Source organism: Grampus griseus, assembly GCF_964374135.1.
Source record: "Grampus griseus genome assembly, chromosome: 2".
NCBI lineage: Eukaryota > Metazoa > Chordata > Mammalia > Artiodactyla > Delphinidae > Grampus > Grampus griseus.
This window is the reverse complement of record NC_139018.1, coordinates 101,910,107-102,198,464: the sequence shown is the minus strand read 5'-3', so window position 1 is coordinate 102,198,464 and position 288,358 is coordinate 101,910,107. Positions and strand designations below refer to the sequence as shown.

Sequence of the window (288,358 nt, the reverse complement as noted above, 5' to 3'; positions counted from 1 at the left end):
ACCCTGCATATTGACCTGAAACTGCCTCTGGGTAGTTAAGTTGGGCCAATTGTAGATCTTATCTCATTTGTTTATCCTCCAATGTATTTTGTCAAGTTTTCTGAATGTTTGTGGTGGTAGGTTAAATTTAGTTCCTCTTACTCCATTATAATCAGAAGTGGAAACTGATAGCAGTTGTGTCCTTTTTCTTTTTTGTCCCACTCTGAATCACTTCAGTGAAAATTACGCGTGTCATTTTACTCTTAAGTACTTCAAAGTACATCTCCCCAAATTCAGATTATTCTCCTACTATATTACCACAGTGTTGTTGTATTGAAGAAAATTAACAAGAATTCCTTAATATCATCTAAGACTGATTGATTCCAGTTTGTCCTGGATTGTTTCTAAGTGTTTTTTGTTTTCCTTCTCAGTTGGGTTTTTTTCTCTTTTGCTTTTTTTTTTTTTTTCATTATTTTTGCTCTGGTATGTTTCGACATGTTCATAGTGGTGTGGCTCTTCTTTGTTCTGTCATTTTTTTTCTGTGACAGAGTTAGTGTTTTACCTACTTCTGTGCAGTCAGGACTCATGACCATATACAACCTTTTTGAGAATTCCAGGGCTCTGTTCTCTTGAGATTTTTTTAAAAAGTGAATTGTATGGCTTATGAGGGTTAGGGGCAGCGTCTGGAGTTCAGTGTGCTATGCTTTGACACTTTCTCATTAGAGTATTCTGTTTATTTCCTTGGCTGCTTCTTTGAAAGATATACCATTAGGTTATACCCAGTGTTGTTTTAGTACACTGGTTCTCTTGAAAACAAGAAAAAAAAACCTCTGATTTGTAGCCATTTCTAATTTCAGTAGCATGAATACTCTACCCATGGCTGATTTCAAGCTACCAACATGTCACTGAACACAGTTGGGAAGAGAATTGGCACTCGTGAGTCCGTATCAGCTAGCCCTAACACACACTAGTTATATCCATTTCTTACTTGGTTTTAGTTCTTGAGGATTTTTTTTTAATGTGGGAGGGTGGGCTGCTTTTTATAGTTGTTTTTTCCCATGGTTTTCCCATTGTTTCATTAAGTATTGGAGGGAGAAACTGCATAATACAGTTTCATTTAATACATTTTTTTTTTTGGCCGCACCATGTGGATTGTGGGATCTTAGCTCCCCGACCAGGGATTGAACCCAGGCTTCAGCAGTTAAAGTGCTGAGTCCTAACCACTGGACCACCAGGGAATTCCCTCATTTAATATATTTTCTTCAATAATTTTTAAAGTATTACCGTGACCATGTCATAAATACTGATATTTAGGCACAGTTAACAAAGAAACATAGGTCTTTTGTAGAAGCTGATACTGAAGTGGACTTGTTAACTGTATGTCCCTGGGTAGCGTTTTTAACTTTCCCATTTAAACCCAGTGAATTATGTTTTATCTCAATTGTAAAGATTCTGAAAGTCATCACTCAGATCCTTTGTAAGTGAAGGTAAACATTATGTTGCTTCATAAAATTCCTTTGTGTGTGGCACAGAGAAGAGATGACTTTGTTTAATAACTCTCCCAGAAGTGTTATATCCATTCAAATAATTGAGCCATTATCACATGTGCTTCACCAGAACAGCCATAGTTACTGTTTTAAGTTATCAGAGGTGGCAAAATGCTTTATCTGCATTGTGACTTAAAAAGTTGACTTTTTGGTGCCGAAAAAGGAGTGGACGCAGTAACTTTGCAAAGCTAAGTTTGTACTATGACTATTCAGTCCACTTAAAAGAAATACAATTCAGTAATCCTACTTTGATTTTGAAAATGAAAGACCTACCCCAAAGTTCTCATAGTACAACTTCCCCATTCTTGATTTTTTCTTGATATTTTATCTTGTGTGAGGTATTTTTAAAAAGCCACATATAGACTCAAAGATATTTTTAAGGAATATGGAAGATGCATTGGTACAATATATAATTCCATTATTGAGTCCTGATTTTTAGAAGTTCCATACTGGGAGGTTTTATTTTCTCTTATACCTTGGGTTCACTATATTTTCTATGCTAGTTGTAAGATAGCTTTGGATTCTAGTTTCAGACTCCATTTCTGTCACCTCTGTTGAGAGCAGTGCATTCAAGAGTATGGTGAAATGAGTCAGTATTTTATTTTATTTTATTATTATTATTTTTAGGAGTCAATTTTATTTTATTTTGAATTTTATTTTTTTATACAGCAGGTTCTTATTAGTCATCCATTTTATACACATCAGTGTATACATGTCAGTTCCAATCGCCCAATTCATCACACCACCATCCCCACCCCCTGCCACTTTCCCCGCTTGGTGTCCATACGTTTGCTCTCTACATCTGTGTCTCAATATCTGCCCTGCAAACCAGTTCATCTGTACCATTTTTCTAGGTTCCACATATATGTGTTAATATACGGTATGTGTTTTTCTCTTTCTGACTTCACTCCTGTATGATAGTCTCCAGATCCATCCACGTCTCTACAAATGACTCAATTTCGTTCCTTTTTATGGCTGAGTAATATTCCATTGTGTATATGTACCACATCTTCTTTATCCATTCATCTGTCGATGGGCATTTAGGTTGCTTCCATGACCTGGCTATTGTAAATAGTGCTGCAATGAACATTGGGGTGCATGTGTCTTTTTGAATTAATGGTTTTCTCTGGGTATATGCCCAGTAGTGGGATTGCTGGGTCATATGGTAATTCTATTTTTAGTTTTTTAAGGAACCTCCATACTGTTCTCCATAGTCGCTGTATCAATTTACATTCCCACCAGTGACTCAGTATTTTAAATTGAATGGTCTTTTCATGCTAGGCTTTGTGCTAAGCAGTTTACTTGCATTTAAGTTATTTACTTTTGTCTCTATTTTACAGACAAAAAAAAAAAACCCTGAGATTTTAAAAAAGTTTAATAATTACCCAGATCATGTAGTTATGGTGAGGAAATGTCAGAATTCAAACCTAGTTCTGTCTTTATTCCTGAATGTATGGCCTCAATTTGTGTATATAGGTCTCAAAGACAAGTGTGAGAGAAGGCAAAAAAGGAAGTGGAGGAAAGGGAAGAGATGGTGATGACTATGAAAAATTTACTGAGCTTTCACTGTATGGTAGGCACTTTGCTGATTGCCACACATGGCTTAAATCATTTAATCATTGTAACAGCCTTAAAAAAGAGGTATTCTACTTCTCTGTGTTTTTCTTTCTTTCTTTTTTTTTTTTGCGGTATGCGGGCCTCTCACTGTTGTGGCCTCTCCTGTTGCGGAGCACAGGCTCAGCGGTGTGGCTCACGGGCCCAGACGCTCCGCGGCATGTGGTATCCTCCTGGACTGGGGCACAAACCCGTGTCCCCTGCATCGGCAGGCGGACTCTCAACCACTGCGCCACCAGGGACCCTTACTTCTCTCTGTTTTAAGGGTGGGAAAATGAAGTTGAGTTTTCCACTTGATCAGGGAAACAAGCTAATAAATGAAAGTAATGGGATTCAAACCTAGAGAATTTTTTTTTTCTAATAAGAAAATGCTTGCCATAAAATTTACTATCTTAACCATTTCTGGTGTACAATTCAGTAGTGTTAAGTATATTTACCTTGTTGTGCAGTCTTCAGAACTTAAACCCAGATGACTTAAGAGTTTGTATCCTTAACCATATAATGATAAGCAACTGACTGCATTAACAGAAAATTTAGTGATGGAACATTTAGGCTTTATGCAATACATTAGGCGAGAAGCAATGGTTTTTAATACGCTGGTCACCAAGTGGTGAAGGACAAGATCCCCAAGAGAGGGGAAACAAATGAAGCGAGACCTATGATTGTTCCAGCTTTCTGCCTGGAACGAATTTCCATCTGCAATTCATTCGTGCTACAAGAGGGAACCTAGGTGGAGACGAACAGACTCTTGAGTTGAGATGGAATGGGACCAAAGCAGCTAGAGTTTGCAGACAATATCAGAATGAAGGACGCTACATAGAGAGAGAATCCCTGAGATCTGCAGAGGGTTCCCCTGGAGTGTTTGGCAGAGTATTGATCAGTGTGTATACGTGAGGAAATTACCTGAGGCCAGGGAAAGAAACAGTGCCCTATGTTCACATAGTGCAGGAAATAGTACTTGTTCTTACCGGCCAGGTGGGAAAAACTCATGCCATGATTTGTGGAGCATTGCATAGAGTACTCAGATATGTCTTGCCCCAGTGGTAGGGAATAAAATTAGCCCTACACTGAACCCTGCTCCAGACCCATGTAACAAATCATAAAGGCAAGAGCCAAAAGGGTCAAACTTTCTAACTACCTTTACTTTGTCCTGTAACAAAGCCTAAGAATATTTATAAGAATACAAAAAATGTCCAGCCCCTACAAGGTGAAATTCACAGTGTCTGCCATCTATTCAGTGAAAGATTATGAGACATGCAATGAAGCAGGAAAACACAATCTGTAATGAGAAGAATAAGCAGTCAATTGGAACCAATCCATAACTGTCATGGGCATTAGAATTAGCAGACAAGAACATTAAAAGAGTTATTACAACTGTATTTCATATGTTTAATAAGTTAAATAGAGACCTAAAAGGTATAAATAAAACAGACGGAAATCTAACTTCTGCAGGTGAAAACTACAATGTTTTCAATGGAAAGCACACCAGATGGCATTAACAACAGGTTAGACATTACAGAATATTATTGAACTAGAAGACAGCAGTAGAAACTATTCAAAATGAAACAGGGAAAAAAAGAATTTTTGATAAATATGAAAAAACCCATCAGTGGGCTGTGGGAAGAATTTGAGTGACCTAATATACTTGTAACTGGAGTCCTTGGGTGGGTGGGGGTGGGGAGAGTGAAAAAAATTGAAGAAGTAAGAGTTGAAAAATTGTAAACCCACAGACCCAAGGAGTTTACTGAAACTAAAGCTCAGTAAATATGAAGAAACCAAAGCACGTCAGAATCAAATTGCTCAAAACCAGTATTAAAAAGGAAAGTCTTAAAAGCACTAGGGAGGGAAAAGACACATTATATTCAGAGGAGCAATGGTAAGGATGACAGATTTCTTGTCAGAAGGAATATGGGTGAAAAGAGAGTGGAGCAAGGTTTTAAAAATATTTAAAGAAAAAATATGAACTTGTCGACCTGGAATTCTGTGCCAGTGAAAATATCTTTCAAAAATGAAGACGAAAATAAAGACTTTGAGACATCCAATATCTGGAAGAGCTCTTCACCAGCAGAAGAAATTTTAGAGGAAGTTATCTAGGTAGAAGGAAAATGATACCAGATGGAAATATGGATCAACATGAAGGAATGAAGAACCCTGGAAATGAGAAAGAGAGTTTTTTCCTTGTTATCTAAATCTCTTTAAAAGATAATTGTCTGTTTAAACCAAAACAATTACAATGTATTATGGGCTTTATAAGACACAAGTAAGTAAAGTATGATGACAATAGTCTAAAGACCAGGAGGAAAGAAGTGAAAGTATAGTAATGTCAGGTTCTTATACCTGAAGTGTTATAATATCATTTGAAGGTAGGCTAAGTTAAAGATGTATACTTATAAGCCCTAAAGCAACCACTAAAACAACCAAACAGAGAGTTTTGCTAATAAGCTAGTGAAGAGGTAAAAACAGAATCATAAAAAATTAATTAGTCCCAATAAAGGAGAAGGGAGCAGAGAAAAGATGGGACAAACAGAAATAAATAGCAAGATGATAGACTTAAACCCAACTACATTAGTAACTACTTTAAATGTAAATGATCCAAACACTCCAATTAAAAGGCAGAGATTATCAGATTGGACAAAAAGGCAAGACCCAGCTCTATGCTGCCTACTGTGAACTCACATTAAATACGTAGGCACAAATAGATTAAAAATAAAAGGATGGAAAAGAGATATCATGCCAGTCAAAAAAAGAAAAAAAGGAGTGCTATATTAATATCAGACAAAGTAGATTTTAGAACATAGAATATTACAAAGAATAAAGAAGATCATTTGATAATTGATAAAGGAGTGAATTAATCCAAAAGGCATAATACATAATAATCTTTGACATTTATGCGTGTAATAATAGAACTTCAAAAATCAATTAAGCAGGGCTTCCCTCATGGCGCAGTGGTTGGGAATCCGCCTGCCAATGCAGGGGACACGGGTTCGATCCCTGGTCTGTGAAGATCCCACATGCTGTGGAGCAGCTAAGCCTGAGCACCCCAACTACTGAGCCTGAGCTCTAGAGCCCACGAGCCACAACTACTGAAGCCTGTGTGCCTAGAGCCCATGCTCCGCAACAAGAGAAGCCATGACAATGAGAAGCCCATGCACTGCAGCGAAGAGTAGCCCTTGCTCACCACAACTAGAGAAAGCCCACGTGCAGTAATGAAGACCCAGTGCAGCCAAAAATAAATAAAATAAATAAATTAAAAAAAAGAACAACAACAAAAAATCAGTTAAGCAGAGAACTGCAAGGAGAAATAGAAAAAGTCATAATTACAGACAGAGATTTCAATACCTTTCTCTCAATTATAGAACAGGTAGATAGAAAATCATGAAGGGTATAGAAGACTTGAACAACACTGTCAGCCAGTTGACCTGGTTGACATTTATAAAACACTGTACTCAATAAGTGCAGAGACTGACATTTCTAGAACACTCATCCATTAACAGCAGAATATACATTCTTTTCAAGTGTGCATGAAACATTGCAAGGATAGACCAAATTCTTGGTCATAAAATAAGTCTCAATGTATTTAAAAGGATTGATGTCATACAAAGTATGTTCTCTGGGTATAGTAGAATTAAATTAGAAGTCAGTAACAGAAAGATAACTGAAAAATTCCCCATATTTAAAATCTAAATAACAGACTTCTAAATAGCACATGAATCATAGAAGAAATCAAAAAGGAAATTAGAAAGTATGTTGAACAGAATGTAAATGGTAACACAGCATAACAGAATCTGTGGGATGTTGCTAAAGCAGTATTAAGGGAACATTTATAGCACTAAATACCTGGATTAGAAAAGAAAAGTCTTAAATCAATGGTCTTTACTAAAAAAAGAAGAGTGATTAAACTCAAAGTAAGCAGAAGGAAAGAAAGAAAGATCAAAGTAAAAAATAAAAAAATAGAAAGCAGAAAAATAAGGAAAATCAAAGGAATTACACGTTGGTTCTTCAGAAGATCAGTAAAATCAGTAAATCTCTAGCTATCCTGATCAGGACCAAAGAGTGGAGATACAGATTACCAATATCAGGAATGAGGGAGGTAACATCACTATAGTTTCAAAAGATATAAAAAACATAATGAGGGAATATTATGAACAGCTTTATCTCCATAACTTCAACACCTTAGGTAAAATGGACAAATTCTTACCAAAGGTCACTCAGGAAGTAGATAACCAGATTAGCTGTTTATATATCAAATTGATGTCATTAATAACCTTTCACAAAGAAAATTCCAGGCCAAGATGGCTTCACTGGTGAATTCTATCAAACATTTAAGGAGGAAATAATACCAATTCTACATACATTTGTCTAGAAAATTGAAGAAGAGGTAATACTTTCAAGGTCTTTTTTTTTATACTGATACCAAAACTTGACAAAGACAGTCCAAGAAAACTACAGACCAGTGTCTCTCATGAACATAGATAACAAAAATTCTAAACAAAATTATAGCAAATTGAATCCAACAGTATTATAAAGCATAATATACTATATTCAAGTGGGATTTATATCAGTAATGCAAGGTTGGTTTAACATTAGAAAATGAACAATTTTTTAAAAATTGAAGTATAGTTGATTTGCAATGTTGTGTTAATTTCTGCTATACAGCAAAGTGATTCAGTTATACATACATACACACACACACACACACACACACACACACACACACACACACACATTCTTTTTTTATTCTTTTCCATTATGGTTTATCACAGGATATTGAATATAGTTCCCTGTGCTATACAGGAGGACCTTGTTGTTTATCTGTTCTCTGTGTAATAGTTTGCATCTGCTAACCCCAAACTCCCACTCCACCCCTCCTCCATCCCCACCCTTGGCAACCACAAGTTTGTTCTCTACGTGAGTCTATTCTGTTTTGCAGATAAGTTCATTTGTGTCATATTTTAGATTCCACATATAAGTGATACCATATGGTATTTATCTTTCTCTTGCTGACGTACTTCACTTAGTATGATATTCTCTAGTTCCATCCATGTTGCTCCAAATAGCATTATTTTGTTCTTTTTTTATGGCTGAGTTGTAGTCCATTGTATATATGTACCACATCTTCTTTACCCATTCATTTGTTGATGGACATTTAGGTTGTTTCCATGTCTTGGCTATTGTGAATAGTGCTGCTATGAACATAGGGGGTGCATGTATCTTTTTTTTAAATTTAATTTAATTTATTTAATTTATTTTTGGCTGCATTGGGTCTTCGTTGCTGCACGTGGGCTTTCTCTAGTTGTGGTGAGTGGGGGCTACTCTTCATTGCAGTGTGTGGGCTTCTCATTGTGGTGGCTTCTCTTGTTGTGGAGCACGGGCTCTAGGCGCACGGGCTTCAGTAGTTGTAGCATGAGGGCTTGGTAGCTGTGGCTCACGGGCTGTAGAGTGCAGGCTCAGTAGTTGTGGAACATGGGCTTAGTTGCTCTGCAGCATGTGGGATCTTCCTGGACCAGGGCTTGAACCCGTGACCCCTGCATTGGCAGGCGGATTCTTAACCACTGTGCCACCAGAGAAGCCTGCATGTATCATTTTGAAATATAGTTTTGTACAGATGTATACCCAGGAGTAAGATTGCTGGATCGTATGGTAACTCTATTTTTAGTTTTTTGAGGAACCTCCATACTGTTCTCCATGGTGGCTGCACCAACTTACATTCCTACCAATAGTGTAGGAGGGTTCCTTTTTCTCCACACCCTCTCCAGCATTTATTATTTGTAGACTTTTTAATGATGGCCATTCTGACTGGTGTGAGGTAGTACCTCATTGTAGTTTTGATTTGCACTTCTGTAATAATTAGTGACATTGAGCATCTTTTCATGTGTCTGTTGGCCATCTGTATGTCTTCTTTGGAGAAGTGTCTATTTAGTTCCTCTGCCCATGAAAATCAGTCAATTAATTTTCCATATTAATAAACTAAAAAGAAAGAACCATATAATCATCTCTTTAAAATTTTATTTACTTATTTTTATTGCAGTATAGTTGATTTACAATGTTGTGTTAGTTTCAGGTGTACAACAAAGTGATTCATTTATACATATTTTATATATGTGTATTTTTTCAGATTCTTTTCCCTTATAAGTATAATTCCCTGTGCTATACAGTAGGTCCTTGTTGGTTATCTATTATAATCATCTTAACAGATGCAGAAAGAGTGGGTGACAAAAGTCAACAACTCTTCCTGATAGTTTTTATCAGCAAAGTATTAATAGAAGATAACTTTGTCAACCTGATAAAGGACATCCTAGACAAACCTATGGCTAACATCAAAACTTGTGTGTGTGGTTAAAATTCCCATTATAATAAGGTTTTAGGGACTTCCCTGGCAGTCCAGTGGTTAAGACTCCATGCTTTCACTGCAGGGGGCACAGATTCGATCCCTGGTGGGGGAACTCATATCCTGCATGCCACACGGCATAGCCAAAAAAAAAAGTATATGAAAATAAAGTACTAGGATTAGTGAAACAGTTTCATATTTATAGATATTTGAATAATCATGGAACCATATTAGAACTAGAATGGGCCACAAGATGACATTAATTTAAATTGTTTATTTTTTATAGGTCAGTATGGAAATCCTTTAAATAAATACATTAGACATTATGAAGGATTATCTTATGATGTGGATTCATTACACCAAAAACACCAGCGTGCCAAAAGAGCGGTTTCACATGAGGACCAGTTTTTACGTCTAGATTTCCATGCTCATGGAAGGTGAGTAAATTTATGCTGACTGTGTCTGAAGTTCCCATGTATTCAATCTATATTAAGAGAAGAAATTTATACCCTTAATTTTCCTTCTCTAATGGAAAGGTCCCCATTTGGAAATTCAGCCTACACTGAAATTTGGTGTATACATTAAAAAATGTTTTCTTTTAAACTGGATTGCCCTTTTTATGTTGTTAAGGAAACAGTCACATTTAAATGTTTTTAGGTTTATGAATCAGATCCTCTGTTGTATTATCAGAGGATGTGTCTTTGAAGAAGAGTCTATGTTTGTGGTTCAGCTAATTTTATGTGTTTTATGGCCTATGTGTCTGTTCTCTGGTGCCGAGAGTGAAGATAGCTAGTTGTAGGCTATTAAGTAAGTCATTTAATTTCTCATTAACTCAATTTTATCAGCTCTAAAATGACAACTTGTAGACAGATGACCTACTGTACTGCTTAATTCTTAGACAGAATTGTTAAGGAATAAAGAACAGGGAGCCAAGGGAGAGAGGTAAAAAAAAAAAATCACATTTATTTAGTCCTGTTGTGTTCCAGGTACCGGATGCTTTATATGCATTTTCTTTTTTAATCTCTCTACACCCAAACAAGATAAATCTTTTTATATCCAAGGAAACTAAGACTCACAGAAGTTAAATAACTTCTTTAAAGTTACGTAGCACAGATTTTACCTGGACCTGGCTGATTCAAGACCCCATATTATTTTTTTCTTTGTCTGTTAGGAGTATTCAGATACAAAATCTTCAAGTATTCTTTGTCAGATTCTCTGCCTTGCCTGCTGTAATGAATAAGTCTATTCCTTTTGTACTTTTTCTACAGTTGTAACCCTGATTTATTATTCACCTCCTAATAGGTTTCCCAGCTTCCATTCCATTTATCATTAAAGCTATACTATGTACTGCTACAAGATGACTCTTCCTTAAATGCTTCCTTTTTCATGTCAGCTTATTGCTCTAAAGTCTTCAATTAATGATTGTTAGCCAGATTTCTTAACTGGGCTTTCAAGATTCTTTGTAAATTAACTCAAGTCTATTCTAAACTTACTTTGTTCCACTTCCCCATATTGTGTCTGTTTCATTCAGAATGAGCTTCTCATTGCTGAATATACCATGTACAGTTTGTTTCCTGTATTATTTATCTTAAATTCTGATCATCTTTTAATACACAATTCAAGTTCTACTTCTTTGAAGCTTTATTTACACCTTCCTCTGAACCTTTAAATTACTTACCTGTGCCTTTGGCATTGGTTCAGTATCTCTTCCTTTTCATGGGTGCATTTCTTGTTTATTTTTCTGTAACTGTTTTTTCTTCCTCACAGGCAGACACATGCTACTATTTAGTGTCTGCTATTTGCCCTTATATTATAGACACTCAAGAAAGATTTTAATGGATGAAAAAAATCAGATAATAAGAATTGCTATGAAACAAAGTATTTTGCACATGGAAATAAATGCATTACTTAACTTAATTTCCATATTACAAAACAATGATCATTATAGAAAAAAGTACTGTCAAGTTATAAAATCTACTTTGTTCTGAAGGAAGAAAAAATTCATTTCAGGATCTGTTCTAGATAAAAATTTTACTGATGGCAAATCATGTAAATTTTTATGACCCTTAACCTCAGAAAAAATTTTAATTACCATTCTTTATTGGTACCATGAAATAATAAGCGATCATTAAGCCTTCCTAAGTTTTTAGTAACTATCTCAAAGTAAATTTAATGCTGTATTGCAGATATCGTGTGACTGCCAAAAGGAAAAGTTGAGATTCTAGCTGCCTTTGGTTTGGATACCACATTTCTATTACATCATTAGATTTTTATTAGCTCCATTACATAATTCATATTGAACATATGGCAAAACCAAATCCCTACCTCCTTTTGTTTTTTTTGGTACATGTGTGAGCGTAACTGAGAGAGAGTGTACAAGTACACGCTGTTATTTAGTTATTCTGATAGGAGCTGCAAGATGTGCGTAAGTCATTGTATAAGAAGAAAATGTGATATGGTGCTTTACAGATAAAATGCTGTAGGTATTCAAAGGGAGGAGGACTTACTTCTAGCTGAGGCTCTCAGCAAAGGACCTGGACCCAGGAAATCTCATTCTGTGTGTTAGTGATTATCTTAGGTACTTTTAACAGAAATCTGTTTAATTAACTATATACATATACTACATTTTCTAGAATAGATCTGAATTCAGGAATTTAATTTTGTTGTCTCAATTATTATACTTGTATATTCACACTGTCTCAGAGTTTGTGTCCTAAAACATGATTATTGTAACTATCTTATAACATACCTTAGTTAAAAATGTGATGATCTCATAGTTTTATTTCTCCCTTTCCTTGAAATAGGCCTACAAAAATGACCTTGATAAATATAATTATAGATTTCTTGCTAAGTTTCTTCTCCTTCTCCACCATATACAAAATGTTGGTTTTGGGTACTAGCACAGCCTCTCTAGGGTGTGGGTATGTGTGTGTGTGTATGTGTCTTTCAGTATTAAAATCATTCTTTGTTCTGTTTGTTTTATGCCTAAGCACATGAACACAATTCTTTCAACCTGGCTTCCACGTTTCCTAAATAAGAAAGGGTGGATCACATCCCACGTTTACAAATACCAGTGTTAAATGAAGGAATGTCGAGATTCTTTAAGCCTAATGTCCATTCTTGAGAATTCCATGAAAAACCATTGCTCTTTTTATTCCCTTCCAGTTTTATTGAGATATAATTGACATATAGCACTGTACAAATTTAAGATGTATAGCATAATAATTTGACTCATATACATCATGAAGTTAACTTTTTTTTTTCTTGTGTGTATATGTATTTTTAAACATTTCCTTCATGTTTTGTTTTCCATTATATACTTTGGACAGTCAACTTTATTTTCTGGTCTTCTCACGACTTTGCTAACTTTACTGCCTTTCATAGATTTGCATTTGAGTAGGAAGCTACTTAGTAAAGAACTTGTGATTTTTATAGGAAGTATAATATATGTATTGAAACAGTCGTAAACTGGGTAGAGAAAGGAGTACTGTGGTGATTTGGAGCCTGAATGGTGTTCCCTTCTGAGTTGGCATGTGTTATCTAGAGATTCTTTTGAGCCTTAGCTTCCTCATTAGTAAAACCTTGAAGTTTGGATGAGATAATGTTTAAGGCCTCTTCCTGCTTTAAAGTTCTACAAAATATATTAGTAACACTCAAGTAACTAAATTAAAAAGAACTCTCAAAACACTGTCTAGTCAGTAATAAACTTCTTTATGTTTCTGTATTTAATTGTTTAGGTACATAATCAATAAATCAGAAATTGTTTCCATCTAATATGTGATTTGTATATAGTGTAGAAGATACCAAAATTTTATCTAAGTGCAGCATGATGTTTTGGAGTTTTCTTTTTTCTGATTTTGATAAGATAATTATTCCTATAGCCTTAACTGTACATTTACGAACTGTTCATAATAAATGGTCAGATAATTTGATTTGAAGTTTCTTTGCAGTTGAGACTCAAGTTCTCCCTGCCTCTGAAATGTGAGGGTATCAAGGATGTGGCCCAGGTAACCTGTAAAAGGCATAAGTATTCTCTTTGGGTCCTGACCGGAGCTGTGTTAGTCAGGAAGTGTCTTGGACTTTATCTTTGACGTATCATGAGTAGCGTAGCAGAAACCCAGGATGCTTTTAACTCCATAGACAAACCAGCACACTTTAAGACACAGAAGTGAGAATCTAAGGAGCACAGATAGATGCCAACTCATAAAGAAGAGCAACAGAATAAATTAGAATTGTGTAAAAATGCTACTGTTATGGATATGGAAAAACAAAATAAAAAAAAATACTGACCTGACCCTGAAATCTGTTCCAACAAGATTTGAGCAAGTTTGAGCAAAATTTCCTAAGGGAAAATGGTATTTATTTGTACCTATTTTATGTCAAGTACAGTGCCCTTTAGCATATACTTTTGTTGAAGTATATTTCATACCACTCTTGGTCTCAGCAGTGGATTTTCTAGGATATGCAATTCTTAGTTATTGCCTGATTGCCTGATTCCTCGTTAAACACAGAAATTAAAAGCCTAACAAATATGTTTTTTAAAACTCTGAAGGCTACACTGGCTATTTGAATTACTTACTGAAATAAGAAATAGCAACTGAGTTGTGTTCATGTTAATTCTGTGTTGAAGAAGTTAAATTGAGAGCTGATGATGGCTCTGAGCTTAGCTTCTTTGATAAGATTTTAACATGAAATACCATTTTTATTTTTCATGTTTTTAAGCACTAACTAGGGTTTATGTAGAAGAGAGGGAATGAGTTTTAAAAAACTGAGCTTCCTCCTGTTTTGAAAAAGGAATGGAAATACGAGTGTAAACGTATTTTTCTTTTGTTTTTTAATTTAATTTATTTAATTAATTTATTTTTGGCTGCCTTGTGTCTTTGTTGCTGCACGCGGGCTTTCTCTAGTTGCGGCAAGCGGGGGGCTACTCTTTGTTGTGGTGCACTGGCGTCTCATTGTGGTGGCTTCTCTTTGTTGCGGAGCATGGGCTCTAGGCACGCCGGCTTCAGTAGTTGTGGCACGTCGGCTCAGTAGTTTTGGCTCACGGGCTCAGTAGTTGTGGCGCATGGGCTTAGTTGCTCCACGGTGTATGGGATCTTCCCAGACCAGGGGTTGAACCTGTGTCCCCTGCATTGGCAGGCAGATTCTTAACCACTGCGCCACTAGGGAAGTCCCTGCTTCTCCTTACACAGGATACATTTACTTATTTTTGCTTGAGTTTTAGTTTCACTTTTATCTTCTTTGGGAGCTCTTGAGGAATCTCGTATATGTATTTTTGCTTATTTGCGGTAATCTATCTACCTCAGGGCCATCAGTAAAGCCTGGAACTGTGTTTTTCAAACTGTAGAACCCTAGAATTTCTTTGGAGGTTGCCTCAGGTTCTTCCCAATGGGCCGCAGGTGGGCTGACTCTGCCCTTTCCCCTTCTACCAACCTGTTCTATTTTATCCTTTTTTTTTTTGGAGGAGGCGGATAGTGGCTTCTTTAAGATAATTTGAAAAAGGACTTTGCTGTTTCAAAAAATATACTAGTGGAAGTAAACTAGATATTTGACTCATAGTAATATTTGCTGTTAATACTGGCAACTTGTCTTACAAAAATAGTTTGAATGGAGAGTCTGTCAAGCATCTTTATTAAGAAGAAGGTGAATGTTACAAGGAAAAGAATACCTAGAAATGTCAGGGATGGCTATTAAGTACTGTTTTATTTCTAGGAATCACTACCCAGGTCTACCATAAACCTGTTCCATTTAGACTCAGTAGACCCGTCTGGGACTGCTGGATTACAGACATACTTGGAAGCAAGGTTTTTGCTCTCAGGTTTCTTCCCCCTGTTATCAAGGTACTTGATTAGTCGAGGCTTTTTGTCCTAATATGACTTGAGTTCAAGGGATGCACCTTTAACTATTGCTGTTTTCTTCTGAGAGTCAGGGCCATATTATCTTTAGCCTAAATAGCTATCATATGGGAAAAGGCAACTTCTTTTCAGTTTATATTCTTACTGTTCTAATATATAGAATGGTACCTCTTTAATATAGAAGTATATGATCAACCAAAAACTTAAAGAATCATATCCTAGCATAATTTATTTTGTTGTTCTGTACCACAGGTGGTTCTGGTACCTCTGTTCGTTTGTTTAGTTTAGATTTAGAGTGCTTTTCTCAAGCCTTAGAGGGGAAAACCAACTATTATTACCACATGGTACAACTGCATTTTCAAAGCACTGAGGCCAGAGATTTGGAATCTGTTTCCTGTATTTTTTCAAATTGCTGTCATTTGTTAGTTGATTTTGCCCTCCTATAATTTTACTCTATTCTTTATAACTTTACTATATGCCACTAAGGAAAGAATTATAATAGAACTACTATAATCAAGATGAGAGACAAAATACTATTGATTCATAGAATCAACATAGTGATTAAATCTAACAGTAGGAAAATATTCCCAGTGCGAATGATGTTCCTTATACAGAGCATCTTCCTCCTCAGAGGAAATCTAAAGTTTATCTTTGATGACAGTATACTATATTATAACAATAAAAAAAAAGAGGGCTTCCCTGGTGGTGCAGTGGTTGAGAATCTGCCTGCCAATGCAGGGCCACAGGTTCGAGCCCTGGTCTGGGAAGATCCCACATGCCACGGAGCAACTGGGCCCGTGAGCCACAACTACTGAGCCTACGCGTCTGGAGCCTGTGCTCCGCAACAAGAGAGGCTGTGATAGTGAGAGGCCCACGCACCGCGAGGAAGAGTGGCCCCTGCTTGCCACAACTAGAGAAAGCCCTCGCACAGAAACGAAGACCCAACACAACCAAAAAAAAAAAAAAAAAAAAAATATATATATATATACACACACATATAAAAAAAGAGAACTAAACTTACTGAAAGAAACATAGTAAAACGGGATTAATAATCAAAGGGAACTTCTTATGGTGGTGTTGTAAAGTAGAATTTTCAGTGAAATTCAAATAACGTTATATTTTCACTTCTGTATCTTACTTGCATTTGTTCAAATTTTAAAAGGTGACTTGGTGAAGACTGATAATATTACATACATTAAGACTGCTACAACACTCAGCATATATTAGCTTGACTGCTTCCGGCACATGCTTGAGAGGCATTCGTGGTATGATTGAAAGCAAGATGCAGCAACCAAATACTAGAGTTCTAGTCCTAATTCTAGTCTTGTGACCTGAGTCATGCCCTTTGATAAAAATATTCATCGTGCTTCCTTAGCAATGTTACTGTGAGGACGGGATGCAGTAATATGTGTGAAAGTGCTCTGAAAACTGTAAACCTATATAAATTTAAGAAGAATGTTATAATCTCATCATTATCATCACAATACTACTATCTCAACCAGTTCTCTAGGGGCTTTTACTGCTAGGAAGGGTATCTCTCCTGCACAATTTTATTTTATACCCTAGTTTTTGGGAATACAATGATTTTTTAAAAAAATGTTGATTTATTTATTTATTTGGTTGTGCTGGGTCTTAGTTGCGGCTCGTGGGCTCCTTAGTTGCAGCTCACCAGCTCCTTAATTGGTGCATGTGGGCTCCTTTAGTTGCAGCAGGTGGACTCCTTAGTTGCGGCATGCAGGCTCCTTAGTTGTGGCATGTGAACTCTTAGTTGTGGCATGCATGTGGGATGTAGTTCCCTGACCAGGGATCAAACCTGGCCCCCTGCAATGGGAGTGTGGAGTCTTAACCACTGTGCCACCAGGTAAGTCCCAGTACAATGATTTTTAAACATTTATTTATTTTTATGGTGGAAAAATAACATGTAACTTACTATTTTAATCATTTTTAAGTGTACAATTCAGTGGCATTAGGTACATTCAAAGTGTTGTCTAACTATCACCATGATTCATTTTTAGAGCTTTTTGATTATACCAAACAGAAACAATAACTTCCAATTCTGCCCTCCTACCAGCCCTTGGTAACCTGTGTTCTACCTTCTATCTCTAGGAATTTGCCTATTCTATGTCCTGCATAACTAGAGTCATATAATATGTGGCCTTTTGCGTCTGGCTCCTTTCACTTAGCATAATGTTTCTAATGTTCATCTGTGTTGTAGTGTATCTGAATTTCATTCCTTTTTAAGGCTGAATAATCCATTGTATGTATATACCACTCATATGTACATCTTTTTTTTTTTTGGCCGCACTATTCGGCTTATGGGATCTTAGTTCCCTGACCGGGGATTGAACCTGGGCCCTTGGCCGTGAAAGCACGGAGCCCTAACCACTGGACCACCAGGGAATTCCCCATACATACATCTTGAAATCCATATGTTGATGAATATTAGAATTTTTTCTGTCTTTTGGCTATTGTGAATAATGCTGCCACACACACTGGTGTACAAGTATCTGAGTCCCTGATTTCCATTCCTTTGGGTGTATACATAGAAGTAGAATTGCTGGATCATATGGTAATTCTGTTTAACTTTTTGAGGAACCACCAAACTTTTTTCCCAAAATACAGTGATTTTTATAAGGCAGTGTTCACTGTAGTTATTCTGACCTTTGGGCCAAAAGTTTAAGCAATTAAAGAATGAGGTTGGGACTTCCCTGGTTGTGCAGTGGTTAAGAGTCCTCCTGCCAGTGCAGGCAGGGGACATGGGTTCGAGCCCTGGTCTGGGAAGATCCCACATGCTGCAGAGCAAGTAAGCCCGTGTGCCACACTACTGAGCCTGCGCTCTAGAGCCTGCAAGCCACAACAACTGAGCCCGTGAGCCACAACTATTGAAGCCCGTGCGCCTAGAGCCCGTGCTCTGCAACAAGAGAAGCCACTGCAATGAGAAGCCCGCGCACCACAACAAGGAGTAGCCGCCACTCACTGCAACTAGAGAAAGCCCACGCACAGCAACGAAGATCCAATGCAGCCAAAAAATAAATAAATAAAATAAAAAGAATCAGGTTATGTTTTCACATGATTTTTTGTTCAAGGCTTGTTGAGAAATTGGGAAGGTAGGATGTGTTCATCAGCTAATTATTATTATTACTTTATAATGTGTTGTCTGACAGGACTATTGCAAAGAATTTGCAATTTATATAAATATTAAAATAGTGTAAAGATATGAACTATCAAACAGATGGTAGTGGAATTAAAATTAGAGAACTGGAATCCAATGACTTAGTTAATGGAATAATATACCCAGCTTCTGATTATTCATTTGTAGTTGATCTGTTTCATGGATTGTGACAGAGTTTAATTCAGTCTGGCTTCTTCTACCATTTACCTGCCTTCCAGGCTCACCCTTGTTCCATTCCTTCTTTGTTTATATATGTTTCAGATGCACATTAATTTTGATATTAATAGAGCAGTGCGTCTTGGGGGTATGATGTAAATTTGATTTTTTTGTTTTATTATCTATGTTGCTTCTTGACTGTGCATAATTGAAAACTGATTTTATATGTGGTTTCAATCCAATTTAAATCAATAGTGAGAATAATGTTTTGTATATATGAGATGATTTTCTTATGAAATCAATATCAAGATTAGAAGGGGCCTACTTCAAGTGTTCTTAAATTCTCTCTGTTACAACATCCCTCTAGGATTGCTATCTGCATAGACACGTAAAGTGATATAAAACTATTGTTTTGAGTAGGGATTGCAGCATAGATTGTTCTCATATTGAACTTAAATGTCCTTTCTGAAGCTTTTACCATTTTGGGGGAGGGAGATATAGAGTACTAATGCTGCTGCTTATAATGGATTTAAGGCAAAACAGTTTTGCTGAATAATAAATCCTGAATGACAAACATATTAAGCCCTTGGATTTTTACTGTTTAGTCTGTTTAACAAAGATGCTCTTTTAGAGGTGGTATTTATATAGTAAATTAAAAGTGTATATAATGATAAATTAATGATTTTCCAAAATGTGATCCTTTAAAAAATAATGTGTGTATTTATACTCACCTTTCAAGAATTTCATGTCTGTTAGTTGGTTAAAAGGAATTTTATGAAAAGGATATACAATAAGAATTCAGGAAAGATTCCTGTTTGTTTAGGATTGTCTTTTTTTGACTTTTTGGAGTTCCCATTTAGAAGATGTGTTTGGCTTTGTTGATTACTTGCTGCAGTAGATTGGAACGTTTAGGTTCTAAGGATGTCTTTCCTAGCCTACAGTCCTTGCCACAGTAGTTGGGAAGCCCTAGGAGTTTTTTGATGAGAGGTTTAGGCAAGTGGAAATGAATGCAGCTGCAAAATAAAAGGTTGCCAATACAGGAAATTAAGGGAAAAAGATAAAATAATGTTCAGAAAGGGTGACACTCTATGAAGGTAATGGTTATTATACCCAACTGTTGACCCCTATTCACTTGAAAAATGATTTGATTTTTTTCTTTAAAATCAACATTATTGAAGTATAATTTACATAAAATATATTCATTTCAAGTGTATAGTTTAAGTTTTGACAAATGTATACACTTGTGAACCACCATTCAAATCAAGGTGTAGAACATTTCCATCAGAGCAAAAAATTCCTTCATTCCCTTTTGCTCTTAGTCTCTCCATCCCAGGCAACTACTAATCTGCTTTCTGTCTCTAGAGATAGATTTTGCCTATTCTAGAATTACATATATATGGAATTATATATACTGTGTGCATTCTTTTGTGTTTTATAAAAGTACCTATTTTTGGTAGTTTGATGATTTTATTGCAGAATAGTTTGCTACTACTGTATGAATAAGCCACAACCTTTTTCTCTCTTTACTTGCTGATAGACATTTAGGTTATTTCCAGGTTTGGGCTATTATGAATAAAGCTGCTTTGGACATTTGTGTCCATTTGTTTGTGTGGACATATATTTTATATTTTCATTTCTCTTGGTATAGAATTGTGGGTCATAGGGTTTTTGTATGTTTACCTTTATAAGAAACAGCCAGTTTTCCAAAGTGATTATACCATTTTTTACCTCCGCCAGCAATGTGTCAGAGTTCAAATTATTCCACATCCTACTAACATTTGGGGGTTGGCTAATTAAAGACTTTGGTTCATATTCACTGAGTAGAAGTTGTGTTATATGCAGACGTTTATGGCAGTTATAAAGGAGACTTGATACAGTTTTTAAAGTTAGGTAGTGATAGCTACTTTACTACCCTTTACATCTCCTTTGTGCCAGGTACTGTGTTAATGACTTTACATACGTTATAATCTCTAATCCTTAAAATTGTTCCAGAAAATAGAATGTGTTATCTTCATTTAATGGACAGGAATCCTGGGCTAGCAAGGATTTACTAGGCTTAAGATTTTGATTCTGAGTTTGATTCTAAAACCCTAGATTTCTTTATTTAATTTTATTTCAGTATTTTGGTCTTTCCTTTTCCTTTATAGAGGACAGTTAGAATGAGTATAATTTCAGCTAATATCATGGTCCTTTGGGTTTGGGATCTCCAAATTGAACTGAGAAAGGTCTAAAAAGAATTAGAAGAAGATGCCCCAGGGAAAAATAAAGGAGTTGTAAAGTTTTTTGTGTATGTGTGTCTGTCTTTCTGTATGTGTGTGTCTGTGTGTGAAAGAAAGAGCATGCATACTTGCTTGTCTGAAAAGAGATGTTAAGTATCTAATTAGATGGCACTTATGTATTCTCTTATCTGAGTTGTGAATTATAGGGGAAAATGGAAAAGCTGTGGAATTACTAGAGAGGGGAGACAAGTAGTGGTGAATTAACAGTAATTGGGTCAAGAAGCTTGCTTTTATCTTCAAGTAACTTAGTTGCTGTTGGAATGATCTTGTTTCACCATGTGAGAATCAGTCTGTAGGCATTTATTTTTTTAATATATCCCTAGATGATTACTGTTTAATTGTATGTGAGTTGTATCACAATGTTAGCTTGAATTTCAGAGCAGAATTTTTATAAGAAAATCTTAGCCAGTTATTTCCCAAATAGACAAATTGTGTGAAACAATCCACATTTTGCAGCTTTTTTTTAATTTAAAAAATCATTGTTTAAATTTGGATCCTTTTAATTTCATTTTTTTCCTTTCCTACCCTGTTTGCAGACATTTCAACCTACGAATGAAGAGGGACACTTCCCTTTTCAGTGATGAATTTAGGGTGGAAACATCAAATACGGTACTTGATTATGATACCTCTCATATTTACACTGGACATATTTATGGTGAGTTGAACCTTAAAAGAACCGTGTTTAATTTTTTTCTATACAAGGAAATATATGCATTTTGAAGTATAGGCAAATATTTCAGAAAGATGGGATAAATCCTGGGGAGATTTGAGTGTATTGTGAAGAGCAATGGGCTTTGAAGAATGAAGTAATTCTTCGATCAACCTTTACATATATGTTTAGTATTGAATTATGCAGCGTCTGACTTCTGAAAGGTATGAAGTTTTGACTCTCATTACCTCCAAACTGTTAGGTTTTTAAAAAAATTTTAATGATTTATATAATTTTCTGATCTTCCAAGCAAGGAATTAACAGTAACTTAACTATGTTTTATAACGAACTGTAAAGATTATCTTAATAGCCAAAAATAATGTGACAAAGTCATTCATAGGAAAGTCCTCCCAGGGCCTTCCTTCCTCTGGATCTATTTGCTTTTTGTTCACAATTCTAATGAATTTCTCTTACTACACCAGATTTAAAAAGGTATCAGGGAGATGGGGGGCACACTTATTAGCCCAATAGAAAATTACATCTGTCAGCTTAGTAATGTAGGGAGAACAGAACAATTGATGGAAGTCGTAAAAAAGTTAAAAAAGCAAAGTCTTCTGTAGGTATTAGGGGCAAAATATCATTGAGTTATAACTCTACGTTAATAAATACTCAAGATGATCCTATTTATTAAGAGTTATTAAAGTTAACTGAAAGTTAAATTTTATTTCTACATATTAGAGCGATTTCCATTCAAAATCCTGACTTGAAAAATTAAATGCTTTGAGAAAGGTTTCTTATTTTTTTTTATGATGATCGGTAAATGAGACATTTCCGTAGTTAAAATTTCTTATTTGTAGATCAAGCATAGTTAAACAATTAAAAGTTTTTTTGTATTCTTATAATTCTTTAATGGAGAAGGAAAGTGTTTTTCCATAGGTCGAGATTTCTAATGTTAGATTATAGTTTTCTGTTATTTTCTTGATCATTTATCTTGCTGGTCAAGTAACTTAGTAGTCTCCCAGCACCCGCCCCCCCCCCTTTTTTTTTTGGTAGGTGATAGTCAAAAAGCGTACAAGACTAAATGAGTTTGCAGATAAACATCATATCATTTAAAATACAAATGTATTGGACTCAGCTTCAGTCTATGATTAACTTAAAGTCAACTAATTACTGTTAATCTACAACTTAGAAATTGCAGAAAGCCTGATTTTTGTTTTAATGAGAAAGTTTTGAATGGCAAATTTAACTTTTAAAGCCCTCACCTAACTACCCACCTCTTCTTATCATTTGATGTTTGGTACTCAGCTTTTCTTTATGACTGTATTAAAAAACAAAACTACTTTTTTTCTTATAATTTTCTTTCCCTAAAGAAGTATAATTGATGGGATACTATCATGAACCTTTTTCCAATATCTCAGAAAGAATTGTTGGCATATTTTGTTCAAATTGCTTCTGAAATATTTAATACTGTCTTATTTTTAAAATGTATTTATAAAACCTACTGGTGGTAAGGAAGCTAAAAGGTTCGTGCAGAATATATTAGGTGGGAAAGGAACTTTTTTTCTTATGGCAATTAGAGTAGAATTTCAAAAGATACTTTAATATCTTTATTTTGAAAATGTATATTTTATCAGTGTATCTGCTTGCCTCTAAGTTTATTTAAGTCATTTTTTTGAATGACTATTGCATGCATGCCAGGCACTGTGCTAGGTTCTGGGAATTTGATTGTCAGCAAGACAGATGTTCCATTTTTCATTGTTGTTACTATATATATACTGTATATATTTTAACTAAGTTCCAGTTGTTGTTCACATTCAGGTTGATACGTTTCATGTGAAACTTAATTTCCCCGGTAAATTTGTATTTAGTTTTTTTCTCAATACATAAGAATGGCTTTATAAAGGAGAATGAATTTAACATTCATGTGCAAATCAAATTTTTAAGAGTTTGTGGCTTTCATTAATAGGTGAAGAAGGAAGTTTTAGCCATGGGTCTGTTGTTGATGGAAGATTTGAAGGATTCATTCAGACTCGTGGTGGCACATTTTATGTTGAGCCAGCAGAGAGATATATTAAAGACCGCACTCTGCCATTTCACTCTGTCATTTATCATGAAGATGATATTAGTAAGTACTTAAATTTTGCAAAGAGTATATAAATAGTTAAAACTATGTGGAGACAAATGAAACCTGAGCTGTTTTCTTTCCTAAGCTGTTAATCAGGCTAGAAAATAGTTTCACAACTAAAATCTCAATTAAAGAATGGATCTATATCGTTGAGACAATATCATTGTCAGTCTGTGCTGGTACTACTTTGTTGATATGCTACAACCAATTCTATTTGAACTATGAGTCAACCAACTCCGATTGAACTGGAAATTCTATATTGTGGTATCATCCAGTCATTTAATGCTGTAACACCTTTGTGTGTGTGGCCTACTGAAGCATCATCTTCTTATGTAAATTTCAATGTGGATATTTGCATAGTATTTAAAGAATATTTTAGATATTTTTGTAATTTCTAAGCCTTTTGAGTATTTCTTTTTGGAATCTTGAAATGACTTCCACTTGGTAAGACTTCAGATTTATCTTTATGGATTTTGTTCTCGACCATGGTCTTGTATGATGGTAATTTGTTGGGAGAGTTCTTTTTCTGTGTTTTAAGAATAGAAAATGTATTTAGACTTCCCCTTTTCATTCTACCATTGTCTGTATATCCATAGTCATTTAATCACGAGAATGCTGTAATGAAATGACCCAGAAATGCATTCTTCTAATTCACAGGCCTCTTGAATACTCATATTTTATTTTTGACTGTAGTAAGAGTAGTCTATCAAGTTTTGCCTATTTTCCTTATTTGGCAGCTTCCAGGCTTCATTTTCCTTTCTACATATAGAAATTTGTTGTCAGTAATTTCGTTCTCACCCCTGGTAACGTACTGGAAAGTGTTAACCATGTCGACTTCTTGCTTTATCAGCTCTGACCGTTTCTGTATTTAAGTCTGTCCAACTTGCTTGTCATCTCTAATGCTCGATTACTATAGAAAATAGCATAATTATTCTAGATAGAATACATTTATGATTTTGGCTATTTGTTAAATCATAAATTCGTTAATGCTACTTGTGCACATTTTTGCTCATCCCTATTTGATTCCTTTTCCAATTTCCCCTCCTGGTATTTTAGACTCTCCTCAAGCTCCAAGCTACAGTCTTCCTTCACAAGCTAGAGTATGAATTCCTTTCTTTCTGCCAGTAGAATTATCATCTACTTCATTTGTATGTTACTTTGTAATTTTCTGAGTAATTTAATCATTTTGCAGGTTTACCTCCTCTATCAGGGTGTGTAAGTTCTCCAACTGCAGTTTCTGTTTCTTTTGCTCCTTTAACATTTCAGATATCATTTATCTCTGCAGCAGTTTCTTCACTGATATTTAATGAAGTCCTGCAACATTTTCCCTATAATGTTTTCTCAAAATCAAGCAAGACCTTTGGGAAAGAAAGGAGAGGAAGAAATGATTGACAGATTTTGAACTGATGATTTCCTTCCCATGATATTGTAATCAAACATTTTCCTTCACTTTGTATGTCTTATAAGTATCTTCAACTGTGTTTATTCTGCCTTTTATGATTTCTGTTGTTTTGTCTTCTCTCTCGTTTCCTTTCTTCTCTTATCTACTTGTAGGTAGTTTAAGAATGTTCTGCTCTTTTTTCATACTTCTGTTTCTTCCTCATCATGTAATTGCATTTCTTTCACTTTGCATCTTATAGTAATTTTCAAAAATCTCCTTTTATTTCAGCCTTTTCTTTTCCCCCAAAGGTGATGAGTTAGCTTGCAGAATCAGTGACATTGGATGCAACTTAGTTTTCTGTTCCTTTTGGCATTTAACTTTACCATTGATTTCAGTGCTTAACTCTTACTTGTCTTGGTAAACATATATTCATGGTAAGGAGATCGTTTCACATTCTGCTTGTTATTACATGCCAGTAGTGGTATTAGAGCCTAAAAACAGCAATGTTAGAGTGATTTTGTTTGTAACTTCTTCTGGTAAATGGAAATGTAATGATATGAGGATAAGAGTATGGGAAGCAATTGCCTTAAACAGAATTTTTAGTGCTTGCAGATTTAGACAATTACTTTTGAAAAACTATCTGAAAATCTGTCAAGTTAACTACAAAAGGAAAGCACCCATGTATTAACCATTTAGTTTTTATTTTTTATTTATTTATTTATTTTTTAAATAGTAGTTTTTATTGTGTATGAAATTTGGAGTGAGTTTTATTAATTAATTTATTATTTTTTGCTGTGTTGGGTCTTCGTTTCTGTGGGAGGGCTTTCTCTAGTTGTGGCAAGCGGGGGCCACTCCTCATCGCGGTGCGCAGGCCTCTCACTGTGGTGGCCTCTCTTTTTGCGGAGCACAGGCTCCAGACGCGCAGGCTCAGCAGTTGTGGCTCATGGGCCCAGTTGCTCCACAGCACGCGGGATCCTCCCAGACCAGGGCTCGAACCCACGTCCCCTGCATTAGCAGGCAGACTCTCAACCACTGCGCCACCAGGGAAGCCCTAGTTTTTAAATAGTTGCTCTAGTCTAGATTCTAGACCAAGGGTTGGCAAACTTTTTCTGTAAAGGTCCAGATAGTAAATAATTTGTCTTTGTGGGCCATATTTGCTCTGTTGCAGCTGAATTCTGCCACTGTAGTATGAAAACAGCAATAGGAAATATGTAAATGAACGAGCATGGCTATGTTCCAATAAAACTTACTGACACTTAAATTTGAATTTCATGTAATCTTAACATGACACAAAATATTTTTCTTTTAATTTTTTCCCACCATTTGAAAATGTAAAAACCGTCTTTAGCTTTCATGCCAAACAAAAGGACTCATATCTAGCAGGCTGTTGTTTGCCTACCGCTCTTCTAGAGGATGGCTAGATAAATTTACTTTTCTTAAATTGAAATATAATTGACATACAATATTATGTTAGCTTCAGGTGTGCAACATAGTGACTTGACATTTAAATACATTATGAAATGATCACCACGATAAGTCTGATAACATCTGTCACCATACGAAATTATTACAGTATTATTGACTGTATTCCTTATGCTGTATGTTACCTCCCCACGACTTACTTATTTTATAATTGGAAGTTTGTGCCTTTTAATCTCCTTGACCTATTTCGCCCAGTCTCCTCCTACTCCCCTTCCCTTTGGCAACCACTGGTTTGTTCTCTGTATCTATGCCTCGGTTTCTGTTTTGTTTTGTTTTCTTTTCTTTTCCTTTTTTTTTTAAGATTCCATATGTAAGTGAAACCACATGGTATTTGTCTAGATTAAATTTATTTATTTATTTATTTTGCGGTACGTGGGCCTCTCACTGTTGTGGCCTCTCCCGTTGCGGAGCACAGGCTCCGGATGCGCAGGCTCAGTGGCCATGGCTCACGGGCCCAGCCGCTCCGTGGCATGTGGGATCCTCCTGGACCAGGGCATGAACCCGTGTCCCCTGCATCGGCAGGCAGACTCTCAACCACTGTGCCACCAGGGAAGCCCTAAATTTACTTTTAATTGGCCCTTTAACCTCTCTGTGTAGAATACCTAAGGTTCTAATAGTATTAGTGGTAGTACAAGTAGTTATTTCTCTCTGATGTATAACCAGCACCATACAAAGTTCTTTGCTTACATTATTTTGTTTAATCTTCACAATAACCCTGTGAGGTATATAGGCACACATATTATCCCCACTTTATAGATGAGGAAACTAAGCCTTAGAAAACTTAGGTCACTTGATTGTGGATCTCGTGTTCTTAACCATGTGCCTTCTGCTTCACTCCTGGAAAAAAGCTGTAAATTCTCACTGCCATTATTCCAAGGATTTCTGGGTCTTTTCTGAGATCTGTAAGCCTCCCTGAAATCACACATTTGCATCTATTGCTGTTTAGAGCCAAATTCTTTCCCTAACATATCTAGCAATGGATGCTTTATTTCACAGCTAATTAAAAGAGAGAGGATGTCCCTTTATTATTTAATAATAATATTATTATTATTTTCATATAATTTGCTTAAGTGCCAATAATTTATTTTTACAGCTAAAGTACTGCATGGCTGTTTAGATCATTGTGTATATGCTTGAGTGAATTTGGTGTCCCTGTATTTGTTATTTTCAGCGGAAGCAAATGACAGGGGAGGCACGCCAACTTTGGATAGGAATCCTGATGAGAGTTTGGCTACCCTCATCTTAATACTGTTTTTGCAACTCTAGGCATGAATATATGAAACCACCATGAAAAATGATACTGATATTCTGGAGAACCTTAGGGAATGGCTTCTGGTGCTGTACCAGAACATAGAGACAGTTTTCAGTGAAAATATTTAATAACTTCTAGATGCTTTGATATCCATTTAGATGTGAAGGTGATAACTACATGTAGTTATCAGCTTAAAATTCATACTTGTTCAATCTATACTTAGCTGGTAAAAAACACTCTCTTCTAGGACATAGAAGTGTGAACAATTATGACAGGGTAAGAATACCATTTAGTCCTCTGCCTCTTGGCCCAGTTTATTTTAAGAAACTGGGAAAAACATTGTCCCATAAACTATACTGCTAGTCTTAGTAATATGAACAGCTTTTAGGAATGACTGACTGTATGATTGCTTGGAATCATTAGTTGTAAATAGTGGACCTTTGCACCTTTTGTATACTACCTTTCTGAGAGGCAAAGGTCTAAGCAATTTTCCCATGCTGTACTTAGAAAGAAATATTTTGTTTCTGAACTAAAAGATATTTTAAGTAAATACATGAAGCCGTAGAGTAAGAGTGTTTAGGTTTATTCTTTCACTTCAGATTATTTATTTTCCTTTGGGTGGTATAGGAAAGCCCAAAGAGCTTGAATTTGCCTGTGCCTCATAGTATTGTATCAACAGTAGGTTACTCTTACTTTCAGCCTGTGTGCTAGCTGTAACTGTACTTATCGCTTCTTTCTCTTGTGCTTCAGTGGGAAGACCCCTTATTTCTTGCTCTGAAAAATTGAGACTGTTAAATTTTACTTAACCATTTCAAGGTGAAGGCCTCCTTCCGGTAGAAGCCTCTTCGTTTGTGAAACTTCAGGATATTGCTTTTAATAAACCTTAAAAAAAATCAGTTTCATATTGTGTTTTTGAAGTTGTGGATGTAACTGAGTTTTGTCATAGTCACTAAGATTTTCAACACCTTTTGTGTCACTGTTAGTGGAAGGGAGGGACAAAGGATAGAAGGAAAAGAGGAAAGGAAGAATTGAATTGGAAAGTATTGATAATGGCTAGCATTGTTCAAATCTGACATTGTTAGATTGTCACATTTTTCTTCCAGAGGTACCAGGAATTTCTGAGGATTATCGTGGAAAGTTTCTATATGTGCTTAAGGTCCAGTCTGAGCTTGGAAATGTGCTTATGTGTATGGAGTTGTGACAAACTGTGGTAGACACTCGGAAAGATTAAGGAATGGAGTGTTCTGATTGATAATTCAGTAGCAGAATTGCTTAAGACTATGATAGGAAGTGCCCATGACTTCAGAACTCCCATAGGATATACAAGTTTATTGGTTAATTTCTATACTGTATGTTTTAATTCACGTGTTTTACTTAGCATTGATGTTAAATACTTAATTTTCTTAAGCAAAGTAACAGTATTTAAAAGAAATATAAGAATTTAGTGGCATTGTTGACTCTGTTTTTGCTTTTTTTTCCTGAGTTAATCTCTAGGGAAATATAATTTCTCCAAATAGTTCACAGGCACAAATGAAGAAAAGTTGAGAAGCCTGTGAGAAGTGGTAGCTATTTGAAAAATATTTAATTAGTAATGTGAGATATTTAATTGGGAAAACATTTAAAAAAACATTAAAAAGAGACAGTGAGGGGTTTAATTCTTTTTGCAGAATTTGGAGAAAATATGCCCAGCCCTTTCATATTATTCAATCAAAGTTTATTTTGTTTTATTTATGTAAATAAGACTCAAGTTACGAACACTTTAGATCAAGACGTTTTCTGATTGGTTACCATATGTATCGGGTTGGCCAAAAAATTCATTCAGGTTTTTCCGTAAGATGTTACGGAAAACCCTGAATGAACTTTTTGGCCAACCCAATATACATTTTTGTATATATTTATTTAAAAAACATAAATAGAAAATATTTTGGCTGCATAATGATCATTTCAGAAACATAAGATTATTTAAAAATAACAAAGCTCTTATATTGTAAAACAGCTTTAAAACTCATCCTAGAAAGTAAAATTATATTTGGAAATTTTGTTCTTTTTTTCTGAGAAATATCACCTCATGATTGTGTTTTGCAGTGTTTGAGATGTTTTTACAAACAGATTGAATAAGAAAATTAATTCATTGTTCATCTGAATATTGCATTAAAGATGCAGTTTTTAATAAGTTGTCATTATACTGTCAAGTCATATGTTTTGAGAGTTTGGAAAAAGTTTATAGACGTTTGATGTGGTAGTAAGAAGAATGAATTTGAAAGTTTTAAATTAAGACTTCACAAGCATATGCATTTAAAAAATAGGGATTTTCTTTTGGGGGGCATTGTTTCTTCATCATACCTCATCAGCAAACTGTTCATGGAAAATAGAGTTTTCTGGAATAGACCAGAAGATTGATGTAGTTCTGAATTCAACGGAATTCTGTAACTTTATTACGATTGCAAAAGGGACTAGAATTAGTTCTAAGTTTGAAGATGATGGAAACTGAAGCCTAAAGAGTCTTAAGCAACTTGGGCAAGGTATTTTCATGGCAAGGATCCATGTTTCCTGGCTTTTACTCCAGTTCTTTTTAGTTACATCGTAAGTTAGTAGAGACTTGTTTAAAGGTGGCTAAAGTCAAGGGACTTAATGATGGTAAAGACAATTATTGTGAAGATAAAAAAAAGATTAGGAGAAAGCTAAGGCTTTATTTTTGGTATCATTGTTGATTTTGCAGAAGTGTGGCTATCTTCCCTACTGAAAAATAGAGTAAATTTACATTTTAGGTTCAACTTTTATGAGTGATGAGTTACAGAAAAACTAGTAGAAGTAGCATTGAGTATATATGTGTGTATGTAGTAGGGATAAGAGGCGCTAAAACTAGGTCTTTCACATCTCTTCTAGCACAATTCAATGCTTGACGTTTATGCTAGCGACCTTGTGGGTGTGTCTGAGGACATTGGTCTAGGACTTGGGCCCTGTAAAGAGCTGCTTTACATTGTGATACAAGATTTATTATAACAATGTTAAATTCTGTTCATGGTTTATAAATTTGGAGATTAGATAATCTCCGTAAGCAACCTTGTTATCTTATATTTATATTCATTAGACTAGGAATTCACTGATGTGGATTTTACTGCTTTCAGCAACTGTAGAGGCTTAGAATTGCTGGGGAAGGAAAAAACTGCCCTCTGCCCTTTTTAGGTTCTTCTAGCTGGTCTAAGAATTAAATTGACATGAGACAGATTAAAAGGAGAAAATCAAATTTAATTATGTATGTACGAGGTCTCCGTCAGAAAAATGAGGCCCCAGTTAGGCAATTGAGGTTTATATGGCATTTGAGAGGAGAAGGGGCTAGGGGTTTGGTACTTCAAGGGGGAGGAAAACAATTATAGGAAGATGGAAAAGCAAATGTTGGGTAAACAAATGTTTGCTCTGCCATGCAGGGACAAGGGGACACAGAGAGGACTTGGTCTCCGGGGCCTGCCAAGTTCCTCCTACCACACCTAGCCCATTTTCTTTGTAGATCTCTCTGTTGATAGTGCTGTTCCTGAACCAGGCCCTTTATCTAAATTCTTCTAGGCAGTTAAAGGGCAGGTAAAAAGAAAGACTTCCTGAGTCTTCTGTTTCTTAAAAATAATCAGTCTAAAATAATCCTTATGCCAGAGAGAGACATGGGGTGGCAAATTTTGTTCCCCTGCAGAATCATGGACTTAAAGGCAACCTTGTAGGGGACTTTCCTGGCGGTCTAGTGGTTAAGACTCTGCGCTACCAATGCAGGGGGTGTGGGTCCAGGGAACTAAGATCCCACATGCTGCGTGGCACAGCCAAAAAATGAAAAAAAATTTAAAAAAAGGTGACCTTGTAGATCAACTAGTTAAAACTGTTGCAGAGTTTAATTCATTTGCTTAAGATCACACAAGTTAGTGGGAGACATGGTAAGGAAAAAGCACAAGAGGTAATGTGTCAGAACTGAGGCATGGCATTTGTATGAGAAAGTAGTTTGAAGGGAAATCAGGATGAAGTTTGAGAATAGCTTTGTGACCTTATGCAAGTAAGTAACTTTACCTTTTCTGGGTGTTATTTTCTTCATGTTATAAAGTGAGTATGTAGATCATTAATACTTCTTATTTCTTCTAAAATTTGATGATTCCAAACTACTTTTCCTCTAAAGCTGGAAATATTTTTGGTTTTTCTGATTATCAAATGACTATATAAAATAGATATTTTTGCTTGTGAATTAAGTAGAAGATGAAGTGTATCCACCACCGTTAGCATTTTGGTGAATAGCCCTTTAGGTCTTATCATTTTTTTTTTCTTAATAAATTTATTTTATTTATCATTTGCGTGTCTAATCTGTACAAGACACTTTCAGATACATTGGATACAGTGATGAACAGGGCCAAGTTTCTGTCCTAACGCACTTTACAGTCTCCTGATCAGAATAATAGAGCAACATTTCTCCTATTGACCTGATACCCGTGATCCCCTTGGCCCCCAACACTAACCTTTCTTAAAAAACAAGGGTGGGAAGGGACATGCCTGGACCAGCTCTGAGTTTCTGTTTCCTGTGAGAGCAGGGTTGTGAGTGCATGTTGAAAAGGGGACCATCTTTAGCTTACTGTCCTTCATACTATGCCCTTCTCTCCCTGCTCTCCCCACCCTCCCCAAACAGAGACTGGTTGTGGGGAATGGGGGAAGGGGCACTAGGGAGAAAGGGACCTCTGTCCACTGCAATTGGAAGGGGGAAGGGTATTTGGGGGCTGCTTGACCCATCCGTCCATTCCTCCACACCCATCATCTCTCCTTAAAGAAAACAAAAAGTCTGCTCGTCTTTTTACTGTCTCAATGAATCCTTGTGGATTTTTGGCAACTTTGGGAGTCAGTGGCATTTTCATGGGCAAGGACCCAACCTACCTACCCTTCAGATACCTAGCAAATCAACTTTTGGTACAGTATCTGTCTGTGGAACCACTGTCTTTTAAATTCAATGAATATCATAAAAGTTGGGTCATTTGATTGAATTTAGTGAGTCATAGTGTGTCATTGGAGGAATTACACCAAGTTTTGATGGTTAGAGAGTTATCTCATAGCTAAAGCTTTGGACTCTGCAGTCAAATTCCTAACCTGGCAGTCATGTTGAGGGAGGGATGGCTTGCTGGGAGTAGTGAGGAGATAAAGTCTAGTCTAGTTAGTCTGTAGTGAGAAGTGGGTGTTTTACACATCTGTTGGGCAGATGATCTGTACTGTAAATATTCCCCCTTCCTGGAGTGGATGATTGAGAGTTAACTAGAGCTATTTCCTGCTTGAGGTGGTATCACAGTATATGTATTATTTATATCTGTGCTTCCTACAACAAAACAGAAGCAAGAGGTTGGCATGCAGAGGAACTGGAAGAAAGGCCTTAGATTTAAAGCTGATCTTTGTTTTAAATAAGCTGAATATTCTACGCCAATGACTCATTCTTTGTGAAAGAATATGCTGTTTGGCCTTTTCAGGGGAACTACAGTTGCATCCTATGATTTAGCATCTCAATGAGGGCTTACTCATTAGTTGAACAAAGGCTTTTTCTAGAAATGGGGATTATATTGTCAGTAATTTTAGAGGGAAAATGTCATTGTCCATTTTCATAGTTAATGTGGTGACCAGGGAAAATAGGCTCTTTTAGAAGTTTTGAAAGTATATGGGAAACATTTTATACTCGATTCCTTTTTTTCTATTGGGAGAGTTTTGTGCTGACAGATTTTGAAGCATATATAAAATTTATGATATATAAGATACAATTTACAAAGAAACAAAACACTAGTTCTTTTAAATATTCTAATTCTTGATGTTTCTTTTTTTTAATAATTAATTAATTAAATTTTGGCTGTGTTGGGTCTTCGTTGCTGCACGAGGGCTTTCTCTAGTTGCGGCGAGCAGGGGCTACTCTTTGTTGTGGTGCGCGGGCTTCTCACTGCGGTGGCTTCTCTTGTTGTGGAGCACACGTTCTAGGCATGTGGGCTTCAGTAGTTGTGGCATGCAGGCTGAGTAGTTTTGGTACACGGGCTTAGTTGCCCCGCAGCATGTGGGATCTTCCCAGACCAGGGCTCGAACCCGTGTCCCCTGCATTGCCGGCAGATTCTTAACCACTGCTCCACTAGGGAAGTCCTTTGATGTTTCTAATGTTTTAAATTAGAGTGTACTATATAGATCATAGTTTTATTTTTTAATTCCCCTACACATTTATAAATAACAAGAGAGTTTCAGTAGTTTGACAAAAAATTTTGAAGGTCATGGAGCAGTTGTAATTTTCCCCATTGATTATTAAGATCACTTTGCATACTTGCATGGTCAATTTTACTGCCTGTGATAATGTGGTAAAGTGGGGACTGCCTGTAGTTAAACATAAAATAGGATTGAGAAGGGACTCTGGAAATACATTATCATTGTCAGGTGGCATAAAGGAACTGCTTGAGGTTACAGATGATAATTTTTGAATGAGAATAGTTATAGTTACCAGTTGCCTCTCCAGCCCCATTCAACTGGAGTGGTATAGGTAGAGAGCTGAATTTAAACAGGTTTTGGTGGAGAGTTGGGAATGGGGTGGTGGCAAGGGAGTTTAAGGTAAATGCAGTGGAGTAAGTATAGTAATAATTGACTATGGGATTTAAACTGAATAAGGAGAGAGAGAATATCCACTAGTGAACAGGGTGGTAGCATAGGTGGATTGAAGGGTTTTTGAGATGTCAAAGGATTGTTGGAGTCTAAAGGGAATGTTCTGAAAAGATGAGTGGTGGAAAGAAAGTAGGATGAGGAAGTTGAGATTAAGAAGGGGTTTCAGAAATTGAGGTAGGAGAAGACAGTTGGAGAAAAGGTAGGATGAGTGTATTGGAAGGATCATCCCCATGAATGTTGAAATCACTAAGAATTATGATGGGGTGGTATCAGAGAGAGTGACAGTGAGTTAGGAGCTATAACTAAGGTAATAGAGGGAAGTAGTGAATTGGAGGCAGCAAAAACTTATAGTAAACTGGAGTACTTGGTGGTGTAGTCTCATGACTATAAAAGCTGAGCCCCAATGAAAATAGTCTTGATGTTCCCAAGGCAGGAAGTGGTAGATAGCTGTGAGTGTTTAGGTAAGTGAGGGTCAAGGGAATGTCTTCCTAAGAACAGGGAGAGTTCTGGGGTTCCCCCTTGATTTTTTTTTTTAATAAATTTATGTATTTATTCATTTATTTAATTTTTGGTTGCATTGAGTCTTCACTGCTGCACGCGAGTTTTCTCTAGTTACTGAGAGCGGGGCCTACTCTTCGTTGCGGTGCGTGGGCTTCTCACTGTGGTGGCTTCTCTTGTTGCGGAGCACGGGCTCTAGGCATGTGGGCTTCACTAGTTGTGGCACATGGGCTTCAGTAGTTGTGGCTCGCAGGCTGTAGAGCGCAGGCTCAGTAGTTGTGGTGCACGGGCTTAGTTGCTCCGTGCCATGTGGGATCTTCTTGGACCAGGGCTCGAATCCATGTCCCCTGCATTGGCAGACGGATTCTTAACCACTGTGCCACCAGGGAAGTCCCTAAGGCTATCATTTCTTCCACATTTATTGGTTGGAATTTTACAGCTGTTGCAATCTTGACCTCTGGTAAAAACTAACGTTTAAATCAGAGCTGTTATATCAAGTAGGTTATACTTGATAGGTTATATTAACTTAATTAACTTAATTAGGTTAATTAACTATTAACTTGATAGGTTATAGGTTATATTAAGTAGGTTGTCCATAACCCCTACCTGCTACCTGCCAGTTTAGATTTGTATTGTGATATTTAGTTAGTAGTTCCAGTGAAATAGGTCGCTAGTGTCCACTTCAGGTTCTAGATTTACTTAAGAAACAGTGTTTCTAATTATAATTCTGTGCATTATAACTATATGCTACTTAAGGATGTTTTAGTGCTTCCCCTCTAACCCACGTCTCTATATTTTATTTTATTATACATTTTTTTAATATTTAAAAAAATATTTTTTTTTATATTTTATTTTGATAGTTCTCTTAATTATGGGTAGTAGATTGAATTATAAAATATGTTCATGAACTAAGGAGAACCTTAACAAGGGAAGGATGTGAACTTTGAGAGAGTGGAATAAACTTTTAAATGACTACACTAAATTGAACAGCTGTCTGGAAATAGAAACAATTCAGTCAAGGCTAAATTAATCACTGTTTAATTATAAAGGGAAAACAAATGATAATAAAATAGTTATTGCTTTACAAAGCATTCACTTGAATTATACATTGAAGAAATTTAAACTCAGTCTGCTTTTACTATGCCATGGAGCATGTTTCTAGGTTACTTTCCCTTATGACTAGTTGGTATTCATTGAAGGAATTCAAACCAAATATGATATATTTGCCTAACTGTAGTTCAAATTGAGGTAGCTTTGTACATTTGCAGAATAAGAAATTTAATGTGTTTGAACGGAAAGTTATAAATTACAAAATGAAGTAAATTGCAGTGTTAAAATGCTCTATATATCTGAAGTGGGACAGGTTGGGAAAGTTAAACGCAGAATAAAGAATGATTATTGTTCTTTTTTAGAATTCACAAATCATTCATATGACAAAAACTTAGAGACCATTGATGTTGAAGGAGAACTTCAGAACCTGCCAGGTTTTAAAAGTAGAATGCCTAGCATAATGCCTTTCCCATTGGAACCCAATAAGCATTTATGGCTTTCATTAATTATGACAGTCAAATTTTCATTTATAAGATAATTGGTAATACCTAAACATGTGACAGTAATAATATTTCTTCTTTGTATTTTAGACTATCCCCATAAGTATGGTCCACAGGGGGGCTGTGCAGATCACTCAGTATTTGAAAGGATGAGGAAGTACCAGATGACTGGTGTGGAAGAAGTAACACAGGTAAGGATTTTAATACAAACTTGTGTTTAAGAAATGGAAGTGAACTTGGGTATGTGTTTCTACATTAAAAATGTATGTTCTAGGATTTCTAAAAGATTTATACTGCCATCAGGAAATATTTATATTTTTTAATGCTCAAAGAGGCCAAGTAACTTGCTTATAATAAAGGTGTGATGCTGCAATTTGAGTACAAATCTGCATGACCCAAAAAACATAACGTGTCCAAAATATTCTCTTACATGTTTATCATAAAATTTAAAAATATCCAGTCTGAACATGTATTTTGTATAAATGTGTTTGTATTAATATGAAAATTAGAGTGACCAACTTCCCAGTGGTTTGCCTGAGACTTCTCCAGTTTAACATTGAAAATCATGTGTCTCTAAGCAAACCAAGATGGTTAGTTACCCTAATAAAAATCATCATACTTTTGATATTTTAATCGTAAGTTTTTCTGCCATTGACTGTTGACGTTTTATTCTTTTTTTGACCTCCTTTATTTCATTTATAGGTGGTAGTTTTATGGTTATTTAAAACACAAGTTTAAAATTAAAAAAAAATTATTTTTATAATAAAACATCATATATTTTGAACATCCATTCTAAAAGTAGTAGCATGGATTAACATTTCTTGAGTCACAAATGCAGATTTGTATGTTTCTTGATCTGCAAAACGGCATAAATAATACCATTTCAAATGGGTCTTTTAAGTCTAAGTGAGATTTTATTCTTGTATTCATTGAACAATTTTGTATTGATCTCCCATATGTCAGAAGATCTGTGATAGGTTCTGGGAATATGTGGAAATTAAGATGAAGGCTTGTCCTCACAAAGTTTTTAGTTTAATTGGAGACACAGAAAAATTGAAGATAGTAAGAAATGGAAGAAGATTAAGCAAAGAGTGATATTCTACACACAAGAAGACTAGTTAACCTAGCCTTGCAAGTGTTTGAGGACAATAATCAGAAACTAAAAGAAAAAGCATAAGTTAGGTTGACCATGAAGAGATGGAAAGAGGAGGAACAGTATATACAAGGCCAGAGAGATAGCAAGACCAGTAAAGAATTCTTAACTTCAGAGTGAGGTGCAAAACTAGAGACAAGGAGACTAATTACGAGTTGTTGCAGTTATTCAGTTGAGAAGTGATAGTGGCTTGTACTAAGGTATCGGCAATGTGGATAGAGAGGCTGAGAGTATAGATTGCTAGATATAATACAGTTTAACAGTGGCTAGACACAACATTTAATATACAAATGTAGGTTGTATTTTTTTATATCAGCAGCAGACCACCAGAAATGTCATGTAAGAGAGGACACCATTAAAAATAATATCAAGAATATTATGTATCAAAGAATAAATGTAACAACGAATTATAAGACCTGTATAAGGAAAATTACAAAATTTTATAAGAAATATTACAGATGATTGATTTTATTATGGAGAGATATACTATATAAAATGGAACATAATACCTAATATAAAAACATTAATTTCCCCATATTGATTTGTAGATTCAGTGCAATTCCATACAAATTACAACATGATTTTTCACAGCACTTGATGGGTCTAAAATGTTACAAGGAAAAGTGAAGGCTAGGAAGAAATGAGGCCCATCTGAAGGTGATGAACAGGAAAGAGAGATTTACCCTGGAAGATATTAAGACTGACTCTAGTAATTGAGAGTGTACTTTCAGCATAGGGATGTACAAATTGACCAGAGGAATAAAATTGAGTGCTCAGGAACAGATCCATATGTATATGAAACTTTGTTATGTGGTAGAGGTGAAATCTCAAATCAGGGAGGAAAATAGAGACTATTGAATAAATGGAGCCAGAGAAAATGTTTATCCATTTGGAAAAAATGAAGTTGGATCTTCATCTCACATTATATTTAAAACAAAACAAAACTCTATAAAGTACTAAAACGAAAACTTTGAAACTCTTAGAACAAGTGGAGATTTCCCTTTCCAGCTGTGATAGAGTAACTGGTATCCAACTAGCCATCCTGCAAAAAACAACTGGAAAACAAAACAAGAACAACAACAGAAAAAAGAAACAATTGTTTTCAAATATTGGCCAACAGGCAGTACAGGATTGAGATACCTGAGAGAGGAGAAATAAGTATCTCTGTGATTTCCCTGACTTTTTGACTGGAGGCAAAATTTTAGGAATGGCACAATGAAGGGCATTTCAAGAAGAGTAAGAAGTGCACAGCGCTGTTGCACAATTGAAGAGATACGTTCAGGTTCTGGAAGACTGAGGTATCTGGATTTATGGACATAGTACCTGAGAGGAGAGAGCTATGCTGAAAAAAAGCTCTAGATATCTGCACAGGGGTCGCCTTGAATCTTAGCCGGATTCTAAGCTATGCATGCACAGGGTGAGATTCTATGAGAAAACTACCCGAGAAAGAAAAACTACTGAGGAATCTATGAACTGAAACAACAATCAGAAATTGTACTTGGTAGAGATCCCAAGCCATGCTTGGAGTAGGCTAATCTCACCCTAGACTAAAGGCTACTCCAGACCTGTCCTAACTAAGCTGAAAAACCAAGCTTCAGAAAGATCAAGGTGATTTTCAAGTAAATTAGTTGCCTGTCAGAGCAAAGCTCAATAATACTTGTTAAAGAAGGACACTGAATGCAGATACTCAACGATGTAGCATGCAGAATGTCAGATGTTCAGAAAACATTGCTAGATGACCAGAAGCTCAAGAAGTTGGAAAAGGTGATCCATAATCAGAGCAAAATACCACCCAGATAGAAACAGACTAGAAATTACAGGCATTAGCACATGAGGGCTTTGAAACAACTAATATTAATGTGTTCAAAAAACTATGAAAACAAAGAGAATAGTAATTATAATAAAAGAACCAAATATAATCCCCTAGTGGGGATTTATCTAGTAATTGACAAACAGGTTTTCAAAGTTATATGGAAATGTAAAGGACCTAGAATAGCCAAAACAATTTTCAAAAAAGAACAAAAGCTAGAGGACTTATACTACCTGATTTTGAGATTTACTATAAAGCTACAGTAATCAAGATGGTGTCATCTTGACCTCAGGATAGACTTACAGGTCATGGAACAGAATAGAGAGTCCATATCCATTTGGCCAGTTGATTTTCACAAAAGTCCCAAGGTAATTTAAAGGACGAAAGAGCAGTCTGACAGATAGTACTGGAACAATTGAATAGCCATAAAAAAAAAGAACCTCAACTTATACCATTACACCTTATACAAAAATAAACTCGAAACGGATAATAAATCTGTATGCTTAAAGCTAAAACATAAACTTCTAGATAAAAACATGGAGGAAATTTTTGTGACTTTGGAATAGACAACAATTTCTTAGGACACAAAAATACCCTGCTGAAAAAAATTACGAACTCAACTTTGTCAAAATTAAAAACTTCTCAAAAGATACACTTAAGAAAATGTAAAAAGAAGCCACAGACTGTGAGAAAAATGTCAGCAGTACATATATCTGACAGAAAGCTTTTCCAGAATATAACAAGAACTCTTATAACTCAGTTTTTAAAAAATGGTCAGGGCTTCTCTGGTGGCGCAGTGGTTGAGAGTCCGCCTGCCGATGCAGGGGACACGGGTTCGTGCCCCGGTCCGGGAAGATCCCACATGCCACGGGGCGGCTGGGCCCGTGAGCCATGGCCACTGAACCTGCGTGTACGGAGCCTGTGCTCCGCAACGGGAGAGGCCACAACAGTGAGAGGCCCGCATACCGCAAAAAAAAAAAAAAAAAAAAAAATGGTCAAACCTCAATTAAAAAATGGGCAGGGCTTCCCTGGTGGCACAGTGGTTGAGAGTCCGCCTGCCGATGCAGGGGACACGGGTTCATGCCCCGGTCCGGGAAGATCCCACATGCCGTGGAGCGGCTGGGCCCGTGAGCCATGGCCGCTGAGCCTGTGCGTCCGGAACCTGTGCTCCGCAACAGGAGAGGCCACGACAGTGAGATGCCTGCGTACAGCAAAAAAAAAAAAAAAAAAAAAAAAAAAAAGGGCAAAAGCATTTGAAAAGACACTTGACAAAAGAAGATATTAAAAAATATTTTGTATTTTGAAGTAGAGAAACACTTTGAATAAGGCATGGAATCTTTGACTATTAAAGAATTGATGTATTTCACTCTATGAAAATTAAGAGTAAAGGACACCTTAAAGTGAAGACAGTGATAAACTTTGAGACAATATTCACAATTCATAACATGGACAAAATATTGTTGTCAAGAAATAAAGAAGTAGTCCTTCTCCTGTTTAGAACAACTAATAGAGACCAACCTGACCTCAAAATACGAATATTTAAAAAAATATATGTTATGTTTGTGTCTGCATGTGTGTGTATTTGTTAGAAGGCATTGGAGAGATAACAAAGCTGTGAAGAAGTGTGGGACCAGATCTTAGGGAACAAAGAGGGCACTTAGGAAGGTGAGCCTGACGTTTGGGGCTACCTTTTCTCTAGCTGTATCTTCCAGTTCCTGAGGAGGTAGCTAAGAGACTGAAAAGCTGAATAGAACCCTCCAGATTCTTGAGGCTAAAGATAAAAATACTATTTTGGGACTTCAGGTTGGGATCTTGAATGAAGGGCTGCTCCCTAGAAGTAAGGGTGAATCAGAAAGTGTTCTGCCTCCCCTCACAGGGGTTAAAGTTTCACACCACATCTTCTTAATCTCTGATTGGATTAAGGTAATCGAGGATTACTAGTGCACCAAGGCTCATTGCCTGCCAGAAGTGAAAACAGATCTTCTCTTGAGAAAGATATCATTACTTGAAGCCTCAGATTATATCTATGGTTTTCCATGCACATTGTCTGGCACTCAGTTCAAAATAATCAGCACATTAGCAAATGAGACAACATGATGGAAGAGTGAGAGGGAAAGAATTATTTATCAAACATTAGCCATTCAAGAATAAATGACAGGTATACACCCTCAGAGAGCTTACAGTATAGCTGGGGTGTCAGACATGTAAACAACCTAAAGGTATGTGAATAATGAAATGATCAGACACAGATACAGACTTTATAATATGTTCAAGTACATAAAGAGGAAATTAAAAATTTCAGCGGAAAATTGAAAATGAACAAAAGAACCTAATGGAAATTCTAGAATGGAAAAATATAACAACAGAAACGAAGAATTTGACGGGCTTAGACCTGAATAGTACGTCATAAAAAAATAGGGTAAACCACTTAGAAACAAAAGTGTAGAAAATACAGAAAAGAGCTTTAAGAGACATAGGTGATATATTAAAAAGGCCTAAAGTATGTGTAATTGATATCTCAGAAGGAGAAAAAATGAGTGAAATAGGGACAGATGGTGGCTGAGAATTCCACATATGACAGAGAATATCAAACAACAAATTTAGTAAACCCTGTAATTAGCGCAGGAAAAGTCTTTCACAAAGAAAATAACACTAGCACAATATTAGAGAAGTCTAAAAACCAAAGAATATACTCTTAAAAGCAACCAATAAAAAAAAGTCTAGTCACCTTCAGAGAAGCAACAGTAAAAATGACAGCTCATTTCTCATTGGAAACAGTTGAAACCAGAAGACAATGGAATGTGCTGAAACAGTAACTGCCATCCTAGAATGATGTACTGAGCGAAAATAGATAAAAGTACAATGAAGACAGTAACTAAGAGAACAGTCAAACATGGAGTTGTCAAGGGAGAAGGAAATTATAAAATGTGAGTGTAAATTTGGAATTGTGGCTTAAAATTTAATTAATTTAAGTTGAATTCTCTATTACTCTGTCATCAAAATTCACTTAACATGGTGCTTTTAGATGTCAACAAATGTTTAAGTGCTTGGATTCAATAGCAGTGTTAATTATTTAAACAAATACTTATTGAGTGTCTACTGTTTGCCTGTGAAGTGTGTGTTAGCTGATAGCAGTATAGTGAGACGCAAACACTGAGATAATTTCTTCTTTCCAGAACTCTCATTCTAGTGGTTGAAGTAATGGTGGTGGGCTGGGGACAGAAAATAAACAAATAACCACATGATAAACTGTAAAGGACATGGGTACATGGTTCTGTGAGGTGGTATGATGGGTGAATTGGTCTTTGCTAAGTCTGAAGAAAAGAAGTTAACTAGATCAGGAGAGACAGCATCACCATGTGCAAAAGACTGTGACAGGATGCAGACCGTGTGTTGGAGGGTTGGAAAGAAGGCCTATGTAGCTGTAGCACAGACAGCTAGAGATGGGTAATGTAGTAGGGTCTCTCTGTGAAGTAATATGGAACGGGACGAAACTGGACAGGTAAGTAGAGTCTGCAGTGCTGCCTGGGTGGTGCATATAAAGGGTTTACGACTATTATCCTTAGAGCCATAGGAAATCATTGAAATACAAATGCAGGTGGGTAATATTTTCAAAATTGTTTTTTGAAAGGATTGCAGTATGAAGATTAGATTGAAGGCCAGAAGTGGATAGAGGTAGATTCCCATCGCTCAGATGGCAATACTCTAGGTAATAAGTGATGGTGGCTTGGGCTAATGTGATGGAGCTAGAGGTAATGGGCAGATGCCCTAAGTATTTAGAAGCTAAATCTGACAGGGCTGGTGATAGATTGGGTATTAGAGGTGAGGTAGAGGAAGACATCAAAGTATTGTAAACTACTGTAAGACTTGCTTTATATTTACGTATTAAATAGTATGTTTTGAAAATGTTTCAAAGTTAAAGAATTGCTTGAATAAATAAGTCATCTATATAGTAGAATGTTATGAGACTGAAAGTGGTGTTTATGAAGAATTTTTATCAGTGCAAGGAAATACCTATGGTCTTACATAATAAAGTAGAAAGTGAAATTGTTTATAATGTGTATTCTTAACTATATAAAATTATAACAGTGAAGCATTCTGATGATTAGAAATGACTCTTTTTGACATATAGACACCTCAAGAAGAACATGCTATTAACGGTCCAGAACTCCTGAGGAAAAAACGTACAACTTCAGCTGAAAAAAATACTTGTCAGCTTTATATTCAGACTGATCATCTGTTTTTTAAATATTATGGAACACGAGAGGCTGTGATTGCCCAGGTATTTATAATTTTGCTACTATTTTAGTTTTCATATTCTCATATTGTTTCATTATACCTGTATATTCCTCTAAAAATTAAAGTTAGTGCATATCTCATTTTGGAAAAATAAAGAGTATGTATTTTCAATTGTGATACGAGAAAATATGTAAGGTAAGAACACAAATAACAGAAAGACCAGGTAGCATATTTTAGTGTCATTCTAAAGAGAGATGTAAGAAAATGATTTCATGAAGGAGATGACACTGGGAGCTTAGCTTGGAAGAGAGGGTCAAATTGTCATTTGTGGCTTAAAGGAGGGAAAGGTAGAGGAGTCTTTCCAATAAGAATCTTTAATTTCTATTCCGTGTTCTCCTTATACTTAACACTTTCTAAGTTACATTACTATCTGCATTTGTGTCTTATTGAAGTATAAATTTTTCAGAGACACTCTTCAAAATATCCTTTTTTTTTTTTTTTTTTTTGCGGTACGCGGGGCTCTCACTGCTGTGGCCTCTCCCGTTGCGGAGCACAGGCTCCAGACGCGCAGGCTCAGCGGCCATGGCTCACGGGCCCAGCCGCTCCGTGGCATGTGGGATCTTCCTGGACCAGGGCACGAACCCGCGTCCCCTGCATCGGCAGGCGGACTCTCAACCACTGCGTCACCAGGGAAGCCCAAAATATCCTTCATTTTGAAGGTATCCAGTGAGAGTTTGATGAATGCATTTTGAGTCCAAGGATTTGAGACTGAGAGGGTGGAGGTGTCATTAGTATAAATGGTAAACTCATTTTGTTGGTGGTGATGAACTTACTTTTAGACACGTTTAAAAGCCCATGTACATGGTGATGATAGGGTATTGAAAATGTAGAACTGGAGCTTGGGAGAGGTTAGCCTTGAGCTTTCTGCATGGAATTTAAGGGTGCAAAAGAGATAGTTAAAATAAGGAGAGAGAATGAAATCAAAAGGGAAGGAACTGGGAGATAAAATCTCTTTATAGTGAATAGGATGACAAGGAGAATCTATGGGCTAAAATATAATAGTTAAAGAGGTAGGAGATAAAGTAGGATTAGCCAAGGAATAAGCAAAGTTTCACAACAAAATGCATAACCAATAGTGTCATATGTGGAGATACCAAAGAGAATGACTACAAAGTAATTAACTCGATGTATATGTATGTCAAATATACAATGTATATTTTATATGTATGTCAAATCATGACGTACACTTTAAATATCTTACATTTTATTTGTCATTTATACCTCAGTAATGCTGAAAAAAAGAAAGAATGATTATAAAGGTTAGCTGATTTTTAGTTATTAGAATATTATTGATGGACTTTAAGCAAGCTCTCAATAAAGTTGTGAGGGTAAAAACATTGTGAACAATAAGGAATGGGTTGGCAGGAGCAGTTAGGGTTTCAAGAGGTGTGAAAAACAGGAAAAAAATGGTGTCAGGAATAATATGGAATATTTGAGTGAAAGGGGGATACATGAGAAGTTGGTCAGAAGAGGAAAATGATCCGGTAGAGAAGCAGTGTTAGATATGAGAAATAAAAACTGATGAGAAACAATGTCCTTGAAGATCCAGTAAAGATTGGGGTTAAGAATATAGAAAAGTTACTCTTTAAGGAAGAGTTACCATTTGAGGGAGATAGAAATGCATAAAGATAGAAAAGTTTGGGGACTTCCCTGGTGGCGCAATGGATAAGACTCCATGCTCACAATGCAGGGGACCCTGGTTTGATCCGTGGTCAGGGAACTAGATCCCACATGCATGCTGCAGCTAAGGAGCCCGCCTGCCGCCACTAAGACCCGGCGCAACCAAATAAATAAATAAATATTAAAAAAGAAAGAAAGAAAAGTTTGAAGGTTAAAAGAGCAGGCGATCAAGATGAACCCTCAGTAAAGTAAGATGTCTGATCAGTCGTCTGTGGAAAAATGTTTGAACTACCACTGTTGGGGGTGGAGAAGGAACAGTGAGAATTGGATAAGGGATTGCTAGGCCAAGCTGAGGGTAGATGGCAGATTTATAATGGACTCTATCAGCAGTGTTATGGTATTCTTTATCATTGTTTGGCAACTAGGGCTACTTTTGAAATTATTATTGTTAATGCTTTTACTTGACTATGTTTATATAATTTCTTTGAAAATAGTTTTGAACCTATATGTATATGCATGTTTTCACATAAGTGGTAGCAAGGGTGCTTTTTGTAAATGAAGATGGGAAGGTTGTATATAGAGTGGTTTAGAAGCCAGAGAGTTAAGTTGGGAGTCAGCTAGGAAAAAGAGGATCTTTTTGTGTTCTATCACCCTGTTTACCTCTTCTTAGAATTTAGCAAAATCTGAATGTATGTTATTTATATTTGTATTACTTCCTTCCCTTCCTCCCCCTCTAGAATAAATCTGTAAATTTATAGGGACCTTCTCAATTTTGTTTACCCCTGTACCTCCAGCACCTAAAACAGCGCCTACCATATAGTAAATGGTGGACAAAACTTACAGAATATGTACTATTGCATCAATGGAAAGACTAAAGTCAGAGACCGACTGAGTGTCCTGATATTATCAGGGAGATATTCACAGAAGATGTTTGAGCTGAATCTAAGGGGTAGATACCCTAGGCATAAGGAAGCAGCATGCGAAAAGGCATGGAGGTATGACATTGCAGGAAGGAATTGAGGAAACCAAGTTTTACTGGGTTGGCCAAAAAGTTCGTTCAGTTTTTTCCATAAGATGTCACTAGTAGTGCTTAATTGTCTTTAATTTCATTTGAAACAATTTTGTTAGATTGTATTGTGACAGCTGTCAGATCAGCGTGCATTAAAAAAAAACTTATCAAAATTGGTGAATTTTTGTGTAGCCATTTTAATATTGAAGATGGAAGAAAAACATTTGGCATATTATGCTTTATTATTTCATGAAAGGTAAAAACACAGCTGAAACGCGAAAAAAGATTTGTGTAGTGTATGGAGAAGGTGCTGTGACTGATCAAACGTGTCAAAAGTGGTTTGCAAAGTTTCGTGCTGGAGATTTCTCACTGGACGATGCTCCACGGCTAGGTAGACCAGTTGAAGTTGATAGCAATCAAATCGAGACATTAATTGAGAACAATCAACGTTATACCACGTGGGAGATAGCAGACATATTCAAAATATCCAAATCAAGCACTGAATATCATTTGTACCAGCTCGGTTATGTTAATAGCTTTGATGTTTGGGTTCCACGAAAGTTGAGCGAAAAAAACCTTCTTGCCCGTATTTCCGCATGTGATTCTCTATTTAAACGTAACGAAAACGTTCTGCTTTTTAAAACAAATTGTGACGGGCAATGAAAAGTGGATACTGTTCAACAGCGGTCCCCAACCTTTTTGGCACCAGGGAGTGGTTTTGTGGAAGACAGTTTTTCCACGGATGGGGGTCGGGGGGATGGGTCAGGCGGTAATGTGAGTGATGGGGAGCCGCAGATGAAGCTTCGTTTGCTCGCCCACTGCTCACCTCCTACTGTGCGGCCCAGTTCCTAACAGGCCGAGGACCACTACTGGTCCGTGGCCCAGGGGTTGGGGACCCCTGCTGTACAATAATGTGGAACGGAAGAGATCGTGGGGCAAGCAAAATGAACCACCACCAACCACACCAAAGGCCGGTCTTCGAGGGCTTCCCTGGTGGCGCAGTGGTTGGGAGTCCGCCTGCCAATGCAGGGGACACGGGTTTGTGCCCCGGTCCGGGAGGATCCCACATGCCGCAGAGCGGCTGGGCCCGTGAGCCATGGCCGCTGAGCCTGCGCGTCCGGAGCCTGTGCTCCGCAACGGGAGAGGCCACAACAGTGAGAGGCCCGCGTACCGCCAAAAAAAAAAAAAAAAAAAAAAAAAAAAAAAAAGGCTGGTGTTCGTCCAGAGAAGGTGATGTTGTGTAGATGGTGCGATTGGAAGGGAGTCCTCTATTATGGGCTCCTAACGGAAAACCAAACGATTAATTCCAGCTAGTACTGCTCCCAGCTAGACCAACTGAAAGTGGCACTCGACAAAAAGCGTCCGGAATTAGTCAACAAAAAACACAGAATCTTCCATCAGGATAACACAAGACCGCATGTTTTTCTGATGACCAGGCAAAAACTGTTACAGCTTGGCTGGGAAGTTCTGATTCATCCCCTTCAGATTTCCATTTATGTGCACCTTCGGATTTCCATTTATTTTGGTCTTTACTAAATTCTCTTAATGGAAAAAATTTCAATTCCCTGGAAGACTGTAAAAGGTACCTGGAACAGTTCTTTGCTTGAAAAGATAAAAAGTTTTGGGAATGGAATTATGAAGTTGCCTGAAAAATGGCATAAGGTAGCGGAACAAAATGGTGAATACATTGTCCAATAAAGTTCTTGGTGAAAATGAAAAATGTCTTTTATTTTTACTTAAAAACCAAAGGGACTTTTTGGCCAACCCAATATATGACTGAGGCAAGAGTACATGTTTGGTTTTGGCCAGAGAAAAATATGGAAAAGTCACTGAATTTCCCTTCTCAGTTCCAGCTCACTAATCTTTTTCATCCTTTCATCTAGTATATGATATTGACATTTTAAAGTTTGAATGTGGTGGAATATGAATAATTCTTGATTTGGGAAATGGAAATTCACAGTCTTTTTCACATTTCAACATTGCCTCTAAAATGTCTCTTTTTTTAAATCAATAGATATCCAGTCATGTTAAAGCGATTGATACAATTTACCAGACCACAGACTTCTCTGGAATCCGTAATATCAGTTTCATGGTGAAACGCATAAGAGTAAGTAAGGAATTTCAGTAGTTAAGAACATTAAGAAAGAGAAACAATAAGGATCATGTTTACAAAAAGAAAAATGCTTGACTTTTACTTCATCTTCATGCATTAAATAGTTAAATTGTATGTGCTGATGCAGGATAGCTTTACTCTTGGGTTTTACACACACACAGAGGGGATACTTGGGTTTATGACTTAATGAAATCTACAGGGCTTTAATCTGGACTGCAGAAGAGGTATGGTAGAAAGTACTGTTCTCTATCTATCTGATTAACATACCAGTTAGAAAGCGCTCTAAGTAACTGCAGATACCGTACTTGACATTTTTCTCCCTGATATTATTCCCCAGTTTCTTCAGATTTGCCTTATGCAGTATATTTCAGAGTGTGTCCCATTTGATGCTGCAGTGGAGGGAAGGATAGATACAGTGGTTAAATACAATTGGAAGTTGGAAAAACACTTAATACTGTTTCCTCTTGAAATTTAACAGTGCACATTAATGTATTTCAAGTTTTGAGAAATCCTTTGGGAAAGAAATCCATATTTTTCTAAGCTAATTTAACCTTTTTGTATTAACATCAACTGAAACTCCAAAGACCTGCAGTGCACATTTTGAGAAATGCTGATCCAGAACTACTGATTCTTAGTTTTAATGTTATAAATTGTTAATAAGTAAATATTATTATTAAAAAATTGGACTGTTTCAAAAATTTTCTAAATATGAATTCTTTCAAAGTATAAAGCTTTTAAGAATCTGAGTTTATAAGCTACATAACCTGGGTTTTAAAAATCATCATTTTACAAAAGTACTTGCCACAGGATTTCTTTATTTTAAAAAAATTTATTTTTAATGGCTTTTATTTTTTTTAATGTTATTTATTTATTTATTTTTTTGCTGTGCCACATGGCTGTGCAGCGTTTTTTTGGCTGCGCCGGTAGCTTGTGGCATCTTAGTTCCCCAACCAGAGATCGAACCCAGGCCCTTGGCAGTGAAAGCGCTGAGTCCTAACCACCAGACCACCAGGGAATACCCCACAGGGTTTCTTTATATTTTGTGCTTTTATTCTTCTTAAAATATTGTTGACTAGATTATAGTTTTAGTACATACATGTAATATATTTTTAAAAATAGCTGAAAGTGGTCCTTACTTTTAGAAGTGACATGATTAATTATTACATTGGATTGCCTTAAGGTGAAATATGGTTCGATATACTGTATAAGAACTGTTTGTAATCAATTGCTTTCATGTATTTTGAGAGCAATATAAACCTTTAAATGAGCAAGTAAAAGTGATAAGTGTTATAAATATTGCTATTTAGTAGACAGAGCAATGAAATGCAAAGTAGTGAAAAGTAGAGAACACCTGAACAAATTTTAGTGAAACACATTTGTTTGACTAAAATAATTTGCATTATGAATAGATGCATGTATATAAAAGAGTTATGTGGGGCTTCCCTGGTGGCGCAGTGGTTGAGAGTCCACCTGCTGATCCAGGGGACACGGGTTCGTGACCCGGTCCGGGAAGATCCCACATGCCGCGGAGTGGCTGGGCCCGTGAGCCATGGCCACTGAGCCTGCGCGTCCGGAGCCTGTGCTCCGCAACGGGAGAGGCCACAATGGTGAGAGGCCCGCGTACCGCAAAAAAAAAAAAAAAAAAAGTTATGTGGCGATTAGTTGTTTTTCAGGCCTTTAACTGAGATTAAAACTTTAGTTTAAATAAATAAATTTATTAAGAAAAAATTAATCATCCCATTTTAATATAGGTAACTAAAATTTAGATGCAGTTTTTATTTGTAGCCAATATTACAGAAGTATCAGAGAATTTCATTTCTATGTTTAGTGGGAAAAAGCGATATGCAGCATGTCTCTAAGCATGGGCTACCTTTAATGTATAGTGTTCTTGTTTTTGGATGTGTGTGTGCGTGTGTTAGATGACCATAACTGATTGTTTCTGGTTAATTGTTAATGGATAAACCAGATGATCTCATATCTGTCTTTAGGCAATTGCCTTCAGTGGTGTTTCTACCATCCTGTTTGTAAGCTCCTTGGTTTTTACTGAAGGATGTGGATCCTAAAAAGACCTATAGTTTTCATTTTATTAACTGTAATAGCCTTATCACTGATATTTTCAATAGACTGAGATTTCCCTTCTAAGCAATGTTTACTCTCATACATATTCCTTTTTATTCTCTACCAACAGTCTTGTATGTAATTCTCTGACTTACTTGGGGAAAACCAAATTGTTCTAGGACTTCAGAGGTTAGGCAGAGGTCTCTGAAAGGAAGCAATGCGTAGTAAATGAAAGCTTTTGTTTCAGTTGAAGTTTGGTATCAGAACTGATTATTCTTCATATTGTGAAGGAGGAACCTGCACCCAGGAGTATAGTAGCTAAGTGTGGAAGGAAACATTCTGGAGGAACTCAGCTTGAAATAATAAGAGAAACGAATTGGCAAAGAAAAAAAAAATTCTTGCTCACATTCAGGGGAAAAGATTGAACTTGAAATTAGTTGTGCTTGACTCATGACTCTAGGCAAGGAGAACCAAGAATATGATTTGTCTGCTGAATTGACAGTTTTGGGTTCAATATTTCTTTTATGTTATACTAATTAGCTGAAATATAGGGTTTTATGTCATACTTGTCATCATATGTAGGAGATTAGCACTAAAGGAGACTCATCAAATGATTAAATTGAGAAACTGTACTTCCTTATAGGAAATTTTGAAAGCAGAACTTGTTTTCCCATCCCAAGTGTTCAGTGTTCAGGAATCTGTGAACACTTGCTCAGAAATGTAATATACTCAGTTTTAATTCCCCTACCCGTCCATCCTTCCTTCCTTCCCTCCTCCCTCCCTCCTTCCCTCCTCCCTTTTTGGCTTCTCTGATTAGATCAGGGATGGAGGTAGTGGGAATAACTAGAAGCTTTAATTTAGGCCTGACTTCCAAGCATATTGTCCAGGTAGATACTACTTACACTAAGGCTCTGCTAACGTTGGTTGCTTGTTAAAATCATTGTTTTGGATTTTAGATCAACACAACTGCTGATGAGAAGGACCCTACAAATCCCTTCCGTTTTCCAAATATTGGTGTGGAGAAGTTTCTGGAATTAAATTCTGAGCAGAATCATGATGACTACTGTTTGGCCTATGTCTTCACAGACCGAGATTTTGATGATGGTGTCCTTGGTCTGGCTTGGGTTGGAGCACCTTCAGGTAGTTTATCTATATATGTCTTGACTTACTACTTGAAATGAAAAGCAGTTCTCTTGATGGATTGAATTTTACAAAGTATAGGAGAAAGTGATGCCTGTACAGTATCTAAATGTATACATCTTGAGTTAGGCAGAATTCATAAGCATAATGTAAATGGAAAAATAGTTGAAGCAGCTTTTTATTTTGAAATGAGTAAATGAGTACTAACAGGGAGATATCCTGACATTTGGTACATTCAGTAGCTGAAATAAATAATTTTATGGGAAAAAGTGGTACTTAGTTCTGAAACTGAAAAGCAAAATACTAATTTTTTCACAAAAGTTAATGTAATTAATTATTTTGGGAGGTAGCGGGATGGGGAGAGGTTCTTAGAGTCAAAAGGGGAAAACTGTGTTCTTGCTTCTTCTGCCATGAGATAAAGAGCAGAGAAATCCTGCTCAGGAATAGCAGGTAGAAAGAAAAGAAAGACTGCCTTTATTATTATTATTTCTCACCTTTATTTTAACAAAAGGGAAGTGTTGCCTGAAAAGAGATGTGGGCAGGAGGCCCAGTACCCATAGCTCCACTGGCTTGACTGCATGGCCCCACGTTCCGCTGGGGTCTCTGCCTTAGCCGTGAAAGCTACTGTCACTGAGAAAGCCCGAATGGGATAATCCCCTTGCCATTGCAGTCGGGGTGGGGGTCTGTGAGTCACAGTGTAATAAGTTCAGTAGCCTATTTTAGAGAAATTGATGAATTGAAAGATGAGTAGAAAGAATCCCAGATTCTTTGAATATAAATTTTGCCATATAGAATTTGATCAGTAGTCTGTCACCTTCTGAGCTATACACAGCAGTTTCTCCTTCTGATACATAATTTCTATCTTTTTCAAAGTGTAAACTTCTGCTTTATCCAGGGCAAGACAGGCTTTTCTATTCTTAGTTTATTCTTTGGTTTGTTATGCATATTTAACATCTTTAATACTGTATTTTTGCTTTTATACTTGCTCTTTTTTTTTAAGCCAGCAATGAATATCCTTTTTAGTTTCCAAAGCTTTTTTTTCTTCCACATTTTAAAGTGTACTCAATTTCATGATGTCATTAAAGTACAAGTTTATGTCATAGGCTGCATATATCATAGTGCAGTATTTTTGTATATTTGTCCTTTACAATGATCTGTGTTGGTTTTGTGTTACTTGCGTTGTCAGCAGATTGTACAACTCACTCTTTCCTATGATAATTCACGTTTTATAACTTTTATATTCTGAAATTTCTTTTCCCCTCCTTGGTTAGTTGGATAATTTTATCACATAGTTTATAGTCCGTTCTCCTTAATCATCAGTAAGTACTATAGAAACTCAGGGATTCATTTTTCTTTATATATTACCATTAATATAGTGGCTCTTGAAGTGTGCTCCATGGACTAGCAGCATCTGTATTACCTGGGAACTTGTTAGAAATGTAAATCCATGGGCCTCACTCAGGTCTACTAGATCAGAAACTCCAGGTGTGGAGCCCATCAGCCTTTGTTTGAAGAGGCCCTCCAGGTGTTTCTGATGCATACTAAAGTCTGCAAACCACCATCTTAATATTTTTGCTCACAAAATGTCTCCTGGGCAAATGATTGGATGATCTCAGACTAAAAACTTTCTGCCATTTTGCATTTTCAACTCCAGACTGTTGTTCATTAAGAATGTAATGGTCCTGAGAGAGCTTGGTCAAATTTTCCTGAAACTTCAGATATCCTCATGTCTACTTTAAAAAAAAAAAAATAGACTGTATATTTAGAACAGTTTTAGATTTATAGAAAAAAATGAGCAGATAGAGTCGTCTCCACTACCTTCCTATATTATTAACAGCTTACATTAGTATGGTACATTTGTTACAATTAATCAACCAATACTGGTACATTATTGTTAACTAAAGTCAGCCCATAGTTTATTCAGATTTCTTTAGTTTTTACTACGGTCCTTCTTCTGTTCCAAGATCTTGTCCAGGATACCACAGTCCGTTTAATTGTCATGCCTCTTTAGTTCTTGGCTGTGATGGTTTCTCAGACTTTTCTTGTTTTTTTATAACCTTGACAATTTTGAGGAGTATTGGTCAGGAATGTTGTAGGATGCCCCTCTGTTGCAGTCTTTTTGATGTTTTTCTCATGATTGGACTGGGGTTATGGGTTTGGGGGGAGAGTTAGTTTTTCTTTCTAGTTGTTTATGATATCTGGACCACTTATTTTATGAAACGGTGCTTATTTTATTGAAGCAGCAGTTCTGGATTGAAAATGATGGGCTACGTTACTTGTATTTTTGTCATTGCGTTCTTCATCTGATGCCCTCTTCCTTTACTCTGTGTTAAACCCCTAACTCCAGCTCTCAGAAGCCTTTTTCTAAGAGCTTCTGGGGAGGGGCTCGGCAGGAAGAATGGGGCCAGAGTGGCAAAGAGAAGGGATCTTTGTTCCTTTGACACAACTTTTTCTAGAATAAGATACCTGCCTTGACAGCTTTCTTCTTCACTTCCCTTTGCCCTTAGACTACCTGAACTGAGTTTATTTCACCTACATTTTATTATTTTATAAGGAACTTTATGTATTTGCTCTTACTGATTAATTCAGTTCCGTTATGAGGTGTAGGTAGTATTTCCTCCATTATACAGGTGGATTGGATTCAGAAACTTTGTCAACAACCCAGTATCTCACAGAACCTAGAATCTGGACCTTTGACTCCAGGTTTTGTGCATTTCGTAGTTATTTTACTAGGTATTATTATAATGTAACATCCTACTTTTATCTTTCTAAGACATTTCCAAGAAGAAGTTGAAATGTTTCCTGGATCTAAGCAGAGATGGAATCTATTTCCTTCTTTCTTAAGAGAGATGAGTTATAAAACAGTACTACTCTGTATTATTTAGGCATCATTTTGGGTAATTGTCAAGGCATAATTAGAAGAGCACTGGTTTGGGAACTAGGAGACGGGGTCCTTGTCTGTTCTGTCTCTATAAATGCAGGTAAATCATTTTGCTTCAGCTTGTTTATTTTTCATTGTAAATTCTTCTGTCTTTGCCCTTCCTTTGATACTTCATGTTTCTGCATGTAGATCTTCGTAATGCTTGCTGTTACACTATTTTTTAAAATATCATTTTATAGCTGATCTGTTCAGCTTGTGATATTACTGTTTCTTAATCTTTTTCATTTTTATTTGGCCTAATTAATTTCTGTTGTATCATTTAACTCTGCAGCTGTTTCACTATTCAAATATATGGTAGTGGAAAGGATTTTGTTTTGATACTGTTGTGTTAATTTTCACAGAATAGTTACTCAAATTATTCGTTGTAGTCCTCTTCACTGACTCAGTTAAGCTGGGAAAAGCAATGAGGGTTAAAACATTTGAATAGTAGGTTTCTTGTCTTTAAGTCTTGTTAATACTACTTTTTACTTGTTCTTTTAATATTTCTTATTGTGGTTGGGTACTGCCTTCAGTTACCTCAATGAGAAAAACAGTACCTCCTGCCCCAACTCCATAATAAGTAGAAACAGCTTGTGAGCTGGGATGACTTGGAGGCTTCCATTTGAAATTATACAGGGCCTGGAATGGAGCCCCCAAAAGGGAGGAGTCTGGTCTCCAAAACAAAGATAGTCTTGAATATGAATCTAGAAAGATTACTCTAAAGTTCTCTTTATATAAACACAGTTCTGTGTTAAGCAGGTAGTAGCCTCTTATTTTAGAGGCCAAAACATTGGTTCCCTAACAAAGTTGTGTTTTTTTTGCGGTACGCGGGCCTCTCACTGTTGTGGCCTCTCCCATTGCGGAGCACAGGCTCCGGACGCGCAGGCTCAGCGGCCATGGCTCACGGGCCCAGCTGCTCCATGGCATGTGGGATCTTCCCATACTGGGGCACGAACACGTGTCCTCTGCATCGGCAGGCGGACTCTCAACCACTGCGCCACCAGGGAAGCCCCCTAACCAGCTTTTTGAGGGGCCTTTATTTTTTGGTTTATTAAGGCACATTCTGCTCATCTATTATCCCTCTTAATGTTATCAGTTAACCCAATGAACATAGTCTCACTTTGCCAGGTCACTGAAAAAGGCTAGCTCTGGAGTTCATCTCCAGAGCTAATCCTGAACCATTCAGTATTCCTCTGAGCATTTGTAAAGAACATTCTTTGAGACATTTGATTTGGTAGAAATTGTCTCTTCTGTTTTTTCTTAGTTTAGAAATTTTAGTTTGATTTTACGTATTAGAATTTGACCACATGCAGAGCTCAAAATGAGGTTCTCAATATAACCCACAGCCTATCGAATTCTTTTTTTTATCATTCCTTCTACTTTAATTAGTTGATATTCTTCTTTTTTTGAATTTTATTTTATTTATTTTTTTATAGGCCAGGTTCTTATTAGTTATCTGTTTTATACATATTAGTTTATACATGTCAATCCCAGTCTCCCAATTCATCACACACACACACACACACACACCCCACCACCACTTTCCCCCCCTTGGTGTCCATACATTTGTTCTCTACATCTATGTCTCTCTTTCTGCCCTGCAAACTGGTTCATCTGTACCATTTTTCTAGGTTCCACATATATGCGTTAACATACGATATTTGTTTTTCTTTCTGACTTATTTCACTCTGTATGACAGTCTCTAGATCCATCCACATCTCTACAAATGACCCAACTTCATTCCTTTTTATGGCTGAGTAATATTCCATTGTATATAGGTACCACATCTTCTTTATCCATTCGTCTGTTGATGGGCATTTAGGTTGCTTCCATGACCTGGCTATTGTAAATAGTGCTGCAATGAACATTGGGGTGCATGTGTCTTTTTGAATTATGCTTTTCTCAGGGTACATGCCCAGTAGTGGGATTGCTGGGTCGTATGGTAATTCTATTTTTAGTTTTTTAAGGAGCCCCCATACTGTTCTCCCTAGTGGCTGTATCAATTTACATTCCCACCAACATTGCAAGAGGGTTCCCTTTTCTCCACACCCTCTCCAGCATTTGTTGTTTGTAGATTTTCTGTTGATGCCCATTCTAACTGGTGTGAGGTGATAACTCATTGTAGTTCTGTAATAATTAGTGATGTTGAGAAGCTTTTCATGTGCTTCTTGGCCATCTGTATGTCGTCTTTGGAAAAATGTCTGTTTAGGTCTTCGGCCCATTTTTTGATTGGGTTGCTTTTTTTTTAATATTGAGCTGCATGAGCTGTTTATATATTTTGGAGATTAATCCTCTGTCCATTGATTCGTTTGCAAATATTTTCTCCCATTCTGAGGGTTGTCTTTTTGTCTTATTTGTAGTTTCCTTTGCTTTGCAAAAGCTTTAAAGTCTCATTAGGTCCCATTTGTTTATTTTTATTTCTATTACTCTAGGAGGTGGATCAAAAAAGATCTTGCTGTGATTTCTGTCAAGGAGTGTTCTTCCTATGTTTTCCTCTAAGAGTTTTAGAGTATCCAGTCTTACATTTAGGTCACTAATCCATTTTGAGTTTATTTTTGTGTATGGTGTTAAGGAGTGTTCTAATTTCATTGTTTTACATGTAGCTGTCCAGTTTTCCCAGCACCACTTATTGAAGAGACTGTCTCTTCTCCATTGTATGTCCTTGCCTCCTTTGTCATAGATTAGTTGACCATAGGTGCGTGGGTTTACCTCTGGGCTTTCTATCCTGTTCCATTGATTTATATTTCTGTTTTTGGGCCAATACCATATTGTCTTGATTACTGTAGCTTTGTAGTATAGTCTGAAGTCAGGGAGTCTGATTCCTCCAGCTCCCTTTTTTCCCTTGAGACTGCTTTGGCTTTTCCGGGTCTTTTGTGTCTCCATACAAATTTTAAGATATTTTATCCTAGTTCTGTAAAAAAAGGTAATTTGATAAGGATTGCATTGAATCTGTAGATTGCTTTGGATAGTATAGTCATTTTCACAATGTTGATTCTTCCAATCCAAGAACATGGTATATCTCTCCATCTATTTGTATCATCTTTAATTTCTTTCATCAGTGTCTTATAGTTTTCTGCATGCAGGTCTTTCGTCTCCCTAGGTAGGTTTATTCCTAGGTATTTTATTCTTTTTGTTGCAGTGGTAAATGGGAGTGTTTCCTTAATTTCTCTTTCAGATTTTTCATCATTAGTGTATAGGAATGCAAGAGATTTCTGTGCATTAATTTTGTATCCTGCTACTTTACCAAATTCATTGATTAGCTCTAGTAGTTTTCTGGTGGCAACTTTAGGATTCTCTATGTACAGCGTCATGTCATCTGCAAACAGTGACAGCTTTACTTCTTCTTTTCCAATTTGTATTCCTTTTATTTCTTTTTCTTCTCTGATTGCTGTGGCTAGGACTTCCAAAACTATGTTGAATAATAGTGGCGAGAGTGGACTTCCTTGTCTTGTTCCTGATCTTAAAGGAAATACAGTTTTTCACCATTGAGAATGATTTTTGCTGTGGGTTTGTTGAATATGGCCTTTATTATGTTGAGGTAGATTCCCTCTCTGCCCACTTTCTGGAGAGTTTTTATCATAAACGGTGTTGAATTTTGTCAAAAGCTTTTTCTGCATCTATTGAGATGATTATATGCTTTCTATTCTTCAGTTTGTTAATATGGTGTATCACATTGATTGATTTGCATATATTGAAGAATCCTTGCATTCCTGGGGTAAATCCTACTTGATCATGGTGTATGATCCTTTTAATGTGTTTTGGATTCTGTTTGCTAGTATTTTGTTGAGGATTTTTGCATCTATATTCCTCAGTGATACTGGTCTGTAATTTTCTTTTTTTGTAGTATCTTTGTCTGGTTTTGGTATCAGGGTGATGGCGGCCTCAGAAGGAGTTTGGGAGTGTTTCTTCCTCTGGAAGTGTTTGGAAGAGTTTGATAATGATGGGTGTTCACTCTTCTCTAAATATTTGATAGAATTCACCTGTGAAGCCATATGGTCCTGGACTTTTGTTTGTTGGAAGATTTTTAATCACAGTTTCAATTTCATTACTTGTGATTGGTCTGTTCATATTTTCCTGGTTCAGTCTTGGAAGGTTACACCTTTCTAAGAATTTGTCCATTTCTTCCAAGTTGTCCATTTTATTGGCATAGAGTTGCTTGTGGTAGTCTCTTAGGATGCTTTGTATTTCTGCGGTGTCTGTTGTAACTTCTCCTTTTTCATTTCTAATTTTATTGATTTGAGTCCTCTCCTTCTTTTTCTTGATGAGTCTGGCTAAAGGTTTATCAGTTTTGTTTTTCTTCTCAAAAAACCAGCTTTTAGTTTTATTGATCTTTGCTATTGTTTTCTTTGTTTCTATTTCATTTATTTCTGCTCTGATCTTTATGATTTCTTTCTTTCTACTAACTTTGAGCTTTGTTTGTTCTTTCTCTAGTTCCTTTAGGTTTAAGGTTAGATTGTTTATTTGAGGTTTCTCTTGTTTCTTGAGGTAGGCTTGTATTGCTATAAACTTCCCTCTTAGAACTGTTTTTTTTGCATCCCATAGGTTTTGGATCATTGTGTTTTCATTGTAATTTGTCTCTAGGTATTTTTTGATTTCCTCTTTGATTTCTTCAGTGATCTCTTGGTTATTTAGTAATGTATTGTTTAGCCTCCATGTGTTTGTGTTTCTTAGGTTTTTTTTTCACTGTAATTGATTTCTAATCTCATAGCGTTGTGGTTAAAGATGCTTGATATGATTTCAATTTTCTTAAATTTACTGAGGCTTGATTTGTGACCCACAATGTGATGTATCCTGGAGAATGTTCCGTGTGCACTTGAGAAGAAAGTGTAATCTGCTGTTTTTGGATGGAATGTCCAATTAATATCAGTTAAATCTATCTGGTCTATTGTGTCATTTAAAGCTTGTGTTTCCTTATTAATTTTCTGTTTGGATGATCCGTCCATTGGTGTAAGTGAGGTGTTAAAGTCCCCCACTATTATTGTGTTACTGTCTATTTCCTCTTTTATAGCTGTTAGCAGTTGCCTTATGTATTGAGGTGCTTCTGTGTTGGGTGCATATATATTTATCGTTGTTATATCTTCTTCTTGGATTAATCCTTTGATCATTATGTAGTGTCCCTCCTTGTCTCTTGTAACATTCTTTATTTTAAAGTGTATTTTATCTGATATGAGTATTGCTACTCCAGCTTTCTTTTGATTTTCATTTGCATGGAATATCTTTTTCCATCCCCTCACTCTCAGTCTGTATGTGTCCCTAGGTCTGAAGTGGGTCTCTTGTAGACAGCACATATATGTAGACAGCACATATATATGGGTCTTGTTTTTGTAACCATTCAGCGAGCCTATGTCTTTTGGTTGGAGCATTTAATCCATTTATGTTTAAGGTAATTATCAATATGTATGTTCCTGTTACCATTTCCGTAATTGTTATGGGTTTGTTTTTGTAGGTCCTTTTCTTCTCTTGTGTTTCCCACTTAGAGAAATTCCTTTAGCATTTGTTCTAGAGCTGGTTTGGTGGTGCTGAATTCTCTTAGCTTTTGCTTGTCTGTAAAGCTTTTGATTTCTCCATCAAACCTGGATAAGATCCTTGCCGGGTAGAGTAATCTTGGTTGTAGGTCCTTCCCTTTCATCACTTTAAATATACTGTGCCACTCCCTTCTGCACCGCCAGGTTGTGTCAGACCCCCAGGTTGGGAAGCCTCACGTGGGGCTCAGAATGTTCACTGCATTGGGTGGACTTCTGTGATATAAGTGTTCTCCAGTTTGTGAGTCACCCATCCAGCAGTTATGGGATTTGATTTTACTGTGATTGTGCCCCTCCTCCCATCTCATTGTGGCTTATCCTTTGTCTTTGGATGTGGGGTATCTTTTTTGGTGAGTTCCAGTGTCTTCCTGTCCATGATTGTTCAGCAGTTAGTTGTGATTCTGGTGCTCTCGCCAGAGGGAGTGAGCACATGTCCTCTACTCTGCCATCTTGAGCCAATGTCCTTGATATTCCTTGCATTCTTAACCTGTTTGAAAGTGTAATTAAAAGGCTAGGAGAATTATGTCATTAAAATATTACATCATTAGAATAGAGGACACTTAATATTGACATTTTGTACAGGTCTGGATTGTCCCTTGCAGGATGTTTAACATCCTTGGTCCCTACCCATTGCATGTGAGTACTGCTCCCCAGACTTGACAGATAAAGAAATACCCTCAGACATTTCCTAATAACCTATCTGGGAGTGGTACTAATGTCTGCTTCAAAATTACTGCTCAGATTAATATTGTATGGTCAGCATGATACTATTGTTTTAGATATTTAGGCCTGCTCACATCAAAACTTTATTTATGGATTCTGTCAAGGTATTATACTACCCTGTAGTTTTTATAATTTTTTTCTTTTGGGGGAGTCTTTTTTAAAGTTTAAGACTGATATTCTGTGACTAGCTTTCAGACTATCCTGTAGATAGAAAAATGTCATACTTCTTTGTTGGTCACTGAGTCATCCATCCATCAATAATTGCTTTTGACTCAAATTAAAAACATTTTATTCTTCTCATTACATAATTTCTGTTTTTCAGTAATGACTATATGTAGTAAAATCTTAAATTTACAATGTAAAGCAATTACTGAACTTGAGTTATGGCTTAGCTATAGGTATTTATGATATCATTAATTGAGTTTCTGGCATATCAAAAGTGGTTGCAGTATTTAAAAAGTTAAACCATGACTTATAATATTAGACATAGTATTTTATTTCTTCCTGTATAACTGAATTATTCCAACATATGCTGTTAGTCTGTGTAGCAAGTAATAAACTTTCCAAATAAACAACAGTTATTAAAACCAAAAGCAGTTAAGATGTTGGACAAGATATGAATTATAAAGACTATATTTCAGAAGAGTACACTCAAGTTTATGTATGATCTTCCTTTAAATAAGATAGACCTTAAAAATACAGAAGGTATATTATCAGAGTTTTTAATATATGCTATTTACATTTTTTTTTTAACTGACAAAGATTTGCAGCGTGGAGTCTTCTATGCTTAGTTCAAGTTTGCCAGTACTGCATTGGACCAATTTGCATATGACAGATCTTCGATGAGGCAGGATATTAATTTACTATTTGTTTAAAACTGTAACATATAGACTGTAATTATTACATACAGAGTGCTTATTTCTATCTTTTCTAGTTTTTAGAAATAATGATAACAGTCCTTAGGACTCAAGGTTGAGGACTCAAAAGTAGAGGTAGCTTAAGAGAATATATTAAATATTCATAAATTATTTGCTGTTTTCTTTCTATCCAGTTTTTGGTGTAGAAGATGTAGTAAGTTTTAAATGTAGAGGTTCTCAGTCCTTTGCTGGTTAAAATCTGCATATGACTTAGCCTTTCAGCTTAGTTTTCTGTGAAAGCACATTATCATTTCAGCTTCTTAAATTGTATCCTAATAGTCATTAAATTTATGATTTGTTGCTATGTACTTTCTAATATTAAAAGGAACAAGGCAGCAATTGTAGTGTCATGCCATTTGTGTACATCTTTTTTGAATTGCTTTCTATTGTATGCTTTATCAGAGATTATAAATGTTAGACTTTTAAAAATGGTTTAATAACTTTGTTGTAACTTTGTATGTAGTAGAAAGCTAATTTGAAATAATTTGATCAGTTATCAGAATATCCTAATCCATGTGATATTTTAATTAAAATAATTAAATAGAGTAACCTCTTAAATCTGAATGTAAACCAAAGAACTTCTCACTGAAAGTCTTTAATAATTATTTAAAGTACTGTGGTCTTCTCAGTTTAGTGTACATAAAGACGATGATTGGCCAGCCAGTTTCTGATTTGCTGTTGTTCTTTTTCTAATTTCTTAAATTAACTGCCTTTAGATGTGAAAGCATTTTCATTTCGGTATTAAGCTCTGACGTTCAGGAGCTATAAACGAACAGGTGAACTACAAAATGATTTAATATGTATCATATAAGTAAAAATGAAGATTTTTCTTTTAAAATTTGCAAGCATCCTCAAGACATGTTGGAAAATCATAATTCAGTTTTTTGAACCTATTTTGAAAAAAAATTCAAACTTGCCAAAAGGTTGCAAGAGTAGTATACAGTGAACTCCTGATAGATTAATCAGTTAACATTTTGCCACATTTGCTTTCTCTCCCTTCCCACCTTCTCTCCTTCATTCCCTCCTCCCTTTTTTTTTACCCACTTGACATATTTTTTCCTTTTTTTAAGCTATTGAGAGATATATAATTGACAAATAAAATTGTAAGATATTTAAAGTGCACAGTGTGATGATTTGATATTTGTATACTGTGAAAGGATTCCCCCTACCAAGTTAATTAATACAACCATCACCTCACATATTTACCTTTTTCCTTTTTGTCTATGTGTGAGAATGTTTAAGTTCTATTCTCCTGGCAAATTTCATTTATACAATACTGTGTTATCAACTGTAGCCATCATTTGTTACACATTAGATCCTCAGACCTTATTCTTCTTATAACTGGAAGTTTGTACCTCTATCAGTCTCTCCCTGTTTCCCCTACCCCCAGCCTGTGCGACCACTAATTCTTTTCTTTTTTTAAGAATACATTGTATGTTGCCTCTCAGGATAGTGAATCACATACTCTTGTGCATCACTGCTATTATTGGTAGCAGTGACTTTCTCAGAATCTCCTTGAGAATATTTTGTTCAACTTTCATTTAACTTAAATATAAGTTGTTATTTTGTTTGTTTTTTTTTTTTACAAGATGAAGAGGTGTAGGATTTGACCCAGTGTAAATGCTGAAATATTTAAATTGAACAGACTCTTAAATATTTGTTTTGCTAAATTAATGGGAGAAAAATTGGAGGACATTTTGATTATGAAGAGGAACATTTTATAAGGACTTTGTATTCAACCCTGGGAATATATGTGTGCCATTAAAACTTTTATTTGAAATGACTTCCTAACCTTGGGCAAAAGAATCTTTTGAGTATTTGATATACATGTGTACCAATTTTGGACTCAAAATACATATAAAATGTTTCAAGTTAATACAGCATATATTAGAAAATTATTTGGGGGGAAATAGATGCTAATTTTAGCCATATTTTGTTTTGAATTAGGAAGCTCTGGAGGAATATGTGAAAAAAGTAAGCTTTATTCAGATGGTAAGAAGAAGTCTTTAAACACTGGAATTATTACTGTTCAGAACTATGGGTCTCATGTACCCCCCAAAGTCTCTCACATTACATTTGCTCATGAAGTTGGACATAACTTTGGATCTCCAGTAAGTATTGCTTAATTATTACATTTTTTAAAAGTTACTAATCTTTCACGTTGTTTAATTTTTGTTGTTTACAGTGAAAACAAGTACACATGAATGTTTAGTTTTTATATGTCAGAACACAGTAATGTACTTGACCATAATACTGAAAAGGAGGAAGATAGAATATTTGTAATTAAAATAAGAAAATAAGCACAACAGTGCCAGAATTCTATGAAAGCAAGGAATTTTGTCTGTTTCATTCACTTCTGTGTCCCCTGACCTTAGAATAGTGCCTGGGGGACTTCCCTGCTGGCGCAGTTGTTAAGAATCTGGCTGCCAACGCAGGGGTCACGGGTTCGAGCTCTTGTCCAGGAAGATCCCACATGCCGCGGAGCAACTAAGCCCGTGTGCCACAATTACTGAAGCCCGCGCACCTAGAGCCCGTGCACTGCAACAAGAGAAGCCACCACAATGAGAAGCCCGCGCACCACAACGAAGAGTTGCCCCCGCTCGCTGCAACTAGAGAAAGCCCACGTGCAGCAACGAAGACCCAACACAGCCGAAAATAAATAAATAAATTTTTTTAAAAAATTAAAAAAAAATAGTTCCTGGCACATGATTCATTCAAATATTTATTTAATGAGAATCACTTTTCATTGCTTAAAGTACATTTTGAATGTTAGCAAATTGTTGGGTTCTTGTTTGGTTTCTGTTAAAGCATTATTGGGGTTTACTAGATTTGTCTTTCTCTACTGTGGAATGAGACTGTTCTTTTAAAGTCGTTCGGTATGAAAACTTTGTAACATATATAAAAGTAGAGACAAATAGTACGGCAAAGTCTTCCGTTCATATCCAGGACAGGGGTCAGCAAACTTTTTCTGTAGTCTACTAGTAAACATAATAGGTGTGGGGGACAATATTTAGTCTCTGTTGCATATTTTTCTTTGTTGTTGTTTTTCTTTTTACAATCTTTTATTTTATTTTATTTTATTTATTTATTTATTTATTTATTTATTTTTTGGCGGTACGCAGGCCTCTCACTGTTGTGGCCTCTCCCGTTGCGGAGCACAGGCTCCGGACACGCAGGCTCAGCAGCCATGGCTCACGGGCCCAGCCGCTGTGCGGCATGTGGGATCTTCCTGGACCGGGGCACGAACCTGTGTCCCCTGCATCGGCAGGTGGACTCTCAACCACTGTGCCACCAGGGAGGCCCTACAATCTTTTAAACATGGAAAAACCATTCTTAGCTTAGGCCATATAAAAACAGGCTGTGGGCTGCGATTTGCCAACCTCTGATTCAGATTGAACGATCATCAGGATTTTGCCACATCTCCTTTCTGTGTTTCTTTCTTTTTCTTCGTAAGGTGTTAGAATCAAATTCATTCCCCCTTCCACATTTCAGTATGCATCTCTTAAAAAATTAGACATTTTCTTCCATAACCACCATGTGGTTATGATACCTGACAAAATGAGCAGTTCTTTGGTATCATTTAATACCCAGTTCATTGAATTGATTTTCAAGTGAACTGAAGATTAATACACATGGAAATACAAAATACTGAAAGATATTCTGTCTTTGTGATTTTGGTGGGGCTTATTAAAATAACAAGTTTGGGAAAATTTCATTTGAAAACTGCATATAAATTCATTTACTTGGACCTTATCACTTGTAAAAATGGAAATTTTTATGAGTTTAGAAAAAAACTGTAATATCATAGCTTAAAATTCTCAAATGCTCTTATCTAATGTTCCCCCAGTTTGTAAAATATAAGTACCCTCTCACTAAGTTGCAAGTCTTTCTTCTTCTAATTCCGATCAGAAATCGATAGATTATTATCAGTACTCTTGGATAAAGTACTTAAAATGCGTTGAATCGCTCTACCTCTTGTCTGCTTTTGTGATATTTTCTAAAAAGAGTAACTGAAAATTTAGAGATGAGCAGAGAACTCTTGTTAATTTGCATTTTCAAGGGCAGTTAAATGTCCTCGACTCTCCCAGTCACCTTCATCCAACCCTTACCAGGGGATTTTCGTACCCTTCCAACTACTCTTCTGTTCGTTAGTCTAGGGTCTCTCAAAGTTTAATGTGCATACAAATTACTGAGGATCTTACAGTATAGATTCCATTTTAGTGGGCCTTTGGTTGGGCCTGAGTGTCTGCCTTTCTAAGACACTCCCATGGGATGCTGCTGCTGCTGGTCTGTGGGCCATACTTGGAGTAGGATATCTAGTTTGTTCTCTTTTCACTTCCCTTCTAATCTGTCTTCTGCCTGGTTGCCAGAGAGGTGTTTTTAAGACATTAATGTAATATTACTTTTTGCTTATTGTTGAATGGATAAATTGGTTCACATTTTTTTGCCTACCTTGCTATCTTTTCCTGTCATACCAGACTACTTATAATGATTCTGTCATGCTCAAATACACCTCATCCCTTTGTGTATGTTGTTCATGATACCATACATATAGATAGTCGGTACTTAGTAAATATGTATTAAATAATTTAATAGTGAGATCAGCCAGACCATGAACTCCTGAGCCTGTCTCCCTTGACATCTTTATCTAAAATCTGTCTTTATCTCTCCTGTCATGTATCTGTATTATGACAATGTTACTTTCTCTTTGAGTGGTTCATTCTATCCCTTATATTTATTTATCCTGTCCTAAATGTTTATTGCACACCTGCTGTTAACCACTTTATAAACTTTGTTGTGGGGAGTTGTAATCATAAATGAGACAAGTTCCTGTTTCTCGGTATGAAAGTCTTAATGTATTGACTCTGAGCAGATGAATCTTTGTCTAGGTATAGTTCTTTCTTTTTTTTTTTTAATTAATTTATTTGGTTTTAGTTTTGGCTGTGTTGGGTCTTCGTTGCTGCGCTCGGGCTTTCTCTAGTTGTGGTGAGCGGAGGCTACTCTTCATTGCGGTGCATGGGCTTGTCATTGCAGTGGCTTCTCGTTGAGGAGCACAGGCTCTAGGCACACTGTCTTCAGTAGTTGTGGCACGTGGGCTCAGTAGTTGTGGCCTGTGGGCTCTTGAGCACAGGCTCAGTAGTTGTGGCGCACAGGCTTAGTTCCTCCGCGGCATGTGGGATCTTCCTGGGCCAGGGCTTGAACCCATGTCCCTTGCATTGGCAGGTGGATTCTTAACCACTGTGCCACCAGGGAAGCCCTAGGTATAGTTCTAATCGGTCTGATCATGTCACTTCTGTTCACAACCTTACTTCTAATACCTGATGATATTGCTAATACAATTTCCTTATCTTAGCATTTAGGGTTTTCCATAATTTGGGTCTAAGTGTAATTCCAGTGTTATTTCTTCTTCCCTGTCAAATTAAGTCATTTTAAAAAACTTTACTTCTGCCAGGAAGCCAATTCCTTCCCATTTCTGCCTATTGAAATCTTGATCCATGTGGTTATATAATGTAAATTAATATGGCCCTTTTGTCAGGCAGTTTGGCAGTATGTATCAAGACCTTTAAAATATTTGACCTTTTAACTCAGTAACTCTACCACTGGGAATCCAACTAAAAGAAATAATTGCAGAATGTGTCAAAGATTTATGTAAATTTCAAAAAAGAAATAAAAATAAAAAAGGTATCCATTGCAGTTATACCTTCACTGATATTTTCTTCCCTTCTGAGACAGTGACCCCTAAAAGAGCAAATTATCTTCCTTTTCACAGTCTAAAATAATTGTAAGATCTACTCTAAAGGAGAGTCCATAAGCTTCCATTTTTCTTCTGATGAGAAAATTACATTTAATCAGATGACCTGAAAACCTTATTTTACTTCCTGTTTATGTAACTCTATATTCTTTTTGACAGCATGATTCTGGAACAGAGTGCACTCCAGGAGAATCTAAGAATTTAGGACAAAAAGAAAACGGCAATTACATCATGTATGCAAGAGCAACATCTGGGGACAAACTTAACAACAATAAATTCTCACTCTGTAGTATTAGAAATATAAGTCAAGTTCTTGAGAAGAAGAGAAACAACTGTTTTGTTGGTATGTATATTTTCCCAGCATTTTATTATGAATATTTTGAAACATTCAGAAAACTTGAAAGAATTATATAGTAAACACCTAGTATGTGCCCACCACCTATATTTTACAGTTGTTAGCACTTTAATACATTTGCTTTATCACACTTGTCAATCTCTTCATCTCTCAATCCATATTTTTTTGTTGAAATTTAAAGTGCATTGTGGATATCGGTATACTTCAGTCCTAAACACTTTAGCCTACATAAGTAGAGTTCAATTTAAGTAAAGTTCAATATTGTTTGTGGTGTTTTTGTTTTTCACATAAGTGCAATATACAAATCTTTTTTTTTTTTTTTTTTTTTGCGATACGTGGGCCTCTCAGTGCTGTGGCCTCTCCCATTGCGGAGCACAGGCCCCGGACGCGCAGGCTCAATGGCCATGGCCCACGGGCCCAGCCGCTCTGCGGCATGCGGGGTCCTCCCGGACCGGGGCACGAACCCGCGTCCCCTGCATCGGCAGGAGGACTCTCAACCGCTGCGCCACCAGGGAAGCCCGCCATATACAAATCTTAAGTCCACCATTTGATGAGCTTTGACAAATACATTTACCTGTGTAATCTAAGCACCTGTGAAGATGTACAACATTTCTGTCACCCCACAAAGTTCTTTCATTTCCTTTCCCCATCAATCTTTGCACTCCTCCTGCAACCATTATTCTGATTTATTTCTCCATAGATAAATTTTGCTTATTTTATTTCATATAATTGGAATCATACAGTTTGCACCCATTTGTGGAAGGCTGCTTTCACTCAGCATACTATTTTGAGATTCATTATTAGTATTTTGTACCACTTTTTTCCCCCACTGAATAGAAGTGCATTATATGAATATATCACAGTTTGCTTATCCACTCTCCTATTGAATGGAACACTTGGGCTTTTTAGGTTTGGGTTAATATGAATAAAGTTGCTATGAATTTTTTTCTTACTGTGGTAAAATATATATAACATAAAATTTATATTTAAACTAATTTTAAGTGTACAATTCAGTAGCATTAAGTACATTTACAGTGTTATGCAACCATCACTGCTTTTCCATTTTCAAACTTTTAAAATCACTCCAAATAGAAATTCAGTAACCATTAAGCAATAACTCCTATTTCTTTCTCTCCCCAGCCCCTAGTAACCTCTAATCTATTTTGTGTCTCTGTGACTTTGCCTATTCTAGGTACCTCATATAAATGGGATAATGCTTTTGTATCTGGTTTATTTCACTTAGCATAAAATTTCCAAGATTCATACAAGTTGCAGCATGTATCAGAATGCCATTCTTTTTTATGGCCGAATAATATTCCATTATATGGATATACCACATTTTGTTTATCCATTCATCTGTTATGCCTCTCGTAGGGCATTTAATATGTCCTAAATATTCTACCTTGTATTATGTTTTTGGGGGTCCTTGTCCTATTTTACAAGATTTTAAGTTACTTGAAGGCAAACACTGAGGCCTGCTCATATTGCACATAAACAACACTCTTATAGATGAGTTAAACATATGGCAGCAAAGGAGAAAGAATTGAGGAAGGTTTCCAGATAAGCACGGCCTTTCATTTTTTTAGCTGCATTTTTTAAAATAAATTTATTTATTTTATTTATTTATTTTTGGCTGCATTGGGTCTTTGTTGCTGCACGCAGGCTTTTCTAGTTGCGATGAGCAGGAGACTACTCTTTGTTGTGGTGTGTGGGCTTCTCATTGCGGTGGCTTCTCTTGTTGCGGAGCATGGGCTCTAGGCATGCAGGCTTCAGTAGTTGTGGCACGTGGGCTCAGTAGTTGCGGCTCGCGGGCTGTAGAGTGCAGGCTCAGTAGTGTTGGCTCACGGGCTTAGTTGCTCCGTGACATGTGGAATCTTCCTGGATCAGCGCCCAAACCCATGTCCCCTGCATTGGCAGGCAGATTCTTAACCACTGCGCCACCAGGGAAACCCTGCATTTTTTTTTTTTTTTGAGGTATAATTGACATAACACTATGGCCTTTTGTTTTTAATTGAAATTTATACAGAGATAATTTAGATTCACATGCAGTTGTAAGAAATAATGGAGATTCCATATACCCTTCATCCAGTTCCCCCCAGTGGTAACACCTTGCAAAACTGTATAGTATCAATACACTATTACATATAGCAAGGATATTGACATTGATACAGCCCACAGATCTTATTCAGATTTCCCCAGTTTTTCCTGTCGTCATTTCTCTGTGTGTGTGTTTAGTTCTATACAGTTTTATCATGTGTAGGTTTATGTGCCCATCACCACAGCCATGATAAAGAATAGTTCCATCACCACAAGTAATTCTTTTTTTTTTAATTCTTTTTTTGGCTGTGTGGGGTCTTTGTTGCTGTGCGCGGGCTTTTCTCTAGTTGTGGTGAGTGGGAGCTACTCTTTGTTGCGATGCGCAGGCTTCTCATTTCAGTGGCTTCTCTTGTTGTGGAACATGAGCTCTAGGCGCCTGGGCTCAGTAGTTGTGGCATGCAGGTTCTAGGATGCACGGGCTTCAGTAGTTGTGGTGCACAGGCTCAGTAGTTGTGGCGCACGGGCTTAGTTGCTCTATGGCATGTGGGATCTTCTCAGACCAGGGATCGAACCCGTGTCTCCTGCATTGACAGGCGGATTCTTAACCATTGCACCACCAGGGAAGTCCCACCACAAGTAACTCTTGGCGTTGTCCTTTTATAACCACACTCACCTCCCTCCTGGTGTCCCTTCAGCTGCCCCACTATTCTCCATTTCTAAAATTTTGTCACTTCAAAAATGTTATATAAATGGAATCATACAGTATGTAACCTTTGGGATTTTTCACTCAGCATGATTCCTTGGAAATTAATCCAAATTGTTTGCCTGCATCACTAGTTTGTTCCTTTTTATTGCAGGTGGTATGTGTGTACTACAGTTTAACGATTTTTCTATTAAAGGATATTTGGGTTATCTTCAGTTTTTGGCAGTTATGAATAAAGCAGCTATAAACAGGCTTTTCATGTGAATATAAGTTTTCATTTCTCTGTGATAAATGCCTCCAAATCCAACTGATGGATCAATGTAGCCGTTGTTTGTTTTTATTTATATGAAACTGCCAAACTGTTCTCTAGAAGGCTGCACTATTTTATATTCCCACCAGCAGTGTATGAGTGAACTAATTTCTCTCTATCCTTGTCAGCCTTTGGTATTTTTATTTTATCCATTGTGATAGGTATATAGTGGTATTTCATTGTACCTTACTTTGTATTTTTCTGATGACTAATGACATTGAATATCTTTTCATGTGCTTTTTTGCCATATGTATATCTTCTTTGGTGAAATGTCCATGTTTCTTGGCCATTGAGTTTTTTTGGTTTTGTTTTTTCTGTTGAGTTTTGAGGGTTCTTTATATAGGCTAGATGCTAGTCACTTGTCAGATATTGGTCTGCATATATTTTCTTCCTGTCTGTAGCTTGTCTTTTCACCCTCTTCACAGTCTTTCCCAGAGCAAAAGTTAAATTTTGATGATGTTCAAATGATCAATTTTTACTTTTATTGATTGACTTTTTCTTATAAAGCCTTCTTTTTCTTTTAAAAGGGCAGATTAAAATTAAAATTGATGTTCTCATTTTTGTTATTGTTGTTATCAGTGGTAGTTTTTCTAAATCTTCTTAGTGTAGAAGTGACACATAGATTCTTCATCTGTAAACTGGGTTTTCACAATAAACTTCCTGATTGAAAGTGACTTTAAAAATGAGCATATTTGGGGCTTCCCTGGTGGCGCAGTGGTTGAGAGTCCGCCTGCCAATGCAGGGGACACGGGTTCGTGCCCCGGTCCGGGAAGATCCCACATGCCGCGGAGCGGCTGGGCCCGTGAGCCATGGCCGCTGAGCCTGCGCATCTGGAGCCTGTGCTCCGCAACGGGAAAGGCCACAACAGTGAGAGAGGCCCGCGTACTGCAAAAAAAAAAAAAAGAGCATATTTGTCTTTCTCTGTCTGACGTCACTTAATATGATAATCTCTAGGTCTATCCATGTTGCTGCAAATGGCATTATTTCGTTCTTTTTTATGGCTGAGTAATATTCCATTGTGTGTTAGTGTGTGTGTGTGTGTGTGTGTGTGTGTGTATGTATACACACCACATCTTCTTTATCCATTCATCTGCTAATGGACATTTAGGTTGTTTATATGTCTTGGCTCTTGTAAATAGTGCTGCAGTGAACATTGGGGTTGCATGTATCGTTTTGAATGAGAGTTTTCTCCAGATATATGCCCTGGAATGGGATTGCAGGATCATATGGCTTTAGTTTTTAAGGAATCTCCATAGTGTTCTCCATAGTGGCTGCACCACTTTACATTCCCACCAAGAGTGTAGGAGGATTCTTTTTTCTCTGTACCCTCTCCAGCACTTATTATTTGTAGACTTTTTAATGATGGCCATTCTGACTGCTGTGAGGTGATACCTCATTGTAGTTTTGATTTGTATTTCTCTAATAATTAGCAATATTAAGCATCTTTTCATGTGCCTGTTGGCTATCTGTATGTCTTCTTTGGAGAAATGTCTGTTTAGGTCTTCTGCCCGTTTTTTGATTGGGTTGTTTGTGGGGTTTTTTGACATTAAGCTGTATGAGCTGTTTATATTTTGGAAATTAAACACCTTGTCAGTAGCATTGTTTGCAAATATTTTCTCCCACTCTGCAGGTTATCTTTTCGTTTTGTTTATGGTTTCCTTTGCTGTGCAAAAGCTATTAAGTTTAATTAGGTCCCATTGGTTTATTTTTGTTTTTATTTCCATTACTCTAGGAGACAGATCCAAAAAAATACTGCTGCAATTTATGTCAAAGAGTGTTCTGCCTATGTTTTCCTCTAGGAGTTTTGTAGTATCTATTCTTATATTTACGTTTTAATCCATTTTGAGTTTATTTTTGTATGTGGAATTAGAGAATGTTCTAATTTCATTCCTTTACATGTATCTGTCCAGTTTTCCCAGTACTACTTTTTGAAGAGACAGTCTTTTCTCCATTGTATATTCTTGTTTCCTTTGTCGTAGATTAACTGACCATAAGTGCATGGGTTTATTTCTGGGTTTTCTATCCTGTCCCATTGACCTATATGTCTATTTTTGTGCCAGTACCATACTGTTTTGATTACTGTAGCTTTGTAGTATAGACAAATACCAGAGAAAGACAAATATCATATGATATCACTTGTATGTGGAATCTAAAAAAAGGATACAAATAAACTTATTTACAAAACAGAAATGGACTTACAAACACATAAAACGAACTTACGGTTACCAAAGGGGTTAGCAGGGACGAGGGCATGGGGAGTAGATGAATTAGGAGTTTGAGATTGACATATACACACTGCTATGTATAAAATAGGTAAACAACAAGGACCTACTGTATAGCACAGGGAACTATACTCAATATCTTGTAAGAACCTATAATAGAAAAGATTCTGGAAAAGAAATATTTACATAGATGTATGTATGTATAACTGAATCACTTTGTTGTACACTTGAAACTGACACCACATTGTAAAATATCTATACTTCAATTTTAAAAAAAGAAAGAAAGAAATAACATTTACATAAGTTAGAAAAAAATGAGCATATTGCTTTTTAGTATTATGGGAAGGAAATTTGTTTCTTAAATTACCATGAAATATGTACGTATTTTAATTTTGGTATTTAAACAGCCCCTTTTCCTTGTATTTAAGCTGTTAGCAAATAGCTGATTTGAAGTAATATTTTTGTATGAGACGAAAACTAACGTGTAGTAAATATTGCATGAATGGTTTTCTGACTTCTGTTGTTTTTCCTTTTCTCCTAAATTACGTCACATGAATTATAAAATGATTATTGCTAGACTAGAAAAATCATTATTATTTACTTAGTATATATTTGCATGTGCATGCTTCTAGCTTTTGAGACCAAAAGAGATGCTATAAAATGAAAGAGAGAGGGAATTCCCTGTCAGTCCAGTGGTTAGGACTCGGCACTTTCATTGCCATGGTCCTGGGTTCAATCCCTGGTTGGGGAACTGAGATCCCACAAGCCTCGTGGCATGGCCAAGAAAAAGAAGAAGGAAAGAGTGAGATGGAGCTTCAGTTACCTCTAAAATTTCCTTTAATGTTTGATGTGGTCAAGGATAAGAATGAAGTTTCTGAGTATAAAGCTAGGCTTTCTAGAATATTTTTGATTCAGACGTGCATTGTTTTAGGTTCCTGTGCTTGAGATATGTTCCCTTTCACTCACTCAGTTCTCAGTTTGAAGGCTGTGCTACAACTGTTTTCCACATTGATTTGGTATAACAGAAAGAAAAGAGCACCAGATTTTAGATCTAGAAGACCTGGGTTTAGACTGTGTTTTGTCCATAGTGGGGCATATGGTTTCCAGCAAGTCACAAACTCTGTGAAAGTTAGTTTTCTTTTCTCTAAAATGAAGACATTTGATTCTTTTTATTTCCCTGCAGATACTGAAATTCAGTGATTTTATGTTCTTACTAAGAGTAGCATTCTTGTTCCAATTTTAAACTTCACTGGCAAAATCAAAGAATTTTTAAAAAGAGCCTAAAAATCTTTCTGAAATTATTCACTATGCTTAGACCAGACAGCCTAACCTTAATGAACTAAGATTTGACCCAATATTGTTAGACTCTGGAAATACAAAATGTGTAAATAATACATGGTTCTTCCCTTAAGGAGCTTGGTCTAGCTGACAAGCAAAACTAATGTACATTACAAAAAGAATTTACTAATTGACCAGGATACAGTCAGCCAAATAGAATGTGGGAAATTCCATAAAATAAAATGACCCAATTTCTTTAACAATAGTGTAAAAATAAAAAGAGGGGAGGGAATCTGTTACATATTAAAAGAACTTAAGATACATGTCAACCAAAAGCAACCATGGGGAGAGGGGTTGGGGGAAGCTTGTGTGAAACTTGGTTCAAATAAACTAGTGTAAAGAGGTAATTGAAGAAAATTGAACATGAATTGGCTATTAGATGCTATTAAGCATACTGTTAAGTTTTTTAGATGTGTAATGGTATTATGGTTAGATTTTAAAAAGAAAGAACTCCTTATCTGTTAGATTCATCTTGGGATATTTGTTAAGAGCAGCTGAATATGTTAGATGGAGTTGTTTACAGCATATTGTTGAAGTTGCTAAAGCTAAGTGATTGGTACATGGGAGTTCACTATACTTATTCTTTTACTACTTCTGTGTATGTTTGAAATTTTCTAACAGAAAAGGTTTAATTTTTTTCTGCTTGATGAAACACTGACTTACTTTGGACTTATGTGCTAAAAATATAAATAGTACAGTCATTGTTCAGTAAAGCTCAGTGTGGCATGGCCTAAATAGAATGCTACCACTTCTGTGAGGGACCTTAGAAGGGAGCATCAGGTCAAATTCCCTCACTGTACAGCTTAAGAAACTGAGGCCTCAAAAAAGGGAAGTGACTTGCCTAAGGCCACATTGCTAGTTAGTGACCAAGCCACTGTTATAATTAGATCTCCTAATTTCCAGATTCCTAGTTTGTTCTACTTTTCTTATTCTTCGAAATTTTCCTTTCTCCTTTTGTTCTGCGGCTTTAAAGAGTTTATAAATTTTAAATAAAATTAATGTTGCATATAATGCTTACTTTGTCTTATTTATTTTCTTCAGAATCTGGCCAACCTATTTGTGGAAATGGAATGGTAGAGCAAGGTGAAGAATGTGATTGCGGCTATAGTGACCAGTGTAAAGACGAGTGCTGCTATGATGCAAACCAACTGGAAGGGAAAAAATGCAAGCTGAAACCTGGAAAGCAATGCAGGTACCTTGCTAATTCCAGTAGTGTTAATGTTCCTGGGAAGTCACCTGAAGGCAGTTATGTCAGATTTCAAACTGAGATTAGGAGATGTATGTGGTTTTGGAACTTTGTTATTTGTTGTTGGTTTATTTTCTGGAGTAGTAGTATTTAGGGCACTGTTGTTGGCAGATTGAACTACTTGTAATTGCAGTTTGTGTGGTGGGTGTTAAAAAAGGACATGCAAAGGACACTCAATAGAATACATATTATTTAATGCCTAACTTTAAAAATGTGACTTTTGTCAGTAGTTTTAGAATCTTAACTTTAAATATTTAGATAGTATGGATTCCATACACTCCTGTAACTTAGTTGTCATATAATTTTATTTCACTTGCCAAATTATTTTGGTAGTGATAGATATAAGCAGTAGAATATTGTTTGTGCAGTACTTTTAAAATGGATGTTCTGTGTATCCTAGTTTGATTTTAGTGTATAAATGTGAGAAAAGTTGATAAATTGACTAATGTGTATCTATGAAAAACAATGATGACTTGCCTAATATTTAATCCATTTTCTATTATAACCTTTTACTATAGGCAAATAGAATAGAATAAGAAAGCTCAATATAGTATGCCTTCATTTTAAAAACAAGATTCTTAATCACTTTTCTGCACTTAATAGAATGTTGAAATTTAATAGCCTCTTATTCCAATAAGACTTGTTTAACAGTAACATACTTAGCATTTATGATTTAAAAATTAGGACTGTATCTATATGTATAGGAAATATCCTAGTGATTTTCTTTACGCACCTCAATGTTTCTTCTAGTCCAAGTCAAGGTCCCTGTTGCACAGCACAGTGTGCATTCAAGTCAAAAACTGAGAAGTGTCGGGATGATTCAGACTGTGCAAAAGAAGGAATATGTAATGGCATCACAGCTCTCTGCCCAGCATCTGATCCTAAACCAAACTTTACAGACTGTAATAGGCATACACAAGTGTGCATTAATGGGGTAAGCATTTGATTTGTATGTTGTTTATTTAGTTTTATGAAACCTTTTTCAGGATAATTGTTTGTTGCCACTTAAAGCCGCATAAAGTAATTAATCTCGGTCCCTATCTATTTCCTCACAAAGCTGTGAATGCATTATGTGGCATAAGTGCCTCGTGGCATTTGATTAGTTATTGACTTGTCTTTCATCTTTCTACTGCATGCGTTTGATACTCTCTAGAGAAAAATAGTTATGTAACTAGGCATGTAACTTTGTATTTCTTTTAAGTTTTATAAATTAACATTTTAATACTCTAAATAAAAGAACTCTCAGTTATTTCCTCTGAATGTGAAGCCTTTAAAGCTTTCTTGGCTAAATAATCACTTTCCTCTACATGAGGAAAATTTCATTTTTCTCTCCTTATAAAGGAGCCATAATAACCAACATAAAGTCGATGCTCATCTAATCTCCTTCTCTGTTTTTGTTTGGTCTAGATTTTTAAGTTACCATTTCTTTAAAGATTTACTATCTTATTTGCACTTACTTTTTTTTTTTTTTTGTGGTACACGGCCCTCTCACTGTTGTGGCTTCTCCCGTTGTGGAGCACAGGCTCCGGACGCGCAGGCTCAGCAGCCATGGCTCACGGGCCCAGCCACTCCGCGGCATGTGGGATCTTCCCAGACCGGGGCACGAACCCTTGTCTCCTGCATCGGCAGGCAGACTCTCAACCGCTGCACCACCAGGGAAGCCCCTGCACTTACTCTTTTTAAGATGTGTTTATACCATCCATTTCTGATACTAATCTATGCTTCCCCCCCCGCCCCCCAACTTGTATTTCTACTTAATTATTTTAGCGTTGGAGGTGTTTCTGTCTGCTATTGTCAACAAGAGGTTTGACTGTATAGGGATTAAATAATTGGTCTTTTATTTTTTTTTCAGCAATGTGCAGGTTCTATCTGTGAGAAATATGGCTTGGAGGAGTGCACCTGTGCCAGCTCTGATGGCAAAGATGATAAGGAATTATGCCATGTCTGCTGTATGAAGAAGAGTAAGGCTTTTAAAATGCAAGAGTATAAAATCTGTTTCAAAAACCTTATTTTCTCCTAAATTTTAAGTGTTAAACTTTGATATACAGTTGGGACATAATTTCCAGCTGAACTGATCCTCTTGAGAAATTTTAAAATGTAGTATAGAATTGTGTTTCTAGTATTATGGTCCCTACAGTGTTTTTAAAATGATAAACTAGATAAAACCTGCCAGCGTTTTTACAATAATTAATATAAATACCGTTAGAAGGATTTAAAGCCATTGTAGGCACTAAGTCAAGAGTTACTGGTTGTTTGTTTATGCTGTAATATTTAAGGTGAATTACCAGTGGTGTTATCTAGTCTAACTAATGAAAGTCTATATAACATGTCATGGTGATGATTTTAGGCAGTTTCTTCCTTTCCTCCCTCTCTCCCGAGCTAGCCCGATAGGAAATCTGATCTTCAACTTATATTTGACACTTCTTTTGCAGTGGAGCCATCAACTTGTGCCAGTACAGGGTCTGTGCAATGGAGCAAGTACTTCCTTGGTCGAACCATCACCCTGCAACCTGGATCCCCATGCAATGATTTTAGAGGCTACTGTGATGTTTTCATGCGGTGCAGATTAGTAGATGCTGATGGTCCTCTAGCTAGGCTTAAAAAAGCAATTTTCAGTCCAGAGCTCTATGAAAACATTGCTGAATGGATTGTGGTAAGTATAGTTTTTATTTATAAAGAAACCTTATCTTAAAATGATTTGATCATAATTTTACTTGGTTAGAGGTCACCCCTGTTATGAGAAAATCACTTCTTTTCTGTTTATACTGGAGTTATAGTTGACCCTTGAACAACATGGGTTGAACTGCATGGGTCTACTTATAATCAGATCTTTTTCAATAGTAAATACTACAGTAGTACACAGTGTGGAGTTGGTTGAATCTGCCGGTGTGGAGGAACCATGGATATAGAGAACTTTGGAGGTGGTTGGCTAACTATGATTAACCCGCCACGTTCAAGGGACAACTGTATTTTATCTGAAGAGTGATTTTTAGGGCTTCCCTGGTGGCGCAGCGGTTGAGAGTCCGCCTGCCAATGCAGGGGACACGGGTTCGTGCCCCGGTCCGGGAGGATCCCGCATGCCGTGGAGTGGCTGGGCCCGTGAGCCATGGCTGCTGAGCCTGTGCGTCTGGAGCCTGTGCTCCACAGTGGGAGAGGCCACAGCGGTGAGAGGCCTGTGTACCGCAAAAAAAAAAAACACCTAAAGGTGCCTTCTGGCACTATGGTAAAGTGAAAAGGGTACAGGCTTGGAATTACACGAGGATTCAGATCATCCTTCTGACGTTTGATAATTCTGTGACTTCAGGCAGCTTACATTTCTTGGCTCCCTTACTTCCCTGTTTTCAACTTAAATCCAGTTCTTATTTTCTTTTTTTCTGATCATCTCTAATAAGAAAAAGTTGAGATCTAGTATACTTGTCTACTATGGGAAACAGTGTGTTCAAAGAAAAAAATCTGATAATTGGAATCTCAGAGTTATGTTCTGCTGAGTTTATGTTGTTGTGCCAGATGTTGTAGGTTTTCTAGATAGTAAATCATATCATCTAAAAATAATATTTTTTCACTTTTCTCCATTATGTTTAATTTTGATTCATTTTATTTACAATTTCAAAAACTCATTCCTATTTTAAAATATTTAATAGCAATGATCTTTTTAGTTAAAGTGTTTTTAAAACCTTTATTCATATTTTAGATTTGAGGATTTTGTGAAATACTTCTTACAATGAATTTTAGCAATGTGAAGTCTTGTGCTCTGGAACTGATTAATCAGGCACTTTTAGGTTTATGCAGATTTGCCTTAAATGGGTATAGAACACTGTTATTTTAAATCAGTGTTGACATTCACATGCCACCCTTTCAAATAGCATGGTCCATAATGCCGGAAGAGTACCGTTAGGCTGTTGCTGCATTTGTGGGCATTAATCAGATCAAACAGTAAGATAAACAACAGCCACTTCCTTACAAGTTATTTGTCTCATTTGTGTTACTTGCAGAGTTCACCTGCATAGCAGAGTTCATTTTGTTACACTGGTCTTTCATCATGTATAAGGAAAGTGTCCTTCTAGTTAGTAATGTAGGTTATTAGTTTGCTCTGGTAAGAAGCTGTGAAAGGGATGATGGGTTAGTTTCACTGACTTTCCTTTCCATTGGTACCTGGTGGCTCTTTTATCTCCTTTCCACAGTATACTATGGAATCTTTTTTCCTCATGAGGGTAGAGTGGGAAGAACCTTAACAGTTTAATAGTTCAGGACGTGAGTTACTGACTGCTATAGGCACCATGGAAATGATGTAATAAAGACTTTTACTTTCTTTTCCGGGGAAAAGTTGTTTTTGACAGTAATGTTTGAATGTAGGCTGAATGCCTACTGTGTGTCTCGCCAGGAGATAATGATAAACATCCTTTGGATTTATCAAGGGGTCACCTAGTTCTTGAAAAGTTGGAGAGCATTCACCAGTAAATCTGTTAAGACCCTGTACCACTGTCTCCTTTTCATTAAATGGGTACATTGGTAATTCTTTTTCATTTTCTTCCATAGTTACTGATGTGTTCACATTTTTTGCACCTTTTGTGTTAGGTTTGACATAGGAAACCACCTTTGACCTTGATTTTTTCCAAATCTATCACTGTATTTACCCCACACTTTAAAATAATTGCCTGTTAGTTTGTGGCTTTTTTCTTTTTAATTTGTTCAGTTTTATCAGGAGTTCATCTTTTTATTATTATTTTGACAAGAGTCAACTATGTTTCTCATTTTTTAATTAATGTCTTCTCTCTTATTTTGCTGTAATTTTATGAACCTAGATAAGTATCTGGTGTTCTTTATGAAAGATTTAGAGTAGTGTTTCCAAGTGCTTCACAGAACACTAGATCCATAGGTTTGGTGGTCAAATGAATCTGGACAATATTGCATACTATAGTCCCCTCTTAGAGATTTGTGATAATATTGTGAGAAGCCCCACGATAAAAAATCTTTTTAACTTCATTTTCCAAACTTACCTGACCTTTATTCATATTGTACATGAGAATTACCTAAGGGCTTAGACCAATTAAGTCAGAATCTCTGGGGATGGAGTATAAAGTGTTTGGGTCATTTCAAAGCTCCCAACTCTCAATTCTGATGATCAACTGGGATTGAGAACCAACCATTCATGTAGAACAGGGGTTGGCAAACTATGGCTCATGAGCCAGATTTAACCCACTGCCCATTTTTGTATGGCTTACAGCTAAGAATGGTTTCACGTATATAAGTAGTTGAAAAAAATCAAAATAATATTCTTCTGGGGACTTCCCTGGTGTTGCAGTGGTTAAGAATCCTCCTGCCAATGCAGGGGACATGGGTTCGAGCCCTGGTCCTGGAAGAGCCCACATGCAGCGGAGCAACTAAGCCAGTGCACCACAACTACTGAAGCCTGCACGCCTAGAGCCGGTGCTCCGCAATTAGAGAAGCCACTGCAATGAGAAGCCCATGCACTGCAACAAAGTGTAGCCCCCCGCTTGCCGCAACTAGGGAAAGTCTGCGCATAGCAACGAAGACCCAACGCAGCCAAAAATAAATAAATAAAATAAATTTATTTTTTTAAAAAAAGAATATTACCCGTAACGGAACTAATGGCCATAATTAATTTAAAAAATATATATTCTTCTGAAAATTACATGAAATTCAAATTTCAGTGTCCATAAGTAGTGATTTATCAGAACATGGCCATGGCTATTCAGTTATATATTGCTTATGGCTGCTTTTGCACTTTGAATAGTTGCAGCAGAGACTGCTTGGCCCCATAAAGCCTAAAATATTTGTCTGGCCTTTGATAGGAAGTTTCTGCCAAGCCCTAATCTAGACCAGTGGATCTCAAAGTGTGGTCCCCTGACCAGCAGCATCAGCAGCACCTGGGAACTTGATAAAAATGCAAATGATCAGGTCCCACGTGGACCCCTGAGTCGGTATGTGATGGTGCATGCTAAAGTTTGGGAACCATTTTTACAGTCTCTGCAGTGTAATGACTCCTTTTTAAAAGACTTGTAACAGAAATTTTCTACTTTGTCTTCCTGCTGTGTTGAAAATGGAAGGTGGTTGTGGACCTCCAGAGTCCTTTGTTGCCTAGTAGAATAGGCCTCATAGATATCACTACCGAAACTTGAACAACAAAGATGCAGTATTGTCACAGGGCTTAGCATATGGTAAGGAGTCAGTATGTGTTTGCTAGATGAATGAAGCAGATAACTGTGTCATAACTTATATGGAAAAGAAAAAATCATACATATTATCCTAACTTTGAAGTTGTAATGTTTTCAGGTATCTCTCAGTGGTATTTTAACCTGCTTGCCCAGGCTAAGTATAAAGTAACAAGAAGATTAGTAGCCAGTTGCTTTCGAGAGGGGTGGTGCGTGGAGTGTTGAAGGATAAAAGAACATTTAGTCAGAGTCCAGACAATGGTATCTTCTGAAGGATGAAGGGACGCTTTCTGCCCCTGCAGGATGGCATAATCAGTATCCTGACAAGGGACTGTGGGTCCCACATGGTCTTGTGACTACCCGGAAGTCTAGAGCGTGTTTGCTGTGACTGAGAGTTGTTATCACTGGAAATTCACCAAAAGGATTATATGATTAACTTTTTCTAGAGATCTTTAAAACCAGCTAAGATTATCTTATGTCTGAAGAGACTTGATGGCTTGTCTTGCCCCTTCCCCCTCACAGTTTTTTGAGTGAAACCTGTTTTATTGTTTTGTTAGCCTATAGGTCCTTTTTGTTTATTTAGATTATTAAATAAAAAACTATTGTAATTAGAACATAATAAATTAGACTGGCAAATTTTGACCTTTCATTTTTGTCATTTTTACTTAATTTTTCTACTTTGTGTTCTTTTGGCCATATAAGTGGATGTATTGAACATCATCTATCTGTTTCTTATGTAGAATTATTTTCTCAGACTTGATTTAGTACTTGTTAACTTCTAAGCTGTTTTTTAAACTTGGATGTCTTTGTCTCTTAAGTTTCACTTAACACCCTTGTATCTATGAAAGACAAGAGCTTGACTCGTAATTTACATTCATTAAATGCCTGTTGAATGAATGACAGCTCTCTTTTATTTCAGACTCTTAACAGGTGGACAAACTGTGATCTCTTTTCTGAGATGAAACACATATATTGCACTTATTGGCCTGGTTGGTATTCTTTTTCCAGATTTTATAGTATATGAGAAAACATGTGATTTAGCATTTACCACTCTCTGATAATTCTCTCTTGAAGGGGGCATTTAAAAAAATCTTCTCTACCAAAGGTGACCATACTTACTAACACTCTCAAATGCACTATTGTTTTGTTTAGTTTTTCCTTGCTATCTTCTATCCACTGCGATATTCTATTTCTGAGAGCTACTATCATTGTCACGAAAACATCTCAGCTTTGGGCTTTTGAGGTATATAGTTACCTGGAAGATTTCAGAGGAAAACCAGGAACACTGCTAGAAGGGACTGGAAATTCTCAAGGACCTGGGTGCCACATTTTCGTAAATATCTTTTGATCTCAGCTGGGACTCGGTCCTTTTGACCTTTGTTTTCTACGAAGTTATAACCACTGTTAAATTCAGGCTTCCTCTCTCCAGTCTGCTTTTGTTACTGCCATACTACTTGCATCTCTATTTAAAACTGTATAGGTACTGAAAAACTGGTATTAGAAGAGGTGTCAAACCATAATTTTTTATGTCCTCTGTTGTAAGAACCTTTTGCATTATTTGTGCGTGCGTGCAATCTAGATATAATAAATGTGCAATCTAGATATAATAAATAAATATTATAAATGAGAAGTGTTTCTCTAAGTCAGTATTTGGAGTAATGACTCACGTGTAATAACTAGTCCAACAGGTACTTTTTGGTAGAGTATATACTGAGTTTATAGAATATAAATTCAAAAAGCTTGCAGTCCAGTTTGGGATAGAGAGGATAAGCACATAGAAACATATTTTCAGTTCTGCATCATGTTTTCACAGGAAATAGGAGAACCTATTTGGACAAGGCTTCTTTAAGGATGTGATAGCAAAGCTAAGTTCTTAAGGACTAGTAAGTAGAGGGACAGGTGGATGTTTTGTTAAGAGAGAGCAGCTGAAATAGTCACAGACATAAGAAATATTTTAAATAAAAATTTTTTTCACTTTTATCCTTTTGAAAAGTGTGATTATCCTTTTTTTTTTTTTAATTGACAAAGTAATATGTTGAAAAGTAAGCCGCCTGGGAGGGTGACACAAGCGGGAAGAGATATGGGAACATATGTATATATATAACTGATTCATTTTGTTGTGAAGCTGAAACTAACATACCATTGTAAAGCAATTATGCTCCAATAAAGATGTTTAAAAAAAAAAAAAAAAAAAAAAAGTAAGCCGCCTTTTTTCCCTGGAGCCCAGTCCTCTCAAGACGAGTTTCTTATATATTTTTCAGAAACTGTATTTTTATAAGAAAATATATTTTAAAAAGACAAGTGGAATCATATATTTACTGGGCCGCAGTTCATTGTGTGCTCTGTTTTTTTATCTCTGTCCCACTTAATGATTTATCTTGGAGATCTTTGGTGGGAAGCTTTTTTTTTTTTTTTTAATTTATGGCTGCGTTGGGTCTTCGTTTCTGTGTGAGGGCTTTCTCCAGTTGCGGCGAGCGGGGGCCACTCTTCATCGCGGTGCGCGGGCCTCTCCCTATCGCAGCCTCTCTTGTTGCGGAGCACAGGCTCCAGACGCGCAGGCTCAGTAGTTGTGGCGCACAGGTCTAGTTGCTCCGCGGCATGTGGGATCTTCCCAGACCAGGGCTCAAACCAGCATCCCCTGCATCGGCAGGCAGATTCTCAACCACTGCGCCACCAGGGAAGCCCGGTGGGAAGCTTTTGAAGAATGGTTTTACATAGAGGAATGACATAGTTCTGTGTTTTAAGTAGTTGTAACACTGATGACCATGTGGAAGACTAGAAGGAAGGAAATGTGTTCGAGAATATAGTGAACGTCAGGAATGGAAGGGCATCTCCCATAACAGAACTAGCCCACCAGCCTGAAGGTAGTAGGAAGACCCTTGACCCTTTGTGCTTATAAAATGGATCACATTAGAGGTGATACTGCCTTTCCAGAGGGTATTTGGAAATTACCAGTAGTTGTCAGAGTAACTGAGGGACTCTACTGGCATTTGATGGATGAGGGCCATGTATGCTAAACTTCCTGCATTGCTCAAAATGGTCCTGTACCACAATGCCAGCATATCTACACTGAGTAAGAAGCACTCATCTGCATCCTAGTCACGGGCATGCTTGTTTAAAATGCAGTTCCCTGGGCCCTCCACCAGAACACTGAATTGTAAGTAATGTTTTACTGGAACACAACCACGTTCACCTGTGTTGTGTCTTATCTATGGCTGCTTTTGTACTACAGTGGCAGAAATGAATTGTTTTGACCAGGACCATATGGCCCACAAAGCCTAAAATGTTAGTTGTTGGGCTCTTTATAGAAAAAGTCTGCTGACCCTTGGTAGAGACCAGTAGTTCTCAGTCTTGGCTGCATAGTGGAATCATGTGGCAGCTTTAACAAAACTGCTGATGTCAGGATCCCACCCCCACCCTACTGGAGCCTGGGATTTCGTCCAGGTATCTGAGTTTCCAGGCGATTCTAATGTGTAGCCGAGGTTGAGCACCACTGGTATAGAGCAGGAAGAGTACTTGTAGCAGTACAAGCTGGTGATTTTGGTTCTTAATGATTTTACTGGGTCAGAGTGTCAGAGTTGCAGACAGGAAAGGTAGGAGAAGGTCTTAACTTCATTGAATGCCACATTTAAAAGGCCTCTGGATGCTTGGAACATGACAAAAGCTGTGCATATAGTTCTGCATGTGACAGTAGGCAGAAATGAAGAGAGGAATCAGCCAGCACTTGAGTTGACAGACTGAGGACAGGACTTAAACCCTGCCTTTTTTTTGATAAATAGCAGGTCTGTTATTTGAGGATGAATAAAACAGGAAAAACAACAGGAGCCTGTGGGAAATTTATTTAACAAGGGAAAGGGAATATTAACCTAAAGACTCACAGGGAAGAGCAGTGCTCTGAAAATTATTTTCTACAGAAACCAAAAGAAAGTTTTAGAAAACTATCTGGCAATCTCAGTAGGATGCAAGAAATGGCTTCTGAAAAGCAGATTGTAAGCTGTGGTTTCCAAGCCAGATTCAGCCCGGCAAATGTGTCTTGTATGGTCTACCTGTTGTTTTTAGAAATTTTGAATGAGTTGTTAGCATTTAAAAACAGATTTCATGTAAAAATTCAGATTTGTAGCTTCTCTTTAAAGATAAATCTTTCGGCAGTAAGGCTGACTTGCATCACCCCTTGCTCTCTCCTTTCTTGAACACTTCATTCCTAAAGGCAATTAGGTGAGGCCAAGCAAGGCATCCATGCCTGGTGAGGGGAGCTGTACTGGCACAGGGCAGGGTGCCCTTTGAACCCTGTGGAGGGGTGACTGGCTTGTGATGTCAGAGTACAAGTATTGTGAGGAGGGTGTCTGCTTAGGAGGGCCAGTTTTTAAAGGAACTAGGGCTCCTTGGAGAAATGACTGATTCCAGTGCTGGGGCAGGGAAAGAACAAGATGAACCTGTAACTCCTTGTGCCAACTGAAGTGCTCAAAGAATGGTGAGGACATGCCCAAAAGACACAATAATGATAGTAATGGATTATAACCCATTAAGGAAAATAGGAAGTCATGAGGGAATAAATAAATTTAAAGTTTTATGAAGAATAAAATATTTATATAGTTCTAAATTATGTCCGTACAAAATACTCATTGACTACAAAAGAGAAGAGTATCTTTTTGGTAAAGTTTGGCAGTTAACACCTTGGTCAAGTGATCCAGTTAACGTCCTTAGTAATGAGATCAAAGTCATGTGTCACCTGGTTGGATGCAATGAGAAGAATACAGCATCACTTCTGAGATATTCTTACTAAAGATGTATGACCTGAATCTAATAATAAAGAAACATCTGAGAAACCCCAATTGAGGGACATGCCAATGCAAAATAACTGACCTGTAATCTTCAAAAGTGTCAAGTTATATAAACTAAGGGAAGACTGTGGATTGTTTCCAGATTGCGGGGGACTAAAGAAACACAGCTGGTAAATGCAGCACAGTTCTGAATCGGATGGCATTGGGACATATGGCAAAACTTGAATGAGGCGGTCTGAGGATTAAATGGTAGTGAATGTAACAATGCCAATTTCCTGATTTTGTTATGATTATCTAGGAAAACCCCCTTAATATCTAGGAAATCCCCCTTAAGTTGCAGGAACTATATGCTGAATTGTTCAAGTGTAACAGGACATCATGGTAGCAGTTTACTCTCAGATGGTTCCAGAATTTACAAACTTCTTTGTACTGTACTTGGAACTTTTCTAAAAGTTTGGGATTCTTTCAAAATTAAATTGATATGTTTATATATATATATGTGAAAGGCTTTATGCACACACGGGGAAGGTGGCTTGGGGTATTTTACCACAACATTCATTTTTATTTCCGCTTCTGTTTCTTTAATTATATTGTCACTGCTGGATAAAGAAAACAGTATAGAAGTAGTAGACTGCTGGTTTTAAGGCCCCAGATCCGAGAAGCGCTTCTTAAATGGGAGTTTTATTGGCAATAATTAGCAATAACTATATATGTATTATAACAATCTGCGTAAGCCAATATAAGGTTCATAGTTTTCTAGTTGTTACTATTTTGTATGATGTTTATTAGTACATGCTATCTTAAGACAAAAATTGAATATTTTGAATTGCAAAATAGACTTAAATTTATTAAGAATGGCAACAGTAATTTTTCTATAAATAAGATTATGTCAGTAGTTTTTGAAGGTTTTTTGTTTGGCTAATTGATTTAATTTGACTTAAGTTGGAAATGAAATTTTTTAGTACCTTCTTAGAGGTAAACTTTACCTGCTTCTAGAATGTGTGTATCCTTCCACTTTTCATATTAAAGAAGACAGTTAACCTTTAAATAAGTGAGTATATATGTAATAGATATTTTATATATATATATATATATATATATATATAAAATGAGAACTAAGATACATTGTATAGGAATAATTTAATAACAGTAGTCTGGGACTCAAGTTCCAAATGAAATAGAGAAACAGGAAAGAGGGGTCTCAAAAAAGATAGAATTTCAGTCTTAGCTTTGATGATTAGAAAAAAATATAGGTTAAAGAATATTTTAAAAATCTATCTAGTAGAATTTAAAGCAAGTTATATACCTTCTAAGTCACTGGATAGTATAAAAAGCAAAGTCTGTAAGAGTAACAGGTAAAAGAAGGGAAGGAAGTATTTAAATCAGAAAATATTTAGTAACATGGGAAAATGCAATATAAACTATATGCAGGATGACCCCAGTTTTGCACGTGTGTTTTTCTGAGTATGACAAACATAGTTATATAGAAAAGAGACTGAAATGAAAATAAGATTTAGTGGTTTCCTCTAGGAAGTGAAATTATGGGTGATTTTTGTTTTCGCCTTTGTACTTTTTATTTAGAGATTAATATATATGTGCTTTTACATGATATCTACAACTCCCAATGAACAGATGTTCTTTAAAAATTAAAATGTAATGTATCCTATTGTATATTTTATATAATGTAAAATACTCTAAAATATTTTATAGTTTTTTCAGTGGAAAAATCTGTTTATTTCTAGGCTTATTGGTGGGCAGTATTACTTATGGGAATTGCCCTGATCATGTTAATGGCCGGTTTTATTAAGATATGCAGTGTTCATACTCCAAGTAGTAATCCAAAGTTGCCTCCTCCTAAACCTCTTCCAGGTAAGACAATTTGAGCAATATTTTTATTATTCAGAACCATTTAGCAAGTAGAACTGAATTATAAATGAGTCTTCAGTAACTAATATATAATACTTTCTCCTTGAGAATGGGATTATTGGCTGAATTATGTAGTTGATTTTTAAGTGTGTGTTTTTTTGTTGTTTTTTTTTTAATCAACCCAGTCTAGCTTATGGCTGCCGATTTAATGCTAATATATCCTTTTAAAAAAATGCTAATATATCCTTTGCTAATGCTAATATATCCTTTAAAAGAAAATCCAAAAATCTTCCCTTTTTGGTTTTATTATGATAGACTACTTCTAAATGATTGTTCTTTCTATTCTAATAGCTATGCTTCAGTTATGGTTTTTAACGTTCGTGCTCTTGAAATATTTTCTGGCACGTAAAGTCATTTTCCCTAGGGATGATGCTTATGGGGAAATACAAGTTCCAGTCTGTGGGAGAGTCATGGTGTAGAGGCTTCAGTCACCAAACAACCATAGTTATTCTCCGTCTCTGAAAACAACTCCTAAGTCTCCACCACCCTTTACCTCTCAGGGAGACAGGGCTGGGAGGAGATACCCTCTTTAGACGAGGGGATTTGGAGAAGGAGGGTAAGGAAGCGACTGCTGTGGGTTGTTTAGGCCCCCACCTGTCTCTCCCACCCCCTCTCCAAGGTAGGTGTCGCTTCCACGCTCCCCTCAGGACACCTGCGAAGTAGGTGTGGGACAACACTGTCCCAAGGCCCGAGGTAAATGGCAGTAGTTCCCTCTCCTGCCCCCCACTCACTTCTCATTGAAGCCTCTTGCCTCAGGCCAAATCCACTGCCCTACACAAAGTTGTTTAAAGCTAGGGGTTTCTTATAATTTTCTCCATTTTCCCTCAGTTGTTCCCCTATATTTACCTATCTTAAGGCAAGAGAGGTCAGTGGTCATGCTGGGACAGTATCTTGGTGGGAATCAAAGGAAATTTGATTTTGATGTCATTGCTTTTTGTAAATTAGCAAGTTAGCACTCTGGAACTGATGTCAGTTTCTTAGGGATTTCCAAGGGCCAAGTGACACTTTTTAGATACATTACCAATTATGGCCTCATTTAATGATGCAATTCTTTTAATTTCATTTTAAGGATTTTCCAGCTCTTAACTGTTGTTTATTGAATGCTCTCAAAAACTGTTGAGCACTTTTTCGTGAATTATCATATAATCCTCACAACAGACTATCTGAGTTAGTTATTATCCCTATTGTACAGACTTGTTAGTCATCTGAGTTTCAGAGAGGCTAAGTCATTTGCTCGAAGACACCCAGCAATTTCTTCCTCATGGAGTCTATCCTCAGACCCATATTAATCTAATAGTTGTAGCTGTTAAGCACTTGAAATGTGGCTAGTCTCAATTGAGATGTATTGTAAATATAAAATACATACAGACTCTGAAGACTTAGTATTTAAAAAATGAAATATTTCATTAATGATTCTTTATATTGATTACATCTTGAAATGATAGTATTTTGACTATATTGGGTTAAATGAAATAAAAATATTATTAAAATTATTTTACCTGTTTCTCTAACATTTTTCACTGTGGTTACCAGAAAATAGAAACTTACATATACGGCTCATATTATATTTGTTTTGGACAATGCTGATCTAGAACCTTTTTTCCTTTCCCCTTTTTTTTTTTTTTTTTTTTTTTTTACTGAAATGGCAGCTTTGTTTTTAAAGATTAAAAAGCTCATGGTAAATCTCTCTTGCTTTTGTTTGTGACGCACAGGCACTTTAAAGAGGAGGAGACCTCCCCAGCCCATTCAGCAACCCCAGCGTCAGAGGCCCCGGGAGAGTTATCAGATGGGACACATGAGACGTTAACTCAGCTTTTGCCTTGGTTCTTCCTAGTGCCTACAATGGGAAAACTTCACTCCAAAGAGAAACCTATTAAATCATCATCCCCAAACTAAACCCTCACAAATAACAGTTGAAGAAAAAAATGGCAAGAGATCATGTCCTCAGATCAGGTGGAATTACTTAAATTTTAAAGCCTGAAAATTCCAATTTGGGGGTGGGATGTGAAAAAGGAACCCAATTTTCTTATGGACAGATATTTTTAACCTAATGGCACAAAGTCTTAGAATATTATTATGTGCCCCGTGTTCCCTGTTCTTCGTTGCTGCATTTTCTTCACTTGCAGGCAAACTTGGCTCTCGATAAACTTTTATCACAAATTGAAATATATATATTTTTTTCAACTGCCAATCAAGGCTAGGAGGCTCGACCACCTCAACATTGGAGACATCACTTGCCAATGTACATACCTTGTTATATGCAGACATGTATTTCTTACGTACACTGTACTCCTGTGTGCAATTGTAAACAGAAATTGCAATATGGATGTTTCTTTGTATTATAAAATTTTTCCGCTCTTAATGAAAAATTACTGTTTAATTGACATACTCAGGATAACAGAGAATGGTGGTATTCAGTGGTCCAGGATTCTGTAATGCTTTACACAGGCAGTTTTGAAACGAGAATCAGTTTACCTTTTCCTTGTGATGGAGTTGGTTCTGATATTCATTTTGTTTTATCAAATGGCTGCTAAGAGCACAAGAGTGACGATGCTGAAGAACACAGTTAAGTGCAAACTGGACATATGCAGCATACTACTACTTCAGGCTAAGTTCTTCATGTAAATGTCTGATTTCCACTCACTTATTTTAAACTTTCTAATTCAATTCCATTTTTGAAGTGATAGGTGAAGTTTTATTCATGTTTGGTAGCAGTTATGTCAGTGAAATGATTCTTTTTATTTGCAGCCTCTTATTTGTATGCTAATTATGTTTTGGTTTTGTCTGATACAGAAAAGAAAAGCTGTGTCTCTATTTTATCAAAATATTTGAACAGCGTTTTCAGCATATCATCACTGATCATTGGTAACCACTAAAGAAGAGTGATTTGCTCAACCAGTAGTTAAAATTGTAGCTAGGCCTTCTGACACTTTTTTTCCCTAAAATGTTTTAACTGCAATGAAGGTGAAACAGCACAATGTCCCATTCCAAATTTATTTTTTAAACAGGTGTAAATAATTGGCTTTTTAAAGAAAGAAGGCAAAAGCATTTAATGTATTAACAGGCTTATTGCTATGCAGGAATGGAAGGGGGCATTACAAAAAAACTTTAAGCTTGTGACATATTTATTGCTTCTTGTTTTCCAGCTATATCACTTAAATTAGAAGTAAACAGCTATGATTTTCCTGGCTTCACATAGGAGGCAGATTTAGGGAAAGTTGAAAAGATTTGTGTTTGGCTTTTTTTCTTTTTTCTTTTTTTCTTAAGAGTATAAGGTTTACACAATCATTCTCATAATGTGACGCAAGCCAGCAAGGCCAAAAATGCTAGAGAAAATAATGGGATCTCTTCCTTGTAAACTTGTACAGTATGTGGTGACTTTTTTCAAAATACAGCTTTTTGTACATGATTTAGAGACGAATTTTGTACATGAAACCCCAGATAGACTATAAATAATTCTAAACAAACAGGTAGGTAGATATATATGTAATTGCTTTTAAATCATTTAAATGCCTTTGTTTTCAGACTGTGCAAAGGTTGGAAGTGGGTTTGCATTTCTAAAATGGTGACTTTTACTCTGCAAGAGTTATTAGTAACTTCTTGAGTGTGGTAGACTTTGGAACATGTACATTTTTTGCTTGTAATGTTATCCTGTGGTAGGGTTTTGGCAGGTACATACTGCCCCATTTTATTTTGAGTCTAAGTTAAATGTTTTCTGAAAAGAGATGCGTGCACTGAACTCTTTCCACTGCAAATCAAGATGTGGTAAAACAAAAGGATCAAGACAAATGAGATCTAATACTACTGTCAGTTTAATGTCCACTGTGTTTTATACAGTATCTTTTTGTTCACTTTGGAAATTTTTACTAAAAATTGCAAAAAATAAAGTATTGTGCAAAGATGTAAGGTTTTTTGAAACTTGAAATGCATTAATAAATAGACTTGATGAAATCGTCTTGAAGGTTTCCTACTCTTTGAGCTCTGAGAACTATCAAAAGAAGCTTCCGGCAAGGCAGCTTGTCCTTACTAAACGAAAGAGATTGTTAAGCAGAAAGGATGGTCTCTTCCCACACAAGTACAGATATCTTTATTCCTAATTAAGACTTCATGTAAAAATTTTATTATTAGATATCTCTTTCTACACACAATGAACATTTGAAAAACAGTCTCAACTGCTTTACATTATTTCTAATCAATATTCAAAGTGCTTAAACGTATCTGTCTTAGCAGAAGAGCTGAGTCATTTTGGAAACTGGTCTCATATATATTTTGCAAAGTTTTGAATGCTAAGTACCTCATTTATTTTAAAAGTCTAGTTTGATGATAAGTGTATTTAAAAAATTTGAGCCACGTTTTCCTGCTTTGTCAAATTCACAGCAAATAAGAAGAGACTTGATATTTCAGTCTTACCTAGAAAAAGAATTGTAAGCCCAGAGTGGTGCCCTGCACAGAACAATCTGCCCCAAACCCAAGTTACTTAGTTATTTATTAAATATATTGAGGCCAGCTTAAATAAGTAGTATTTGTTAAATGAGTAAAAATATGCAATACTTTTTAGTTACTTTAATTTAGAAACCTCAAAATGTATATTATGTTTAGTTATGTTTGTTTATGAAACCATCAGTATTGATTCAGATGATTGCAAATTTATTATTTTTACTTACAATTGAATATTTAAATTTTGTTTAGATTAAATCAGCAATAGAATAAATTATTACAGTTTCTGGACTAGTGTTCTCCATAGTGTCAGGCAATATACAGTTTTGGGAAGGACTTCTTTTAGGGAATGGCAGCTTTATCCGATAAGTCTTGTTTTCTGAGGTGTCTTCAGCAGTTTGTGCTTTGAGGTACTTCAGTTTTGTTATATTCACAGACTAGTGAAAACTGAAGATTTCTCCAAATTGAGCAGACTACTCTCGAGTTCTTATTTCGGTCCCTGTGGTCTGTACATTTTAAGACCTAATGATTATTATTTCTCCAAAGATGGGATTAGATTAGTGTGCTTGGCAGCTGTGCAACTGTGGGTGCATGTGCTTGGGAAGGCTTTTAATTTCCTAAGTATTTCTAATCGAAAGTACAAGAGGGTCAGTGTAGTAAGTCCATTACAGAACTGGACAGCCCATCTTCAGGGGTATAAGAAGTGATGTTCTTTATCCAGATTTAAAGAGTCAAGGTCTCCCAAAACTAGAGAGCAAGTTGGATATAGTTTAAAAGCAGCTGCCAGGGACAGTTTTTCTCTAGAGAAGTCACTACAGTCACAAGAAATTGTAGTTTCCTGAAAAACACTTTTGACTTCTAAGTAACAAAAAGGATAACTAGTTTGCCCCACAGAACTCAGCTTCAGTTTCAGCATTTCTGGTTTTATGTTCTTTATTGAAAACAGTTTCCATTTGAATCACTTTTTCTGTTTATTACCAGTTTAGTTTTTCCACTGTCATTTCTGTATCCAACCCTTTACATTATTAGGATACAAGTGAATGAACCCTTGTATTCTGTATTACTGTATTGTTTGTCTTAGGTACATACATGTATGCACTATTTTCAGTAGAAATTCATATATTTTGTAATTGATAAGCTCTTCAGAATATCTGTTCTCTCCTATGAAAAGCAACATGATACTAGGTAAAAATGGAGGGTTGAGCAAAGTATTTATTAGCCTCTGCTCTTTCCTAAAATCTCTGCTAAAATCATAGTGACTGGGGAAAGAAAACAGCATATCCAGCAAGGATAAGAAATATCGAAGAGAAGATAACAACATTTTGGAGACTGGAAAGCAGATGGACAAGTAGCCAAATCCTAAACCAGCCAGTGGAAACATGAGAACAGCCCAGTTTGCATTGTTAACATTTTGGGATATAGTCCTTAAGACTTTTTTCTGTGCACCTTTCTTATTTAACAATACATTGATATTGTATCTGCATCATTTTAATGACTGTAAATATTTCATTCTATGGATGTATTATACATTTTAAAAATTAACCAATTCCCTATTGTTTGGATATTTAGGTTTTCAGATTGTTCATTATTTTAAACAATCCTTTAAGGAAAATCCTAAGTCTAATAATAAAATAAATTCCTAAAAGTGGAATTAAAAGTGGGTTAAAGATTCTCTAGGGGCTTCCCTGGTGGCATAGTGGTTAAGAATCTGCCTGCCAATGCAGGAGACACGGGTTAGAGCCCTGGTCTGGGAAGATCCCACATGCGGTGGAGCAGCTAAGCCCGTGCGCCACAACTACTGAGCCTGCATGCTGCAACTACTGAAGCCCACGCACCTAGGGCCTTGTGCTTTGCAACAAGAGAAGCCACTTGAAGGAGGCCTCTTGAAGAAGTTTCCACTGGCCAAAGCTGTTTTACTCTGTGAGTTAATGATGATAGTTTACAAAATCCTAGTTACCTTTGGAATATGCTCTTAAAGAAATATTCCAGGTAATAAAGAGAAGTGATACAATATCACCATTGTACCCAACAATGATTAATGGACCCAGACAACAAGCAGCAGTGGCTGCTAACCTCACAAAGAGACAGCAGTCCAATAATTTGTGCTTCCTAATGGAGACACGCGTGCCACTTCTGAAGCAGTCCTGCCAAAAGTCCGATCTGATCCTGGTCAAGCCTCCGGGTCTAACTGCCTCTGTACTAGAAACACAGGAAATAAAGGGACACGTTAAATGATACCACAAAGGCTTCAATCAGCAAAACCCAGACTGGAAAACTACAGGACAAATGACCCTGTTTCTTCAACAACTGACTTGCAAGGAAAAATGAAAAAGATGGATTAAGAGAGACTTGAGATTTATCTGCCAATACAACCTATGGATTTATTTGGATCCTGATATAAATAATGAAAAATGAGGAAATAGGAAAACTAACTGGATATATGATGATTTTAAGGATTTTTGCAATTATCTTTAGGTGTGATAATGGTATCATGGTTGCATTTATAAAAGGAGCCCTTTTAGAGACGCACGCTGAAGACCTAAAAGTGAAATGATACTGTTTAGGTTTGCTTAAAAAAAAATTGCAGGGCTTCCCTGGTGGCTCAGTGGTTGAGAATCCACCTGCTAATGCAGATGACAAGGGTTCGAGCCCTGGTCCAGGAAGATCCCACATGCCGCGGAGCAACTAAGCCCGTGCGCCACAACTACGGAGCCTACGCTCTAGAGCCCGCAAGCCGAAACTACTGAAGCCCACGCGCCCAGAGTCCATGCTCTGCAACAAGAGAAGCCACCGCAATGAGAAGGCCACGCACCGCAAGGAAGAGTTAACCCCTGCTCGCTGCAACTAGAGAAAGCCTGGGCGCAGCAACGAAGACCCAACGCAGCCAAAAATAAAAATAAATAAAATAAAATAGTTAAAAAATAAAATAAAATAGAAGGCTATACAGCCGATATTTAAAAAAAAAATTGCGAGCTGCAGTTGGGTAGGGTATGGGAGTAAAGCTGAAAACGAGACTAACCGTGAGTTGGTAATTGTTGAAGCTGGGTGACGGCCCCTTGGGGACTCATTATACTGTTTTCTCTACCTGTGCTTGTATTCAACATTTTCTTAAAAAATTTTTAAAAACGTGAATTAAGTTCATATAGACGCTCATTCATTACTGTTTTTATTTTAGGAACAATTCCTGATAATGGCCTATATTCCTAATGGGTTTTTTTTTAGTGATTTTAGTGGAATTATACTTGAACCAGTCAAGCAAACATAGTTAATTATATTCTGCTCCAGTTACAATGAGTGATTAATTGATTTCAACTGCTAGGGTGAATGCTTGAAGCTATCAGTCATTCAGCAATCATGTCAAGCAGGCCATTAGATCCCTCCTGGCTCACTAGTTTTTGTGGGGCCTAACAGCTAGTTAAAGAAAATATTTATTTTCTGTTAAAACATGTCAGGGATTATGATCAGACGATCTGTATTTAACCTGTGTGTCCTATGTTAGAATAAGTGTTAAGTAGCTCAGTACAGTAAACTAGATTCTACTCTTTCTTTTTAAAATGATAATGATCCCTGGAGGTGGAAATGTATCTTTAAAAAGATATCTTGGAATTGTTTGTTCTCAATGTAAAGAAATTAGAATAATTTGATGTAGTGTAGATTGTCTTATATAAAATGTGTTTCCATTGTGTGAGTTTTAGACATCATTTTGAAAAGTGAAGCCTATTTGATAATATTGAACTAATTAGACAATTTTATTCTTCCTTCTCAATGTATATTTTATTTTTTCCCGCTGCCTTTTGGACAGTTAGCCTCTGTATTTCTGAACCCAAAAGGCCAGTTTTTATAAAGTGTCAATATATTATGATTAATTTTTCATTACTTTGGTTTTGTGATTGTAGTTAGTTTTTATTTTTTGCAAGTCCCTATTAGTAGGACCTCTGATTAACTTAATTGACCTGTTATCCATTTTTATCCCCTTCTCCCTTGAAATCTTTTCAGAATTTTTGGAATTCTTTGCTCACGTGGTATGCACGTGCTGATTTGTGTGGACTGCTTGCCTCAGTTATTCATTGGACAGATCTGTGTTCAGCGCCTGGTTGCACCAGCACCTCTGCTGGATGATAGGAATACAGTAGTGAACTTACAGTGTCCCTGCCCTTGTGAAGCTTATGGCTGGGAGGTGAGATAGATACTAATCCAATAATCATGTGGAGACATGTCAGTAACAACCATGGTAAGTGCTGTGAGGGGGAGGCCTTGGTGGTCCAAGAGCTGATCATGCAGGGATGGGATTGAGGAAGGAGGTGGGACCTAGTCAGGAAGGATAGGGAATGTGTCCCCAAGAAAGTGATGCTTGAGCCCAAACCTGAAGGATGAAGAGAGGTTAAATAGGTCAAACAGGGTTTTTATTAATAGTGAATGGTTATATATTGGACACTGATAACTAGTTTTTCTTTGGGGAAAGGTAATAATTTTTGCTCTTGATTTCATTATATGTGAACCCAGCCATTCATATTCCTTTGTGTATTTTTTTTAATGATTTTTCATTTTTGCATAACGTATTCATTTACTGAAGAGCTGGCTTGTACTTTGGCAGATGTCTTACTTGGTTCCTAAGGATATCGGCGAAAGTTGGAGAGTTGTGAAAGGCCCTTGGCTTTTCAGACCTTGACATCTGTGTCATGACTATGATAAACTCAGAATCAGGACATCTAACCTCGTACCGTGCCGAGTGAGGTGTCTCTCTAATTTGCTGCTCTCTGGCATTTTGTACATTTTCTGTCATAGCACATACCACATTGCAGTGTAATCCTGCCTCATCCAAGCTAAGCTCTTGAAAGGATCATCTATTCTCAGTGGCTACTTCATTTCCCATTTGCTTATCAACCTGCTGCATTTTGTCCTCAGCCCCCCAGGGACTGTAATCCAAGCTCTCAGGGAGCTCGTAATCTAGTGGAAAGAAAAAACCCAACAATCATAATGCAGAGGGATTTGTGCTGTAAACTATATAAATACAGTATAGCTAGAAACTCAGAGGCGATGCATATGTGAGCCAAGATGACTTTCCAAAGGATATATGCTTGAGCTGAGTTTTGAAGTTTTGGTAAAAGTTTGTTCTAACTAGTGCCAAACTTGCTGTCACTTTTAGAAATGATTTAACTGCAGGGCAGTTCCTTGACTGTTTCATGCTCTGCTGTACTTCCATGCCAGTGGGTATGCTTTTCCCTCTGCTTGGATTGTCTCTTCCCTCTTGGTTCTTCCACAGGGCTGAATTTTATTGATCTCCATTTCCTTGAACTTGGCTATAGTAAGTGTTCAATAAACATTTGTATTTTAGTAAAGGGTGTGTGCTTTGCAAAATAGGCAATGAAGCTAATTTCACAAAATAATGCACAAAAGTTAGTCTCATCACAACCTTACCAACACTCATACTTGTAACTTTTTAACGTCTCTGATTCTAAATCCCCTGGCAGCACAACCTCCTCCTCTCACCCCCAGAGAGAAATTTCCTTTCAAGATCTAAAAAGCAATTATACTCCAATAAAGATGTTTAAAAAAAAACAAAACACAAAAAACCCACAGTATCTGTGAAGAGTGATAAAGCAAAGCACAATAAAATGAAAAAAAATCTAATATGCATTTGTATTTATAGAATATAAAATATACCCAACATGTTTTGCACAAATGGGAAAAGCACAGCTTAGCTTTGGAGTGTATAAGCAACAAATTATATATAACTCCTGGCAGAAGAAATGGATTAAGAAAGCTCAAATTAGAAATTAAATGGGGAGGCCCTAGCTTCTTTGTATGTGTGGATAAGTGTTTGTTTTCTTTAGCTAAATCATCTATGGTATTTTTTATTTGACTATTTCAGAATAAAAGGTAGAAATTAAACATTTTGTAGATGGTGTTTTCCTGCAGCAAAAGTCCAGAGCAACGTTTTTCTGTAAAGTTTTCCCACAAAATTCTAGTTCCATAGGTTTTAGAATAACTATTCAGAAAAAAAAAAAGTTGGGAGGGGATATGGATTCCAGGGTCAAATGAAAATGCTGAGTAAAAGTCAAATGGGTTTTTGTTTATTTTTATTGATTTTTTTTTTTTTTAAACGAGGTTTCCCTAAGAGCATCTAATATACTAGCACTGATTTTGGTCTCTAAAAGGGTCTTATCATAATATAGAGTGCTCCCAAACTAGGAAACTGTCCTGCTCTTCCTCCCTACCCGCCCCGCCCCCCCGCAAGAGTCTGGGTTCTGTAGAAACATTGTGTATTGCTGCTTAGATGGTGGGTACTTTTGTAGGATCCCCAGCCAGGGACAGGTTCTCCTTACCTAAGGAATTCTTAGGAGGCTTGGAGTTTCACGTCTGTTAAAACACTTGTCAGAGGTCCGGCCGTCAGCCTACTCTTTCAGCCTTACAAGCATCCCTGCTTTCTGTGGCACTCACTAAAACGGTGGCCTGGGAGTGTGGTTACCAACTTTGTTCATCGTGTACTCCATACTTAAAAATCTTGAGTACACATTCGTAACATGGAAATATTTATTTATAAATAATGCCAATGTGTTATACTGTTACTGTTTTAAAATATGCAAAAATTAAAAGGGATGAGTTAAAAATTAATGGAAGTTACAGTATTTCCTCCCACAGTCCATTGGGTCTTTCTGCACACACCTAGGTGTGTACACGACCCACTTTGTAAACCTCTGGCTTTAGAGATAGAATTTGCATATCTTCCAAATCAAGTAGCTTTCCCCCACTTCACATTCCTGGGTTAAGTATCTTTTCCAGTGGGACGCTGTAGCTGCTGAAGAATGCAGGCCACTCCTAGGTATTTACTTCTGAAGACCTCCAAGATACAGTAAGTGGAAAAAGCAAGTATTAATATGTGTGGCCTTATTTGTTGTGTGTGAAATTTTTGAAGTTTGTAAAAATATATAATTTATGTATAGAAAATCTCTAGATTGATAAATTAAAAACTGTTAAATTATTTCTGAGCACTGGAATTAAGGGTCTTGGGAGAGGAATAGGACTCTTTTACTTTTTATCCTTCTGTATATGAATTTTTTATGAAAGATTCTCTTTATAATAAATTTAAAAATTACTACATACAGTGTGATGTCAAATATAGCACAACACATTGTCATTGTTGAAGTTGGGTGATGGGAACATTGGGCTTCCTTACTACATTTCTACTTTTATGTATATTTGAATATTACTATAAATAATTATTTTAAATTAAAGAAAAATAAATGCACTGCACAAGGAATCTATAGAAATACACCACATGGTAACTGATTATCCTGGGAGTGGGAGAAGGAGAGTTGAGGAGTAGAACTTCAGGTGGTACCTTCCCCCCATAGGTTCTGTGTTCCATGAGTGTTTACTGCTCTTAATAGGCAAACACTTAATTGAATACACACACACATGCAAACTACAAAGCCCCAAGTGCAAAGAGTTTCATGTGTACTCAGGAGTATAAAATACTTGTTTGACTTGCCAGATACTTGTTAGTTTCTAAGGGAATATATAAAATGAATATATATATAAAATGAATGCATAAGCCACATAGGGCTCAGCTGTATCATAATAAGATCATGAGGCTTGTTTTATAATAGGATTCTTGAGCTTGATATATAATAAACAAAGGTGAAACTCCAAGGCATGGCTGAACAGGTCTGCACTGTCCCAGCTGCATCAGGGAGAGCACAGCTAGTGGTCTGCCGTTAATGATTTGCACTGTGAGCTAGTTACCAGGCTCCTTAATATGAAAGACATTGTCTTAAAGTAGAGTACCTAATTATAGCTCTCACATGGGGTCCAAGGGAATTAATATGTAAAGGATGTGTTCCGTTGCCAACTGCAATGCTAAGCTGCATTCAGACATATAGAATCTGTAAGGAGGAAAAGGATGGTTCATTAACTGTGTGACCTTGTTAAAGTTAGTTAAGCTCTAGGTCTCTCATCTGTGAAACAAAGATAGTACTATTAGCCACCTCAGGGGACGGTGATAAGGATTAAATGAGAATGTAACGCACCTTGCATATGATGCGCACTCAAGTGCCAACTATTCTTGTTTTCATGTGAAAAACTGCTCACTGAGCTGAGAACATTTAGCTTGTGAGTAGGTATTCCCCGATTTTAAGTATCTTCTCCTCAAACAGCCATGTGGTTAGGGATGATTGGTCTTTGGTCAACCCCATCACCCTTGCAAGTTTAGGAATGGGCATGTAACCCAATCTGGCCAGTAAAATAATGAGGGGATTTTGACTTTTCTTTCTCTGGGTGTTGTCAGGTCTTAGTGCTGCCTGAGACTGCAGCATCCAACTTGCTGTCAGCCTGACGATGAAGCCAACATCGAGGATGCAGGGCAGAGAGAGAAAAAACAAACAAAAAACCCTTCACCTTAATGACACTGAAGAGCTGCTGAATCAAGCTTCCCTGAAGCCCACCCTACCTTGGGACTTCCTTTTTCGTGAGATTAAAAAAAAAAAAAAAAGTTTTTTATTTAAGCCAGCTTGAGTTAGCTTCTAAAAACATCATAATGACTAGAAGCTGCACCAGAGAATATTTGTGGTAGGAGTGGTGGCATTTATTCAGTCATATTTATTGAGCACTTTGGAATGCAAAAATAAACAAGAAGTGAGGAAGTTCTGAGATATGACAACCGAGGAATAGGAGGTTCTGGAAAGATTAGCAGCTTGGACACATGGTGCATTTTTTCTACTTGCAATTTAACCCACCTGCCTCTCCCGAGAAAAGCAGCTGTTGGGAGGCAGACAATGCCTGGAATGTTGGTGAGGCTTCAGCCTCCTGACAGTACCAGGGGGAAGGTCCCTATGAGTGTACCTGGTCCCCCTGGTTCCTGAGGAGCTGAGCACATGGGCTGAGTTGCCTCCAATCCTGAGTTGAAGAGGTGAAAAGACTGGGAAGGGCTTCCTCCTAGTGCCTCACCAGAGAACTGGCAACCCATCTGCCGCTAAGCTTTGGTCAGGGGAGGTTGAGACCACTGTTCCTTCCACTGCTTTGGGAATGCTGCCCTTAAGATACCCCAATACATGGGACAGCGCCCCAGTGAGCAAACAAAGGAAAAGAAGCTTCCTAATGGGGCCCAGCAGCCAGGGAGATGAATTACAAGTAGAGCCCTCAGTACAGAAATAGCTGTTGGCATAGATAACTTGAACCAAAAGAATAAGGAAACTTAAGGAGATTTAAGTGCAACACACACACACATACACACACACACACACACACACACACAGATTTTCTGAGACCAAAATAGATTTTGATGTAAAAATTTCAAGAGTTGAACTGAAGGAGAAAGTGGTCATGGTTGATGTCTGAATTAGTATCCTGGAAGATAAGAGAGACACCTCAAAGCACAGTGCAAAAACACGGAGAGATATAAATCAGGAGAGGGATAGAAATCGAGAAGGGGGTAGAGAATACAACAGAAGAGGCAATCAGTAAGATAAGAAAAGTTTCTTAGCTGAAGAGAGATTTGCATCTCACAGAGTTCCAGGAAAGACTGATGATAGAAAAGACTTCTAGGCATATTATATCTCTGAGCTACAAGAAAAGAGAAAAATCTTACAAGTTTCCCCAGAAAAGAACAGTTACTTCTAAAGAAGAAAGAATCATCCTAGCATTGGACTGCTTATTTGCAACACTGTACGCTACAATATAGAAAACTGCCGACCAACGAGAGAAAAGAACTGTATGGAAATTGACCTAGGAAATTGTATGGAACTGTATGGAAATTGACCTGTACTTTCAGTTCACTCAGTCTTGCAAAATAACCCAAGAATAGGTTACCAGTTTCTTTTACTTAGTGACCAAACAAACTTAGAGTCAAAGTCTCCATAAGCATGAGGAAGGGCCAGGAGAATACAAAATCTTAGGAGAATGGTAAAAGGGACCATCCCCCAAATCAGAGTATATTACCAGCACCTGAATACACAAAGCTCAGAGAAGCTCATCCCTCTGACTGCTGAGTGCGTCTGGACTCTCCACTCTGTAAGTCTATTCTTTTCCTGAATTGATCACATTACCACCTGCCTTGACAACTCCTCTAAAAAGTCTGGAACTAAAAACAATAAGTGAATCTCAGCAAATCTGGGCATCAGGTGTGGGTGGAAAGGAGGGAAATGTTTCGAAGGTCTCATCTGTGGAGTGGCTGTGGAACTGGTGGGGGGAGTGAATATATGCTAAAGTTTGGAGTGGAAATGGTGGAAGAATAGAGTATTTTGGTGGGAGAAATATAGATCTGGTTTTTAAAAAATGGTAAAGAAATAGTTATCTGATCATGAGCAACAGGAAAGGGAAACTAACAGGAAATATAATGAAAATCCACAAGAGAAGTCATGTTAACAAGATGGAAAGGGGAAATAATAACAATTTGATCAATCTTCAAAAATAAATACAATTCAAAGTAAGAAATAGGGCTTCCCTGGTGGCGCAGTGGTTGAGAGTCCGCTGGCGATGCAGCAGACGCGGGTTCGGGCCCCGGTCCGGGAAGATCCCACATGCCGCGGAGCGGCTGGGCCCGTGAGCCATGGCCGCTGAGCCTGCGCGTCCAGAGCCTGTGCTCCGCAACGGGAGAGGCCGCAGCGGTGAGAGGCCCGCGTACCGCAAAAAAAAAAAAAAAAAAAGTAAGACATAATAAGTAGTATAAGCCAATAACTAAATAAAATAAGTTAGGGGAAGGAGTCCAATTATAACGCTTAATGTGGAAGGACTGGATTTTCCCACTAAAAGTCAGAGACGCTTAGGTTGAGCTGGAAATATAAATAAACCAGCTATACAACATCTAGAAGAAAAATATCTAAAACAAAATTTTAATAAAAAAGTATAAAGAAAATAAAGGGATGGACAAAGATACCAAGCAAATACAATAAAAAAGAAAACAGAAATAGCAAAGTTAATAGTAGACAAGGAGGAATTTAAAATTTAAAAGTGTCTGGACTAGCCTACTTATAAATTAAGGAATAGTTCTTGGATAACTTTTAGAGCAAAGAGGAAAATAGAGCTAAAACTGTAAACTACCTAGAAAGCAGTAAAAAAGGGCATGCTTTCTATCAAAATCTGTACTCAGAGGAAAATTTATAAACAGACACACCATTATCATTAAAGAAGAATATCTAAAAATAAAAGTACTTGTTTTTCTATGCAGCAAGTTCTCTGAAAAGAACAAAATTAAGCAAAAGAAAATATGAAGAAGAATTTAACATAAACAGAACTGGGACTATAGAGAGGCAAGTGAGCTGCCCAGGGCACAGAATTCAAGAAGACAAGGTTGGGCTTCCCTGGTGGCGCAGTGGTTGGGAGTCCGCCTGCTGATGCAGGGGACGTGGGTTCGTGCCCCGGTCCGGGAGGATCCCACGTGCCGCGGAGCGGCTGGGCCCGTGAGCCATGGCCGCTGGGCCTGCGCGTCCGGAGCCTGTGCTCCGCAACGGGAGAGGCCACAGCAGTGAGAGGCCCGCGTACCAAAAAAAAGAAGACAAGGTCGTGCTAGTGCCAACCCTGGTCTCCTGGGCACCTCACTCGTAAAGGTGAGCTCACTCTTGGGGTCACACAAGTGAGGGCTTGCACTTGCATCTCTTGCCTCGGGTTTTGTGAGGGAGGTGCCTTGCTTGCCTCACTCTAGACCTGGTCTTGACTATAAAAGTAAAAGCTTCCTTCTTAGGGAGAAAAAAAGCATTGTCCTGTCTCCCTCCCTCCCTTCCTCCCTCCCTCCCTCCCTCCCTCCATTCCTTCCTTCCTTCCTTCCTTTCCTCCTTCTTTCCTCTTTTTCTTTTTTTCTCTCTTTCTCTAAACTCATAATAACCCAGGTGTAATTTACGCTTGTTATCGTGATCTTTTAATTTTACTAATTTTATTCCAGCCTAGAAGACAGTAGAGTCAGAAAAGATCTCACAGAAATAACTTATTATATTGCATTAAATGTTTCCTTTTAGAAACTTTTTATTTTTTAAAGTGCATTAGATTCCTTACCTTACTTTATATTCCTAAATCAATGGGCCTATTTTATGGGCCTACACATATCTCATTGTATGTCATTGGTAGTAAATACAGAATAGTAATAAGTAATAGACTCATTGTACCTCTTATTCCATTTAGAATTTGAGAGTATAAGGTAGAAAACGAACACATGGGCTGCTCAAAGAGCATCAGCCATGCTATGAATGAATGCCCCAGTCCACCAGGAATTGTAAGAACTTAGAATTATTCCAAATGTACTTCCTAAAAATGTAGTGTTTAAATATACTCTTAAGCAGAGTATGTCTAGAAACTGGGAGAACTATTACCATTCTCCAACATAGTTTCTCCTGACAGTTAACTAAACTTTTTCACTTTATAGGCTATTGGCTCCACCCGCCTCACCCGCCTTTGGTGGATTGTATCTACTTTTAATGTTGGACAGAGCACTACATAGCATTCCTGTGGCTTAATCTTATTTCCCATGAAAAATGTGTGTGTTTGCTTAGTTACCTCAGGTAGAATTATTAAAATTTCAGTTTAGTTTGGGATTTTTCCTGTGCTTTAATGTTATGCTTTCATTTACTCATTATCATGAGTAACTTTGTACCTCTCTTGCTTGAAGGTATTTCACATAAATAATTTAAATAAATGTTATATGCAATAAACAAGTAAAAGCTGAAAACCTAAGAAGACTATCTGTAAAAGCACAATGACCAGATGGTTTCACAGCTGAATGTTTCTCTAATTAAAAAAATTATAAAGATCATCACTATATTATCTAAACTATTCAAGGCCATAGAGGAAAGCTATAGAATATCAAAGGATGAAAATGATAGCACCAAAAAAAGTGTACATCAGTTTCAGTTATGAAAGTAAAGGCAAAATTCTAATTAAATTTTAGCAAGTAAAATCCAGTAATGTTATGAAAAAAATACATTATAACCAAGGAGGGTTTATTCCAAGAATGCAAGTGTGAGTATCAGGAAATCTATCAGCATAATTAATTTTATGGATAAGCTAAAGAAGAAAATTCATATATTACTAAAAGCATTTTTTAAATTTCAGCAGCCATTTCCAATAAAAATAGTAGAAAACCACTTAAATACAATAAGGTTTACTTGCCAAAACTATATATATATATAAAAAAATATATATGTATGTACTACAGGCAAAACATCAAAACTTTTAATTAATATCGAGAATGAAACAGCAGTATCTACTATCAGCATTCTTAGTTAACATTGTCTTAGAGCTTCTAGAAAACACACTAAGGTGAAAAAAATAAAATAATCAGTATATATTGTCTTTTTGGTGATGAAGTGATTGTATACCATGAGATTCTAGTAAAATAAAAAACCAAATAGAGTCAATAAGATAATTTGATAAAGTGGACAAATACAGAATAAATAAAATCCAAAATCTATTCTATATGCTAGTAACAAGCTGCATTAAATAGAAATGGAATGGATGGTTCCACTTTCAGTGATGACAAAAAATTAAAATACTTAGGAATAAATTAAAATTAAAAGTGTAAAATCTTATTGAAGGACATGCAACAATATGTGAACAAATGGAAAACATATTCCTGGATGAGGAGACTTCTTATAGTAAAATGGTCAGTTCTCCTTGTACTAATTTCTAATTGTGATTCCCAATTAAAATATTAAGAGAGATTTTAGGGAATTGGATAAAATTACCTTAAAGTCCATATGAAAGACTAGATGCCTAAGAATATACTATGAATAAAGCCCCTGTAAGCAAGTAAATAAAAACTCTGAAATCAACTAAGTATGGTTGGAATAGAAATAAACAAGGAGATCAATATAACAAAATAGGGAATTAAGAAATAGTTCCCAGTATGTACTTTAAATTTATGATAAAAGTGGGATCTGAATTCAGCATGAAAAGTTAATATATTAAATGTTAGCTCCACTTTTATCCATATAAAAGAAAGTTATGTTGGCAGTCAATCTCATACCATATACAAAAATAAATTTCAATTGATTAAAGCCTTTAAGGTAGGAAAACAAATACAGATCTCAGAAGAAAATCTTCGTTTTGTACAATTTGCGATTCGATGATGAAAGAGACTGTAACCAAGTCAGGAAATCCATATGTTATTAAAGAAATTTTAGACTTTTCTGACCTCAGAAAAATTTATACTACTGTATAACAAATAATACTATAATTAAAAGCAATAGAGGAACAGATTTGGAAAAAGAATTTGCAAAGAAGCTGAAAGATAAAGGGTTAATAAAATTTCATAAAGTATGTGGTTCTTACAAACTGACAAGAAAAAGACAAGCATTCCAATGGAAAATGGGATTTGAACAATTAGTTCACAGTAAAGCAAATTCAATAAATCTGTGGAAAGATTCTGAGACTCAGTAGGGAAATCTAAAGTCACAATGAAGTCATCACTGCCGTCAGACTGACAAAAACTAAAATGAGCAATAAATATTTCCTCCTAGAAAGAGGCGGAGAGAGGAGAGAGTAGGTGCTCAAAGACTATGGTGGAATTGCAAACTGTTGCAGCATTTTGGGAAAGCGGTACGGCAACATAATGCAAGCATAAGCAAGCATTATGTTGAAAAATATGTATCATTTGACCTAGCAATTCCACTGCTAGAAATATTTCCCACAAATGGGTATATGTAGGAGGTATGTATAAGAATGTTAAATGCAGCCTTTTTCAGAGGGACAAAAAGCTAGAAGAAAGGTATGCACAGCAGTATGAGACCAACTGAATATTTTAAGACACCTCCACAATCTAGAATATTAGGCAGTCATAAAAATTGAGAGCTATACCAATTGACCTAGAAAGATTTCAGGAGGTACCATTGAGTAAGAAAATCAATTTGCTGAAAAGAATGTATAAGGTTTGTATAAGATGTATAAGAATGTATAAGGTTACATGTTTGTAAAACAGTGACAACTCCCCTTTATATAAGAATGTGTACATATGTTCGGGTATATGACCACAAAAAATTTCATTGACACCCCTAGTCGTTAACATGAGTCAGGGGACTGGCCCCAGCCAGAAGAGTAGGAGAAAGACTGCACTAACTCCTCCAACAGGTATAACTCTGCTTTTACAGAAATTAGAAAAACATGTTCATCTCTCCTAACTTATGGGAATATTAATGATCTATATCAACTGAAAAATAAGAAATAAAAGCAAGTTTCAGAGTAATCTATATAGTATGATTCTACTTTGGTGAAAACCACAAACAGAGCCCCGAGTGTGTAAAAATGCTTGTGGATGTTTGAAGGAATAACATAATAGCTGTTATCATCCTCTACCTACCCGAGCTTGCTGGGGCTGGGTAGTAGGAGGATGCAGGGAGATGACTAGATTTCTCTTTATACATCTTTGCATTGTTTCACATGTTGTATTTACGCTTTTGTAAAACATCTAACAAATGGGAAATTTAAAACAATCCCATGAACACGTTACTTCTGCCCACAAGAGCTCATAGCCTCACATCCAGACTGTCTTCAGCTACTCGAGGCATGAATTTGGTCTCTAGGGCTTCTGGGGAAGAAACTAAGGTTGAGAGGTTATGGCCAGGCAGATTTGCTCTCTGCAAAGGTAGGGACCTCCCTTCACTGGAGGTGCTCAGCCACAGCTGTGATGTTATGTTCCCTTGAGAGGAAGGCTTTGGACTAGGTCAGTGTCATCCCGAATTTTCTGATGAGAAAACTTACGCAGGGTACTTGTGAAACAGAAAAGTCTCTAGAATCTGTCCTTGACCCACTGGATTAGAATCTCCAGGGGAGGGGTCTGGGAAGCTGTAGTTTCATTAGTGCTCAGGTGATGCTTGTCAACATAGGAGCGTGGGAAACACTGGCCTCCGTTCATGCCCCTCACAGTGTGGCCTGGGGACCAGCAGTGGTGGCATCAGCAACGGCATCACCTGGAACCTTGCTAGAAATGCAAGATCTCGGGTCCCGCGGCAGGCCTCCTGAATCAGAACGGCATTTAACACGGTCCCTGTGCATGCTCCAGTTTGAGAAGCAATGCTCTAGATGACACATATGGTCACCCCCAGCTCTTAACTTATTTGGCATGAGTATAGCTCTCTAGAAAATCCTTTTTTGTGATAGACCTAATTTGAAAAGCAAAATTTTAGTCAAGGAACACAAAGGCTTTTAATGAACTGACTGAGACAGATGCCAAATCAGGACGAGAGGAGGCTAGAGGGTGGGAAGGGATAAGGCTGTCCTTGAGGGGGGAGGGAAGTCAACTGCTCCAGCAACGTGGCTGTGTTTTCCAACGGAATGAGGAAGCAGTAAACGCTATCTTGAACGGATACTGTAGTTGGAGCTTATGATTTAATTGGCAAGAGAAGACATACTTGTAAAAAGATGACTGTCACTTGTAACGTCAACACATATTTACGGAACGCCAACTCTGCCACGGTGGGCTGGGTGCTTAGGATAAAGCAGTGAACATCTAGAAGCTCCCCGACTTCACAGAGCTTCACATCCAGCGTGGGAGACAGACATTAAATAAACTGTCGCACCAACTGCCAGGACCAGGTGAAGTGGCTGAGGCACTTGCCTTGGGTGTACAATTGAAGGTGGCTCCAAAAACTCAGCTATCCATCAATATAAATAATATTTTAATGCAATATTTTAAAAACTCAAAATTAATGCAAAAATCTGTGATGAATAAAATATCAATATTTTATATAAAGACAGGATCACTGATTTTTGTTTTGCTCCAATATGGCTCCACATGGCATGGCCACAAGTAATTTTTCCAGAAGAATGAAAAGATGTTAAGAGTATGTATAGGAACTTCCCTGGTGGTCCAGTGGTTAAGACTCCGTGCTCCCAATGCAGGGGGCCCCGTTTCGATCCCTGGTCAGGGAACTAGATCCCACATGCTGCAACTAAGACCCGATGCAGCCAAATAAATAAATAAAATATTTTTTTAAAAAAAGAAACCCCTTTAAGAAAAAAAGGAAGAGTATGTATAGCTGGGATGGTGGTGGTGGGGTGGATAATCTTTGTTAAATTATCCCTGAAGCCGTAACACCTAAACTGGGACTGGAAGCATGGGAAGAAGGTGGGAGAAGAGGAGAGGGTGAAGGCTGAGAAGCAGGAGAGAGCTCTGCACCTTTCAGGTAATTGAAAGAGGGCCCACCTGTCTAAACCCATGGTTCGCAAACTTAGCGCACATTAGAATCACCTGGAAAGCATTTTAAGTCTCGCGTTACCCAGGCTTTACCCAGACCAAGTCAATAAAAATCTCGCGGGGTGGGGCCGAGACCTGGGTAGTTTTGAAAACTTCTGAGGCAGTTCTAACGTGCGGGCTGGGTTACAATGACGTAGTGAATGAGGGCGATGAGACTGGAGGGAAAAGTGAGAGCCTGATGGAAGGCCTTGGAAGCCAGGGTAATTATTTTGGACTTTTTTCCAAAGACCATTAGGAAATCATTTGAAGGGCTTTAAGTATGAAAACGGTATGTGTCTTTAAGAAAAACAATTTTTGTTTTAAAAGATCGCCTGGGCTGCTGTGATAAAAATGGATTGAAAGAGGTTTGGGCACAGCAGGAAGAAGTGGAAAATCGTCACAAACATCCAGGTAAGAGAGAGCGTTGGCTTGGGCTGGGATGATGGCAACGGAGGTGGAGAGATATACACACAATTAAGAAGCATGGGTAAAACGCACAGGATTTGGTGATTGTTCAATTGGGCCAAAGGGGAGGAGACATTATGGATTATGGATGGTCCCTCCGGTGCCTGCTATCAGCAACTAGTGGGGTAATGATGACATTCACTGAGCTACAGAGCAGGCAGCATGGGGAGAAGTAGGTTTTGGGGCGGGGGGCAGGGAGGACATGATGGGCTCAGTTCTGAACCTTTTGAGCTTGTAAGACAGCAAAGGGAGAAGCGTTGAGAGTGGGTAATTGCACATATGGGAGTGCCTGCCGCTCAGGGGGGACCCCACAGTGCAGCTCTAAGGTGAGAGGGGTTGGCCTGTACGGGTCATAAATGAAGCCACAGGAGTGGAGAGATGGTGTAAAGAGAGAGAAGTGAGCAGAGAAGGAGGTCTAGGTCCTGAGGAGTGCCAACCTTGACAGGTTGAGTAGAGGGCAAGGAGCAGAGAGGAGACAGAGAGGTAGCAGGAGAGTCAGCAGCGCACCAGTAACTGAGGGCCCGGTGAGCGCACCATTTACGTTACAGCTGGGCGTTCAGGGGAGCGAGAGATCCCCGTGAGCTGGGCTGACCTAGGAAATAACTGGTGAAGTAACTGGGTCTGGATGGATAAATAAGATTCAGTTAAGCAGGGAAGCGGATATTCTGGAGGAAAGAGAAGAAGGAGGTGTAAGAAAAGGGAGAGATGGGAAGTCTCAGGGAGGGGGAGATTCCCCCTCTACTCCTCTTGAGTTCTCGTGGGTGGATTAATAATAAAGTCGACACAAGACTGATTAACAGGAGAAGGAAAAACAAATTTAATTCATGGAAATGGAGGTTTCATAAAATGGGACCTAAGAGGTGGCCAAAGCAGGCAGCTTTTATACTTTTTAGACAAAGAGACAATTCCTTTGTGAGGAATTGACAGGTCAAAGAAAGTTAGGTTTTGGGTGCTCAGTTTAGTGAAGAATCTAAACAGACTTTGGGCTTAGGGTAGTAAATTAAAGAAGTAACAGTGCTTGTTAAGACAGGCTTCTCAGCCCCAGTTCCCTATCTCTGGTGATAAGGGTGTCTTTCTACCTCCAGATCAGGGAGGGCACCTTTCACAGGAGAGATTTATTTCCTGCTTTCAGAGAGACGGAAAGGAGGGTCAAAGTGTCCCTCTTGCATTGGCTGTTTCTTAAGTAACTTTAATTTCAAAAACAATATGCCATTGTGGCATATTTTGGGGCAGGCTGTCCTGCGCCCCGATAGAAGGAATGAGGTGTGCTGGGGGCCATTCATCACATACAGATCATAGGAATTCCAGGAGAAGTCTGTAGTGTGAGATGAGGTAAGCAGGTAGGTGGTGACGCTCAGGACTGACTTCTTCCGTCTTCCTCTTGCTTGTCTGTTTCCCATCCATCTGGCTTCCCTCTCATCCACGTTCTGGTGGGAGAGTGGGCATTGCGCTGGGCAGCTTGGCTTCCTGCTCTGCCGCCCCAGAGACGTGTAACTGCTAGCAAAGCTTTCACAACGTCTGCGGCAACATTATCAAGGTGAACACCGAAGACAGGCGGCTTGGCTCTGCAGGACGGTGCATTGACTTTAGTGTTGAATGGAGTGCTTGTTTCCTTCTCTCTGGCTTCAGGCACCTCAAAGAGCCCAGCTGCAGTGTAATTGACGCCCTATTTCTTTCCCTGGGCTCTTACAAGTAAAAGCACAAACAGGCTTTTGCCTGAAAGGCAGTATGCTAGTGTTATCTTTCCTGAGTGGGCTCATACATACAGATTCTTTGGAGAGAGGTGCGTATAATCAGCATAGCAGTCAGCATTTTGCATGGGCAATGAACAGATGTGGCTGCATTATTCAGTTTCCCTATTTGAATTCCCTCCTAAGATGTACTTCGGAAAATGTGATGTCGATGAACACATCTTCCCAAGTGGAAATAATCCATGCCAAAAGGAGTCTCAAATGTTCCCATGAACCATTTGTCATGTTGGTCGCTTATTGATTTCTCTGCCCCCAATGTTATGACCTCCTGTGTCACTTTAAGTTTTCCTACTAAAGATGAAATACTTTCTAATTATATTTTGTGTGAAACTAATTAGTATTGGAATGCATCACACTAGAGTTGAAAAACGTTGGTTTTAAACTCTGCCCTTTTTTTTTGTATTGCAAAATGTGACATTCATACTAAAAGTGAGTGCATAAAATATATATGTACAGTTTAAAGACTGGTTATAAAAATGGACACCTGTGCAACCACCACTCGGAGTGACAAGTACAATGTTGCTGGCACCTGGAACTCTGGTGTGCACTTCCTCTTTCCTAGATTACCGCAGCCTCACTGTGTGCTAGGGATGTTATTGCTTTTACGTAAGTGTTTTACCACCTATTTGTCCATCCTTAACACTATAGTTTAGTTCTCCTCGTAACAAACTACATATATATTTTGTGTCTTTGTGTAAATACACAAACCCACAAGTGCTTCCTTAACTTCTGCCCCCTGGACGCCTCTCTGTCTCACTCTAGACTCAGCCCTTTCTTGTTGTGTGTGCAGCTTTGGGTCACCTTTTTCACTGCTGTGTAACAACCATGAGTAAGGATATACCACTGTTCATTTATGCACCGCATGGGTGGGTATTTGGGCTGTCTCTCGTTGTGATGTTTTCAAGGCTGACAGGAGTATTGTTCGACTTGTGCATAGATTCTATGGGGTATATAGCAAAGAGTATGTTCAAAAAGTGATATTTTAAATTCCCTCTGGATAGTCAATGAGAAAACATGCCCATCCGACACAAACATGACTTTATTGTAAATCTTAGTATTTTAGACATGATGGGAAACAGTGTTCACTTTAATATGTGTAATTTCTAGACACACACACACAATACCTAAAAGGGCGGTCAGGTGCTTTTGTAGTCAAGATTAGTATGCAGGACACAGTACAACCTTGACCCAGCTGTCCTTCTTCCCCCATATCCTTCAGTTTCGCGGGTCTTTCCAAGGGAAATAAAAGTGAATCACGCAAGATCCTCTTAAATTGATTTCATCAGAGGCAGGTATGTCTTCAGGACTTTTGTTTCCAGGGGCCCTGCTCTGGTGAAGAGCATATGAATTATGAGCTGTATAGAGCTGAGGCTATGCCAGTGTCAGGTGAGGTTGTTGAACGTGTATAGTGTGCTCCTCCTCTCTGAATTACTTGACACACAGATCCAAGGGATTTACATCCAAGGGATGTATCTAATATTTCCTTCACATGCTCTGTGATGGAGTTTGCTGGTCAAAACATCATTAATTTGTTTATTGGTCCATTTGAGATTTGCTATCTAAGTCTTTGAGATATTCCAAGTTTTCCATTAGCTTTTGTGGCAAGCATTAGTAAAAGAGGAAAATTGTATTTCAGTAGTAATTTAATCATTAAAACGACCAACTCTTCAGCTTTCATGGTTATCATCAGTAGTTTTAGGAGAATTCTACTATAATTGGTTTGGTTCAGTGAAATAACTGTATGATTCGTATGATGGTAACTTTTAGTTTAAGTAGAATTTTTCTTCTTTTGGTGAGCTGAATGGTCTTAAAAGGTGTGTACTTTGGGACACACAACTGTGATTAATCGGAATTTCACTTTATGGAAATGCTAGTTATATAATAAAGAAGTATCTTTCCAGCATGCTTCAAAAAACTGAACAGAACAAACTAGCAAGGAAATATGGGAAATTTGACTTAATTGTAAAAGGCATTTTAAATTAGAACAACGGATCTAAAATGGCTCTTACATTTGTGCTTATTTGCATATATTACCATTCAGTCAGACATAAAATTGGAAAATTTTTGGTTACACTAATATTTGAACATAGTTACATCACATAGTTTTAAAAAGCTGAGTTTATAACAGTGAAATGTGCTCCCCTTTAAATCTTAAATCTATTAAAGCTTTATACAAGTTTCTTTATATAACTTTGGTTTTCAAACAAGGCAACAATTCCAGGTAAGGAATAAAATCATTTATTCTTCACACTGGGTCTTCATTAAAGCTCATCTGATCTTTCGCTTCAATTTTTTAGAGTTTGATTCACATCTCACAAAGGTTTTCTCCTGGGTTGGGTGAAGTTGTAGATCATTCATGTTTTCTGAGCAAAAGGTCATTCTGCATAGAAAACATCAAGCAAACATAGCACTAAGTTTTGGATGGAGCTTATTGAAGTGTTTCATCCTTTGTCAGATACCCAATTTGACATGCTGTTTAGTAACACATGCTGTTTAAAAAAAAAATTAGATCCTTATGACTGCAAATATTTTCATAACTTCAGAGAAAAACAAAGCCCAGGTCAGTGAAAGCAATCAGTGTAAGGCTTCCCGGAGCTCTGTGTGGTGTGATTTCAGTTCTGTAAGAACTGAAAGTCCTTGGGGCAGCCCTGCTTTGTTCTCCTTTATACAGCTCATCAAAGGTTTGAGGGTAACAATGGTTTCTTTCACTACATTACCCTGTCTCCAAGGCAAACATTAGCACTTTCTTCAACCGTTCCTCACAGGCAGGCTTCGTGCCCAGCCTTCCTTTTTTGGACACACTCCAGTTTGTCAATGCCCTTCTTAAAGGTCCCTGGGTATGAGGCCACTGTCATCAGCATCTGCCTGGCTCAGCCCTATAAGCCCCACCCTTTCCTCTTATCTGGTCCTCCAGCCACAGAGGATATCACTAAGTGCTTTGGGTCTCTCTTGGAGACCAACGGCTGACAACTTTGACCACTGGTTTGGCCTGAGATGCTATTTTGTGTTACTAACTTCAATTGCATCTATCTGAAAGAAAAAAAAAAAAAAAAAAAGCAGTAGTCACAGAGAATTGTAGTTTATAGCTTCTTTTTTTTTTGAATTGCATCTAAGGTCAAGTCTTTACTAAATCAAACTTTTTAAATTAAAAATTATTGTGAGTAATTATGAATGCATTCTTAAAAAATTCAGACAATAAAGAAATATATAAGGTTGAATATTAAAGACCCTCTTCTCCATCACCTTTCACTAATATCACTCCCCTCCCTGCTTTCATGATTTGCTTTCTGTCTTTCTGGACCTCTTTCTATGTATTTACACATATACGGATGTTCATATACAAACATCACATTTGTTGTATTTTTCTGAAAAAATTTCTTGTCATCAAATAATGTACTTGGAGAACTGTTCACATCAGTACATACAAATCTATTTCATTCTCAGCTGGACCTAGAGATTATCATACTAAGTGAAGTAAGTCGGACAGAGAAAGGCAAATATCATATGGTATCACTTATATGTGATCTAAAAAAAAGTGATACGAATAAACTTATTTACAAAACAGAAAGAGACTCACAGACATAGAAAACAAACTTATGGTTACCAAGGGGAGAAGTGGGGGGAGGGATAAATGGGGAATTTGCAGTTAACAGATACATACTACTATCTATAAAGTAGATAAACAGCAAGGACATACTGTATAGCACAGAGAACTATATTCAATACTTTGTAATAACCTACAATGGAAAAGAATCTGAAAAAGAATATACATATATACTGAATCACTTTGCTGTACACCTGAAACACTATAAAGCAACTATATTTCAAAAAAATCTATTTCAGTCTTTTTCACCTGCTGCATAACCTTCCAGTGTATGGATGTATGACAATGCATTTAGCCATTTTCCTGTTAATGGAGATTGGGATTTTTCCCCAATGGTTTAGTATTTACAAATAGTACTGCAATAGACATTTTTGTACATAGATATCCTTTGTGGATATTTTGAGTATTTCTCCGGGATAGGCACCTAGCATAAAATTCTGGGTCAAGATTATGCATATGTCAAATTTTGATAATATAAACTATGAGACCAAGGGCTTTGTCCACTCTGTTCACTGCTGTATACACAGCAGTGTCTAGCATAAGATATGTGCTCACTAAATGTTAGTTGTTGAGTGAAATTCCCCTACAGAAGCTCTGTAATTTGTACTCCCACGAATAATGTATGAAAATGCCCATCTCTCCACACCTGTACCAGCTCTAGATGTTATCTGTCTTTGAATTCCTGCCAAACTAGTGGGTGACCAGTGATAATTTCATTGATTTTTGTTTTGCATTTATATGATTACTGTGGCAATCAAACATCCCATTTTGTTTAGCCAATCACTTTTCACTTCTTGCTACAGGACGAATATTCTCTGCTCTGCTCTTCACCCCACAACAGTCCCTCTCATCCCTGACTTTGTGCTTTGGGGGAAGAAAATCACCTCTCATTGAATTCCTTCCGTGGAGGCACAGAGCAAGTTATTTAACCTTTTTTTTTTTTTCTTGTAGTTAGCAAAGAGATTGAGAATGAGGTTTAATATCTGCATCCCAGCTCTGGGATTTCAGATGGTAGAAGGTACTCAAAAATTGGTAGTTATTAGTCTCATGAGATACATATTATAATTCCTATTTGTTACTAGAGAACTGAGTCTCAGAGAGGTGCAGCTATTGTCTGAGCCTCCATAGGTGGAAGCAGTGAAATCAAAATTCGACTTTGGGACTAGCTGATGCAGAAGTCATTGGATTCTGCCTATATATGGTTTGTTCACTGCCTATCTCTCCGGGAATGCCTCTTGGCCTCTCCAAAGCCTGTTGCAGCACTGACCGAACAGCACCAACCTGAACTGATGTCTTTCTTCTTAGACTTCCTATAGACCATGCAGTACTAGACTCTTACTGTTCAAAGTGCAATCCATGGACCAGCAGCATCAGAAGCACCTGGGAGCTTGTTAGAAATGTAGAATCCCAGGCTCCATCTCTACCTACCAAAGCAGAACCTACATTTTAACATGATTCCCAGATGATTTGTGTGCATATTAAAGTTTGAGAAGCCCTGGGATGGAGCATATCATTAGTAAAATTAATGCATCTTGTTTTCCTAATTCGGTCCTTGAGTTTCTTTCTGCCAAAAGCTACAACTCAGATTTTTTTGGTACCCCGCCCCCGCCGATGGTGTTGGGTACTGCAAAGACCCATAGGGCTCACTGAGTTAAAAACTTAAAAAACTATAGGTCCCAGACTCCCTCCCCCTTTTTCATGATGTCCCTCCTGCAGCCGTGAGGAAAGGTGTGAAGTACATATATATTAACTTCCAGCTCTGCAACTCTGCTAGATTAGACCAGAGAAGGTCAGATTAATGGGACCAAGACTAATGGGGGGGAGGAGCTGTTGGAAGCTGTGCTCTGGCAACAAACGGGTAATGAGTCAAACAAACCAAGTCAGATCTGGGTTCAGACAGTTATGAGCAATGTCCCTAAGCTGTGTAACTCCTTGAGCCTCAGATTCCTAATCTGCACAGCAATACTACCCATTTCAGAAGGTCACTGGGACGCTTCCATGAGATGAATGCTCTAGAGCACCTCATTCAAGCCCATGGTGCAGCAGGAGCTCTGTAAGCAGCACTCCTGTCCCTCTCCTCTTTCCTTCCTCAGAGCCATGTGGTAAGCACCAGGGGAGAAGGTAGTGCTGTGTTTTATACTACCTTTCAGGTCAAGTCACCTAGAATTGCCATGGCAAGCAACCACTAAGACTGAGGAATTACTCTCCAGCTGAGAGAATCTGGGGACGGGTGGTGCTCAGTTGAGCTCTTCTAAAGGGCCAAAAAGTCATGCAAGAATAGCTAAGTGTATAAGAGGAGAGAAGCAGTTTAATTTTCTCAAATTGATCATGCGGAGAAATCTGTTGGCAGACTGCAGAGTATGCTCTTAGTAATTGCCAGGATTTTGTATCCCAGGGAGATGAAAACTCAGAGTGTGGTTGTGTAAGGGACTCGGGGCATAAATCAGCCACAGGCCGCTCCTAGCAGTGAGACCTGAGGGGTGAGGGAAGAGAGTAGTTCAGAGGTGAGAGGCATGCTGTTCTCCAACTCTGCTGACAGCAAGCCAAAGAGAGCAATAGGCTGGCCAACAAAGGGCAGTCGGAGAGGAGAGACAAGTTTCCTAAATACAGTGGGGAGGAGATAGGAAAAGGTCTGGGGAAGGACAGGATTCTCCTTTTAGGGGAACTGCAGAACCACAGAAAAGCACGTTTGCCATAGTAAAACACATTGGGCATTCTTTTGCTCTGCTGAGAGGCCTGAAGGAGCAGCTGGACATCCTTTCTTTCCTTCACTCCCTGCCCCCAACCCAGCCCCTCCTGTCCCTAGAGACTTTGGGCTGAGGGAGACGTTCAGTCACACAGAGCTGCACCTCCTGACGGTAATCCAGTGGTCCACATCAGAATTTCTTAGGGCTCCCAATGTGTGGTCCTTCACAGACCACAGCCAATCAGAAGCTCTTCAGGTGGCTATTCAGGTGGAATTCTGCATAGTCAATAAGTTCCCTAGTGATCCCTTGGCGTTCTTAGATGTGAAAGGTGCCACCACAGTGTGAGATTTTGAGATTGTGATTTGTTAAAAGCGTTTCTCTGGGTAAACAACAAAGAAGAAATGTCACGTCTAGGTCCTTGCTATTCAAAGTGTGGTCCTTGGACCCGCAGCATTGACATCACCTGGTGAAATTTGAAAAGCACCGGGCTAGTGAGTTGTCCTCAAACTCTGGAGGCAGGTGGCTGTTAACTGTGGGCAGAGGGAAGAGTCTAGACTAGAAATCAGAAGACCTAGGTGCAGATCCTGGTCCTTCCACCTATGGCTTTGTGAACTCAGGATGGTCATTTCATCTTTCTGAGCATCTACATGGCATCGTTAGGAGATAATAATGCCCACTTCATAAGATAAATGCAAATAGTAAACTGTAAAATGCTGACATAGGTAGATGCTTAACAGATGTTAGGAGGAGGTTGAAACAGCACTCACCTTTGCTGTGTTTCTCCCGCTTTGACTCTGATGCTCTTCAGAACAAGGCCCGAGTGAAGGGACTCTCTTCCCCAGGGGATGATGGTTTGGACCGTGTTCCAGACGTTGGACCACACCAGACTGTTTTCCCACTTGAACTTGATCATGATCAGCTCACCAATATCCAAATCCAATGTGATAAGAAAGGAATAGGTTTTATTACTAGTAATTCCTTTGTTCCTTGAAGATGCAAAGGAAACCAGACACAGTCAGTTGATTTTTAACAGCAAAGTGATGCTTAGGCACATTCAGGATATGTTAGGTTTGCCTGAATGATTTGGGATGGTCTTTTCTGCTGCATTTCCCAAACTGGTATTGGACAGACTATTAATAGAGACAGGAATAGGTGTGCCAGGATAGAAAGGGTTTTCCTAGACCAATAACATTGGGAAAACCATCTTATTTTCTGTGTTAGCATATTAAAAACGCCCTAAGAGTTCTACGGTAATGAGTCTAGTTAGCTTTGTTTAGCTCAGGCTTCCTAGTTTCCAGATTAACAAGTCGGGAAAACTGCCCTGATGAGGGCAGGGGCTTTGGCAGTGGTCTCTGGGCCATACTGCTCTCTGTAGGTTTGATCAACATATTAGAGCCACACGACAGTCTTCTCTCCAGATCGATGCTTTTGTCCTCCCCACATAAATAGAAACTTCTGTTAAAACAACAAGTATAGCAGTAATAGAAAACCACATATAAAAAGGATGCACCAGTTTGGAGCAAGATTTAAATGCAGATCCTTAGGTATCATTATCAGCTTTCCTCACTAATCTCCAAGACATTAAAATGTCCCAACATTGACAGAACTGCCAGATGCCCTTTCCACTACTTAGAACAATCTCCTGGGGAGAGATTTGGGACAGCGCAGAGTTAACACTGGATTTAGGGTGAGACAGGTGGCTGGAGGATTCCCTTGCTTGGCTCATCGTAGCTCCTCCTGTAGTATGTTGTAAAGCATCGTTTAGGAATCCACCCACCCCACTAGGCTGGGAGCATACTAAGTTTAGTGTCATCTCTACCTCTAGTGCTGAGCACCAACACATCCTTGCTGAGCGACTGAATCAGTGTGATGATCAGAGGTTCAAAGCTGCGGGCAATTCTCAGAAAGCTGAGGACTGTCCCTGGAGTGGGTGAAAGCTAGTGTCACTTCCCAAGGAGAGCCCAGGCTGAGGGTCAAGATGCTGAGAAAAAGCAGCCAGCAGGCCTTTTCTGGCCAGTGAAGGTGCGGAGCCTCTGCAGGAGACGTTGAGGCCGCTGCCCATGTTGTGAGCAGGTGTGCAGCCGGGCAAAGGACAGATGGGGAGGGCTGGCAGTGCAGGCTGACTGAATGGAAAATTTGTGCCACGTTGAATGATACCAGTGTTATTTCTGGGTTATGTTTTTCAGAACTCACTGGAAAGGCGCTCAGGGCCTTCCTGGGGACACCTGCTCCAGCCATCACCACTCCTCTCTGCTGGGATCTACTTCCTGTACTGCAGACATGGACGGCCACCTCTGGCCTCCCTCTCCATTCCAGTCCCTGTCGCACTGGGCCCATCACAAACACAGGTAGCAGCAGCATAAAGTAATCGTTGGGACTGGGTGAGGCTGCGGAGGGATGACGAGGTGCTGAGTGTGAGTGGCTGTCCCATCTGACAGGGTGTTTGGGGCAGTCATAATGGGCTGAGAAAAGTAAGTTGTGTCTGGCCTGACCCTTGAAAAGCAGGGTCCATCCAGACCCTGTGAGAAAATTAAGCCTCTCATCACCACGGACGGGGCTGCACCTCATACTCACAGAGTGATGGGGATTTTCTGCATTTCCTCTTTTGTTCCGAGGAGTGACATGGCAAAAGTTGGTTCTGCTGGTTTCTCAATTTCGTTGCTGAACTGAATCTTCAACTGGTAATGATAAACTAGAGGGGAATAGGGTGGAGAGCGAGAGAGAAAGATCATTTAAGCAGAAAATTTTAAAATAAAAAATGTTGTATTTTTAAAATTTAAAAAGCAGAGGGAAAAGTATGGATGAATAGATAACCCCCTTTTTTTTTTTCTGGGTGGTAGAATTATGAATGCTTTTTATTTTCCTCTTTTTCCTTCTCTGAATTTCCTAAATGTCTAAGAGGACTTCTGTTTGTATTGGGTTGGCCAAAAAGTTCGTTCTGGTAGTGAATACGTTGTTCAATAAAGTTCTTGGTGAAAATGAAAAAAGTGTCTTTTATTTTTACTTAAAACTGAATGAACTTTTTGGCCAACCCAATAATATAATAAATATTATCCAACAAAAGAAGGCAGAATAGGACTACAATATATTTGGCATTCTCGTCGATTTCCAGATGAATTCTGTTGGACTATTCCATGTATTTGGCAAGGGTCCCCTTTCACAAATCAAAGGATATATTGCCTTTTAGGCAGCTGACAAAAGCAAGAGAACACACTGTCATTTTTACTTTTGCCTCTGTTTGATGGTGTCAGTTTTGGGGTGAGACAGAGCTCCAGCTAAGAAATATGCCCTAATGACCACACCTTTGTGTTCTGGGGCAGTTCCTGGGAACTAGCTCTGTGGGGTTCAACAAGCACATTTTCCAATGGAAATAAGACAACTAGTTCTAGTTCCTGGGCCTAAAATTCTTCTATCTTATCAAGTGTCCAGAATGTCCTTCTACTGGGTTGTTTGGAAGAGGGAAATTTCTTCTTCTTTACCCAAATACAGTCTATATTTAATTAATAAAAGCAAACTGCTTTCTATAGGACAGGTGTTGTTAAACAATTTACATTGCATCGTCTCATTTACTTATCATAACTACCCTATGAGGAGGGTATTCTTATTATCAGCCTCATTTTAGAAAGAAGAAAACCGGGGCCAGAGAGGTGGAGTGACCTGCTCAGGGTCACACAGCAGCCTGTGCTCTTGGCCTGGACCCATCGCCTTGATTAGCTTGCATTGTTACACCAACCAGCTGTGGAGCTGTTTTCAAAATTACCCCACCTCATTCCCACATGACTGATGGCTGCTTAGACTTCTTTTCCCTGCTGTCTCCATTTTCTCTAAGTACTTGTAGCACTTGAGCTCCAAGACTGCAAACAGGTTTAATATGGCATGTCAACTGGATTGGTAGGACTGCCTGGGGCCCCATGTCGAGATGGGCTCTGAGACCATGTCTAGGCTTTTGGGAGGATTGGTGTCTGCCTTGGGGGAAGGATAGGGGATATACGATATACTTGTTGTGTATTTGCTTTTCCTGTTCTAGATAATGATTAACCCACTAATCCTGATACAGTGCGTGCACATAGTAGGTGCTTAATAAACATTTGTGGGGTGAAGAACTGACATTTTGCTTGGGAGTATCAGAATGTGCATGAACATTTAGCAAGATGGAAATCACCTCTGAGAATTCAAGATCTGAGTTTCAAGCTTTGTTGTAGAATTCCTCCTGGAAAGGATAGATTATGGAACTAGCCACTTGATTATCCATCCCATGCACCCAACCTGTGGAAATTCACCATCCTCATGAATCAGTCTACTTACTCCCAAATCATGCATTTCCGCTGGAGGTTGGTAGCTACACACAAACCTGGTAGCAGCTGTGGCTAATGGTGTGTTGCCAACACCTCAGCTGCAGGTCCTGGTGTGCCTGTAATTGCTGGGTTTCTGGGTTATTTACACAACCCTACCCTTTGGCATAAACCAATCTTCCCATTTGGGTTTTGCAGTGGATTGCCTGCAGTGGATTGCCTCCAGTGCCCTGAATAATAGGTGCTCGAATTCTCCAGGTTTTGGGTGAGAAATAAGAGAAGGGCTATGGGCCCAAGTCCCAGGAAGGGTCCCTAAACCCTTGGGTGGCAGCGGTGGAGGCAGGGACTCTGGCCTATCATCCCAGAAGCCTCTGGAGAGGTCTTATACTATTTGGGGTCTGTCTAGGGAACTCTGTAACAGGTGAACAGTGTTACAAGTTGAACTGAGGCAAAAAGGAAAGATACAGGCTGTAGGCACTGGGGATGGGGTGGGGGCAGGATGTGGACAGGATGACGTGAGAGAACTGGCTGGGTTAACCCCCAAACAAGCAGGCAGGGCATCTCCCAGAGTATGCAAGGAACACTCATAGCAACCAGTTTAATATGTAGTAACTGGAAATCTACTGATACCCAGCCCAGTGCCGAAAGCCGTTGGGGATAGATGAGTAAAAGAATGTAATTAGCAGTATGCATGGTAATAACATAGGCTAACATTTATTTTGTTTACCTGTGCCAGGCACTTTGTATTTATTATCTCATTTAATCCTTACAACAGCTGGTACTATTATTTCATTTTAGAGAAGAGGAAACTGAAGCACAGAAAGGTTAAGCAACTTTTCCAGTATCACACAGCTAGCAAGTAGCATAACTGGGACGTAAGTCCAGGCCACCTGGCTCCAGAACTTGAAGTTTTAAATGTTTATAGCCAGGACCAATAGCTTTATATACCCTAAGGAAAAAGTCGAAGTGCGGAAAGAGATTAAAGTTCAAAAATGTCATAACAGAATTATTTAATTAAAAATAAATAAAAAACACCCTAAATATTCACCAATAGAGAGGAATGACTATGGACTAATAATGACAATTATGATAATTACCATTTAGCTCTCTATTATGTCCCAGATACTGAACTACTGTTTCTCAAAATTATCTTATTTCTTTTACTACAACTTTGTAAGATGCCTATTTTAACCTCCCTTTGCGTCATTTTACAAATGAAGAAGCTGCGGCTCAGGAAATTTAAGTAACTTGTCCATTGTCATGCAGCTAAGAACTGGTGAAGCTGCAATTAGATGTTAGTCTGCTGACTCTGAGTTCATGTTCCCAACCATGTGATTTACTCTTATGAAGTGATTAAAAGATATTTTTGGAATGGTTTCAATGCTTATGAAAAAGTGGAAAAAAAACCCAAACAACCATCAGGATACAAATTGTACATCTAACATGAGAATAATTCTAATAAAACAGCATGCAGAGTAGGAGGGAGATTCACAAAAGTATTAAGTGACTGTCTCTGGAGAGGGGAGAGAGGTAATTTTTATTCTCTTCTTTATGCTTTTCTGCAAGTTCCACATTTTCTACAATAAGCATGTATTCTAATTAGACTCTTATTGGAAAAAGAAAAGTTTTTAAAAGTATTAAGAAAGAAAACAGCACTAGAAGCTGTGGTCCTGGCCTTAGAGGAGCTTGCAGCTGGGAAGCAGAGCTGTGACCCTTGTCACCTTCTGCCTAGTCTCACGGGCATCCATGTCCATGGATCTTCTCTCCCTGAGGGCAGCCTTGGGGTCATATTAACGCTTGTATCTCCACAAGTCACGGCACACATCAGGCATCTAAGGAGTGCTTCTGAGGCTTTTTGTGTGAACACAAGGCAGGACACAGTTGCCTTAAAGAGCCTAATTGTGAATAGGAATAATAAAAAAATTGCTTTCATTTGTTGAGATACTACTACGCATCAGGCTACATACTAAGTGCTTTACAGACATTACTTTTGTCCTCGTAACAAGACAAAATAAAGATAACATGTGGTGAGACTCCATTTTCTACACCTACCCCTACTATCCCCATCCAGCTCTGAACCCCAGGAAGTGACCCAACGGCCTCATCTCCTGGCTGCCTTGCAGGATGGTTTCTGGTTGCGACTGACCCACTGGGGAGGCACCCGCAGGAGATCAGGGCACAGAAGAGAGAGGTCAAGGTGTTTTTTTCTCTGCTCCCTCCTGCTTTGAAGACTGACTGCAGAGGAACTGTGCTCCATGATGAGCTGCTACGAGCAGCCTCTGCTCCACAGCTCCCGTTCTCTTGGGCTGTTCCTTCTCCTTACTTCTCCCAGAGGCTGGTTGTTAGATCTGGGGTGCATCAACAGCCCATGTTGCTTTCCTTAATATCACCCACCCTCTCTAAGGAGTCCTGCCTGTTCTCTTTAGTTGATCCAGGTGAGTGGAGTCCTGTTTTCTGCTGAGACCTAGACAGATAGGGTGTCAGTGATCCTGGTAAATTACAGATAAAGAAGCAGAGATTTGGAGAGGGGTGCAAGGTGACCCAGATAGTTAGAAGTGGAGAAGACTTTTTTTTTTAACATCTTTATTGGAGTAAAATTGCTTTACAATGGTGTGTTAGTTTCTGCTGTATAACAAAGTCATTCAGCTCTACATATACATATAGCCCCATATCCCCTCCCTCTTGCGTCTCCATCCCACCCCTCTAGGTGGTCACAAAGCAGCCAGCTGATCTCCCTGTGCTATGCGGCTGCTTCCCACTAGCTATCTGTTTTACATTTAGTGTGTATATATATCAATGCTACTCTCTCACTTCGGTGGAGCAGACTTTGAACACAGGTGTCTGGTCTGATTCCAAAAGACCCTTCCCACTGTGTCCTGGGGTTCCAGTTCTAGCAAGCTGAAGCTGCCTTTGAAAGCAAAGAGCAAACAGCCCCTGAAGAAAAGCCGCAGTCTAAACCTGCCTCCGATAAAGCCACCAAGACAGAGTGCCTGCCAGCTCTGACCCACTGACATCCATCCTGGGCTATCACTGCTGCAGATTCCTGCCTGCTGCCTGTCTGCTGAATGTCCAGCCTCCGAGCTGGGATAAATGTTTCATGTCCCTGCACTGGAGATGGGTTTTTGTCTTCCTTTGCTCTTAAACTATGAGTAGGAAGAGACAGATTTCCACATCTGAGATGCCATGGTTCTACAATTCTGGGGGAAGGGGTTGGCTTTGATGATTGTGAAGGTCCCTTTAGCGCTCACATCCTATGGATGAGAATTACCTGTGTCCTGCAGTGTCTCCCTGGGGTGGGACCTGTGCAGGAGGTCAGAACCTCCAAAGGTCTGTAAGCCGTGAGCGGCCTGAGTGAGGCGGGCTGTGGAGGGCACAGCTGTGCAGGAATGCGGGCACCTGTGTCTGCAGAAGTGTGATGGTCAAACCCATCACACATTGATAGCACAAGGAATCCCTTTTAACCTGCACTAGGAAAGCCACTTTTGGGGAGAAATCTTGAAATTAATTTTTTAAAATACATAAGAGACTTTCATGTTCAGATCTAATTATTTGTTCTTATTTTGGATTTTGTAAGTGTTTTTCCTTAAAAAAAGAAAAAAGACAATTTGCTTCTTATTCCTCCCCCCACCCCCCAGGACAATGATGCTGTTACAAAGATGAAGGAAAAAAGGGTGAATAATTTTTCTCACTTTACCTTATGGCATGTTTAATAAGGATTTTAAAAAATGATATAGGGAAATGCTTTTGATCCTGTGACTGCAAGGAGGCCAGCACAACATGTTCCTCAGTTCAGGCAGGAGAAATTATTTCAGGTCTTAAAGCTGAAAAGCATGAAATAGTCTATTAACCTTGAATGAGATCAGGAAAAATCAAACCTGGAGCAGAGCTGTGAGGCCTCTGGAGATTCTCCTCAGCAGAGAGTCTGCCTGGGGTTCAGATACCCTAAAAACCCTGGATCCTAATCTTGTGTGGACCCCACTGGTGCCACTTAAAAAAAAAAAAGTTTCTTTTTACAAGGTAGCCACTGTGAACACCAGGTTTTGGAATTTATAAAAAGGGAATATTTTTTTCCTTTTTTTTTTGTCTCATGGAAAAAATGATGCTGACTCATTAGGTACTGGCCCTGGGAGACATTATGACTCTTTACAAACATCAAAGAGGCCTTTTTTGTTTTGAATGTATAGATTTTTTCTCATGGAGATGGTAAGAATGAGATCTCGTGTTTTCTTGCAGCACCAAGGTCTTCTTCCTAGATCTCAGATGCCTCTGAGGGAGGCTGAACATCATGGAACTGAGAGGCCCAATGATGGTCTTACGCAGGGGGTTAATGTACGAGCAGCCAGCACTAGCAGGGGCTGGTTGAATGAACTCAGAACAGGCTCAAGGGAAGTCGAGAAGGGGTTTTATAAGCCTATGTGTGTGTGCGCGTATGTACTTAGGTTGGGGACTAAATTTGGGCTCAACAGTACTGCCCCATTTACGTGATGCTGATGTCACAAGATTGGATGCTTGCCCCTTCTGTGGGGAGTTTCCTCTGCTGGGGGTGGAGATGGGGGAGCGTGTGTGTATGTGTGGGAAGGCCAGGGAGTATTGTGTTGTGTGTGTGTATGGGATGGAAATAAGCACCCCTGACTGAGAGATAGGAGCCTCCTGGTACCATCAAGAGGTCTTGAGCACTCATCAGCTTTCTGAAGCTCAGTTTCCTCCTCTGTAAAACAGGTATTAAAAGCCTTCTCACAGGGTTGTTGTGAGGATGTGATGAGATGGTATGTAAAAGTGCCTGGCTTCTAGAAGGTGTCGACCATCCTATATGCAGGACTGACCAGCAGAGTGGGCAGAGTGAGTCCACCCCCAGGTGCCAGGGTTAGTGGTTCTCCCTCATGCTGGTCCATACACAGTCACTTCGTGGCTGAAGAAACTGAGGCCCCCATCGGTTTTGCCACAGGGTCAAGGTCATATAGGTGGTTGGCAGCAAAGCCCAATTCTGGACACTCCTTATCCCAGTCCCAAGCCTCTGCTCTCTCGACTATACCCATTGCTTCTCTGGAATTCTCCCTGGAAATCAGTGAAAACCTTCCAAAGAAGTAGCTGAGAAAAGCCAAAGACAAACAGACTCCCCAAGTCACAGTCTGGCTGGTTATCTCACCGACCAGAAGAGTGCTCTCATCAGCTGGAGCGAGTTCCCACCGGCTGGATGGGGCCCAGAGTGCAGGGAGAGAGTGCAGGCAGCGGCGATGGGGAAGAGAGGAGAGACTCAGACAGAGGAGCCCAAGAGGAGGGATGACTCAGGAGTGAGCTGCCACTGAACTGGCCTCCGTCCTACACTTAGGAGGCCATGGAGTCGGGGAGACCTGGGGTCAAGCACTACGTTTGCTCCTCACTAACTGTGTGACTTTGGGAAGGGGATTTAGCCTCTCTGCATCTCCATTTATTTATTTGGAAAAATAGGCATAATCAATCCACCCCCCACCCCTTCCATCTTTGTCTCTCTCTCTCTGTCTGTAGGTTGTTGTGAGGATTAAATGATACATGAGATAATTGTTGCAACACATCCAAGGTGGTGTCTGGACCGAGTAAGCCCCCCTGAGCGCTGCTTCCTTCTCTTCCACACAGTTACCTCCTCTAACTGCTATGAGGATTAAATTAGATAAGATGCTTGCTAAGCAGGACTTCATATAGGTTTGTTTCCCACCCCCTTCTCTTAAAAAAAAAAAAAAAAAAAAAAGGTTTCCCAAACTAGCCAAAGTTCTTCCTGAGAGAGAGAGAATGGAAGTAGGCGATAAATGGCCTCATTTCACTCAGCGACTGTTTCCCAGTTCTCTTCTGCTACCGCTGTCCTCTTCAGCGTTTACCCGAGTGCTGGCGTACGGTTGTAGAAAACAGATCCTTTGATGGTTTTGTCAAAATATCTTGGGAGCCAGAGGAATGAGGGCCAAGTTAGTCATCCTTTGTGCAACTACAGTCGGGAGGGGATGTTTATCTTGCCCAGCCAGACCCTGCACTAAAATATATAGTACAATTAGATGTCCTTGAAAAATATGGATTGCGGGTTCTCTGTAACCAGGGCTGGGCAAGTCTGTTCCTTTACGAATCTATAAGTATTCATCAAATGCTGGAGTTGGCCACTGAAATAGACTCTGGGGGCCCCAGTCACAGATGATCATGGCCATGATGGGTGAAGAAGGGTGCAGTTATGGTGGCCTAGATTAAAGACTTGATGCCAGCGCCATCAATAGAACTTTCTGGAAGGAAATGGTCTATTTCTGAACTCTCTGATATGGCAGCCACATATTGGAGCGTTTGAAATGTGGCTAGTATGACGGACGATTCAAATTTGCGATTTTATTTTAAGTAATTTAAACAGCCACATAAGGTGAGCAGCGACCACATAGGTCGCTGTAGCATTATACAGCCCACAGCGTCCCATGAGTAGCCGCTTTCACATAGGTGGGAGTCTCATCTGGGCATGATTTCCAGCTGTACCCAGGGTGGCTTGATGTGACCGCAGGGATGTGACTCCCCACCAGTGAGTCAAATTAGGCTGAGCAGATTAGGACTTTGCTCACTGGAAGGGCTGAGGTGGATCTGGGGAGAATCTGGAGGGCCCAGAGAAGAGGAGGGTGCAGTGCAGGCTGCAGCTCTTCACTGGAATCTCTCTGGGGCTGGAGGTTTGGGTTCGGACCAGTTTCAGGCAGACTTGTCTCATAGTCCCACCTCCATATCACTGGCCCCAGAGATCTTATCTTCATTGGATATCCCTGGAGCAAGAGGAGATGCTGGTGATAAAGAGACCCAAGTGTTGTTGTTAGGGGAACTACGGACCGAAACTGCCCACCCTGGCCAGACCCTAGAGTAACCATTTGCATGAGTTATCTTACAACGTGAGGCCCTCGTAAGGAACGTGGAGCTAACAAGCCACCACCACCTGAAAGAATTTAGGAAAGGTCAGAAGGAGAGAGGAGACGCCAGTCCATGTGTCCTACCAACCTCCCAGAATCCTTCTCGCTGGAATCCATCTTGGCTGAGCAAAGCGTGCACCGCCAGGAAAGACCCTGAGTCCGAATGATTGGCCAGAGACAACCCGGAAACTAACCCCGTCACCATACAAACCCAAGGCTGCGAGCCCCGTGGCAGGGCAGTTCTCCTGGGTTCCCTTACGCTGCTGCTCTCCGCCCGGGCGCCCCTTCCCAATAAAGTCTCTTGCTTTGTCAGCACGTTATGTCCCCTCGGACAATTCATTTCCGAGGGTTAGGCAAGAGCCCACTCTCGGGCCCTGGAAGGGATCCCCCTTCCTGCAACATTGTCTCCAAGGGACTCATCATCTGTCTTCCTGGGACAGCATTTAGCGTGTGGGAAGGGGTTGGTCTCCCCTGGGCCCCCTGAGGGAGGGCCTCTGCCTACCCTGGCTCTATTTATGCTTGAAGAAGAAATGATGGCCTGTAGTGATGCCCTAATGTGATTTCTTGATCCTCCTTCATGGGAAAGGGGTCCCTGTGAGTTCACACCAGCACCGTGTGGTGATTGGGCATCTGGGGTCCTGGGCAAAGGGAAGAACTCAGCCTGGCTTGTGCCTACTGCTCTTCCCTCTTCCTTCTCTTGACGCTCTCGCCTCCCTCCCCCATCTCCACGCCCCCCCAGGAGATGACCTCGGGCAGGACCCAGTCCCTCACTTCAGATGCACAGCCCTGCCCTGGAAGGTGAAAAATGACGCGCTTTCTTTCCAGCTGACCGCAAGGAGAAAGCAAGATCCTCCCTCACCTCTCCTCCTTCCCTCACCCCCATAGACAGACCATGGGCAGGTTACCAAGGTAAAAATCACTAGACTAGTTGTTTGGAGGCCTGGGTCTAAATGCTGGCTCTGCCCCCAAGAATTCCTCTTGTGTCCCCGGGCAAATGATTCTCCTGCATCTGGGCCTCTGTTTTCCCATCTGTGAAATGGTGGAGTTGAACAGTTTTTTGAAACGCTAACATTCCAGGATTAAAGTAGATCTGGTAAAATGTGATGATCTGAGAGGCTTAATCAGTCCAGGCAGCTTTGCCATTTAAAAGAGGAGCTGGTTAACCCAAATGAGTGTCTAATTGGCAGCCCGCGGCGGGGGAGCTCCCTGAAGCAGGAGGCCTTCCGAATCCCCTCACCTGCTCTGGGTGCCACGGGTTCCGCCGCCACCCCTCAAGGACAGACAGCTGAGGGGCCCCTCTGCCCCTCAGGGAAGAAAGATCCTGCCCTCGCTCCAAGTGCTCTCAGAAGCTATCAGACGCTCCATCTGATTTCTGTCATTCCTGGGACTCAGGGAAGGGAAATCTGGCTGGAGAGCAAAAGTTCAGATAAACAGAAGAATCCTGTGCCTAAAAAATAAGTCGCCTCGGAGCTTGAACTTGGGAGTGTGGTAATGAACGGAACACCTGGGAGTGTTCAGCCTGGGAGTCAGAGGGACGTGGGTTCCAGGCCTCCTTCCAGGCTAACCCTGCCAACCTCGCCTGGCTGTTGTGGGCACCACGAGGAGTCGATGGATACATGTAATGTTTTTGTGTAAAACGCGGTGCAAAGGCAAAGTGCTACTGACAGCGTGTTCACCTTCTGCATACAAACATCTGCACGGTAACAAGCAAACCGCACCAGGCTCCTCCCGGTGACGTGAGCATGTGCTGTGAACAGTGAGATGCTAAATCATTCCAGAGCTGTTTTAAGGATTAGGCAGAAATGTTAAAGGCAACAGATGTTGGCTTGTTCCCTCCAGGAGGATTTAGGCTTTAGTGGAGTATTTCTCTGCTGGCTTCAGCCCAAATCATGACCACAGCCCTTTCTCTGACCTCCTGTTCAACCCAGCAAGAAGAAGGGGCTCAATTTCTCCCCTGAGGTTGAGAAGCGGAACTTCTAGGGAGGGCCTCAATAGGACAATGATCTCTTGTAAGACGAGCTGACTCGAACGTCAGGGGAAATGAGGAAGCATGCATGTAGTGTGGAGCCCAGGTTTTTCCTGGAAGCCATAAGCAGAGATGAAAGCACTGGGTTCCAGTCTGAGTTTGGAGAAGTCTCCAGGGCCCTGTACAATGAGACCTGGGTGGTCAAGGTAATTGCTCAAGGCCTTCTGGATCTAATATTCTAGGGGACCGTGATATTGGATGAAGTACAGCCAACCCGAGGATTGTTCCAGAAAGTATCAAGCTTTCTCCTCCAGCACTTGGCAGTGAGGAAGCCACATTCTTGGGTAAAGAGAGAGGCTGTGTCATCATCACGGTCTGGAATCTGTGCAGGGTCAAAACCACTAAAATAACAGAGCCTGAAGTAGTTCCAGCAAAACACTTCAGGGAACTTCTGAACCTTCAGACAACTGGCTTCATCCTGCCCTTCTGAAGGCTCTCCTGCACGCACCTTTTTTTTTTTTTTAATTTTTTTAAACATCTTTATTGGCGTATAATTGCTTTACAATGGTGTGTTAGTTTCTGCTTTATAACAAAGTGAATCAGTTATACATATGTTCCCATATCTCTTCCCTCTTGCGTCTCCCTCCCTCCCACCCTCCCTATCCCACCCCTCCAGGCGGTCACAAAGCACCGAGCCGATATCCCTGTGCCATGCGGCTGCTTCCCACTAGCTATCTACCTTACGTTTGGTAGTGATGCACTCACCTTTGAACGGGGATTGGGCTCGAGTCACCAGGAAGAGGCTCTTGCTCTTCTTGCTTTGCGGCTCCTGGCGGGCATAGTAGCCCAGCGTGTTGCAGCGGCCCTTTTTGCAGCTCAGGCACAGGCCCTGGCTGAAGCTGTCCATGTCCCTGCACGGGTAGGCCGTGCTCTGCATGTCAGTGTGCAGCAAGGAGTCGATGAAGAGGTGCACCGACCGCTCGTGGGCACATTTGATGGTCTGGGTGATGGCTGGAAAACAGGGCAAGAAGCACATTATCATCCCTTTGTCTGAAGGATCACCTTGTTTCTCAGTGCAGAGTACCGGCACATTAGGAAGGAGGAGGAAAGTGCTCAGGTCAACCCGCTGACTACAGTGGATGTGATAACTGACTGAACACTACACAAGGGGTAGACCCCCTGCAGTCACTTAGTGTGGAGGCATAATCTCAGGCTCCAGGGGGCTGCTGTGGGCACCCTGTATGTTACGGTAGGTGTTTTAATAGGGGCCCCAAGTCACTAAGAAAATATTGAATTATTTAAGCAAGTGGGGTACTGTAATTCATTTTGGAAATATTTTAATCTCAAATGGTTAAAAATGCACAACTGCTGATGCTTTAAGGGTGAGTTAGCAGAACAGGCTTGTGCGGAATGCCTCTTTTCTTAATAAAGCTGGGTAAACCAGTGCCCAGGCAATCTTGGGACTTGGCTCATGGTCTGGTGAGAGCTGAGGCCTCCCCCACCATGTCTGCCTTCTGTCTCAAAGCAGCCACTGCGTGCCCTAAGATAACTGGCCTGTACAACCAGCATGGGGATTGGCTTCAAGAAGGACATATCCCAGTGACCAGGTCTGAACGGGCCTAACCCAAAACAAGTTTAGGAGGTTTATGTACCAAGGATTTTGACCTTTTTTTGCGGGGGGTGGTTGTTTTTGGGTCTCCAAATCTTAACAATCTTTAGTAACGTTTTCTCTAGGAATGTTGAGGAACCACCACGAGATGTGCTAAGAACCTCATGTGAAGGTGGAGCACAGGTAACTTTGCCAAATCTGTTTGCCCAGGGTTAGTCATCTCAGTTCTTGGTCACTAGGGGCTATATTTGTTGAGCAGCCACTGTTCGGCAGGTACTACACTGAGTGCCTCCCCAGAGCTTCAGTACAGCTCCTTGAGGCAGCTGTTACGAGTGAGAAAACTGAGTTTCAAAGACATTCACTCACTCACTCAAGCTCACCTAGCCAGGAGGTGGTGAGGATGGTAAAGCAGTTACCAACTGACCAAGTTAACATGTTCACCCCAGAATGGGATCACTTGCGAACAGAAGGGTGAAGAAAACTGAGAAAAACCATACCAAGGGTGGGCGAGGTAAATGGATATCCTTGGTTCCATCATTCTGAAGTGTAGCACAAAAGAGAAAATGGCAGTAATTGGTCAGAGATGCACTTACCAGGCAACTAGCTAATAAACACCATCCTAGGGGTCTGTGTGGAGCTTAGGGAGGGTATAAATCTGGGAAGAGGGCTGGATGGTCACCAGGAACTGCTGGTGACTAGAGGGCGATGACTGGAGAGAGATGATGTAAGGAATGATAAGGGGAAGTTCCGAGAAGGTTCTCTCAGACGTGGGCGGGTGGAAAGCTGGGAGTCCAGCCAAAATGAGATAGTATCCAGTGTGAAGGTCATTCTGATACAGGAGATGTGAAGGTGGTGATGTAATCACGAGATAGCATGTGCTCAGCTCAGTTTCAGATGATTGGGGCAAGATGGTGGTATGTGGGGGTCGGGGGGTCTCCAGTTGGCTTAGAGTGAGTTGGCATGTCTTAATCAGGATATTATTTTACAATAATGAGAACGTTGGAATGCCAAGGAAGCGTATGGTTTTTGCTCACATCTTTGTTCTTTAATCCGGGGCCTGTTACCCACGCGCGTGTTAATGTTTTGGTTTTAGGGTTTGAGAGAGAAGGGGGATCGCAACCCAGATAATGCCATATTCAGTTTCCGCCCTGAGACAAAGGAAGTCACAAGGACCTATGTAGAGCTGAACATCTAATTGGAAGAATCTCCATAATGAATGTCCTGTAGGGTCAGCTGATTAAACCTCACGGGAGTTGGAGGAGTTATTCCCACTCTTGGGAGACCAAGGATCAAGAAACCATGATCTATTAAGTGGATCATCACAGGGCCCAGAATAGAGGAAGCCCCCTGAGTGAGGAAGCTTCCGGAGAAAGAGGAAGAACCACAGGCATCAGGGCTCAACTTTCAGGAAGGCTAATACCCCGGGAGAGACTTTGCCGGGTACACTGAGTGGAGGTGAGAAGTGGGGACTCCCAGTGGTGCCCCTCCGCTCACCCTCAGCACCTGAGCTCCATGGACCGCTGCCTGTTAAGAGGAAGGGCTTGGGGGGAGCGGCAGCCCTTACCTACTCCCACAAGCCCTCTCTCTGGGCGGACTTGGTGACCATTTCACCCGGGGCCCCACCCTTGCCAAACTCTTCTCAGAATCTTGCAGATTAGACACCACTGGATCCAGAGGCCCCATCAGTTCTGGGGAATGTAAACCAGCGTAGGCTAGTGTCTTCTTTCTCACCGTTTAAGCCGTGCTTGGCAATATGTTTGTAGAGCTCTAGGAAGTGGCATCCAGGCTGGTAGGAGCCCCCGTTGGGGTAGAAGTCATAGTGGGCTATGGGCTGTTTGATGCCCACACTCAGGCCCATGTGTTCCTGGGTAAAGGTGTGAATGGCGTCCACGAAATTGGCATCATCTGGTGAAAGCCGGTCACTGGGGGAAGCTCTTTTAAACAAAAGGCCCGCAGCATCCAGCCCTAACAGGAAAGCAAGGGGAAGGGTTAGGTGAGAGCAACAGGAGAGGAGAAGAAATGCTCTTTTTACCTTTTTCATGTTATTACACATTCATGAGCTAGCAGGAAGAAGGAAATCCTAGGGCATCATCTTTCTCTCGAAAATCTTGCCATAACTTTTTCGCAGTAAAACTGTAGTAATTCATGGCACTAAAAATCGGACACGGGCTGGTTATTATTTATGGGAAGAAGAGGTTTGCAGGAACTATCCAGTGGTAGAAATAAGGTTATAAGGGAATGCTTGATTTATTTAAGCCAATCAATTTTAAGTACCTCTCAAGCTACTTTCAAGAGCATCTGTTTGCATATAAAAAAACCCACTGTGCTTATTGTAAGTAGTTCTAACCTATCCATCAAAGAAAGAATTTATTTGCCTGCAGGTTGTCAATAATTTCCCTAAACAAGCTGGCTTTTCCCCTACACTAACGTCATTTCATTGGAATGTTCAGAACCGCCTTGGGACATTACTGTTCTCTGGGAAAAATGTTGTGAGCAAATAGGACTGCTCACAGCTCTGCTCCTTAAGTGACAGAGATGTTTGCATGAGACAAGTGGCAGCTCCTGGCTGATGGTAGCTGGGAAGTATTTATGCACTCAAGATTTTTTTCTCTTTCTTCCTTTACCTTCTCTGGAGGACCCTTTGTTGTCCCGTATCAGTCCTGGCTTCCATCACTGTTGGGGGTGAAGGAATTGACAGGGCACCATGACAGTCCCTGCTCTCTAGCCCTCACCCATAGTTACAAATAAAGGAAGTGATTTATATTCCTTTCTTCGTCAGGCTGACTATGAGATGACAACAGAGTAGTTAGCGGTCCTGTTGCTTCTGATATGTGTGGGCCTGGCTAATAATGCCTGCTGTGGCCCGTGACACCAGCCGGCATGGAGAGGGTCCTGGGCCCAGTGCCGCCTCTCTGCAGTTCTGACTTAGCCTTCTAGGCCTGGTTTGTCTGTGAAGGACCTCACTGGACTTCTGTGGAAGGTTCTTGTGTGGGAGGTCTGCTCACTCCCAGGCTATTGAGTGTTAAATCATGGAGGGCGCCAAATACTGATCCATGGATCAGGCCTCCCCGTCACCAGCAAGATGAAAAAAAAAAAACAAAAAACAGAAAATGAGTCCTCATCATGACAAATTTGCTTTGTTTAAATGTCTGCCATTATCCCTGTCTTTTTTCGGTGTTAAAATAAATCTCTTCTTTTATGAAGGAATGGTAATAGTAGAAAGGAGTTGCCAAAAATGTCCTTTCTTGATAAAATAAAAGATCACAGCAGTGTTATTCATCTTACATTTTGTTTGAATTGTTCTCGCTTGTGAATTATTGTTTTAGCCTGATGGGTCTTGAAGGATGAGTAGGAGTTTGGTAGGGAGACTAGGGCTTGGTTTTCCAGGCAAAGAGAAAAGTGACTGCAAAGGCCCAGAAGCACAAAAAGCCACGGCACGTATGTAGAGTGGAGAAAAATCTAGTGTCACAGAAGCCTAGAACTATAAGAAGGGAACAGTGGGAGGAGAAGCTGGAGAGCTCTGGGGACACTACACTGAGAAGGGCCTTGTCTGGGCCTCCTTAGTTTTACCCTGTAGGAATCAGTGGGCCTCAGGGACTTGGCTGATGAGGCATGTTCTTTTGACTGTGACTCTGGGGCAGCAGCGGGGGATGAGGTTTGTGTCAGGGCAACCTGGTAGGAAAGGCCTTCTTGTGTGTCTTCAGCTCTTCCTGGGTATCTAGGGGCATTTCCAAGGTGGCACAGAGCTTGGGGTGAGGTTTTTGGTGCAGAGATCCCTCCCTCAATCCAAATAGGCCCCAGAGTAGGACCCACGTGTTTCACAAAAGTGAACACTGAGGTACAAACATGGCTGTTACAGCAAATTTAGGGCTGTCATTCTTTAACTCACGTTGGGCTTTTAAAACTATAGGTTGAAAATAAACTCTTTTTTGCTACAAAAGTGTACACAAAATCTACTTTTTAGGACCTATTTGGCAGGACTGTGAGAGACCTTTGTTTGAGGAATGGCAATAGGAAGTGAGGCTGTGATTTGCTCTAAATTCTCTTGGAACGGCAGTCTATGACAGTGGTCATGTTTGAAATAAATAGTGCTATAAGTCCTCCTGTGAACTCTAATACAGCTTGAAGGAAGCTGGGGGTGGGTTAATTTATGAGACCGTTGGAAAAGCAGGTCCTTGCTCCACGCCACCGTGCAGTTGTGAAGATTATAGCTGTTCGTTATCAGGTGTGGTTACCTGTAATTCTCCCAATCTTGTGCTTTCTGCTCATGTAACTGCCAGCGAATCCTGAGACGTGTGCACCCAGGCTGTACCCAATTAGATGAACATTGCTTGGAGAAAAGTGAACAGATTCCTGGAAGACAGCGGTGAGACGGTTTCAGGAGGGGAGAGAGCTGCCTGGATAAAAGCCTTTGTGGGTGCAGCCTGTTCTAGGCTCTCTCTGTTCTTTGTGCCTGGTCACAAGTGAGGTGCTTAACTCCTCCTCAGGACCCCAACTGGTTTCTCACCTTGCTGACTCCGTCCTGTTTCCTTTCAGGCTCAGCTACCTGGGGCCCTGCCTGGGGATGCTGCCTCCTGTCTGCCCATCTTTACCTGGATGTTAATGCCTTGCGGGAGTGATCTCATTCATGTGTGTGGGAGTTTGATAGCTTATAGGGTGTGTTTAGATCCCTTAGCACATCCAAAGAGGTGAGCATAAAAGGAACAGTGGATGGAGTAGTGGGGGCAGATGATTCTATAAAATAGCGCTTTAAGGGAGGCATTTGAGAGACCGCTGGGGGTCCAGTCTCTGTCCCATGCCTTCCCATTCCTGTGAGCTTAGCAGAAGTAGTTCTCCTGTCTGGGTTGCTCTAGGAGACCAGTCTTAGAGGAGGGGAGAGGACGGGAGAGAAGGGAGGTCGGGGCAGGTCTCACCTCCAGCCACTGGAGAAGGGCCGCGATCTCCTGGCCGACGAGGTGGGTGTTGCGGACAGCGATGGAGTAGTGGGTGTGGGCCAGGGTGACCCATTCTGCCAGCCCCACGTTGACTGGTCGGGCCACCTGAGACTTCAGCGCGGCCACCATCTGCCAGATCCAGTTTTCCAGCGAGGCTTCCATCTGAGGGTGGAACCACAGGGTCATCAGCTTCCCCGGGAGGGAGGCGGGAGTGCTGTGCTAGCTCCCTCTCTCTACCTGCTCACCTCTTTCCTTCTCCAACTCTGGGCTCATGCTGGCTCCTTCTCTCCAAGAGGAAGGGCTTAACCTGGGGCTTCTCAGCTTCAGCACCATTGACACTTGGGGCCAGATATTTCTTTGCTGTGGGAGCTGTCCTGTGCACGGTAGGATGTTTAGCCGCATCCTTGCCTCCATCCAAGAGAGGCCAGCAGCACCCCTCTCCTCCCCCTCCCCAAGCTGTGAAGACCAAAAATGTCTCTGGACTTTCCAAATGTCCCGCGGGGGGCTACCCCCAGCCCTCCCTGTGCTGCCGCACCTCTGGGTCACACCCACTGTGTTCTGCTTGCCTTAGAGGGGGTAGGACTGTGAGCTGGAACATAGTAGGAACTCAGTAACAATTGGGTTGATTCATTATGGAGAACTGTTCTGTGTATGTTCCTTGTTTGAGAGCCAGTTTGCAGGGCACTCCTGAAGGGTTCACAGAGCAAATACGTTTGTGCTGTGTCTGGAAGGATAAATAGGAGTTCTCACGGAAGAATCCAGGTGGGCCGGTGAGTGTGGCGGCGGTGGGTGAGGGTATCTAGGGCACGCCAGGCGGAGGAAGAGCATGTGCAGAGGTGCAGAACCACAGAAGGGCAGTGCGGCCTGCCTGGGGAGAGCAGGAAAGTTGGGTGTAATTGAAGACGAGAACGCAGAGGTGAAGCTGGACAGCAGTACTGATGGTTTGGCTTGTGAGTCTGGGGTAAGATGCATTCATTTAATAAATGTCTTTCTACCCAGTACCTTCTATGTGGATGTAACATCTTGGGTTCAAATCCAGACTCTCCTAGTTACTAGCTGAGTGGCCTTGGGCAAGTTATTTAACTTTTCAGTGGCCCAGTTTCCTTGTCTGGAAAATGGGGATAATAATAGTGTCCTCCTTCCAGGATTGCTGTGAAGATGAGATAAGTTAATAGATGTAAAGCACTTAGCACCTGGAACCTAGTGAGGACTCAGTAAATGTTAGTTATTGCAGCTGCTGCTGTTGTCATTATTATTATTATTACCAGCAATAGTAGATATATTCCAGTCTGCACAAGATTTTGAAAACAAAGAACTCATTCTAGTAAAAGGATCCCGGTAAGAGGACCCTGCTATCTTCATGTCTGTAAACAAGATATGAAGCCAGCCATTACTTCAGCTAACAAATATTTTTGGAGCACCTAATATATAATGGATCCTGTGCGGCGGGAGATGAGGGAAGGGATACTCTAGGCAGAAGTCGCAGCCTGAGCCAGGAGGAGAGAAGTCATTTGGAAGGAGCTACAAGCAGAGGTAAGGGGGAGGCAGGGAGAGTGACAGTGGAGGCAGGGAGAGCCGGCCCTGCTGTTTGTAAGGCTCTCAGCTCAAGTCCCTACCTCAAGTCAGGTATCAAGTCCACAGCTCTGTCCTCCCCAGAGCTCTGCTCTGGATGCATTCCCTCTTACCCAATTTCTTTTCTCTTTTTCTCTTGTAAGGGAAGGTCCCTTTGGCTAAAGCAAAGAGGTGGAATGTTCTTCCCTTACAATGGCCTTCTAATAATCCATCCTTACCCCCTCCGCTCCCACAGGAGAGCTTCCCATGTCTGATCTTTTTCTTTGGCCATGCCGTTCAGCTTGTGGGATGTTAGTTCCCTGACCAGGGCTTGAACCTGGGCTACCACAGTAAAAGCGCCAAATCCTAACCACTGGACCGCCAGAGAACTCCCTCCATGTCTGATCTTTAGTTTCCTTTAAGATAGGTTTCATCTCAGGGTTCTACCCACTGTCTCCAATTCCATGCTTTTTTTTTTTTTTTTTTTAAGAAACAGGGATGGAGCTCCTAGCTTAGCTAGAGAGAGCTGCAGTGAGGAGATTGCAGTGTGAGGCCTGCTGTGTGATGGGGACCCTGCCAAACCCATCCTTGACAAAGGCTTGAGGTAATGGAGTCTTTGACAGTGTGGGCTTTGGAGCATGAGGGTTCTAGGTTTGGAGTTCTGTCTACTGAGGGCTGTGTGACTGTGGTAGCTGCTTGACCTCTCTGAGCTGCAGTTTCCTCATCTGAGAGATGAGACTAACTCAAGTGGCCGTGTAGGGAGGCAGGAGGATTAAATGAGCTGATGTCTAATGTAAATGGCTTAGCTCCTATAGGGCCTCATCTGTGTTAGGTCTCTTCTCTAGGGGCAGGAAAGCCCCTACCACCTTCACTGCCAACCCTGTGCTGTGGTGGAACACCCCCCGCCCTTCCCTAGGGTGGGGCTCCTTTAAATCCTAGGAGGAAGCTGCTGGCAGGCTACAAGAGCCTCTGTGCTTTTCTGGGATGGCAAACCCACCTTGTGGCTACACCCACGTGGCGTCATGTGGTTCCCATTACCCCATGAGGCCCGGCATGGGGTCTGTTTTGTTCATGTGGAGGGTATGAGTGAATACATGTTGAGAGAGTGGTGGTGGGCCGATGGGCTCATTTTGCTCTCTAAGCTAGGATAGACGGGGGTTGCAGAGCATTTTTCAATTAGATGGTAGGGAAAGGGTTTCAAGTCATGAAATAGACCCCAGATCTCTGGAGGTTTCACAGTGTGAACCAAGCTTCAAATCGTGGGTGGCCTAGAAACCAGTAAGGCAGAATTTCTTCTTGGAAACTTTTGTTTGACTTCAATCACTGCCCACAATATTCTTTTCCCCCTTCTTCCACAGTAATAGCATTTTAGCATCACTGAAAAGCTACACTTTCTCTAAGAGGCTACCTTTCCCTCTAGGTATGGGCAGATGGATGTAATTGGAAGCATTTCACAGGTGCTTCTGGGAAGCTAACCTAAGAAAACACATTTATATACCCAAAGCCATTGAACTGTACACTTTAAATGGATGAATTTTATGGTATAATGCGAATTATACCTCAATATAGTTGTTCTTTAAAATCCCTGCTTTTTTACTTTTTTGTGTTTACATTTTACTACCTTGTGCTACCTGGGATGCAGATGTGATAGCTAGTGCTCTAGCTGCCATCTTGGACCATACTCTAAGGATAGCAGAATAGTGAGCAGGGAATGAGCTGGGTCCTTGAGGACTTCAGTGACCAAAGCTGTTTATTCAGTTTTGGATTACATATACTGGACTGTTGTATGAAATGGAAAAACACTTCTGTTTTATTTGAACTACTGCCAATTTGGATTTCTGTTATTTGCAGCTGAATTTAACCCTTACAAATATAATATTTTATTGGGAGACTATGTCTTCTGGCTTCCTACCTCCTCTTGGGAAACATGCAGATTCACCTTCATGAACTGCAATCTCTTATGGGCCCTTATGTGCTGTGTGACCTTTTTGAGCCACATTTTATTATCTGAAATGTGGAGATAATTATACTTTCTCTGCCCTGCTTACTCATGAAATTGAGATAATCAATAAGATAATGTGTGGGGAAGCACTTGGAAAATTAGAATGTACTTTAAAAGTATTATGCATGAGGTTGTTATCACCAGCTCCCTATCTTTTTGTTACAATTGAACACACTAGGGAGGGAAAGAAAAGAAAATGTGAAAGTAGAGAGAAAAAAGGCATGTCAGCGTTTCCTACCAGCCACCCGTGGACTATCATCACCAGAGGCAGAGAGGAGTTGAAGCCGCACTGCTGTAACGTGTCTGAGTGATTGAGCCAAATCTGACAGCCCTTATTGGTTTCTTCTTTAAAGAGCAGAAATCTGGTTCTTGTCTCCTGTGATGTTTCCTTTGTTTCAGCAGCTCGAGATCTCCTTCCAAATGACTCTGGAAGATAAAATTGGAGACAGTGTTTAACCTGGCACCTGTCCCACCTCTGCCAGCTCTGGGACAACCCAAAAGTTTCTAAGAGCACTAGGCAGCGGGGTTACTGCAAGGGGCTGGAGGTAGGCACGGGCTGTGGCTTTGGGGAAGCCCAAAGAGCATTTTATTTCCAGCAGAATGGGAGATGATGGAGGGTGACCTAGGAGGACCCCACACAGAGGTGGAGAGGACCAGATCCTCCATCCTGCCATCCCAGCGACTACAGGATCAGCCAGTCAGACACTGGAGTAACTCCAGGACAGTGGGAATATGGGAGAGGCGATTGGGACTGAGGTTCAGAGAGGAGAAGTATTTCGCCCAAAATCATTATGCCAATAAGTGGTAGGATTTGGACCCTGTCTCTCTGACTCCGATTCCCTACATCCCTATGCTAGGGAGACAGCACACAGAGCATCTTAGTTTGATGACACTACACATTCTCTCCCGTGGCTCAACCCGTTCTCACACGTAGCCTTGCATTGACCAGGTAGGACTGGGGCGGGGAGGGTCACAGAGGGAGTGGTGGATTCTGCTTGATGGGGAGTGGCATTCAGGGAGGACTTTCCAGGGAAAGTGATGCTCATGCTGGCCCTGAGGGATGAATGAGGGCTTGTGTGTATGTGTAAGTGGGTGGAAGGAGTAGGGCTTTCCAAGCTGAGGGAACAGCTGAGTAAGGGCTCAGAGGCATGGGACCTTGTGGGTGGAAGGAAGCCGAAGGCTGGGAAGCCAGAGTGTGGGGGGGGCGGTCCCTGGATGCTGAGGAGTCTGGACTTTATGCTCTAGATGATAAGATGCTGCTAAAGTGTTTTCAGCAGAAAAGGATAAATGAATATCCACCTGGAATCTTTCATAGACTGTGTGAGGGTGGGGTAGGGAGAAAAAGATTGCTTTTATGATTACACCTTCTGTTGTTCTCCTGAAAGGCTATCTAGCTTCTCTTTGTGGGGAGCCTCACTCTGACTCTGAGACGCTTTGTGGAGGATGCGCAGTCACCCAACTCTTTGAGGCAGCACAACGGCTGTCAAGACCACGATGTCAGTCAGAGATAAAGCTGGGTGGAGCCTGAGGGAGGCGCCATGTTCCCCAGGTGTGGCATCCCAAGATGGGTGACATCTTTTCTGCTAAGATTAGGAATCAGACCAAGAGCTGGGGGAGGATGCTCTCACAGTCCCTTCCAGCCGAGGGTGGGCTCCCCTGCGGCTGAGGGGCAGACACAAGGCCATACCAGCATTTGTGGTCAGTGAACTCAACTCAGCCCAGTTACTAAGAGCTCTGATCATTCTTTCTGAGCATAAAGTCATTCAGGCTTCTCAGACAATAAGTCTTGGGCTTTTGGTTTCAGGGGACAGCAGGACAGAAAGATGATGAAACTACAACGTGCAAGGGGAGGTATTAATGAAACCAATTTTCCTATCCAAAGGTTATTAATTTGAAAGGTTATTAATTCCCAGCAGAGGGCAATGATTTTTCACTATGATGACAGAATGAAATGCATCATATTTTATTAAAAGGAGACGAGAATGAGAATCTGAGTAACTTCTCTGAGATAAAGAAGAAAATTTCTGTCGCCCAGTTTGACTTTCCCAAGCTTAGAGACTATCTGAGCTTGTCCTCATTCCTGAAAGCATAATCCCAGATTGTGCTCCCCAGCTCATTGCATGCACTGCCCCACTGGTCTCTAAGTCAGAAACCCGGGTGTCATCATATACTGTTTTAGCAGCCATCCAATCAGTCCAAAGCTTCAGGTTTCCAAATATCCCTAGAATCCAGTGCCCTAGCTCAGGTGCACACTGTTTCTTGCTTGGTTTATTGCCACAGCTTCCTAACTGGTCTCTCTCTGTTTAATCTCACCACCCTCGCTCACACTGCTGCTCAAAGAATCTTTCTAGAACAGAAATGACTATTATACCCGTTAGTATCTTTAAGCTTCTTGGTATTGCAGCCAAGTCCATCACCTGAATGATGATCCCTCATCCCTCAAATCATCCCCTCTCTACGCTCTCCTGCTACCCCAGACTGCCACTAGTTCCCCCCATTGCCATTTCACATCCCTGCATCTTTGCACTCTCGCTTCCCTCTCTGCTGCTCCCCTCTGGTCCATTTGTTAAAATGGAACTCAGACATCACCCCCTCCAGGAAGCTGTCTCTTCTAGCCAGAGGTAATTACTTCCTCTTGCTGCCAGCACCGTATTGGTCCCCTGATCCTAAGATAATTTATTTGTTTGGATGCGTGGTGTTTCCTCCACCAGGCTGTGAACTCATGGAGGACAGAGCTGAGGATGCTTAATAAGTGATTAGTGCGTGAGGCGGTATTCTGTGGGGTCCAGGTCTCAGATCAAAGGCTGTCATTCAGTTTGTCAGCCCTATATGAATTGGAGCTCAAGGTAACTAATTTTCTTTTATTCAGTGACTGAATAGCTATATCTTCCTTCATTTCAGGATAGCTGACTTGAATGCTAAAAACCCTACATGAAAATAAAATGGGGATAGATATAATACCCATCTTGTGAAGTCATTACAAGGATTAAATAAGATGATATTTGTAAAGAGCACGTAACAATGCCTGGCATATTATTAGACCCACATAAATGTGTGTTGTTAACATAAGTACAGATTGGAGCATCCAGCATCTTGCATTTTTGGTCTGTGAAATTCTTTCTTTCTGTGAAAATGTATCCCAGTTACCCTGGATTTAGCTGGGAGAATCAGCTCTGGCCCCAGTACCCGGGGCCTCAGATCTGTCCAGGAGAGTCCTAGGGAAAAAAGAGTTGTCAGATGGAATGGCTCACAAACACCTGGACAGACCTGAGCTCTCCCTTTTCTTCCTCGGAGCTTGGCTTTCTTTTAGCATGTTTGTGAGTGAGGAGGTTGTGTATAAATTAAGTCATTCATTTTCTTCCTCAACAAATACTTATTTAGCATATATTATTATATTATGCCCTGAGCCCTGACTAGGTACCAGTTGGAGGCCAATAGGGCCTGACATCTGTGTATCAGGAGTCCCCAGTCCAGTGGGAAAGAAAGCATGAGGTTGCTGTGAATACTGCTGTGGAGTGACGTCCTGAGTAGGGGCTTTAGGGAAGATGCCAAGAGAAGATAAGGCATCAGTTGAGTCTGGAAGGATGAAAGATTCTTTAGGTGCTCACATCTAGGAGAAATTTTTGAAGAAAGTGGGGCTCTGGTGCCTAAAAATATAAGATTTAGTGGAGGACCTGAGCACTGAAGGGCTGCTGTGGGGAAGAGGGCCTCTTGCGCAACTCCAGGAGATAGAAACAGAGTCAAAAAGTGGGCATGGGGGCTTCCCTGGTGGCGCAGGGAAGTGGTTGGGGGTCCGCCTGCCGATGCAGGGGATGCGGGTTCATGCCCCGGTCCGGGAGGATCCCACATGCCGCGGAGCAGCTGGGCCCGTGAGCCATGGCTGCCGAGCCTGCGTGTCCAGAGCCTGTGCTCCGCAGTGGGAGAGGCCATAGCAGTGAGAGGCCCGTGGACCACAAAAAAAAAAAAAAAAAAAAAGTGGGTACGACATGGAAGGAGAATTTTGACTTTAAGTGGTTCTTGAAAATTCATAGTTGAAGAAATTGGGACAAAGAGAAAATAAAGGTGGCAAAACAACAAAGACAGAAATGTTAATAGATTAGCAACCTAAACTAAACTGCACACTCTGTGATCATATAAGGTTGCAGACGATGGGCCACAGATTTTGTTTTGAGCTTCCTATTGGCCAAATCAAAGAGGGAAACAGGAGCAGTTATAGAATTCATGCTGTCCAGCTGCTCATACTTTCCTGGTCCTGAGGCCTGAGATGGTTTTCCCGTGGGTTATTGTAAAAAGAGGCCATTGCATGAGGCAGGGGCCACTGTCTTGAATACTATTCCTATGAAATATACCGTAGCAGGTTTCATGTGGTTGACTCTGAGAGTGCAGTGCAGTCCTCAATGGAAGCAGCACCCAGAGCACCAAACAGCGTTTAAGTCACAGTGAGTCTCTGTAAGACTCTTCGTTGTAATCCAGCAGCAGTCCTATGACTGAAGGAGGCAAGGGCTACTTCAGGTCACATTTTGGGTGGAAGGAGAAGTCCCCAAGTGTCTGAGCCTCCATGGGAGCAGAGTTTGATTGACCCCTTCACAGAACACACAGAATACTGGAGCATCCTCAGGTAAGCCACAGCTTCAAGGATGCACTACTGTGACTCACACCCAAAAGTATACCCAAATCTCTTTCCTAGGCTTTAGCCTTGCCCGTAACAGGCTCTTGACAGGGCTTCTCTACCTGGGGATGCTTTTGACACTGCAAACCCAGTGAGGCCAAAGTGAATTTATTTTCTTTCTTCCCAACCTTCTTCTTCCTTTCTTTCTACATTTCCTATTGTGGTTTGTGACACCATCATTTGTCCATGCTTGCTCAAGCTAGAAAGCTTAAGAGCTGTCCTGGAATACCCTCTCTGTCTCCTTGGTAACCCACTAGGGTCACCAAATTCTGAGGACACAGTCTCAGGGTTATCTTCTCTGCCCCCTGCCACTAACTTAGTCTGAGAACTCACAGTTGTTTTTGTATTAGTTGTGATATGGTAATAGACTCTTAACTTTTTTATTTTGTCTCTATGTAGAATTAATACATGTTCATTGTAGATATACAATCTGAAAAATGCTGAAATGAATAAAGAATCTCACTACTCAGAAAAACACACAAGTAATATTTGGAGTATTTCCTTCCAATCTATTCTTATGGAGATATTTGTTTCATAGATGTTTGTTTGGGGTGTCTATAATTGAGATCATATTATGTGAATGGTTTTATATCCCTCTTTACCTGTAATGATAATTTTCTTACAGCATTAGAAATTCTTTAAAAACATGGTTTTGAAAAGTGGAATAGGGCTTCCCTGGTGGTGAAAAGGTTGAGAATCCGCCTGCCAAGGCAGGGGACACGGGTTCGAGCCCTGGTCCAGGAAGATCCCACATTGCCATGGAGCAACTAAGCCGTGTGCCACAACTACTGAGCCTGCGTGCCACAACTACTGAAGCCCGCGTGCCTAGAGCCGGTGCTCTGCAACAAGAGAAGCCACTGCAATGAGAAACCCATGCACCGCAACGAAGAGTAGCCCCCGCTCACCACAACTAGAGAAAAGCCTGCAGCAACGAAGACCCAATGCAGCCAAAAATAAATAATAAATAAATGTATTAAAAAAAAAGTGACATAGTTTGTTTCATTATTGTTGGACATTTAGGTTGTTTCCTGTTTTCTTTTTTTTTCCTATTACTAGCAATGCTCTGATGACCATCTTTATAAATAAATCTTTGTCTGAATCTATGAGTGTTTTTTAGTAAAGATTCCCCAAAGTAGAATCATTTGCTTCTTAGGGGTGATCTTATTTATATCTCTTTATATAGGCATATATATCCAAATTGATATTCAGCACTTTTAAAGCTAATATTTATTGAGTGCTTTCTCTGTGCCAGGCACTTTTCTAGCAGTCTTATTTGTATGAACTTATTTAAACCTCACAACTCGTGAGTAAGCGGTTAGTAAATCCAGTGATTGCATTATGAGTGAGGAAATGTGTCCTAATTGTATCGGATAGGAGCTTTTCCTTCTTCAGGCATGTCTTCTGAAATTGTCATTTTTTCTCATGTCTTTAGAAGAGCTAAAGACACACCAATGATAAGAATCTGGAGATAAGGCTGTGATTTTGCGAGGGAGAATATCAACTAAGGTAGGCAGTCGAAGCCTTCAGAGGGAGTCAGCCCCTATAACCTGGAAAGCAAGTTGATGGGCTGGAGAAGCTTGGGGTTGCCCTCTGCATGACAGCAACTTCCTGGGACAGCAAAACTTCCTCAGAATTAGAAGGAAAAGCTGGGTGCAACCATTACATTTCTAATATTAGATTCCTTGCAGCAAGTGATTTCTCTATTCCTAAGTCAGCCACCAGGTTTGAGGGTTCCTAAAATTTCATACAAGAATAAATTATTTCATTTTCTTTGGGGTAAGGACATCATTAGGTGGATGACTGCAGGCGACTGAGCTGGCTTAGGGGAGAACCAGGGATTCTGCAGTAAAAGGCCCCGATAGGAGTCAGGACCTGTCTTCTGCCTGTGATGCCTGGGCTGGGTGCTTTTGCTCAGTTCCATGTTTGTCAAGCACCACCCGTGTTACTAGCTTGTGCTGAGGACACAAGTGCATGACAGGAGCCACAGGTATTAATATGCCTCCTGCCACAGAGCTGTTTGTGAAATTTTTTCACATTCTTATTTTTTTCTTTAAAGATTTATTATTTATTATTATTATTTTTAAAATTTATTTTTGGCTGCGTCGGGTGTTAGTTGCAGCACGCGGGATCTGCGTTGAGGCACGCAGGATCTTTCGTTGCTGCATGACGGCTTCTCTCTAGGTGTGGCGTGCAGGTTCTCTCTTCTCTAGTTGTGGCGTGTGGGTTCCAGAGCACGTGGGCTCTAGTTGAAGTGCTCGAGCTCAGTAGTTGTGGCACGTGGGCTTAACTCCCCCACAGCATGTGGGATCTTAGTTCCCTGACCAGGGATTGAACCTGCATCCCCTGCATCGCAAGGCGGATTCTTTGCCACTGGACCACCAGGGAAGTCCCACATTCTTACTTAAGTTGCTAACTCCGTGTGTGTGTGTGTGTGTGTGTGTGTGTGTGTGTGATTTCACTTTGTTAACACACTGAAAATATTCCCAGACCCAGGACTAGGGGGAGGGGTCCTCTGGAAGACCATAACTTCATGATTACCCTGAACATCCTCTGGGCCATGTCCTCTGCTTAGGATGGAGCAAACCTATGAGATAAATGTAGCCAGAGCTCTGTCCCTGGCTGCCGTGGTCAGGCCTATGATGTGTACGTGGCCAACACGGACTTCAGAATTTCTAGAACTACAGCAGCATGGAAAAACTTGAATAAGAATTTAGTCCCTACTGGGTCTTCACAGATTTAGCTCTTAGCTGTTGTTGATTTGGGGTGATAAGCAGATTCTACCAAAGGCCAGGTGAGCAGTGCTTCTCCCACTCCTGCCATCTTGAATTTTGCCCTGACCTGAACATCCCACCCTCTCATTTACTTATTATCTTAAAAATATTTCTATGCCTGGATTTCTCAATTTGGACAATATAGTTACTAATCTTTGTGACACCCCAGCATCACTGCACTGTAATATTGAACCCAAATGACCCAAGGCATAAATTGCTCCTATGAGGTGATTTATATGGCTGTAGTAATTTTTCAGGTCATTAGAATATTATTTTATTTTTTTTAATTTATTTTTTATTGAAATATAGTTGAATTACAATGTGTTAATTACCGCTGTACAACAAAATGACTCAGTTATACATATATATACATTCTTCTTCATATTCTTTTCCATTATGGTTTATCACAGGATATTGAATATAGTTCCCTGTAGAATACTGTTTTGAACTCAGCTGAAATTCCTAAGTTTGCCTTGAATGAATTTATTTTATAGCTGTTCTTTAAAAAACTTTGGGGTCTAGAATTGCTGAAGTAATTTATTACCTTTAGGAGGTTGCCATCTTCCCATTCTCTTTTGCATTCCTGTTTCACCTGTTCTTTTTGTTTGTTTATTTTTGCTTTCTTCTTTTCACCATTTTGTTGTCATATAAGGTGATGAGATAAGATATGGAAGGAAAGCCGTTTTCAGAAATCTGATTTATTCTGTTTTCTTTGTCTCTTTTGGCCTGATTTTGCTGGCCATCCTGTAGCCTTAGACTACAGCTTCTCCTTTTGTGGATTCCAGTAAAGAAGGTAAATAGAGGCTGTGTTTTCTTGCTGGAAAGTTTTTTTTTTCCTCCAAAATTTCTTCTTAGGCTGTACTCCCCTGGCTAAGTCAGAATTTTTTTTTTCTTTCAAGAAATCTGATTATGAAAAAGTATGCCATCCAGAAGAGCTTTCCATTTGTACTGGAATCCTCTGGGGATATGGGGGCTTACTTCCCTAAAGTGGTTCCAAGGTCTTGGGCATATTCCACTCTGGATCAGTTCAAGGTAGGGTAACCAATTGTCCTGTCAAACCAGGATGAGTTGGCCACCTTAATTTGTGTAAGGGCAATTGAGTGAATAAATGAAAAGAGAAAAGATGATAAAAATGCAGAGGTACAATGTTCCTTCCTGCCTGGTCTTTGTGTGGTCCCCTGCCCTGACATGCTCTGCTGTCTTCCCCATTTGCTTAGCTAACATCAGTCTTTCTCCAAATGTAAACTCAATCTTCATTTCCTCAGGGGAAATGTCCTGACTTGGTCACATCTCCCTATTATTCTTTTAGGTGTTTTTGTAGTTGTAATTTTCTATTGAATAGTCATTACATAAATATCTATCTCCCCAGTTTGGTGGTAAGCTCCAAGAAAGCAGGATCTAGGTCTGGTTCTGCTCACACTGAAACTTTTGTCAGTAGAGCAAGGATTGTCAAATGTAGTGGTTAGGCCCCCAGACCAGGAGCCATGTGGCTTGGGTTTGAGGTCCATTCCCAATACTTACTACTTTTGTGACCTTGGGCAAAATACTTAATGAGATACCACCTCTCCTCTCCCCCTCTAAAATGGTTAAAATTAAAAAGACTGACAACACCTAGTGCTGGCAAGGATGTGGAGCAACAAGAACGATTCATTTATTTCTGGTGGGATTGCAAAATACTGTAGCCCCTTTGGAAAACCACTTGGCAGTTCCTTATACAGGTAAATATACATGTACCATAAGACTCAGCAATTCCAAACCTAGGAGTTTACCCCATAGAAATTAAAACAAATGTCTATGCAAAGATGCAAATGTTCACAGAAGATTTATTCATAATAGCCACAAACTAGCAACAACCCATACCTATCAACTAATAAATGGATAAACTAATTGTGATATATGCATGGAATGTACTTAGCAGTACTACTTAGGAATACTATATAATAATAATCAGGAATACTACGTAGCAACAAAAAGAAACACATTTCTGATACATACAGCAGTGGAGATGAATCTCAAATGCATTACACTAAGTGGAAGAGGCCCGGCTTAAAAGCTTGCATACTGTGTGATTCTATTTATATGACATTCTGGAAAAGGCAAAACTATAGTGACAGAGAGCAGATCAGTGGTTTCCTGGGGCCTGGGGATGGAAAAGGCAAAGGGACATTTTTGGAGGGGTTGAAGTATTTTATATCTTGATGGTGGTAGTGGTTCCCTAGGTGTACCTTTAAAACATTGTTCGGAAAATGAGCTACAGCCAGGCAATACTGTTGTTTCTCCACATGACCCAGGGTCTGGGCCTCGGCACTGCAGGCTGAATGGCAGTCTTTCCTGCATCAGTTGCTTATGCAGGGCTGGGCTGGCCTGAGAGGACAAGATGTTTCTGAGTCCTCTGGGGTTGAGGTCACTTGGCAGGGAGAGCTCCAGCCCTGACTCTGAACCAAATTATTGGATCAGTCTGGGATTAGCCCAGCCCTCCAGGACCTCAGGGAGACCTGGCATACCTGCAAAGCCCTTCCAGGTTCCTTTGGGGCAGGGATGACTAGAGGCACCTAGGGCGTCCATACTTGGGAACCCAAATCATCTGGTCAGAGAGGGTTAGAGAGGAAAGGGACTGGGAGACCACGTGATACAGCATTTACTGCCTGCTTTTAATTCTCTTTCTGTGCATCTCAAGCAACCTCATTTATTGAGGAGTTTCTCATTTTCCTTTTCTTATTTAGTAAGGATATAGATAACACCATCAATCTACTATTCCAGTCCTCTGGAGAGAATTAGTGTTACCACACCAAATAGGTAGAATTACAGTGAAAAGCAAAGCAATGACATTGTGTGGTACAATCTCCCTTTGTAATTTGTTTGAAAATAGCTTGGTGATTCCATTCTCCCACCCCCCACCATTATTCCATAAGCACCAGGGATCTCTTATTGGTAATAATGATCTAGTCCAACTTCCTTATTTTACAGATGAAACTGGGACCCAGAGAGGCCAACAGACCTGTCCAAACCATGCATCTAGTTAACGGCAGAATCAAAAGAACTCAGCTCTCCTAACATCCAAGCCAGCATCTTCCTACTCTGCTGGAGGGCAGGAGTCCCAACCCACGTTCCTGCCATGTTTTGGGACTCTGTTCCTGTCACTGGGGTGAAGCTCAGAGGACTCACATTCTGTGTCTTATAAAGGCTGATCCCATCAGGTAAGGCCCCTGGTTGTCACAAAGGAAACGCATCTTGAGTCTCAGAAGACAGCTGCTGGGGCATCCTCTCGTCGATGGGAAATGCCCCCAAACAACAGAGGTGACCAGAGTAATAAAACCATAAGTCCCGTGACCCCCTCCGACACCTGTCAGAATTGTCAGCCTCATCTTCAGACCAGAGGTTTTTCCTTCCCTCACCAGAGGGAACTCCAGGAGAATTCTTACACAGCTAAGAGGGCTGTGATGCTGGCATCTGACCAGAGTCAAGCCAGGGGAAGCTGCCCAGGAGCTGGACAATCACAGGTTCTTCAACAGCTCTTGGAATGGTGGATCTTGGCATAAAGTCTTGGTTTGAGAGTTGCCAAGAGTTACCTTGATAGAAACATTAACTCAACAGCATTCTTGTTTCAAAATTTTATTTGAATGTTGACGACTGTCCAGCTCCCGCCTTTAAGTTTCATTTTCCCTTATCCCTCACTGCCCTGTCTCTGACATGACCTATACAGTTGCCAAGTGAGGCTTCCAAGGAACAGAAGGAGGGGTGAGGGCAGAGGACCTTCACTCTAATTATGAGGATAGGGCATTGTCAGATGGTATCATAGTCAAGGGCTCTAGAAGCACTGTCCTACTACAGCCCAGAGCTACCACCTTGTGGAGACAAGCACACTGGGAGAAATAGTTGCTTTATTATTGGCAGTACTTGTGCCTGTAAGAGAAAAATGGGGCCCACTCCCTCATCCACAATCAGCTGCCAGAAGATGCATTGGGTACCTTATACCTAGGTGAGGAAAGGAGAGAGATTGCCGACTGCTTTCTAATCTGGCCCCATGGATGGAAGAGACCCAAGATGAGACCACATCCTGTACGTGGCTTGTTACTGCACAGGGAGACATAGTGCTGTGGAGAGTTTAGCAGCCTATGCTCTGGACTCAGATTACCTAGATTGAATCCCAGCTCTGCTACTTACTAGCTGTGTAGCCTTGGGTTAGTTACTTAACCTCTCTGTACCTCACTTATAAAATGGGACTAGCAGTAGTTAGTCCTATTTTACAGAAGTAATCTTCTAGTCCTAATCTTACCTTTAGGATTATTATGAGTTATAGGTTAAAATATATTGTTTTAAAACAACTTGAAGGAAAGATATATGGGCTTCCTCTTAGTAACCCTTAGTGATGATGCATGGTCTGTTCTTAGGCACAAGACCACTTCATCAAAGGAAGGAATAGATTCAGTTTGGAACATTTATATTTGTTTATTGACAAAGGGGATGGCTCATTTTTGGGGAGGGGTGTTCTTCAAAGGTAGAAGTGTCAGCAGTTCCACTAGGCCATATTTCAACATAAATAAAATCAGCAGACTACACTTGATAAAGTGAATGGCTTTAACCATTATGAATTAGCCTTAACCTACTGTACTAGAAATCCTAGTGCTGAGAAAAATCTTTGAGAGTGCTCTAGACACAGAAAGCTCATAATGTGTGAATCTCAGTGGTGTATGTGGGAGCCAGCTCAGAAGAGCCAATTGTGTGCACTTCTTCTCAACTCTCCACGTTTAGTAATTTAATGTTGGTAGTTTGAAATTGGCCATATAGGAGTATTTACACCATGGAAATTGGCTAAATATCAAGTTGTTTGTTTGTTTTTGAAAGAGCATCAGTTAAAAAACAAGCTCACCACTGAGTGAGATCTTAGTCCACAAAACTCAAGTGAGTGGCAAATAGCACATTTCTTTATTTTCTTTTATCAGCTTAAATGGGGCATTGAGTCCCCATCCTGCACAGTTTTGGTGGAGTTCTTTTCTCCCAACTTTGTGCAAAGATCTCTCTGTACTGGTTATTTTTTATATCAGGTCCACCTGCTAAGAAGCTCAGTCCCATTTTACATAGTCCTCAGAAATTCCACTCTTTGGGGTTGTACTTAAGGGATGGGAAGCCCTTTGAGGCAGGAGGGCACCACACCACCTCCTTCTTTAGGAGTGTCATGGAAACTCTGGCTGGGTTCTTGCTACTTTGGGACATACCAGCCCCTATCCTCTCCTAGTCAGGAAGTTAAGCATCCTCTCTCTTTCTCATCTCCTTTTGGGGATACATAGAATTATCTTTTTGATGAATTTAGGCTTTTACAAAAGATAGGAACATATGTTAGATTCAAGTGGCTTCTGCTTCTGAGTCCTGAAAATACCTCTAAACTAAGGAATGGTGGTGGTGGGAAAATAAATTCAAAATAATATCTCAATAAATTATTCTGGTATTTAAAGATGAGGAAGCTGAGACTCAGAGAGGCAAACTCACTTATCTAAGCTCACACAGCTAGTTTAGAACAAAGAGGAGATTTGAATACTGGGCTTCTGCCCCATTCCAGCCTCCTCCCAAGATAACACTTCTCTTTCGTGGAGACCCAGGTGGTCTCTACTAGACTGGTTCTGCTTCTGTCCACTACTGATGGTCATAACGGTGGTCAACATTTGCTGGGTGTCTGCTATGTGCCTGAGACTCTGCTAAGCCTTGTGCATACTTTATCTTCCTTTGAGCCTGCTCAGATGTGCAGTGCTTCATCTATCCTCTTATTCTCAGCTCCACAGGAAGAGCAGACCCAGGATGGCTTTTCCAAACAGACCTTGAGCCAGTAGCTTAAGTGGGAAAAGAGAACAGAAATCCTTCTTGTCTAATTTGGCTTCCCAGTGGCACAGCTTTGGCGCTCTGTTCACTCGCTTCTTCACTTATTTACTCATTCATTCTCTCTACCAACACTTCCTGAGTACCAACTCCATGCCAGGTATTTTCCCACAAATGAAACTTGCCTTCAGCTAAATTGTTTCTGGAGCACGTATCGAGTTTTCTTCCCTATTCTTTAAAAAAATGTATTTGTTGCACAAAGTGGAGTAACAGCAAAAAACAAGTTTTAAAAAATAGATTCACATTCTCATCACCCTAATGGATTGATTTTTTATTTTTCCTGTGCTTCTACTCTGTATCCAGAAGCAAATATATTTTTCATGTAACTGTGCAGATATAACTGCTTTTTACTTTTTTAAATTTCACATTATGTAGTAAACATCCTTCCATATCCCTGCAGTGTTCATACTCATCATTGTGTTTTTTTGGGGTTTTTTTTGTTTTTTTGCGGTACACGGGCGTCTCACTGTTGTGGCCTCTCCCGTTGTGGAGCACAGGCTCTGGACGCGCAGGCTCAGCGGCCATGGCTCACGGGCCCAGCCGCTCTGCGACATGTGGGATTCTCCCAGACCGGGACATGAACCCACGTCCCCTGCATCGGCAGGTGGACTCTCAACCACTGCACCCCCAGGGAAGCCCATACTCATCATTTTTAAAGGCTAAGTAATATTCCATTGAGGGAATGCTTTGGAATTTATGTATCCATTTCCCTATCTGGGACAAGCACTGCGTTTTTAATTTTTCACCTTTCTAAACAGAGCTGCAATGAACTTCACACAGAGAGCTTTTCTTTTCAGAGTATTATTTCCATGAGCATGAATTACCTGGTGTGGGATTGCTTGGTTAAATGGTGGGATCATTTTGCTGACTTGGGAGTTGAAGCAATCTTACAAGTAAGTCCCCCACAGGTGTAGTCATAATTATTACCAACCCAGAGAATCCATAAAACCCAAAAGCTCTCATTAAAGGTGATGAGGGGGTGCTGGAGGACTTGGTAAGGCTGGTTAAAGGACTATTTATGTGGTTATCACTTACTTTTTGCTAGTAACTTGGAATTCTGTATTTTATCGCATCCTCATAACACCTCTGTGAGTAGGTGCTATCCCCAATGAAACTGGGTCTCAGAGAAGATAAGTGTCTGGACCAAGGTCACACAGGAAGTAGTTGAGTAACCTCATTCTGAGAGTGGCTCTTCTGCAGACCAGGAAGTTAAAGTCACCCACCAGGACTGACCCATAAATCTCCTTTGCCAGGTATTCAGCACCCCACGGGAGGCTCACTGACCATGAGGTCCCTGAAATCAGTCTTTTCACAGTTGCATTCCCACGGTCTAGAGTGTGGCTGTGTTGAATTGCACTTATGGTGACTTAGAAGAGAACTCAGAGACTGACTTGAAGGCATTCCACATGAGGTAAGCAACTGAGCACGTTCTTGTTTGGGTCTGCTGTATCTGCTTGTATATACAATGTGGCTTTAGACAGTCAGAACTACCTCACTCATATTTAGCTATTGATGGACTATGTGTGTTTGTGTGTTGGCAGATCTCCGTAGGTCCTGGTTTCTCATTAACTCATCCGGGTTGACCTTGAGCAAGTCATTTAACTGTCTAGGCCTCAGTTTCCTCATGTGGAAAATGAGGACATTGGACCAGACAGCTGTGAGGTCTCCATGGTGGTACGTGAGATGTCCTCAGCTTTTCTGAGTCAGCTGGATCAAGCTTCTAGACCTGGCTTTTTCCCCACACCAGCTGGGTCTCAGTTTCTACCTCTGGAAAACCAAGAGGTCAGGAGAAGATTCCAGGGTCCCTCCAGTTCTGAGATGTGTGAGTCCTAGGACTGTCCTATCTCTGACTTTCAGTACATAAAAGATGCCAAAGAGAAGTATTTTTGAGGCCAGAGCTAATCAGGCAGAAAGAAAAGTGAGAAAGCAGCTGCGACCTGGGGACTCCTGGCTCTGTTCCCACAGGAATGCTGCCCTCTCCTGCACTAGAATCTGACCCTGATGCTTTGCAAAGAGAAACACTTGCAGTATGAGGAATGCATTAAGCATGAACTTGGCCAGACAGCTCCAGTGTTCCTCTTGAAGGCAAAAGTAAACTGTGGGTGGGGGAATGTGAGCTGAAGCACTTGGGATAGGCTCTCTAGGGCAGGAGTTTAGGGGCTGCCTGGTGAGGGAATGGTCCTAGCCCACCCAACTACTGAGCCTCCCTGGGGCTTCCTTGGGTTGTAACCTGGGGTTGAGAGGGCAGGTCATTGGGCCCCCTTAGATCTTACATCTTAGAGGGTGAGGATGCACGTGATCCCATTCATTCATTCCACCATATATTTAGTGAGCATGTACTATGTGGAAGGGATTGTGCTTAATGTAGTGGATACAACAGTAAAGAAGACAGACTGTGCTTTCAAGAAGTTCATGGTCATATGGTGGAAGCAAGTAAACAGACGATTGCTAAATAGACGATTACAAATGTTGGCTGAAGAATAGGAGAGGCAACTACCCAGCCATAGAGTGGCTGGTGTGAAGGCAGCCAGGGTACCCCACTGGTGGGTAGTATTACCAGTTCCCCAGATAATCCTGGGGATTCCAATCAAAGGCTGGTCCTGAGGGGAGGGAAGGACTATGGAATGTGGGAGTAGAATGAGCTCATGTGTGATCAATATGTCGCCTCTGGCGCTTGAGGTCATGGCTGCAGCCTGTACCCTGGGCCCTTCAGCTTTCCTGACACCCTTGGTAGCCCTCATCTCCTTTGAGATTCCCCAGCCCTGGGGTCTGCACAACAACTGTTCCCATTCTCTGCATGTTCATTTCCTGATGGAGAAATAAGGAGTTGTTCAGTGACTTGCCAAAGGCCAACAGTTGGCTAAACAAATCAAACTAGTACCAGAATCCCATTTCTCTACCTATCTCTCCATATGTTTAGATTCTGAAGCTGTAAAACTTTTCTGGGCATGTGCTTTTACCCTTGTTCCACTTTCCCTAAGACATTCTTCTGGATCAATGTCCTCCCTTCACTCCTTATGTCTGGAGGCACAGATGATTAGTGCTTGCCCCCTTCAGACCATGAACATGTATCTGAAAAATTTCTGTGCCATTTCTGGAAGCAATGGGAGAGGCAGAATAGTGTAATGGAAAGGGCACTGGCTTTGGAGCCAGTCGGCTCTGTATTTGATTCTCTATTAGTTATGAGCTATGTGAATTTGGGAAGCTCACTTAATCTCTGGGAGCCTCAATTTCCTTCTCTTAAATTGCACAAATGAATATCCATCTCATACGATTGTTGTGAGAATCAGATGAAACTTGGTGAAATGTCTAATATAGAGCTTGGCATTCAATACTTCACTTCCCCTTCCTTCAAAACTTACTTAAGATCTCTTCCACCTCATGTCTTGACCCAGCATAGCTCCTTCCAGATACTTTCTGGTACTGACCCACCAAGGTCTTTGCCAGCCTGCCTATCTAGCACCTTTCTGTGAATTCTGTGTACCTCTTTTAGGTAGTACATCACATGGCTTGGCAATAGCATTTTGCCTTTGTGTCAGGAAAAGGAGGGCCCTCTTCAGAATGAGGACTTCAGCCTCCCCTCTCCCATTTGTCCAAGCTCTTTTGGGTAGTAAGAATCTATCCATCTTATGCAGTAGCTCTGGAGCTTACTAGGCTGCCTCTACCAACTGGGGTGCTCCAGGAATGCCATTTGAATTAGGCAGCCCCAGGAGGTGAATCAGGCAGTTCCAAGAGCCAAACCACGCTACAGGTCAATGGGGAAATAAAACTCTGACTACAAGACATACCCAGCCAGGGTTCTGTCCTTAAACCACTGCTAAATGAATATTTGCCCTTCCAGGATCCCCTGTTTTACCTAATCTTCTACATTTGAGGGCAGTGTTTCTCACATATCCTTGTGCTTAAGATGCAGACCCCTGGGCACCATGCCCAGAGCAGCTGATTCAGTAGATTCGGGAGGCCTGGGAATCTGCATTTTTCTAAGATGGCAGATCATCCTGAGAATAACTTGTCTAGTGGTTAAGAATATGAGCTTAGATGCAAAAATTCTTAACAAAGTCTTAGCAAACCAAATTCAACAGCACATTCAAAGGATAATACATTATGATCAAAGGGGAATTATCACTGGAATTCAAGGATGGTTCCACATATGCAAATCAATTGATACACTACATTAATAGAAAGCCAAATCGTATGATCATCTCAATAGATTCAGAAACAGCATTTGACAGAATTCAACATCATTTCATGATTAAAAACTCTCAACAATTGGGTATAGAAGAAACACACCTCAACATAATAAAGGTGATGTATGACAAATCCACAGCTAACATCATAGTCAATGGTGAAAAGTTGAAAGCTTTCCCTCTAAGAGAAGGAACAAGCAGAATGCCCACTCTTACCACTCTTATTCAACGTAATAGTGGAGAGACAGCAGAAGCAAGAAGAGCTATAATCCTTTGGCCTGTGGAACAAAAACCACATTCACAGAAAGTCAGACAAAATGAAAAGGCAGAGGACTATGTACCAGATGAAGGAACAAGATAAAACCCCAGAAAAGCAACTAAATGAAGTGGAGATAGGCAACCTTTCAGAAAAAGAATTCAGAATAATGATAGTGAAGATGATCCAGGACCTCGGAAAAAGAATGGAGGCAAAGACCAAGAAGATGCAAGAAATATTTTAAAATGACCTAGAAGAATTAGAGAACAAACAGAGGTGAACAATACAAAAACTGAAATGAAAAATACATTAGAAAGAATCAATAGCAGAATAACTGAGGCAGAAGAATGGATAAGTGACCTGGAAGGCAGAATGGTGGAAATCACTGCCTTGGAACAGAACAAAGAAAAAAGAATGAAAAGAAATGAAGACAGCCTAAAAGACCTCTGGGACAACCTTAAGCACACCAACATTCGCATTATAGGGGTCCCAGAAGGAGAAGAGAGAGAGAAAGGACCTGAGAAAATATTTGGAGAGATTATAGTCGAAAACTTCCCTAACATGGTAAAGGAGATAGCCACCCAAGACCAGGAAGCTCAGAGAATCCCAGGCAGGATAAAACCAAGGAGAAACACGCCGAAACACATAGTAATCAAATTGACAAAAATCAAAGACAAAGAAAAATTATTAAAAGCAACAACGGGAAAACGACAACATACAAGGGAACTCCCATAAGGTTAACTTCTGATTTCTCAGCAGAAACTCTACAAGTCAGCAGGGAGTGGCATGATATATTTAAAGTGATGAAAGGGAAGAAAGTACAAGCAAGACTACTCTACCCAGAAAGGATCTCATTCAGATTTGATGGAGAAATTAAAACCTTTACAGACAAGCAAAAGCTAAGAGAATTCAGCACCACCAAACCAACTCTACAACGAATGCTAAAGGAACTTTTCTAAGTGGGAAACAGAAGAGAAGAAAATGACCTACAAAAACAAACACTAAACAATTAAGAAAATGGTAATAGGAACATACATATCGATAATTGCCTTAAATGTGAATGGATTAGGGGCTTATCTGGTGGCGGAGTGGTTAAGAATCCACCTGCTGACACAGGGGACATGGGTTCAAGCCCTGGTCAGGGAAGATCCCACATGCTGCGGAGCAACAAAAACCTGTGTGCCACAACTACTGAGCCTGTGCTCTAGAGCCCGTGAGCCACAACTACTGAAACTTGCGCGCCTATGCTCTGCAAAAGAGTAGCCACCGCACTGAGAAGCCTACACACCTCAATGAAAGAGTAGCCCCTATTCGCCACAATTAGAGAAAGCCCGTGCACAGCAATGAAGACCCAATGAAGTCAAAAATAAATAAATAAATAAATTTTTAAAAATGTTAATGGATTAAATGCTCCAAGCAAAAGACACAGGCTCGCTGAATCGATACAAAAACATGACCCATATATATGCTGTCTACAAGAGACCCACTTCAGACCTAGGGACACATACAGACTGAAAGTGAGGGGATGGAATAAGATATTCCATGCCAATGGAAATCAAAAGAAAGCTGGAGTAGCAATACTCATATCAGATAAAATAGACGTTAAAATAATGTTACAAGAGACAAGGAAGGACACTACATAGTGATCAAGGGATCAATGCAAGAAGAAGCTGTAACAATTATAAATATATATGCACCCAACATAGGAGCACCTCAATACATAAGGTAAATGCTAACAGCTATAAAAGAGGAAATTGACAGTAACACAATAATAGTGGGGGACTTTAACACCTCACTTACACCAATGGACAGATCATCCCGACCAAAAATTAATAAGGAAACAGAAGCTTTAAATGACACAATAGACCAGATAGATTTAATTGATATTTATAGGACATTCCATCCGAAAACAGCAGATTACACGTTCTTCTCAAGTGCGCACAGAATAGTCTCCAGGATAGATCACATCTTGGGTCACAAATCAAGCCTCAGCAAATTTAAGAAAATTGAAATCATATCAAGCATCTTTTCTGACCACAACGCTATGAGATTAGAAATAAGTTACAGGGAAAAAAACGCAAAAAACACAAACACATGGAGGTTAAACAATACGTTACTAAATAACCAAGAGATCACTGAAGAAATCAAAGAGGAAATCAAAAAATACCTAAGAGACAAATGACAATGAAAACATGACAATCGAAAACCTGTGAGATGCAGCAAAAGCAGTTCTAAGAGGGAAGTTTATAGCAATACAATCCTAACTCAAGAAACAAGGAAAATCTCAAACAATCTAATCATACACCTAAAGGAACTAGAGATAGAAGGATAAACAAAACCAAAAGTTAGTAGAAGGAAAAATCATAAAGATCAGGGGAGAAATAAATGAAATAGAAACAAAGAAAACAATAGCAAAGATCAATAAGACTAAAAGCTAGTTCTTTGAGAAGATAAACAAAATTGATCAACCTTTAGCCAGACTCATTAAGAAAAGGAGAGGACTCAAATCAGTAAAATTAGAAACGAAAAAGCGGAAGTTACAATGGACACTGCAGAAATACAAAGCATCATAAGAGACTACTACAAGCACAACTATACCAATAAAATGGACAATCTGGAAGAAATGGACAAATTCTCAGAAAGGTATAACCTTCCAAGACTGAACCAGGAAGAAATAGAAAATGTGAACAGACCAATCACAAGTAATGAAATTGAAACTGTGATTAAAAATCTTCCAATAAACAAAAGTCCAGGACCAGATGACTTCACAGGTGAATTCTATCAAACATTTAGAGAAGAGCTAACACCCATCCTTCTCAAACTCTTCCAGAGGAAGGAACACTCCCAAACTCATTCTATGAGGCCACCATCACCCTGATGCCAAAACCAGGCAATGATACTACAAAAAGAGAAAATTACAGACCAATGTCACTGATGAATATAGACGCAAAAAACCTCAACAAAATACTAGCAAACAGAATCCAACAACACATTAAAAGGATCATACACCATGATCAAGTGGGATTTACCATAGGGATGCAAGGATTCTTCAATATATGTAAATCTATCAATGTGATACACCATATTAATGAACTGAATAATAAAAAGCATATGATCATCTCAACAGATGCAGAAAAAATTTTGACAAAATTCAACACCCATTTATAAAAAAACTCTCCAGAAAGTGGGCATAGAGGGAACCTACCTCAACATAGTAAAGGCCATGTTTGACAAACCCACAGCTAACATCATTCTCAATGGTGAAAAAGTGAAAGCATTTCCTCTAAGATCAGGAACAAGACAAGGATGTCCACTCTCGCCACTATTATTCAACATAGTTTTGGAAGTCCTAGCCACAGCAATCAGAGAAGAAAAAGAAATAAAAGTAATACAAATTGGAAAAGAAGAAGTAAAACTGTCACTGTTTGCAGATGACATGATACTATACATAGATAATCCTAAAAATGCCACCAGAAAACTACTTGAGCTAATCAATGAATTTGGTAAAGTTGCAGGATACAAAATCAATGCACAGAAATCTCCTGCATTCCTATACACTGACAAGGAAAGATCAGAAAGAGAAATTAAGGAAACAATCCCATTCACCATTGCAACAAAAAGAATAAAATACCTAGGAATAAACCTACCTAAGGAGGTAAAAGACTTGTACTCAGAAAACTATAAGACACGGATAAAAAAATCAAAGATGACACAAACAGATGGAGAGATATACCATGTACCTGGACTGGAAGAATCAATATTGTGAAAATGACTATACTACCCAAAGCAATCTACAGATTCAGTGCAATCCCTGTCAAATTACCAATGGCATTTTTTACAGAACTAGAACAAAAAAATCTTAAAATTTGTATGGAGACACAAAAGACCCCGAATAGCCAAAGCAATCTTGAGGGGAAAAAACGGAGCTGGAGGAATCAGACTATCCAACTTCAGACTATACTACAAAGCTACAGTAATCAAGACAATATGGTACTGGCACAAAAACAGAAATATAGATCAATGGAACAGGATAGAAAGCCCAGAGACAAACCCACGAACCTATGGTCAACTAATCTATGATAAAGGAGGCAAGGATATACAATGGTGAAAAGACAGTCTCTTCAATAAGTGGTGCTGGGAAAACTGGACAGCTACATGTAAAAGAATGAAATTAGAACACTCCCGAACACCATACACAAAAATAAACTCAAAATGGATTAGAGACCTAAATGTAAGACCGGACACTATAAAACTCTTAGAGGAAAACATAGGAAGAATATTCTTTGACATAAATCACAGCAATAACTTTTTTGACCCACCTCCTAGAGTAATGGAAATAAATCAAAAATAAACAAATGGGACCTAATGAAACTTAAAAGCTTTTGCAAAGCAAAGGAAACTATAAACAAGATGAAAAGACAACCCTCAGAATGGGAGAAAATATTTGCAAACGAATCAACGGACAAAGGATTAATCTCCAAAATATACAAACAGCTCATGCAGCTCAATAGTAAAAAAAGAAACAACCCAATCAAAAAGTGGGAAGCTGGGGGCTTTCCTGGTGGCGCAGTGGTTGAGAGTCCGCCTGCCAATGCAGGGGACATGGGTTCGTGCCCTGGTCTGGGAAGATCCCACATGCCATGGAGCAGCTGGGCCTGTGAGCCATGGCCACTGAGCCTGCGCGTCTGGAGTCTGTGCTCCGCAATGGGAGAGGCCACAACAGTGAGAGGCCCGCGTACCGCCAAAAAAAAAAAAAAAAAAAAAAAAAGTGGGCAGAAGACCTAAATAAACATTTCTCCAAAGAAGACATACAGATGGCCAAGAGGCACATGAAAAGCTGCTCAACATCACTAATTATTAGAGAAATGCAAATCAAAACTACAGTGAGGTATCACCTCACACCAGTTAGAATGGGCATCATCAGAAAATCTGCAAACAACAAATGCTGGAGAGGTTGAGGAGAAAAGGCAACCCTCTTGCACTGTTGGTGGGAATGTAAATTGATACAGCCACTATGGAGAACAGTATGGAGGTTCCTTAAAAAACTAAAAATAGAATTACCATATGACCCAGCAATCCCACTACTGGGCATACCCAGAGAAAAGCATAATTCAAAAAGACACATGCACCCCAATGTTCATTGCAGCACTGTTTACAATAGCCAGGTCATGGAAGCAACCTAAATGCCCATCGACAGATGAATGGATAAAGAAGATGTGGTACATATATACAATGGAATATTACTCAGCCATAAAAGGAACGAAACTGGGTCATTTGTAGAGACATGGATAGATCTAGAGACTGTCATACAGAGTGAAGTAAGTCAGAAAGAGAAAAACAAATATCGTATATTAACGCATGTATGTGGAATTTGGAAAAATGGTACAGATGAACTGGTTTGCAAGGCAGAAATAGATACACAGATGTAGAGAACAAACGTATGGAAACCAAGGGAGGAAAGCCAGGGTGGGGGTGGGGGTGGGATGAATTGGGAGGTTGGGATTGACATGTATACCCTAATATGTATGAAATAGATAACGAATAAGAACCTGCTATATATAAAAGAAGTCATAAAAAATATAATGTATCAATTATATGTTTGGGCTGTAGATCCTAAAGGCCAAGCTCTTCATTTTTATTATTCATTTTGGCAACAACAACAAAAAACAAAACATAATACTGGAAGTCCTTGCTAGATAGGCAAGGAAAAGAAATAAAAGGCATCCAAGTCAGAAAGGAAGAAGTGAAATTATCTACGTTTGCTGATGACATGATCTTGTATATAGAAAATCCTAAAGACGCCACCAAAAAGCTGTTAGACCTAATAAATGAATTCAGTAAAGTTTCAAGATACAAAATCAATATACAAAGTTCAGTTGCATTTGTATACACTAACAATGAACTGTCTGGGGGAAAAAAAAACAAAACCAAACATAATCTTGTTGTTCAATGCAACCCCTATCAGAATACCCAAGGCATTTCCCACAGAAATAGAAAAAAACCCTAAAACTCATATAGAACCACAAAAGACCCTGAATAGCCCAAGCAAACTTGAGAAAGAACAAAGCTTGAGGTATCACACGTCCTGATTTCAAACTATATTATAAACGTATAGTAATGAAAACTGTATGGTGTTGGCATAAAATTAGAAATGTAGACCAATGGAACAGAATTAAGAGCCCTGAGATAAACCCACACATATATGCCTTCGCTGACCTTGGCCTCAGGGGCCCTTAACTTCAGCTGTTGAACAAGTCAGGGGGTTAGGCTCCTTCCCATGGGGTCCTCAGTGGCCTGAAAGAGTAAAAGTGATCCCACAGGGAGCTTCCCAAGTAGGCAGCTTCCTCTCTGGCAGAACTGGGCCCAGCAGCTGGCAAAGTGCTTAGGGTCATGGGGAGCCCAGGTGCGAGGAACTCTATGGAGAGAAGCCTACCTAGCATTTGAAAGCCAGGCAGAGAGGGATGTGCTGGTACCCAGTAGACTCAGCTGGCTCAGCTTTGGAAGGGGTGGGGGGAGGGAGAGGAAAGCATGTGCGTCTCAGTCAGGAAGCTTCTTCCCAGGGCCTCTCGAGGCCTTTCAGAGATTGACGCTTCCCTAGCAGCCAGTCCATCTGGGCTGGTGCTCCTGGAGTGTTGGGAGCAAGGATATTTTAGATGTGTCAGAAGTGACGAATGTTGGAAAGTGCTATCAGCATCTCTGGGAACTCGCACTTTACACTGGCAGCTAAGGTGTGCCAGGCTCTTTGGAAGAAATTGAACTCTGGAGGAAGTTGGGAAGTTTTTAAAACAGGCAGCTTCTCCTTGCCATCGCAGATGTGGGTGGCAGTGAGGTGGGCTCTGTAAGTGGACGCAGAACCTTGAGATCAGTGAAGATGGGGTCTGGGGTGTGCTAATGCCTGAGGTCTTGGCAAAAAGAAGTGACATTCAGAGAGGTCAGCAGGAAGGAGCAGAAGCAAAAAAAAAAAACAGAATTGTGCAAGTGGAGGCCTGAGGTTGGAGTCAGTAGAGCTCGCTGCCTGCAGCACTGGGACTGCAAGACTGGCCTGTTAACTGCTGCCCGCCAGGATTGAGCAGGGAGGGGCAGCAGCCAGAGCCTGTCGGAGGCTGGAGGTGAGCCCCAGGCCTTTGCCCAGCTTGAGGCTGGAACAAGGCACCAGTGTGTCTGGATTTGAAAACATCCCAGGGAATGTGTTACTGGAATTCAATATCTACCCTCAAGGTAATGCATCCTCAGAGGAGGGTATCTTGCTATTCTGTTTTCAGTACGGCTTTGTTTTGTACGTAGTGTTACTGGTTCTCTGAATATGCAAGGAGATGGCTCATCCCAGGCTTCTTGGGAGCTGGGGGGTGGAGGAAGCACAGGTGGTGGCCACTCTGGACCATACCTGCCAGAAGAAGGAGGGTGGAATCACACCATACGGGGCTGGGGTCAGGTCACTAGGGCCAGTCCTAGGCAAGTCACGGGGAGGGAGGAGAGTGGCGAGGAGATATCTTGGATATGGACCACCGGGGTGCTAGGGGTGGTGGTGCAGGACCCAGCTGGAACAGCCCAGTATGTCATCCTGCAGAAGGATGAATGGGGGGCAGGGGGAAAGTGACAGGGATGGATGGAGAAGCTCTCATCAGCTCTACCTGCCCCCAGGTGTTCCCTAGAGAAGACACAACAACTCTCTTTTCTGATCATTGTCTTCTCCTGCTTCCCCCCACAACTCCCACAGCCAGTAGAGAAAGGAGGTAGAGAGAGAGTTCACAGTCGTCTTCGTTGTCATCATCATCACTACTATAATCACCATCAGTACTTGGTCTTCTTATATACCCTGCTCAACTTGTCGAGGACTGCGCTTGTCTTTCCACCTCCTACCTCCAACCAGCTTTTGCTGACTTCCTCATCCTGCTCCCACATTCCTCTTCTTCCAGGCACTTGAGACCCCCCCCCAAGCCATCTCCCACTCCTCCCTCTTCTTTTTTGCCCTCCTACCATCAGCAACTACCACTCACTGCAGCAGTAACACATGTGATCGCTTCCTGGCACTTCCATCCTTCTCTATCCTGCCAAACACTCTGCCCCAGTCCGAGCTGCTTGGAGGCCCCGGGCAGCCCTGCTTTCTCCTGCCTTCACGACTTTGCTCTCACAGTTCCCTCTGCTGGGAGTTCTCTCTCCCCTTCCTATGCCTCAGCCCTCACTTTGGAAGGAATGAGAACATGTGCTTAGGGTTGAGGCTTTAGGAAACTTCTGACAACTAGTCAGAGCGGCCCCTTCTGTGTGCTCCCCAGACCACTGTGCAGACCCCGAGGGAGGGATTCTTTGTCTCCTTGCTGACTTCATGACTGGCTCTGAGTGGTACGTGCCTTAGGCCTCTGCATGCTCCTGGCACTTGTGTTAACAAGGCTGCTGCAGAGATGGGTGTTTGCTGAATTGAACTATCAGGATTATTTAATTTTTCTGCTCTTCCTAGGGAAAGATGTGTCACAGTCAGCCAATAGTCAGAGAAAGAGGAGGGTAAAAGCAGGGACTCCACACTATGTCACTTCTAATACCAACAGTCCCCTTCTAGTGGTCATGAGCTGTTAAACTACTAACACAGTAATCCCCACCTCTGTTTACTCTCTAGAAATGAGCTGGGAAAAAGGCACTTGTAGATAAGAAGAAAGTTCCGGACATTCTTCTATGGAATCATAGATGGTCCTTTGTTTTGTCTTCAACTTGAAGTTCTCCAGACCCTGAACCAGTCTCTTTCCCTCTCTTCCCTTCCTCTTTTGTAATTCCTCATTTCAAGCCTTACAATTCAGTTTGTAAAAACTGCCTTTGTGAAGCCTGTTCTCATATGGGAATTTGATGAGCTATCAATAGGGGTTGTCGGGGAAAAAGAGTTTTGTAGTCGAATACATTTGGGACATGTTGTATTAAGCAACATTAATCAGGCTTCCTGCTGGCCAGAGACGTTCAGATGCTACTTACTGTGCATTTAATCTCTAGTAGGGACAAATGATATGCAGTGGTTCTCAAACTCGATTACAGTTGACCTTTGAACAACGTGGGGACTTGGGGTACCAACGCCCTGTGCAGCGGAAAATCTGCGTACTGCTGTCTCTGCCTCAAAAACAAAGGGGTAGATAAATGACTCAGCCAAGGGCAGGAAGCTGAAACAGTTTGGATAGAATCAGGACTCAAACCCTAGTTCTTTTGATTCCACATAGCATGACGTCTAACTGAACACAAACTTTCCCCTACACTTAGTTAATTCAAAGATCTGTAAAATGAAAGTACGGGTACTATATTTATTGAAAAAAATCCACATATAAGTGGACCTGCACAGTCAAACCCGTCTAGTTCAAACCGGTGTCGTTTAAGGGTCAACCGTACTTTGGGGTAGGGGTAGGCTGCCCCTGTTGCCCTCACCATTCCTTTTAGTGGCCAAGCATTTCTGGGACTGATATCTCATGGGACACACTTGAGGAAATCCTGTTGGAGGACTGTTTTCCGTCGTGCCTGTATCCTGCAGAGCGGCACGCACATTCATCTGTGTCTGGAAGGCCAGTGCTAGCTGCGATAATGAAGGCAAGGCCTCGTGGTGGGACACAGGCTGGGCGCTGTGAGACTGTAGGGTCAGACCACTCATGATGGCTGTTGTCTTGCTCTCTGTACATCCCCTGCTCGACAAGTGCCTGCTTCACCTACACCCTGTCACGTGAATGCGCTCGCCCACTGCCCCAGCTAGTGATTGTTCTAATCCTGAGGCCAGAACGGCTCCCACCTGCTACTTTTTAAAAGGAAACATCTGCCTCATGACGGTTGTTAACCTGAGGGGCTGTGAGAGACATGCCCCAATCCTGGTTTCCCTGGTAACTGATGAGCCAACCTGAAGTCAATTCCCCCTATAAATGGTAGCCTCCTTTTCTCCTGAGTAGCAAGGATTGCTGTCTTGTCTGCTGTCGGCCGTAGACGGGGTGGGTGTCGCTCCAGGACCTGCAGGCTTGCGGGGTGCAGCCCAAAAGAGAGGTACAAGGCTCTTCTCAGATGCTGGTTATGGGTGGTGATGCCAGAAAGTGAGAACTACACAACATCCTGTTGGAGTCATTGCTGTGATAGTCTCATCTCCCAGAAATGACCACTGTCCTTACTTTTTTGGTGTATTTCCTTCCAGGTTTTTCCATGCAGACATGTCATATAGGGTTTTACTTATGGGTTTTATTAAAGTAAAGAGGGTCTGTTGATTAACAGTTGTGGAATTAATAGAAATGGGTGCACTGTAGAACAGTATTGTAGCTGGCTGGGAAATGACTTTTTAAAAGAAGATAAAATTTAATGGTTTTTAAATCGTGTTCCTAGGATCCCAAGCCCAAGATGTTTCCCATTAAAAACTAACAGAGTACCTGTGGAGGTACTTTGGGGGCTGCTGTGAGGGTGCGAGGGGATGTAGAAGTTGAGGGCAGGTTCCTGATGTCCATCTGTTTTAACTCAAAGAACGCTGCTTTCAGGTTTTAATGTTTTTTTGTTTGTTTTGTTTTTTGCTGGAAATCTTGTTTGTAGGAGGGCTTCCATGACTGACATATGTTCATAAACCACAAATCTAGACCAATCACTCATTTAACAGATTAAAACAAAACAAAAACTCTGGTGCAGAAAGGTTAAAACATGTACATCAGTCACACATCTGGATAATGGATCTAGAATCCAAGTTTCCTGACACATCAGCGGATGCTCTTTCTACACACTCGCCTGTTTGTTTATTTCCTACTGACTGAGCCACTTTCCAAAGAAAAGAATAAAAGATAGCAAGGAACACACAGCACCGAGGACACCATGGTAAATCCACTGAGAAACAGTTGGGGGAAAGGTACAGAGCGATCCCATCTGTTCCTCATTTCATATGTTTCACTCTGGTTCTTCTTATGAGAGGCCTTAAAATGTAAAGAAATGGATGATAAGAGCGAGGGCTGCTCCTGCCAAGAATAACTCAGAAGGAGACACAGTACAATACCCCAGTCTCCAGTGAAACAAACTGATCAGAACGGCTGTGTTCTGTAAATATTCAGTCTATTGATGAAAAGCTCTGCAAACGGGCAGCTCTTAAGCAGGCTTCCCAAGAGGACTGGGCGGGGAGCTAAACAAGACAGAATAATGGCAGATATGCCTGTTTTGTTGACTGGGGTGGAGGTACTTACAAAGGAGGGGGATTAATTGAGTTGTCATGTCTCAACCACATGGACTACTCTGTGTTTAGTGTAGTGGCGGAGGGGACCACAGAGGGTCTCAGAAGCACCTCTCCTAATCCGTAGATTTGCCTGGTTGGTTAGAAGTGTGGTCCCTTTCATTGTAATGATGCTAAAACTCACTGTGTACTTTCCTGTGCCCCACGCAGTTCACTAACCTCTCACAAATCACTCTGAGGTAGGAGAGTCCTCCTCAAACCCAGTCAGTTTGGCTCCAGAGTGGACATTCTTTATGGAGGTGATAAAGCTTATTTATTTATCTGAAGTATAATTCATGCACAGTAAGGTGCACAAATTTTAAATGTAGAGCTTTGAGTTTCTACCTCTGTTTACAACCTATGTAGCCACCACCTAGAGCAAGACAGAACATTTCCATTCCCAGATGGTTCCCTGAAACCCATCTCCAGGTAATACCACCACAGACGTAATCACTGTTCTGGCTTCCATCATCAGAGATTAGTTTTGCCTGTTCTTGCACTTCACGTAAGTGGGTTCATACAGCACGTGCTTTTTTTGTGCCTGGCTCCGCTCAATAGTATGTGTGGTTCATCCGCGGTATTGCATGAACAGAGCCTGCATCTTAACTACTATGCCATACTGCCTCTGGTCAGGTTAACTAATTCTGTGTTGCCTCCTGCAAATGTCTCCTTGGAAAGTAGTTTGGGTTACTCAGAGTTGGCTGAGCCTCAAGCGGAGAGGAGTGAGAACACAAAAAGGTAACTAACTTCAGGGTGTGTCCAAGAAGATAACCTTTTAGATAACTCCCAGGTGCTGTACAGTTCTCAGTCCCTCACTGCTGGGTTTCAGGTCCCGACTCACTGGCATAAGCACAAGTTCCTCTTTTGGTTTTGTGTCTCCTTTTACAGAACAAACTTTGTCCCTGCCACCCACTCAAACATGTGGGCAGCGTTCTTAGGCATCATCAAGGACAGTGGTTTTCAGCTGAGTGGTGCTTTTTCTGTCTTCCCTTCCCCTCCTCCCCCACTGAGCACATTAGACAAAATGGTAGCATTTAGAGAGATTTTTGTTGCCAAGCATAGGGGTGAGGAGATGCTACTGGCATCTAGTGAGTGGAGGCCAGGGGTGCTGTTAAATATCCTACAATGCACAGGACAGCCCCCACCCTCACATCTAAAAAGAATTATCCAGCCCCAAATGACAATGGAGCTGCTGTGGAGAAGCCCTGGTCTAGGATCCACACAAAATCTGGAGGTTGTTTTCTGATACAGGAAGAGAAGAAGCAGGGCATAACGGGAAGAGTTCTTGACCTAGAGTCAGAAGACTCTAGAAGTTCAAGGTCTTATTCTGCCACCAAGTAGCCATCTGACCTTGTTCGCATCATGTAACTTCTGTGAGGCTCACTTCCCTCATCTTTTGCTGGGAACTGTGCTGCCTGCCTCTCCTACTTACAGATTTTTGTCAGGATCAAGTGAGAATGTCAATGGAATCATTTTGAAATGCTTACATGTTATTATTTTATTGGACTGTGACAGCAGATCAAGACTATGGGTGTTTTTGTGTCTAATGTCAGTGCAGGAATATTTTCAGCAGGGTTTCTGTTTTCCTGTGTTCAGTGTCCAGGGTCATAGCCTCATTCTCACATGTGTGTGGGAAAGGAGCTCATATACAAAGGGTGTTTCCTGGAACTATGGGCAGGGCTTCAAACATCGCTGCAATTCTGGAAGGCTGCAGTTCTCAACACTGGAACTTGCAGTCTGGAAATGCTCTTTGAAAATCTTGTGAGACTTCCAAAGCAGTTTGCTTCAAAAGAGCAAGGTATTTTTAGGGTTGAATCTTGGATTTGATTTTGTTACGTGAGAGGCGGAGGGCTATAGGCCCTTCTGGGTGAGGATGAGGAATGTTACGACGATGCTTGTTTGACATATTGTTCAGCTTAGTGTGCTATGCCACGTGATGTAGAGAGGGGTACAACCCTCAGAGAGCAAGGGGTAAGAGGTCTGGTGCTGTGCAAATCTTGTGCCAAAGAAATGTGAGGTATTAAAACACCGGAGAACTTTGTTTTATGAGTAAGAGGATGAGGTAGTAAACAATTCTACTTAAATACGGTGTTGAAAGGAGACAGTGTGGTAATGGATAGTGTGGGACATGGGTATTTTGGCATCATAATTATTAATAACATCAGCAGTGTTGTTTAGAATTTTAATACAGGGTTGAGATGGGTTGAGTGCGTCTAAGAAAGCCACCCCAAATTCTAGTATTCAGAAGTGCATACCAAAGGACTTCTGCTGCCAGACATGATGTGACACCGAGCAGGGCCCTACGGGGCTCCTGTGGACAAAAGTCTCTCTGTGTCCCCCATTTCTTTGATTACAGGAACTAGGCTTCCTTCAGCCTCCATGACCTTGAGTTCCAAGGGCAGATCCAAGCAGTTGTTAATTAAAGAAGGGAGGGGTTGCTAGACAAGGGAGAAACCAACGGTCGGGAGAAACAATAGTGCAGCCTCCGGCAGGGTCCTGATTCCCCATCAAGGGATACACACAAGAATACCTTTGAGCTGTTTTGAAGACACCGAAACCCCCTCCAGGTGGGAGAAGTTAACCATTAACGATGGTGTGCTGCCCACAAGCATGTAGACCCCAGACTAGTTAGACCTGAAGGTTGATGATGCTGACTCCTACTTACCTCACCACCAACCCATCAGAAGAATGTCCACAAGCTGATCACGCCCTCTTTGAACCAAAACGATAACACTTCTCACTACCCTCTCCAAGTTGGGGATACATAGTTTTTCGAGGCAGGAGCCCAATGGGTCACCCCCCTTTGCCTGGCAAAGTAATAAAGCTATTCTTTTCTACTTCACCCAAAACTCTGTCTCCGAGATTCGATTTGGCACTGGTGTACAGAGAAGCTGAGCTTTCGGCATCAGATGGAATAAGAATTCAGATTGATCTTCTCACCATAAACAACTGGGCAAAATATATGAAACAGTTTTTAAACACTCAGTAGTAAGCAGCACAGGACAGTGAATTCGAGAGGAGAAATGAATGAGAGCTCTAGCACTTTGCAACCTAGAGAGAGTTTCCAGCCCACAGGCCCCTCCCAGTGGAGGAGGAGAGAAAGTTGGGAGTCAATGCCAAGGCAGCTTGAGTTTACAGAGGAGAGAGAGCTCTAGAGAACTGCCTCCCTTTAGTCTTCAGCTGATAGAGATTAGCATGGGCATGTGAGGAATCTACCCGAGGCTGGGGAAAGAATGGGCAGAAAGGGGCAAGGGGAACAACCCTCTGGCACTCACAAAGGGCTGCAAAGAGTCTGTGTTCCCACCAGCATAGTGACAAACCCTTGTAAACATAAGGCATTGACTAGATTATTCAAAAGGTTATCACTTCCGGAGTAGGGTAAATTAGCCCTAGACTAAAGGTTGCTCTGGTCTCAACCAACAGTTTTAAAGCACGCCTCAAAAAGATTAAATTGCTCTAAAGTAGTTTAAGGGCATCCCAGAACAAAGCTAAAGAATACTGAATACAAGAATATCCAGCACCAACAAGGTAAAGTTCATACTTCTCCCATCAAAAATTGTCAGGCATGCAAAGAAGCAGGAGAATACAACCTGTAATGAGAAAAACCCCATGTTAAAACAGTTGCTATATTTCATATGTCCAAGAAGGGAGAAGAAAATGTAAGCATGGCGAGAAGACATGGAGAAGATATAAAAAAATATAATTTGAACTTCTAGAGATTGAAAATAATGTCTGAGATGAATAATACATCGGGTGGGATTAATATCAGATTAGACATTGCAGAAGAGATTAGCGGACTTGAAGGCCTAGCAATAGAAACTATCCAAAATGAAACACAGAGAAAAAAAAGACTGAAAATAAATGAACAGTACTTTAGGGAGCTGTGGGCAATTTTAAGTGGTCTCGTATTCATGTAATTGAAGATTCCAAAGAAGAAGAGAGGGGACAGGAAAAATGCTTGAAGAAATAATGGCAGAAAAATGTCTAAATCTGATGAAAAGTATAAACACATAGATGTAAGAAGCTCAATGAACCTCAAGCACAAGAAACATGAAAAAAACTATGCCAAGGCACAGCATAGTCAAATTGCTTAAAATCAGGGATAAAGAGAAAATCTTAAAAGCAGCCAGAGGCCTAGCTCAGAGTCAGCAGGAAAGAAAAAGCACTGCCTGCAAAACTATAGACACAGTGAAAGGATCATTGGTCATTAGGGCTGGGGGAGGGAGGGATGAATAGGTGGGGCACAGAGGACTTTTAGGGCAGTGAAACTACTCTGTATGATACTATCATTGTGGATGCATGTCATTATACGTTTGTCAAAACTCAGTGTAGTACACCAAGAATGAACCTTAATATAAACTATGGACTTTGGGTGATGATGTGTCATGCAGGTTCACCAACTGTAACAAATGTACTGTTCTGGTGGAGGCTTTTTTAAAACTTAATTTTTTATTGGACTATAGTTGATTTAGAATGTTGTGTTACTTTCAGGTGTGCAGCAAAGTGAATCAGTTGTACATACATCTGGTGGAGGATGCTGATCATTGGGGAGGTTATGCGTGTGTGGGGACAGGAGGTCCATGGGAACTCTCTATACTTTCTGCTCAATTTTGCTGTAACCTAAAGGTGCTCTAAAAAATAGAGTGTATTACTTGAAAAAAAAAAAAAAAAGCACTGATAGGTGATGGCCAGATGAAGATTACAGTCTCATGCCCATACTTGTGAGAGAGTATGAAGACAAAAAGTAATAGAAATTTCACAAAGATGTTAAGCCAGTCCTACAAAAAGAGGTCCAAGTTCCAGAACACATCCAATACGTTAGTTTCCCTAGGAAACATGTTTCCTCCGCTATGTATCCCCAGCTCGGTGAATGACACCCCAGTGCTGTGACCTTCAGGAACCCTGACTCCAAATCTCTAACTCTATTTCCAGCTGGTTCCTATACCCTGCTGAGTACGGTCTCCAAAGTGTCTCTCAGTTTGCTTTTCTTCCTTCAATTCTAATTCAGCTCTCAAAACTCTCACAAACTCACTCTTTGACATTGGGGACATCATACTACCCCTCTGGGTCTGAGTTTGCCCCTGTATAAGAGTATTGGCTAATGATCTCCCAAGGTCCTTTTCACATTTAAAGACTGGGTTTCAGTGATGTTTTAGGTTATGTATGTACAGACCCCTATAATTTCACACTAGTGAAGCCTGATTCTGACGTGATTATGTCTAGAGAGGAGCAGGTTATAAATTATAAATGTGCCCTACACAATGTACTTGCTAAAAGAGTTTAAAGCAAAACAAAAATAAAAATAAACAAAACTCCAGCCAAACCTGAATAGTTACATTCTGCAGAACAGGATTCAGTCTGTGGTAGCTGACTAATGGCCCTCCCACAGAACTGTTCACATCCTGATCGCAAGAACCTGTGAGGATGTTAACTTAAAATGGCGAAAGGGGCTTTGCAGATGTGATTAAATTAAGGATCTTGAGACGGGGAGATTATCCTGGATTATCTAGATGGGCCCAATGTAGCCACATGGATCCTTTGAGAGGTTGCTGGCTTTGAAGATGTTGGAAGGGGCCATGAACCAAGGAATGCAGGTGGTGTCTAGAAACTGAAAAGGACAAGGGAATGGATTCTCTCTTCAGAGCCTTTAGAAGGAACACAGCCTTGCTGACACCATCATTTTAGGGCTTTCAACCTGTGCAACTGTAAGGTAATAACTTGTGCTATCTTAAGCCATTAAATCTGTAGTAATTTGTTGCAGAAGCAATAGGAAAGTAACACACAGTCCTTGTTTGCCCATTAACTACTCATCTTTACTGGGAGAGACACTTAGCCTTTTTGGGTCTCTGTTTTACTTTCAGCCAAATTATGTTAAAACTTCCCTATGTGAGGTAAAGGCAAAATGAAATAGCACATAAGACTAGCTGAAATAATAGAAAATACTACTTATAATACCAGCATTACTACAACTAGCGTACTTGTCATGTTGTATAAATGCCTTACAGGCATTATTTCATTCAAACCTCCAAACGATCTTATGAAATAGAGATCCTTATCCACCTTTTAAAGATGGAAAACCGAGGCTTAGAAAGGTCAAGAAAGTTGCTCAGGGTCCCAGCTCTAGAAAGCAGAGGAGCTGGCCTTCTGTCTCCGGTCTGTCTGACTACAAACAGGTGCTCTTGCTAATTTTGTTATCCTGGCAATTACAACTTTTATGTAAATGGGGGCCATGACGATGATGATGATTACAGTACCATTCTGTCATTATTCTGTCCTCATGCCTCTTTCCTGCAACAACATCTGATTGCTCCACTCATCGTACCCCAGCCTGTCACCAGCTTGTCCCAGAAGTGATTGAAATGCTACTGAGTTTCTGGCTGGGCGAAGTTGGCAAAGGCTGAGGAGATGTTTGTTTATCTGAGAGCAAATGGCTCTGAGGTTCAGAAACAGAAACACCCCTCCTCCCACGCCCTAGAGAAAGGCGGTTGCATATGGTGAGGTGGTGCTTGGCCATTGGCGAGTGGAGACAGGACACAGATGCCGGCTGCCTCGGGTCTCCTCAGACTTCTGGGTTGCACAAGAGTGAACTCAAAGGGTTTCCTTGAGAGGGCTGTGTCATTTGAGCCCTAATTCAAGTTTTTAATAAAATGAGGCACATGCTAATTGCAGCCTGTTTTCCAATCCTCCCCCTTCTTTCACGTATCTGTTTCCTCTTCCCTTTTCTTCCCCTCACCTTCCATTTCCGCCCATTGTTCTAAGGTCTGTTTGTTTTTAAGGAGTTGGCTTGGCTAATAGGAATTAGGGCCAAAGGGGCCAGCTTTGCTTGAACTCTGCTTCCCGGCATAAAGAGGAACGGTTTGCTTTGAAGGTTGTTGAGAATATTTGGATTAATCACATTCGTTCTAATATTTTCCCTCGTTTCCGATCATTAAAGAGCTCCAAAAGGTTTGAGCTGGTGCAGCGTTTGTTCTAGTTTGTCATTGGGAGCAAGCGTCTGGAACAGGGTTGATCTAAAAATGCTTTCTGAGGGAAGTCTCGTTGATGGGGCAGGCTGCAAATTTCCATCAAAGGAGTGTCATCTTTCAAAACAGCTTCTTGGCAGAAAGGGATATGGAATTGTAGAAAAATCTGAATCTGCTAAGCTTCCATGAAACGTGCTCCTTGATTCCAGATGGTGCTGAGCAGAATCTGGGGGCCCTGGGCTGTGAAACCTGGACTTCTTCAGTGGCATGATGCCTCGGAAAGGTTGGGTCTCCTTTGGGATGAAACGGTCATCAGTCTGGACGAGTTTTTTTATTTTTGTGTGTTCCTCCTTTTTTTGTGTGTGTCACCTTTTCTATGTACTTTTTTTGTGTGTGACCTTTTATTGGGTTGTTGTATTTTGTTTTGCCTGGAGATGAAAGAACTTTTGCACTGGGGTCTGGAGGATGTTTTATTTTATTTATTTATTTACGGCTGCGTTGGGTCTTCGTTGCTGCGCGTGGGCTTTCTCTAGTTGTGGCGAGTGGGGACTGCTCTTTGTTGCGGTGCATGGGCTTCTCATTGCAGTGGCTTCTCTTGTTGCAGAGCATGGGCTCTAGGCACATGGGCTTCAGTAGTTGTGGCACGTGGACTCAGTAGTTGTGGCTCATGGGCTCCAGAGTGCAGGGTCAGTAGTTGTGATGCACGGGCTTAGTTGCTCCGTGGCATGTGGGATCTCCCTGGACCAGGGCTCAAACCCGTGTCCCCTGCATTGGCAGGCAGATTCTTAACCACTGCACCACCAGGGAAGTCCTGGAGGTTGTTTTGTGAGTGAGCCTCATTGTGGTAGTTCCTCTTTTTATGACCATCTTACTTCCTCATTCTGACTGTAAGCATCTTGAGGACGGAGGCCATGATTTCACATTTCATCCCCGCTCCCCACCTTGTACCTCATGCAGCAGATGCTCAGCCCGTGCTTGGTACCTGACCCCAAGCCATGTGCATCTGCTAAGGCTCCAACTCCACAACCAGGCCACTTTAAGATGGGACGGGACGGGACAAGCCCAAGACTCCATCTGCTGTCTTAAAAGACTGTTGAATCTAGAGAAGTCACCCGTGCATGGCCTTTGATCTCTGTGGCATTTCCAAGCAGCCTGGCTGGCTCAGCCTCCTTGGGTCATCCCATCTTCCTTCCTGAGATCTTCCTGGTTCAAAGACACCTGGCTTCATTTGTCACATCTATCCCTGCCTCTGACTTGAATGGCCTTTTCTCTCTTAAGAAAGCAAAATAAAACAAACCAAAAATCAAACTTTTTTTTTTAATTAAAAAAGGAATAAATGTTCATTGTAGAGGACTTAAAAAATGGAGAAAAACACTAAAAGTACAAAGGAAAGTATCTAAAATGACCTGTAACCCCACAATCAAAGATAACCATTGGATTATGGTTTCTGTCTAGTCTTTAAAATGAGATAAGTGTTGGATGTGTATACGTATGGAAAAGTGTGTGTACATAAATATATCCGTATTTCTTACGTAAAGTCCTGATTTTACAACTTACTGTTTTGTCTTGGACATTTCCCATGACATCAGTAATTGGCTTTAATGTCCACAGAGAATTTCAACATGTGGTTGTAGGAGAATTTACTTTAAGTTTTTTTCCCCCAAATGTAAGCAACACTGTGATGCAGTCCTTCCTATTCATGGCCTTCTTTCTACATCCCAGATTCATACCTTTTTGAATAAATTCCTGGAAGTAGAACTACTAGGCTAAGTGACGTGAACTTTTAAAAGACTCCAAATACATATTGTCAGTTGTCTGTTAGCTCCAATCTAGCTCTAACTTGTGCAAAGCAACAAGTGGGTACGCTGTAAACACAGTGGTTCCCACCTGCCTCAGGTCCACAGTGGGTCCCACCTACCTCAGTACCATGGGGGTGGGGGTCCCACCTGTCTCCAGTCAGCCCTACCTATAGTTCTCCCATGAGAACCCTCCTGGGGCCTAACCTTGGGGTGTGGTATTTATGGTTCATGTCCTTGAAGCATCTGCCATTATCACTAGAGAGCCCCATAGTAGATGCATTGGGATAAGTTATTGCCTACAGTTTCCTTGAGTTAAAGCCTTGAATTTAATGAGGACTTGGTTACTCTCCTTTCACCACTCTCCCTTTCCAGGGACTAAGAAGGAATCAGGGGAGAGGACTGAAGGATACCTTTGAGTTGGATCAACAGCTGGAAAATCTCAGCTGGAAACATGCCAGAATTATATATGAATGTGGATGATCATTTAATTAATATTTTGTACCATTTTATGTAGTGCAGAGGAAAAGCACAGGAGGGGGTCGGGTCCTGGATTCTAGTTTTCATTCTCCCAGGCATTAGTTGAGTGACCTTGGGAAGTCTCTTAACCTAATTGACCCCTAGTCATCTCATCTGTAAAAGACATCTAATAATAATGCCTTCTAGGTGTGGTTCTCGAGATGCTGAAATGAGATGTTGTGTGCCAGCACTTTGTGTGCTAGGGTATATCTGCTAGATTGTATCTGGAGGGAAGTGCTGTCTTCCTCACTGACTCCATCTGAAACTTTGTTGGCAATGCCTCACTCTCGCAGAGTTTTTTTTTTGTGTGTGTGTGGTACACGGCCCTCTCACTGTTGTGGCCTCTCCCGTTGTGGAGCACAGGCTCCGGACACGCAGGCTCAGCAGCCATGGCTCACGGGGCCTAGCCGCTCCGCGGCACGTGGGATCTTCCCGGACCGGGGCACGAACCCGCGTCCCCCGCATGGGGAGGCGGACTCTCAACCACTGCGCCACCAGGGAAGCCCCCTCGCAGAGTTTTAAGACAGCTGCCTGTGGGCCTTTGACCTCTGAGTTCTGACCTGCCTGGGGCAGGTCATCAGAAACTGGACTAAAGGGCATAAACGAGGACACCCATTTGTCCTACAGATGCTCTTGGCACAGTCATTTCTGAAGACATGGAGGTTTCTAGTGAGGGAGACATGGTCCCAGGCCTGGTCACCCAGAGGCCTTGTGGCGTTAGCCAAATCATGCCACCTCAGAGCCTCATCTATGAAGTGAGGGGCGGCGACAAAGTGAACTGGGGCCTTGATTCTGTAGGATGTGTCCAGATGTCCTGCTGAGGCTGGACCAAGTAGGGAAACAGAAGAACAGTGGGAAAAGCTACATTTCTTGAGTGCCAACAATGTGCCAGGCATTTTATTAGTATCATCTCCCTCCATTCATTGACTCATTCACACACACACACACACACACACACACAGCCTTTTTTTTCCTTCCTCCCTCTCTCCATCCCTCCCTCCCTTCCTCCCTTCCTTCTTTCTTTCAGAACTTCTTATGTGCTAGGTTAGATGCCAGGAAGAAAACAGTAAATAAGATGGACGTGGTTAGTGCCCCCTGACTTGCAATAAATAAGAAATTTTATTAAATAAGAAATATTTAATTTATATTAAATATTAAATTAAATAAGAAATTTATATTAAATTTTATATTAAATAAGAAATTTGTGAAGTCTTTAGCACATTGCCCGACATATGGAGGGTCAGTTTTCTATTATTTGTATACTTGGAGATTAAAGAAGCTAATATGAGTTTTTGTACAGTTGGGACCGTGAGATTCAGGAAAACATGTGGGACATTTATCCTTCTCTCTGAGAATGCTGCTTGGAAAGAGGCAATCTTTCTTCTAAAAGCTTTCCTTTCTGCGATGGAAAAGCCTGCCTGAGCCACAGATATGGAGTGGGCTGGGGACGGGGGAGGATGCACAACGATGGTTCAAAAGGAGGCTCTGGTTCTGCTCCCCAAACGTCTCTCACAGCTTGGGTTGGTACTTGCACTTTGGGCGCATCTTTGTGCTGCTTGGTTGGCTGGTTATTTGGCTGGGAGTGGGAGGAAAATTAAAGGTGCCAACAAGACCTCCGGTTAGGAAGCTGCAGAAGGTTGTGAGCCAAAGACAGTGTGCCTGTCCTCCGTCTGTGCCGTCTGACGTGGCAGGGTTAGGTGAGAAGATAGAGAGACGATGAAGCGCCCATTCAGTGAGGGCCGCTGAGAGCCAGGCACTTGGGAAAGTAATTCCGTTCAGTTCCCCACAGCCTTGCATGGGAGGCGTTAGCCCCTCACTTTAGCAGGTGGAGGAGTGGAGGCTCAGAGCCTTGCTTGATGTTCCATGGCCCGTCAGTGGGAGAACAGGCCTGTCTGGTTCCAGTGGAAGCCCGAGGAGCAAGCTTTCATGGTGTGGTGCCCTTTGGACTGAGTGGGTGCTATTTCTTGGTGGACAGCCGAGTCGATCTGTTGGGGATGATCACCAGTTGGTGAATTAGCTGGAAATTAGCTCCTTATTTCCTTCCTATGCTCTTTTGGTCATTTTGCTATTAGTTATCACCAACCACAGAGGCTGGGTCCCTCTGTATGACCTATGCCAGTAAGAAAAGTACCTGGGCTGGATGGCCCAGCTTGCAGCGGAAGCTGTGCATTGGTAAAAACAGTGAACATACAGCTCTGCGCCAACGCTTTGGGAAGAAAAGCCAGTGTATAGACTGAAAAGAGTGGTAGAGTAGCCAGAATCCTTTATGGTGAGATATGATTGAGACCGACACAGTAGGACAGGTTTCCTCCCTCCCTCCCTCCCCCTTTCTCTTCCCATAAAGACGCATGACATGCCTACCCTGTGCTTGGCACTGGAGGGGCAACAGAGATGATCTAGTCATGGTCCTGTCCTGTGGAGCTGATGGTCAATGGAGAAGGCAGAGAAGGCAACGGGTCACCAGTGTGAGAAGTGCTCAGAGAAGGGAGCAGAGTGAGAGGTGTGTCGAAGGTAGGCATAGGCAGAGTATGGCGTGGGGGTGGGTATAGATGGAAAAGAGGTAAAAGTAGAAAGATGTATAAAGGCCTGAAAGTAAGAGAAAGATTTGGAGAGAGTGATGGAGAAGAAAACGACCTTCTAGGGCCACTTCCGGCCTCGATGGGTTTGAGGTATGGGACTGAAGAGAAGTGTTCTTGGGATATGTGATTGTGGTAACTGTGGTGCTGTGATGGGCTAGAAGTGGGAAGGAGAAGGGGTATAGAGAGAGAACAGCACAGGGGTTCTTAACCATTTTGTTTTGTGAATCCCTTTGGTAGCCCGATGAAGCCTAGGAACTGATTTCAAATGTAGGACATAAACTACAACGATATACATATAGCGTTCCTTCATCCGGGTGGTCATGGCAACATACTGCCCAAATGCCCTTCTAGGAAGGACATGCTGCCCTGGATCCTGGGAGTGCGATCAGCAAGTGGCCTTCAGCTGCCAGTCCTTCAATATCTGCTTTAGTTGCAGAGAGCAGCCTCGCCCAAGGTCATGCCCCGAGCCCCAGTGATGGTAGAGGTGAGAGTAAAAGGCCTGGCCATTTCGGCCAATGTGGGTGATTCTGACAGTCCACTTCACATTCAGAGCTGGCTGTGGTGTTGACTGAGGCTGCTGGGCCTGCACTGAGGCTCGACTGCTCCCTCTGCCCACTCCTGCTTCTTTCCTCTCCCTTCCACAAGTGTGGATCCCAAAGGCCCTCCCTAATTAACCTCTGAACACTGAGCTCTGTCTCTTCATCTGCTTCCTGGGGAATCCAAATTGCATCATGCATTAAATAAGATACGGCAGCCAATCTAATAACGACTGTAATTCTGAAGTCGTTGTGAGCATAAATCATATTTTGAGATATCTGCCACAACCGTAATATGATCTGTTTTGCTTGGTTGCCTATGTTTATAATCAAAAGAAGAGTTAAATTCCAGTTAGAGGTTAGTGAAGAGATAATTTTTCCCATCTGAGTTCTTGAACTCCCCTGAATTCTATCCAGAGGTTCCCAGAGAGTCTATGGACTCTAGGTTAAGAATTCCTTATTTAGAGGAAATTTGGTTGGAAGAGAAAGAAATGGTAACTACATAGCCTGGTCCAAAGGTGGAGAATGGTGAGAAGGAAGAACAGCCCACATCCATTTAACTGGATTTAGCAAATCCAATTACAGGACACCCAATTAGAAACGAACTTCAGATAAACAGTGGACATTTGTTTAGTGTGTGTACCATGCAATGTTCGGGACATATTTGTACTACAGAACTCTTCATTATCTGAAATTTAAATTTACTGGATGTCTTGTATTTTATCTGGCAACCCCACTTAAACAGCTATTTTGGCTCCTTTACTTGTGAGGTCACGTGACCTACTTAAGGACATGAAAGAGCCCTGAGTTGGGCTTTAGTCTTTGCTCTGACAGCTGTGTGGACTTGGGCAAGTCACTTGTCCTGGTCCTGGCTTCAGTTTCCTTGTCTGTCAATGGAACTTAGTACCTGCATCATAGAGAGGGTGTGAAGATGATGCAGGATAGTGAGTATGAAACCGACTTCAGAAACCGTAGTGCCTTGTGTGCATGGTGGTTATTATTGCCATCTGGAAGAGAATCCTAAGCTTTTGTAAAAGGAAGAGCTGTTAAAGTGAGTCCTGGAGGAGCAGTCTAGGTGTCTGAAAGTAAGTAAATCAATAAAGCAGGCCAGTTTGCTATGGGAAATTAACTAGTTTATTTATCAGTATACTGGTGAATTTGAGGTTAATTTGCTTCTAAATTCTTGTAAGTCTCCTGATCTAAGCCATCCATTGGTTTGAAGGAATTTATGGCATTTCTGCACAATGTATGGTTGTGAAGGGCACCGAAAGAAGGGGATAGGAGAATAAAACACTAAAGCAAGAGGCGGAGAAGTGAGATTTGCCCTATCTGAACTGGGTATTCATTTTTTTCCCTTATGGTTATTTACTATTGAATTTCTTTGTGGGTGGTGATGCCAATGGGCATTGCCTTTATCAGAAGAATTAGACTATATTAGACTCTACATATTTACTAGGATGAAGTGTAATAAATATTTCCAAATTATTTTTATTACAGTAGTCCCCCAAACCCTTATCCATGGGGGATGCGTTCCAAGACCCCCAGTGGATGCCTGAAACTGGGTAGTTCCAAACCCTATATGTACTATGTTTTTCCTACACTAAAGGGCAGGTAACGTATATAGTGTGGATGTGCTAGACAAGGGGATTATTCACATCCCGGACAGGATGGAGAAGGGAGGGTGCAAGGTTTCAACGTGCTACTCAAAACAACTTGCAATGTAGAACGTATGAATTGTTTATTTCTGGAATTTTCCATTTAATATTTTCAGATGGTGGTTGACTGAAGTTAACTGAAACTGAGGAAAGCGAAACCACAGATAAGTGAGGACTACTGTATAATGTTTGCTATGTGTCGATTAGCTACGTGTCGGGCTGGTTTGTGGCCTCATGATGTGGTCATGGGCTTCTAAGCAGGCCAGAGCTTTATAACCAGTGATAAAATCCTCCCAAAACACATGAACTCTTTCCCACTGGATGGCCTTTGCACTAGTGGTTCCCTTTGCTTAGAATATTCTGCTGGCTCTTTGCAGGGCTGGCTTCTCCTTGACTTTATCTCCTCCGGAGGCCTTTCTTGCCTGTCTGTATAAATTAAGTTGTGCTGGTACCCCCTGTGACAGTATCTGGCTTATTGTTTTGTAACACTTTCAGGACCTGGAATAATTGTTTTGCTTACTTGTTTTTGTTTGTTTTTAATTTTTATTTTCTTTTGGACTACAGTTGATTTACAATATTGTGTTAATTTCAGGTGTACAGGAAAGCGATTCAGTTATATATACACATATACATATGTCTATTCTTTTTCAAGTTCTTTTCCCATTTAGGTTATTATAGAATATTGAGCTGAGTCCCCTGTGCTATACAGTAGGTCCTTGTTGGCTATCTATTTTAAATATAGTAGTGTGTACATGTCAATCCCAAACTCCCATTTTATGGCCCCCCCCAACCTTTCCCCTTTGGTAACCATAAGTTTGTTTTCTAAATCTGTGTGTTTGTTTCTGTTTTGTATATAAGTTCATTTGTATCGTTTTTTAGATTCCACGTATAAGCGATATCATATGATATTTGTCTTTCTCTGACTGACTTACTTCACTTCGTACGGTAATCTCCAGGTCCATCCATAATGGACCAGCATCCATGTTGCTGCAAATGGCGTTATTTCATTCTTTTTAATGGCTGAATAATATTCCATTGTGTATAGGTACCACATCTTCTTTATCCATTCATATGTTGGTGGACATTTAGGTTGATCCATGTCTTGGCTATCGTAAACAGAGTTGTAATGAACATTGGGGTGCATGAATCCTTTCTTTCTTTTTTTTAATATTTATTTATTTGGCTGCATTGGGTCTTAGTTGCGGCATGTGGGATCTTTCATTGTGGCATGCAGGCTCTTCATTGCAGCACGCGGGCTTCTCCGTAGTTGTGGCGCACAGGCTCCAGGGCACGTGGGCTCAGTAGTTGTGGCATGCGGGCTCCAGGGCAAGTGGGTTCAGTAGCTGTGGTGTACTTGCTTTTTAGTTGGGGTGCATGGGCTCTAGAGCACACAGGCTTAGTTGCCCCACTGCAGGTGGGATCTTAGTTTCCCAACCAGGGATCAAACCCCTGTCCCCTGCATTGGAAGGCAGATTCTTAACCACTGGACCACCAGGGAAGTCCCTGCATGAATCCTCCCAAACCATGGTTTTCTCCAGATATATGCCCAGTAGTGGAATTGCTGGGTCATATGGTAGCTCTATTTTTAGTTTTTTAAGGAACCTCCATACTGTTCTCCATAGTAGCTGTACCAATTGACATTCCCACCAACAGTGTAGGAGCGTTCCCTTTTCTCCACATCCTCTCCCGCACTTATTTTTTGTAGACTTTTTGATGATGGCCATTCTGACTGGTGTGAGATGATAGCTCATTGTAGTTTTGATTTACAGTTCTCTAATTATAAGTGATGTTGAGCATCTTTTCATGTGCCTGTTGACCATCTGTATGTCTTTTTTGGAGAAATGTCTATTTAGGTCCTCTGCCCATTTTTTTGATTGGGTTGTTTTTTTGATATTGAGCTGCATGAACTGTTTGTAAATTTTGGAGATTAATCCCTTGTTGGTCATATTTTTTGCAACTATTTTCTCCCATTCTGAGGGTTGTCTTTTAGTATTGTTTATGGTTTCCTTTGCTGTGCAAAAGCTTTTGAGTTTATTACAGTATTTTTAAAAAATAAATTTATTTATTTTTGGCTGTGTTGGGTCTTTGTTGCTGCGGCTTTCTCTAGTTGCGGTGAGCAGGGGCTACTCTTCGTTGTGGTGCGCGGGCTTCTCATTGTGGTGGCTTCTCTTGTTGTGGAGCACGGGCTCTAGGCGTGCGGGCTTCAGTAGCTGTGGCTCACAGGCTCTAGAGCGCAGGCTCAGCAGTTGTGGCACACGGGCTTAGCTTCTCTGCGGCATGTGGGATCTTCCCGGACCAGGGCTCAAACCCATGTCCTCTGCATTGGCAGGCGGATTCTTAACCACTGTGCCACCACGGAAGCCCTATTACAGTATTTTATTGAATATAACATGCCATGGGTAGTATGATACCCCACTGTTTTATATGCCACTAAAAAGGGGAAAGGAAAGCTACAAATTAAGCTGTGCCATGATGCCTTAATGATAGTCCTGGGACATGCATGAATCGTTCATAGTAGCCTCTTATTGCTTTGAGATTTATTTAATCTATTTTAAGGATTTGGCAGTTTCTCCTACTGTCAGTGGCTTTGCTTAGAGTGTGATGGATAATCCACATATATCAGTAAACATGACTTCATATATTGTGATTATCTTTCCATAAAACAACTGTTTGATGCATTGTAAGAAATTAGAGGATGGCAGTCATTTCTCCCACGATAAATATAAAATTTATGCCTTACCACCATCTCCATGCATTTTTGCCTGAAAATCAAAAGTTAGTCTTTTTGAAAACGTTTTAACTGGCAGTTAAGCTTGACACATGTAGTCTCAATCGAAGTGATGATAATATGGGTACTTCTGATCAATCTCACAACCATGGCCTAGCCCATGGCATTTGTAAGACAGATTCTGATTTCAAAGATATTTTAAACATGAAGAAACGTGCGCCTTAGAATTGATTAAATAAAGTATCTGTTTCCTTTACCAGGGAACTGAGTTCTTATCAGTTCTGTCTGCCATTGTGTGCCCAACACCTAGCACAATGTTGGCATACAGAAAAAATTCAATAAATACGTGTCAAATGAATGGAGGAATTAATACTGGGTTGGCCAAAAAGTTTGTAAGATGTTATGGAAAAACCTGAATGAACTTTTTGGCCAACCCAATAGGATTCTGTACTTGTAGGTTTTTGTTAACTGTGGAACAAACTGAAGTCGTACGGAAGTAAAATAGTATATAAATAGCTTTGCTATTTTTTAAAAACTCTTTCGTTCTGAATTCATTTAATTGGTGATATCAATTACGAGAAGTAAAATTTTGACTGGTAGATATAATGGTAGACTCCTGTTGATAGAATTCTCATTATCGTATTATGAAGTACTTTTGTATAACACTTTTCAGTTTTCAAACACAGACATGCTATCACTGTCTGGTGACAGTGACAGGAGTAATTCTTGATCACTGATTAATATAAATTGGAGAGTACAGGAGACAGAGTTGCATCCCTGTAAATGATGTGGCAAAACACTCAGAACACATGGAGGGTCCTGGCTTGTTGAAGACTGGCAAGTGATAGTTTGGCTGCTGTGCTTTAGAAAGTTGTAAAAGAACTAGGGCTGTGCCAGTGATGGTGGGAAATGAGTTCTGAAGGAGAATACCTATTTACTGATCACCTATTAGGCTAGCATGTCATCCTCACAGAAACCCTTGGATTAGATGACATTGCTTCCTTTGCAAATGGGGAAACTGAGACTCAGTGAGAGTAACTTGCCCATAGCTAGTGGGCACCTTCTCTAGGATTCTAACCTGAGTCTTGATTCTACAGTCATTGCTTTTCCAAACACTCTATGCTAACCCAGAAAAACCTGGGATTTGTGGAATGTCTAATAGGAGTTAATGAAGATTCAGAAACACTTGGGCCAGCACTGGAATTAGAATGGAGAATGTGGCCCATCATACGGAGACAAGTCAAGGCATTGAATTGGATGGACTCTATTTTAATCTGAGACATTGGAAGTAGACTGATGTATTTCCCAGACAACACTGAGGAGAGCTTGTGGATTTGGATATAGTAACAAAGAGAGTATTCTGGTAACATGTCCCCCACCATCCCCTGCACATGCTCTTTATTGTACTTCATTTGGCTTGTTTGATTCTTTAGTTCTTTTGACAGTAGCTAGAAGAGTTACTGCACAACGTGCGCTTTGATATAGGACTGGACACAAATGCCCTGGGCTGTTGTGAATGAAGGAGCACTGGCTACAACTTGCACTAAAAGAGAGGAAAGGAAGATGCATAGAAGAATGGTGAGAAAAAGTAGCAAGAGCAAAGGGTGAAAAATCCCATGGTTTTTCCACCGAGGTCAGGACATGTTGATTGGTTCTTCACACATGGGGCCAGAGAGGGTGCAAGAAAGAACGGCGAGAAAAAGGCATCTAAGGAGCCGGACTAATGAGAACCTCATCAGAAACAACTTCAGCCTTAGACTTGCCCTCAGCCCTCAGCATTGCATTTGGGAATGAATACAGCTTTGTTCTAGAGCAAAGCTGATGCACTCAAACTTTCCCATATTAACAAATTCCTTAATAAAGAGGGTGGGGATGGACCTATAGGAAAGACACAGAGCTAGGAAAAACATTTTATATTTCATCAAAGTGTGAGTGTTCAGGATCTCCTCACCCCCAAAATGACCACAGGGCTATAGGAAAGCTGAGACCTATGTTCAGGTCACTTGTCATGAAAGGAACTGGGCTGGACTAATTGCTTAGGGGATGATTGGCTTAATTTTTGGCAGTGCCTGGCAGAGTCTGGATTTTAAAGTTCCTGGCAAATTGCCCTTTCTGCATTCTAGAATTCCAGAGGCTGAACTTTGTCCTAGTGTCCAGTCTCTATTTTAGGAGGGACTACTGTAGTGAACTCATTTGTTTATCCAAGTAAGGTAAGAACTCATACTTTTTTTTGGGGGGGGGAGGGTGGCGCCCTGATTAAAAGAAGTAATTTGAACATAGATGTGCCACACGACCTGCAGGGAGGTGAAGGATTACATTCTAAGAACAGGGATGATCCCATTTGTATGTTTACTAATAAGCTAAGTCAGGTCACTTTGGCTTATACTGGTTTCTTTTTCTTTTTTAAAGAGAGAGAAAAAAGAACACGTCTCTTTTGGTTAGACACCCGAGCGAATAAGAGAAAGAAAGAAAGAATTTCAGATGGCCTTGCCGTTGTAAAAAACAATTTCATTTCTTGTCATTACATGTAAACGTGCTGACGTTTGGTTGCCCCTGTGCACCTGTAGCGTCTTCCCTGGGCAGGGTTGGGGGGTGGAAGAAGCCAACAGGGGTTGGGAGTCAGGGAACAGAGCCAGATTTGATCAGAGCACAATTGGAGCCTGTGTTTCCAGGGAGAACACTAGTGCTTTATTGGTGGGGCCCCTTGGTAGTCGGTATCATCTGGAGAAAGAAAATATTGCCGTCTGCCCACAAGGGTTTCTCAGAAGCTAGGGGTCTGGATTTGGACTTGTGGACAGAACTGACTGGGAATGGAGGGGGAATGGGCACGGGTGCCTGGGCTCCCTTTGCTATGCTTTCTCCTCAGCCCCTACCCTGCTCAAGGGACCAGCCCCTCAGCTGTGGCTATCACTGGACCAGCTGGCTGAGTGTCTCCTGTGGAAGTGTGCCCTTTCAGGACTGAAAGTTTCAAGTTTGGCAAGAGAACTGATGCCAGAGCAGGCTGGGCGTGCCTTCTATTTCTGGGCTTGAGCAGAGCTGTGGTTTTAAAGATCTATGAAGGCAGCAAAACAATGACCTTGTCCCCAACGATGCCACAGGCAGTACAGTCTTCTCCTTCCTGGATGGTCTCTCCTCTCCTGGGCTAAAGAGAGCCCAGTTATAAGGCATAGGTGCTGGGGAGAAGGAGTCCCTTACAGGTGTTTGTGTGAGACTGGAGCAGAGCAGACAGGTGGTACAGAGCAGTCCAAACGCAGCCTAGGCAGGGCACACCCCATGAGGGCAGGGTTGAGGGAGACAGGTTGAGGCCCAGGCTGCTGCCTGGGCCTCTAAGGAAGTCCCTCCAGGTTGGCTGGGTAAGGAGGAGACTCGAAGCAGTTGGATTCCTCTCTGAGGCACAAGAGGGCCGGCCAAAGGGGGAACCATCTCCTGTGAACAGGGAGCTCAGGAGGCCGCGTGTGCTGGCTCCGCAGACCTGACCTGCACCTGTAGCCCTGAGAGAGCAGTCTGAAGTCCCAGGAATGGAAGAAGATAGTAAGTGGTAGAGGTGATGATTTTGGCCTTGGAATGTTGGTTTGAGAGAGAACTGGCTTTAGAAATGGACATTTAAAATGCAATTGAGGGACTTCCCTGGTGGCGCAGTGATTAAGAATCCGCCTGCCAATGCAGGGGACACGGGTTCAATCCCTGGTCCAGGAAGATCCCACATGCCTCAGGGCAACTAAGCCTGTGAGCTACAACTACTGAGCCTGCGCTCTAGAGCCCACGAGCCACAACTACTGAGCCTGCGTGCTGCAACCACTGAAGCCCGCACGCCTAGAGTCCATGATCCGCAACAAGAGAAGACACCGCAATGAGAAGCACATGCACTGCAATGAAGAGTAGCCCCTGCTCGCCGCAACTAGAGAAAGCCCGTGTGCAGCAGCAAAGACCCAATGCAGGCAAAAATAAATAAATAAAAAAAATAAAATTCAACTTGAACTTGTTCCAAGAAGGGTGACCTAAGAGTGAAGGGACTAGAAACCACGTCCCCTGAGGACCGTTGAAGGGATATTTAGCCAAAGAAGAAGTCTGTGGTAGGGCAGGGTACAGCATGAAGGAAAGAGATCTCGGTACCATAACGGGAGGCACATTCTCACAGCAGCTGATTAGATCATCGGAACAGCATAGCTTTATACTCATGAAATGTTCCCTACCCACTGGGCTGACTGTCCAACAACGATAACTCTTGAGCACTTACTATGTGCTGAGCCTTGTTCCAAACACTTTTGTGTATTAGATCATGTAAACCTCACAACAACGCTATGAAGTACATTTACCTCTTATTATTCCATCTTTAAAGGTGAGGACACAGAGGCTCAGGGATTATATAACGTGCCTGAGGCCACATGGCTTGTGAGTGGCGGGGCTGGGACCACATGTAGCAGATGCTCCGGTCAGTACGTGGGCCTGAGTCTGCTCCCACAAGCCCCACCTCTGGCCTAGCTCCTAGATAGCTTTACAGTAGCATCCTTACCCCTTTGGCCCCTGCCTATTCAGGGACTGTTGGCCTCTTCCAGTGCTGTCACATCAAGTTTCAGATGCTCCCCCAAACGTGGGGACCTCTGATGCCCAGTGACCAAGGAATTTTCATTCTCTTTGCCTCAGTGGTTACCCCAGTTTCTTTGTGACTCAGGTTTTGAAGCCTGATATGACTGAAAATATTTGACCGTGTGAGTTCTATTCTTTCTATGGCTGTAGTGCTTGGTGTCCCCAATGCCACTTAAGAACCAGGAGATTACTTCTTTGCCACCAGAAGCTCCAAAGTCCTTATAAAACAGAGTACAGCTTGCCCCACTCTGCTGGTGTTGAGATAATGGAGCCATTTGGATTTCTGTGCACTGGGTAGTACTTAGAGATCTGTTACTCTTAGTGCGCTTCTTTCTGGTGAAAAGAACGCTGGTGTTTGATGGTGGCATGTTATTTGAGTCTCGTTTCTGACAATGATGGTAGAAATTTCCTTTCTTTTGACACATTTGAGATTGCCAGGAGAAGGAAAAAAAGAGAAAAAGAAATCCAAATTTGTCCTCAACAATCAAAAATTTAGAAAAAGGGTTGTTGAAAGTGTCGAGAAGACCAGGCTGATCGAGGGCTTCAGGCTGAGGGACAGAACAGTGCAGTCCTCAGCCTGTGCTCTGATTTGCCTCAGCCTGCTGCATGCTGCCCTGACCACCTGAAAGCCCCTACTCTGTGCGTGTGTTGGCGTGTTGCCCTCCAGAGATAGAAATGGATAAAACAGGAATTTCTCTGTAGCTTTGGCTTGAAGAATTGCCTGCTTGAGACTCAGAAGCCGTCTCTTTTCTGAAAGCTCCAGAGGTGGCCACAGGTATAAAAAAGAAAATGTAGAAGGGGCAGCCGTCCTCACCTCTGCTGCGGGGTTCCTGACAATGGCACATTTATTCTCCTCTGCTCTGAGAGGTTAGCACCCCAGATGGGACAGAAATAACCCAGCTCTAATGGACATGTTTATGCTGCAGGGCTGGGGCTTCAGTGGAGTCAGGATAGAGCTCATTTATTCCAGTTAGGATGCCATATGGCCCTGCGCTCTAACCTGGTCTGTCAGAATAAGGCTTCAAAGTGGGGTATGGAGTTCTACAATAAATAGGGTTTTCTTAGCACTTCTTTTCTTCTTTCCATTTGCAAATTATGTCCTGTTAGCTCTTGAAACAGATCATGGGCTTGGGAGTGCTGCTCTCTGGTTTTCTTATGAAAACGCCCACCTGAGGAAACAGGACTAAGGAGCATGTGCGTGCATGTGTGTGAGAGTGTGTGTGTGTGTGTATGTAGTGTCTGTCCTGGGTGCTGAGTGCGGGGGGTCCCAGTGCCTGGAGAGTCACAGGCTGAGGAGACCCCCTCTCCGTAACTTCTGCACTGCGCTCTCTGCTCAGGTGACTTGCTCTCAGATGCTTGCTCTGTGCTTGCTTGGTCCCTGACAGGTGTGGAGCCTCACAGAGACAGGTGTCAACAGTAACACACATGCATTCTGCTCTTGGTGGGCACCCAGAGGCTGAGCACTGCTCCTCGTCCTGCTCTGGAATGAGCAGGTGAACTGGCAGCCTGACTTGCTGGTGACAAGACCCTCGTGGGTGCTGCTTATTTGAAGGGCAGGTACAGTGATGATAGGTGCCAGGACGGATGCAAGGCTGTGCCCATGCAAACTGAGCCCTCGCCTCCTGGGGTCCTGACCAAGACGCCTTTGTGTCCCCATGTCCCAGTCACCCCGGGGACCGTGCTGCTCCTAAAGTCATATCATAAACCACTCTCGACAGTTCCTGCTAGTCTCCAACCTTGGTCTCAGCCCTCCTTCTCCAGCCTCTGCGTCGACAGCAGGCAAATTCAGTGACAGATCCTGACAAGGGTTTAAGGAACACACTCAGTTCTCTTAGGAAAAAAAAATCTCGATTCCACCACTTAATAGGCCGTGTGACTCTGGGCAAATTAGTTAACTTTTCTGAGCCTCAGTTCCTTCATTTTTGTTACAGGACTAGCAATATTGTCCTCATTCAATTGTGAGGATTAAAAGAGATGATCTATGTATAGTAATAGGTAATTAATGGTACAAGCCTCATGGAGTTGTTATAAAGATACTCGTCAATGTTTACAATGTGCCTATGTAAATTATTTATGTTTATATACCATCTTCAGAGCTCCCTGGCACATATGATGGAAGTGTTTGTTTAAGAAAGAAAACAGGCCAGGAGAAGTGTTTCAGCACCTCACGGGTTCATGAAATGCTTGCTGAAGGATTAGGGAAGGTCTCCAGGCTGAGAGTTTCTCGCGGTGGAGGTAACCACGTCTTGTTTACCTTTATGCCCCCAAAGCCCAGTATGATTGTCTGGCACGTGGGCCCACTCCAAGAGTTGCTTATTGAATGCATAAGTGAATGAATATGCCCTACTCGTTGTATAATAAACCTTCTTTTTGGCATTGAAAGTCTTCGTTTTAGAAAACTTCTGATTTTGGAGCGTTACACCCTGATGCCCACACATTAGTCACTTGAAGCTAACTAGATTGACATTTGTGACCCCAAAGCAAACGTGATGGCAAACTAAATTATAATGTTTTTGCAAAAAAGGGAGAAATTTACATGGGATTGAGCACAAAACGTACAAAAACCAAGAGAAAGTGAGCAATGATGCTCTACAAACATTTCTTTCTTTGAATGTAATATATACTTAGCACTTACTAAGTGCCAGGCAGTGCTCAGGATATGTAGATGATTAAGTCACAAGCCTGTTGTCCAGGTACATACTGTCTGGTGGGGAGGGCTGGTCCTGTGCATGAAGAGCAGTGTAGGCGTGCAGAGACACTGCAGGAGAGGTGCAGACAGTGCTGTGAGATTTTAGAGGAGGGAAAGGGTCAGTGGGTTCCTGAATGGGGGTGGGGCATCAGAGGAACAGCAGAGAAAGAGAGGAGAAGATGTCCCAGTGTGTCAGCCCCTTCTCACCGCATCCCAGGGGCTATAGTGTCACTAAGACCCAAGTAAGGTTCCAACGCACTGGCCTTGCCCTTCAGTTACTTAGCCATGCCTTAGGTCCAGCCTCGAGCACCTTCAGCTACTGCCTGTCTCTCAGCCGACACATCTCAAGGATCCCATTAAATTCTGGCCTACCCAGGAGTGTGGCTGAGCTGGGATTTTTCTCCCACCCTCTAACACCAAGATACATGACAGATATCTAGTTATTCTTTCCATTCTCTGGTTTTCCTACCTAAATTCAGGCTGCAGAAAATTCCTGAAGGCTAGAGAGCCAGAGGCTCTAAGATTGCACCATTGTCTGTTCTCAGAATCACAGTGTTAGAACCAGATGACTGAGTTAGGTTAAGAAAGAAATGTGGGGCTTGCTTATTCTAAAAAATCTAATTTTCTCATGAGGAAATTGGCTTCTGCAAAGAGTTTAAGAAGTGGTATTGTAAGAACTGGTAAATATGTTCAGGACAATTTAATGTACCCTTCCTTCTTATGATTAGACCCAACCTGATATCACATCACAGTGCAACCAGCACTGATGGAAGTTCCTGTAAAAGCTAAAGCTATTTAAGTTCCCTTTTTCCTCCTTCTCCACCGCTGTCACCAACTATGATTTCTTTGTTCACTGACGCAGATGTTAAAAATAAATTGAAAATGTTTCTAAATTCTTTGTCATTTTGGGAGCACATCTGTCATCACCAAAAAAATACTAGAGTGAAGAATTGGAAAGAAAAACAAACCTTAAGGCATAAAAAATAGTAAGAGTGCCTTCCAGGTAATGACTGTGTTGGGACAGGGTAGGTGTATTTGAATATACATATGCTGAGCTGCCTCAAGTCTTTTCCAGAAAGTCTAGGTATGAAGACTAATAAGGAAGCTACTGCAGTGATCCAGAGGGAGATGGTAAAGGCCCTGATGAGGTATGCAGCTGTGGAGATGTAGGAGAGGAAGGTCTACAAGAGACATTTTGAGGTGGAATCAACAGGAGTCAGAGGCTTACTAAATGAGGGGGTGAAGGATGGAAAAAGACAGAAGGACTTGGGCAGCATATTTGATAAGGTTTCTCAATATCCTTGTGGGAAGATGAGAGAAATAAGGACTGGCTGCAAGAACGGTTAGGTTGACGGATAACTAAATGGACAAATGGACCCATAGTACCAATGTATGGACTGATGTGTCCTTGAAGGGAGGGCTCCTGCACTTTGACCTAGGGTTCAGTCTTTGCCTTTGTCTTAGCAATTTTGTCATTGGTTTGGGTAATAATATAGAGTCTAAGTTCATCAAATTTCTGATGTCAAGAAGCTAGACATGATACCAGAAACAAAATCCAAGAAATACAAAAAGGAAGGTGGTGGAGGGATAGAGGGGGGAAGAGAGAGAGAGAGAGAGAGACTGAAAAGAGAAAATTTAACAGAGTTGCACTTGGATCCTAAACCCAAGTACTCCAGGAAAAGACAGTGAGTTTTGGCCTAGTAGCATCACATGTGGAAAGATCCATGTCTTTATTTCAACAGGAGTAAATACTGTACAGTGTCTCCTCCCAGCCCTCATGTGATTGTAGACTGCATTGCTAGAAGCATGAGTTTTGGAAAAAGGAGGTGACAGTGCTGTTCAATTCTGTGTTGGTTAAGTGACAATGGAGCATTGCATTTGGTCTCAGAGCATATGGAGCCGCTGGGGCGTGTTCAGAGGAGAGCCAGCACAACGGTGAAGGGGCTAGAGATGGCCCCCCAATCCCAGCATCATCACCACCACCATCTGTTAGTGCTTACAGCTCACTCACTCATCACCACACCTGATGAAGTGTAGGCACTAGCATCCCCATTTTACACAGGAGGAAACTGAGGCTCAGGGGGGTAATGCTGCTTGTCCCTCGTTCTACAATTTGCATGAGGGAGAACTGATACCCAAAACTCATGCCCTTTTTACTCCTCGCTGCTTCCCAGATCTCACCATCTGAGGGACTGTTGGGAGATCTAGGGATCCCTAAGTTTTGGTAGGCCCCTTACTCTGTCCCTGAGGTCCGATTGTTTGGTTTCTGCTAGACTTTCCTTTCTCTGCTCCAGCTGTATCCTACTTCTGCATCTCTTGTGCCAAATCAGACCTCCCTGATGGATGACTCTGACCTCCACCTCAGTTGGTAAAGTCTGCTGCCTAGAAGACCTTTGGCCGAATACTATCTATCACTTAACTTTCTCCCCCCAGGACAAAGTTGGCCTGGACCACTTCTGTTACCCATCCTTGCTCTGGGCCATGGCTATGCAGTTAGGACAATCCAATCTGTACAGCAGGAAGAAGGCTTTGGGGCTGGGGGAGCTTCTGGGCTGGGCAGCCCGGGCTGGGGCCTAGATAAGGTTCCAGAAGCTCCCTGGAGACACACAGAGGACCAGGTCTCAGGCAGTCGAGAGCCTGGAGCAGAAAAGCAGGCCTTCCCAGTAGATCCACAAGGTTTGGTGGCTGGTTGGACATCGGGACTGAAGGAGAAGTGGGAGTCAATGACAAGTCCTAGTTTGGGGCTTGGGAGACTGGGCAGATGATAAGACAACCAAGAAGTATAACCCAGGGGTGTGATGGGTCCTGCATGTGAGTCTTTAGTTTTGAGCCAACACAACATGCATGTAGACTCAACCCCTCTGGACCCTACCCGCAAATAATCGGCTGGTCCTAAGATCATTATTTAGTGACAGGAAACTTAGTGCAGAACTCACAGGGGTGATGAAGAAAGAATTTATATAGCTGCCACTCAGAAGACTGCCTGCAACAGGATTGACGTGTGTGTTTTAAGGCAGTTTGGACTCTCCTAGGCTGCCCCCAGCTCCATCTCTCTCCATCCTTCTCCACACATTCAAGAGGATGGAGGAATCCTGTTCTGCCCTGAAATGTGCATTCTCACACTCCTGTTGCTCAGCAAAGCAAGGTGGTAAACAGGCCCACCCTCCTGGGAAGATGCTGCTCTTGTTACTCAACCACACACTCTGGGGGCTCACTCACCTCATTCCTGTAACAACTTATTCAAGTTTCTCTCCCACCCAAGCACAGCACTCCCTTTGAGGGTAGTGTAGTATATACCGTTTCAGTATAGAAGCTAAAGTGAGTTTGGGTGGAAAAATCTCACAGTTGCTACTGGGCAGAGCTACCATTTAAACCTGGGATTTGATTCCAAGTCCAGTGCTCCTTCCACAGCATCAGGTATGGTGTGGCCTCTGGGTCACCAGCGGGGTGGGACTAAGCACCAAGTAGGAAGCTGGGTCAGATCAGTGTTTCTTAACCTTTGCTATTATTCCTTAATGTCATTTTGGACATTTTTTCTTATTGCCCACCGTGAAATTTTAATGCCATGGATATGCTGTAGATCTATTGATATGCTGCACGTATATCTGCTTTACTATAAAAAGTATAAGATTTTGTCTCCTCCAAGAACCACTTTTCACTTCCTTCGGGGCCATGTCTTCCCTGTTAAAAACGCATGGATTCAAAGTGGTTCTTATGTGTAATCCTCCAAGCAGGGGCAGCAGCAGTACCTGGGAAGTTGTGGGAAATGCACATTCTTGGTCCCACCTGGGACCTATTGAACCAGACACTCTGGGGCTGAGTCCAGCCCCAGAGTCCAGCCTCCAGGGCGTTCTCCTGCATGCTGGACTTTGAGAACCACTGGATAGAGGACACCATTGATTCTTTTCGGCTTGATGACAGAATTATTAAAGCCTGCCTGAGGGAAGCACACATCCTCCCCGTTTTGTTATACACCAATTCCTGGTTAATTGTGATCTTAGGATCCATTCTTTTCAATCCTCCAATCCTTATTAAGCAGGTATTATGTGTAAGGCATGAAGGTCTCTGGAGATCACTGTGGGCAGGAAAGAGGTTCTATGGGGACTGAATGGTAGATACCATTGGGGCCTCTTTAAGAAAAGGAGTGCAAAGTCATGAATCATGATTAGGTCGGCTTTGGAAGGGCCTTGAGCAAGTGTGGGGTCTTGAAACCTAAGCTCCATGGGCTCCATGGCAAGTCCGCCCATGGGGGCTGAGCACAGTGGAGGATTCGCCAGGTGGTGATAGCACTGCAGGTGGTGGCAGATCAACGTCTGGCAGCCAGGCAGGTCTGAGCTACCGCCAGCCAGGGGTGTGAACGGGGCGGAGTGTGCTGAGCACCTTTGATGGAGGCCCGTGTGCAGTTGGGGCATCAGGTGGGGAGAGCGTTGTCCTGATGGAGTCTGGGAAAAGCTGCCTGTGGGAGGTGTTCTGTGGGTTTTGGAAGAGGCGTGTCCATGGAAAAGAAGTGGGGCATCCTAGAGGGAGGGAGACAGGACCATATGAGGGCTTTTCATCTGATGGTTTCAAGGTATTTTCTGGGTTGCTCACCATACCTTGGTGAGAACACAGAGAAGCACTGTTCTCCTCTGGTGGACCATGGAGCTTTATTTGCCACACAGAGCAGGAGCTACATTTTCCCAGGTGTCTGGGCTCAGGGACCCCTTCTCTTTGCCCAACGGTCACAGGCTGACTTCCCAGCTCTTCCCCACGATCCTGAGAATTAGTGGCTGCTGACAGATCGTCCCACTGCAGTGGGTGGGTTGGGGGGGGTAGTGCGTCACCTGCCAGCTCTGACAGGGGAGCCATTTGTCATTTGTTTGGGGGGTTGAAGAATAACTGCACTTGGATATTTGGATTTACAGCCACTGGCCAGACCTCCTCTGAGGCCTGGCTGCCTTGGAATGAGAGCTGTCTGTTATATCTTCCTCAGTGGCATCTGTAACTACTGCAATTTTCCCAGTGGACACCTCTAAGGAACCAGTTATTTTTATAAAGGGCAGTGCATTTGTACCTTACTGGCACTATCACATCCATCAATCAGGACTTTCTTTCATAGGGGGAAAATTTCTGGAGCAGGAGTTTGTTCTCTCTTTAATTTACTTTGTTAGTATTAGCCTAAATTATGCTTCAGCACAATTAAGAAGGTATTCAGAGTTAGTATTCCCTCTGGAAAGATATGCAAAAATTGATTTCAAATGGTCAGTAGTCTTCTGTTTTATGAATAGAGGTCTTGATTTATAGAGTTTGGCTTTCTCATCCACCAGGAAGGCCTGATATCTTTCTCTGACTTTCTTTCTCTTCCTTCCTTTCTCCCTCTCTCCCTCCCTCCCTCCCTGTCCTTTCCCCTGTCTCTCATTCAGTGAGCCTTTCCTCCACACCAAGTACTTTGTTGGGTGCTGGAACCAAAGATGACGAAGACAAGATGTCCAACAGTAGGTGACTATGTGTGAATAAACAGGAGTAAAGAGCCTTATGCGGAATTGGTGAGTCCCGCAGACTGGGATTCTCAGTCTCAGAACTTTTGACATTTGGGGCCAGATAGGCCTTTGTCGGGGGGACTGTGTTGTACACTGCAGGATGTTGAGCAACATCTCTGGCCTCCTCACTAGATGCCAGTAGCATCCTCTTCACCAGTTGTGATGACCAAGAATGTCTCCAGACATTGCCAAATATCCTGGGGTGCAAAGTCACCCCAGTTGAGAACCACCACCCTAGCCTGAACTCTTGACAGAGTTGGTGCCCTGGCTCTGCTGCAGGGTGTGTGATCAGAAGCCACTCACCTAATCTCTTCAGGCTTCCTTTTCTTATTTGTAAAACAAGGGTTGGGAAAACATTCCTTCTAAATCCTCTGAGTCTATGAAACACTTGGATTTGTCTGTTATCACATATTAGGTCTTACGTTCTGGAAAGGAACAGATAGAGTTTATGCTTCACCATATGCTTCAGGTGTCTGGGATAGAAGCCTGCGATCAATCAGCAAATACGCATAGATGCTGACTGTGTGTAGAAGAAATAGGGCCTGTGATCAAGATGTTCAGATTCTTTGTGGAGGAAGAAGTCAGTCTTAAGAGAGCCCACCCTGGCCCCAGACGGCCTGTGTTTGAATCCTGGCTCTGCCTTACACAGGTTGGGTGACTTTAAATAGGTTGCTTACCTTCTCTGAACCTCAGTTCCTCATCTGTAAAATGGAGCTGATGATAGTTACAACCTCAGCACTGTTGTGAAGTTCAGTGTGGTAGAACAGTGCCTGGCACATAGTGAGTGCTCAGTAAGGGTCAGCTATCGTGGTTGTGAAAATGAGGCTGGATTACCAGCTCAAAGCCGTAATGGGTCCGTGCCCAGTGCATAACACACACATGTGAGTCCTGCCAGTGTTCAAAAGGAAAGAAAAACCCACAGGGAGAGAAACGGAACTATGAGGAATACCTTAGAAGGTTGCATGTACTTTGTTTCTAGTGGGGTGCTATAGGGCAGGTGAGGGAGGGGGCTATTGGAGAAGGCTCAGAAATGCCCAGTGAATACCTGGTAGAATCATCGTCTTTGATAAGCAGATCTGAATCGCTCAGAGCAGTGAAGTGCCCTGCCCAAGGCCACACCTGGACAAGGATCAGAGCCAGGATTGGCACTCCAGTCTCTTGACACCTATCCAGTGCTCTGACCAGCACTGTGCGGGTTCTAGAAAGAGGCATTTCCTAGTGAGAAAGTTCTCGGTGTCCTCAATGCCCAGAGTTAAGGCAGATCTTGTCTTGAAAACCCTCGTGACAGGGCAAGGGGTCGGGGAGGGGAGGACAGGAGGGTATCAGTTGGGATTGTGGACATCAGAGCTGGGTGATTTGGAGCCTGTGATATTCAGAGAGGGCTGGGCTGGTGCTTACTTTCATATTGTTTATTAACTAAGAAAGCCAGGGTTGCTAAGAAATTGGGAGGACATTTAAATGAAGAGCAGAGATCATTTCCAAGCAAGAACCAGCAAGAACCTCAGGGTCCTTATTTGCATTCAGGTGAGAGGCTAATTATAAATCAGCTCTAACAGCTCATCAAAGAGGTCCCGCCCAAGCTGTATTTTGCAACACTTCACTATCTGGCGTTGGGTATTGGCAATCTGAAATACACACTGCCACTGCTTTATACAGGTGGGTCAGGCCTGCGAGTGCAGGAGAGAAGGAGTCCCCAGCACTGTGTGCCACTGCTACTGCTAACAGCAATCAAAATAATGTTGCCTTCTATTTGTGCAACTCTCTGTTCAATGTGCTTTTCTAGACATTGTTGATCCCTGACAACTCTATTGCCCTCATCTTATAAAAGTGCAGACGGAGGCTGCGTGGGCACACCTGCTCAAGGGCTGCCATGTGGAGTCCTCCAACTGTGGACTTCACCATGCTTGGTGCCCTCCTGGGGCAGCCAGCCTCTGAGATGGCCCCAAAGGTCCCTGCCTCCTGGTATTCACACCTTCGTGTGGCCCCCTCCCAAATGGTACCAGGGTTTGTCTGTGTGACCAGGAACATAGAGCAGATGTGATGGTGTGTCATGCTGGGATTAGACTGTAGAGGACAGAGCCTTCTGTCTTGAACTCTCTCTCCCTCTCTGTGATTTGTGACTTTGGGGGAAGCCCCCCTGCCATGTCAGGAGCACCCAGCCCTGTGGGAGGGCCCCATGGCAAGGAGCTGAAACCTCTGCTCAACAGCCAGTGAGGAGCTGAGGCCTGCCAATAACACCCTCAATGAGCTTGTTGGTGGTTTTCGAGCTCTAGTGGAGCTTTGAGGTGCCTGCAGCCTTTGCTGACTTGCAACCTCATAGAAGACTCCAAGTCTGAACCACCCAACTAAGCTGTTCGCAGGTGTCTGATTCATAGTAACTGTGAGATTGTAGAATATTTGTTTCAAGCTGCTAGGCTTGGAGGTGATTTGTTACATGGCAGTGGGTAACTTTTACACCCTCTGTACTAGAAGGTAAGGTGACCTCTGCCAGAGCCCCTCCCCTCAAATCTCAAAACCTCTTCCACCCTGGGTTGTTCCTGTGGACAGAATTCCACCATAGGTGACAAACATCCCCTTCCATTAACCATGGCCATCTTCACAGACCTCTGATACGGAAAATATCCCTGGGAGATGAAGTCTCTACTTACGGGGCATCCTTTTAAAAAATGTTTTATTTTTATAGGGAGCCATTTACATGTGGCCCTATAGTTTTTTCAAATTGAGAACCCTAGGACCTAATGTATGTGTGTTGAGCAAGACTCAAACACGGGTTCAGTGTGTACGGAGACTTTATCGCTTCTCTGTTTTCCTTAGTTCCCCAGGACACCCCAGTTGTGTGACATAATTCTAGTGGAAATAAAGTTGAGCAGTTCAAAATGATATGCTGGATCCTCCTATACCAGATGCTAGTCCAAGTGAGCAGACAGCAGGGAGGCTATGGTGGAATGTCTGGGGGGAAGTGAGTGGCAGAGAGGACCACCTGACTTGCTAATCACCTGAGCTTCCTAATCCCATGAAGTCAATTTTCCTAAAAAATCTCTGATGAGGCTGGGGGATGCTTTGGGTCTGATGAAGATGTGCGATATCAGTAAGAGGGATGGAGATGGGAAACATCCTCAGCATGAGTTTATTTATTAAATCAGTTTTCTTTATGACAGCATGAAACTTCTGGATGATGGGGAGAATGAAAACACATGAGAAATGAGAGGCACATGGGAGAAAAATAAACTTTGATGTGATGGTGCAGGTCTGCTCAGGGCCTCTCTCCCCTGCTCCTAGCTAGCTCTCTGGAGAAAAAGGCCTCATCCATAAGTCTGACTAAGACATCTGATAGTGGATTTTGATCCTGTCCAAAAAGGATATTTGCGTTTAAGGAAGGGATGAAGCTTTAAAACACAGGAACACAAATAGGGGAATTTCAGGCACCAAGTGAAGGTGGAGTGACAATTGTGCGGAAGAGCGAATTTCTCAGGCCCTTAGATTGGGTCTATAGAAGTCTGCCACCAGCAGGACCAGTTTGCAGGTTTGGTGCCCACATGTATGGAGTTCCATCTCTCTGAGTGGGAATTTGGTCTCTATGGACTGTGTGGTCTTGGGAAAGTAGTATAGCCTCTCCGGATTGTCCTCATCTCTAAAGTGGGGTGGAACAATATTTCCTACCTCATAGGTTTGTGGGGGGTTGAGGCTAAGATAATGTTTAGCACAGACTTGCCATATGGTAAGAATAAATGTCAGCTATTACAACTGCATTATATGTTTATATTATAGCTGAATATATTCTAGTGACACTAATTCCAGTAGTATTAGTTAATCATAGTAATATTAATATAGTACAGCTATATAATAATAATGCCTATAACGTCTCCATGACCATGCGCAGAGAGTAAGTTTAAGTTTCATCTGCTTTCCCAACCCTCCCACCCTGCCCTTTACAAACAGCAAAGCAGACAGGATCTGGCAGGAACTGAGGGCCAAGTGGGTCCCAGGCCATATGGGTGAGGGTAGCTGTGCTTCCAGGTAGAAGGCTGGGGGGGCCTCTCTCTGCTGCCAGATCTGGGTGGTACCTCTGAACTGGGCAGGCACAGGTCCCTCTCTGGGGCTGGGAAGGCTGAACAATGGGTGCTCTGTTGCTTGCTGGGACCTTGTCAAGGTATCCAACTCTGTCAGAAAAGCAGCTATGGAGAGCAGCTCCAGGCCCCAGGTCATGTGTGAAAGTGTGGGCGGAGAGCGCCCCAGTCTCCACTAGCTCTCACTGGGATAAATAGTCCTGTGGTGCCCCAGCTCTCTGGTGAGGACAGTTTGTGGTCAGTTCCAAGACGAGGGGGAGGGACAGCGCTGTAGGTACCTGGTCAGGCAATGGCCGGTTCCCACTAAAACCTGGCTCTCTGATTCTGGTCCCTGAAGTTGTGCCACGCACTGAATGATGGGGCAGAGGGGGCAGTACTATGGAGTCATTGCTGCCTGATGGCTGGCTGCAAAACTGTAATCAGTATTTAGCAGAGAAATTCCTTAGGAATTCATCAGGAATTTGCTGTCCGGTGTATGGGGGCGGGGTTGAGAGGGACAGATTAAACTGACTCTGGTACCTCTTACGTTCCAGGTAGTCTGCCGGGCACTCTGCATTCATTTTGTCTCTTAAACCTCACAACCAAAGTAATAGTATAATTATTCCCATTTTACAGGCCAGGAAACAGAGGGTCAGAATAGTTGAGTGACTTGCCTAAGATGATGCAGCTAGTAAGAAGTAGAGTCGGGATTAGAACCTGTGGCTGTTTGGCTCAAACTCCCAGTCTCTGACCACTTTATGGCATTGCCTTGCTGCATTAAGCCACTATTATTTCTCTTGTGTTTGGGGGGCACTGGCATCTCTTGAAATGCTAGCTTCTGAGCTTCCACCTCTGGGGTTTTCTTGGGCCATCAGGGTGGGGTTGTGCAGATAGGATGTCTGTTCTCCTGAGGCCACAGCTGTCAGGAGCTAAGGATTGGGCAGCTCTCTCTTTAGACAGGGCTCCCTTTACCTGTTCTTAAAGGACATTTTTGTTCTTTAACCTCTAGATTTTAGGGGATAAGTCTGAGAATGACTTTGAGGCCACAGTGTAGAAATTCAATCCCCTGTGAACTCCATTCCTTCCTGGCTATTCCACGGGATCATTCTTTGCTTGGCAGGTGAGCTGCGGTCGGGCTTCCACCTGGGTGTAATTATAATCCTCTACACCTCCCGGCTCCCAGCTCTCAGAGACCTGAAGTTTTGGCATGTGCTTCTCCCCTCCCTAATAACTAGTCGGCGGCCATCCATCAGAGCCAGAAGCGACCAGGGGATGCCTCTCCTCAATGGAGACAAATCAGGGCTCCATCCACTCCTGGCCTTGGGTTCGGAGAGCTGGAGATTATGATGGGAGAAGATATTTCTCCATATTTCATTGTCGTGTTTTAATTTATATTCATCTGGAGAGTGGCAGATTAGAGGCTGTGAAACAATCAGGGAAAAACAGCTTCTCAGAATATAAGTGTTGCTAGCGTGATGGACCAGATTTGCAAAGAGGGCGTCTTGCATTTTCTCCTGAGGTGAGAAGACAACAGGGTAATTATTCCAGTGAATGGTGCTGGCTCTTAGAGGAGAAGCAGTGCCGAATATTTGTGATGCCTATCCACCCACTCAGCAACAAAGGGGCATTTGAGAGCCCTGTAAGTAATATTTCCAGATTAGCCAGTGGGGATACGTTGTTTCAGAGAATGAACAGCATCAACATTCTTTCTTTCTTTCCTGGCAGAAACGCTAGTGGTCTTCGTGCATGTGACCTGGGCATTTGGGGCACCAGGCTAGACAAAGTGGTGAAGTGGGCTGAGCGGCGCTGGTGCTGGTGCGCATCTCCTACGGACCTCTCTCCCCTGGCAGCTGTTCTGTGTGTTACCCTGGGCCTGCCACCCTCCCAGCCCCACCCATGCTTAAGTCCTGACCCCATCACTCACGTGGGCTTTTAGCAAGTTTCCTAAACTCTCTGAGGATCAGTTTCCCAGTTTTTAAAATGTATTAAGTAGTAAGCCCTGTCTTGCATATTGGTGTGGGGTTAAAAAAAAGAATTAAGTATTGCAAAGGGCCTGGGACATGGCAAGGTCCCAATGCATGTAACTTTTCTTCATAGCATGAGTAGGTGGGTCACAGTTGGCAAAGCTATTTAATTGGGAGCTTGAGTGAATCACAAATAATTGAATTTCAGGACGTGGGGAAGCTATTTTTGGACAGGTGAAACTTTCTGGTGTGATTCAAACTCTATGGAGATGTTCATCTCTTCATCTTATTTGTAGGGTCAGGTCTATATTGTCATGAAGTGGAAGAAGGCGAACAGGGACCATAGTTAATGCTTCTATGGTTTACAGTGACCTTTCAGACGCACACTCTGCTTTATCAAGTAGCCATCAATACCATGTGCGTTTTGAGGAGACAAACCCGGAAATCAAGATTAATCCCTTTCTCAAGTGGTAAAACTAGGACTCCTAAATCCTGTTTTCCTCCCCACAATAAGATATAATAGGGAATTCATCTTTAGTTTGTCAGAAGATGTTGGGGTGTGGCCTTCACAGAGGGGGTCCTAGGTATTGCCAAAAGGAATATTTAAGGGGAAGAGGCTTGCTCATCTGGAGAATCATTTTGCTGTAAGCCTGGATAATGAGAGGCTAAAAAAATCCCAGGATTTTTTCTGTCCTGGAACTTCTCCCTCCCCTAAGACCTGGTCCCTTTGTGTTGAAGGCCTCAAGCCTGAGCTTCACTCCTCTGACATATTTTGGAGGATGGGGCAGGTCAGACAGGCAGCCCCTGAAGATTCCAAGATGGGAAGGAAATGGAAATTGGAATTAAGTGTTTTCCTTCCAAGGAGCCTAACTCTGGAAGCAAGGCATTCCTACAGGTGGTAGAGATAGGATGGATATGAGAGTGACTATTACAAACACCTAGTACAGTGCCTAGCACCTAACAGAAACTTAATAAATAGCTGTTGGATGCATGACATAGATAAGGAAATGGAGGCATTTGGGGGCAACATGTAATTCTTTGGCCGATCAGACTGTTCTCTCTGAGAACCCTCTGATTCCTGAGTTGGAGGGAGGCTTGGGAATTAAGTAAGACTACTTCCTGACTTTACTGACAGGAAACAGGCCCAGGGTTGCGGAGCAACCTGCCCCAGGCCCCAGGCTATCTGGGGATGAAGCTTGGCTTTCCTGACCTCCAGTGTCCCTGCCACACCCTCACAGTGCTCCAGGCAACAGGATTCATGATGAGTCCATGGTGGTCACAAGATTTCCTCAAACCCCACAAACACTTCAGCTGAATTTCTTTAAAATAAATGTTGTGATCAACTTAATGTGTTAGAGGTTCTGGTGGGCGGGGCGTGGGGAAGAAAATCTGTTAAACCTGCTAATTGCCCATTTATTTCCATCCAAGCTCTTGAGAAAGCTGCTTCTGAATGATTGTGTGCGCTCTGGAAATGCTAAAATTAGTCAGCCTGTTTGGGCCACACTGTTCTGGAGCAAGAACCATCAGGTGGGAAATAATATGACTGATAGTTGAGAAACAAAAATGTAGTTTTAAATGACAGATCTTCCAGAAGCTATTTATTAAGCGACGGTCTTTTGCTTTAGCAACATGGTAGAATGCCCGGATTGACTAACCAGTTTTTTTAATTTTTAAAAGTTTTAAGTGCCCAACAAAAGCAATGCTATTACCATTGCTAAAAATAATAGCTACTGTTTACTGAGCACTTACTATATCCTAGGTGCTCTGCTGCATTCCCTTCACTTAATCCTTACAGCAACCCTGTGAGGTACAGGTATTACCTTTAGCCCCATTTACACAATGGGGGTATTGGAGTTCTGCGAGGTTAAGCCATTTACCACACTCACTCGGAGTCTGTGCTCACACCATACACTCATTCCACAAGCGCTGCCTGCACACATCGAGGATGAACAAGGCACAGGACCTTATCTTCAAGAGTCACGTCTACTTTAAAGGAGGAGATAGAAGAGAACCAATAGATACAAGACATCTTGAACACTTGCTGGGCTTGCAATAAGCTGACACAATCCAAGCACCTAACCACCCTGGTTTACACAGGGCTGCCCTGATTTAGCACCAAATGTCCAACAATCCAGGAAATCCCTTAGTCCTGGCGACCTGGGACAACTGGTCACCCTACACCCAATCTAAGGAAATGTGGAAGGGATGCTCCAGGGGAGACTGAGCCAGAGTAGAACCTCTCCAGGCACATAGTAAGGAGAGAGATGAGGTGCCAGGCAGAGGGATAGACACAAGCAAAGGCACAGTGGCAAGAGAGAGTGACATGGATAGAGTAGAGGGTCCACGTCAAGGAGGTAGGAGAGAAGGCACAACATCTGTGCTTAGTTATGCTCTGGGTTGTCTGTTCATTGGAACCTATTTCTAGGAAGAACAGGGAAACCCTGGGTATCCGATGCTTGGGAGGCTCTTCGCTAGAATTCTGGGGATGGAGAGAAGCATGTCGTGCGGTGTACACCTGCTTTGGGTCCAGCGGTCCTCATCTGTACCCCTTGTTGTTATCCCCCGACAGCCCACAGCATGGGCTTCAGAACTTCTCATTGTTCCTCAAGTTCACATCTCTAATCTGTGTGGTGAGAAACCTCAATGCCTTTGAGAAGAAGAGGCCCCAGGCCAAGTGTCACTGGGAAGGCAGCACTGGGTGTCTGTGGGCTCTCCCACCTACTACCTGAATAACTAGCCAACTCTGGACCTTCTCTGATTCTCAGTAACCTGTAAAATGAAGATGGCAATAGATTCCTTGCAGGGATGTTGTGAGGTTCCAATAGGACAATGTCTACACAAGTACCTGGTACAGTGCTCAGCACGTGTACATGTAAGGAGGAAGTGACATTCAAGCTGAATCTCAGAGGAGGAGTTCTCCGGGTGAAGAAGGAGGGAAAGGACACTCAGAAAACTTAGTTCATCATGTATGAAGAAGGCTTGGATCCCTGAAACAGCCTGTGACCTAGGGGAGCGGTGAACAGTGCATGTGGCTGTTGTGTGGGACCTTCTCCCTCAGCTCCCCCCAGTGCTCCCTGACCCCATGAATACCTAGAATCTTTAGAGCCATCAGGGATACTTTCCTCTCTTCATCCCTCATAATCAGTTATCATTTCCTGTTGATGCTACCTCCTAAGTCTCCCTTGAATCCACTTTCATCCACCCTCACCCCCATCCAATGGACCATCAGCTCTCTCCTGGACACGGACTGCCCATGGGTGTCCCTGCTTCCACGCTTGCCTCCTTCCAGTCCATTCTACACACCAGCAGCCAGAGTGATTATTGGATCATGAAAGCTGATGCTGGCATTTCCCTACCAACCCTCTCTGATAGACTCCTAGAATTCTTGGGGAATCCACCACAGACAGCCCTTTGCATGTAGCAAGAGTGCTGAATGATGTGGTCCCTGCCCACTTTCCAGCTGCCCCTTGAGCTACTGTCCTCCTTCCTCTATACCCTCTTGCCACAGTGGGTGGCTTTGCTCAGTTCCTAGAACACATCTTACTCCTTCCCCACCCAGAACCTTGCCTTTCAACCCACTTCCTCTCCATTAGCCTAGTTCACTCCTGTTCCTCAAGTTTTTGCATATATAACTTCCTCATTGTGTTCTGTAGCATTTGTAGCCTGCAGATTCCATTTGCATCTGACTTTAGTGAAGTATCTTTGAATTTGGCAGAGAAGGTGTTTTGAGAGGCAGTGTGACCCAATGGTAGGAGCATGGGCGCGGGGAGCCAGGGAGCCTGGGCTCAGAACCTAGCGCTGACACTCACCGGCTGTGTGACCTCGGTCAAGTTATTTACCCACCTTACGTCTCAGTTTCCCCATCAGTACAAAGGGATAATAATAGTATCCATCTCAGTGGGTTGTGAGGATTAAATGAGTTAATATTGGAAAAGTCCTTACTAGCACTATGCCTCACCCATATTAGGTCGCTATATAAGCATGCGTCACATAAATAAAATGACTTGGTCCCAAGCATTTTGTTCACACCCCAGGCGTGGCATCTATCATGTTGCATTTAGTCAGATGTGCTTCCCTCAGCTGTAAGGGCCTTTTGAGGGCAGGGACTATGGCTTAGGCATCTCTCTGCATGCTAATTCCCAGAAAGGTGCTCAGTGCACAGTGGGTTATCAACAAATGGAATTGGAAAGGAATAACGTGATGAAGAAAGAGGTGAAATGCCAAGGATAGAACTACATACTAGAGGCAGGCCTGCACGCTTAACTCTGCCCATGCCCATTAGCGTGACACGCCAAAAGACAGGGTCCGAGGGGTTGATCCTCCCGGGTTTACTGGCCTACCCTCTTGGGTAGGCTCACCACCACTGGAGATCCACCCAAAATTTCCATAGAAATTTTCTCATACAGCTCAGTCCTCAAGAACAGAGCCCATGCTGGGCATAAATTTTAAAAAACAAACAATAAAACTCAAGGAGTGATCTGAAATGGCTGGGAATGTCACTTTAAAATGCCCTTTTTTAAGTATGGAGGGAATTAGGATGTTTGATTAACAGATAAATGTCCCAGAGAATAAATTAGAAAATACTCAGTTTCCTTGCTTCAATAGCACGTTTTGCTGAGCTTTAAATTACCAGTACTAAGTAGGAAAAAAAAGAGAACTCATTAAAAAAAAATTGATTTAGGACAACTTGCTAAGAGATATTTTTACCCAATGAGCATGGTATTATTGGAGACAGCTGTGCTCTTTAACTCCCCAAATTTACTTAAAGAATAGATGGAAAACCATCTTTCTACTTTATATCTGTGATTTATTTTGGGGAATGAAATCTGCATGCTGAATGGTGATACAGCAATGAGAGAGGCATGGCTGAGGGACACAAGCTCCCCTCCCACCCCCACTGTGTCCCTATGTGTGAGTGAGGGAGAGAGAGAGGGGAGAGAGAGAGAGAGAGAGAGCGCGCGAGAGAGCGCGAGAGAGCATGTGTGTGTGTGTGTGTGTGTGTGTGTGTGTGTGTGTGTGTGTGTGTGTTCCTGGGAAACTTCTGCCAGGTGCAAAACCCCCTTCTATCTTCAGGATCATCGGAGTCACTAAATCACAGTGTGTCAATTGCTTATTTGCCAGATATCAATTCAGAGCCCCTAGAGTTGGAAGGAGTTTTAGATTAGCTCTCCCTAACTGCTATTGTACTGGGCTGTTACACATGGTCACTTCTTAATCTTTAGTAACCTGGCATTTGACAAAAAGGGTGTGAGATACTCTGAGTAGTTCATATGATTTGCATTTCATTTCAGTAAGTAATGATAAAAATGAATTAAAGTTAATTTAAAATATTTACGAAGATTTACTCCGTTTTTGAAGAACTCATTTAGTTAGTTAGCTTGGAAGAATTTAGTAAATGCTTGTTGTATATCAACATCATTTTGTAAGTAGGGACATCATAGTTGAGGTTGGAAATCACACTCACCACCTACAGATCCCGCCTCAGCCATCCTCTCCCTGAGTGAAGGGCTCCCCTAATAACATCCCCTACGTGAGATTATAAGGCTGGCCAGAGTCTGAGAAATCATCCACCCAATCTGTGCAAGGCTAGGGATGAGAAGTTAATTGTTCAAGGAAGACCAGTTTGTGGTAGAGTCAGGTCTCAAAAATAGGTTTCCTGACTTCTAACCATGAACCCTTTCAAAAGTCCCCAAACCCAAGGTGAGAAACTGATGTTGATCATTACTGTAACATCGCACCACAAAATTTCTAACTTGCTGTAGTTGTTTACCCCAGAAGGTTGCCTCGGAGACACAGGATGTACTTGGCAGTTGGAGTGGACAACCATTGTATTATAGTCTCCTGCTGCCCCTAGGGACACTGCTTAGTGTGCATGGGCCCAAGGAGGGGTTGATGCCTAGAGCTCTAGTGACCGCAGCAGCTCCACACACCTGCTAAGCGACCCGTCTGCTTTTCATGAAGCAGTTGCACCCTTACAACCTAAGAGGTAGTTTTTACTTCTCCATTTTACAGATGAAGAAATGAAGCCCAGAGAGGTTAGGTAACTATTGAAGACCTGGGTCTGCCTGACTCCAAAGCCTGAGGAAGTTCTTCTCATACAAGTAGACTCCATACAAATCGATGGCACTGTCCAAAAGTTGAGTTGGCTATGTGGAGAAGAGAGGGATAGAGCCTTAGCTGGAGAGAGAAGATGAGGTCAGTGGAAGCTTTTCCCCTGTTCATTTTATCATGATTATTTTTAAAGAGAATACCTGCAGTGCATGGACTACCTCTAAAAAGGGACAAAGAAAGGGCTCCCATTAGTTGCCTCTGGGGCAGAAGTCAGGAGGCTGGGGGCTAGGACAGGAGGAACATTTTTTACCTTATACTATTTTGGAACTTTTATAATTTTGTACATGTGAATGTAAATATTATTAAAAGTAAATATAATTTAAATTAAAAAAAGGAAAAGAAGAGAAATATAATGCATTCACTTGCTAAAGAATTTAGTCTGTACAAATGGAATAGGGAACACAATGACAAGCGTTCTCCTGCTTCTGACCCCAGGTTTTCTGGCTGCCACCCGTATCCCTGGCCCCAGTCAGCCGTTGCTATTGTTCTGAAGACACTTTATGCACATACAGGCACACATGTACACATGTCCTCTTTTTACATAAGTAAGATTAGGCTATACATACTGGGTGGCATCTAGTTTTTTCACTTAATATTCCACATATGTATATACAGGTCTACTTCATTTTAATGGCCACCGGGTGTTTCTTCTGTGTGGATGTACCAAGATTTATTTATCCAGTTCCCTGTTAATAGACATTTAAATTGTCTCCAGTCTTTTGCTCCCGTAAATAACCTAACAGTGAATATTCTTGATATATCTTTCCACACATGTGCAGGTCAATCTATAAGATAAACATTTAGAGGTGCAGTTGCTGGATCAAAGGATATTTGTGTGTCTTTGATTTTTAAAAAATGGTATGTGCAGCTTAAAATTTGAGAGATGTTGTCGTATTGTCTCCTGAAGAGGTCATACAATACACTTCCACTACAAGGCATGAGGATGTTGGTTCTTCACATATGGGGAGGGTTTTTGCAAAGAGGAGCAAAGTTTCTATGGAAGAGAAAGCTTCAGAGACACAGTGTGAGGGCTGTAAGGACTGGTGCTGTGGCCTCTCCACGGCAGGGGCAGAACCGAGAAACTCCATGGGCATTTGCCCCTCTCCACGGGGACTGGGCTTTTCCCCCTCAGTCAGTCTGTGGATACTTATGGAACATCAATTGTGTGCCACGTACTTTACTAGAAACTGGAGGGATCACCAGGAGTCAAAGACTCTGGACGTGCCCCCAAGAAGTATGTGATCTAATTGGGCAGCTAAGAAATCCCTTATGAGAAGAGGAGCAACAGTACAAGGCTGAGAGCCCAGGTTCTAAGTGAGGCGTATGGACAATAAATGTCTTTGGAGTTTGGGGGAAGTTAGGTCACTTTTGGCTGGTGTGATCTTGGGAAGGCCTCTTAGAGGAAGCAGAATTTGATGCTAACCTTGAAGAATGAGTAAGATTTTGCTGGGCCAAGAGGAAGAAGGTGGGTATTAGAGGTGGGAAACGGATTCTTTTTTTTTTTTTTTTTTTTTTTTTGCGGTACGCGGGCCTCTCACTGTTGTGGCCTCTCCCGTTGCGGAGCACAGGCTCCGGATGCGCAGGCTCAGCGGCCATGGCTCACGGGCCCAGCCGCTCCGCGGCACGTGGGATCTTCCCGGACCAGGGCACGAACCCGTGTCCCCTGCATCGGCAGGCGGACTCTTAACCACTGCGCCACCAGGGAAGCCCCGGATTCTTAATTATTAAGCAACAAGTTACTTGGTGCTGACCACATGCTAGATACCGTGCATGACATTTATCCATTTGCTCAAGCAACAAGGCCTATGTGCCTATGGTGGGGCAGGCCTGTCCTAGGTGCCTGGGGAACTTAGCTTCTAAGCACTTTCATACTTGTATGCGTCATTTTACAGAGAAGCAAACTGAGGCCCAGGGAGGTTAAATGACTTGCCCAAGGTCACCTAGCTAGTGAGTGGCCAACCTGGGAGTTTAATATTGGTTTTCTGATCCTAACTGTGGTTCTTTCCCTTGCTAACTGCCAGAAAGCAAAGGTACAGAAGGAAAAATGCACAAAACCCATTTGGTAGATAAAATATAGGTCTGTTTATGAAAGATAATTTAGGCACCAGACCTGACGTCTATTCTAGTTGTCCAAGCTGCATACCCTTATAACAAAACAATCTGTAAGAAAAGATGACATTCCTGTGGTCTGAAATTTCATGCCTCATGCAAGTGGTGTTTATTTCTTCCTGCAAATTACAATCTGCATTGACATTATTAAGGAAGTCACATGGGCCCAGCAGAAAATGAAGAATCCAACTGATTATTTTTATTGCTGTAGAAGTCTTTTGTAGGCAGGCTGGGCAGAGACCCAATTTCATTTGCTTGTAATATTGCAAACGCTGCTAATTGCCTGTCGTCGGTAAAGGATAGAGACAAAGGAACAATCAAAGGTATTTATTAGAAATTCTGTTTGGACAAATTAGCTTCACATTTCAGTGGCCTTCATCTCAGTACAGAACACCAAAACTCCATGTGTTAATAAATGACAGACATGCCATCACCTTTCCTACTGTTTGTACAGTTGTTTCTGGCAATGCTGTAATGTACCATTGAATTGATTATTTTCAGGCTGACTTTTTTTCTGCAGAGCTTTGAACTATCAGTGGATTGCCATTCAATCCAATATAGTAGTTGTGAGACTACATTGCGTCTTAATGTGTGTGTCTCGTGCATAAATCACACTGTTTGCCAGGCAATAATGAACAGAGAAGCTGCTAAGAGACTGGAAATCAGTGTTCAACAGATAACTGGGTCTTATAGAAGGAAGGTGGGAATTCGCTGAACATTTGAGGGTCCAGTGGACTCTGCCTTCATCTCTGGGACCCACAGCCCATCAGAATGTGGGCCATATGGTTGGTGCTTAATAAATCTTTATTGACATGACATCCTTTTAATGTTTATAAAAGTTGCCTTAACTTTCTAGTCTGATGTACATTTTCTCATTCATTCATTCTTTCTGAGAGCTCAGTGCTGTTGGGGGTATGAAGAATCGTGCATTGTCTTTGCCCACTGAGCTATAATCCTGTAAAGGCTACAAAACAAGTGCATAGTAATTCTAATAGTGCAAGGTGGGGAGCGGTCTGTGGTATGAAAGCTTTGCTCTTGGGAGAGGTGGCAGGCCATGGGCTTAGAACCAGACTCTGAGTTCAACTCTTGGCTCCTCCACTTACCAGCTGTGTGATCTTGGGCGATTTGCATAACCTCTCTCAGTACTAGTTTTCTCATCTGTGAGATGGGAATAAACCATAGTAATATGTACATGATGGGGCTGTTAGAGGAGGACCTGGCACTCAGCTCAAGAAATGCAAGTTTTTGTTATTACTGTTTATTCTGGGAGTTCAGGCATCACTTCTAACTTGGCAGCAAGGCAGGACTGTGATGGGCGAGGCTTGGGTAAGCTGAGTTGTGTGCGGGAGGAGAGTCCCTTTTGCGGGCAGGAGCTAAAAGCCAGAGCCTGGGCAGGTGGACATGGGGTGCAGGTCCCTCTGACGTGAGTGGGGGAAGTGAGAGGAGATTGGAGAAGTAGGTGGATTGTCATGGAGGGACTCATGGATCCCTGCAGACTGGCATGTTATTCAAATTTTCCCTAAGAATCAGGCCAGTCCTCATAGGCTAAGGGGAAGTGAAAATCTGTTGCTTGAGGCCTGGCTTCCCCGGAGATCCAGTATTTCATCCTAGAAATGAAATTCAATCACTGCTTCACTGGGCAAATCCCTAAATTAAAGCAAGCAGAAAACACAGGCATTCTCCAACTTCTACATTATCCATCTCTGAGACTGTGGGAACTTCCAATAGGGGCAGTCAGGGTAGACACAAGTCGTCTACAAGCTTAAAGGGGACACATTACCAATGATTTTCAAACCTTTTATGTTCCTCTGTGTGGAGTTTTGTGCCCTTTAAGATGACATAGTGAATATTTTTTCCTAAATTAATACATTTCAAAAGCCTGTAAAAGGTCTGTGAGCGCCACCCACATCTCCTCTCTCTCAGCCCTTTCCAGTTCCGTCCCCAGGAGGTGGTCTGTTGCGGATGAGCTGCTAAGCAGGCTTTCTGGAAACCAGGGGACCAGCCCCTGAACCATGGTGGTTGTCTCACCCCTGCTTCCTTCTTTCACTTCTTTCTTCAGCTATCACAGGGCTCACGGGGTCTCAGAAGCACCTTACCCCATCCTAAGGTATATCTTGGCAGAGAAAATCATGGCAGGTTTTGTTTAAAAAGGTAGGAGATGGCAGAGCCCCTTTCTTCCCTGGAAGAAACTCTACAGACAACCTTCTGGCTTCATCATTTAATGCCTGTGACTTCAGTTGAAGGGCAAATATCTTTAAAAGGAAAACGTAAAGGAGCTTGGTGGGGATGCTTTCAGTCAGAGCTCAGCGAATACTGGCTAACCGGGAACTCAGCCTCTGTGGTGCAGGACTGATTGTTCTGAGACAGCATTGCTCTTGATTGACATAGTGAGTTAGAATGAGCCTGATTATTGTTGGGATGCAGGAAGAACCCTGAGCACAGTGCAATCCAACAGAAACAGAAAGGCTATGTACTTCAAGGCCGAATGAAACTTCTCTGAGCTAACTGCTACGAGGCCGCAATCGTAGAACATTTTACAGCCCCCCAAACTGGGGACACATGCCATCCATTTGATTCTGACACAGCCCTGTGAGGAAGGAGGTCTTAACCTTGTTTCGTAGGTGAGGAAATGATGCTCAGAGAGGCTTGTTTAAAATGTTACAGAGCTAGCACCTGGCAGAGCTGGGGCTTCTGAGGGTCCAACTGCTAACTCCGCCCTCCTTCCCTGGCACCACGCCACTGTCATTTGGTATGCAGCCAGCAGAATGGGGCCCACACCAGCTGATGGACTGACCGCTGTGTATCTGTTCTTAGTGTGAATCGCTATACCCGAGCCTCAGTTTACCCAGCTGCATGAAGGAGGGGACTGACTCCAAATTACACCTATGATGCTGGCCCAGAAGGAAGGCATAACAACTCGGCACATAAAAGAAGTCAAGAGGATTGAGGACCAAGAGGAGCCAGTCTACACTGCTCCCTGGGACTGTGTCCCTTGCAGGATGGTATGCAAAATGTGATATTAGACTAAATGGGACAGAAAAGGAAGCCTCCCAGTACCATGTTTTCCCCCTGGATATTTCATAGGCTCTGCTCTGAGGGAACCTGTCCTATTTTCTTCCCAAATGAGCTCTGGGGGCTATGTGGCACTCTGCTGTACCAGAGACTTGGAGAACCTGGCTGCCAGAGCGGATGCATCTGGGCTGGAAGCCCAAGTCCACTACTTCTGGGGTGATCACTTAGCCCAGCTGAGACTCGGTGTCTTCATCTGTGAAATGGGGACATATAGGAATACCCTCCTCCCAGGGCTGTTGTGAGAAGTGAGACAATGCATGGACCATGCTTGGCACACTGTCTGGCATAAGAAATGTCCCCTAAATATCAGTAATATGTCACTTTTATTGCTAACATTTGTTCAGTGGTCACTCTGTGTCAGGCACTGTGGTAACCACGTTATATAAATTAAGTCACTCAATCCTTTTAAATGACATAATACAAATAAAGAGCTTCACATAGTTCCTGGCATGTGCAAAGTGCTCACAGTGGTACCTGTTGTTAAGGTAAGGTTTTGCACAGTTAAACCTGCCCAGGTCTGGGCCTTGTCCTGGCATTGTCATGGGGACTGAATGCCATGATTTAGCTCGTGTGGTCCTTCAACATCTCCCTTTGTTGTAAATCCATTTATTGCTCAAGGCCTAGCACAGACGCCAGCTTCTCACAGTTTTGTGGTTCACTGGTAGAGACAGACTTGTGAATCAGCTGCAGCTGCAGTGTAGTTCTGGGAGTGCCTCAGCTGGGGTGACTGTGAGGTGTGGTCATGGGAAACAGGAGGGGGACAGTCACCTCTGATTTGAGGGCAGGAAGGTCAGGGAAGGTGTAAGGGGGAAAAGACACTCGAATTGGGTCTTGAAGGAACAACAAGAGTTTGTTGGGCAGAGGAGAGGAAGGAGGCCATATTCAGGAAGCTGTAGGTCATTGGAGAGAGTCGGCAAGCAGGCAACGGGAGGTGGCGGAGGGCCTCGGTGGCCAGGCTAAGTTGCATTTTCTCCGGAGGCCGTGACGAGCTATTGACGGATTTTAAGCTGGGAAGAAGCATGACTAAATCTGCCTCTCTGAAAGATCACTAGGATTGCTGGGTGAAGGGTGGATAGGAGAGTGGGACCCGCTAAGAGCCTAGAGCAGGAGTGCAGGGAAGCGGGGTAAGGGTGTGAAGAGGACAGGAGCAATGGGGGCGTAGGGAAGGGAGGCGTGTGAGAGACACGATGGGGTGAGGGCCAGCTGGAGTCAGTGACTGGCCAGATGTGGGGGAGGGAGAGAGAGCGGTCCACGGTGACTTCAGCGCTCTGGCTCGGGGAGGTCTGACAAGGGAGGCCTGAGAAGGGGCCGTGTAAGGTGGCATTTGAGAAATCACTAGTTTCCTCAGCACGGGCAGTTTGGTAGACAGAGATGGGCACCTCTCTGCTTTGGCCCCTGGACTGAGGTCCTGGGTCCATGGGGACCTGGAGACTCACCAGCCAGTTCTGGCTGTCCCAGTGTGAGAGGGACTGTGTGTCCATGAGGGGATGAGGACTGTGTACAGAGAGGGGAGTCGAGGAGCCTGAGGATGTTTAGCCTGGGTTGAGGGGCTGAGGAAGCTGTTACCCTCACCGTGACCCTTCATGTGTTCATGGCGGAGACCTAGCTCTTTGTGTTCCTGAACATCAAACTCTGACATGTGAGTGAGAGCCAAAAGATGCTAGATCTGGGCTCAGCATAAGGGAGACTTGTTTCCTTGTCTACAAGATGGTGACAAACCGCCTACGTCAAGGGTGGAGGAGGGTGGATGAGAAATGCTTTTAAAGCGCTCTTTCCTGCTCCCAGCTCAGAGGATGTGCTCCCTAGTGGTCAGGATGCCCCTGGAAGAACTCTTCCACCTGAGGTCCCCATGCTGCCTGCCCCAGTCCCTGGAGCTCTCAGCAGAGGAGGGACAGTAGCCTCACAATGGATACAAAAGGGTTTCGGATCAAGTGGCTTAAGCGTTACCCTCCCACTCCAAGACTACACAATTCCTGGGTGAGTAGATGGATCTGGTGTGGCTGCAGTTTTAGCTGACAGTGAGTCATGAAAAGGTGGCGACGTTCCTTTTAACCAGATTTGCCTCAACTTGAGACAAGATAGAGAACGTCAAATGGCTGTAGCCTTCCAGGAAGACTAGAGTAACTGGTCCTGACTTGCGTAGGTTGGGGATGGTTAGGACACTTGATCCTTTGGGAGGCAGCTTGGTATGCTGGAATGAGCAAGAGATTTGGGGTCAGGGAACCTGGCACGAAGCCTGTCTTTGTCCCTTACCAGCTCCGTGACCTTGGACAAGTCACCTAACCTCTAAGACTCATGTTCCTCCTCCTCTGAGTTGTTTAAAGGAAGGCAGGAGGTGATGTAGGCAAAGCCCCTCACTGTGCCTGGCATATAGTAAGTACACAGGAAATTATCACCAAATCCATAGCTGAGCCAGCTGACGTGAGAAAAATATTAACTGGAACAGTTTCTTTTCCTCCTACCTCCCGGCTGCATCTTCGGATGCTGTCCCCAGACATTTCCCCTGGAGTTCTGTCTGTGGGTTGTCATTTTGTCTGTTTGCCTTTCAGCCTCCTAAAGTCTCGCTAATCGCACAGGAAATGGGTGGGTAATGGGTTTCTCTGTTTTGCCTTCCTCACCACGGGGGCTTCTCACACCCTCTAATGACTGTTTTCCTTTCAGAAATGGCATATTTTTAGACAAGAGCATTTCCTGTGGTTCATCTCTGACTCTCTGGCAGATCTCTGATTTCTCATCATTTTTCCCTGCCTCTCTCTGGTCACATAAAACCCGCCCCAGCAGCATGTGTGCAGGAAACGCAGGAACCACACACTCCCAGCAGCCATCCCTGCTCTGAGCTGACGTTCAGGGACTGACACCCTGGGCCAGGGCGAGGCTGTCCTTGGTTGAGGTGTTGGGTCTCAGTAGTTGGGACTTCAGTGGATATTTCTTCTGGCTGCTGTCCTGCCCCTCCAGCTGGCTGTCCAGCTCCCCTGTGCCAGTGTTGGAGGGTGGTAGTGGTGGTGGTTTTAGAGTTACCCGAAACACTCACCCTTCTTAGTCAAACCCAAATTGAAATGACCCCCTTCCCCTTTGATTAACAACATAGACATACTTGGGTTTGAATCATGGCTTCTTCATTGACTAGCTTGGTGAGTGCCTTAAATGCTCTAAGCTTCAGTTTCTTTATTTCGAAAATGGGGATAATATTAGTAAGTCTCTCAGGGCCATTGTAAAGATTATATGAAACACAGTATGTAGGGAAAATGCTTAGCAGCCATACCTGGCACTTAGTTGCTCTTATTATGTCTAATTTAACTAAGTGTAATGATTTAATTATAATTACATTGTAAACTTATAATATTTATAGTTTTATAATTTAATTATAATGATTTATGTATGTGTTTTTCTCCCCTCTCAGACTATAAGCCCCTTAACGGAAGAAGCTAGATCTTCTTCAACTCTGAATGCAAAGGGCAGAGTAAGTAGCCAGTAAGTGTCTGAGGGGCTGAGGAGTGTAGCTCAACAGATTTAGGAGCCCAAAGAGCTTAATTACATTTGGCAAATTTGGAAAGTTCACAGCCTGTCAGGGATGCTGTGCAAGGCATGAAGGAAGGTAATGAGAAGAAGTACACACCTGGGTCCCTGCCACCAGGGAGCTTCAGTGGGGAGACGGGCAAGAGGCAGAAGGAGGGGAGCCCAAGGGGGACTCAGAGGAGGGAAAGGGCATGCGGCTGGGCTGCGGGCCGGAGAGTTATCAAGAATGACAGATATGACTGGGTGAGGGGAGGGGGAGGGTAGAGGATCACCCTTAGACACCTGCCTTTCCTAAGCCTTTCTACACAACAAGAATTGGATAGTCATGCATTTCTGGTTGGTTTAATTCACTCATTTAGTTGAGTCACATTTTTGGAGCACTGACTCTAGATGGATCTCCAGTCACTGTTTAACCCACCCCTAGATCACTATGACATGTGTGTGGCATTCAGATAGTCTCTCCCTCTCCTGTGACCATGACAGACATGGCTGACAGGATCACAGCATTCTTCCACACTGAGCATGGTGTCATCTCACAACCCTCCATACGGCAGTCATCCCTGATGGAATGGAATAGGTACTTGGCTGAAAGCCACTCCTAGATCACTGGGTATGTGCTGAGGCTGCTATACATTTCAAAAGTTTATAATTTTCCCCACAAAATGCTGCCATGCTTCAACTCTTTCCACCTTTGTTTATGGAAGCCCATTTCTCCCCCCTTGCTTGGAATATTAGAGAGGTGTTAGGTATTAGGAAGATGAAAGGCAGGCAGACAAAAGGACAAGTCTCCACCTTTATCTACTTATGTTTGGAATGTGTTGGAAAGATCTTAAGTTTGACTTTGGATCCTGGGGTTAAATTTGATTTTTTCCTGTATTTTTGTTTTTTAAAATTCTGTATTAAGCGAGTATTACTTTCGTAATAGACAAAATGCATTTTATAAAAACGCATTTTATTTTTAAAGTTTATAAAATTTATTCAGACTTTATCACTATAGACCCTTTCGAACCCTTTGAACAGTGAGCTGTGCGATGTATTACCTAATAAAAATAAAGTCAATAAATTAAAAGCTTGTCTTTGTGTTTGCACCTGTGAATACCCTATTTTACCTGAACAAATTTCCATGTACAGAGTCTTTTGGTTTCAAAGAACATATTGCACGAAGATAATGTAGATGATGGAAAATCATCTAGCATTGGGAAGGATGTTCACTGAGGAGTGATCAAGATGTGATACTAGGGTCTTTGAGATATGCAGGATCCTTGTATGCAACTGGCATAAACGCCATTATTTGAGCTCTCTTAATCACTTCTGTGATTAAAAAAAAAAAAAAATCCAAAACAATCCAACGGTACATTAAAAGGATCATACACCATGATCAAGTGGGGTTTATCCCAGGAATGCAAGGATACTTCAATATACGCAAGTCAATCAATGTGAAATGCCATATTAACAAATTGAAGGAGAAAAACCATATGATCATCTCAATAGATGCAGAGAAAGCTTTTGACAAAATCCAACACCCGGTTATGATAAAAACCCTACAGAAAGTAGGCATAGAGGGAACTTACCTCAACATAATAGAGGCCATATACGACAAACCCACAGCCAACATCGTCCTCAATGGTGCAAAACTGAAACCATTCCCACTAAGATCAGGAACAAGACAAGGTTGCCCACTCTCACCACTCTTATTCAACATAGTTTTGGAAGTTTTCGCCACAGCAATCAGAGAAGAAAAGGAAATAAAAGGAATCCAAATCGGAAAAGAAGAAGTAAAGCTTTCACTGTTTGCAGATGACATGATACTATACATAGAGAATCCTAAAGATGCTACCAGAAAACCACTAGAGCTAATCAATTAATTTGGTAAAGTTGCAGGATACAAAATTAATGCACAGAAATCTCTTGCATTCCTATACACTAATGATGAAGAATCTGAAAGTGAAATTAAGAAAACACTCCCATTTACCATTGCAACAAAAAGAATAAAATATCTAGGAATAAACCTACCTAAGGATACAAAACACTTGTATGCAGAAAATTATAAGACACTGATGAAAGAAATTAAAGATGATACAAACAGATGGAGACATATACCATGTTCTTGGATTGGAAGAATCAACATTGTGAAAATGACTATACTATCCAAAGGAGTCTACAGATTCAATGCAATCCCTATCAAACTACCACTGGCATTTTTCACAGAACTAGAACTAAAAATTTCACAATTTGTATGGAAACACAAAAGACCCCGAACAGCCAAAGCAATCTTGAGAACGAAAAACGGAGCTGGAGGAATCAGGCTCCTGGACTTCAGACTATACTACAAAGATACAGTAATCAAGACAGTATGGTACTGGCCCCAAAAGAGAAATATAGATCAATGGAACAGGATAGAAAGCCCAGAGATAAACCCACGCACATACGGTCACCTTATCTTTGATAAAGGAGGCAAGAATATACAGTGGAGAAAAGACAGCCTCTTCAGTACGTGGTGCTGGGAAAACTGGACAGCTACATGTAAAAGAATGAAATTAGAACACTCCCTAACACCATACACAAAAATAAACTCAAAATGGATTAAAGACCTAAATGTAAGGCCAGACACTATCAAACTCTTAGAGGAAAACATAGGCAGAACACTCTATGATATCAATCACAGCAAGATCCTTTTTGACCCACCTCCTAGAGAAAGGGAAATAAAAACAAAAATAAACAAATGGGACCTAATGAAACGTAAAAGCTTTTGCACAGGAAAGGAAACCATAAACAAGATGAAAAGACAACCCTCAGAATGGGAGAAAATATTTGCAAATGAAGCAACTGACAAAGGATTAATCTCCGAAATATACAAGCAGCTCATGCAGCTCAATATCAAAAAAACAAACAACCCAATCCAAAAATGGGCAGAAGACCTAAATAGACATTTCTCCAAAGAAGATATACAGATTGCCAACAAACACATGAAAGGATGCTCAACATCACTAATCATTAGAGAAATGCAAATCAAAACTACAATGAGATATATCATCTCACACTTGTCAGAATGGCCATCATCAAAAAATCTACAAACAATAAATGCTGGAGAGGGTGTGGAGAAAAGGGAACCCTCTTGCACTGTTGGTGGGAATGGAAATTGATACAGCCACTACAGAGAACAGTATGGAGGTTCCTTAAAAAACTAAAAATAGAACTACCATATGACCCAGCAATCCCACTACTGGGCATATACCCTGAGAAAACCATAATTCAAAAAGAGTCATGTACCACAATGTTCATTGCAGCTCTATTTACAATAGCCAGGACATGGAAGCAACCTAAGTGTCCATCAACAGATGTATGGATAAAGAAGATGTGGCACATATATACAATGGAATATTACTCAGCCATAAAAAGAAACGAAATTGAGTTATTTGTAGTAAGGTGGATGGACCTAGAGTCTGTCATACAGAGTGAAGTCAGAAAGAGAAAAACAAATACCATATGCTAACACATTATATATGGAATCTAAAAAACAAAACAAAAATGGTCATGAAGAACCTAGGGGCAAGACGGGAATAAAGACACAGACCTACTTGAGAATGGACTTGAGGATATGGGGAGAGGGAAGGGTAAGCTGGGACAAAGTGAGAGAGTGGCATGGACATATATACACTACCAAATGTAAAATAGACAGCTAGCGGGAAGCAGCCGCATAGCACAGGGAGATCAGCTTGGTGTTTTGTGTCCACCCAGAGAGGTGGGATAGGGAAGGTGAGAGGGAGGGAGACACAAGAGGGAAGAGATATGGGCGTATATGTATATGTATAACTGATTCACTTTGTTATAAAGCAGAAACTAGCACACCATTGTAAAGCAATTATACTGCAATAAAGATGTTAAAAAAAAACAAAAACGCTGCTATACCTAGAATGTGTTTAATACTTGAAGCTGTAAAATCAAGATATAATAAATGATTAAAAGAGAAAAAAAATCCAGAACAATTTAAAAAATACAGTCTTGGTAGAGGTGAATTTACTCTGCAGCAAATGAAATTTAAACTAAGGCCCTCACTTGCAAGGTGTTTTTTGTACTTTCATATCTAATTTTGTATTTGTAATTTTGTGTTCTTTTTCTTAAAGTGAGCCTTTTCTCCCCATCCCAAACTATCTGGGTCTTCAGGCCTCATAAAGCCTGGCTCTGCCCGTGGATAGAGGGAAGCTCTTCTCCTCCATCTGTACAGGATTCAAAGTCCACCAACTCCTGGATTCTCTTGGAGAGGTGCTGGGAAAAGAGTATCTGCCTTTTTTCCATTCTTTTCTTGTTTCTTCCCCAGAAGCCTCATTCATTAATAAATAGAATCTACTTCTTTGGTAGTAACTAGAATTTTACTGGAGAGTGGGTCGCTTCTATGGAGGGAGTCTAGCAAAGACTAGGGTCTTCCTCTGCTCTGGGCTGTAAACACGGTGGCCAGCCCTCCTGGGGTGAGGGAGGCAGCCCCAATCTTCTCAGCCTCCTTACCTGAGCCAGGTGGGCAATTGGGCTGGCCCTTTTTTGGAAGACTGCTGATTTTCCATCTAGAGGATGTTGGAACAGAGGCCTCACGATGGCCTCAGGCCCAAGCCAGATGCTCCCATCCAAGGAGAGGGTCAGAAAGGCTTACACTGTGCTCTTTCTTAGTAACCAGTACTGTGTGTGTATGGCTGTGATCCTGGTGGGCCAGGGAGTGAGCTTGGGATCCTTAATACTCCAACATGATCATAAAACTATTTTCTCTTATCCCTTCTAAGTTATTAGAAGAAAAATAAGAATGATAGTGAGTCAATGCTTAATGTTTATCATACCTTGTCATTACCTTTTTAGATCAAACAGGACAACCCTGGGTGTGGACAGGGGCAGCACAGCTGAGATATACTAAGTAAACACCTCTGTGCGAATGCTAGCAGCTGTGCAAATAAGTGGGCACGAGGAGGAGGGCTTGACCAGACTGAGGAACCCAGGTTCACAGGAAGGAAAGAAACCAATTTAATGAAAGTGGATTGTAAAGCACACAAGCCTTAATGTGGTAAAATATTCCCAGCCCAGCAGAGTTCCATGGAGTCTGTACAGGGCAGCTCTGTCGCTGGGGTTTTCAATCTAGGCTGTCTTTACAACTGAACTCTAACTGCTCTGGGGTGGGCCTTTGTGTTATTTTTAAAGTTCCCTAGGTGATTAGTCTAATGTGTGTCCAGGGGTGAGAACCACACCACAGTTGAACAGTATAGTAGGTATTAACCACAAATTCCTGGTGAGGATAATATCACAGAGCTGGAAGGGGTAACTCAAGTTGGGGATCACAGTGTGATTTATGGACCACCAATCTCAGGAGTTAGATCAAGAGAGACATTATTATTCCATAGAGCAGTGGTTCTCAGACTTGAGTGTGCATCAGAGTCCCTTGGAGGCCTTGCTAACGCCTGGATTACTGGGCCCCACCCCTAGAGTTTCTGATTCATTAGGTCTGGAACCCCAAAACTGATATGCCTGACACGTTCCCAGGTGATGCTGATGAGATAGGTCTGGGGACCACACTTTGGGAACCACTGTTGTAGAAGACACAGGTCTTGGCTCTGAGAGGCGTTGCTAGGGAAGTGGAAACAGTGTGAGTCTAGGAGGTAGAGGACCTGGATTCAGGCCCTGGCTTTGCTGTGGCTCATGCACAGGCTGTGTGGCATAGAGTGAGCCATGTGCCCTCTCTGAGCCCAGTGTTTTCGTCCATTATCTGGGGGTAAGATGAACTGCTTTGCGTATCTCCAAGGTTTGAGTGGGATAATCAGTAATAACTCTCATTGGGTATTTACCAGGTACTGAGCATTCTCCATGCATCATTTTGATTAATCTTCTCAACATTTCTATGAAGTAGGTCCTATTATTCTTATAGGCTCGGAGACTGAAGTTTAGGAGCTTCAGTACCTTGTCAAGAGCATTGTGTCAGAGGCAGTTTCGGCTGACCTCAGAGCCCAAGCTCTCAACTGCTGAGCCGTCCTTGACCCTCAGTTGGAAACCGTGTGAGCACTAAGACTTGCCAAACAGTCTCTAACTGTGGTTTTTTCTAAGTGGTGAGCAGGATTCGATGTAAGGGATACGTGGTGGGCGAATCACTCTGCAACAGTGAGCAAAGCCCAATTAATTCAAGTCTGGGCAGATCCGGAAGGGTTCCAAAAGAAAACACAACCAAACACATCAATCACTCAGTAACTCTGTTTGAGAAGGGCCACTCAGATAAGACGCAGGCATTAATTAGGAGGAAAAAGGAGCAGAACAAACGGCCGGTAGGAAGACCAGAGGCCTCTGTAACAGGCTGACTGAAGCCCAGGAAAGCTGGCAGCAGATCACAAAGGCTGGCACTGATTCATTTAGTCAAAGCAGCCATCTTGGGGAAAGGGCAGCTTTGAAGCAAGAAAAAAATGCTTACGAGAGAGACCAGGAAAAGCCATCAAGTGAGACCTGACGTGTGCAAATCAGAAATTGTCAGCTGAGGTGCTACTCAGGGGAGTTTACAGAGATCAGGAGCCTATAATCAAAGGTTCTGCACCCAAACCAGGAAGCCCCTGAGAGATGAGTGCCTTTTGGTCACTGGGAACAAGATCCCATGTTCAGGGGTCGGTGGGTGGGACAGGTGATCACTGAAGGCCATTGCGGCTGTGCGTTCCAGGGACACTCTGGAAGCTGGATTCATGCTTCATGGGTCTACCAGGTTTCTTTCCCCAGGTAAGCAGGCATTTGGGTAGGAATACAATGAATGAAAAAAATATATATAACTACCGAAAGAATTTGATAAAATTTCATGCCAAAGTTTATTAGGAAGAGAAGTTGTTACAACTTTTACACGTGGGTGGGAATATTGTGTTACAAACTACTTTGTAATAAAAAGGAAATGGGATTATTGTGAGGGGTCAGATAAGGCAACGGATGTCTGAAAAGTGCTTTGAAAACTGTAATTGTTATTCATTAGAATAAAGGCATCACAAAAATTGAGATCATTTTCTGAATGAAGAGCAATGAAAAGTGACTTTACTATCTATCATATAAGAATTTTATTTGATCTGGTAAGAGAAGAAAGAATCCATATGCGTTTTAGGAATTAAGATGCTCAGCTGCTCGTAATGATGAAACGGGGCCATGTGAATGGGCATAAAAATAGAAGATGACCTTTAATGTGGACAAGGTCATGATGTGTTTAGCAGCAAATAACGCAAACAACATATGAAGTGGTTGGCTCTGACCTAATGGGTATTGTAGGGGAGCAAATCTTGCCACCCCCAAAAGTCTCTTTGGCAGGCAGATTATTTTGAGCTGAAAACAATCAAGGCCCAAAGACTCAGGAAAAAACTTTGACTTTCTCCCTAAGTGCCTAAAAGAACTTAGATAGAGGACCTGTTCCCAAAATTGAGCTATCGCCAGAGATACCTGCAAAGAATGTGGGCTAAGTGTGGTGAGGGAGACTCAGTAGAGCCTAGAGATCAGAGTCCACTCTGTGTCCCATTGTCTCTGTGGTGGCCCAGCAAACATTTATTTGCCAAACATTTGCTTTTCCATCTTCCTGTGAATTGCCTTCCTGCCCTTTGAAGTCCCAAACCACTACCCCCAACATCCTTTTTTTGTCTTCGGTTAAAGATAGTTTTTAAGGTGAGGGCTTCAGTCATTTTGGCAAGTTACTCAGTTTTCCTGGGTCTCTCCCATGTACATGTTATTAAACTTTTGTTGATTTTTCTCCTGTTAATCTGTCTCCTGTCGATTTAATCCTTAGACCAGCCAGAAGAACCTAAAAGGGTAGGAAAATTTCTTTCTCCCTGACAGTATAAACCAGAGAAGAATTTTGATCTCTGCAGCCTGTTTCTCACCTGTGATGTCGTTTTGGTCAAGATAGCTAACAAAGTGCTTAAAATAACTAGATCCTTAGAATTTAGGAGCCATGGCAACAATGTAGTCTATTGATTAATTTTATATGTGAGAAAACGTAAGTCCAGAGAGCTAAGTGGCTAATCCTATAATTAGAGAATGCATTGTATACAAGATGGAAAACATTAGTCTACCTTTCATGAAACTAAAGTATCTGATAAAGGCCACCTTAAAAAGTGTGGGAGATTTCTAGAACTCTTTTAGGTTGATGAGATGGAAAGTTGACCAAATGCTCCTACAAGATGCCAGATTGCATTGCTGTAAGAGATGAATCATTGAGATGGATAGATACCTCAGGACTAGTATGATTTTCCAAATAATCTTATATAAGTGATTTCTAATAAATAACACAGACAGGACTTCACATTGAAATCACAAATGAGTTTGAAACAGGCATAATGATGACAGCCCAAACATCTGTTGGTTTTGGGAGTAAGTCTCCCTGTTTCACAATTGGCATTTAATCATCAGGGGATGAGGCTTGATAGAACTTCAGAGGATTTCTAGATACACAACAGAACAACTAACTCCTCGGCCCCTGTGGCAATTAGGAGCTACAGACATCAGTAGCTATGGTTCTCTCTCTAGTTTCATGTGTACCTATATGTACCTGGTTTGACCACACACCACAGAGAGTAGATCACAGAGGACAGAGAGCTTGGCACTCTTTGGATGTGTTATTGGTGTTGACTGCACTCTCTAACTTCCCGGTCCTGGACCCCAAAACTTGTCTGGACCTTCCTGCACCAGCTGATTTCCCAGGCACCTGAATACCTGACCCAAGCTCTTGACCTGCTCCCTCCAGCTCACTGTAACCTCTTTGTACTCCACACATTAGAGGTCTGATCTGTGATGCTGCTGGACTCATACCCTACCCCTGCTCTCAGCTGGACATTTTGTCTTTGTCTTTTCTGTCCAGCCCAGCCCTGCATTCAGTAATTTCCTATAATCTTTATTAACTGATCACTTTAATCTCCCATTTAAAACCTTTTCCATTTTCATGTGGAATTTCACAGAATTCTTTCTAAATGTGATTTTTAAAATCTTAAATCTTCATGAGGTCTATGTAAGAGCAGTCTGTGTCAGAAGCCAGTGTAAAAACCATTGGAATACATAAGTACCAATTGTAAGTAAATATAAATCAGTCAATAAGCATATCATGCTCCAAAGGGCAAAGAGCTGAGGTTAGGGAGGCAGTAAGGTGGGGGAAATTGACCTCTTCTGAGCGGATGGACAGGAGTGACATGCACACATGTGGGGCATATGTGACAAAGAATCTTCTGGTCCCTAAAGGGATGAGATATAGAAACTCCAAATGCCGAGAGAAGTGACAGGGCTGCCATAATAGGGCTTGTCTTTACTCTAGAATTAAACCAGTAACAGTAATATTCTTTTATTTAGACTTTAAAGATAAAGTGGAAGAAAGGCACCACTTGTTTTGATGCCTGGTGAAGCCACTGAAAGTTCTAGGACCGACTCCAAGAAGGCTGAAGGTGAGTTAGAAAAGTGCATTCGACTCAAATCTGACAGGCGCAAAGACTGGCTTAGGCTGTGGAAAATAGCAATGAAAGAACAGCGGTTCAGAGGCTTTATGTTCATATGTCTTTAAATTTTACTCTAAATAAAATGCTTTATTTGTACTAGTTCAGTATGTGTCATATGCGCTCTTTTACTGAAAAGGAGCTCTAGCTGTGGGGGAGGGCAGGCTGGCATTTGGCTCAGCTAACCGTGTGGATGGGGAGTTGGGGTCTGGGGAGCCTGGCTCTGTCACTCAGGTGGCACCACCCACCCACAAGTGTCCTTAGCACTTACTTTACCAGCATCACCAGCCTAGGAAACAGTCACAACAAAGGCCACTGTACTTAAAGACGGAAAGGGACACAGATACTAGGGGATAAAAACTCGAGGAGGCAGCAAGTGTGTGCTCCTTTTATCATGATCTATTTAACACAAAAGAGTGCTTTTGGCAATATTTTCCCCCAAAATGAAAGCTTTGGATTTCAAGTGGGGTTATTTGCCTTTCATCTGTGTTTTCTCTACTGTTCTATTTTCTGATCCATTACTTTCATCTTGGAAACCTGTCATTGTGACTCTTTTATCAATGTAACTATCACTCAAAAAGCTCTTCACTCTGTAGGCCAGAATTGTTTAATATCAGGCAATTTAAATGATTTTTTTGTGTATTGACCTCATATTTGAGAGTCATGCAAGTTGTACTGCGAAATCAAATGTTCAAAGATAATGAGTACCTTTATTTGACTTTTTTTCCCCCCCAGATGAGCACAACAGTTGAGAATCCTAAGGGATCGATGGAAAACTGGAAGAGGTGGTAAGTACCCAATGCTGGGCCCCTGAGGGAGAGGGCAGGAGAGGGGCTGGAGAGATGGGACTGAAGAAGACAGATACATGTTCAATCTCAAGGCAGAGCAGAGACCTGATGGGTTTTTCTCTTTCTTTCCTGGGGAGAGGAATGTGGCTGACTCAGGCTGGTTGCAGGGGCTCAGATGGGGTAGACGAGTTGGGACAAGAGGGCAGGTGCTACAGCTTGAAGGTGAGCAGTGGGCAGGAAGCTGGAGTCAAGCTGGCCTTTCATGTTGTGGATACACCACAGCAAGAAGTGGGTGAAGAGGAGTGGGAGAGGCGACAGGGAAAGAGCAGAGCAGATTCTGAAAGCCTGATTTGATCTGGGTCATTGCCTCCTACAGTGGCAAAGCATTTTGAAAAAGCATCCTTTTAAAGATTTCAATTAACCAGTTTAAATATTTATGGAACTTTCCTTTGGAGTAGCTGTCCAGGTTGCAGGAACCTAGAGCATAAACCTTAGTCTCCCCCTGAAGCGTCTGATCTCCTAGCTTGCCTGTCAGATGACTCGTCAGAGAGAACAAGGCATTAGAAAGGGTGTTAAAGTAATGGGACAGACCAGGAAAGGGGCATGTGCTTTACTGGGATAGCTCATGTCATCCTAACCACAGTTGATGTGGTTATATGAAGAGATCGAATCTCAGAGAGTGTTAGGACTTCCCCCAGTTTGTCAGTGTTGGAGGCCGAACTTAAAACTCTGGTCTGTGGACTGGAAAGCCACTGTCTTTGTACATTGCTACACTGGCTTAGAGTCAGGACACTTGGGTTTGAATCCCGGCTCTGCCAGTTACTAGCTGTGTGAATCTTAGTGAGTTGTGTGATCTTCTAGGCTTTAGCTTCCTCATTTGATGAATGAAGATCTTAGGGTTATTGGGAAGATGAAAGAAAACGGTTCATGCCTGGAGCTTTTAGCACAGCGCCTGGCATAGTAAGTGCTCAAAACACATTAGCTGCAAGTAGCCCAGTGTTCAGAGAAGGGGGAGCATCGGAAGCCTCCGTGGGGGAGGTGAGGCCTGAATCAGACTTCAGCAGTGGGTGAAGGCTGACAGAAATAGGCTCAGAGGAGGAAAGTGGGGTGAGTCTTCCATTTGAAGCAAGTATGTCATGAAGGATTAATGGGAGGAGGGATGGAGAGAGGAAATAGTAAGGCAGAAAAAGGCTGGTGTTGGCTGGTTGGTTGTTTTAAACCAATCCTCAGGTAAAACAGTATAATCAGACTGGGTGGGGCGATCTGATTGCCCCCCTGGGGAGACCAGGATGCCATTGCTGCCCCTGAGGCAAAATGGCCTCTGCTCATCCTGAGAGAAATCGTAAAGGACGCTGGGACGTGTGTGTGTGTGTGTGTGTGTGTGTGTGTGTGTGTGTGTGTGTAATAAAGGAGTGTGGCGTGGGTGATGGGGTGATGCTTCTGGACCAGTTCCTGCCATGCTTTCAGTGTGTTAGAAACTGTAATTACCAGCTTTCCTCGTTTTTCTCTCTTCTCTCTCACGTATAGAACAGACTAGCACAGGGCCTGATAGGAAATATTAAAAAAAAACCCAGGAATCTCGGTGGTTGCGTGCCTTCCATCACTGCTACAGCCTCCACCCAACATCTAGCTTTGCTTATTTGGGTTGTGAGGACGTGCTGACCCAATACACTTGGCACTTCCCTTCTCTCCTTCTCTTGGTCCCCAAGCCCCCTTCTGAGATGACCCAGGGGTGGCACCTGCTCAGGGCCCATGGGGGACCACAACCTGGGAGTCTATCCTTTGCTCTTTGTCCTCCACGGTTACAGCATCTGCAAGCAGTAGGGAGGAACCAGCTCTTTGAAGCCTTCTGACAACCAGCTGTGGGAGTGAGGGTCTGGCTTCTGTCCCTCTCCCCAAACTGTCACAGCTTTCAGTGACCCACTGAGACACACTGACATGTTTCTTAATACTTCAGAGTCCACTCACATATGTGATCATGGTTTTCTCTACGAAGGAGGCAGGACAGGTACTAGAGACCAGTGTTCAAAGGGGCTGAGCCCCTTTCCTGAGTCACAGAGCACATTGATGCTGGCATCTAGACTCAGGCCCCGCCAGCATTCTTTGCACTGAGGGAGCGGAGTAAATGACATATGATTTCCCTCCTACCTCAGTCATCCACAGAAGATGAGAACAAAGCAGTCAGACAGGGAGGCCCTTTGCCACAGTGGGTCTCATCTATCCCTGGGGGAGAAATGGTCCCTGGCTTCAACTCTCTATAACAGCCAGCTGCCCCCTGTGCTGCTCCACTGGGATCCCTGCCGGGAGGGAAGACTTGGAATCAACTTCTTGGATTCTCCTACAAAACAAGGACTTCAAAAGTAGGATGAGTCTGCAGTGTTCTGGGGGCTACTTAGCAACATAGGAATAATTCAAGAGCTATGCAAGTGCTAATGAGTACCACGAATAACTCCGCTGACCTGTCTTGGCAGGCAGGGCCCAGCAGAGGAGCAGAAGTTGGTCCTTGAAGTGGTTCCGCAGTCGTGCTCCGTCTGCTTGGGCCTGCAGAGGCCAGCGCTCAGCCAGTGGGTTCCCTTCAGACTGCCTGGGATGGGAGGATAATCTGGGAGACCTCTGAGCCAGGACTGTCCCCCTCCCACATAGAAGGGGGAAGCCAAGAGCTGCCATGCAGGTGAGAAAACCAAATAGGCAATTACCCTGCTCTACGAAGCCTTACTTCTAAGGTACTGGCTTGGGTTCAGCTGGCCCATCCCTGTTGGGCCTGGGTTCTCTCCTCTTGTGCTTAGAATTAATGTATCTGAGTGAGAACAGAACAGGGGGAGGGATATTTATTTCTCTGGTTTTGGTCTGGGGTCCACTCAGGGAAGAAATATGTGCATGTGAGTATGTATATATGAATGTGTGTGTGTGTGTGTGTGTAAATCAATGGGATGGATTATAGGTAAGGCAGAAAGTGGACCAGTGGTAACAACTCTTTAAGAAGGACATGCAAAGCCTTTATGATAAACACTAAATGTGATCTTGTTTAGAGGGATGGGTTGGAGCCAGGCCTCCTCTCCTGGACTCAGATGTTTATTCATTTATTCAGTCATGTTAAATCACTCATCAGCATTTATCTAGCATCCCCTATATACCGTGGACTGTGCATAGATTGGACTAAGACTCAGCCTCTTCCTGCCTTCAAAGTGCTCACTCTGTTATTGGGAAGGTGGAAACATTGACAAGTGGGCAAAAAATATATAATAAATACAGTGCGATACATATGCGAAATAGGTAAAGAGATTACAGAAGCAAAGAGGAGGATGAGCCTAACTCTGGGGGCAGAGGGATGATACTTGGCATGCAGCTTGGATGAGGTGTGGATGTCAGATGGGTAGGAGAGGGGACTAGAGTAGGCATAACACATTCCGGGACTTCCAGGAGCACGCCTAGACTGAGGGGAAAACAGTGGGAGATAGGTGTGGATGGGTGGACAGAGCAGAGTTGAAAGTTTTAAGGAGAAGTGGAATCTGGAATTTAAAGGGAATTTGAACCAGGGAGAAGAGGAGGCATCCTACGAAGGTCAATCAATGTGAGTGAAATGCAGAGGCCCAACTGAGAGTGGTGGTCTTTGCTTCACCACACAGGGAGCAGTAGGTGTTGCATGGGGATTAAGAACACAGGCTCTGCACTGCGACTGCCTGAGTTCAAATCCTGCCTCTGCCATCTGACAGCTCTGTGACCTGAGGCGAGTTACTTTGCCTCTGTAAGCTTCAGTTTCCTCATCACCCGTGATACAGCGACAGGGCTGTTGTGAAGACTGGTAGCTGAGCACTTGGCGGGATAACAAGTAGAGCCCTCTGTAAATGTTAGCTTTTATTATTGTTATTCTTCCAGTCAATCCCCAAATGCTCTTAGCGTTGCCTTTGAGGTGTTCCTTGTGTCTTGCTTTGACCTCTCTTTTGCAGCAGTGAGCACCTCATCTTCTGCACCTGAGCACTGCCCACTTCACCTCTCATTTGGGTTTCTGCACATCAACGAAGCAGGCTTTGTTGGCATGCTTTCTTCCCCTGCAAACCAGCCTGTGCACCAGCCTCAAAAAGAACCCCCTTCAGTGTTATGTTGCAGCCACTTCTTTGTTCAAGAGCCTTGACGCTCCCTATTTCAGAGAAGCAACAGTCTGGTCCATTGTCCTTTTACAGATGAGAAAACCAAGGCCAAAGAGGATAAATGAGTTGGCCGCTCTCCAAGCCATTTGGCACTCAGTCTTCCTACTCTTGCTTCTGATGCCTTCCCTCTAACAGGTGGTCCTGTTTTTCCTAAGCCCCTAGTCTGGTGCCCTATTATTTCTCAGAGCTTCTCCAAACCCTCCCTGGGAGACACAAAAGCAGGGTAGAAGATGGACCTGCATGAGCCATCCTGTCAGTCACTTTGGGTTTGTGCTCCAGCCCTGCTCCTTACTAGCTGAGTGACCTTAATTTAAGTAAGGTAATGTCCTGAGCCTGCCTTTCCCAATCATTGAGAGAGATGTTGTAAGAGCTCCCTGCAGGGTGGGAGTGAGGGTGATAGATGGGATTATAACCTAAGTGAAGGGCTTGGTAGCGTGTCTGGCACGGAGCAGGGGCTCTGGGATGTTGAAGCCCCTTCTCTCTGGTCAGGTAGGTCACCCTGGCCCTAAGAGCCCACCATGACTGCACATGCTGCCTGCCACATGACCCTTCCTTCCCTTTCCATTTTACACCCCAGTGTCCCTGGTAGCTCACCAAACCCTTCCCTGTGAGCTGTCCTCTACTTTCTGCATTCCCCAAAGCCCCTACCTCACTGTTTCACATTCAGAGAACTCCAGGGAGAGGCCAAGACCTTGTTTCAGCACTACGTTTTCAATATATCCTTAGAAACAGAAGGCAGGCTGTTCATGGGCCAGGGCCCTGGGAGCTGAGCGGTTTCAGGTGTTTTACAGTTGGTTCTAACGAGCATTAGAGTGCTCATTAGGAGTTGGAAAGACTTCCCCAGCAGACCCCAAGGGTCCGTGCTCAGATACCCAATGGTGGTCTTGGAAGCAGAGAGGCAAGACCTATGCAGCCTTGCGGGGAGCCCTCAGGATGAACCCCTTCTTAGGAAAAAGGGAGAGGCCAGTTCTTGTCAGGTGTGAGCTAGCTGCACCCACGCCTGACTGTTGTTCTGATCTTAGAGGAACCTGGGGGTCCCACCTGGGGCTGCCCAGGGCCTTCGTGGCAAGGAGGAAGCATGCTGCTTGCACAGGGCCTGTGAGGCCCGATGATAACTCTGTCGCTTCCCAGCAGGTAAATGGAGCCGGAATCCAGTCCAGTTCAGGCATCCTTGGGAAGGGGGGTGGGTTATCCAGTTCTTTCCTGTGGCGTCTGCAGATACAGCCGGAACTTGGTGAGCATAACCCAGGCTGGTTTTCTACTTCAGAATGGACCAAGCTCAATTTGGGGGAATGTTTATTTGCTTTCTCATAAATATAAAAATCTACTTATCTGACTAGAGGGGATACAAAACACCTGTTTGCTGGTGGACTCTCATCTTGTTTATTTTTTCCATTTTTAGAAGTGGGTGGGACTTCTTGCAGAAACTGCTTATTTCCTGAAAACCTGGACCAAGCCTGGGACTTGTTATGTCTCTTTAGCTTTTATTTGGTTTATGTATGTATGTATTTATTGTTAAATCTCAAAAAGAGGCCCCCAAAGGGGAAAAAACATGAAGCCACATCTCTAAAAGCTTTGAGAAGATCGCTTCACCCAAACTTGGCAAAGGACTAAAATACAACCTCAGCAGCAAATATTTGCCCGCTCAATGGGCATTATCCAAAGCAGGGTCTCTAGGAAGACACTTTCTGTGTCACTTCCTGCTCACTAGGAAAGGTCAAAAGTTGGCCACTAGATTTTGACAAGACTCGCCAGTAATCTTCTTATGCTAAGACAGGCCTGCCCCATCTCACCTCCACTAGGCCATTAGCTTTCAGTGACTGAAAGCTATTTTTGTGGCAGCAAAACTAGAAAATACATATCTCACCTAAAAAGTATGAAGCAAGCCCCTCACCCCTCCTTCCTAGAACATTTTGCATCCGTAGCCAAAGGGAGATTTATAGCCTTCTCAAAATTCTATGAGCTATTACCTTTTCCACTTAAATATTCATTACAAAGGTAATAAAGCCATGGACGTAAGGGCCTGAATGGTGTTACTGATGGCAGGCTTTGGGGCTGAGCTAATGCACAACTTAACCCATCTCCTAAAGACCAGGGAGATGGCTGACGTGGGGCCCTTTTCAGAAGGTGCCGTAACCTCCTTTGTCCTCATTCTATTGGGACAATGGAGTCAAAGACAAGGGACAGGATGCTCCTGGGACACAGACGGATGGTCCTCTGTGTGTAATCCCTGGGATATAAGGCTGACTCAGATTCTACTGGGAAGAGCTTGGAAACAGGGAATTCTTTGGTTTCTGAGCTTTTCTCAAGGGGAAATGAACCAAGAGCGTTTTGGGGCTCTGGTGGAAAGCTGGTCTAAAAGCTGAAAGCATCCAAGGCAGAGAATTCAGACAAGGTGGGAGAACCTCAAATGAGACTTATTCTTTGGAAGACGTCATCCTAGATGTTATGACTTGGAGGAAAGAGCCAGGGATGAGGACGATCTCTCTGCTATATGATAACAGTATATACACTAATTAGTGTATACACTAATACAAAGCACAATCCCAGTGGTTCTTGTTTGCCTTCATCAGCCTGGGTTATGCTTTAACTGCCCAAGGTGGAGGACATGGTGGGAGCCTCGGCTGTTGGTCTAAACATAGCATATGCCCACCTTGCCCAGGGAAGTCCGTTTCCAAACTTCAAAGACCAGTTTGTGAGCTTCAGATTTAGTTAGTTCTTCCTGGTGATCCCATTTAAAATTTTATTCTTCTTTTAAGAGGTATGGCACGAGATATACAGGTACAAGTTTTTCTCTAGAATTTTCCCTATCTCTGTAGTAGTAAAAATCCGAAATAGGTGTTTATTTATTTTTTTCAAAAGCTCTCCAGTTACTGGGGATAGCAAGGACTTTTGCCATTTAATTTTTGTTATTATCTAGCTCATGAAAATGTATTTCTTAATCCTCCAGCTACAGAGGCTCCTGATCAGGAAAAGCACAAGCTTATGTGTTCCCTGTGCTCCAGTAGTATGTTATTTAAGACTAAAAACATGGCATGTACACAGAGAGATGTGTAGAAAATACCCAAAGAGCCAGCATCAGTGGAAGGATGAAGACACAGGCTTTGGTCCAGGAGGCAGAGGAAAAAGGAATTGTGTGAGTCACTGAGGCTGCTAGGTATTTAGGTGGGCATCCATGGTTGTCACCCACGTGCTGCTCCTGCAGTCCTCCCAGGAGAGCGGGATCACCCCCTAGGCTCCATTATACCCCTCCTTAGCACCTCCCTCCAGGGGCCTCAGGGCTGCATCAGGCCAGATGTGCCCTTCTCCCTTGCTATGGCTTCAGATTTATCTCAGTGCTCTAGGGCTGCCTGCTTTTTGCCCTTCATACCCAGAAAAATTTATTTTTTCCATGATTATCAAAGTAATACACACCACTTCGGAATGGTAGGAAGGGACAGAAAAGTGTTAAGAAGCATGAAAACAAAATCAGCTATAATCCTGTCACCCAGAGCTATTTGCATTTAAGTGCATTTTCTTCTAATGTATATATATATATTTTAACACAAGTGCACAGATTTTGTAACCTGCTTTTTTTCTGTTCAACCTCAGAGCATGTTTCCATGTCATTAGATATATCTGGGCCCACTTCATCTCCCACTGCTTCCCAGAGCTGACCCTCTTCTCTTGGTTGTTCTGACCAAGTCAGGGATTCCAACCTCCACTCTTTCACCCTTGCTATTCACCTGCCTGAAGTGCAGCCACCCTCCATTCATTTTTAGTCCTATGGTTCTTTAGGGTGCTGTGACCTCCATGAAGCCTTCCAGGACACCTTGGGCCCTCCTGATTGTCCCTCTGTCCCTGACACCCCTCCCCTTCCCTGGGCTCTGGACTGTGCCTCTGGTCCTCAACATGTGCTACTCTGGACAGTTAGGTCTCTCTTTATGTAAATGCTCCTCAGGCAGTAGTGTGATGGGAAATATTTAACTCCTGGCTCCCTGGAAAAAAATGTATGCATATATATACATACGTAATTTATTATATATTTTATTGACATCAAGGATACATATTACACAATTTAAAAATAATATAGTATAAAACATCCAATGCTCTTTATTGTAAACTCCATATAGCCAATTGATTCTTACAGAACTTTCTTGTTGATTTTTGCCGAAATTTTGTATCACTAGCCAACCCACGGTTGCAAATGATGAACAGGGATTATTCTGTTAGCAGTGTTAGTTGATATTTTCACTTACATGGAGTAAGACAAAACTGAAACAATGAAGACCTGTTTCAGAACTTCAGTCATTCAACAATGACATAAGCTACTTCTTTGCTGTATCAGATAATTGTTTTAGAATCCTGGAAGAACATTTCCTCAATTTTTTGTGCTATTTACAATTGGAACAACTACAGACACAGTACACTTTTAAGTTTAATCTACGTAGTTAACATTTTCTCCATGCTTTTCTTAAGTCTAGACCAGGGGCCTGCAATTTATGGCCTGTCAAATCTGGCCCACCGCCTTTTTTAGTAAATAAAGTTTTACTGGAACACAGCCATGTTCATTTGTTTATTGTCTGTAGCTGTGTTTGAGCTTCAATAGCAGAATAGTGTAGTTGCAACAGAGACTGTATGACCTACAAAGGGGTAAATATTTACTACCTTGCCCTTACAGAAAAGGTTTGTTGACATTTGCTCTACATCGTCAGCAAAACAACAAATCAAATCATAATTGTATTCATCTGTATTTTAATATATTTATGTAAAATACATTTGTAGCATTTGCCAATTTTCGTGTGTAAATCAGTCATCACGGCTACTATTTAGCCACCAGTCTGATGTTACTAATGGGGAGTTGAGAAGAGATGCCCTTTAGCACAGCATTATGTAGTATTTACATCATAAATGTCAATAACCTTAACAATAGAGATAATACTGAAATGTAGGAAAATAATTAGGAACAGAGGAGTTTGAGTATTTACTACAGTTGTTCTTTTTTAAAAATTTATTTTATTGAAACATAGTTGATAGACAATGTTGTGTTAATTTTTACCGTACAGCAAAGTGATTCAGTACTACTGCTGTTCTTAACATTATTTAATTGTAAGTTTTATGATTTAATTTTAAAATAATCGCTGTGCTTAACAATCAGCTCACAAAATTCTTGAAAATTTAATTGGCTCTATCGAGAACAAGGGCTTTGATCTTTGGTGAGAAATATGATCTCAGCCCATCTGGATGGCTCCTCACTGAACCCCAGCCCTGGGGGAAGTTCTACCCAGGACGAGGGCATGCGAGGGTCTCATGTTCATCATAAATCTTTACTTAAACCTGAATGAAAGAAGCCTCTTGTGTGTGTAGCAGGGGCTCCAACCCCATCTGTTGATTAGAAAATTGCCATGCACTCTGGCTGTTGCAGGGAGTTTAACCATGAACTTCTACCCACCATGTGCAGAAATGAGTCATTCTGGACAGGGCCATCCAGAAGGACAGATGGTGCCCTGACCCTGTATGACCTGGGCTGGGTATTCTATGAGGCCAGAGCATGGGGTCTTGGCCGGCCAGTCAGTCCTGACAGCTCATGCCTAGCTTTTTGCTTTGGAAATACCAACTTATATCCCCTTCCCTGCCCACTCCCTAACCCCAGAAAAGCAGGAGGGGCTGGCTGACTAAAGCCAGCTCGAGGTTCTTTGGGGTCATGTGGCCTTGGCCTGGGAAGACAATGGTTAGGACCCATGATGTGAACCAGTTGGTGTTTTCTCTTAGAAAATCCCATGCCCTAAATCCTCCACTGTCAGCTGCTCAGTGGCTTTGGAAACAAGCATTTTTCGGGTTAGTTGTTTTGAGTTTGTTTAGAGCTGCAAAACTAGTGTGGCTGAGGCATCTGCATGAAATAGGAGGGAAAGGACAGGTGCCCAGGAGCTCCAGGGCTGGGTTCCTCTCTTCCACCATTACCACCAGGCATGTGATGTTGGCTTGTGACTTAACCCCTCTGAGCCTGTTTGTTTTAGGTTAAATGCCTCACAGGATCACTGTGAGATCAACTGAGATAATATATGTGAAAACATGTAGCAAATAGCAAGTGTTAGAGGACAGTGAACAGGACTGGCACCAGAACCTCTGCTAGAAACACCAGGTGCTAAGTAACCCATATTCTCTAAAGAGAGCTGTCAGCAATTGAGGCCAGATTTTCCCTAACTCCAGGGTTCCTAAGAAGTGGCCCAACTACCATTACTGCCCTCTCCCAGCCTCAGGTAGGGAGACAAGTGGGACAAGGGAGGTAGGAGTTTGTAGGAGAATAATTTATTTCTGCCCCTCCCATTGTGACTCTCATCTTGAGATGAAGTTGGGGACATCTATCAGAATCACGTATGGAGGTGGCAGGGTGAGGGGTCTCCATGAGGCAGCAACTGTCATACTGCTCCAGGCTAGATGCCTGCTGACCTATTGAGACCCTTGGCCCCATCTGGTGGTGGGGATACAGTGATGGAGTTTTGGAGAGAGTTTGGCCTGTGTCCATAGGAGTTTTGGGGGCTCTTTGTGAACAGGGAGGCCGTGCCTGCTTCAGCTGTCTGAAAACAGGCTGGTCAGCCAAGGAGGGGAGGTATGGCTGAGGAGGTGGGATCCTCATCTCAGTTCCCTTCAGCCCTCAGAGGGTGGGGAAGAAGACACCAGCAGTTTCTGAGCCTCTGTATAGGAGGACAGAGTGGGAGGGGCATGGAACACCGGAGAAGCCAAAGGGGGCCACAGTTGTCCTTCTCGGTGACAGATGAGCTGGGGTCACACTGACAGAGCCCTCAGAGCCACACACACGTCCTCAAAGGACCACCCCGCAGCCAGGGCCACCAGCAGCAGATGGGCCCAGAGTGAAACCAGAGAGCCAATGAGCAGTTAGGATCCCTGTGTCCTCCACCTGTACCCCACTAAGCTTCCCCAGAGAGGACAGGCCCTGCAAAGGGAGGGGGAGCAATTCCAACACCAGGCCTGCTCTCACACCCCACCCCATGGTGCCCCAGTGAGAAGAGGAGCGAAAGAATAGAACTATCCCCTCCCCACTTCAAATCTTAATTCCTCCCTGAATCTAGCTCATGAAGAAGAGGAAGAATGTCAAATCAGATGTGAGATTGAGGCTTTAGAATAAAATAAGCTGAAAAAAAGACTTAATAATAGAACTGACCAAATGTTAATAAATCTACTCAAGATGCTAGTAAGGGATGAAAAGTATGACTTGACAGTACATGGTGGAAGGAAGGGATGGGAGAAATGTAAAACCGTTTCACATTTATATTCCTCTAAATTCAGACTGAACAATAAAACTGTAACATAAGTCTTAGTTTTTATAGTAGGTGGTCCCTCTGAACTTGGTGAATTGAATCAAATACATATATAGAGCATTGGTTCTAAACCTTCAACACACATCAGAATCACCAAAGGGCTCGTTAAAATAGACAGTTGGCTCCACACTCAGTTTCTGATTCAGTAGGTCTGGGATGGGATTGAGAATTTGCGTTTCTAGCAAGGTCCCAGGTAATGTCAGTGGTGCTAGTCTGGGGACTACAATTTGAGAATCACTGTGGTATGGATTTGAGCACCACGAAAGTGTGTACTTATTTATTTATTTATTTTTAACATCTTCATTGGAGTATAATTGCTTTACAATGGTGTGTTAGTTTCTGCTTTATAAAAAAGTGAATCAGCTATACATATACACATATCCCCATATATCCTCCCTCTTGCATCTCCCTCCCATCCTCCCTATCCCACCCCTCTAAGTGGTCACAAACCACTGAGCTAATCTCCCTGTGCTATGCAGCTGCTTCTCACTAGCTATCTATTTTACATTTGGTAGTGTATATATGTCCATGCCACTATCTCACTTCGTCCCAGCTTACCCTTCCCCCTCCCTGTGTCCTCAAGTCCATTCTCTACATCTGCATCTTTATTCCTGTCCTGCCCCTGGGTTTATCAGAACCAATTTTTTTTTTTTTTAGATTCCATATATATGTGTTAGCATACAGTATTTGTTTTTCTCTTTCTGACTTACTTCACTCTGTATGACAGACTCTAGGTCCTTCCACCTCACTACAAATAACTCAATTTCATTTCTTTTTTATGGCTGAGTAATATTCCATTGTATATATATGCCACATCTCCTTTACCCATTCATCTGTCAATGGACACTTAGGTTGCTTCCATGTCCTGGCTATTGTAATGACCTGCTGCAATGACCATTGTGGTACATGACTCTTTTTGAATTATGGTTTTCTGAGGGTATATGCCCAGTAGTAGGATTGCTGGGTCGTATGATAGCTCTGTTTTTAGTTTTCTGAGGAACCTCCATACTCTTCTCCACAGTGGCTGTATCAATTTACATTCCCACCAACAGTGCAAGAGGGTTGCCTTTTCTCCACACCCTCTCCAGCATTTACTGTTTGTAGATTTTTTGATGATGGCCATTCTGACTGGTGTGAGGTGATACCTCATTGTAGTTTTCATTTGCGTTTCTCTAATAATTAGTGATGTTGAGCAGCTTTTCATGTGCTTCTTGGCCATCTGTATATCTTCTTTGGAAAAATGTCTATTTAGGTCTTCTGCCCATTTTTGGATTGGGTTCTTTGTTTTTATAATATTGAGCTGCATGAGCTGTTTATATATTTTGGAGATTAATCCTCTGTCCATTGATTAGTTTGCAAATATTTTCTCCTATTCTGAGGGTTGTCTTTTCATCTTGTTTGTAGTTTCCTTTCCTTTGCAAAAACTTTTAAGTTTCATTAGGTCCCATTTGTTTTTGTCTTTATTTCCATTTCTCTAGGAGGTGTATCAAAAAGATCTTGCTGTGATTTATGTGAGAGTGTTCTGCCTATGTTTTCCTCTAAGAGTTTTATAGTGTCCAGTCTTTCCTTTAGGTCTCTAATCCATTTTGAGTTTATTTTTATGTATGGTGTTAGGGAGTGTTCTAATTTCATTCTTTTACCTGTAGCTGTCCAGTTTTTACAGCACCACTTATTGAAGAGGCTGTCTTTTCTCTGTTGTATATCCTTGCCTCCTGTGTCATCCATAGGTGCATGGGTTTATCTCTGGGCTTTCTATCCTGTTCCATTGATCTATATTTCTGTTTTTGTGCCAGTACCATATTGTCTTGATTATTGTAGCTTTGCAGTATAGTCTGAAGTCAGAGAGCCTGATTCCTCCAACTCCGTTTTTTTTCCCTCAAAACTGCTTCGGCTATTCAGGGTCCTTTGTGTCTCCATACTAATTTTAAGATTTTTTTTTCTAATTCTGTAAAAAATGCCATTGGTAACTTGATGGGGATTGCATTGAATCTGTAGATTGCTTTGGGTGGTATAGTCATTTTCACAATATTGATTCTTCCAATCCAAGAACATGGTATATGTCTCCATCTGTTTGTTTCATCTTTAATTTCTTTCATTGGTGTCTTATAGTTGTCTGCCTACAGGTCTTTTGTCTCCTTAGGTAGGTTTATTCCTAGGTGTTTTATTCTTTTTGTTGCAATGGTAAATGAGAGTGTTTCCTTAATTTCTCCTTCAAATTTTTCATCATTAGTGTATAGGAATGTAAGAGATTTCTGTGCATTAATTTTGTATCCTGCAAGTTTACCAAATTCATTGATTAGCTCAAGTAGTTTTCTGGTGGCATCTTTAGGATTCTCTATGTATAGTATCATGTCATCTGCAAACAGTGACAGTTTTCCTTCTTCTTTTCCAATTTGTATTCCTTTTATTTCTTTTTCTTCTCTGATTGCTGTGGCTAGGACTTCCAAAACTATGTTGAATAATAGTGGCGAGAGTGGACATCCTTGTCTTGTTCCTGATCTTAGTGGGAATGGTTTCAGTTTTTCACCATTGAGAATGATGTTTGCTGTGGGTTTGTCATATATGGCCTTTATTTTGTTGTGGTAGGTTCCTTCTATGTCCACTTTCTGGAGAGTTTTTATCATAATTTGGTGTTGAATTCTGTGGAAAACTTTTTCTGTATCTATCGAGATGATCATATGGTTTTTATTCTTCACTTTGTTAATATGGTGTATCTCATTGATTGATTTGCGTATATTGAAGTATCCTTGCATCCCTGGGATAAATCCCACTTGATCATGGTGTATGATCCTTTTAATGTGCTGTTCGATTCTCTACTAATATTTTGTTGAGGATTTTTGCATCTACATTCATCAGTGATATTGGTCTGTAATTTTCTTTTTTTTGTAGTATCTTCGTCTGGTTTTTGTATCAGGATGATGGTGGCCTCATAGAATGAGTTTGGGAGTGTTCCTTCCTCTGCAATTTTTTGCAAGAGTTTGAGAAGGATCAGTGTTAGCTCTTCTCTAAATGTTTGATAGAATTCGCCTGTGAAGCCATCTGGTCCTGGACTTTTGTTTGAAAATTTTTAATCACAGTTTCAGTTTCATTATTTGTTATTGGTTTGTTCATATTTTCTATTTCTTCCTGGGTCAGTCTTGGAAGGTTATACCTTTCTAAGAATTTGTCCATTTCTTCCAGGTTGTCCATTTTATTGGCATAAAGTTGCTTGTGGTAGTCTTTTAGGATGCTTTGTATTTCTGTGGTGTCTGTTGTAACTTCTGCTTTTTCATTTCTAATTTTATTGATTTGAGTCCTCTCCCTCTTTTTCTTGATGAGTCTGACTAATGGTTTATCAATTTTGTTTATCTTCTCAGAGTATCAGCTTTTAGTTTTATTGATCTTGGTATTGTTTTCTTTGTTTCTATTTCATTTATTTCTGCCCTGATCTTTATGATGTCTTTCCTTCTAGTAACTTTGGGTTTTGTTTGTTCTTCTTTCTCTAGTTCCTTTAGATGTAAGTTTATATTGTTTATTTGAGATTCTTCTTGTTTCTTGAGGTAGGCCTATAGTGCTCTAAACTTTCCTTTTAGCACTGCTTTTGCTGCATCCATAGGTTTTGGATCATCGTGTTTTCGTTGTAATTTGTCTCTAGGTATTTTTTAATTTCCTCTTTGATTTCTTCAGTGATCTCTTGGTTATTTAGTAACGTATTGTTTAACCTCCACGTGTTTGTGTTTTTTACTTTTTTTTCCCTTGTAATTGATTTCTAATCTCATAGCGTCATAGTCAGAAAGGATGCTTGATACGATCTCAATTTTCTTAAATTTACTGAGGTTTCATTTGTGACCCAAGATGTGATCTATTTTGGAGAATGTTCCATGTGCACTTGAGAAGAAAGTGTAATATGCTGTTTTTGAATGGAATGCCCTATAAATATCATTTAAATCTCTCTGGTCTGTTGTGTCATTTAAATCTTGTGTTTCCTTATTAATTTTCTGTTTGGATGATCTGTCCATTGATGTAGGTGAGGTGTTAACGTATCCCACTATTATTGTTACTGTGTTACTGTCGATTTCCTCTTTTATAGCTGTTAGCAGTTGCCTTATGTATTGAGGTGCTCCTATGTTGGGTACATATATATTTAAAATTGTTATATCTTCTTCTTGGATTGATCCCTTGATCATTATGTAGTGCCCTTCCTTGTCTCTTGTAACATTGTTTATTTTAAAGTCTATTTTATCTGATATGAGTATTGCTACTCTAACTTTCTTTTGATTTCCATTTGCATGGAATATCTTTTTCCATCTCCTCACTTTCAGTCCTATGTGTCCCTCGCTTTGAAGTGGGTCTCTTGTAGACAGCATATATATGGGTCTTGTTTTTGTATCCATTCAGCGAGCCTGTGTCTTTTGGTTGGAGCATTTAATCCATTCACGTTTAAGGTAATTATTGATATGTATGTTCCTATTCCCATTTTCTTAATTGTTTTGGGTTCGTCATTGTAAGTCTTTTCCTTCTCTTGTGTTTCTTGCCTAGAGAAGTTCCTTTAGCATTTGTTGTAGAGCTGGTTTGGTGGTGCTGAACTCTCTTAGCTTTTACTTGTCTGTAAAGGTTTTGATTTCTCCATCAATACTGAATGAGATCCTTGACAGGTAGAGTAATCTTGGTTATAGGTTCTTCCCTTTCAGCACTTTAAATATATCATGCCACTGTCTTCTGACTTGTAGAGTTTCTGCTGAGAAATTAGCTGTTAACCTTATGGGATATCCCTTGTATGTTATTTGTCCTTTTTCCCTTGTTGCTTTCAATAATTTTTCTTTGTCTTTAATTTTTGACAATTTGATTACTATGTGTCTCCTTGACTTTATCCTGCCTGGGACTCTCTGCGCTTCCTTTGGGTGGCTATTTCCTTTCCCATGTTAGGGAAGTTTTTGACTACAATCTCCTCAAATATTTTCTCGGGTCCTTTCTCTCTCTCTTCTCCTTCTGAGACCCCTATAATGTGAAGGTTGTTACGTTTAATGTTGTCCCAGAGGTCTCTTAGGCTGTCTTCATTTCTTTTCATTCTTTTTCTTTATTCTGTTCTGTGGTAGTGAATGCCACCATTCTGTCTTCCAGGTCACTTATCTGTTCTTCTGCCTCAGTTATTCCGCTATTGATTCCTTCTAGGCTACTTTTCATTTCAGTTATTGTATTGTTCATCTCTGTTTGTTTGTTCTTTAATTCTTCTAGGTCTTTGTTAAACATTTCTTGCATCTTCTCGATCTTTGCCTCCATTCTTTTTCTGAGGTCCTGGATCACCTTCACTAATTTTATTCTGAATTCTTTTTCTGGAAGGTTGCCTATCTCCACTTCATTTAGTTGTTTTTCTGGGGTTTTATCTTTTTCCTTCATCTGGTACATAGCCCTCTGTCTTTTCATCTTGTCTTTCTGTGAATGTGGTGTTTGTTCCACAGGCTGTAGAATTGTAGTTCTTCTTGCTTCTGCTGTCTGTCCTCTGGTGGATGAGGCTATCTAAGAGGCTTGTGCAAGTTTCCTGATGGGAGTGACTGGGTCCATAAATATTTACAATTGTTCTATCTTCTTCTTGGATTGATCCGTTGATCATTATGTAGTGTCCTTCTTTGTCTCTGGTAATAGTCTTTATTTTAAAGTCTATTTTATCTGATATGAGAATTGCTACTCAGGTTTTCTTTTGATTTCCATTTGCATGGAATATCTTTTTCCATCCCCACATTTTCAGTCTGTATATGTCCCTAGGTCTGTAGAGGGTCTCTTATAGACCGCCTATATATGGGTCTTGTTTTTGTATCCATTCAGCCAGTCTATGTCTTTTGGTTGGAGCATTTAATCCATTTACATTTAAGACAGTTATCAGTATGTATGTTCCTTTTACCAATTTCTTAATTGTTTTGGGTTTGTTATTGCAGGTCTTTTCCTTCTCTGTGTTTCCTGCCTATAGAAGTTCCTTTAGCATTTGTTGTAGAGCTGGTTTGGTGATGCTTAATTCTCTTAACTTTTGCTTGTCTGTAAAGGGTTTAATTTCTCCGTTGAATCTGAATCAGATCCTTGCTGGGTAGAGTAATCTTGCTTGTAGGTTTTTGCCTTTCATCAGTTTAAATATGTCCTGCCACTCCCTTCTGGCTTGCAGAGTTTCTGCTGAAAGATCACCTGTTAAACTTATGGGGATTCCGTTCTATGTTATTTGTTTTTTTCCCTTGCTGCTTTTAATATTTTTTCTTTGTATTTAATTTTTTATAGTTTGATTAATATGTGTCTTGACGTTTTTCTCCTTGGATTTATCCTGTATAGGACTCTGCACTTCCTGGACTTGATTGACTATTTCCTTTCCCATATTAGAGAATTTTTCAACTGTAATCTCTTCAAATATTTTCTCAGTCCCTTTCTTTTTCTCTTCTTCTTTTGGGACCCCTATAATTCGAATGTTGGTGTGTTTAATGTTGTCCCAGAGTTCTCTGAGGCTGTCCTCTATTCTTTGCATTCTTTTTTCTTTATTCTGCTCTGCGGTAGTTATTTCCACTATTTTATCTTCCAGGTCACTTATCCGTTCTTCTGTGTCAGTTATTCTGCTATTGATTCCTTCTAGAGAATTTTTAATTTCATTTATTGTGTTGTTCATCACTGTTTGTTTGCTCTTTAGTTCTTCTAGGTCCTTGCTAAACGTTTCTTGTATTTTCTCCATTCTATTTCCAAGATTTTGGATCATCTTACTATCATTACTCTGAATTCTTTTTCAGGTAGACTGCCTATTTCCTCTTCATTTGTTTGGTCTGGTGCATTTTTACTTTGCTCTGGTGCATTTTTACTTTGCTCCTTTACTTTGCTCCTGCTGTGTGTTTCTCTGTCTTCTCGTTTTGCTTAACTTACTGTGTTTGGGGTCTCCTTTTCGCAGGCTGCAGGTTTGTAGTTCCCGTTGTTTTTGGTGTCTGCCCCCAGTGGCTAAGGTTGGTTTAGCGGGTTGTGTAGGCTTCCTGGTGGAGGGGGCTGGTGCTTGTGTTCTGGTGGATAAGCCTGGATCTTGTCTTTCTGGTGGGCAGGACCACGTCCGGTGGTGTGTTTTGAGGTGTCTGTAAACTTATTATGATCTTAGGCAGCCTCTTTGCTAATGGGTGGGGTTGTGTTCCTGTCTTGCTAGTTGTTTGGCATAGGGTGTCCAGTACTGTGTAGCTTGCTGGTCATTGAGTAGACCTGGGTCTTGGCATTGAAATGGAGATCTCTGGTAGAGCTTTTGCCGATTGATATTACATGGGGCCAGGAGGTCTCTGGTGGTCTAGTGTCCTGAACTCAGTCTCCCATTTCAGAGGCGCAGGCCTGACACTTGGCTGGAGCACCAAGACCCTGTCAGCCACACAGTCAGGTATGTGGGGAGTTTCTTGCCTTTTGGAAAGTCTGAGGTCTTCTGCCAACGTTCAGTAGGTGTTCTGCAGGAGTTGTTCCACATGTAGATGTATTTCTGATGTATTTGTGGGGAGGGAGGTGATCTCCATGTGTTACTCCTCTGCCATCTTGAAGGTCTCTGGAAGTGTGTATTTAACACAGCCTTGAAAATAGGCTCCTGAGCTTCCTAAGAAGCCAATAAAAATGCTGATTTTATTTATTTCACCCATGTAGTTTCCTTGGGGAGGAAGAAAGGCTTGAAAGTGGCATTGGTGCTCCTATGTGTTAAAGAACTAATTGCAAATCCATTGCTCTACAAACAGCTGAGTCTGTAAGGTCATCCAGGATTTTCCCCATGCTCCTGAGGCCAGGTCTGCCCAGGTAGACTAGCTGCTACAGCAGGCCGTTGAGCAGGGTCCCAGTGTGCATGGTCAAGTGTGTGTAAGAGGAACAGAGAAATCATTCTGATTGCCCCTGAGGAAGCAGGAGTCATCCTTGCATCCCCCGCCATCCTCAAGCTGCACAGCCAGTCCTCTGTGGTCAGGCTGACATCTCCCGCTCAGAGGAAGCACCTCTCCTATGTGGATCTTGATGAGTTGGGTTTGGGTAGAGCTGATCCTACCCAAGGGGTGGGCATGCTTCCCAAACCAGGCCAGTTAGAGAGCCCATCCTCCTGGCCATAGTTGTCTACTTAGAGATGAGCCCCCAGCCAAGCAGAGTCCTTTCTGGAATGTTTGTCAGAGGTATGTGATAAAATATTATAATCTCTCTGGAATTTTAAGCTCTAAGGAGTGATGGAACTCTCAAGTGCCATCAAGGAGTGGGGGAAAGCGAGAGAAAGGGAGAAAGCGAGAGAATTGACAGACATTGTGTCTTTGTTATAGGCATAGATTCAACTGTACCTGTAGCCTGTACTTTGGACATCCCTGTTATGTGAGTAAATAAATTCCCCTTTTTGCTTAAGTTAATTTGAATTGGATTTCTGTTCTTATGACCAGAAGTCCAAACTAATCCAATCAGTCATTGGGTATTCTTATATACCTTTTTTACATCTCCAAATATATTGACTTTCCTTCATCCCCACTGTAATACCTGTCTTAGTAACAGCCTCCCAACCCTGTAAGAATCAGGCCTTTTGATTGCTCTGGGGATATCCTCCTGCAAGTAATGAATCCCAAGTGATGACTTGCCCAGTCCAATGGATTTTGATGGGGAAGGCTTGGGGCAGCCTGACTTCAGTACACAATGGCTCTTTCTAGCACATTTCCTGGGGCATTTGGAGTGTTGTGACTTACAAAGTAAGGTCTGATGCAAAAAAAAAAAAAAAAAAAAAAAAAGCTATTATCTGTCTCCAGTGACCCTCTGGTATTCAACATGGAGCTCCTGGAGTCTTTAGACTGTGTCCCTTTATTGCCCTGGGTCCAGTTTCACCTGCAAATCCTGACTATTGCAGGGAAAAATCTCTTAGGGACCAATTGTGTGTGAACCAGCACCACAGGTTCTGTTATCAACACAAGGAATCTCCTTACAGTTGTCACCCAGTAAAGTTGTCAAAACATGCCAGCAGCCAGACCATGACCTCCTAGTAACCTAGCTATAGCACACCACTGATGGGTGGCCTGGGTGGTCCCAGACCCATCAGCACTTCAATGCATTACCAAAATAGATCCAGCTTTACAGCTTATTAATGGAAATTGATCTTCAACTGAAGATTTCATAGAAAGGGATTTAAATTATACATTGTCCAGCAAAACTTAATAAAAATTCCTCTCTAGATGTTGTTATTCTTTTCCTAGAATGACAAACATTGCCAGCATCCTCATCTCCCCCACTCATGGCCTGTAATACTTCTAAAGTGGTTCTTCAAGTGGGACCCAGGACGAACATCAGTATTAGCATCACCTGGCATCTTGTTACAAATGCTAAGTCCTGGGATCTACCCTAGGCCTACTGAACCAGGAAGTCTAGAGTGGGGCCCAGCAATCCATGTTTTAACAAATCTTCCTGGCAATTCTGATGCTGGCTCAAGTTTGAGAACCAATGTCAAAACCACTGACCTAAGTGATTCAGCTACTCTATCAGTTTCCACACCCTGCCCAGCCACACAAAAGGCCAGAAGTGTTCATGAGGGGACCACCTATTGCTCCTCAAGCAAGCTCCTTGGTGGTCTCAACTCTGGCCTCAGATCATGTTTAGTGGCTTCAGTCCATGAAATAGGGGTAATTTTGCTACTAAGGTGCTCCTTCCCTATTATGACACTAGCATCTGGACTGAGGATGCACTGGTTGTTCCAGTGCCTCAAATACATCAGAGTATTCAAGGGTTGGGGGCAGGGTGGGGCTTACACCACCAGGCAAAACAGCATGAAATGGAATAAAAAAGTCTCCAAGGGAAGAAACACGTGCAGCAACCCGAGTGGATTATAAAGCCACATTCATCTTTCAAAGTAAATAGCAATCAGTCCTGAGGAGCTAGGAGGCTTTCAAATAATGGCCAACATGTGTTGATATTGACAGTGACCCATAAATCTCAATTTCTCTGTGAGAACCTGTTAGGCAGCATTTTAATTCCAAGCCATCGAATGAAAAGGAGAAAGATTTACCTCTGCCGTGGATCTGAGTGGAGCATCCTTGGAAATACAGCCCAACAGACATGGAGTTAAGCACTAATTGATGGCCTCCAATATGCTTCATAACACTCCATTACCCAGATGGGGAGCGTGACAGCTGAAACACGGAATAGCTGAGCCTGGGGTGAGCAGCCATCTAGGAAGGACAAAGGGCGCTGGGCTATCCGAACCTCCCCCAGCATGACTAATCGCTGTCACCACCATCAGAGCTCACACTGCCCTCACGTGTGCACTGGGGTGCTTTGGACCCTGTCAAGCTCTTTTTTGATGGTTATTTTGCTTCTTTCCTCAGCAGTTCTCTCATCATGCGTGGTCCGTCCCAAGCCTGGTCTTCGTCCTCCAGGGGAGACAACAGGCCTTTCTCCAACTCTCCAGTTTGTTGTCTCTGAGAGTGAGGCTAACTGGCTCTTACTCCCTGTTCTGCCATTTAAAGAAGGCATTTTAGTTACCATTTATTTCCTACTTGTTGGACACTCTGCTAAGTTTTTTGCATACATTATTTCATTTGATCCTTAATTATTTGGGACAGTAACTTGATCTCCGTAAGCCTCAGTTTCTTCATCTTTAAAATGGGGACGATAAGAACATTCACCTCAAAGATTGCTGGGGGATGAAGCCCTGTCATGTGGGGAATCTGCCTACTCAGCCCTGCTTGCCCCTGCCTGTGCTGGGTTAGGTGCCCTGGGGCCACTCTGCTGAGAGATGGAATGCATCTCATTGCCTTTGCATCTCCAGCCCTCAGCACAGCATCTGGGGCAGAGCTGTGCTCAGTAAACATGTGTGAAGTTAGGAGGGAAAGTAGGAATACTGGCCTTCGCTGGTGGTCCAGTAGTTACTAATCCACCTTCCAATGCAGGGGACGCAGGTTCGAACCCTGGTTGGGGAACTAAGATCCCACATGCATCAGGGCAACTAAGCCCGCACGCTCTAGAGTCCATGTGCCACAACTAGAGAGCCCACGTGCTGCAACTACTGAGCCTGTGTGCCGCAACTAGAGAGAAGCCTGCATGCTGCAACAAAGAGCCCACGTGCTGCAACTAAGATGTGACACAGCCATAAATAAATAATAAATATTAAAAAAAAATAAAAAAGAAAGTAGGAAGACTGCAGAGTGATCCACAGAAACTCCCAGTCCTGAGCTAAGAAGTTGGGGCTGGGGGAACCCCAAGTGGGGACGTAACAAAGAGGCGTTCACCTGACTTGACGGGAAGAAGGGAAGAGAGCTCAGAAACATTTTGTCAGAGAGAAAAGGAATTAAAGAGCTCCCAATTCTGAATCCAGGTGAGGGCAATGATTTATCCAAAGTCACACAACCATTTGGTGACAAAGTTCAGGCCATAATTTGTCGTTGACATTTACTAGTGTAGGCTGCATTTGATCCGCCACATTAGGAAATATATTACCTGTAACAGCCAGAGACCCAAGGAAGGCAGCCTTGAGGCACCTGCTAGGTCCTAATTCCCCTCTCTGGTGGTTACTTAGTGCCTTCTGCCAGCTGCCACCCCACGTCCTTCCCCTCGGGCTACTGAGGTCTGTTTTAAGGGCTCTCCTTGCCCTTCCATCTGGGCGCTTGGTGAAAAGTGCATCAAGGCCAGGTGTGAGAGAGGTGCATGGGGAAAACACAGGCCTCGGAGTCAGGGAGCCCTCAGCTCAAATCTCACAGCATCCTTTCACTGGTTTGGATAAGACAGTTAAGCTGAATGAGCTCCAGTTTCTTAACAAGTAAAAGGAGAACAACAGTATACACTGCAGAGATTATAAATTGTAAGAATTAAGGCAATTTAAGCCAAGTGCCTAGACATAGTAATGAGGCATATCCAGCTGGATTTGAGGCAAAGAACTGCGTCTTCCTCTTTACATTTCTTCCCGTCTCCTGGTACCTCCAGTGCTAGTACGCTGCCTTATGTCTAGTAGTAGGTGCCCAATTACTAGTTCACCAAGTAAATGAGGAGCTATTTTGTGTTCTTCAGAACTTTGCTTCTCAAAGTGTGTTTTGGTGACCAGCTGCAATGGCACGACCCGAACACTTGTTAGAAACAAGATCTTGGAGCCCATCCCAGATGTACTGAAACATAACATTCACTTTATCAAGCTTCTCAGGCGATTCATATGCACATTAAAGTTTGAGAAACTCTGCTTTAACAAGCATCATCTGAACCTGGGGGAAGTTTAAAACTCCTATGAAAGTCATGAGCTTTGTAGGGAATTTATAGGCAAGACAACAACACAAACATGATATACATCCCCTTTTCCCACTCTCGCTGGTCTGGAAGTGGGTTCCTGGTTCCATGGAAACCTAAAGGACTCAGAATCACTTCTGTAAGATCCATAATAGGGACAGAGCCAGCTTTCCTGTGCATGTGTGTTTTCCAGAGTAGACTGTGGTCTGGAGAGCACTTCCCCCTTGCAAATGGATAGCTGTATCACAGCCGTAGAGTGCAGCCTCTTACCAAGAGCCCCAAGTGGCTTCAGAGTCCCCATGCTTTTAGAGGGGGAAGGAAGTAGAGCAAGACCTAAACATCCTGCACTTCTGGGATGTTTCTTCCATTATCTCCAGCAGGGATCTGGGATTTGCCAGATGAAGTGATTTAAAACTCATTTACTTTAAAAAAGTGTATGTTGCTTAGTCCTTTGTTGAAGAGGTGTATAATCAATGGTCACTTGCCACGTGCCTGCTCCGTGCCAGGCCCTGCAGGTCCTGGGGATGCAATGGTGACTACCTTGTCCCTGCTCTTGAGGTGTTCCTAGTCCAGTGGGGAGAGAGATGTGCGGCAGGCAACTAGAGAGCAAAGAGAGGTCCGCAGGAGGCTTGGGAGCGTGGGCTCATATATATATGAGAGAAAGAAAGAGAAGCGAGAGATACATATATTTGTTATTCATATATACACATATATATGGAGAGACAGAGAGAGAAATCAAACAGTTCTGCAACACACACACACATAAATATGCATAGAAAGAGAGAGATAAAGTAAATATGCTAAAATGTTAATAGTTATTGAATCTATCTGGAGGGAATATGGTAATCCTTTTTTTAAAAAACATATTTATTGGAGTATAATCGCTTTACAATGGTGTGTTAGTTTCTGCTGTATAACAAAGTAAATCAGCTATGTGTATACATATATCCCCATATCTCCTCCCTCTTGCATCTGCCTCCCACCCTCTCTATCCCACCCCTCTAGGTGGTCACAAAGCAGTGAGCTGATCTCCCTGTGCTATGTGGCTGCTTCTCACTGTTATTCTTTGTGCTATCCTTTCAACCTTTTCTATATTGGGACATTTTGGTAATAAAAAGTGGGGGAAACAATGGGAGTATTCAGTGACTCAGGTGAGTATTATAATGGAGGATGACTTAGTAAATAGTAGGTTCTTACAAAGATTATTTTATGGCCAGCAATGCATAGCTGCATTGCATAATTCCACATACATATATGATCCCATTTCATCCTCAGAACAACCCTGTGGGGTCTCTAATAATAACCCCATTCACTACTGAAAAGCAGAGGCCTAGAGATCACAGTGATTTGCTCAAGGCTACCTGTGGGTAAGTGACATAGCTAGGACTGAGACCAGGTTTTTAGACTCCAAATCCAGTTCTCTTTCACCCAGTCTCCCTCACGAGTCTATGGTTTATTTTCCCAAAGAGGAGCCCTGCTGTTTATCTTCCCAGCCCCTCGCTGTCCTCGGGCTGGCGATCATCCTCTCCTTCTGGGTCTGCAGGGGGTCGAGGGAGGGTGGGTGGCAGGCACCCAGGAGAGGATGGCAGCCGACCTTGGCTAAGACCAGGGTGAGTCTAGGCAATGGCCTGGCTGGGGACAGCTTGCCTGTGTGGGACAGTCATATCCCCAAGCCAGAGAGAGCACGGTGTGGGCTCACAGTGAGCATCTCCCTTGAGCATGATCCTGCCGCAGGTGCTGTGCCAGAGGGTGAGTTTTATCACTTACCCTCACCAGGAGCCAAATAAACGGCTCTCTTGGCCTCCTGCCAGTTATTGCTCCTGCTGCCAGAAAGTCTTCATCATGCTGTTCAGAGGGCCAAGCCCCTCCCCCACTAGCTGCCAGCTGGCTCCTGTGCACCTGAGTGGGCCAGAGCTTCCTGCACCCACACAGCTAAAGCCCCCTGTTTAGGCCTGGTTCGGGGGGTGCAGATTTATACTCACTTTCCAATCTCAGGTATACGTATAAGCCTCTTTTTTCTAACTCTGAAGCACCACCACCCCAGGGAGTTGTTGAAGCTCAGACAGAGCCATGATATACCTGTGGGGTCCCCAGTGCCTGGCCCAGGACCCAGGTCTGAGCAGGATCTTCAGAGGTTTGCTGGATGTCATGGGCTGCATTGTATTCCCTGCCCCCACCCCCAAATTCATATGTGAGGTCCTAACCCTCAGTATCTCAGAATGTGACTGTCTTTAGAGATCGGGTCTTCAAAGAGGTAATTAAGTTAAAATGAGGTCCTTAGAGTGGGCCCTACTCCAATGTGACTGGTGTCCTTATAAGAAGATGAGGACAAAGACATGTGCAGAGGGAAGATCATGTGAAGATAAGGAAAGATAGCCACTTGCAAGCCAAGCAGAGAAGGCTCAGAAGAAACCAGCCCTGCCGACACCTTGATCTTTGACTTCTAACCTCCAGAATTGCAAGAAAATTCATCTCTTTTGTTTGAGCCAGCAGTCTGTGGTCTTGTGTTATGGCAGCCCCAGCAAATGAATATACTGATGAAAGTTGGATGCGGTAGAGTCCTAACACAAGACCTGCACAGAGCTGGCATGTGGCTAGATCTGTGAGTGGTCCCAGGCCCTGGCACCATCCTCCAAGTGTGGACTCCCCGGCATGAATTGGTCATCTGGATGTCTCTTGTTGTGAGTCGACGGTGGAGCCCCACCCTCCCTCCTGAGTCTCCTCTCCAGCTCTTCCTGCTTTGACATCACTCATCCTGATCACAAATCTCAGGGACGGGAGTCTCTCTGTGTGGCGTGAAGGTGGTGGCCAGGGCATGACAGTAACACACCAAGAGGACCTAGTCATGAAACAGCGGCAAGACCTCATGAGAGGAGATTTCTCAGGTGCTGTTTTGCTGATGTCATCAAGCCCCCCGTGGAGGGTCCAGCTCAGCTTGTGAAAACAGCCCTGTTCCTACAGGATTCTTGGATGAAGAAAAATGCTCTAACCTTTTCAAAGCATCCTTGGTTGCCTTACATTGGCCCAGAATTTTCAGGCTTGATATCATGAGGCCTCTCCTTTTTTCGGTCTGCCTGGATTTGTGCTTACATCTTGTTTCTGAGGGGCAGTGATGGAGGCTGAGACACAAGGGAACCAGGACTTTGTCCAGGGATGGGTTTTCTCCTGGGCCATTGAGAGGTAGACATCACTCACAGTGGGTAAGGTGAGTGCCAACTTCTAGTTAGAAGTGGCCAGGCCCAGAGGGGCTCAGAGTACGTCCTAGGATCCCTTGGCACTGAATAATATCCGAGGTGGGAAACCTCTGAAAGCCAGTGTACCCATGGCTCTGAAGGGGCACCAGCATCACCAGAAATAAGCACCAGTGAGAAACCCAGGGACCCTGGGAGCCTTCCCTGCCACTTCCCTTCTCTGAGCCACAATTTTCCCTGTAAAGTGGTGGTAATGATGCTTATCACACAGGAGGGTCGCATGGATTAAGTGAAATAAATAGGCAAAGCATTTGGCACATCTGAAAGTTCTTAAAAATAATAGTTACTATTATTTCATATTTCTTGGTTCTACTCAAAGCAATGTAAGCATCAAATGTATATTTTTTATTGTTAGTACTGTATCCAAAAATGGATGTGTGTCTGGCCCCCTATAAAACAGCCTTGGGACCAAAGGTCTAATGGTCATTTACTGCTTGGCTTGCTCTTACAGAATCGTGCCTTTGTCCTGCTGTTGTTTGGGAATCTTTGAGTGGCTCAAGGCAACTGAGTTGCACTAGGCTTGAGGCAGGGGGCAATGTTTCGTGTTTAAAGTGGATAGAACTTTGCGTTCATATTTCTCTCTACCATTAACTAACGGTTAAATAGCTGACACCAGATGAGGTAGCTGTGGAAGGTCTCAGGGTACTACGATGCCTCTCAATGAGCTCTCTTGACACTCAGGATATCAGTGCTGGAAGGGATACTACTGGTGGGAAATCGGAGGCGCAGGAGGTAAAGGCAGCCACCTAAGGCTGTTCGGCTAGGGTGGAGGTATTGAGAGATGTCAAAGACATTACCCAGGTTTCTTGGTATGTGAGAAAATGAAAACAAACACAACAGCAACAAAAAGGAGCCTCACTGGCAGCCAGACCACGATGTTCCCAACTGAACATAGACAACGCCCACAAAACAGAAACAATGTGCTACAAGGACCCTTTGCAGATACATTTGCAACAGGACAGAAAGGAGGCCACTCTGAATCCATAAAATGTGACTAAACATTCCCTGCTTCCAACTAACAAGGAGAGACTATTGCTCCTGTACCAATGCCAGCTCTAGTTCTGCCTGCTGGAACGTTATTGATTAAATTAAGCAATAATGAGTTCACAATAATTAATTATTAAATTATTTAGATACTAGATCACTGAATGGCCCCCTTCCCCTTTGACAGAATCCCATCCAGGTTTGCCCCTGCTTCCCCAACCCTTCCTTAGTTTCATCTGTCACAAGCCCAAATTTTCTAAGAAGCCCCTCTCAACTCCTCGTGCAGGGATGCCCCTGGGTTTCTCTGGAGCGCGTCCTCCCTTGCTGCAGCAAGCCAAATAATCCTAACTTTCATTTGACTGCAAGTGTGTTCCTAGTGGCCTTTGGCTGGTGAACCTTTACATCTGTAAAATGGGCATAATGATACCTGCCCAGCATTCTTTACAGGGATATTATGAGAATCAAGTGATATCATGTAGGTAGGAATAAGTTTTTAAAGTTGAAATTGCTATAGGTTTATAAACTAGTGTGACGTGGAATTTGCAAATGGTTCTCTTTTCAGACTTAGAAGAAGGTACTTTTTAAATGGAAGGTTCCTATTCAAGCTTCTAGTATGTGTTCCTGCCTCAGTTTCATTGGTGTAAATCCCTCCTACCATTTAGTGTTAGGAATAGCAGTTAACAAGTAAATTTCAAATAGAGTTGCCCATGGGCTGGAGCCCTCCTGGGAGGAAGATCTGAGTGTTTGTGGGCACCAGCCAGGTGCAGTTGCAGAGCCTGTAACTTCCGAGTGCCAGCCCTGCCTTTTCCTGCTGATCGCATTGCTTTCTATCAGGGAGTGGCTGGGGTTTCAGCCAGGCTGTGAGGGGAAGCCATCCACCAAGCAGGAAAGGCAGCCAAGAGCCAAGTCCCTCCCTTTTTCAAACACCAACCTCAGTGGTGGCCCCACTGCCTCCAGGGTGAGGGCCAAACACATTAGCATGGCCTTTGATGCCCTTACCTCTGGCCACTTCTTTTTTTGTGCCCTCCTCTGAGCTACAGCAAACGTCTCAGGGATTCCCAGTTTCATTTTCTGTTTTCAAGCCTCCAAGACTGGCTCATGCTTTTCCTTCTGCTTGCTACGTCCTCCCACTTCTCCTTCAAGGCTCAACTCAAATATCACTTCCTCTGTAAAGCCTTCTCTGCTAACCTCTCCCTGCCTCAGGGCCTTGAGATGTTTTGTACCCAATTGTGCACTTATCATACTGTGTTGAAATTATGCCTCTTCCAATCTCTAATCTACACACACACACACACACACACACACACAGGGCTGTAGGGGACTCCAGACTTGGTCAATTGGGAAGCTCCCTGATGAATGGTAGTGTGCTTTTTCATTTTTGTGTCCTTAGGAACATGTTTTCGTACAAACCATGGAGCCTGGTACACAGTAGGTGGTTAATAAATGCTATAATTTGCTGGTGTTGATCTTGTTATATTTCAGTATAAAGAATTATGTTGTTTTCACTATTTTGGTTTGTTTTGGAATAAGGAAGCTGGAACATTTGTCACTGGAAAGTTTTTCTCAGTCACAGAAAGGCCAGTCCTAGTCAACTGAGAATCACAGGCTCTGCCCAGCTCTTGGTAATGCCCAGCTCATACGAAAACAATTTGCTGGATCCTATTTTCAGGCCTGCCAAGGCATGCTTTACTGTGTGTGGTTAATTCATTATTGCAACTAGTATTTTCTACCAATTACAAGTAAATCTCAGCTTGGGAATTTTTTTTTTTTTTTTTCCATTTCAAGAACCACTTTCTTTTCAGCATGACCATGTTTTATTTTGGAGGAATAAATTGTCACAAATATCTAGGGGTTTTATATTATTTGGGAGATGGCTACCCCTGAGGGAGGTCAATATTCAGGATCAATAGACATTGATATCTCTCCCCTTCCCCCCTCCAGAAGACTGAGAAATGAACTCCAGGTTTGCCCTGGAAGCTTGTATTGTTTCTGAGGGAAGAGCCTTAAACCTGAAAATCAGGAGACCTGGGTTCAAGTCAGGTTAATGTTTTGCCATTAACTGTCTATTTTTGTTTTTCTAGTGGTTCTCAAGGTGTACTCCCCGCACTTGAAGCAGCCCTTGGGAACTCTAGAAATGCAAATTCCTGGATCCACCCCAGGCCCACTGAGTTAGAAACTTGCAGATGGGACCCAGAAATCTGATTTTAATAAGATTTATTTATTTAACAAATTTAATAGAATTTATTTATTTTATAAATAAATGAGATTTAATAAAATCTTATTTTAATAAGTTTCTCATACACACTAAAGTTCGAGAACCTCTGACTAGTCAAATCCCTTTGTTTTATCATTTTGATGTGAATTTTTAAATTATTCAAATCATAAAGCAAAACACTATATACATAGTACATTACATAAAAGTTGGAAGAGACAAAAATTTAGATATAAACTCAACTGAAGTCTGAACATGTTTGTACATTTTCTTCTAGTAGTTTTTTTTCTTAAATATACGTTTTCATGGAGTTGTAATCACAAGACACACACAGTTAGGTATACTACTTTTGTCCCACTTAGCCTTGGAACGAAAATACTATTCAGTGTTGCCACCTTTATATCGTCATAAGAACTATTTTAATGCCACAACATGCCATTTAAAAGCTGTTAAAATCTACTTTACCAGGCCCCTGAAGGTGAACCCGTATATATGGAGAAAATGCTGGGGACAGACAAAGAGGCCTCCCCTTCAATACACTTGATCTTCTCTTTACTTCTTCCTACCCCTCCCCTCAAATCCCATGGTGGAAATATCGAAACTATGAGTGTTTCTGGAAATACAGTCATAAGCAGAGAGGAGAGTGACGTTAACCAATAGTCATGAGTTTTCCAGAGTCATCCAGAAACTTGGTTTTTCCCATACCTGAATCCTCTCCTGAAACCCTGGAAGCAGCTAAGGCGTCACTGCGCTGCCTTGTGGCAATGCCTACGAATTACACCTTCTCTTGAGAAGCATAGCTGCACCCTGAATCTTCCAGTGTGGGAATGACTCGAGTTTGTCTCCTTGCCCTAAGCTAGGTGACTGATTGTCAGCAGCTGGGTGCACCTGCTGTCTACCTTAACATAGCAACCCCACTCCCTGCAGGACTGGCAGGGCTCTGACCCATTTTTCTAGTTTTCACCTTGGGGCTGAAGTCTGGCCATGATCCTCAGCTTGTTTGGCAGGGGTCCAGATGTTTTGCCTGCTCCTGGCCAGCCCCCTTCCCTAGTGGGCTGGACTCTGATCCCTGGCTGACAGGGCCCCACTCTAAAATGAACACTCTCCTGGGAAGCAGTGTACGGCCACCCTTCTGGCCATGAGAATTGCTGGGCCCCATGGATATCAGGCGTACACCCCAGGCTGAGGTCAAGGTGGTCACAGCCCCTTGGAGAATGTAACTGGGCCTGCTCAGCTGTGTCTCGTGGACCATACCTAAAATCGGGCAAGGCTCTGGCCCAGCCCTGCCTCTCCTTCCCTTCTCCCTGCTGACTTGCCTGCAAGGACGCCGCATGCCTTGTAGCATTGTGGCAGCTGGTGTGGAAAACAGGGCGGCGAGAATGTGGTGGTGGGGATCTTGCTCACCTGGCCCACAATTAAATATGGGTTCAGGTCCTGGGTTCCTTGTGAAAGGCAAGCAGGGTGGGAGATAGGCTGCTGTCCTCTCACCTCAGGCTTGTCCTCTCTGGGTACGATGCCCTCAGGAGGACTCCAGAATGGCTCAGCCATAGGGCCAGGAAGTATGGCAGTGGGTGGGAGGGTCTCTAGCAGAGAGCATGTAGAATTTCACGAGAATTCTGGGGCTGGCTTTCTGCCGATTCTGCTTTCATGTACTCGCCCGGGTAAATGAGTTCCATCTCTGGATACTACCTCAAGTAGTACTCATGAACCACCTTCCCTACAGTTGTGGAGGCCTGTTAGGAATTTTCAGGTCCTGCTGGGGCTGTAATTCTGGGCTTGGCTAAGCCCATGAGGATGGTGGGAGGTGGCCCCTCTAGGGACAACAAATCCAGGACCAATCTAACTGCAGCTTACCAGGTTTTTAAAAAAAACTTTTTTTTTCTTTCACATTTAAACACTTAAAACACATACACACACATTCTCTCAGAGTCTCAGTCTCTCTCTCTCTCTCTCTCTCTCTCTCTCTCTCTCTCTCCAAGGCCTTAATACTCTTTATAGATCTTTACATATATTTCAAATCCCTAGCAATATACATGAATGTAGTTTTATCATAGTTGTGATTCAATATGTAGGTTATTTAGTCCTCTTTTTCTCCCCCACTTTATTGCCTTTAAAATTTCCTCATACTTATTTTTTAAAAGCTACAAGGCCAGTTGTTATGTAACCTTTTGGAGGTCACAGGTCCCTTTGATAATTTGCCAGAAGTTATGACTTCTCTCCTACCCTCAAATGCACATTCATACAGCCTTGGGTACCATCCTAAGAGGCATCCAGCCTCTCTGAAGCCCATCCCTGGGCTAGGCTAAGAACACTTGTATTGCACTATGAGTGCCTAAGGGTCAGCATTAAGCCTTTTATTTCTGAATCTCATCATCATTGTTCCCAAAAGTTCCTAGAACTTCTAGTAGTAGGTATTCAAAACAATGCTTGTTTAAAGGAGGAATTAGTAATACCTGGACCCTCCATCCTTGATGGTTTATTGTTGGGCATTCACATTGTTTTCAGTTTATTGCAGTTGTGATGTAGTATTGCTATCAACTCCTTCCTATTTTTTTTTTTTTTTCTTCTTCTCCTTCCTGGAAGGCCTGTTTTTGGAAGGTGTTTGGACTTGGAAAACATGTGTACTTTATTGGCTCTGTGCCTTTTCTTATGCACAAGGAAAGCCTCCTTCACTTTTGTCCAGATTCCATCCTGCAAGACTCGGCTCAAATGCTGCTTCCTCCCAGAAGCCTTTCCTCTACGTACTTGGAAGTAAACTCTTCTCCATCTCTACCTGCACCTTGTCTTAGTCAACTCAGGCTGTTGTAAGAAATTACAATAGACTGGGTGGCTTGTAACCAACAGAAATTTTTCTCACAGTTCTGGAGGCTGGAAGTCTGAGATCAGGGTGCCAGCATGTTGGGGTTCTGGTGAAAACCCTCTTCCAGGTTTCCTCACATGGTGAACAGAGAGTGAGTGAGCTCTTTGGGGTCCCTTTTATAAAGACATTAATCCCATTCATGAGGGCTCCACCCTCATGACTGAATCACCACCCAAAGTCCCCACCTCCTAAGATGCCATGCTATTGAGGGTTAGGATTTCAACATATGAATTTTGGGGGGACAGAAACACTCACTCCAAGCACTCCTCTCCAGTGGTACTTGGCATATTTTATGGTTTAGTTGAAAAAATTTTATATATCCATCTTATCTCCTTTATTAGACTCAGTGGTATACCTTATATATTTGAAACCCAGAATGGATCATTTTAATACCACTTTGCTCTATAAGACAAAGCTATTTTCAGTTATATACATGCAAAAATCAGCAATAATCACTATTTTCTTGATTTGTTATTTAGTTTTAAAGCAATGAACAATTTAAAAAAGAAGAATACATTTCCACTTTAAAGGTACGCAAGTGCATTAAAGATATTTCCTGGAAGAAACAAAATTTTTACTTACCAAACAAAATATTATACTTCACAGTTCACTGTAAAATCTGTTTTACTGTTTTACATTTTAAACACAAAACTCTAAGTGGTCACACGGGATAGGAGAATTGAAGTTCTCGGGTTCTGTATCTTTGTCTTTATAATCACTACGCTATCATTTTAAATTTCAAATCTGCTGTTTAAATGCAAGAACAGGCAATAAGTACCACGGGATTTGGAGACATGAGATGACCAAAGTGAGCTGGGAGGATTCTGAACCATTAGACACTTGCAATGAGCACATGTCACAGTCCACGAGCATCAGGGGCCAACTGCAAAACTGGGAGGTCTCTAAATTGACATCAACAGAGAACATTTATTCAAGGAGAAGTAATATAAAACTGTGATTATTTGAAGTTTACATATATATTAAAACTCAACAGTAACCACAGCAGTTGTTTACAAATTTGACCAAAAAACTATTTTGAGGGGGAGGGGCTTTAGTTTTATCCCTGGCATTATATAGAATTGTGATGATGAAAGGAAGACCAACTTTTAGTAAGTTCTATTATTATTTTGCATTCTCTATGGATGATGGCCCCCTTATTGCTGCTGGCAGTGCAGGCAGCTCCCATCTCCCTACCCTTGGTCCACCCGATTCGACAGTAAGCTCATGGAGAGCAGGGGCTACTGTGCGGTCTGCAGTTGTACAGTGTCTGCTGCACAAATAACAGCAGTTCTGAGTGTGGGCCTTGGCAGGACCTCTGAGGATGTCCTCCCTTTTCCTATATGTGAGTCCAGTTTTCTTCATGTACTCTGGACAAAGCAACATATCACAACAGATTCAATACAGAAACAGATGAAAAAATCCAGCTGCTTCTATTAAACCAGACATTACAAAATTAGCGAAATTTCTTTGTGAACCAATGTCACTCTTCTGACTCACTTTTTTTGTTGTTGTTTGGAAAATACAAGTTATTCCTCATAATATCATATTACATATGTTAGCATGTGATGACTTTGTTATTTTTAAAAGCATTAAAATTAAAAAAAAATTTCTCACTTTTAGTCTCTAATATGGTAAATATTGATACCTGTGTTCCACGTAAAAAAGAGCTCTTTGGGGGATCTCCCTGGTGGTCCAGTAGGTAAGACTTCACGTTCCCATTGCAGGGGGCCTGGGTCCTATCCCTGGTCAGGGAACTAGATCCCGCATGCATGCTGCAACTAAGAGTTCTCATGCCACAACTAAGAAGCCTGCGTGCCGCAACAAAGATCCCGCGTGCCTCAACTAAGACCTGGCGCAGCCAAAATACATAAGTAAAATAAATAATATAAAAAAAAAAGAGCTCTTCGGAATTCTGAATAATTTTGGAGAATGTAATGGTGTCCTGGGACCAGGAAGTTTGAGAACTGTTGTATTAAAAGCACTGCCTTATATATGGCAGATGCCTATGCACACTTACTTGTTAAATGAATGAGTGACTGACGGCTAGGCTTCAGTTGCTTCTAGGATGTGGACTCTGTGGCTGGAATTGCAGGGAGGGGGCAGGCACCTTAGGCAGTGGTCGGGGATACCGCTGGAAGGTGGGGCTGCCAGGGTCTAGGAGTAGCAGCTCCCATTTAAGCAGTATTGATCCTCCTGGCCACACCAGTGGGGCGGACTGGGCCTCAGGCAGGGAGGTCTGGGGGTGAGAACGATGGTAGCTCTGTGTCCTGGGGTCTTCAGGAGGCTCACCATATCTTGTTTCCCTTGGTGCTGGTAGGCAGGAATTATTCAAATAGTCCTCTCCTGTGAGAGGAACCCAGCAGAATGTATTTCTAGGGATCTCTGGCTGTTAACCCACTGGGTGTGAGCACAACGGCCAGAAACCTGTAGCCTTAGGCAGACAGATCAACCTCTAGGTGACTCTCGTGGCTCTGCCCTGAGCAATCATGGGACCTCCAGCAAGTCAATTTTCAGCTGGCTGACTCAACCACAAGGTGAGGGTGGGATAAAATGTTTGCACAGTGTCTGGCATATACAGGGTGCACAATATATTAGTCGGTCCATTAGCAATGTCGTTAATAATAATAAAAGGTAAGCTGGGAGGATTGGGGTTAAGGAGGAAGGGTCCTATGGGAGTTCCTCCTGGCCCCTGACTAGTGACAGTTGAAGCTTGGTACAGACCAAGTGTTCTCCACCTTGGCACTATTGACACTTCGTCCTGAATAATTCACTGCTGTGGGGCTGTTCTGTCCATTGTAGGATGTTTAGCAGCGTCCCTGGCTTCTACCCCCATATGCCAACAGCACTCTGTCCCCAGTTGTGGCAACCAAAATCTCCCCTGGGGGGCAGTTTGGAAAACCATCCTACAAGGTATAGATACTCAACCTTTCAGGGCTCTACTGTGGGATGCTTGCCTCCTTGCAATGCCCCAGGCGGATGTCCCACCAGGCTCATGCACACATATCTTGGCTGACTCCCTGCAGAAGAAATTCTGCCAAGACATTCTCTCAAAGGAACAAGAGGCCTCCTGACTCTGATCCTTTCCCTTGAAGAACCTTCCTGCTAATAGTGGCCACTTCCCTCAGCTTTTGGACAAACCAGGACCCTGGGAAAGCAGTAGCTGACCAGCACAGGATTTGTTGAGGGAAATGTGGACGATACTCAGCAACCCCCGGGGAGGCCATCCTGCCTTTTATCCTTCACCTCGGCTCTAATGGCTTCCAACCCCCAAGTCTCTACTGAAACATCGACTGGGCCAGTCAGTAGCAGAATGGATAAACCAAGGGTGGTATATTCATACGACGGAATGCTACAGTGAACAGAATGATGAGTCACACCTCATGCAAATGCATGGTTGAATCTCACCAACATCATGTTTAGTGAAAGAAGACAGAAGCAAAAGAGCATATACTGTATGTGTCCATTATCGAAAAGCTTCCCCCAAAAGCAAAATAATCTATGTTAAGGCTCAAGAGGTGTGCAAGGGAGGTTTCTGGGATGCTGGCTCAGATTGTGAAAATTCATTGAGCACTTACGATATAGGCACTTTTTTAGATATATATTATACTTCAGTAAAAAATTAACAAAAACAACATTCTGGGCCAAAGGGCAGGAAAGGCCCTTTACCAATATCCCTGTGAACACGGAATAAAAATCATCAGCAATTCTGCCCGGATGGCTCTAAATTATTATTATCATTTTTGGATTCAGCTTGATAAGTGAGATGATGTATGCAAAATAATTAACCTTGTGGTTGACACACAAATTGCTCAGTGAATGGTAATAATTAATACTGCTAATAAGTTATTAACTGACCTAGTATACAAAATAATAATTAAACGTAAAGAACAGCCTTTTTTCTTAAAGGAGAAAAAAAATGTTCTGGAAATTTCAGGCAATCTTTGGGTAGTAATTTCCTAATTCTTTTCGGAGCTCCCTCCAAGCAGTCTTTGAGGAAAGAAAAATCTAAGCCTCTACCTTAGAGTTTCTAGGTCCTGACAAGTAACCAGCACAAAAACAAAGTCCCAAAGGCCAGTGTCATTTGCCCAAAGTGTTCAGTTCACTTCATATCCATCGTTTATTGATCCAATGCACTGTTTAGCCAGGAACCTGGAATCCACCTACCTGATCAAGCATTTGGATCTCTTTGGGCATCAACCTAGTGTGTGAATTTACAGACCAAACACGTGTGACTGCTGTTGAATTCCTCAGTCTCAGAGTAAAACTCTGGCAGAAAAAGTGAAGTCTAGAAAATGTGCAATGATAGCTCTGTTTTCAACCTGACTGGAAAGAGGATTCTACAAATTCCTGTCTTCTGAGAAAGCCAGCAATTAGACAACCCTCAGCAAGATGAAGCATTTCATTGCAAGCTGTTCTCCTCAACTGCAAATTAGATGCCAAATTAACTCGCAGGAAGATCTGAAACTCCTTCAGATTATTTGCCACCAGAGAAGTCTTATCCTGACTATTTCTTAATAGGATATGCGAGAGACTTCATTGCTAGTTGCAAGCACTTTGAGAAGACTTCTACTCCCAGAGTGGCTTCCTAAACTTTCAGTTCTGCCTACAAACAGCTACACGTCCTTGTGACCTTCGATGCCACTAACAGAACACCTCGTATGCTGTGAAGCAAGTTCTGTTCCACATAGCCAAGAACACTTGGATTCATTGTGACGTACATTTAAAAAAGAAAATCCATGCCCATTTCCGGAGAAAAGGCAGGCTCTTACCTAGTCCCAGGCTTTGTCCATGGGCACTTGATTGGATAAAGATGCACAAAACCAAGAAAATAGAGACACACAGGGAATTTTCCATTTCTCCTGTCTCACCCGGACCGAGGTCTTCTTGCTAATTTCTGAAGCTAAAGAGAGCAGATTGCCTATTGATACTTTGTTAGAGAAGACTGCCCATTAATAATTAACCTTTTAAACATGTTTTCTAGTGTTCAGACACTTTCCTTCCTACACTGAACCCAAATCTAACTCTATCTCATACAAAAAAAAGGTTGATTTACAAAAGTATTTTTTATCCTGATACATTTTGAAAATAAAATATCTTGTCATGTACTCTTACCTTCTTGGGCCAAGGTCACAGTTCTAAATTAATCAATTTAAAGTTAATGTGTTGTGTTTGGAAGTACTGTCAAAGGTCAGGAGTAGGTGACTCCCACATGGTTGCCTAAGTCTCTCTCTGGCAGTATGCAAAGGGGATGCAGGCTCCTGGCAGTGGTATTTCAAATTGCAGGCTAAACCCCAAGAGAAAGGAAAGGACTCTGCTATGTGGAGAGCCCCAGGTGGTCTGTTTTCTATTGAGTTTAGCAAAATTGCTGGTGCCTGTGGTCAAAAAGTGATGGGCGACATTTCTATAGCTGAAAGGGGCAGAAAACCTCTATCCTCAGTCTAAGAAGGAGCTGATGGAGGAGCAAAGATGCAGAACTGGATGCCTTTGCTGGGGGCCCCATTGAAAGATGGCCCTAGAGTAAACACACTCTTTCCTCCTCTGTGTTAATGGATGCTCTAACTGGGTAGACGACTGAGAAGTAAGGCCACTTGGCAAAACCAGACAGGGGAAATTCAGGTGTGGCTCTTGTAATATTCCTTGCGTTTCTAGTTTTATTTAAACTTTATTCATTTTTCAAACTTTTAAAAAATATCTATTATATTCCAGGCACTGCTCTAGGTACTTGAGATATGCAAGTGAAGAGAACAGACAAAGATTCCAGTCCTTGTGGAGCTTATGTACCACAGGAGATGGGAGGAGTCAGATAACAGGCAATAGACATAATAAATAAGAGATTTATGTAGATTGGTAGAATGTAATCAGAGCTATGGGAAAAGGAAAAGTATGGCTGAGTTAAGGGGGTTGGGGAAGGTAGTGATTTTAAATAGAATGGTCAAGGTGAGCCTTGTTGGAAGCTGAACTTTGAGCAAGGGTTTGAGGAAGTTGCCCCTGTGGACATGTTGAGGAGAGCATCAGGTAGCCAGAACAGCCAGTGCAAAGGCCCTGAGGTAGGAGCATGCCTGGAATGTCCCAGGAACAGCAAGGAGGCCAGTGATTAGGGACTTTGGCTTTTATAGTATGAGACATGGGGAACCATTCTGAGCAGAAGAGTGATATGATTTGTATAATATTTGTAAAAGATCATTTTAGTTTCTAAGACTAGGAGCAAATTATTAGCAAACAAGGGTGCAAGTGGGTAGATCTGCTAAGAGGCTATTACAGTGATCCAGCAAGAGGTGATGGTGCCTTGGTTCAGCACAGTAACAGTGGAATTGGGGACTGATGGATGGGTGGTGGATATATTTTGAAGGTAGATACAACAGGATTTCCTGACTACTGGGATGCAGAGAAAGAGAGGAGTTGAAGATGACTTCAAGGACTTTGGCTTGAGCAAGTGGGACAATGGTGTTGCTAGCAGCTGAGATAGGAAAGGATGTGAGTGGAGCAGGTTTGGTGATGGAAAATCAAAAATTCAGTTTTGCCCAGGTGGAGTCTGAGATGCCTCTTAGACATCCAAGGGGAAATGTTGGGTAAGCAGTTAGATAACTTGGTGATCATTGCCCGGATGAAACGAACTGATAGGACCTTCTGAAACCACCGGCAGTTTGGACAGACTGATCCTAGGCCAAAGCTTAACTCTGTAGTGTCTTGTGGCTGCACCAGCTTCCAGAGGACTATACCTTGGAGACCATCTAGTCAAATGCATGATTTCTGAGCAGAGGTTTCTGTGCTGGCTTCTTGGCTGGCTCCATCCTACCTGCATAGTTAAGCAGGATCTGAAGGTTCCACTTTACTTCTTATTTCCCAGAAAGTTGGAACCTAAAACCAGCTGACTATCTACCTGGCTCCTCTCCCCTGGGCCCACCTCATCTCTTATCCTTTGGGTACTGCCAGGTACCAACTCCACCCCCGGCCTCACTCTACAGATTAACTCACCAAGAAACCAGTGAATCCAAGTGCCTCTGGGATCCTGGGTCTATTATCAACTAGCTGGCAAAATGTTACTTAACCTTAATGAGTTCCATCTCCTCACCTGTAAAATAAGAGAACATAGGCGGGGGATAATACTTTGAGGTATCAACAATATATTTCTCCCAACCTCTTCCCTCACCCTCTCCCTTCCACTTAAGAAGAGTAAAGTAGAGAGAAGACTATAAACCTTTTGTCTTCCTGAAACTTAGGACCTAGAGTAAGTGAATTCTAACCAACAATGGCAAGTAAAAGGCTAAAAATGTTTCAAAGGGATGTGAAGGGAGAAAGAGTACCCCTACCATCCCAGCACTAGAAAGAGAGTGTCTTGGGCTTTCTAAGTGGGTGGGGAGAGAGGGAGATTTGTCTATGAGGGCAGAGGGGACAGTCCCTTGTTTCCAGAAAGTGGTAAGAACCCAAAGAAAAAATGGCTGTGAGTGTGTCAGCAGGGGGACAAAAGATGTCCCTGTGCCTGCCATGCGGTGTGAGTAGCAGTAAGCCTCCGGTGCCAACAGGTCATGAAGATGGGGAGGAGTGGCCCCTTAGTGGTCACCTATGTGGACTGATGTCAGATGATCAGGTGCTTACCCCTAACCCCATTTCTGGGTATTGTGTCAGATCCAGAAGTGTGGGTGGGGCGGGGTAAGAAAGAATCTAGGAGGGCCTAAATAATAGGAGTTTGGAGTCATAACTCAGGTGGGTTACAGAAAATAAAGGTATTTCTTCCACATCAGAATTTGCGGACTGAGATTCACACTTCTACAAACACAGGTATATCATTAGTATTACGGATTTATATGTGAAGTGCCCAGCCAAGTGCCTGGTTCATCGTAGAAGTTCAGTAAATTACAGTGACTTATTTTGAGGCAGTATGCTTAGTGGTCAAGAGTCCAGGCTTTGGAATCAGACAGATCTAAGTTAAGGTCCCTGGCCTATCACTTCCTAACTGGGTGACCTGGGGCAAGTCATTAGTGTTCTGAGCTTTAGATTTTTCCATCTGTGTAGTGGGACTAAGTATATCTACCTGATGAGATTAAAGGAGATAATGTAAAGAGGTAAGTCCTTAGCAATCCTGCCAAGCAGGAAATAATAAATGGCAGCTATTCTTACCATTTTTATTGTTTTTAATTCATGTAGGGGGTCCAGGAGGTAGATAACAGCACGATCACAGGATTAAAATTTAGTGGAAAATTAAAAGGGGAGGAAAACAGAAGGGTCTGGATCAGTGGTTCCAAAATCTGATTGAGGGTTGGAATCAGAGTCAGCCTGAGAGTTCAGGAAAAGAATTATAGGCTCTTCCCATGACCAAGTGAATGAGAACTTCCACGGCTGGAGCCTGGACAACCTTAATTTTAAACAAACTCTTCAGATTATTCTTGGTCACCCAAAGTTTGAGAACCATTTCCTCAGAGTGGTGCTTGAGACATCTGTTGGGGCACAAGAAGAAAATAATAGATCTTTCTGATTTTTCTTGTGTCACCTGCTCTAGGCTGAATGTTTGTGTCCCCCACAAATTAGTATATGAAACCTAGCCCCCAGGGTGATGGTAAATGGATAGGGCATTTGGTAGGTGATAAGATCATGATGGCAGAGGCCTCATGAATGGGATCAGTGTCCATATGAAATGAACCCCAGACAGTTCCCTTGCCCCTTCCTCCATGTGACGTTACAATGAGAATATGGCCATCTGTGAGGCCTTCATCAGACACCAAACCTGCTGGTGCCTTGATCTTGGACTTCCCAGCCTCCAGAACCGTGAGAAATTTCTGTTGTTTGTAAGCCACCCAGTCTATGGTATTCTATTACAGCCTCCCAAACCAATGAAGATATCACCTTTGAAAATTTTGTGTATATATAATGCTTATAATATATTTATACTGTATCACTTGTATACAGTACTATGTATTAGTGCTATATACTTTATAAACAGGTAAATATCCATGTATTTTGGAGGGGCACTCAAAATTTTTTTCAAACTGACAAAAGTGCTTCATTAAAAATGTGTGAAGGCTCTGCCTTAGAGGGATGCAATGGCCCCCAGGCCTTTGGGACCTGATTATAAGGTAGTTGATCCCATCAATACATTGGAATCAGCAGATCCATCAGTGGGATCTTTAGTCATTTCCACACCCCAGAAAGCCCAGCAGGTGATGGAGGACACTTCATTTCCCATGGCCTGATCCCACGGAGCCTGAAGCCTCCAGCGAGTTAGCAGCATGGTGCACAGTGGTAGGGCCCCGTGCTTTCTCTTGTCTGCAATCCTCAATCTAAAATAATAATGGTCTTATAGTTAGAGCCTTAAAAATTGCCCTGTACTTGCTTCCTTTTCATTTGAAGAGCTTCTTGAAGAAATAGAGATTTCAAGAGGCTGGACTTTAATGACCTGAACGTAACCTTTCCTTTTAGTGTAATGGCGATAAGAAAGTTAATCAGAAGAAAAAATATTTTACATAGATAAAGAGAGCAAGAGGAGGGAGAAGGCGTGGGATCAAGGTGAAAATCTCTGATGATGGGAGACACAGGGCTTTATATTCCAAATCAGATTTTCTTGCTTTCATCATCAGAAACTGGGGATACCTGAGAATTGTGGCCTCTTGGCAGAATTCCGAGGAAAGAATAATTGAAACAGTACGTTTTGGATTGGTACTATTATTTCCCTCATTTTACAGTTGAGATTTAAGAGATTAAGAACTAGAACAAAACCATATTTTATCAGTAAAAGGCTGAGGGAGAGGAAATCAAGGCCACCTGAATCCAGGGTCAGTTTTCTAAACCATATGCCGTCAATCCCTGGCTTTCCTCAGGCCTGCACTGAGCTTTCTTTCCTCATTCTTATTCCACTGCCAAGATGAAATTTATAAAGTTTGTAGGATCACGTCATTGGAAAATGACTACCCTCTCCTACACCTGCTTGGGGCCAGACTGCCACCAGGAAAATGACCAAGCTTTAATGGGGCACAGATCGATCTGTGTGGACATTCTTGTACTACATGGGAATGAAACTGAGCAGGACCCTGTGGGGCTCCTGGACATGAAAGCTTTTCTGTGTCCCCCATTCCTTGTTTGTAGGGAACAGACTCCAGCTTCCATGACCTTCCCTGAGTTGCAAAGGGCAGATTCAAACAGTTGCTAATCAGGGAAGGGAGGGGATGCCGAGACAAGGGAGGAGCCGTCAAGAAACGATAGTGCAGCCTTGGGGGCAGGTCATGGTTCTGCCTCAGGGATACACATAACAATATCTTTAAGTTCTTTATAGAACTAACCCCCCCTCCCATTCTTCATTCCAGAGAAGACCACCTGAGAGGCCAGATTAAAGGAACCAGAGAAGTTCATCAAGAGATTATCTGAGACCAGATTAAGGAGTGCAGGCCCCTCACACACCCTAATTTATCAGCAACCTCGCACTTGAACTATTGCTATAAAACTCCTCACTAAAACCTCCCGGGTGGGGGACACACAGTTTTCAAGGGCAGGAGCCTGCTGTGTCCACCTTTGCTTGCCAAAGCAATGAAGCTATTCTTTTCTACTTTACCCCAAACTCTGTCTCCGAGATTCGATTCAGCACTGGTGCACAGAGGCCGCGTTTTTGGCAACAAAAACAAGTAGGGACACTTCTTTGAGCTGGCTTGGAACAGGTCCTTATTTGAAAAGGGGTTGGCCTGGAGTCTAACCTTTTCCTTATCTGTTTCCTTATCTGTTTTTTAAGACAAGTAAACAAATAAAAGGTGAACACAAGATTGCAGATGATGTTTTAGATTATCTGAAAGAATGTTTCAAGCATTTCAAGCAGGTATTTATTCATCCAAGATCATCATGCCTGAATCGATTAACCTTTTCAGATTAACCTCTGCATGGGGTCTGCCTCTGACTAGTTGTGTGACCTTGTGTAAATAATGTAACCGCTCTTTGCCTCAGTTTTCTCATCTGTAAAATGGAAGTGAGGATGAAATGTTATTACATGGAATGTGCTTGGCACAATCAGAGCTCATTTGATTTTTGTAACAAATGAGACAAAAATTAGTTCCTCCATTTTACAAGTGAGAAAACTGAGACTCTGAGATTCCTTGTCTGAGGCCACATGTCTAATCTATGTAGATTGGATCTAAGGACTTCTGGGTCCCTGTAAACTCTGATACTCTCTCATTCCCAGAGTCTAAAGTGAAGAGCTAGGGAGCAAAGAGATGAGAACTCCTTTTACACTTATTTTTATGTTTCCTGATCTGTGCTGGCCCTTTTATTCTCCCCATCAGAATTACAGCTGCCGGTTTGTGGAACAATGAAAGAACAAACAAACAAAACCAGAGCTATCTTTTTTGTGACTGGATACTCCGGAACCAATAATGCATTTTATGAGTTTAGTAGTTCCAGTAGAATGGAAAAGCTTTTTCCTCTGTTTGCATTATGCTTGGAAGCAAAAAGAAGCAAAGATTTAAGTTGGTTTTGAACAGCTAGACAGACACAGACCATTGCTGGCTCCTTCAAGTTTGACAAGGGTTTTCTCCTCTGTGGGTAAGAGGGTGGGCATAGTAGACTCTGTGCCAGAATCCTACAGCTGCTTCGGGTGTTGGTTGGGCTTGATGAGGGGTGCTCATGCTGGGCTCCCAAGGGAGACCAACCAAGCTATGAACTGAATTGGCTGATTGCAGTAAACTAAGGGCACAGTTTGGGAAGGTGAGCCATTAGCACGGCAGCACTCTTTCTCTGGGTCCCAGTGCTTCTGACAATGGGATAGCCAGAGGCACTGTCCTTATTCCCAGTATCAGGCAGGACTGGGGCATCACTTAGATCGAAGTGGCCAAAGACTCTCTACAGCAGCTGGTGTTTGCTCCATGTTACACAGTCATTTCACAAAAGCTTTCTGAGCTCAGCAAATGAAGTCCTTGGCTACAAGAAATCAGGAACAGTTCCCAGAGATATGCTTCAAGTGCTGCCAGTGACTCATCACGTTTCCACAGGGTATCTTACTGTCATGATTAGTCATCAATTCCTAGGCAGGCCTAGAAGTCAGGGGTTAACAGTTCAGGTGCCAACTCCCAAAGATAACAGACTCTATGAGATCTCACTGAAACCTCAGGAACAACCCTATAATGATGCATGTATGATTATTCCCTTTATACAGAGAGGAAAACTGAGGCTTAGGGAGGTTACTGAGTTGCCCAAATCCACACTCTAGTAAGTGGTGGAATGAAATCTGAAATTATGTTTGTCTTACTCCAAAGCACACACAACAAAAGGTAGTTTTGCCAAGGTTGTAGGAATTGGCTATGAGCTCTTCATGTATCTAAGATTTAAAAAAATGATTTTGTGGGCTTCCCTGGTGGCGCAGTGGTTGAGAGTCCACCTGCTGATGCAGAGGACATGGGTTCGTGCCCCGGTCCAGGAAGATCCCATATGCTGCGGAGCGGCTGGGCCCGTGAGCCATGGCCGCTAAGCCTGCGCGTCCGGAGCCTGTGCTCCGCAACGAGAGAGGCCAGAACAGTGAGAGGCCCGCGTACCGCAAAAAAAAAAAAAAAAAAAAAAAAGGAATTGTGCTCTTGCACTGCAGATAAAGACATAGAGTGTGTGTTTATTATTGTTATTTTATATTTAAAAATTTTATTTAATAAATTTATTTATTTATTTTTGGCTGCATCGGGTCTTTGTTGCTGCATGCAGGCTTTCTCTAGTTGTGGCAAGCAGGGCAACTCTTTGTTGCGGTGTGCGGGCTTCTCATTGCAGTGGCTTCTCTTGTTGCGGAGCATGGGCTCTAGAGCACAGGCTCAGTAGTTGTAGCACACGGGATTAGTTGCTCCATGGCATCTGGGATTTTCCCGGACCAGGGATCGAACCCTTCTGTCCCCTGCATTGGCAGGCAGATTCTTAACCACTGTGCCAACAGGGAAGCCCCTATTATTATTATTTTAAAAACAAATGTTCTCAAGCCGTTTCTCAGCTATTTAATGGAGATAGCTTGAAACAGCCCATGAAACATAGCAGAAAAGAGATGTAATGGAGACATTATGGTTGAATTATATAATTTATACAAAGATTAATTGTCCCCAATCAACAGTAAAAAAGACCAGCCAAGATGAGGGGACTGGAACCTTTGCCCAGGAAGCTTTGGCATGGACAGAACAGTGTGCTTGATAGGAAATTGTCAGGGTGAGACTGCTACAAAAGACCTAATTTATACACCATCAATAGTCATCCAGTTACTCTTGAAACCATTTGGGTTAGGTCATGCCTAAGGGTCCTCCAGAATGCAACAACGAGATACTCTGACATGCTTTGATAATTCTGTTAAGACATAATTTTTTTTTTAAAAAAGGTAAAATCATGACTCTCATTCAGATATAAAACTGAACATATGGTAAGTATTTAACTCATTAATGAGGAAGCTGTTCAGGGTGTTATAACTAGTTCAAAGGAGAAGATAAAACCTCCACAAATTTATATGGATAAAGGGATGTTGAAATGAATGGGCAAGTGGAAGCACATTTAGCTTCCGGGGAAGTCAATCAAACTTCTACAGGATAGCACAGAACCTGCATTTTGCACTTGTGTTAGTTCTCTACAATGTACACAGTTGTAAAATGCCTCTAGAATCAGATAACCTAGGAAGGCTGTGCTGGGTGTGGGCAGTGCATAGTTTTCTATTGAAGCACAAAATTTCCCTTGTCATTCCTGTTGTTAAGAAATGATAAAGGAATTATTTAGCTGTAGAATTTTAAGATAACAGGTTATATATAACTATTTCTTTTGGAGGAAAAGACTGTCTCTTGATATTTGTTTCTTGAGTGGAGGCTTTATGATAGCAGAGAATTTGTATTTCCTTGCTGGCTTCTCTGTTTTTAGACCCATTAGCAAGCAAATTATTTAAAATCTTTGGGCCTCAGTTTCCCTATTCTAAAAGAGGGACAGTACTATTATTAACTTCATAGGATTTGGGGGAAGAATGAGAATAATCCGTGAAGGGTGCTTAGCACAGTGCCTGCTATCCTTATTTTTACTGATTACAGTCTTTCATCATGCTTTTTATTTCTCCTACACATACATGTTCCTTCCCTTCTCTTTTTCTACCCATTTAACTGACTATAATAAAGAACAGATTTATAGTGTTTTTGAAAAAATAATATAGATAGGGTCTATGCTTCCTGGTCTTGATTTTGAAATTGACTCCCTAAGTTGTTATGCATTCCTTTGTATTAAAAAAAAAAAAGCACTCTCCAAAACATATTTGTTTTCTGAATACTTCCCATCATCAGTTTTAGAACAGCTAACCCTGAATTTAAATTGAAAAATGTGGCTCCTTTTCTCAGGTTAATGGCCAGAGAAAGCAGGCTCTAGAGTGGGAAAGGCCCACAGAGGGGTCCTTCCAGGGGTGCTAGGGACAGGACCCGCCGCCTGGAGAGGTCACTCTCGGGAGTCAGGACTGGGAAGTCACTGGTGAGTCTATCCCCGTCTGACTCCTTAGACCCCAGGGGTCACAATCAAGGGCCAGAGAGTCTGCAGCAGGCCAGGAAATAACTGACCACAAAGGTCTGCCCACGGCAGGTAATGCAAACCTGCCTTTGGGAAGTTTTTTTCCTTTGGGTTGGGTGGAGGGGGTGAATATTTTCAAACGCGAGGAGGAATTCCTGGAGGTCTCTGGGTCAGGATACCTGTGTGGATTTGACCCCATTGTCACCAGCGAAGCCCATTAACAATTCCCGGGAAATAGAAATAGAATCTGGGTGATAAAGTCTAACCTTTTTTTTTTTTTTTTCCTTTTCCTTTATGCTTGGTCTAGTTGCATTTGCTCAGAGGTGGTCGCGCGCACAGGCTTTGTACCCGGCCCTTCAGACCCGAATTCTTGGTGTGAAATGGCTATGCCCGGCACCTCAGCTCCGGAGCGTGCGCAGAAGCGCTGCACGCGCCACTGCAATTCAAGATGGCGGTGGGGGCGGGCCGTGCGCAGAGACGCTGCGCCGGGAACGTGAGCAGCGCGCCCAGGGCCCGCCCCTGGTAGCTTCATCCCCTCCCTACTGAGGAGATCTCTAGAAAGCAGTCCACCTCACGGCCTGTCCGGGAGAGTGCCGACTCTACGGAGCGAATGCTCACCTCTCCGTTTTGTGACGGAAAGATAAAGCTTTCCTTTGCTTCTGAACCAAAGTCGGTCTCTTTCCTGGCTCAAATGACACCTGGCAGGAGAACGCTTGTTGGGGCCCAGCTGGAAAGGCCCAGCGCCATCAGCCCCAATTTCAGTTCTCCCACCTTGAGAAAGTGCCAGATTATTCAGGTGAGGCCCACAGGCACCCTCCCCTTTCCTTAGCAGCCTGAGTTTTGCAGGGAAGAAGGCATTTGAGTAAGTGCTTTGCTCTGAGTGAACCAGGATGGGGAAGGAGCTTTTATCTCTAGGCAAAGTTCAGGGAAAGGAGAACAAAAATATTGCTGTGTCTAGGCTTCCTTTAAATGTATGGTAACTGGAGTGATACCCTGGAGAGAGCTGTTTTTCACTCCACAGTTCCACTCCGATCACGATCACGTAATCTGACTGTCAGGCTGAGCGGGGGCGGGGCGGGCGGTGGAATCCTGGGAGAAAGAACCATCATTTTGATGCCTTAGGAAACAGCGACGATTAGATCTCAGCGGTCAACGGTGTGTAATTGGGATTTTGGGGCTGGGAGAACACAGTCAGATTTACACAGGGCTCTTCGCCTCTGGGCATTCTTTTTTTCTGCTATCATATCATCTCTGGAGCAAAACTGCTTGTTTTAGCTCTTGATAGAAAAGTAACTTCCCTTTTCCATTTTTCACAGGCAATGTGTAAACAATGAAGAAAGTGATAGGATGTCAATATGTGTAGCAATACCTACTTTTGGCCATACTTGGTGCCATGGAGAGAGACCGTAGAGTAGAAGAGCTGAGTTTGAGTCCAGTTCTACACTGTTGTGACGCTTCTACAATGGGGATAATGAAACCTGTGATTCCAACCTCACAAGGCCATGAGAATGAAGAATGGTAAATAACCAAACATTCTGAAGCAATAAAAGAACCCACATGAAGGAGAGACCCCAGGCTGGGATGTCAAGTGGGTGAGTGTGTTTGTGGAACACAGAGATTTCAGGAGACTTGGGGGCCCAAGCAGTTCTGCTTCCTGACCTAAGAGCAGGACACCCCTCGTCGCCACAGGGGCCCAAGGCAGCTGCCAGCCACCAGCAGAGGGAAAGGTCTGGCTCCTAGTTGGTCAAGGCTCTCCTAGAAGGCATAGAGGGAGTGCTAAAGTGCCCACCTTAAGTGGTTTATAGGTGTCGGGGAGGAAGAAATTTTCCTCTACCATTCTATGTTCTTCTGACTGGTCTAAGAGTTAAATCGACAGGAGACAGATTAACAGGAGAAAAAGTAAACAAAAGTTTAATAACATGGGAGAGACCCAGGAAAACTGAGTAACTTGCCAAAATGGCCAAAGCCCTCCCCTTAAATACCATCTTCAGCTAAAGACACAAGAGGATGTTGGGGGTAGTGGTTTGGGACTTAAAAGGAGAGGAACGCAATTCCCGTGAAGATGGAAAAGCAAATGTTTGTCAAACAGTCATTTGCTGGACCACACAGAAACAATGGGACACAGAGTGGACTCTGATCTCTAGGCCCTGCTGTGTTTTTCCTACCACACTTACCCCATATTCTTTGCAGAGATCTCTGGTGATAGCTCTGTTCTGGAAACAGGCCCTCTGTCTAAATTCTTTTAGGTAGTTAGGGAGAAGGTCACAGTTTCTTCCTGAGTCTTTTGGGCTTTAATTATTTTCATCTCAAAATAATCTGCCTGTCAAAGAGACCTTTTGGGGTGGCAAATTTTGGCTCCCCTACATGGGCTTCAGCAAGGAAACCAAAATATGAATGGGCTACCTCACAAAAATAATACCTGCAGACTTAGGAAGTAGGGGTCAAGGGCAGCTGAGATCTAGTGGGAAGCAGGAGAGCTGAGGGCTATTGCAGTGAGGGAATTCCTGGGGACCTCACCCTTACTCGCAAGTGGATAAAGCCTGGGAATTTTAGTTATTAACGTGGTAAGGAATTAATATTACGATGAAGCTTGCTTTAGGTGTCTCTCTGACTCTCTTTGCTGCCTTCCTGTCTTTGCTGCCCACTGCCCCCAAACTGAGTTCAGAGCCTTTCAACTGCCTTCAACCTCCCCCCTCCCCCCAGGAAAATTGCTGCTTGGTTTTGCTTTCTCCCTGGAGACCCAGGAGGAGAGAGGCCTCGGTACACAAGTGAGATCCTCCAAACAATGCATGTGGATATTAAAGAGAAGGTGTCAAAGGGCTGAGCCCTGGGAGTTTCAACACTTGGAAGTTGGGCAAGTGAGGAGGCACTTTTCTGCTTTTGCCAAATTATTTCTCAAGAACAAGTTCTTAATGATAATGAGACAGGCTGGGAGCTGGGACCCTTTGCTGCAAGTGCTGCAGTGCTTGCACCTGGACACACCTCTCCTCGAGCAACAGAATGCAAAGAAACTATAACGGACTAAAAATAACTCTGTGCATGCACAGTTGGGGCAAATTCTGGACAAAAGATACAAAAAGACCAGACAACCCAACTGCCACTTCTGAAGAGCCAGGGGCAAAAGCAGGGTACTACACATGCCCCCTGCACTCAACACCACCAGAGCCTGGGCAAAACATCTAAGCCATCCCTCCAGTCCGACCCCTGGATACACCCCTACCCTCACCCCATATAAGGAACCAGCTTGCCCCCCACCCCCTCAGGGAGCAAGCAAGGGAACCTATTACTTGTTTTTGCTCCCTCCTGCTACAGCAGGAGCCCCAGTAAAGACTTGCCTGAATTTCTTGTCTGGCCTCTAATCAATTTCTATGGATTGGGGAAGGCCAAGAACTGTGGTCGGTATCAGTAACATTTCTGGTTGAAGGGTGGGAACAATACTGCTATAAATGAATGTATGAGTCAATTTCTGGGCAATTTCACCATCATTGAATATTAGCATTCAACCTTTTTGTTTTGTTTTGTTTCTTTTAGATTATGTAAATCGTCATTTTCAGACTGCTTTCACTTACGTTGCTTTGATTTCTGGTGAGCATTAACATTTACCCACTGTTTGTCTACTAACTGTATTTCCCTTATGGGAATGGTCCCGTCTTTTACCTGTTTATCTTTGGAAATCTTGACATTTATCTTACAAATTTGAATTAGCTATTTTTGATAGATCTTAATTCCTTGTAATGTTTGATAAAAATATTTTCCCTCTTAAAAAAATATCTTTTGTAATGCTGATTTTTATAGTGCAATCGTTTAAATAGCCTCAAAGCTGATAAAGTTAAAATTCCCCCAGACAGGTGATAACCCTTTTTTTTCAATTTTCTGCAAGTTCTTCCATAATTAGATTTTATATTTAAATCTTTAATCAAACAAAGCTTATTTTGGTGAATGTTTTATTTTTAATAACTTTCTCTATTATAAAATCAAAAACACGGCAAAAAAGATCCATAATTTCACCATCCAGAGATAACCACTGTTGACATTTTTGTATAGATACCTCTAAATTATGTTTCCTGTTTATATATTTGTTTTTCAAAAAATACCTGCTAACATACTTTACAAACTCTTTAATAACCTGTCTTAACAACATATTAATGACATATTTCAGTGGCATTAAATATTCTTTTAAAATATTGTTTGAAACAGCTGTGGTGCATTGTATTCTATAGATGTGCCATAATTGGCTTCATTCCCTACTGTTTTTTATTAACTCTCATGTATCTAAGATATCACTGTTATTAACAGCGCTGGTATAAACATACTTAAGCATAAATCTTGGTCCCCATTTCTGATCACTTCCTTTGCTTAAATTTCTTAAAGTGGAATTGCTGAGGTAAAATTATAAATATATGTACATTTTTTTTTACCTTTTCTTATATACTGCTATGTTAAGTAAATGTATATCATCTTAAGTCCTCATCAACAGTGAATGGGTGTGCCAACCCTTCCCCCTTGTTAATATTAGCTATTAACATTTTTGAAATTTCATGCTCAATTGATAAGCCAAAATGGTATGTGTATGTTTTAATTTTTTTTACTAGTGAGTTAAAGTTGAATTTGCCATCACCTCCATTTTTATTGGATATTTTCTTTCTTTCTGAATTACCTGTTAATGATGTTTATGTATTTTATACAGTAGTTTATATATTTTTATGTATTTTAAAATTGAGGTGCTCGTTAAACACTTTAGTAATTTCAAGTACACAGCTTAATGAATATTTGTGAATATCACCTTGCTACACAGATCCACCAAATCCTAATATTTTGCTGTATATGCTTCCTATTTTTGTTAAGAAATATACCTGTATACCTCTGTTCCTCTACCCTAACCTAATTTCATTTTCTCCTCCTCAGAGGCAACTCCATCCTGAGTTGGTGCCTGTGAGTTTCATCTTTGTTTATGTTTGCAACATAGGTATGTAGCTATAAATATATAGCATATTTTGTATAAATTATTATACTCATCTATCTGCAATTTGTTTTTTCATTCAACATTATATTTTTGAGATTACTTCTGTTGATAAAACTGCTATAAATGGCCCCATTGTATGAGTATATCACAATTTTTTCATTCTGTTGTTGGATATTTGTGTGGTTTATTTTTTGTGTGTTTGTTTTTTGCTATTAAAAACAATGTTACAACACACTTCCATCTTCCACAAGTGAACTTCTAGAGTTTACCCCTAGAAGTGAAATTCCTGGCTTGTGAGATATGTATCTCTTCAGTGTTGCTAGATGTTGATGGTTTATTCTTCAAAATGGTTATACCAATGAATACATCATCAACAAAATGTGAATGTTTCTCCAATTTTTCCACATCATCACCAGCACTTGACAGTGCTGGCTTATTTCATTCTCACCAGTTTGATGGATGTAAAATTGTATCTCATTGATTTAATTTTCATCTTTCTGATTACTGGTAAGGTTGAACATATTTTTATATGTGCTGTTGGTCATTCAGATTTCCTCTGCTATCCACTGCTTGCTCGTATCTTTTGCCCACCTTTTTATTAGTTCATAAGTGTTTTTCAGTAAGAAAAATATCTTCTCCCAGTTTGCATTGTCTTTTCACATTTCTTATGATGTCTTTTGTTGAACAGAATTTAAAATTTTCATGTAGTCAGATTCATCAGTCTTTTCCTTCAGGAACATCCTGTAAGGGAGGTAAAATTTTACCTTTATACTCTTAGGGTTTTTTAGCAGGGTCTGAGAATTAAACTGATACAAGACAGACTAACAAGAGAAAAGCATACAAATTTATCTAAGTGTTACATGACATGGAAGCCCTCAAAAGACCCAAAGAAATGGTGAAACTTACAATCTTTTATGCTGGGTTGAACAAAGAGAGGCAACTGTGGAAAAGTAACTAAATTATGAAGAGAGGTTAAAGGAAGATAAAAATTATTTTAACAGGGTCTGTTGGTAAAGAATTCTCTTGGCTTTGATTCCCCATTGGAAAATGTTTTGTTTCTTCTGTTACTGGGAAGGCATCTTCCATATGGGAATTTTTATCTCCTGTTTTAGGAGGAAAAGGAGAGATAAGAATGCCCTTCTCATATCTGATGTTTTTCAAGTGCCTGTAACTCAAAATAATCCTTCTGCCAAAGTGGCATATTTTGGGATAGTGTATTCTGTCACCCTCCAATCCTTTGTGTCTTCATTTCTTCAATTTTTCTTTTAAATCTCACCAAAAAAAGAAGCAATTCTTTTATAAAAGGGATTCTGCGATTTGCCATAATCTTTCACATTCCTAGAATTTACCTTTATTGGTCACCATGCGCTCTTGTTACAGCTGCATTCTCTAAGTTCAGTTAAAAATGATTTTTCTGCCTATGTTCATTGGGTCTGACATGGTGAAGTGATTGGTAAAAGTTAGCAGATAGATGATATGCACAAGCCATTCCTACCTTGCATGCCCTTAGTAGATGCTGCTAATTGACTGCATTAGTTTCTTCATTTATGTGTATTCCCATGTATTCATTTATTCACTTATCCAACAACTATTTTTGGAAAATCTGCTATGTGCCTGAGTCTGCTTCTAACTTTTTCAAACCAGTTGTATTGGAATTGGTACTTGTGCCTGTTTACCGTACTAAGCCTATGTGTTTATGCGTGTGTGTACGTGTGTGGTATGTTTTACAGATCTGTGGATGAGGATGATAATTATCTCTTAGAATGAATTGAGTATCAGGTCTTGTTTCTCTGTGATTTGGAACTGACTGCATAGTATGGGAAAATCTGTTTGTTGAATTCATAGAAATATTATTCAGTGTATTTGTTTAGGTCATACTTTTTTTTGGTGGATGAGGTATTTCTTTAATAACTTTCTCAATTTCCTTCTCCATCATTATTTTCATGTTTTTGTATCTTGTGTTGCCAATTTTATATTGCCCATTTGACTAAACATTTCAAATTGATTATAATAAATTGTGCATTGCAATAATTTATAAACATATATATATATATATATTTTTTTTTTTTGCGGTATGTGGGGCTCTCATTGTTGTGGCCTCTCCCGTTGCGGAGCACAGGCTCCGGACCTGCAGGCTCAGCGGCCATGGCTTACGGGCCTAGCCGCTCCACGGCATGTGGGATCTTCCCACACCGGGGCACGAACCCGTGTCCCCTGCATTGTCAGGCGGACACTCAACCACTGCACCACCAGGGAAGCCCAATAATTTATATTTTAAAATCCTTTATATCAGTTGTTAAATCACCAGTCTTCTTTTTAAGTTTGTTGATTAATACCTTTTATTTATTATTTTTACAAGGGTTTTAATCTATCTTATTACTATTTTCAGAGAATGAGCATTTAAATTTATTATTGCTACCAATTTTCTATTTTCTAGCTTATTTCTATCCTTCATCTTTATTCTTTTCTTTGTTTTCTCTTATGTTGACACTCTTCATAAGATTTTAAATCAAGTGCTTAGTTCACTTATTTCTTATTTCTAAAATAAGAGCACATAGATCTATATCTTTGCCTCTGAGTCTTGATTTGTTCATACCCCCGTCATTTTTAATAGGTGGTATTTTCAATTTTATAATATTTCAGAAATTATTATCATGTCCTTAATATTCTGCTTGACCCTGTTGCTTAGGAGAATTTTTGTTGCTGTTGTTAGAAGTTGTCAGCCATTTGTTTTTATCGTAAATTTTTGTTTGTATTTAATTTTAAACTTGCAGAAATGTTAAAAACTAGATTCACCTTTAGCCAGATTCACCATTTGTTTGTTTCTATTGTTCTCTGATTGCTTTATAATTCATTCTCCATATATGAATTTTTTTTTGAACCATTTGAGAATAAGTTGCAGATGTACATACATACCTAAATACTTCAATGTATATTTCCTGGGAGAGACATTTTCTCTTATAAAACTTAGGAAATTTAACAGTTAAGAACATTGGAAAATTTCATATTGATACTATACAATTTTCTAATTCCATAGTCCATATTCAAATTGTCAGTTATCACAATATTGTTTTATATATATACTATAGTTAGAGTATGTATACTATATATACTATAAATTATGTATAACAAATAGAAATAAATTTATATAATCTATATTTAAATTTATAATTAATTTATATTTAAATTTTATTTATTGTATATAATATATATTTTATATATATAGAGAGAGAGGGTGAGCGAGAAATTGAGAGTATTCTAGAATTTACCATACTGAAGATGACAGTGGCAACAGCTGAAATATCTGAATGTTTACAGAAACTACTACAGATAGGGCACTCAGTATATTAGTATTTATTTTCTTCTTGTACCATGATCTAAAGAAGTTCATATTTATTTTCATATTTACTATTGTTTTATTATGAACTTACTATATATTCAGAGTAGAAAAATAACACAAAATAACAATAATCACCCCAAATTTCAGAGCCTAGAGACAACCATTGTTAGTACTTAGATGTATGATTTGTGCTTTCAATCAACAAGATTTCTGTGGACTTTTTGCTAGTTACTTAATGATTCTGTTAGGAGGCTGCCAGTTTCCTTATCTGTAAAATTATGTTAATAAGAGTACCAACTTCACAGAGTTGTTGTGAAGAGTAAATAAGATCAAGAACGCTCAGGAATAGAAGTATATTAAAGCATATTAAATTATTATATGTAGAAGGTAGTTGTCATTATCTGCTATTATAGACATCATGCCTTGCTTTGAAACTTGAAAATATCATTCAAAGCAAGTTTCTTGGCAATATCATATAAAGCAAGTTCTTAAAACAAAGATCTATGTTCAAAATGGGGGTAATCAGCTTCATCCTTTTCTCTAACGATGTCTCAAACTTTTCTCTGAGATAATGGGAATAACTTACAATAAAATGGCTGAGAAGCAGTGGTCCAGGGCCCCTGAAGTGTTCCCAGGTTTCAGTTCAACTGTCCGTCGCTGCTTCTGGCTGCACTGTGGAGTTTTACAACTTGACTTAAGTTCAGCCCTGTCAGAAATCACTGCCTTGCTTTCCATTTAATTAAGCAAGCGTTTAGGTTGTACAAATAAGTTATTTGCTCCCATAATGGGTATTGAAGATGCAGGCTTAGCTGGCCTGGCTCTTCTCATCAGGGGGGGAAAAACTGAAACTAAGGAAAACAAACGAAACAATGGTGGGTTTTCTACTTCCTGGATTGTGTAACTTGTACTACATCCAATGAAAGCCATCTGGTGGGCACCCAGGCATGAGGACTGATTCTCAGCCTGTGGTTCTCCTTCTAGCCGTCCTCCAGCCCCTGCACAACTGGAACCTCTGCATCAGTTACAGCTGCTAGGAATTGAAACTGAATTCTT

At 41.4% G+C, this 288,358-nt stretch overlaps 2 protein-coding genes across 2 annotated transcripts in view; one reads left to right on the top strand and one right to left on the bottom strand.

Moving 5' to 3' along the window:
* ADAM10 (ADAM metallopeptidase domain 10) overlaps window positions 1-92,564 on the top strand; it is a 110,752-nt gene extending 18,188 nt beyond the window's left edge. Inside the window, exons 2-16 of the mRNA XM_082648690.1 lie at window positions 9,755-9,905; window positions 21,467-21,585; window positions 23,546-23,704; window positions 36,597-36,697; window positions 43,602-43,751; window positions 48,412-48,504; window positions 51,525-51,708; window positions 63,738-63,901; window positions 67,702-67,885; window positions 75,549-75,699; window positions 76,504-76,687; window positions 77,606-77,714; window positions 78,186-78,406; window positions 88,450-88,576; window positions 90,346-92,564. Coding sequence (XP_082504816.1) covers window positions 9,755-9,905; window positions 21,467-21,585; window positions 23,546-23,704; window positions 36,597-36,697; window positions 43,602-43,751; window positions 48,412-48,504; window positions 51,525-51,708; window positions 63,738-63,901; window positions 67,702-67,885; window positions 75,549-75,699; window positions 76,504-76,687; window positions 77,606-77,714; window positions 78,186-78,406; window positions 88,450-88,576; window positions 90,346-90,440 — 2,192 coding nt within the window. The 3' untranslated portion in view covers window positions 90,441-92,564. The remainder of the gene's footprint in view (window positions 1-9,754; window positions 9,906-21,466; window positions 21,586-23,545; window positions 23,705-36,596; window positions 36,698-43,601; window positions 43,752-48,411; window positions 48,505-51,524; window positions 51,709-63,737; window positions 63,902-67,701; window positions 67,886-75,548; window positions 75,700-76,503; window positions 76,688-77,605; window positions 77,715-78,185; window positions 78,407-88,449; window positions 88,577-90,345) is intronic.
* Window positions 92,565-113,469: 20,905 nt separating this feature from the next.
* On the bottom strand, window positions 113,470-269,433 carry LIPC (lipase C, hepatic type). The gene is made up of 9 exons (XM_082649119.1): window positions 269,303-269,433; window positions 142,224-142,411; window positions 138,412-138,594; window positions 137,734-137,851; window positions 135,230-135,463; window positions 132,655-132,900; window positions 121,307-121,424; window positions 119,500-119,718; window positions 113,470-114,821 (listed from the first exon to the last, which is right to left on the bottom strand). Exons 1-9 carry the CDS (start codon window positions 269,385-269,387, stop codon window positions 114,710-114,712), a joined length of 1,503 nt encoding a protein of 500 aa, XP_082505245.1. The 5' UTR covers window positions 269,388-269,433; the 3' UTR covers window positions 113,470-114,709.
* Between the last annotated feature and the right edge of the window lie 18,925 nt (window positions 269,434-288,358).

Coding starts and splice junctions, on each gene's coding strand:
- LIPC (XM_082649119.1), bottom strand. CDS start 269,387: ATGGAAAATTCCCTGTGTGTCTCTATTTTCTTGGTTTTGTGCATCTTT. Junction 138,595..142,223: donor TGATAGTCCACGGGTGGCTG/GTAGGAAACGCT, acceptor TTCCACCCTCAG/ATGGAAGCCTCGCTGGAAAA. Junction 135,464..137,733: donor CAAGATTGGGAGAATTACAG/GTAACCACACCT, acceptor CTTTCCTGTTAG/GGCTGGATGCTGCGGGCCTT.